The 288,358-nt window shown below is 37.1% G+C and overlaps 2 protein-coding genes and 1 long non-coding RNA gene across 4 annotated transcripts; 2 read left to right on the top strand and 1 right to left on the bottom strand.

The window, feature by feature from the left end:
• Positions 1–12,893: 12,893 nt before the first annotated feature.
• Positions 12,894–144,520, bottom strand: LOC128862716 (uncharacterized). 2 transcript variants are annotated; one of them, XR_008454534.1, is made up of 3 exons: positions 143,371–144,519; positions 109,482–110,208; positions 12,894–13,037 (listed from the first exon to the last, which is right to left on the bottom strand). It is a non-coding gene; the product is annotated as an uncharacterized LOC128862716 (long non-coding RNA). The 2 variants fall into 2 exon arrangements; XR_008454535.1 differs by lacking the exon at positions 12,894–13,037 and adding an exon at positions 62,185–62,460 and having other exon boundaries at positions 143,371–144,520.
• Positions 144,521–214,305: 69,785 nt separating this feature from the next.
• LOC128869704 (uncharacterized) lies at positions 214,306–225,057 on the top strand. Its single transcript, XM_054112312.1, has 4 exons — positions 214,306–214,429; positions 214,504–214,554; positions 222,914–224,658; positions 224,725–225,057. The coding sequence occupies exons 1-4, from the start codon at positions 214,306–214,308 to the stop codon at positions 224,962–224,964; spliced, it is 2,160 nt and encodes a 719-aa protein (XP_053968287.1). The 3' UTR covers positions 224,965–225,057.
• A 17,706-nt stretch (positions 225,058–242,763) lies between these two features.
• Positions 242,764–243,535, top strand: LOC128869809 (E3 SUMO-protein ligase ZBED1-like). The gene is made up of 3 exons (XM_054112411.1): positions 242,764–242,848; positions 242,918–243,447; positions 243,491–243,535. The coding sequence occupies exons 1-3, from the start codon at positions 242,818–242,820 to the stop codon at positions 243,533–243,535; spliced, it is 606 nt and encodes a 201-aa protein (XP_053968386.1). The 5' UTR covers positions 242,764–242,817.
• The last annotated feature ends 44,823 nt before the right edge of the window (positions 243,536–288,358 follow it).

The raw sequence follows: 288,358 nt of genomic DNA on the forward strand, positions 1-288,358 counted from the left end.
CTCCGCATCGGGAGATTCTAAAAAAATGTAAGTTTAAATTATTTAACTGTTAACATTTATCACCTCAATTTTTTAAAACTCATATCACAAAATCTTAAAATGTTAATAAAAAACGACCTCAAGCAGCAAAATACTCCTTTTGAAGCCGTCGTTGCCAACATACGACGCCTGCGGTCGTACTATGCGCGAAGACCTTCACCTTCAACAGTGTCGCACTCTGCAGGCGGATGTTGCTACTCCCGAAATGAGTACCGAAATGGTTCGCAATTAACGGAAATTAGGCAAATGTGCTTCTCTCGCTCAGCCTTTCCCTGCAGGGTATTATTTTCAATTCCTGTGTTTTGTTGGCTCATATAAATGCCGCTGTTACAGTTACTGAATTTTTTATTACACTCACATATTTCTTCTTTTTTTTTTTTGTTTGTTTTTGGTGTTGCTTTCATATGTACATTGTTCTTGTTAATGGAAATTATTGCCGAGGTGCGCTTCGACGCCGGCCACACGGGAAATATGCAATGTCATTTGACTTGAAACTGGTATTGTCATTGTTGTTGGTGTTTTGCACATGCATCCGCACTCACGTTTTTTGCTTAATCTAAACACTTTACATGTCACATCGGAGTATGTATGTGCCTATGCGTGTGTAGGTTCGAGCATATGTGCTTTTATGTACCTGTGCGCCACGGCGACACAATAAATGTGCTCTGGGACGCACGGACTTCCCCTCCTAAGCCAACAGTTGGTTTTGGCCAAATTGGCTTTGGTAAAACAATTGCAGTTGCGGGTTGTGTCACTGTTTTTAATGCAAATAAAATCCATTAAACATTCCGTGCATTTAATGAAATGTGTACAATGCGGCAAAAAGCAATTTTTTGATATTTACATAGATATGTGTGTATGTACGGAAGTGTGCACTCGTATGTGGATATCAAAAAGGGATGGATATTAACAACCGTGCGAGCAAATGTTTTAGGAACAGCGAATGCTATGTGTGGATACTGAAAAATATTTCAATATCCCCTAAGCCGAAATGTTTATAAATTTGTGTACACAGTACGAGCCCAAAACGGGTAAGTTGAGCGTTTGCTTGATAACATATAAAAATGGAGACGTTTTTTTGTGTTCGTTAGTCGCCGATTCACGCCTAAACGCATTCACCGATTTGAATCAAACTTTCACAGATCATTGGTATTGGTCCATAGATGGTTTATGTGAAGTTTTAAAGAAATCGGTAAAAGTATGCGTGCGTTGTGTAAGTGTGAAAAATACAATATTTGCGTGTTTCCCTTATACGGACATTACGTATACGGAATGAGAATACACGCAAATGAATAGAATATACACAGCCATGAATAACATTGTTTCGATGTTGAGTGACGTATGCTGTATTATTCGTAACGCAATAGTTGTCCTCTCTTTTCTTTCCTTTTTATGCATGCGTGACACGGCATCAAAGCACATTGCTTTTTTTTAAACTGGAAAAATATTTTGAGCTTCATTTGAACGTTTTATGATTTAGATAAAATAAAAATTCGTCAAATATATTTGATTCCATTAATAACCATAAGCCTGTATTTTTCGAAGTTCAAAGTTTTTGGTCAAATATTGAAACGTTTACTTAAATTAAATGTTAAATACATATGTATGTATATATAAATGCGTAAATGTAAAAGTTCAGATGGATTTAAAATATACGAAATTATTCAGCGGTTGAATCCATACATTTTTTGAAACCCATCAATATGGATCGACAGTCGCCATAAATGTTCTTTTAAAAAATAAAATGTGTTAATTTGATGGTAGCTCGAGTATTAAGATCAGGTTTCTATTAGTATAACTTTGTTCATGGGTTTGAGTAATTTTTTTTTGTGGTGAAAGTCTAAACCCAAGAAAAGAAAACGCGAAAGCCGACGAGCAAATTAATTGTGTGGGATGAATGTACAATGGGACATAAAAAATCAGTAGAAGCATTGGATAGAACTTTGAAAAATTTACGTAATAATCAAGAAATATTTGGTGGCGCTTTAATATTATTGTCTGGTGATTTTCTTCAAACTTTGCCAGTAATTCCCCGTTCAACACCAGCAGATGAATTAAAAGCATGTTTAAAGACATCCCATTTATGGAGGCACGTAAAAACTTTGACTTTGAAAACAAATCTGCGAGTTTATTTGCAAAATTATGCATCGGCTGACGAATTTTCAAGACAACTTCTGAAGATAGGAAATGGACAAATTCCTATTGATGCTGCTACTGGCTTAATCACTTTGCCAGATAATTTTTGTAATTTCGCACACACAAAACAAGAATTAGTTTCAAGTGTTTTTCCAAATATTGCGCAAAATTATCAAAATCACAATTGGTTAGCTGAAAGGCAATACTGGCTGCGAAAAATAAGGATGTTGGTCAATTGAATGCGAATATTTTAAATGATGAGCCTGGTGAGATTGTAACATTTAAATCAATTGATACAGTTATAAATCAAGATGACGCTGTAAATTATCCAACAGAAAATTTAAATTCCTTGGATTTACCTGGACTGCCAGCTCATCGCTTACAATTGAAAGTTGGTGCACCAATTATTTTACTTAGAAATTTAAATCAGCCACGATTGTGTAACGGGGGTTGAGGCGGGATTTTGTTGCGGCTCACCAAAGCTGGACAGTTGAAGATTGGGATCAGGTACGTCTTTATAAATGGATTATAAAAGACCTTTTTTCATAAAATTTCAAAACGATTGCAGGTTATTTGGTCTGATGAAACCAAAATCAATCGATTTCAGTCAGATGGTCGGGCCTGGTATTGGGTTAAAGACCCAAATGCAGTCCAGCCACATCACATCAAGCAGACAGTCAAACATGGTGGTGGCTCCATTATGGTGTGGGGCTGCATTTCCAAAAATGGTGTGGGTCCTTTAGTACGAATAGACGGTAAAATGCGCAAAGAGGAATACCTGGCCATATTGCAACAAAATCTGCCGGGTGTAGTGGAAAGTATGGGTCTTGCTGCTGAAAAAGTAATTTTTCAGCAAGACAATGACCCTAAGCACACCGCACATGTTGTACGAAATTGGATGCAACGCCAAAAATTTCGTAACTTGAAGTGGCCTCCACAATCACCGGACATGAACCCAATCGAAAATTTATGGAGTCATGTAAAATCGAAGCTTGCCGAATATTCAAGTCCGCCCAGTGGAGTTAATGAGCTGTTCGAGCGAACACGCGATGTATGGGATGCTATTCCGACTGACTTTGTCTTGAGGTATACACGAAGTATGCCCAATCGTATCCACGAGCTGAAAAAATCCAAAGGATATTGGACATCTTATTAATATTTATTTTATTTATTGTAAAAAATAAAAAATGGGTTGAGTGCAAAACTGTAACATTTGTCTTTATTTGCATTATTGCTTGCTACTAGTGTTGTTGTTGTTGCATTGACACCAAACCGGTTTGAGAGAGAGAGTACATACATGCCAATAAAGTTATGCAAAAAAAATATTTGATTTGTTAAAACATGTCTAAAAAAAATGTGTTGAAATAGAAAGTATTACATTTTGTTACAGTTTTGCTCTTCAGTGTATATCCACGACTACCATTTTCTAAACATGACGAAGAATGGCAAACGGTCATAAGCATTATGTCTAACATTATACTATTTCTTATAATTAAAGACAAGACACATTGGGAGCTACATTCGGATACGAGCACGTTTTTTCTCAAACTACTTGTATATAACAGGTCACCGAGCCATCCCTCACATAAGTCAGCAAACTACTGCGCAAGTTCATTGACGATGTCCAAAAATGTTGGCGATAGCCTCGATGCACTACCAACAGGACTTAACAGTGGCTCACTCTATGCCTGTCTGAAGACCAACTGACAGCTTTTATGAACGAAATTTTCAAGTTACTCAATGTTGTAGAGGAAGTTATCGCCTGTTCTCATCTCTTTAATGAGGTCTTTCGAATGTTGAATTCTGAGCAATTTTTGGTCCTCAGTTAAGTTGTGTGGAATGAAACGTACACAGACCTTTTGTAAGCCCAAATTATCAGTTTAAATGAAAAAAATCGATGTTTTGGAGATTTTCAACTCCGATTGCATGAATTTCAATGATGACTCGGCTCATTTTTGATAAATTTACTAACAATTTCGATGGAGTTTGGGATGATTACTGATTTTGTACGGCCCGTAGGTTCATTGTCATTTAACTCCTCACAACCTTCTCTTCTCTGAAACGTATAAGCCACTCATGAACTCCGGCACGAGATAGACAATCATCGCCATAAACTTTTCTCATCAATTCAAATGTTTCGGTAAAGGTTTTACCGATTTTAAAACCAAATTTGATATGAGCTCGTTGTTCGAAACTCATTTTTGTACCGATGACACAAACATATGACACTTCGCTTACACTGAACTGAATGTCACCAAGGTTTCACTGGAAGACAGCTAGGGATGTAACTTCCAAGGCATAAACTCATTGAAAAAAATGGCGCCTTCGAAAGCACTTTTATGACTCCGGTCTTTTTTATTTTGGACTTCACCTTGTATATAAAAATAATTGGCGCGTACACTTCGGTTAGGTGTTTGGCCGACCTCCTCTTCCTATTTTACCAAAAACCATAAATTTTATATGGGAGGAAAGCCATCATGGCACTAAACACCACTTCTCATGCAACTTTCAATATCTTGATCCGTTGGATTTAAGCCCGTCGAAGCAGCAGATTTTTCTTGATTTTATACCCTAAAATTGATGTCATAAAATATTTGTGGACCGCAATGTTGTCCTCAGAAGATATTAAACTAATATTAGGGATTTTCCTTTATTACGGATTTTTCTTTATTAAGGATTTTCCTTCATAAAATGCGACTGCTCTGGATTAATCGCTTTATTGGAAAATACGTTGAAAAAGCTTCAAGTAAAGATCTCTTTCAATTGTCGTTTGTAAGTAAAAGTTGTTTGATACCTCAAAGCTGCCTTGGCGACATAGATGAATCGCCATTCAGTCCATTTACTGCAACTTTGTTACGGTTTAGTCAGTTACGACGATACCTCTTTCGCAAACTCGTGCCTAATTCGGAGTTTTACGCGTGGCTGTGCTCAACGGATGATTCGCCGGCAATGGCTTTTGAAAGGGGTAGCCTTGCCGATGACAGCCAGTTCAGAGCAGTGAAGAAGGAGGGCACTATGGCTTTTGCGATAAAAGTCACGCTAAGAGTTCTGTGCAGAAACTCGTAATGAAAAACAGAGTTCGCAGTAAAAATACAAATCCCATATGGTTCATAAGCAGTTCAACACTTGCGAGACGTGACCGATTTAACACACCGGAAGGGCAAGCGATTGGACTGGCTGCAAATGATTGCTAAAATGAAACCTCACACACAAGGAGACGGGCCTATAGCATGAAGTTGATTACAAATATGGTGGACCCAGATGTGGGTGAAAAGAATAGGCCCATTTTATGGACGGGATCTCCCAAAGTAATGCAGAAAGTAGTTCCGGAAAGGGAGTCTCCACAGAAGAGGAGGAGGAATTGATTTAGTGGACATATCGCTCAGCGCAGTTGACGACGGTCGCTGTAAGTGGCATTTTGAAGGCATTTTGAACCCTACTGAAGGCATTTTGAACCCGCTAAAGGCATTTTGAACCCTACCTCACCCACCAAAAAAAAAATTTAAAAAAAACCCATCATTTAATTCAGATCTCGAAACATTTCTGGAACTCATTTGCGGTATAGCGATTAAAGCCGTCTTCGATTTTTCATAAGGTCCTTACTTCTATTAAAACGCGTCCGCCATGGTGACTTTTTGACTCAATCAAACAGAAATTAATGGCATATAGGCAATCAGGTGAATTTGATGGCTGTTGAATGGTATTCGTATCGTTCTTGGTCAAAAATTCATGGATAATGATGCCACTGTGCGAAGGTCTAACAAAGTGCAAATTTTACGAGTTGTTTTCCCACAAATCCAGTATTTTTTGGTGAATTGTTTCACGCAAATGTCTCATAGCGCCTTATTAACTGTCTGTCCTTCTGTAAAATAATCCTAGAGGACAGTAACTTTGTGAACCATAAAAACAGTGAGCATCGCCTTTTTTTTGACTGAAAATTACGTGTTTTTTTGGCCTTAGTTCGTTAGGAGCTCTCCACTCACTCGCCTGATATTTATCTGGATTGTGCGTCGTATTCATAAGCCCACGCCTCGTCTCAAGTAATAAGATTATATTGTCAACGAGGTTTGCACTTCGACCTCATGGTCTTTTGTGCCCCCAGTAATGATGCGTTTGATGAATGTTGGCTGTTGTATTCTGCTTTAGAAATCTGAGAAATTTCTCTGAGCAAAATATGGAAACACTAAACTACTTTGAAAAAACCCCGATAAGTGCTGGAATATACTCATACAGGTAATGAACCTTCAGGATTATGTGATGTATTTTCTGTTGTAAAAATGCTGTTGGACAGTGCAACTAGCAAAGTTGCATCTTAACTAAATTTTAGGTAATTTATAAAGTGAAATTCTTTTGTTATTATTTATATTATTTATTTTAATTAAATTTCGTAGAACTCAGCGGGAGGTTGCCTAAGCGTGCTTAATTACTATGAGTCGGAAAATCTTTCGTAAGTTATTTCCCACAAACTATCGTAGTTTGCTTGCCCGACATCGGAAGGCGTTTTCCCAACGGTCCGAGTTTTAGTGAAAGTTAAAGTTGAAAGAAGCGACTGAATAAAACTATCGTTAATTAAATGCAAACTACAAATCTTCAACTCTAAGCCACCAAAACAAAAACAAAGAAAACCGTTTCAGTTATTTCCATTATTTATGATTTTCTTCGGGTTAACTGCCAGTGCGTTTTGTGTTTTTTTTTTTTGTAATTCATAAAGTTGTGTTGTATTTTTTTCTGAACTTATTTGTTGTTTAGTTTCTGGCAACCAATATTAATTAATCTTCGCTGAAAATAATTAAAGCTTTAAACACTTTTTCCCATATGTCGCTTTCTTCCTTCTCGTTAAACATCACAGGCCATTTCTTTTCCGACTCTAATTCACAGTGCCAACGTACAAGGCAAGCAACCTGTGTGCGAATGAACTCTAATAGGTGCATGTGTAGTGATAGGAATGTGTGTGTGCGCGTGTTGGAGCACTTGTGTGAACTGGCCACTCGTTTCGCCGTGGTCAACATGGCTACAACGTGATAAATGAAGCAAGAAATGTGCAATTCAAAGTAAGAAAAAAATCATATATCGTTATGAGAGATGAAAAGAATATTAGAATAATTGTAGGTAAGCAAGTATGGAAGAAGCAGTGATGGTAGAATAATTCATAAAAAAATACAAATATAACACTACGCGCGTTGTACAGACGGAAATGCTCAAGCCTTTTCTGCGCCCAACATATCCAACCGATACGCAAAGCTCACTTAGTACGGGTTAAGGCCACACAAACCGATGGATTCTGTTAGAAAGAAAAAGCGGAAATATGATTTTGCGGCGGAAAGAGAGAAGCGATAATGTAATTTTTTTTCTAAAGGTAGAGAGTTCATTTTTGCGGCTATAATTCTCACTTTGCTTTACCTTGGCCGCAACTGTGAAGAAATGATTAAAGCGACAGACGGCAGTGTCAGTGAAAACAATACCATTTTTTCGTTCTATGGTATATCTACACAGATGCATACATATACACACAGCTACATTTACATTCATTCTTACACACTCAATTACAAACAGCAGTTCATAGTAACAGCAACAACTAAGAAGACAACAACACCAGGCTTGGCATCAGCCGCAACAACACTTTCTTCTCAAGACTTTTTACGGCAATTCTGCGGTGATGTCTATGCCTTCATAGCCAATTACTTTTGACGCCCAGCCAGCAACACCTAAACATATGCATAGCAACACCTATATACATACATATATTCATAATACATACATAATATTGCATACTACTTATGCTCACATAATCAAGTCACTTCATTTTTCTACAATATTCGCAATATTTTCCATGGTATTTTTTTTTTAACTTATATGAAAATAAGTTCATTGTAAAGGATGGTTAAATGTGAATGTGAACCACACCTAAACGCCAAGATTTTTTCTGCACTTCATTTGACATTTTTCAATTTCAGACAAACTCAATCTGAACCATGGAAAGATACATAATCGGGCAACGGGTTAAAGTTATTCAGGCTTATTATGAAAACGGGCGTTCAAATCAAAATGCATATCGCGCACTTCGTGAAGAAAATCATCTTCAGTGATGAGGCACATTTTCACCTCAGTGGATTCGTCAAAAGCAGAATTGCCGCATTTGGGCGAATGATAATTCAAGAGTGATTGCCGAAAAACCAATGCACCCACAAAGAGTGACTGTTTGGTGCGGTTTATGGGCCGGCGGCATCATTGGGCCGTATTTTTTCCAAAATGAGGCCTGTCAGGCAGTTACTGTGAATAGTGTTCGCTATAGTGAGATGATAACGAACTTTTTATGGCCCCAATTGAAAGATATGGATGTGGACGATATGTGGTTTCAACAGGACAATGCCACTTGTCACACAGCTAACGAAACAATGACTCTTTTGCGCAAAAAATTTATCTCACGTCGCGGCGATGTCAATTGACCACCAAGATCATGTGATTTGACACCGTTGGACTTCTTTCTTTGGGGTTATTTGAAAGAAATGGTGTACGTCGATAAGTCAGCAACGATTCAAGAGCTAAAGGATGAGATAATTCGGCACATTAACGGCATAGAACCTCAATTATGCCTCAGCGTCATCGAAAATTTTGACCATCGGATGGAGGTGTGCCGCCGAGGCCGCGTCAGGCATTTGATCGATATTTTGTTCTATACGTAATTGAGCCATACCAATATTATCATAATAAGGAGAAGTGATAATAATTTCCAAAAAAAATGTTATTTTATTCAAAATCAACACCGGCCTTTGAAACTTAACCACCCTTAATAAAGAGAATTTTATAATTCCTTGGTTGATGGGTTGGCTAAAGTGCTGAGTGGTACGTAAAGTTCGTTACTAGGAAATTTCTAAGTTGAGCAAATTCCAAAAAATTGTCAGCAAAATTTTCAACTTTTCAGAATCATTGGAAAGCTTCTGGATATTCAGTTGTGTACCTCATTCAATTTTAGAATAAAAAAATTATTTAGTTAATTTTTTTTGTAGCCTATAGAATTTTTGTATTATAAAGTGTTAGATTTAATTGGTGAAAGGTCGCGCTGATTTAATTTTTTTTTTTTGGTTTTACTGGTTTTTTGTTTTATAAAGCAGGTGGAATTTATAATAACTGGAGTTAGGTTAGGTTAAGTAAAGTAGCAGTCTTACAACGCATCTATGTCAAATAGAGGCCCCTGGTGATACCACCGCAACTATCCCTTTCTTACTCCCTTAGTCCTCTTTAAACCATCCTCATGAGTTTATAAGTTTAGTTTAGACTCGCTAATTGTATACTTATATATGCAACATCCGCGATGCTGTCCGGAAAAAAGACTCATAGCGAGAAAGTTAACTCGTAACTCGTGCGCCAAAATATTGTCTATTATTACCTAAACGGGATCTGTGAGACCAAATGTGCTTTATATGGAAAGAAATTCTTAACATCGTAGACAAATAAAATTCTCAAAAATCAACGGAATTTTTAAGCATTGAAGACCTTAAACTTTATTTTACTAAAATTGAATGGGCAATAAAACTTCATACTCAAAAGTTTTCTACAAATTCTGATTAAATAGTTGAAAATTTGTCTGGAACTTGCCAAATTTTTGTGAATTTCATACTTTGATTTACTAAAAGATTTTTGTTAAAAATTAGCAATATTTTTTGTTTAATTAACGACAAAAAATGTCCATTGAAAATGCTGCGAATATCGCAAAAACACAAATTGACTTAATTATGTGAGCACAAGTGTACATTCCAGCTCGCCTTATCTTGTCCGCATACCATCAATAAGTATGTTTGTATGTATGTAAAGCAGTATAATACACACATTTGAATGTGTTTGATAACCAGCAACTGCAACGAGTCAATAAATCACAGAAATTCCCCAGTTGAGCTTTCATTTTACGACTATCGAGCGCACCGCTCCTTTGCCCTCCGTCTAACTAACAGTTTTAGCAGTTCTAAAGCGCGCACAACCACCCGCCCACCCACATTCTTCATTAATTTGCTCTCGTTTGCTGCTTGGATATCTTTTTCTTCTCGGGTTTATTTTCGACCAGCTGATCGACCATCCATTAAACCCACACAATTCACTGTTTACTTGATATCGTCCGGTGTTTATTGTTTTTATTGTGTTTGCACGCATATACTTGAATGTATGTATGTACATATGTACTTTGCAAGAGTTTGACTTTCAGACCGCCACAGTCAAAACGAGACGAGGGACTTGGCGTTAATGTACTTTGCCGGAGTGCTAAAACTTAAAGAGATGCGATTAATCTTGACTAATTTAAAACTTTTTACTGTAGCAAATGGCTGTTGCTGGTTCTGTGAAGAGCTTTGATTTTTCATACTGACCAAATGAATGTGCCCTTGGCGGGGTAACACTGAAAAAGTATTTCACACATTAAATGAAGTGGCAGAAATTGAAAAGTTTTTGGTTGCAAAATTTCGACTTTGATGAACTACAAACTTAAGCTCGAGCTGTAAGCTGAGTTTTGTGGCAAATGGAAAAGTAAGAAAAATAGTTTGGTGAAAAGTAAAAAGTAGTGGATTTGCCATTTCCTTTTTTTTTATCTTGTTTTTTTGTTTAGTCGTTCACATATACATACTTACTTTCACTACTGTTGTATAAGCCATTGCAAATTTTTTGTGATCCGCCACGATTAAATTTCAATGGATAAACTAGCTTCAGATTTCACGGAATGAAATAAATTATACAATGGCGAGTTTAGAGAGTAAAATCCTTGTATGGTGTCTAGTGGAAGCGGCTTTCGAAAAGTACGTAAAAATTAAATCGCAGAATAAAATTCAGAGTGTCAAAGAAATATGCGCCTGTATTTCCAAAAGTGCAACGATGGGTTTTAGAGTGCAAAACTTTTTAGAAAATGAATAACCTAATCTTCCTTCTTCTTAATTGGCGCTATAACCGCTTACGCGATTTTGGCCGAGTTTAACAAAGCACGCCAGTCGTTTCTTTCTCGTGCTAACCGGCGCCAATTGGACACACCAAGTGAAGCCAAGTTCTTCTCCAGCTGATCTTTCCAACCCCGAGGACTCCTTCCTCTTCCTCTACTACCACCAGCTGGTACCGCATCGAATACTTTCAGAGCCGGAGCGATTCTATCTATTCGGACGACATGACCCAGTCAACGTAGCCGCTGGATCTTTATTCGCTGCGCTATGTCTATATCGTCGTAAAGCTCATACAGCTCATCGTTCCATCGCCTTCGATATTCGCCGCTGCCACAGGTCCAAAAATCTTACGCAGAATCTTTCCCTCAAACACTCCAAGCGTCGCTTCATCGGATGTTGTCATCGTTCAAGCTTCTGCGTCATTCGTTAGGACGGGCATGATGAGAGCCTTGTAGAGTGTTAGTTTTGTTCGTCGAGAGAGGACCACCTAATGCGGCTCCGAAAAAAAGGCAGCAACACCAGAATTCATTGCGCAAATGCATGACATTGTTTGTGAAAATCCAAGTTTGACTAAGCTCCGAATTGCTAAAACCCTTGGAATCTCAGATGAATGAAAAGTCCATGTTTTACACGAAGTCTTACATTTGTAAAACTGTTCGGAAAGTTTGTGCCGAATTTGTTAACAACTCAATAAAGAGCTGTGAAGCAGTGCTGATGAAGAGCAAGGAGTAAAAATACGTTGATCCTTGGCACATTTGTCGATTCCTACAAAGAGCAGGAGCACCCCTAGCACTCGCTTCGTTGCACACGCGTCGCTCAGGACTAATCCCATTTCGGCTGCGAGCTCATCGGCTCTCTTATTTCCTTCTATGCCTTTGAGTCCTGGTATCCAGTAAATAGTGACCTGCCCATTTCCGCAGAGCTCCTCACTTTTGGAACTGTCTTGTTGAAGACATTCCGAATCAGTCCAAAGAGCCATAACTGCTTTAGAAGCTGCTTGGCTATCAATGAAAATGTTTGTCCGAGCATTAAGAAGAGTTAATTCCAGAGCCAATTCAACTGCTTTTGCTGTGGCATACATTTCAGTTTGTAATATATAATATTACACTAATTAGGTAGTCTGAAAGATGTTTGGAGTTCCAATTGCAGAAAAAAAATTAGGGAAAGTAAAAATAACGAACCCAAAAAAAAATATTATGTTTCCTTGGCGCAAGGGGACTGAATTGGCTGCAGAAACCTCCTACCCGGTCATAGGCATCCCCCTGACAGTTGTTAAAGGGGAACTGCACAAATTATTTCTCAGGAAAGCGCAGAAAATATGGAGCTTCATTTCTTCATGTGCTATTTCGAAAACCCTTTGGCCCCAATACGAAAAATGATGAACTCTGAAAGTTCTTTGGACTCCTCGCCATTCAACTTCCAAACGCGTAACTGTGTTTACCGGTCACTGGTAAAAGGGTTACCATTTAGCCCCCATTGCAAAAGCTGTGGGGACCTTTCAGAGAAGGAGACTGTTGAGCGCCTTTTCTGCAAATGTCTGGGTTTGGCAGCTAGACGACTACGGTCATTTGGCGCTCCTTTCTTCGACAGTCTGTGGCAGTGCGCCAACCTAAATCCCCTCAATCGTCTCCATCTCCAACTACCTACCTTGGCTAAAAGTAATCATCCAAATTTATTTTTGCATAACTTTTTTGCTTATTGTTTTGACCTTCTCGCTTATAACATCAAGACGATCATCGATCAATCGAATGTTAATAAAAAATAGACTGGCGCATTTATATTGCAAAGTTTTTGATTCCCAGCTTCTCTTCGAATTCGCGGTGTTGCTCTTCTTCCGTAAATGGGGGAATGTTTCATAGAGCAACTGATTTAAAAGCTTAAAGAAAACTTACTCTTGCAAAAATATGCGAATTGATCATCTTGGCCGCGGTATCCAAAAGTACTCACCTGAAATGAAAGAAAGGAAAAAAGGTTTATTAAATTTGCGTTAGAAGTCATTTGATATTGATTTGTAATTATGAAGAAATGAAATTAAAAAAAAAAAATTATGAAGTGTAATTGAATACAAAAACCATTTAACCCCAATTTCTGAACTATTCAAACTACTAAGCACACAAACACACGATTTGCAATTGCGCCCAACTTAGAAATTCAATTACTACAAGCAATCCCCAAAGATTCTTTAGCTGACTGTGCCAGCAAGAGCCGCAAAACCGATGACGAAAATCTCGACCGATGCCAAGTAAAAAACATGAAAACTTTCCTACACACGTACATACGAGTAAGTACATGCAACTTCAACGGAGGCTGAGAGCATTGGCGGTCAATATCGGAAAAGTAGCAACAATAACATTTTACCGTTGTTTTGGCAAAGTAGCACCCACCAAACACACAAATATCTGAGGCGATAGAATGCTGGGTGGTAGGGATGGTGGAATGGTGCACATTTACATATGTATTTATGTATGTATGCATATTTGCTTGAAAGATTTGAAAGTTGATTATCTTGGCTTAGAATTTGCCAAACTCAACGCAAGAAGCAGAGCACAGCCGAATGCATATACAATAAAGTGACTGGCATAGACAATGGACTAACGAGCGAATGAATGAACGAGCAAAGTGCCGACCGACCGACCAATCGACCCACCGACAGACCCACCGACCGACAAACTGGATTAACCGAATGTGCGGCTGTGAATGGAGAAGAGCGGGTAAAGATTTTGTGGTAACAAATATTGTGAAATAAATGAAGATGTAAGGAGGATAGGCAAGCGCGCTCTGCTGGCAACGTACGGATGGGCGAAAAGCAAAAGACGAAAAGTGAAAAAAAGGAAAAACGAATGCGTGCCTTGGAGTATGTTGTGGCAGAAACTGCGTAGGGGAGTGCACCGGTGGACCACTTAACTTTTGCTGATTTCATGAAGGCAATCGTTAGTTGTGCAAATATGTGGTGCTCTTGGGCGAGCGGGATACCTCGAGTAGGGTGTGGGTATACAAAATAAAGATTTTTGTGTTGAAATTTTGTAGTATATAATAAATCTCAGCCATGTTATTTTTCTGATTTATAGAAGTGTAAATTTTGTATATTTGAATATTAAACATATCGATGCGGATATCTTAAATGAGAGTAACCTATAATGAAAAACCAATTGCGTGTGCAAATAAAGATGGAATTATAGCTGAGATTTCCTGATAAAAAAAATAATAATAAATAAATAAATAACAAATTTAATTAAAAGGAAAGTTGGTAACTAAAATTTTCCAGAAGCCATTCAAACTTAAACTCTATGGTTTTTGATTAATTTCAATATGTTTTTTTTTTTTCATATTTATTTCGCACCAAAACAAATACCAACACCAATACTAATACTAATGCCATTACCAATACTAATATCAATATCAATGTCAACACAAATATCCACAACCAAGGCCGTTAGAAAATTACTACCCATTACACAAACACTGCCATTCGAAAAGAAATGTTTCGAGTTCATGCATGGAATTTCTGCTGAAAATTTAATATTGTGCAGAAAATAGTTACTTAAGATAAAAATGCAGTTATTTCATTGAATTTTTTAATTTATTATTTTTTACATTTCAATTTAATTTACTTTGCTTTATTTTAGTCAATTTGTATTTATTTTAATTTATTTTTTAATTTATTTTATTTTAATGGAATTTAATTTTAAATACTTTGGTTTATTTTAGTAATTTTTTATATATATTTCACTTTTCTATTTTAATTTTACTTTTGATTTATTTTATTTTTAATTTTATTTTTATTTATTTTAACTTATTTTTTAATTTATTATATTTTAATATAATTTAATTTCAAATACACTTTTATTTTAGTAATTTATTTCATTTCATTTTATTTTGGTTTTACTTTTGTTTTATGTTGTTTTTAATTTTATTTTTATGTATTTTATTTTATTTCATTTTTTAATTTATTATATTTTAATAGAATTCAATTTTAAATACTTTCTTTTATTTTAGTAATTTAGTAATTTATTTCATTTCATTTTATTTTACCAAATTTTATTTTAGTTTATTTCATTTCTTGCTTTATTTAATTTTGACTTTTATATTATTTCAATTTCACTTATTCCGAAAATATTATTATGAAGATAATAGTTATTTGAAATGAAATTATCCGTATTTAATTCAATTTATTAATTAATAATTTTATTATATTTTAATTTAAATTAATTTGTTTCATTTTAGCAAGTTTTTATGTATATTACCCTTTTTATTTTCATTTTATAATTAATTTTTACTTTTGGTTTTATTTTTATTTATTTTCTTTTTAGTTTTATTCTTCAATATTTTATTCTATTTCATTTTAAGTTTTTTCATTTCAATATATTTTATTTTTATTTCACTTTACTTTACTTTAATGTACTTCAATTTATGTTTCTTTATTTTTATTTTGCTTAACTTTTTTTTCTTTTTTTTATATTATTTGACCTTAATTTTTATGCTTATTCAATGGTTCGTTCTATTTAATTTTACTTAGTTATCCTATTTTATTTTATTTTACCTTAATGTATTTTTTTATTGTATTTTATTTTAACTTCATTAGTGTTATATCTTACTTATTTATCCTACTTTATTTTATTTTGATATTTTATTTTGATTTTTTATTTAATTTTTTTCCTTGTTCACTGCTGTCGGGAGCATAAGGCCTCGACAAGACTCAGTCTTACTTTGGTTTCGTTAATCTATTTGATTTCTGAAAGGGCAGGTGATTAACCTGCCGCTACCAGTCCTAAGTAGTGGGAATGCCCACATATCGTTGCTTAGGAACAACGCCTTCTTATTGCTTGAAGCGCCATCTGTGTCTCAGAAAAGGCAGAAGGTTCGCACAGATGGTTGAGGACTTAAGCTAAATTTTGAAATGATTTTTTTATTTACTTTTTGTTTTATTAACTTCAACTTCCTTTTTGTTTTATATTATTTTAACCTAATTTAAAATATTTTTTCGTATATTTATTTTTAATTTAATTTTTATTTATATTTTTTTACTTATAGCATTTGATCTTATTTTTAAAATTATTTAACGATTCATTCAATTTTATTTCACTTAGTTATCCTATTCTCTTTTATTTCATTTTTATTTCAATTCTTTTCATCATATTCCATTTTACTAAATTTTACTTGATTTCAATTTAAATTTTTTTGACGTGATAACGTCTTATAATTCGATTTAACAGGCTGCACGCACGAAAAAATGTGTCGTTACCTTGCTCATGAGTGTTACCTTGCTCATATGTCGTTACCTTGGTGATTGCCGTTACCTTGCTCATTTGTCGTTCCCTTGCTCATTGCATTGAATGAACTGCAAGCGAAAGCGCGGAACGAACGACAAAGCAAACAAAGCAAACGAACGGCAACGTTCGACATCTTGCTCTCTCCTACTTAAGTGAGCGTATATATGTATGTATATGCGCATTTGTATATAAATTCACATACTTGTATTTGCATATGCCTTCTTGCTGTGTGCATGGTAATGAACCATTTCTGTGTTGAGAATAGGACGATGATAGAAAAAGTAGGAAATGAAAGGGGGTGTTTCGAGTGTAATGTGTCTTGAAAAAGGCAAATCGATGATGGTGCCTCTTAGTGTTGTTGACTTATTAACGTCTGATGCACAATCGAAATTGAAGATATCTTTCATGAATTTGCTAAATGTTTCGTAATTTTTCACGTTTTTGTAAATGTAACTTGACCTATTCCATTGCAATTCCATTTACCTCCTCCTCTATATCCATACAAAATATCTATCAGACAAATAAAATTAAAATTTTGTTTTGAAAAATGCAACCATTACAATAGTATTTTCTTATGACGTTGTCACGTTAAACTATCGACAGTAAACCGACTTTACAGACAACCTCTTTTTTATTTTAGTTTTGCCTACCCATTATTTTATTATTTTTTTATTTTTCTTTTATTTTACTTATTTTTTATTTAATTTTGTTTTCACCCTTTGCTTCATCTCATTTCATTCGGTAACTGACTACCATTCGGCCCAGCTTCGAAACCCCGGGCATGAAACATCAAATAACAGAAAGTTTTTTCTAATAGCGGTTCCACCTCGATTGGCAATGGAAAACCTCTGAGTATATTTCCGCCACGAAAAAGGAGGAAGGAAATATGATTTTATTTTATTCCATTTAGTCTGTTACAAAATTCGAATAGTTCCTCTTCACAGTTGTATAAAATTAATAATTGGTAATATAGTTTTTGAACACTAAATACATTGTAGAAATTTAAATTATAATTCTAATTACAACATTAACAGGTGGCAACACACCAGCTGTTTTCTATGGCACCACTGTAAAAACAAAAATGCAAAGAAACTATCCATAGATAAAGCGGCTAAATATCACCTGTTCCACGAGTGTAAACAAATGCGGCAAAGTAAATTCCAAGATATCAGCCACCTGCAGGTGCAACGGTGCGACAAATAAACGCGTCGTTGCAACAACCGCAATTGAGCCGAAAATGCAAACAACAACACAAAGCACCAACCAGACAAGTGAATGCAATCGCACAACAATACAATAAAGGGGCATCACTTGCAACTGGCACATGTAAGAATTCATGTGAGTTCCGTTGAAGACAATGCGCCTTTGCAAGTGCGAAGCCAAAGAATTGTGCGAGTGAAGTGTTTGTGTTTTCAGAGACACAAAGACAGCAGAGAGAAGAGAAAGGAGTAGCAAAAGGCAAACAAGAAGCGGCGCGCGACTTTGCTATTGTGAGTCTGCAGTTGAGAGAACAAAGGCATTGCGCACACTTACCCATACACACACACACAAACGTACATATATTGTAATTGAAGTACGAAGAAAAGAACGACGAGAAGGGAAGCGTTTTTAAAGGTGAACAGGTATGTAAGTAAGTACAACCAAGGCTGCAACAACATAAACAAAAGCCGTGTGTTTAGCAAAAAGAAGGGATTGCAAACAAAATACGGCAGCATACCCATAAAGTCAAGAGGTGAACCCCTATTTTGTGGCGCCCACACAGTCAAACAAATTGCATTTTGTGTGCGTGTGATTGTGTGGTCCTTGCAGGCGTGCACAGGTGCCGCTTACAACAACTAAATGCAGATAATATATGAATTTGTACATACATACATACATATAAGCGTATTGAATGGTAGACCGAAAAACGGCTGGAAATGCATTTCGCCGAAGAAGTACGAATTTCATTGACACACGTGCAGCCATACATACATACAGCTACATACTCGTATGTGTATGATAATAAGAATGTTGCAAGGCAATAAAATATATTTATGGGTATGCAGCTAGCACATCCAGTTAAAAATTTATGTATTTATGTATACTAATACCCACCCTGTGAGTCCAATTTCCGGCAAGGGGTTATGAACTGAACAGGTGTACACGGCTGGCTCTATAAATATGTTGTTTAAGGGTTAACGAATTCGGGAGAAATTTTAGACGTGTATGTGTAACATTATACATATGTATGTATGTATGCATCGCCGAATCGCATACGGAGAAACACAGTCTAACAAATTAAGCAGACATTTCGAAATTTTGTTTTTGGAATATTTTATTAAAAATGTTTGCGTGATGCCGCATTTTTAATTTTTATTTATAATTATAATTACTTTGCCCGCGAAGGGTTGCCATTCTACGGAAATAAGAAGATTCAATTTGGGGCTTAAATTTTATCAAAGTAGTTTTGGCAGCAGTTTAAGTACAAGTTTTCTGGAAGGGCACAGTTTAGCGGACTCGTTTTTCCTAAAATATTTATTTTAATGGAAATAACAACGTATAAATGTGCAATGCATTGCCCCAAATAAAGGGTTTTCCAATAACAGGTGTTATGAATGAATGGATTGCGCTATCGAGAGATGAATAACGATTTTTAATGTCCGGAATTGGACGGTATTGATCTGGACAACGCTTATTTTCAACAAGACGGCACTACGTGCCACACAAGCAACGGAAACATTGATCTTTTGCGGGAAAAGTTTCCGGACCGTGTTATCTCTCGATGAGGTGATCACAATTGGCCAACGAGATCTTGTGATTTAATACCTTGTGACTTTTTTCTTTGTTGAAAGAGAAGGTCTACTCCAACCGCCCAGAGTCGATTCAAGACCTCAAAGATGAAATTCGTGAGGCTATCGCGGACATAGGACAGCCACTTTGCAAATTGGTTATGGAAAAGTTCATGAAAAGAATATTTTCCTGTAAGCGTGCTCCTGGTAGTAATTTGCCTGTTGTTATTTTCCACTATTAACGGCATATCTTCCTATTCCGATCATTTATATTAAAAAATCTTTGAATATCAAAATAACACCTCTTATTTGAAAACCCTTTATTTATAGCTAAGGAGTTTATTGACAAGTCTTCCCCACTTATTTGTTGCTCATTTATTTTAAACTCTAGCACTGGAAAGATATGCCACGCACGCCTGCTTAATCAAATGTAAAAAACGCATGTTTTTTGTTGCAAAAAGAAAAAAATATTCACAATTCTAAGAAATATTCATTTTCAAAATTTCAGCTGAACGTTGCAGAAGAAATTCTACAAAATGCTATTAATCCTGAATATGCAACACACCGAAAGACTTCTTTAGGTAACACGCCATTGCGCTTAAAGGCGAAACAGTGGGGATATTTCCAAAGAAAAATTCTTCGCACACAAAATAAATAAAAGCCTCAGCAAGGACGTCTCAACTATGATGGGAATGTACAAAATATCTTGTTGCACTGCACATTCCGGATTGTTTTGAAATATATCACCCTGCACAAAATTGTTGATAAAATTCTTTAAAATATTATTAAATTTTTTCGTATTTATTATCTAAATGTGACTATATGCCTTTGTTAAACACACTCTGCTAAAAGTTTAATAGAAATTATTCCAAGTGAGAACTCTTTATAAAGTTTTGAATTGAAAACTTCTTTAGAATCGTTGGGAGTGATTTGAGACTCGATGAAACGTAAAAGCGACACTACGAAGCGTTATGTTGATATACGTATATGTGTGTGGCTGCGTACTGCTGAGCCACGCTAGTATAGAGAGTATTGTAGTATGTATACTACACTGCCTATTACTTGGTTTGGGTTTAGTTCAAGCGTCATACGTATGTATGTTTGTATGTATGCTAGTACGTATGTGTGCTCACCTGCGTATTACGGAGCCACGGTGAGCGAGAAGGCATTATGTATACCTATACTACACTTCCTAATACTTGCTTAGACCAAGCGTCCTACGAATGTAAGTATGTATGTTAGTACGTCTGTGTAATATACGCGTTACGACGCTCATAATAGCAACCGCGAGTGCTGTATTGCGTCCGTATTTTTATATTCTGTGGTGTTGTTTTTGCACTGTCCCACGAAATGTCGGCATCTGCTAGTTCGCGCGACCTTCTCCAAGTGTTTTTTGGTCGATCGCAACCTCTGCTCTCTTGCGGGTTCCAGTCCAGTGCCATTCTCGTTATGCCATCTGGTGGTTTTCTCAATGTGTGACCTATCCAATCCCTAACTTTTGGAAACTAATTTTCAGCGCATGAAGTTAATAATTCTTTAATGAAAATGTGTTTGTTCTGTTTTAAAAAATCAAATATGCCCAAGTTTAAAATTTTGGTCAATTTAAAAACATTCAACCAATTTTCATCAAAACTTCTCACTTTTTGATCAGAGTTTTTAGAAAAGTTTCGACTATGCAATTTTTTAGCTCTTTGAAATTTGGTTTAATAAATTGCAAGTTTCAAGTGGTTTAGAAATCACGTTGACAATTGTGTTGTGTGATGTATTGGGTGTTTTCTGCAATATAAATAAAAATGTCGAGTTATATCGCCAGCAAAGAAAAGGAAATTCTGAAATCTACGCCGATCTCTTTTTTGCGTAACTATGAACATTAAGATACCTAAATATTAAGGTAAACACAGTTTTCAGAAATATATCCATTCCAATCGCACCCATCTCTCATATTTAATATGACTCAAATCGGGCAGTAAAGTCGAGTTTTTAAAATACTATCTCGACCCCAATGCCCTCCAGTCGAAAACTTGTGATTTTTGTATGCATAAAACCCAATAAAGGCGAGTCGAAATGGAATAAAGCTGGATTTGGGTCAGTAGTGAAACCATAATTTTTTAATTCAAAAATATTATATATATGTATGTACATGCCAGCGACTTTTATAATCACCGACCGCGGCTCTATGCGCTAAAAGCCGGTGCGATATCAACTAATAATAACAATAAAAATACGCCCGGCTTTCTAGACAACCTTCATTAAACCCATCTCTTCATTTGATGAACACGGCTGCACGTGGAGAAATCTTTTGATGTTTGGGAACAACCAGATTCCTTCAATTTAGTCAATGCTGAAATACTTTTATGAGTCGGCGGATTCTGTTGATTAAATATTCTTTGATGAAAATATTTCATAAGGGGGGTAACCGGTTTAGATCGATCAAAAAATCGATTTTTTATTGTATAAATCATTAGTATAACTACTCAAGAATATGTGTTAAGCATATTAAAGTGAAATTCGCATTATTCCCGATTCTATGAGCACTCAAGCGACGGCCCGTCGCACAGTGATTTAAACAATGGAGAAAAATTAAAAAATTAAAAGCAATATTTTAGAAAAACTAAAATGGAAATAAAATCTTCATTATATTGCTCAAATAAAATCACCTTAAGTTTATTTTTATTTTTTGTTTCCTTATCAGTAAAATTATGATAAAGTCTACCTAAATAAAATCCTATTTTGTTTCTTTTAGATTTGATCAACATTTATTATTGTATGGTAGTTCGTTCTGAACGTTTCGATATTTTATAGTTTGACTCGTTTATTATGGCAAATATTCAGCAAGGTATGTAAATATTTTAATATATGTTTGGCATTTTTCTTAATTTTTTTTGTAAAGTAGTCATTATTTTTAGAAAACTCTATTTTTGGTAAAATGTCACAAAAGGTGCCTTTCCAAATTTGTTGTTATTTGATATTTTAAACTGTTCTGTTTTTAAAGGTATAGGTCTTTTTTTGCGCAAAGTTGCACTTTATTCCGAATTTTTATTTTTTAGGTAGTTTGTCAAATATAAAAAATAAAAATTTGGTGGTTACATGGATTTCATTGCCCAAAAAACAAAGGAAAAATAAGTTAGTTGAAAAGGTTCTAAACCTAATGAGACTTCAGACTGTCACGAAAGCAACTAAGCGGGAATTTGAAAAATCTGTTGGCATTTTTTGTGGAAAAATAAATATTAAATGGCAAAAAAATTTTCGCAGAAAAGAACAGTTTTTAGCCAAAGAAAGCAAATGGCTGAACTCTGAAATATATATGACCTCATCACTAAAAGCTATTTTAAGAAAACCAGCTGTTCCAGGTCACACTTTTGCTGAACAAAGCACTTCTCGTGGAAGGCCATATGTAGCTTTTGGGGAGTCAAGTGAGAAGACTAAAAAGAGGCGAATTGAAGAACTGGTCTCAAAATACACCTTGGAGGAGCTTTCTTTTGCGGTAAAAGAATTATCTAAAAAAAGTAATAGTCAGATTGAGTTTAAGGATTTCAAAAAACATTCATTGACTTTACAGGAAACTTTAGCGCTTTATCTTCAGTTAGAACTTTCTCAGAGAAAATATAACTTACTTAGATCAATGATTAATAGTGTGCATTCAGAATTTTTACCTAGCATCTATAAACTGCGACAGTTTCGAGACAGTTTATTACCAAAAGATATTATAACCACAGAACAAGGATCTGAAATAAATCTACAACAACTTCTTGATTATACATTAAAAAGCATTTTAAAATCAATATTAGACAAAGAATATATAAAAAGTGAAACTTTAACTCTGACATGTAAATACGGATTCGATGGAAGCTCTGGGCATAGCACCTACAAACAAGTATTTAGCTCCACAGAAATGACTGACGAATATTTATTTTTAGTTGCTATGCCACCCCTTGTCAGATGAAAAAGGTTATATTTTTTGGAATAATCCTCGAACTTCGTCAACATTTTTTTGTCGACCAATTAAATTTATTTTTGTTAAAGAAAATTCCGATTTAGCTTGAGACTGCAGCAAGAAATAAACGATTTAAAACCTATAACTAATTAAATTTTCAAAACAAAAATTACACTGTAAATTTTAAATTTCACTTTACAATACTTGATGGAAGTTGCATTAATTCCTTATCAGAGACTAATTCTACTCAAACTTGCTTCATTTGTGGAGCTACACCAAAACAAATGAATACAAAAGAAGTTCTTAAACAACCAGTTAAAATAGAAAATTTTAGTTTTGGGATGTTATCTCTTCATTCGTGGATCCGTAGCTTCGAATGTTTATTACATATTGCTTATAGGCTTCCTTTTAGAAGCTGGCAAGTAAAAGGCACAGAAAAAAAGCGTTATTTGATATTCAAAAGAAAAAAATTCAAGACGACTTTAAAAGAAAATTAGGCTTAGTTGTGGATAAACCTAAGCCAGGTTACGGGTCCACTAATGATGGGAATACGGCAAGAAGGTTTTTTTAAAATCCCAAAATAAGCTCTGAAATAACGGGCATTGATGAGAATCTGATTTTTAAATTTTCTCAAATATTACGTGTTGTGTCTTTTGGAAAGCAAATTAACATCGGCAATTTTCGAGAACTTTTAAATAGTACCAGAGAGCTTTACATTGAATTATATGACTGGTTTTATATGCCTTCCAGTGTCCTTAAATTATTAGTTCATGGCGAAGAGATCATTAAACATTTTGATTTACCAATAGGGCAACTGGCAGAAGACGCACTTGAAGCTAGGCATAAGGAGGTACGAAATAGTCGTCTTTATCATACACGAAAAAATTTTAGAATAAACACTAATAAAGATATTATGACATATTTACTATTAACATCAGACCCCTTTATATCTTCTCTGAGAAAGACTACCTCTTCGCATTCTTTTAATTTTTCGGATATTAAAACCTATATTCTAGAGGAAAATGTAAATCAATTTGATTTAGAAAATATTTCAGATAGTGACTAACTAATATAAATAATTTTCTTTTTATTCCTTTCCTATGTTAAGTATATTTTTTTGTACTACTGAAACATATATTTTTTTTTTTTATTTAAAGTTTATTATATAAAGTTGGTGAATGCGTTAAAAACATTCCTAGCTAATTAAAGAGGAAACATAATTTTGATTTTTTGAAATGTATAGCAAAAATTATTGTTTTAAATAAATTAATATTATTAAAAGTTCAATGTTTAATACTCTAAAATTTTTCGTTTACACTTCCTGCCTCCTTACTTAGCCCAGAACTTTTTTTTTCATGCTACAGTTGTAACTCTATACATGAGCTACACAACTGCTTTTATTAAATTAAAATCGGTAAAGTAATACAGGAGTAGTGATTTTTGTCCGATTAGCCCATATACCTGAATCACTGTGCGTCGGTTCCGCACCGTGGCGCGCGTTAGTTAGAACGACGTTTTTCTCGAAACTACTTTTTTCAATTGGTGGGCATTCTAGCTTAAAAAGTTATCGACCAACCGTTCTAAAATTTTTCGGCATTTTTTCTTTATTCAATTCTAATCTATATTAACCTAATTCTGGGATTATATTATTATCTAATATAAAATGTGGTTTTTTAAGCAAAATAGATGAAAAAATATGGTATAAAAAACCCACTTTGTGTTCAAGCGCCTCAAAAGCATGGAATTTTCAATATTTTTTTACCGCATATAGGTTCATATTCTTAGGAAATATGTTTTTATTAAAAAAAAAATTGCTCTTGATTTCAGAGAAAAATTGCAACTTCAGGAATTCCCACCATTCCATGGACAATTCCATGGACAGCACGCTCTAAAGCCACTATCTCCCGGGGAAATAGCTTCAAAAAATTTAAAAGTGTACCTTAATATATAAATAAAGTATCCTCTAAACTTAAACAATTTCTGATTATTCCTTCATTGTTCAAAAAATTCTCGAAAAACACCAAAATGTTGGCCTCCTAAACTGGGTTCCCCCCTTAAATTTCAAAAAGATGGCTACTCCACACAGCTATAGAAAAAACGAACTGTTTGACAATGAATTTAGTGAAATTTTTTCAAACGAGCAATATTTGTGTTCCCTTGTTCAATGAAGAAACTCAGATGTACCGTTAGTTCAGGAAATTTTAAATAAAAATCATCTTTATGGCTGAGTGGGTTTAGTCGCGTTAAACGTTGGTACTTCTGACGATGACGATAAGCAGAATTCAGGTCAAAAAATTATTAAAACAAAAAATATACAAAATTAGTTAATTGTAAAATGTAATTGTAAATTTTTCTCATTCCAAAACAAATCGTGAATTCATTACATGGAAAAAATGGAAAAGCTGTACGATGCCGGCAAGCTGAATTTTTCGATTTATAAAGGAAAAATGAAGTAGAAAAATTATTATAATATATAGATTATTATAGGATTTAAAAACTCGATAATCGTTAAATGTGCATATAATTTTCCTAATAACAAAATAAACAAATCTTGTACTCGTTAGAAGGAAAAAATGTGCAACACCGTCACGCAAAAAATTCTCAAAAAGCAACGAGAGTTTTGAGCTACCTGAGTTTGCGCTTTATTGCATCCAAATTCAATGGGCTATGAATCTGCATAAACAGCAAATATCAAATAAAACAAAATTTCACACTTTTTAATAGGAAATCACGAAATATTTTTATATGGGCAAAATTCGCAATACGATCAGGGGGAAAAATATAAAAAATTAGGGAGAATTTTGAGCCACTTCAAACTTGCTTTTTACTATACTAAGATTTTATGGGCTATAAAACTACGAAATCCTTTTTTTTCTTTAATTACCCATGAAAAACCGGTCGCCGGTTAACACGAGGAAGAAACGACTGACGCGCTTTGTTAAATTAGGCCAAAATCGCGTAAGCGGTTATTGAGCTAATTAAAAAGACGAAGGCTCGTGAAAAATTTGAGATTTTGCTGAATATTTGGCGAATTTTTGTAAATTTTGCGCTAAGTCTGAAACTTTGGTTTATATGATATTGGCAGCAGAGTGAAGTATATTTTTATAAAAAATTAATGGGAATTAAAAAAAAATAAAAAACATAAATAAAAAATACTCAAGACTTGTCAAAAGATCGCGATCCTATCATTTTGTCCATAAGTGTAACACAAAAACTGGCAGACGCTCGTGCCAACTCCAATAAAACGCCAGGATATAGGGTTGGGCCGGATACATTTGAACAAGAAAATAGACAGGATTGCAGATAGGCAGACATGCAGTTTGCATGTGTATGTATGTGTGTGAGACCAGGCAGCATGAAACATGAAAAGCAATGCGCAAATAAATTGTAAGCAAAATATAATAAATGTGGCGTACGCACAGACGCCCATGCATACATAGATGAACTCTGCATACATACACTCACACACTAATGTTTTTTCCCTCCTCTACGTAATAAATAAATAAATATGTGTACACCTTAATACTGATTATTTACGAGCGCCAGTCTGAGTATTTATCTCCTTATTTTTACGTCTTATGGATAAAAAAATTTTGAATCAAAAAAATTCTGGCGAATTGGATTTCAACCAACGATTTGGTACTCTTCAGCGATTTATGAACGAGTGGGGCTCTACTCTGCCGTTGTTATAGCAGCCTGCATAAGTACTTATGTATGTACATATGTGTGTGTGCCTTATTATGTAGTCGGAATATTTTTCATGCACTCACGTATGCAATGGCGAACTCATATTTTGTTCGATATTCAATTTATGTAGATGAAATTTTTGCAAAATATGTTCTCCTACTTTCAACCTTTATTGTTTTCGGTGTGCACAAATTCATACTTATGGGCAAAATAATAAATACACCGCAATTTTACTAATTTGGACTTTTTTCTTAGGCGTCGATGAACGAGCGAGAATCGAGAGTAAAATTTCAAGGCCATGCAACGTTCCTTGGTGTCTACTGTTTGGGTCTCGGGTCTCTCCCTCTTTCCTTGTCTGCCTTGAAAGTTTCACTTCCGTTATGTGCACTATGCTGCACGCACTTTTTTTTAATTTTCTTTTTTTTAATGTAATTATGATTTAATACTATAGTAATTTAAAACATGGCTCATTCCACAACAAATGTCATATAAATCAGAGTTTAGAGCTCAGTGGAAGATTTAAAGAAAACCGTCAAATTTTCATCAACATTTCAAATTTTTTAATAAGAATTTTAAATAAAAATTTGAGTACACTGTTTTTAGCCCATTAAATTTTAGTACAATAAAGTGCAACTGTGAAGCGGGTCGAAATTCACGTTGATTTTTTATAATTTTTCCCCTGACTGTATTGCGAATTTTCTACACATAAAAATATTTCGTGCATTCTTATTTCGAATTCAATTTTTAAAATTTGATTTTTTTCGATTCATAAGACATTTGCTGCTCAAAATTAATGAAATTAAAAAAAAATTAAAAAAACAGTAGTCACAATAAGATGTATTTAGGATTTTAATCGTAAGTGTATATCTTTTTGAAATATTTATAAGGCATAAATCCATGTCAGTTAACGACATTATAAATATAATAATATTTTTTACACACAATAGCTTCCGAAAAATATGTATTTATTGCACAAAAATTGCTGAAGAATGGGCATTAATTCTACAATAAAGAAAAAGAGGAAGAAGAAGGAGAGCATTTCTTACAAGAATGGCACACCAAAGGCTTCATAAATTTGCTTTTGCTTTGAAAGAAATTGTACAAGCTGCACTCCTTTTCATAACTCTCACAGCAACTTTCATGCTTCAAGGGTTTTGAGTGTTGATTTAAATCGGTTTCTTAGCAGCAAAGGTGTTTTGTATGCCAACAAAAAAATAAATTTTGAAAAATGTAATAATATTAACTGAATTTGATTATATTGATGGGTAAAAAAGACTAGAATTGAAAATTAATTAAATAATAAACAAAATTAATCATAGGATTTTTTTACGTTCAGAGCAAAAAACAGTTTTCGCATCGGCCAAGTTGTGCAGTGTTGCCAACCATTTGCTCTTCGCATTAAATTTAGTACTTTTTTATATATTTTTTGTTGCTTATTTTTAATGTAGAGCTACTGAAACTATAAGTTAAAAAAACTTTATTGTTTAACAATTCTTATAAAATTTGATATTTTGAAAGTGTAAATTTAATTTTTTGCTCCTTTTAAGGCTCTGCAAGAATATTAAATGTCCCTCTCTCAACTCTTCGTAACATTGAAAACCTTTTTACACATTTCAAAAAGCGTTTGAATTTACTGAATACGAATTAAAACCATAGAGGTGTAATCGTTTCTTCCGGTCCTCAATCCTTAATGGCACATAGGGCAACAAGAGGTGTACTCATAGTAAAATAAGCAACAAAATGCTACTGAAGAAACTTAACTCTTAAGAAAAAAGTCATAAATAAATTTCTAAAAAAATAAAAAACACACATTTTAAAGACAATTTGTCACGCATACAAAGTTCTTTAAGTAATCCAATAAAAATTTGGTGTTTTGTTTTATTTAAATGGGCATTTGAGTGCGTTTTTATATCCAAAGCTAGGCAACACTGCAGTAGCGAGAGAGAGATTTGACTGCCGAAAGCAGAAGAACACCAACAAAACCTGCAATCGCGGGCAATGCCACCAGATGTTAAAAAAAAGTAAAGCTAAATAAAACTGAGTGTATTATTGACCCAATTTTAAAAAAATGTATATTTTACAAAATCATAAACATTACTTTTAATTAGAACAGGCTAGAAAAATGTCATGAAGAAAGAATTAAAACTCCGAGACTAAATAACAAACAAAAAAATACTAAATCAAGTTACGAAAATGGTTATCTGGCCATACTGGTACTAATACGTCACTCATTGTCAAATTTGCTGAGAGCAAAGTAATTATTATTATTTTTATTATTATTCTTTCCATCATGACTAACAAAATCTCAGTTTTATTGTAAACACATCCCAAGTGAGCCGATCAGCTGATTTTGTCAAATTCGCTCACAGTCGAATAAACGTCTGTTAAAGAGCACACCCTCAAAAATCTTTTCACCATGTGGTTAAACAGGGTAGAGAGACTTTGTTAAAAAAAAAATGTGAAGAGCGCAAGAAAAAACGAGAGCGTGAATAGCTTGAAAGGTGCCGTGTGAGATTCAGATTTCGTTTGAAATCAAAATTGTTAGAATAGACCATCCATTAGCTATGTGACCAGCCACTATACATAGATATTTGGGGTATTCACCAGAGTGTGATAAGTGTGGTATTGTCGTATGTCGTAAAGCTTATAAAAAAAATATATATATATCAAAAAGGTACCGACAAAGTCATATCATGAATTTGCATACTATTGAAGAATAGTAGATTGTGGTTTCAAATTCACGACATACGGCAATACGACACTTGAAGCTCTGTTAGCCAGGAATAACAATTCACATAATTCTCATAGAAACTTAGCGATTGTTGCTCAGCATTTCACCAGCTATAATAGTTTTTCATCATACCTGTTTACAAAGCTTTATTTTGTGCGAAAAATCAATTCTGTATGGCATATTTGCCGGATTTGTATCCAAAATTATGTCCAAGCCTAGCAGAGCTCTTACGATATCTTATGAACCAACCAATTATTACTAAGCATTTAAGGTCATACTGCTAGCATTGAAATTAATACACTTTTGGTAAAATTTCAGCAAAAACGACTTTTAACCCAATTATCCCGACATTTCTTGCAATCGTTTGAAATTTATAAGATATCAGTTGAATCAAAGCAAAGCGTTTTATTTTTAACAAGCATTAAGTTTTCGGTGATAAAAGCACCAACACGTAAAGAGAACCATTTTTCGAAAAACAAATCACGGACAACTCTTTTAAGGCTTTCACTCAAGCAAAGAAGCAGAAAGAAATTTAAATAAAAAGTCTGATAGAGAAACTCATAAAAGTTGTAATCGAAGCAAAGATGAGGCAGCAGATAAGCTCAGACATCGAACCTCAGCGCAAATCAAGCGGAAAGCATCAACCCCATCAGAGCAATGCTTTTCTTCCAGCAGTGCTCATGATTAACAACAGCAGGACAAAGGAAGAAAGAATGCGTTACGCCACCAGCATGAAATACGAGACGTCCACAAAAGGAACAGGCGACACAGAAGTAATAAAATAAAATCACCAGGCACAAAAAATTGCGGAAGCAAGCAGCTTGCCGGATTAACGCACACAAAACCACTACCAACCCACTCACACACACAAGCACACACGGGTAAAGTGCTGCCAGCAATTGCTTATAACCCTACGCTCAAAATGCAAACAGGATATTGGGTGCGCATATAAGGATCAACAATTTGCAAAGCAAAAGAGAAATCGTAAAGATAGAGAAGCACCTCATAAAGGGATAAATGAATATCGAAGCATAAGAAGGCGTATGTAAGTTGTGGCATGCATTTGTTTGCCACGCACAAGTATTGCTTATAAGCAGCTACAACCATATCAGCTTACAACAACTTATAATATGATTTTTTTCCTTCTTTTTCTTTATTTTTTTATTTTATATTTTTTGCATAGCCAGCAAACTACAACAACAGCAAACCTTACCCTAGCGCTTTGTGGTAGGAAACCTGTCTGCTGCTGCTATTATGGCTACCGCTGCTAGGGTCGCCGCCCAACCAGTGTTGCTATTTCACGCTTGCTTTGGCAAAATACCGTCATGACGCTACTCGTAGAAGTAGAGAAGAGAGCGTAAATAAAATAGAAGCAGACTTTCACATTATACAAATACTTGTGTTTCCCTATGCATGTACGGGTGGGTGTTTGTGTGTGCGCTTGAAGACTACAAAGGAAACAAAAGTGAAAATGTGTAAAAAGAGTGAAAATTTTGATTTGTGTAACTAAATAGCATTGCAAGTGCTAAACAGACGCTCGAGTGGCATTGTTGGCTCTACACCGTTTGAGTGCTGCTGGCATGCGTTGTCGTTACAAGTGTGTTGCGTCAGGATATTTGGAGCAGAACGTAAATTGAGACAAACAAGAAAATGAGTTGATTGTTTTACAAGTCTAATATTCATCACCTAAACAGGTATCCATTCGCTGATAGACAGTTCCTATTAAGATTATGACAGCAGAAGTGACTTACAAAGCCACTTCGCACGTCGCTGCTCATAACAAATGGTGGCTAGTTGCCACTTGCTTGTTAGGCGTGCTGAAGTTGTATGCGTAGTATTTACTTTCAGTTAGGGATTGTAGACTAGTAGGCGTACGAAATATGTACATACATACACACATACATACATACACGTACGTACATATTTAGATATTCAGCGCGTTCGTTGCTAATGATTTGTAAATAATGCCGTCAGTGTTGCGAATGTGAGTGGCATTTCTGCAACTAAATTTTGCGCAATCCAACTCACACATATGTAGGTGTGTACGAGGTGTGTTCAAAAAGTAAGGTTACTTTATATTTATTTCGAGAAATATTTTTTTTATTTATTTATTTATTCATTTCTTTTAAGAATATATAGTTTACAGATTACACAAAAATGTAAAGAAAAACAAGCCAAATTTGGCAACGGAAATATTAACAATCAATATAAATTCAATACTAAGAAATTAAGTTTAAATATTAAAAAATTGGGTGGCATTGGATAATGAGTTATACTCTCGAAGTGCGCGAGGAATAGGTGCATTACTCGCAAATTTAGTTTTAAGGTGTCCGAGTGGTCTAGAATTTTCAAAAAAACAATTTTATATATATATATATTTTTTTTTTGATATTTCGAAAGTATAGGCTTTTAAGAATGTACTGGCAAATTTTTTTAAGGATATTCCCAGTATTTTCCATTCTACAGCCGTTTTAGCAGGTAGAGTCAGATTCGCCTCGCGGCGGCATCAATGAAAAATATCCTCTCTCAAAACTTTAAACTCAATTATCTCAAAACTACTTTTTTCGGCTTAGTGTTGTCAAAAAATCGTCTGAAATTTTAATACGTTGTTCACAACATCAATGGCCATCGCTCGTACTAGAATCAAATTATTATTCGAATCCTTTCATTTTTTTTTTTTCATTAAAAAACTGAAAGAAAAACGATTTTTAGATTGGCAAATTCAAAACCGCGCCATTTTGTCAAAATTTGTTTTTTATTCTAGTACGGGACATAGCTACAGTCATACTGATTAATAATTTTTTGGGTTTTTGTGTTTCAGATAAATAGAAGAGCCAAAATGGACAACACCGTCCAGGTACAATTTTTCGGTAGAGTCACCTTCAGCGCCACTTTTAAATTATTAAAATTAAAAAAACAGAAACATTTTTTTTTTCATTTTTATATGCAAAAGAAGCTAAATAAAAAGCCTTAAAAATTTAAGTATCGTTTTTAATTTTTTTTATTCTAAAAAGAAGTTCCTGAAAGTATCCTAAATAATCGAGCTCTAAACCACCCCTTAAGGCTTTCCTCATACGAAGGGTAAAAATTACGAAGACTGCTTTGTGGAGCGTTAAAACTTATTCGAACAGTCATCGATGCCATTAACGAAACTGAAATTGAACGAAAGTGAAAGAGCTGGCCTTATATTTTCCAGAGATTCTAAAAAAATGAACTTTAACCGGACATCTCTATTAGCCCGACAACTCCCTTGAGCAAAATGTCCGCAAATCGTATACAGGGTGAACGATATGAAGTGTTACCAACTTCACCCACTCCAACTTGTAAGAATTTGAGCCTACGTATGGCCACTCGAAGGAATTTCCCATCGCAAGTAATGGTTTGGGCCCCAGTGACCGCTGATGGACGCTCTCCAATCGTTTTTATCGAGCCTGGTGTCAAAGTGAATGCAACTTTTAATCGGGAAAATGTTTTAGAAGCTGCTTTAGAGCCGTGGACACCCAAACATTTCGGTCGTAGACCATGGACGTTCCAACAGGACTCGGCACCGTCTCATAAAGCTCATGTGAACAAAGAATGGTTAAAAAATCATGTTCCACACTTCATTTCGTCCACACAATGGTTTTTGAATTCGCCAGACGCAAATCCGATGGACTATTCCATCTGGTGAGGTCTAAAAAATATGCCAGTATGGATGCGCTGAAAAAAGTGATTATACGAGAATGGGCCAAAATACCTCAAGATCACATTCGTGCAGCATGCAACTAATTTTTTGACCGTTTGAAGGCTATAGTCAAGGCAAAAGGTGGTCATCTCGAGCTAAAGTGAATTTACAATATGTTATATTAAAATTGTAATCATTTTTGAACAATTTTGTCTTTGAAATCAATAAAAACTAATTTCACATAAAAAAGTTTTGGTGTTTTGAATAGGTAAAACCTTATATCGTTCACCCTGTATATCAGAAGAAGTTACCCTCTTTTGAATGGACACCTCACTTGGTTGAACAAAAGCCGACTGATGATAAGTGTTCGTCTAAGAGAGGTTGCACTGTATATATATCTATGTAAATTGTCTAGACCCTTTCTTGGGTATTTGGGTGTTTCTTCTCCTATTTATAATATGCGTTTTAGTCTTACAGTTTTATGTCGCCTCCGGATGACGGGTGAGAAATTTTTTTATGACAGAAATTCTTTCGGTTGAGTACTATTTTCTACCGAGGAACCGAGGAACGATTGCTATTAGAAAAAACTTTCTATTATTTTAGTGCTTCATGTCCGAGGTTTCTAACCTGTGCCCCAGAATACTAGTGGCAGCCGCCTTGTTCAACGCTTCCTCCATTCCTGGCAGCACTTTTTGGTATTGCCTTGAGCTTTTCCAGCAATGCAGTCTTTATATCCTCCATCGAGCAAATCGCTTTGTGTATATTCAAAGACCTCTTCAATTTAGTAAACAAGAAAAAGCCGCCGAGGCAAAGAATCACTACTAATGACCCTTTCGAGCATTCAACAGCTCCAGAGCAATGCTCATCCCACGGTTCTGTTGCTCAAACCAAAGCAGTTACGGAACAAACTTTCATTGACACACATTTTATGCCCAAAAAAATACGAAGGAATTGCGTGATACTGGCACGTGCGATATGCCAATATACTCAAGAACTTCACCAAGTGTGATTCGATGATTTTCCGCTACACATTTTTTTCATTGTTCCAATATTTTTATCTGTTCTAGGCGATTGGATCACACAGTGGCAGGCTCGTCGTTGGCAGCTTCTCGACCATCTTTGAAGAACTTGTAACACTTATAAAATTTTTGTTTGTTTATCAGAGCAGACTCAACATTTCAAGTGTTTAAGACCACTTAACTCCGATCCTTCCATTTTACACTAAACTTGTCGCAAATCCTTTGATGCATTTTTTCCAAAGCAGAAAATCGTCAAGCTCGTGTCTAATCATTGTATTTCTCAAAAATGAACTAAATATGTATTATGCAAGGTGGCGCAAAATTAATCTCCCTATAGGAAGATTTATAATTTTTGTAAATAAAATCGCAAGTCAATCAGATTTGATACGTGTGAACTGGACAGCTGCAGTATACAAACAGACAAACCATGGAGCGTCAAAATAAAGATGTACATCACTCAAAATCATTTTTTTCTTTAGTAAAAAAATATTCAAAAACAAAATAGAATGATGCGCCATCTTGTCGTCGAAACTATAAATATATTGTATATTCAGGCCATATTTACCAATGCAGTTAAAGAACAAAATCGAAAATCCAATATACACATACATGGCCTGCGATACGTGAAAAGTCAACTTACTTTTTAAAGACACCTCGTATGCGTTTGCCTTTATACCAAGATTATACTATTCATATGCATTATATGTGTAGTTAGTTACCTACATACATACACACATATACATACATACATTATACCTATTTGGCTAAGGATAATGCCGCCAGCTCCATCAGCCGTCCAGTATTTACGGTTAGTCTATAATTCTCCCTCTAATGCCTAACGATGTTTATTTTGATTTTCTTGTAGATATGAGAATGAAATGTGAGTGTCGATTGTCCCGCTTCAGATGCTAATTGAGTAAATACAATAATTTTTTCTGCAATATAAATAAGCAGCAATGCGCGAATAGAGCGTAAGTTTTATTTTAAACCATTTAAGGCCGTTTTCAAAGAGGCGAAATAGCATACTGCCCACATTTTCCAAAGTTTGCGAAAACTTGATGGCGACGCAAATTTCATTATTTCTACTCTCTCCACTACAATCTGCTTTCATACAAAGTCAGAGTTGCTCGTCAGCAATGGTTAAATACTAGATGATATTAGAATTGGTTTTGACAACGGAGACTTGACTCTACTTTGTTTACTTGATTCTTCTAAACCATTTGACACAGTGGATCACAAATTGTTATGTTTGAAGCTTAAACACTATTTCGGCTTTAAAGACAGTGCGGTGAAGCTCATGACCTTGGTGGCAGAACACAGAAGGTTAGGACCAGAAAATTAACATCTTCACCTAGATTTGTACACACTGGTGTTCCCTAAGCGTCCATCCTTGGTCCACTTCTATTCAGTCTTTTTGTCAATGATGTTTTTACCGTTTATCAGTATGTAAATGTCCATGCGTATGCTGATGATGTACAATTGTACTTGTCCAGACTCTTGAAGATTTATGTTTCAAAATAAACAGTGATTTGTCTGCTATTTCTGTTTGCGCTAATGATAACTCTTTATGTTTGAACGCGTCAAAGTCATGCGTATTACCTGTATGTAATAGCGTGGTACATGTTGACAATATCCCTAAATTGGTACGGATAAGGTAAAAAATTTGGGGTTTATTCTTAACACAAAACTTACCTGACCAAATAAATTGGATTGTGGGGAATATTTATGCTACATTGCGTAGGCTGAGAGTCTCTGCAGCATTCACGCCAGAGAAAACGAGGCGCAAATAAGTTCCCCAGCTAATTATGCCTCTCATTACCCACTCTGAGGTGGTATACAACAAACTTGACTCCACATCTGCGAACAAGGTTACTGGACTGTGCCTTAACAGTTATTTGTCTGCTAGAAATTGCATATTTATGTGCAAACTTAGATTATTCAAGTCACCTCCCTACCTGACAGAGAAGTCGATACCAGTAAGGTACAACAAATTCATCGTTCCAACATTTAATTACCTAGCATCATCTAGATTATTCTTCATTAAGTGTGGAACTCATTACCCGACACTGTGAAGGCTGGACTTAAAAGATTTAACTACAGGGCACAAGTCTATAATTACTTTAAACGTGTTTGATTGCATTGAATTATTGCATTAAATTTCTCTCTATATTCTCTAATTACTACTTGTGTTTTTTCTTTTCTAAATCCTTCTTTTCTTTCCCTACTACCAAAGCCTTATCTTCTTGTTACTATAGTTAAGTTAAATATATTGGATTTATTTGTTAATGAGCTGGTGTAAGAATTTAGATTAAGAAACTTTCATGTTAAAATCATTCTAGTTGTAGGAGAATATACTAATGCTGAATTCTATTAAAAGACCTTAGTCTTACTCTGTACTATTGATATAAATAAATAAATAAATAAAATAATAAGTCTGGGCTGTAGTTATTTAACGCAGTGTATATTTTCGAAACAAATAATACCATCTCTCTTTTGACCATGAAAGCATTTCGACCAAAATAAGCATTGAACAGCACTGACCATATCGTAGAAGAAGGCTTTGCAGCAAAACATTTCGCTACCTGTGGAACAGGATAATCGCGGGAAAGCTCAATAACACTTGCTCGACAACTATATCAAAATGAATTTCGTTTTTTATGTTTTTTAAGACTTCAAGTAAAAACTCCGCATAATAAATTAACTAAAAGAAGGTATTGCCAAGAGAGTAACGCCGATCAGGTGCCCAAAAACAAAGCAAATTATCTGCTAATGTTAACTTATGTGGGAAATAACTCCAATTCGACATAATCTATAATTTTACTTTATATTGCCCATGGCTATCACATTTATGTACTTTCTTACACTTTTTCGCCGAACCAACTCTCTTACGCCATGCATTCGCCACATAAACCATTTACCGGTCAGCGGTCAACGTAGATGTGGCAATACATAAATTTCGTACCGTTGCTGATTTCTCAGGCGGTCAACGTCGGTAGCAGCGGCGACCAACTGCTGTGTAAGCGTAAAATTGGCTATATACAGATATCGAAACAATTGCGTTCATATTATATTACATACGAGTATGTGTGTGTGTGTATATGCTAATGCCCTGGATATAAATCAGCGCCGCAAAACCGAATAGAGCGCACCTACTAACACCTAAATGTAATTAGAAACATACCCTGCAGAGAAACCCTGAACTAGTGAAACAAGTGTCTAGGCAATATCCATTTTTAGGCTGAGTCCATCTAGCAAGTATAGGTCGAAAATAAGCCCTTCTCGCGCATGAGTATCGTAGCTTTGTTAGTTAACTTCAACTTCTGATGTAGCTATGTTTTTCCAGTCGAGGTGGAAAGAAATGCGCTTTTTTTGGGAATCAAATAAATGTAACTAAGTATTGGTTTTTTAAGATTTACAAACTTCCGTAAGTTTAGACACCAACATAAATACAGATAATAATTTCAGCGTTGAATTGATTCTCTCTTGCTAACAAGTCCTACTTTGGACTAAGTAGGCAATTGAGTAGAAAAATCCTCTCTCGACGAATAAAGCAAACACCTTATAAGGCTCTTATCGTGACCGTCTTATCGTATAGATATTGCAGAAGATTTTTGGTTGTTCGCGCTTTGGTAATGGCGAGTATCGTAGGCGATGGAACAATGAGCTATATGAGCTTTGCGACGACATAGACGTAGTGCAGTGAATATAAAATCACACAGTTTCCGCGGACTTGGCCATTTCGTCCGAAACGCTCCAGCTCTGAAAGTATTCGATGCGATACCAGTTGGTGTTTGCAGAAAAAAAAGAAGATCACCCTTGCGATGAAAAGTTCAGGTGGACGAGGCTTCACTTAGTGTGCTCAAATGGCGCCGGTTAGCGCCAGTGCTTTGTTAATCTCAGAAGAGAAGAAAAAGAAGCACAATGTACGGAATTTTTATTATACAACTATGAAAGAAATGAACGAAATAGCTGCCTGATTGTAGATATGCTCGCTACACTTTCCACTATTGCGATGGTGGCAGTAGCGCGTGCTAGATCACTTATTTTTCTCTCATAGATATAATTTATCGCATTGAATACACGTTTCGAAATATGGAAAAAGGGTTTCAGAGCATCTAGACCGGAGCTTTTCAGTTTTGTGGAACTACTGAAGATCGAATGGAGAGCTCGCTAAACTCCATCTAATGAATTAAGTACTTTGAATTATGGAAAAACCGAACATACTGAATAATGTGCACGCTCCGAACTATCTAAAAAGGAACACAGAGACTGATAATTGAGAGATTGAAATGTTGATACTCTTTGAAATAACCCCTCAAAAATTCACCAATTTCTTCTGTCAAAAAAAAAAATCCTCCATCAAGGTACGCCCGTTCCGAAAAAGTGAATTGATACCAAAAAACGAATACAGGGTTGCCAATATTCGACGGACCCATGTGGCAACCCTGTATCTTTTGACAGAGACGTCAGATCGCTTAATGACATACCGCGTTGGAAGCGTCAGTAAAAGCAGATTTTTACCATGGAACAGTACACGCCACGCGAGCGCTCCCAAGTTGTTGAAATTTACATTCACCATAAGAAGTCAATTGTGAAAACTCAACGTGCGTATAAAAAATTAAATAATGTGAAATGTGCGCCTTCTAAGAACACCATTAAACGTGTGTACGAAAGGTTTTCGGCTGGTGATGCTCTTTCTAATCCAAAATCGCCGTTCTCAGCAGTTGGGCATTTCTCGGACCACTTTACAACGAATTATCCGCATTGATTCGCATTTATTCCCGTATAAGATTCAATTGACGCACAGATTGTTGCCTGCGGACAAGTCTCGTCGATTGGAATGGGCCCAAAGAGTCTTCGAAATCCATCCGTAGAGCTGATAATTGAGAGATTGAGGGGCTGATACTTTTCGGAGTAAAGCTACGATAAAATCGCCAATTCGTTATGTAGAAAAAGGTACGCCCCATCCAAAATTGTCAGACTATTAAAGCACTAAAAAAAATTATCGGAATTAACCTTCGCTTATCGCTGCGTATTTTCCGTTACACCTTCTATCAACGGTGAACGAGTGTCTTAAAGCAGTAATTTGAGATTAAAAAAAAGGTAGGTTTAGGAAAAGGTAAACCGACACCAGTTGGTGATATTTTGTTATTTTTGTCATAGTTTTATAAGATGGTGCGTTATTTACCTGCGAAATCCATAATTTTTCTCTACAAATTTATACCTTTTTAACGAGTTTGCTGTCTATGTGGCACTTAGGACTGCTAGATAATAAAGGGTTTTCCAATAACAGGTGTTACAGATGAATGGATCACGCTATCGAGAGATAATTAACGATTTTTTATGGTTGGAATTGGATGGTATTGATCAGGACAACGTTTATTTTCAACAAGACGGTGCTACGTGCCACACAAGCAACGGAAACATTGATATTTTGCGGGAAAAGTTTCCGGACCGTGTTATCTCTCGAAGAGGTGATTACAATTGCCCACCGAGATCTTGTGATTTAATACCTTGTGACTTTTTTCTTTGGAACATGAAACAGAAGGTCTACGCCAGCAGCCAAGGGTCGATTCAAGACCTCAAAGACGGAATTCGTGAGGCTATCGAGAACATAGGGCAGCCACTTTGCAATTCGGTTATGGGAAATTTCATGAAAAGGATGTTGTCCTGTAAGCGTGGTCGTGGTGGTCATTTGCCTGATGTTATTTTCCACTATTAACGGCATACCTTCCTCTTTAAAATGAAATAAAGATCCGATCTTATAAAATAGAATTTTTCTTTGAATATCAAAATAACACCTCTTATTAAAAAAACCCTACATTTCTCATTTACCGTCTGGCCTTTTTCGTTAATTTTGAGAATTTAAAATGCTAATACAAAACAGAAATATAGTTGGAGTGAATTTTTTTGTATTAATTATATTATAATTCGGTAGATTATTTCAAGGCAATAATTTTTTGAATATTCCGGGATATGTCTGTAGCGGCTACGATTTGCATGGTCCATTCGATCAATAAAAGTTGTGACTAATTTTTCCAATAAATCTGAAGAATAAAAATAAACTATAAAATAAAAATAATAAAGCTCAGTAAGAAAAAATCTGGCGCAAATGATGGTCATTTGGCTTCAATTCTTGCACGACCTGTATTTTATGGGCACGAAAGCCAAGACCCCTACGTAAAATGTGCCACGTAATCGAAGAACAAATGTCAACAAGTTGAGAACGATGACTAATCGAAATTTTGGCATCTTCTTCAACACTTCACACTATGAAGTTCGCGAGCACATTTATTTTTTCTAAAGTAAATAAATAAAGGTTTCATGAAGTCCTGCAAAAACTTATTGAACAGAAATGTCTACACAGTCTGCCATTCTCAGCTATTAAACCATGTATATAGATATCGGCAGTTCCCGTGCTACTAAAAACACACCCTATATAACGAAATTCTCTACAAGCGAACCAGTTTGTTTGGATTTGGTTGGATTTCCCTACAGGGTGGTACGTGTGCGTGAGTGTGTGCACAATTAAATAACTTTGCCATGCATTTTGCCTAATTATGCACGTTTGTTGAGCTTCCACGCAGATAGTCATTCATCTGCGCTGCAGTTTCGACCACTCGACCACATGTGGCATTGAGCGAGGAAAGCAACGGCATTGTGCGGCACACGCATTTCGTGTGTAGATTAAGCTTTGTTGTCAAGTGCTGCTAAACATAATAAAGGCGCTTAAGTCACAAACAGCTAGTCAAGCCAATCAAATGTGATTTATTGATTTTAATATTTGTTTCTACAGATGTATGCTTTACTCATTTTGATTTGAACTTTTTTCTGTTTTATTTCTTTTTATCAGTTTATTGCTTTGTGCACATTTTTGGGATTTGTTTTCGTTTTGCTTTCTGGTTATTGCCTTTTTGAAGCAGTCGCTTAATGTCGATATGGCACTTTTTGCATAGATATGCCAATCGAAATGCGCCAAAAACACGCTGACAGAAGCATATGCGCATACATATGTACATATTTGCATACAGACATAATAAAGCATTTATTGATGAACTTCAATTCAAAATAATATTGTTAATAAAAATTTTATTTCATAATATTTTACAGCGTCGCTTTGCTGTTACTTCGTTTATTTTTTGTTTTTGGGGGAGAGGCATGCATGGTAGCTGACTGATGAGCGCCAAATTTAATTTATGTTATTTGTTGATTGCCCCAAGCATTTGCTTTCGTAAGCTTTTTGTGGTTTTTACGAATAATAATTCTTGGGAGAAATTTACCTGTTTATCAAAATATCTAAAGTTTTGTTTACATTAGGAAATTAATTGTTGCTCAGCCGTAGCATGGCGAAAATGATTGATCTATAAAACATAGAAATCGAAATTATAGAAAAATTTTTGCTCATATAATTAAATTACTATGAATTTTTCGTAGAATTATTATGTGTAAACATCTCCTTGTTGCATAATGTCAAGTTAGGTCTGGTAACACTTTTAAGTTTTGACAGTTTGCTATTATAACTATATTTGTCCTTTTCTCCCATATTACCGTTCCTTACACGCATGGCTATCGAAGCGAGCATTTCTTTTGTAATCGTACATTTGTGTTTGGCGAACGGGAGTAAGCAGACTTTTTTTTGTCGGGACAACTAGCAAGTGCAGCACTCAGACATTAATTAAGTCCATTGTACTATTCTTGGATTCCCTTTTAATTTTCTTTAAATCTACCCGATCTCCGAAGAAATCTGAGTAGATCTTGTGGTGCCAAGGAGCCAAGATGGTCGCTTCTTAACACATCAGTGTCAAAGACCTCAAACTTGATTCGAGCGAAGGCAGGGCAGACGCACAGGAAGTGGTCCACCGTCTCATCCTCCTCTTCACTAGCTGGACAGAGTCCACTGTCTGAGATGCCCACCCTTTCCATGTGCTTCGCCTACAGAAAGTGGCCCGTCCAACCAGCTGTCTGCACTCCCTTGTGCTGAATGACAGGAGGGTTTGCGACAGTCGATCAGACAGACATGACAGGTAGCATATGTTTAGTTCATCTGCAGCCTCTCTCAGCTTGCCCAGCTCGCTTGTTGGTTGTAGTGGTACCCATTTGCTAGCCATGGCTTTGATAGGCGCAGAAGGAAGTGGCAAAACGTGCTTTGGGCCAAAGAAGTTGGCCTCAGAGCCCATCTTAGCTAAGGAGTCAAATTTCTCGTTACCCACGATATTCACGATTCCCGTGACCCATGTTAGCATCAGGCTATTATGTCTACCGACATAGTTCAGCCTAGATTTACAGGACTCTACTACCCCTGATGTGGTTGGGGGGCTGTCTAAGACCATGAGCGCAGCTTGGCTGTCGCTGCAGACCCATATAGATCTGCCTCTCCATCGGTTTTCCACAACAAAGTTCGTCGCTTCTTGAACTGCATACACCTCCTCTTGAAACACAGATGCATGCGGGAGTAAGCAGAATTACTAAGTGAAGTGCACAGAGTGATAGTTCGCTGTTGTAAATGGATTTCAGCACAGGACAATTAAAAAAATGGTTGCCATGTGGCGTCTACATTGCAAATGTTCATAGTACTGTTACTCCTAACCATCAACACTCCACCTTATATTCAATACCAAAAAAAATTGTGAGCCCACTTGGTAAGTTAGGTTAGGTTGTAATGGTTGCCTAGAGAGTGGGCCCTCTTGGACGAAAGAAATTTGGTTCATCCTTTCCTTTCATCCTTATATCCACTTGGAATAAAACGACTTTTCTATTCGCCACTTCGTTGCTCCCTATCTCTCTGCTCGGATAGTCTGACATGTAAAGCTATAAAAAGAATTTGGCCAAAATGGAAAGTCCGGCACTCAAAGGCGCTAGTTAATCGGTTAAGCAAAAACGTCTCCATGTTAGTTGCTTTAACCACAGGCCACTGTCTTCTAGGTCGGCAAGCTCAAAGATTCAACGTACCTCATTTTGCTTATTGCATAAGCTCCAAGAACAAGGTGGAGGAAGAGGCTATCAGGCATCTTCTTTGTCACTGTCTGCGTGGCATGACTGTCTTTGGCTCGTCGTTCCTGAAAGATGCTGATGGGATACAACTATCAGTCAGATCAAAGGGTTTGCACTTAAAAACAACCATATAACTGAGTTGGTTTAAAGACCGACTGCTGCTTCTAACTACCCATCTACCTTCTTCTTGTTGGGAAAAGATTTTCATGAAAACCATCTAACATGGAGATGGTTTGAAACTGTGTAGCCCTCCACTTGTAGATCAAAGTCTATACTTTTTTTTTTTTTTCGTCATTAATAGTGGAGATAAATAGTCAGGAATACGGGGGAATGAATCCTTGTCATATCTATTCTTAAAAATGAAGAAAGCACTGGTTTCTGGCTAGGAGTTCGCGTGCCCCCATAAAGTGCTTCAAAAATGGAGGAACAATCACAGGAGCATGAAGATTAAGATATTGTCTCATCGAGCCTTGGCCAGATCTGCCTTGTGAATGGACATGAAAGCTTCCAGGCTTATATGCCTTTTTATATTACAATAAAAAAAGGCGATCCAAGCCGGAGTTTTCTCTCAAAGTTACTTCCATAATCACGGTTGAAATTAAGTAGCCGCAGCCATGACCAGGTTTTACAAATCATATCTAACTTTCCATACTTGAAATCTTTTAAGCTCCTCCTCCTATTTTTGATGTGCTTCTTAATGTATCTGCACAAATAGATGGGCCTACAGTTTTGAGCCGTCTCCGAACGGCAGATATTTTATATGAGGAGCTTTTTTATGGTAGAAATACACGCGGAGGTTTGCCCTTACCATTCGACGGGCAACCGATGTTAGAAAAAACGTTTGCTGTCATTTGGTGTTTCATGCATAGAGACTCGAATGATAGTCACTCACAAATCCTTCTGACTATCGCACTTTCGTATCTGGGTTACTTTTAATAAGGTCTTGTTTACTTACAGTTGGGGGGAAATGTGCCGCAATATCGATTTCAAAAATATGATATTTTTATTCCAAAGGCTTTCCTTATCATCAATAATTTTACTGCGTAGTGTTCTAGTAATTAGTGAATCATCATCAATCATTCGATGAATTAACTTTGTAAAGAAGGATTTTTTTCACTGAATTCACTTTGGAAAAGAAAGAGCTGGCAAATGCAAATATCCCAACTAAAGAGGTATAATAATTTTTAAAAAGTTTATTATATTACTTTGTTGTTGTGTACTATATACTGACGTTGTTTGTACACTTGTCATAACGAATTACACATACATACAATCGAAGTTAAAAACGTTGACGAGATCCATGGACGAGGTCCAACAAAAGTACCTCTCCAAGGACCACCGAATTTATGGTTGTGTAAAGCTGTAGCAGTTTTAGGAAAAGTAGTCTTAATATCTCCAAAGATAATATTTTTTTGTTCTCTTTCACAAATAATTTTTTTTTTTAATTTATTGAAAATTATTGGCGGCCATAGAAAATGTTTCCTGAATAACTTTTACTGTCGCACGATGTTATGAGCTCAAATTCAAAGAATTTCCAAAATCAATGCCTCCGCAATCCGCTTCTTATAAGTACTCGTAAGGAAATAAATTACACTTTCTCTTGAGCTCAACTGTCCACTTTACTTGTGTACGTAGTAAAATTCGTTATGTTGTAGCTCTGGAAGTCATAATTCTGATTGTGCACTATCTGTGTCTTACCATAGAAGGCCGCACGGTGATCCATAGTACCCTAAACCCTTCTGTTGTCATAGTACATAGCATGCGCAGAGAGAACGAAATAGCAACGTGTAGAAGTTTTTTTGTCCCAAACAAATCCCAGAGCTTTGATAAATCGGACTCTTACTATGATTTCTACAAATAGCGACGCATATCAAGTCCAAAAAAAAACCTACAATATATTTTTATTTTTATTCCGAATATTAACTAAATTGAACCATATCTTTGGTTTTTTAGAACATATCGACAGTAGCGCCACTTAACGTATTAAAACCAAATAACCCATAGAACCAGACCTGCGAAAAACAAACCTACCAAACTCAGTAAAATTTCAATTTAAACGAATGAATTGCGTAGAAGCCTATAAACTACAAACAAAAAAAGAATAATCTTTCATATTTATATACACTGCGTAAACTAACTACATCACAGGGACTTATTGAAATGCAGATATAATTTATTTATATTCTTTACTTTATATACAATTTTTTTATTAAAATGTAGTTGGTTCTACTACAAAAACCATAGAAATCCAAGTTTCAAAAAATATGCAATTTAAAAAAAAAATCTAAAATTTCCTTATTTTTTTTATTAAAACAAAATTTAATTTTAATTTAAAAAAAAATTTATAAACATAAAAGCATTTTTTATTTAAAGATTTGATTAAAAACATGTTTTTTTTTATTTCAAAATTTTCTTACAAACAAACTCGTATTTAAAAAAATTAATTAAAAAATTAAAAAAATTTGTTTAAATTTTATTTAAAAAAATTTATTAAAAAAAACTTTTATTTAAAAATTTTATTGAAAACAAATTTATTTGCAAATTTTATTTTAAAAAATTTAAATAAAAAAATTTTTTTTTATTTTATTTCAAAAAAACTTTTATTTAAAAATTTTATTAAAAAAAGATTTTATTAACAACTTTTTTTTAATATCATTTCAAAAATTTATTATAAAAAACTTTCATTTAAAAATTTTATAAAAAAAAAATTTATTTAAAAATTTTATTTAAAAAAATTGAAATAAAAAAAAAAAATTTTTAATTTTTATCAAAGTTTTACACTTCTTAATCAGTGTTTTTTGGAAAAATTTCAGGTATACAGTTTCATTGCCCATTGACTAAAGGCCAGTTTGGAGTGGCTCAAAAATCGCATTGATTTTTGACAATTTTTTTTTGCCTGGACTGGTGCATTTTATCCATATGACGAATACTCGATACAGTGGATGTACGAGTATAATATAAAATGTGTTAAATAATACGCAAGCTGCATGTGACTCAAAAATCGTGTTGATTTTTGGCAATTTTTGACAAGTTCAACACCCGAAAAACAAACTCTGAAACATTCGTTGAAAATTTTGATCAACATATTTTGTTTGTAAATGTCTTTATTTCTTGTGAATTTCGAACAAATTTTAGAGCTTTCGTTTATAAGGTTTTATTATAGAATTGTCTCTATTTGTATAAAAAATTAATGCAAGAAATTCAGCATGAAAAATATTGCAAATATCGTAAATAAGTAAAGTGACTTAATTATGTGAGCACAGGTGTACTGTATATCGACTCACTATATTTAATACTTTTTGTTAGCCATGAAATTCTAAGTACTAATTAAAATTAAATACTAGTAAAAGTAATTATTGGTGGATCGGCATATTCTTTAAGCACTTTACATTACCGCAGTGATATCTAAGTTGAACTTGGTAGCTTGATAAATTCTCTTACTTAAGTCATATAAAAGGTAGGTAGGTAATATGGTTGAAGTGCCGGTCTGGCACACCTCAAGTAGCACTAAACTAAACCGTCGTTTAGATGCCATTATGAGACCTCCAACAGGCAGATATCTACAGCCAGCCAAAGCTTTTGATATAATGGAGGAGAAATGGACATGAGGAAATGGATCTCCATATTTTCTGCCTTTTCCTGAGATATAATTTGTCCAGTTCTCTTTTAACAACTGTCAGGGGGATGCCGATGACCGGGTAGGAGGTCTCTGAAGCCAGTTCAGTCCCCTTCCTGGAAATCTCATCAGCAATTTCATTTCCCTCTATGTTCCTATGTCCTGGAACAAAGGGAACAGATCAAAGAAATGTTACCTGCACACCCAACAGATTTGATCTCCTCCTTCCAGGAGTTTACTAAAAGTAATTATAATAAATTACAAAAAAAAAATGCATTTTATTAAATCAGTAATTTGTTGCAAAAGCAGACTTAAAAAAAATTTCTTGTAGCAATTCTTTATTAACAAACTGTTTTCGTATACAAAACCATTTAGAAATATGTCATCACAACTTTTTTTTTAATAATTTACTATTCTCTTTCGCAACTTAACAGCACATAAAATCTACATATTTTGACGCCTGTTAATTAATTTCCATATTTTTTTTGTTTTTGTTTTCATTTGATGGTAGTAAATAACTAATATTAAATAGACATAATAAACATAACGCAATCTGCACAATTTTTGCTTTCGTACTTTTTCTCTGTGCTTATCTATAAATTGCATAATGTCTGTATGTATATGGGCACACGAATTTATACTATCAAATGATTTGTATTATTTTTTGTACGGGGTTTTATTTGTTAAATTTTTTTGTTTGGTTTTTTTTCTGCCTACAGAATTACCCGGATTTTCACCATCGATAACTAATGTAATGAGGCTTTATTATGTACTTCACTTTATTTACTGAAGCCAATTAACGTTATCATTTCAACGGTAGTCTAATCGTTTTATCACTCTTCGCCGGCATACATACATACGTATGCCCCATATAAATAGATATATATTCACATATGAATGGGCTCCTATTCATGGAAATTGAAACACAAATATTTGAAGACAAAAAAGTCACAATTATATTACTATTAAAATACATTTTTTGTGTTAGTTATCAGTTAAAAGAGAGTAAAGTTTTTTGGTTTCGACATATAATTTCATGGTGCAACAGTTGAAAAGCTGCAATGGTGTAGTCAAGGAATGGCATAGTTCGAAATGTGACGAAGTTAAGGAGAATTTCACACATCGATGTGGCAACTGGGCAAGCGTGTGCAGCATCAAATGGATGCTTAAATAAAGGGTGGTTAAATTTCAAGCGCTGATGTTGAATGTGAACCACACCTCAACGTCAACGACAGCGTTGGACTTCTTTCTTTGGGGTTATTTGAAAGAACAAGTGTATGACGATAAGCCACCAATAATTCAAGAGCTAAAGGATGAGATAATTCGGCACATTAACGGCATAGAAACTCAATTATGCCTCAGCGTCATCGAAAATTTGGACCATCGGATGGAGATGTGCCGCCGAGGCCGCGGCGGCTATTTGGCCGATATTTTGTTCTATACGTAATTGAGCTATACCAGTATTATTATAATAAAGAGAAATGGCAATAATTTCCAAAAAAAATTGTACTTTATTCAAAATCAAAACCAGCCCTTGAAACTCAACCACCCTTTACTTTATACTCATTTCGATCATCAAACAGTATGCACCCGACGAGGCACTCTATCGAAGAAAGATTCTTATATTACAACCGTAACTTCTTGCGCCATATCTGGAGCTATGCCATTTAGTTATAGTCTAATATTGACTCAGGTTCGTGTATGGTCGAGTCTTATCGAAATATCTTTGTACAATATTCGCAATATTTTTCATGGGAAATTTTTTTTTAATAATTGTTTTATAAAAATATAGTACATAAGTATAGCTTGAACACTCAGCAACATTTACCATAAAATAATTTTCTTCAAATCTTCGTTCCCACCTTTGTTAAAACGTGGTTAGTTTTATTTATGTTACGTCTTCTCACAACAAATTTCAAATTTTTCCAGAAAATTTATCCGCTAGTTACTTGAGTCGATATTATAGAAGTAAGAAAAGCTAAAACTTTTTTTTTGGCATTATACATAAATTTATATCAACTTCGAATAAGCGACAATAAACTGTCGAATTTATCTCCTCTTGGATTGCTAGGTATTTTGTGAAGGGAAGGATGAAGTATCCGCGTTAGCAACTCAACGTACAAAATTCGTAATAAATCAATTCAATTACTTTCATATTAAATAAATGCACATTTACTTAAATTCTCTTACGTAACAAAGCATAGTGTGGCAAATTTTTGTATACTTATAATGTAACAATTGTGCTTTATGTACTTAATTCCCATTTGCTATTTCTATGAAGGAAACATATGAGCGCATAACATTGCATGACATATGTAAGCATATCAATAACAAACATAGCGAATTTGTTTTTACTGTGCAGCAATTTTACTTTACACGCATTTTACATTTGCTACTTGTATACAGGAAAATAAGGTAACATAACATAATATGAGATAACATAACATAACATAAGCTAGTTAATAACCAATATAGCAATTTTTTTATACTATTTAGCGAATGAATTTCACATACCCCTAAAAACATAAGAAGCATAACATAAGAACATAACATAATATAGCATAACATAAGCATATCACTAACGAACAAAGCAAATTTCTTTTCTGTGTGTTACTTAACACACATTTGCTACTTGTGTACAGGAAACATAAGGTAACCCAGCATAACATGACAAAACACAACACAACATAACATCAGGTAATCAATAGGTTAGGTTAGGTTAGTATGGTTGCCCAGGGAGTGGGCACACTTGGACGAAGAGAGATTCGTCCTTTGTGATACCATTGTCAAGGAAGTGAGGAGAGGGGAAGGACCGATGAGGTGCAGGGAGAGGGCGGGGAAAGGTGGTGATGGGAAGGTTAGGAGCGTGCGGATTATGAACGATGACTATGTTTGCGTCAACCGCTTAATGCTGCTGATGAAACTCATCAGATGTTTAATGTCAGCGCCAGCTATCTCAGCAGGCGTGGCAAGGAAGTAAGAGCCAAGATGCCTGAATCTTAGCCCCGCCAGGGCAGGGCAGCTAAGGAGAAGGTGCTGAGATGATTCCACCTCATCCTCCATACATCCAGCACAGAAAGGACTCGAGATGATTCCAAGTCTCACAGCATGCATTCCTCGCGCATTGTGTCCTGTGAGAAAACCCACTAGATTGGAGAGCTGATATTTTGTCAGCCTCAGAAGCTCACCCGAGCGGTAATCAATAATGATCATAGCAAATTCGTTTATACTATGCCGCAATTGTTCTTTACATACTCATTTTGCATTTTCTATATATCTGCAGAAAACATAGCATAGACATGACATAACATAACACAAGCATACCAGTAACGCACATAACAAACTGGATTTACTATGCAAGAATTATACTTTACACACTCACTTTACATTTGCATTTTGTGTGCATAAAATTGTATTTGTACTTGGAACATAGGAACTGTGAATAATTTAGTGAAAAATGCATCCAATCCCTTGGTTGGAATTTTATTTACAGCTATAGAGAAAATGCTCGGCAGTGTCGTCATCCTCAAGCCAGGATAGGTTTATCGGGCTGTTGACGACCTCCATGACAGCTATATGCTGACCACAGGCGTTGTGCTCTTTGAATACACCCATAAGTACTCTCTGGTCCTTTCTGCTGAGTTTTAGGAGAAAGGTCAATATATTCCTGTTTGGTTCTTTCACAAAGCACTTGGCTACCGACCTCATGAAGTCATCAATCCATAGTTGAATCGATGCAGAATTGATACCTAGAAAGGGTTCAGGGTCTAGTGGCATACTGGCAGAGGCTTCATTAGCCAGTTTATCAGCTAAGTCGTTCCCTGCAATACCACAATGTCCAGGCACCGAAATAAGTCTAACTTTGTTGTGTTTTGCAACACTGTTTAGTTTTGTCTTACATTCACCGACAAATTTCGAAGAGCAGCGTGGATTAGCAAAGGCTTTGCAGCTTGCAGCTTGCAGCTTGACTGTCACTACAAATTCCAATACTCCGCCACTCTCAATTATCCAGTATGCCGCGTTCAAGATGGCATAGACTTCCGTAATGAATACCGTGACCATCTGTCCAGTCGCATAGGAGTACTTAGTGTCTTCGTCTAAGTAACATTCAGATCCGATATTGGCCTTAATTGACAATTACAGTACGGACTTGGACATCCTCGAAAATGATAGTCCGATAATGTTCGTATTGAACTACTTTATGAGGTATTATATTTATATAGACTGATACCGGAAATGGAACTTAAACCAAACCAAGAAGACTAAAGCGCAAAACATCCACAGATCTTGCTCGTACTGTAATAAAAAATAACATAGGTATATAAAATTGTAACTAAATACCACCAAAGACAATAATGTTCTCTTTCAAAGGGAAGGGGCATTTTAATTTCAAACCCTAACACCAATTACTTATTATTAATATTAACAGATCGTAATTTATAATGGAAATAAAAAAAAAAAAATTTAATTAATAAAATGTGCTACTTAAACTTAGCCACGATTTGAAAAAGGAATGAAGCTTCTGAAATTTCAAATTACTGTACCAAGTTTCCGAAAGAACGATTAAATAAAAATGCTTCAATCTTCAAAACAAAAACCATTTCATTCTTAAAATTGACTCAATTGCTGACAAACAATGAAAAATCGTCATAGCAATATATTTCCATAGTGCAAATAAATTCTTAAAACCTGCTCGAAGTCGGTCAAATACATTTTTTTTGTATTGTTTTTCAGTGCTAATTATTTGTATTTTTTCTCACGAAAGCAGTCACTGGTAAAGTGCACTTGAGAAATATATACTCGTATACATAAATGAACTTTTTTCACAACCATCGCTGTGCTATGTTTCGGTCCTAATAATTTGCATCACGATAACTTTTGCAGCTAGCGAAACTTCACATGCATGTATGTAGGTATGTATGTACATTAAGGAGGAGCGTTAGGATTTTTTTTTATTTTTATTTTGTCTTGGTAATAAAAAGTTGGCTTTATGAGAGTTGTTAAAAATCACCAAATATCGTCTTCTTGGGATAATCTTTTAGGAGAATTTTCGAAAAAATAAAAGAGTTTTAAAACGGCAATTAGTAAACTATAAAATATTAAAAAAATGGCAGTCTGCTGCCATTTGTGCAATCTCACTCGGTTTCGAAAGGGCAAGCAATTAGACAATGTGACATAAGTATAAGGGAATAAGGAAGAAACCAAACAAATTCCAGAATAAAATCTTCTGCGTCTCCACCAGGGTTTCTAGCCAAGTGCAGCATGCCAATCCTAAGCTTTTCAGATTTTCCGTCTTACCCATATCTTTTTAATTAGATAAACTCTGTATTTGGAGTAACGAAAGAAAATTTTTTGTACTTTGAAACTGTGAACAAGAGTACGAATTTCACTCAATGGAAGTGGATGTGAGGTTATGTAACGCATACTGCGCAATGGACGATTTTGATTCGTTGTCCAAGTAGGCCCTCATTTGAGCAGGCATTTATCCTGTACTGAACAAAATAACTTTCTTTTATGCAAATTTAGTCCTATTATTGCTGTTTAAAATTTAAATAAATAATAATATTCAACAATTTTTATTTTTTAGCCGAAGGCCTTAGCAGCCATTGCTTATTATCTCAGTGTATCAACTATTTATAACTGTTTCTCTTGTAAATAAATAAATAAAAAGTAATTTTTAAATAGTAATTTCATTTCCTGATTTTGACTTTCAAAAAATTAATAAAAATAAGTAAGCAATTGGCGCGTACACTTCTGTCAGGTGGTTGGCCGAGCACCTCCTCCTATTTGTAGCGTGCGTCGTAATGTTTTTCCACAAAATGGGGGGACCTACAGTTTCAAGCCGACTCGGAACGGCAAATGGTTCTTTAGAAGTTTTTAAAAAATTGCATATGCTAAAAATGCAAAAGTTAAAAGTTATGAAATGATTTTAACACAACTAATTTTCAACTACCCCCAATGGGCCTAGTCCATATTTACTTCTAAGTCACTTGTTTTCCAACTACTCCCTATGAGACTAGTCTATCCTTACTTCTGAGTCAATTGTTTTTCAACTACTCCAAATGAGCCTAGTCTGTCTTTACTTTTAAGTCAATTGTTTTTCAACCTATGAGACTAGTCTGCCTTTACCACAAATCCAGTTATTTTCCAACTACTCCTTATGAGACTAGTCTATTTTGACTGCAGTGTCACTAATTGTGAAATAGAAATTTGTTTGACTAATTTATCATTTCCTGCAGGGTAAGTACATCCAAAAAGTGCACACACACACACACTCACCCATGGAACTATCAACGTAATCATTTCGCTGGACGACTGTTCAGCCTTTACAAGAACGTGAGCGTGTTAATGCGAGCGTGAAACAATGGAAATCTGATATTTAATAAATGTGCAATATTCTTCTATTATATGCATGAACTTAATATGAGTGTGTGTGTTTGTGTATGTGAGCATTTGAGTTGGCTGTTTTGCATATTGCATAAAATCCCCTTTTAGCCATTACCAGCGCCTTTCTTCGAAACGCTTGCAATTTGTTGCATGTACATACAAATATTTTTTAGCAACGACGCTGCAGCGCTTTGATGATTAGCGCGCTCGATTCATCGCATACATACATACATATGAATGCATTTTGAACTCACATGCCAACAATAGGGAAGTATGCACAGACAAATATAAACATATCTGTAGATATAAAGACATATATATGTATATGTATTTGTTATACACACACTTACACATACGCACATTCGCACTGAAGTGCAAATCTTTTGGCTTTGCAACGCCACTGCATCCACGGTCCAACTGCAGCCACATAGTAACTAACAGTATCGCACTCAGCTGAAAGCCAACCGAACATCATTGCTTAATAACAAAAATTCCACAACAACAATGGAGAACGGCAAATGTATTGCACGTGGATTTTGACTTTAGCATTCGCAGACATTCACTGGCGTGTTTGTTGCTGCTGGAGTTGTTTCTTGTTGCTGCCGAAGCTCTTGCTCCTCATCATCACTGTCATCACATCACTTTACTCATTTGTTTCTTCAGTCGACAAGCGGGAGCATTGAAAGAAAATGCAACATTGGCGCAAAACCGTCACGCCAAACAAAACAATGCCAGCAACAAAGCCAAAAAAACGAGAAACGAAGAAAAGTAGGAAAACCTATTGCAACAAATACATGGAAAAAGTCGAAGCGCTGCAAATGAAAAAATTACTATTGAAAAAATTACGATTGAAATGCTTTTATCGGCATTATTGTTAGTTGTTGTAGCTGTTGGCATTGTCATTGCTACACGATGTGGCAGCAATCAATCCGTGCAATTGCCATTTTTTGTTCCAATTTGACTCATTTGCTTGCTTCTCTTTTCCGTTTTTTGCTTTCTGTTTTACTTCTTGTGAAGCCTTTTGTTTTTCCGCCGTGTGGCTGTTCAAGTGTCAGCGTTCAAACGTAGGAAGAGTTGTTGCAAAAGCAGTCAGCACCAACGGGAACAGCAACAGCAAACAACAATAAATAACAAAGCAAATGCAATAGCAACTACAGCAGTTGTGAATGGATTTCGATCAGCAACATGCAAATTCGCTTCACATGAGTGTGTGTATGTGTATGCATGAGTATGTGTGTGTTTCTACATTCGACCGCATTAGCTGCACTTATTAAGCTGCTCGAGTCTAGCCCGCTCCCTGAACGGAGCAACCAGCATTAAACAATCGCATCGAATTTCATGTTTGTCTTGTGTAAGCGGCCAAGCAGTCAGTCAGCTAAGCAGCAGCTACACATTGCTTTCTGCTTCAGCTACACAGAACGTTCGTTCTTCTTGCTCTGCTCTGCCGTCTTTCACCTCCATTCATTTTAGTCACTTTCAGACTGCCCTTTCATTTTTATTGTATTTTTTTATTATCGCTCATCCTGATTATTTTTATTATTATTTATTTTGTATTTATTGAACGGAAATATCGTTACCGCCACAAAAACAAAAAAAAAGCAAAAACAAAGGTGGTGTAAATCAAATCAAATTAAATCTTGGCAAAACGAGACACCTGAACAGATTCTGTGCCAAATGCGTAAAAAACATGCGAGAGTGAGCGTGTATGCATACATATGAACGAAATTAACATTAGGGTGGGTCGTAAATGAAATTCTACTTGCATTAACAGGGCACTGTTAAACACCCGGTGAAATTGAATGTTTGGGTTTGCCTCTCCGTTTGGAAGTCTTCACCAAAAATTTGAACGCCGAAAAAATTGTCGAAATTTACAATCGAGGACTTTGGAAGTCGGTGGAAAAGATGTATCCAAGAGGAAGAAGGAAGAAACAATGATTGGGTCTCGCAAGAGGATAATGACCCAAAACACCAAAGTCGACTCTGTAAGTCCTGGAAACAAGAAAATGGCGTCACAGTAATGGACTGGCCTTCCCAGACCCCAAACGCCAACCCCATTGAAAATGTGTAAGGAATTATGAAAACGCATCTTGCAAACAAGCCAGTCCACGATTTAAAGCAACTCGTGCGTCAAGTTCGTAAAATCTGGTCCTCTTTGTCGACGACCTAGACAGAAAAGCTAGTTCAAAGTATGCCGAGAAGATGCCAGGCTATACTCGACAACGAGACTACACGGCTTATTGAGTAATTGCGACTCGTTGTTTTGTACATACTTCCATGTAAAAAAAATTTAAATATATATTTTATACTTCATGAATAATCGCGGTTTCTTTTTTCTGACACAGGGTGTAACTCACAATCCTCACAAAGAGAACCCAGCAACCCTCGGAGCTATTAGTATGGATGGCATTACGATTTTTTTATTTTATTTCAATAAAAATGTAGATAATTCTTTAACATCAACCATATGAGCTAAGTTTCCAGACATTGCATGAAATTCAAAAAATTTCATCGAATTTTTATCAAAATTTAAACTTTATAAACAGAATTTTCATAAAACTTTTGACTACGTAGTTTCATTGCCCACGAATCTTTAGAAAGTGCAAATTTTAATTAGCTAGAGAATCGCGTTGACTTAATAAGAAAAATTTTTGGCGAAGGCTCTTGCAGTTTTCTTCTTTTTTCGAATAACAAATGCAGTTTATAAAAACTGGAGTTGATTCCTTTTGATTTCTTTCTTTTCACGAACGATCTTGCGCGTTTTCTTCCACTAAAAATTCATTTCTATATGGACTAAAGTACAAAGATCCACCAGAAGAAAAAATTATTTAAAATCTAAGCGATTTAGTCGCTTAAAACTTGTACTTTCTAAAGATTCAGGCGAAAAAGTTCGAAATCTAGGTAAAAATTTGTTGAATTTTTCGAAATTTTGTATAAATATTTAGCTCGAAAATAAAATGAGAATAAAAACATAAATAAAACAAAAAAAAACAGATCAGCATGCACTCAACTACGCTCGCCACTGCCTTTATTATAATGGGTTGTTCAATAGGTGCGCTTCAACTTTTTTCCGATAGGGAGGGCGAACGACGCAATATTTTTTCTTTTTCGCTTGTGATTTGTAAACTTCATTAGTATACATTTCATCATGGAACGCTACACACTTGAGCAACGACTGCAAATCGTGCAAATTTTTTATGAAAATAATCGTTCTGTTGCTGCTACTTTAAGAGCATTACGGCCATTTTACGGTCCATTTAACAAGCCGTCCCGTTTTGGGGTTATGTGAAGTCATTGGTCTACAGTAACAAGCCGGCGACGATTTGTGAGCTCAGAGCCAATATTGAACGCGAAATTGCTGGAATTTCGGCCGATTTATGCAAAAGAGTGGTCGAAAATTGGGTTCAACGATTGGACTTCGTAAAACGTGCACGCGGTGGTCATGCAAAAGAAGTCGAATTTCATACTTAAATGTATATGTTCAAACTCGATAATAAAAAAAAATTAGTTAAAGAAGTCAAACCGTTTGTGTTTTATTCAAAAAAGTTCAAAAGTTGAAGCGCTCTTACTGAAAACCCCTATATATATAAATAAAGAAAAAAAAATTTTTAAAACTCTAATACCGTTACATGTAACCATACAAAAATTTTAGAATTGATTATAGAAATCAGACTTTAGTATGGAAAGTTAGGGCTGAAAGAAACGAAAGTAGCACCTGCCAGAATGACAAGCCTTTATGTAGCTCATAGACGCGACCAAAATTTCAAATAACTTAACGAAATTTATTACAAACAAATGTTTATTTTAGCATAAAAGAAAATACTGCTTTTTGAAATGTGAGAAATTATTTGAGGTCATGGTCATTCACCTTTTTGTATAACTGAAATTTTCAAAACTGCAAAAACAGTTCAATATTTCAGAAAGCACTCAAGCAAATTTGGTCACATTCGGTGAAAGAGAGGATGTGAATGAATGAAATATCTACAGGCACTTAATTAATAAACTTAAAAAAATATATCCGAAATACATTCGAAAGTTTTGCAATTTTTTTTTAAATTGATTTTTTTTCGTATCACACGAGAACAGTGGTAGTAAACCGGCGCTAGTCGCTAATTAGGATTATTTCAATAAAAATATTCAACCATTTCAACCACAACATCAAAAAATAATGAATAAAAATGTATCAGCCTGGGTAGTTGCTTGGGAAATAAAGCTATTATTTAAAACAAAATTAAAAAGGGGTTGCCACCGCCCACTTCTAAACAAATAAATATTTATCAAAAACCAACTTATCGAAAATAAAACTGTAAATTGAGCAACGGCTCGAGTTAACTCGACTTATTGGCATTTCACAAAAAAATTATGAATAAACAAAACTTGGTGCTATCCTAGCATGGACACCCTCACTTGAGTTGTTTTTTATATATATTTTTTTTTTCTATAATAAAAGTGCGACTTTTTGCGCCTTACATTTGGTCTGAACGCCGACCCACTCTAATGCGCACATGTAATTTATGTAATTTTATGTATGTATAATGTGCACATGTATGTATGTATGTACCCTACTCCGAAGTGATCTATCGATATACCTAAGCCTTCATATAGCTTACAGCTGTGGCATTGAAGGTCAGAAAGGGAAAAATTAGTTGTGAAAAAAAAAATAAAACAAAAAATAAAATAAATGAAATAAAAAAGTGAATGAGTAGAAGGCGAAGCGAATGCGCAAAAACAACCGTTCGTACACTGTACATGCGCACACCCAAATACACACATACCTACATACAAGCATTCATAGTAATTACATAGATATTAACTAACAATTATTTCTGAAAACTCGCCTTTTAAGCATAAAACTGGACATGAAAAAGCAGTTAAAATTAGGAAAAATATTATTTAAGTGAAAGTTTCAAAAATATGACGAAACGCACTCATACATACGTACATACATACATACATTCGTGCCAAATATATGTAAAGGGTGGTTAAGCTTCAAGGGCCGGTGTTGATTTTGAATTATTATGATAATATTGGTATGGCTCAATTACGCGTGGAACGAAATATCGGCCAAATGGCCGCCGCGGCCTCGGCGGCACCTCAATCCGATGGTCCAAATTTTCGATGACGCTGAGGCATAATTGAGGTTATATGCCGTTAATGTTCTTGAATTGTTGGTGGCTTATCGACGTACACCTTTTCTTTCAAATAACCCCAAAGAAAGAAGTCCAACGGTGTCGTTGACGTTTAGGTGTGGTTCACATTCAACATCGGTGCTTGAAATTTAACCACCCTTTAAATCTTCAAGTATTTTTGGCATTAAATAGAAAGAGGTACGATTACGTTTTTAAAAACGAGAATGAAAATGTATTAAGCAGCAAAGTTTCTTGAAATGAATTATACAGAAAAACAGTTAATATCGCCATAAACGCTTTGGAATGTGCAAAATTGCTTTGAAATCATTAAGTTTATAAATCATAAAGTTTAGCCAAAGACATGGCACCAATTGGCTTAGCACTTAAAAACAAATTACCACCAGCTTCGTTATCACTTCTCTTATTAAGGCATTCGCAATTCGAGGAAAAGAAAGACTGCTAGGCGTTATTAAGAAAATTCAGATGCTGTTTTCGCCGTTTAAGAGATAGAGCCGCCAACAAAGTTTGGGTGATCGAATTGCATTTACCGAAATTATCGCAGGTTTCTTCTTCTTCTTAATTGGCGCTATAACCGCTTACGCTATTTTGGCTGAGTTTAACAAAGCACGCCAGTCGTTTCTTTCTCGTGCCAACCGGCACCAGTTGGACACACCAAGTGAAGTCAGGGGAGCAAAAAAAGTTGTACTGTCGAGACAAAAATAGCGATCATTATCAAAAAGTTCCCGGATGAAATTCAGAAACTTCAAAATAAAAGTTTATGGCATTCCTCAAAACTAAATAATATTATCGCCTTCAAAGTAGTACCCATCAACTGCAACGCACTTATGTCAGTGTTCGCTCAAGCTTTCGAAATATTTCTGGAACTCTATTTTCGGTATAGCCATCAGAGCCGTCTTCGACTTTTTCATTATTTTCTTTCGACGTCGAAGTGATTTCCAGCAGTGGCTTTTTGACTCGATCAAACAGAAATAAGTCGCAGTGGCACATGTCAGGTGAATTCGATGGCTGTTGGATGGTATTCGTTTTGGTCTTGGCGAAACACTCACGGATAATGCTGGCCCTGCACGAAGGTGCGTTATCGCGAAGCAAAATCAATGAGTTATTTTGCAACAAATCCTGATGTCTGGATTGCTTGTCGTCCTCATAAGCCCACGTCTAGTCTGAAAGTGACGTCGCGTTTGATGAGTGGTGGTTCGGTGTTGATTTTCTTAGAAATCATGCCTTTGGCGATATCAACGCGGTCCCTGTTTTGCAGTTGCTTTGGGATCAACTTTGCAGCAATACGGCACAAACCCAAATCGCAGCTCATTAACTACAATGTCCTGAATGGATCCGTAAGCAATATTTAAGTCCTTTGCAAGCTCTCTTATGGTTAATTTGTGGTTATTGGTCAACTTTTCGTTCACTTTCTCTTTCTGTTTTCTCTTTATAAAACTTTATTAATGTTTTCAGTTTTATCAGTTCTCGATGTCGACGGCTTGCCACTTAGTTCATGTTCTCGTTGTTGTTGTAGCAGCATAAATAATCTCCATACATATACTGGAAATGCTGCTGAAGTGACAGTCCTTGGCCCGATATGAATCCGGGTCGTTCTGGTTACGTAGAACAGACTGTCGTGTCATCCTCAATGGAGTCACCGCCTCTTTTGAGGCGTTCACGTTCAGTTTCCCAACATTTCTAAGGTTTTGTCACCATTAAATTTCTTTTTAAAGCAAAATTCAAACCCAAGCAATTCAAGCAATGGCGATCAAATTTTTGTAGGAATGTTTGTCACAGATGTGGTAACCTAACAAACATAAAGAGCGATGGTCCAGTCTAGAACGCTGCAGAACTGCAAAGTGTTTTGTGAGAAGTTCGAACAGGGAACTATCAAACTTTTTTTAAAACTTGGAAGGAGAGACGTTCGGTTGATGGTCGGTATTATTACAGGACACAACCCACGGGGTCAGCATATGAATAGGCTGTGAGTGTCCTGCCTTTTCTAGAGCACGGCTACGAGTTTTGCGTTCCGATGTCGTGAGAATGATTAATATTCGTTCTCTAAAACTGGAGGATATATTTACAGATTTGCCAAAGAATCTGAAATATTCTCACAGGACTAACTACCTTTGCCTCTGTCTCTATTCTATCCTATATATTTCTCTGATACCTTTCTCCTTCCCTCCTTGACTATCTACCCTCTTTCCAGAGGTTTAAATACAATGTGCTCTTTAGCCTGAGTGTTTTAGGAGCCACCAAATTTCAACCTAACAAACCAAACAGAACTCAAATCAGTTGATTTAGAGCTTCAGCTGGCAGTTGCTTCGGAAACCTTTCGATCATACTTTAAGATCCGTGACTCCTACCTTCTGCCAAAACATATCTAAATAGAGTGCGAATCGAAGAACTTCTTTAGCAAAAATTTAAAGATTTAATTTAATTTACTGGCATTAGGGTGGTATTCGGTGGTGGTTCGTATTACTATGGATCAATTTCTGGTGTATGTGCGATCTACAGGATCAACCAGTTCTAACTTGAAAAAATGGTTTCAAGTGAATCATTGAAAGTATTGCCCATCAATGGCTACTACTTTTTCCCATCTTTCTGGTAGATCTCGTATACAGTCGCGGTAAAACTGTTCATTTTTTGAGGCTATCCGCGGATCAAGCCATTTTTGAAGTCTTCATATGAATAAAGCTGCTGGTCAGCTAAACCATGTGCCATCGATCGGAGCAGGTGATAATCGGACGGCGGAATATCTGGAGAATATGGCGGGTGGGGTAGGATTTCCCATTTCAGTGTTTCCAGGTAGGTTTTAACGGATTTGGCAACATGAAGTCGAGCACTGTCATGCTGTAGAATCACTTTTTCATGCCTCTTCGCGTATTGCGGCCGATTCTCGTGCAGTGCTCGGCTCAATCACATCAATTGAAGTCCATACCGATCCCCAGTGATGGTTTCGCTTGGTTTTAACAGTTCATAATAAATAGCATAACCTTCCTAGCGTGAAAATTCGGCCAAGGCGACGACGTAGAAGCATGACCGGGCAGTCTCCATGACTCTCTTTTCTTTGGATTGCTGTAGTGAATCCATTTTTCATAACCCATCTGGATGCAATGAAGAAAACCCCTCCTTTTTCGCCGCTGGAGCAGTGGCAGTTGTTCACAGGCGAAAAAACGATGTTCAACATCTCTTGGTTGTAACTCATAAGGAATCCAAGTCACCTGTTTCTGAATCACTCCCAAAGCATGCAATTGATTGGAAATTAATTAGCGGGTAACTCCTAATACTGAAACAAGCTCTTCTAGCGTTTGACACGGATCCTCATTGAGCAATGCCTCCAATTCAGCGTCTTTGAAGCCTTCACGCGGACGGTCGTCACCATTAAAACCACCGTCTTTGAAGCAACGAAACCAATCTCGGCACGTTGCTTCACTTAAGCAGCATCTCCATAAACTTTGTGTAGCTCTCGATGCGCTTCAGCCGCCTTTTTTTCGAATGAAAGATGATTATTCGGCACAAAATCAGACATTTTCACAAAACCAAAAGTATATGATACCAAAACAAAATCACTAATGAGTCGAAGCAGTTTGTTTATCATATGTCTAAGCTTGGTTTATGATGTTTAGGTTATGTTAGAATCGACTAGCACACATTGCTGGCCGCTTCTATTGACAAAGAGCGGGAACTTAGTTGCGCGCCTAATAACTCAATGGAAAGAAAATAGTTTTTTTTAAGCTACGCGCTGAAAAGTGTTTTGCGTTCGGCCCCCAGACACGCACGTAACATCTTCAATATTAGTTGCTATAGTAAATTAAGGTAAGCGCCATTTTGTGTTTTCAATATAACAAAATTTTTGAACTACTCACAATTTAACAAGCGAATGAACGCAAAAAAACATGAAAAATGAAAAATAAAAAATAAAAAAATAATTATTTAACTCCGTTTCTAAATCTGATATCAAAGCAAAATATGTACAGATATTTATCATTCTTATATTATTCATTATGAAGTTGATGAAATTATATGAACCAACTCAGCTAATTTTTTGTTGTTGATTTGTGCCATATTTCTGTTTGCTTTTTGATATACGAGTATTTTCTTGCCTTAATTAATTATGAAATCATTTCAACGAACTTACTTGTTTTCAAAGAATGTAAACTGATCGATCACTCACCTAAAAGAAAAGAGAAACGAAACAAGAAATATTGTTTAGTGATATACAATAAGGAATTTCGCATAAAATTGACAAGAGAGAGACTCATTTCTATACCCATTCGAATACTCTATGTGGGAACAATATAAGCGCTAAATTACACGGCAAATACATAAGCAGCGATTAATAAAGATTAGTATTATGCATACATACATACATATTTACACATATACACACATACATACATATAGATACCATTTGTAAGCGAGAAAAAATAGCTACATAACATTTTTTTGGCTAACACAACTTTAGGCCAACAAACCATTAGCCTTGTCGATGGTGTCTTCTGCTCTAATCGCCCGAACTCTTCAAACTTTGCCTTTTGTTGTTTTACAAACTTATCTCTGATAAATCACTTCCGCTGAAGTTTGCTTAGGCGTATGCATATATATATGCATATGTGTGTATGGGTGAGTATGAGTAGGAGGTGCAGATCTTCAATGTTGTAATTGGTAGCCGGATTTTTAAAGCTGTTTTACTAATGTTTTCTGGCGTGAAGCATATAACTTTAAATCTGCATATGCATGTACGTATGTACATATGTATGTGTGTATGTTTGGGCGTAACGCTGTAAGTCGTGCACGATAGACGTAGGCGATTGTTATTAAGTTTCTACGAAATATTAAGAAAAAAACATCTTTTGAGAAATGTTAATATCAGTGAGTGCCCGCAATGGGGCGCCAAATTATGCTTATTCACGAGACTGTTTCTTTCTTTCTTTGTTACGAAATTCATGAAACAAGAGAGGTTTGAGAGTTCACAGTAAACAAATTGTTTATGTAATAATCAAATGTTTCTACGCTGAAGAAGTCAACCATTTATTAGCTCAAATGGGCAAGAAAAAATTTATGTAAGCCTAGAAAAGTTTGGAGCTGCCTGTCTCCCATCGCCGCCGGTCTCCCATCGGTGGCGGTTAGGGGAACACTCGGCAGATATGCAGAGTTGATGAGACATTAACTACCACTCGGGGCTGCCAAGACTCAGTACCACAAAATCGTCCTCTGGTCGTTTACGGCATGGAAGATTTTGAGTAATGCCAATGTCTGTTCGAGAACCACCTCTTGCATAGTGTCATTGTTGAATGGGGTGCAAATCAATTAAAATTTGAAGCACGATTTTGCGACTCCTTTCATTTCTGGCTCGATGAGTATTTGAATAAAAAAAATCCATATTTGGTGTGAGAATAGACCTTGTGCGACTCTCGATAAAGTCCTTATTTCGCTAGCTTCACATGACGAATGGTTGAGTGATGAGCTTCAGAGGCAAGTTTTTCGCTAGTTGTTGGCTGGCTCCCTATTCGAATACCAATAGTTTTTGTGCTATAGGGTTGCAGCAAGATGGTAAATGAAATCATCACTTTATTGCACTTATTTTTGGTGTACAAGTCATCTTAAGAACTGGGTAGGATCAATTGATCGTCTTTGGTCTTGGTGAAGGTTCATCAAGCCACTGATCTAAGCTAATGAAGCAGCTAGGTTGGACGGCTTGGAAGTCAATAGTCGGCGTAAAGCAAAAGCGATAAGGCCGCTTATGCTGAAAAAGTGTTCGAAAGACCCAAGGTATTAATTAAATGTAACTCTCTAATAGACCAATTTTTATTTGTCTGAGTCTGAAGAATTTTCCAAAGGTAATTTCGGATAAAAACTTCTTTTTTTTGCCTTTTTATGAAAGATTAATGATTTTTGTCGAACTTTGATTTACTAACTTTAGGATGGTAATACAGATCTTAGCTGTTATGGGTAAGTACTAGAACGGGGTACTTGTGACCAATGAAGCTTGAGACAAAAAAATTGGCTTCTCGAGACAGAAGAATCGATATAATTTTAAGATCCGATTTATAGTTTTAAAATCCGACTCCGGAGACATAAAAAGAAGAAGAAGAATGTAAAAAAGGGACTCCTACGTACGACAGAAAAATATTTTTTTTATTTTTCGAAATTGAAAAAATATTTTTTTGTTTCGAAATTGAAAAAAAAAAATTTTTTTCGGAATTGAAAAAATATTTTTTTGTTTCGAGATTAAAAAAAAAAATTTTTTTTGCGAAGTTGAAAAAATATTTTTTTTGCGAAATTGAAAAAATATTTTTTTTGCGAAGTTAAACAAATATTTTTTTTGCGAAATAAAAAAATATTTTTTTTTTGTCGATATTGAAAAAATATTTTTTTTTGCGAAATCGAAAAAATATTTTGTTTTTCGAAATTGAAAAAAAATTATTATTTTTTCGAAATTGAAAAAAATTTTTTTTCTAAATCCAATTTGCAAGCAGAAATCGACGGTTTAGCTTCTATAGCTGAACTTGGCTGTCCCGTTGCTGGAAGAATTTGCCCATAAGGCAAACTTTTTGTATAATTTGTTTTTATTTGCTGCTTAAATGCTACGAAAAAGAAATATATTGCTTTATCTTCCATACAAAATTTATGTAAATATAGCCAGACTAATTTTTTTGATTTTTTTTTTCATTTTATTGTTTGAAGAAAGCTTTGAAAAAGAAAAATGTTGTATTATCTTCCATACCAAATGTATGTAAATATGGAGTGACTAACTTTTTTGAATTTTTGTTTTTCATTTTATTGTTTGAAGAAAGTTTTGAAAAAAAAAATGTTGCCTTATCTGTCATCTACACTAATATTATTAAGAGGAAAACTTTGTTTGTTTGGTTGTAATGAATAGGCTCAAAAACTACTTGACCGATTTTAAAAATTCTTTCACCATTCGAAAGCTACATCATCCACGAGTAACATGGATTATATTTTATTTTAGAAATAGGGCTCGAGATATAGGTCAAAACGTGGACCCGGGTAACCTTCGGATGTGTATGTACAATATGGATATCAAATGGAAGCTGTTGGTGAATGCTTTAGTCCAGAGTATTTTTCATGCCGCTCCGTGACTAGGGTCTCGAGATAGAGACCAAAACGTGGACCCTAGAATGTGTTTGTACAATATGGATATCAAATGAAAGCTGTTGATAAGTGCTTTAATACGGGGTAATTTTCATACCTATAGATGACTAGGGTCTCGAAATATATGCCACAACGTGGACCCGCTGTGTCTTTGCACCGAATTAAACCAAACTTACGCACATTGTTAAGTAAGTATTGAGAATGGGTTTCGTAAAGTTTGGTTGTAATTAGGAGCACTGGCAACGGGTACAGCGTTCTTTTGAACCAGCCATAATGTCGCTTACTTTTTTAACGCTTGGGGCGGAACTGAACTGTCAAATTGACAGTGTGAGTTACAATGTGTCAATATTTCTTTCTGATTTGGATGCCATAAGGAAAAAACGTAAGTGCATCATGTAAAAATTGTTTGTGAATTTTTTTGGAGTGGATTTTGGAACAGTGAATAATTTCTTACGAAATTTGAGAATTTAATGTGAAATCCGAATGAAATTATGTGTTCGTGGAAAAAAAATTTTTTTTTGTTTTTTTTTTTTTTTGAAAAATATAAATGGATAATGGTTAAAAAAGCTCCAATGCTTAATAAAACATATAAATTGAAACGAAAAATTCATGGATGATCAGGAAAAAGACGATTGTTTATTCATATGCGTTGATTTTAAATTTAAAAACAATCTTCTTTTTTCCTGATTTTCAATTAATATTTTATATTTACTCAAAAACAAATAGAAAAACAAAAAATATTGTTTATGCCAAAGCGCTTAAATAAAGAATAAAGAAATAAATAATATGAAAATCATATATTTTCTGTTCTAAACCATATCTATTCTATTTTAGTGTGCCCAGCGAAGGGGCCGGGTTTGCTAGTAAAAAATATAGGCAACTCTGGCCGGACTAATTTCTTTTTTAATTTTTGATAAATTTTGAGTGTTTGTAAAAATCTACGAAACAAAAATTTCACGTTATCTTCCATAAAACATGCATGTAAATGTGGCCAGACTAATTTTTTTTTAATTTTTTGTAAATTTCTATTCTTCGAAAAAAGCTTTGAAAAAGAAAAATGTCGCGCTATCTTCCATACAAAATGTATGTAAATCTGGCAAGACTTTTTTTTGCAATTTTTTGTAAATTTTTATTCTTTGTAAAAACTTACATATGTAAATCTGGCAGGGTAATTTTTTATATTTTTAGAAAAAACTTTTAAAAAGAAAAATTTTGCCTTGCTTTCCATTCAAAATGTATGTAAATCTGGCGAGACCCTTTTCTGTTTATTTCTACTGTTTAAGAAAAGCCACGAGAAAGAAAAAGGTTGCCTTATTTGTCATAAAAAATATATATGTAAATGTTACCAGACTAATTTTTTTTATATTTTGTTTTTTTGTAAATTTCTATTCTTCGAAAAAAAGCTTTGAAAAGGAATAATGTTGCATTATCTCCTATAAAAAATGCATGTAAGTCCGGCCAGACTCATTTTGTAAATTTTTATTGTTTGAGAAAAGCCACGAGAAAGAAAAATCTTCGAAAAAGAAAAATGTCGCGTTATCTTCCATAAAAAATGGATGTAAATCTGGGCCAACTCATTACGTGTGAATGTGACAACGAAAGCACTAACGAAAAGAGGGTTAAATTAGCAGCTCTTCATTCTTAATAAAAAATCTCCATTTCCTGCATAAATTTGTGTAGAGCACAAATAAATTTGTTAGTTTTGGGAAACCCTTTTCAAATAATCTCATAATCCAAATTTAAATAATTTTTTCCATTTTTGTAATATACAAAATTTATGCCAGCAAATTGCGTAACTTTTCAATTTCATTTCGTTTTATAATCATTTTTACAACTTTTTAACTCGACCGCTCAGGTACAACCGCAATTTATTACAAACTTCTGCCCACCAGTAAAATTTCACCCTTGGTTGTAATTTTTCTGCCATTAAATTTCCATTTTCCTCAATCTCACTTTAAAGCCAAAGTAAATCTATGCTGGCGCATTTGGCGTTGTCGTTGTCGTTGTTTTTTGTTGTCGCCTTTGCTTTTGAGCGGAAAACTTTAAATTGCTATCGCACTATCGCAAGGATGAGCAGAAGATGCTCAAAATAACTGCTTTTATTAACCGTTTTCTGCTCGTTGTGCTTCAACGTTGTTGTTACTTTGTGCGTGTGTGGCGCATATGTGGTTTTTGTTGTTGTTGCACTATAACTATTTTTGTCGTTGGCATTTTTTATGCTGCTTGCCGCATTCCGGTCTGCTGCAACACCTTTGCAACATTAATTGCTTCCATGCCACCGTAACGAAAATCACGCACACACTTGCAGCCACTTGCAACGATGCATGCACTCTCAAAAATACGCACACACTTACATGCACTCAGTTGGATGGGGCTTGTTGGAGGGAAGAATTCAAAGGCTGCACAACGTTTCCTTCCATCTGAACACGCGCTGTGGTTGGCCAATCCTTGCGCACGAAGATTGCAGTAGGCCCTTCCTCTTCCCTCCCTCACTCTTCATTACACAACTTTGTGTTATTTTTTTCCGTTGTGCTCATCATTGTCGTTCTCGTCATGCACTGTTCCAGTTTTTTCGGCTAACAATCCACTCGAGGGAACTAGTTTGCCAGGCTCATCTTGAGTCACCACAGGTAGAACCACTACGGCTGCATCGGTACATGTGTAACGCTATTATTGGCGCTGGTGGGTGGGTGTTGGTGGTAGTGGTGCTGGCACTTGTGATGATGTTGACAACGTGAGGATTGCTAGTCTTTACCGCTGCCGTGTGCAATTGATGAGCGTGCTAAGTGGCTGCATTGCACAGTCGGGCGTAGGGCGCGCAGGCGGACAGGCAAAGTGTAGAGGTGGGCGAAGGTTCACACAGAAGCAGCCACTGCTGTTTTTGGTGTTGGGTACCTTTAGGGTAACCTTTCTCGGTCTTTCACTCCCTCACAGGTGGCTTGGTTATTACCGTATTCATGTTTGATGCTCTCCTGGCTAACTTCTTTGCTGTTGGATCAAAGCGTTGGCTTAACTCAAGAGGCGAAGTCAATTACTTTGAGTGGGGCATTTATTTTTACGACAAATCAAAAAAGGAGCATGTGGGCAACTCCGCTTTTTGGGCGGCTATGCAGGTATGCATGGAAGCTTGCTCAAGTGCCCCATTCGGTGCTTGTCGAATGCATTTGCAGTTTCACCAAATTCTCAGCCTACCACTTGGCCGAGCAAAATCGTATTACATGCGAGTTCTGGTAAAATTCAATGCAATTTAGAAATTTTTTTGCATATAAATGTATGTGTGTGTGTATGTGCGTGTCCTTTGCCTGTTTCCTAAAAGCCATTCTGGACGTTTTAATTAACTGAAATTAAAAAAATTTCTTTCGATTGTGGGCGATCTGGCCTTTTACTAATTTTAAGGAAGGCGAGGAAGCGGACACAGGATTTCAAAGGGTAAAATAAAAATTAAACGAGATTATGCACAAAAACGCTCGCCCAGCTTTTTTGTATTTTTTGGCCTCTTTTCATTTTTTTTTGGTTTCGTTTGGCTTACAAACATCGTAGCTGTTTCGTATTTTTTAGCCACTAATTTTTTGTCTAATTTTTTTGATTTTTGGTTACCCTCAATTTCTGAGTCGCGTACGAAAATGAAACTGTTCTTAATAAAACTAACTATTAAACAAAATATAGGAAAACACTGGACGGTTTAAAAAAATAACAGTTTTCCACAATTTTGTACTTGAACATTTTTTTGCATCTTATATTCATATATATATGTGTGCATATATTATAATGGGGACCTACTGTTTCAAGCCGACTCCGAACGGCAGATATTTTTATGAGGAGCTTTTTCATTGCAGAAATACACTCGAAGGTTTGCCATTGCCTGCCGAGGGGCGACCGCTATTAGAAAAATGTTTTTCTAAATTTTAGTGTTCCACCGAGATTCGAACTTGCGTTCTCTCTGTGAATTGCGAATGGTAGTCACGCACCAACCCATTCAGCTACAGCGGAGGCCGAATCTTACTCTAATCTAAAATATCTTGCACAAAAGATTATTATAACACGAAATTGCATAAGGCAAGTGGCTATTAAGTGAAAAAACAAAAAATGTTTTTTAAATGTGAGAAGAATACGAATTTCAAAACCTAATTGACAAAAAAATTGGGAGCCAACGTTAAACCTCCGACTGAATTTCTGCTTTGAAAAATCTACTGTGTTTTGTGACATTCGGAGGTGGCATGCAACTGCAGGCTCTTTAATTTGCAGGACAACATCAAGCAGCACGAAAAATTAGATGCTGTGAGCCAAAAAAAAAAAAAAAACAAAACGAAATAAAACAAAAGAAAAAAACTAAACAAAAAGAAAATTTTACAATTATAAGCCGGCCACCAAAACTGTAATTAACTTCACGGATCATGCAAGTTTTCGAAGTTTCTTGACGTGCCGAAACCGAGTAATCAGAGTAATCAGTATTGGAGTCATTTGAAGAAGATATTCCGGCTTAAAATTGCAAAAAACGCACAGTTTGACTGTATTCGAGGTTTTGTGGCTTTACTAAATATTTTTTAGAGGACATGCCACGATTGATATGCAGATTCCTTTGATGCTGAATGTCAAGTACTTAGGACTCATATTAAATAGGAAACTCACGCGGAAAGCTTATATTGAGGAAAGATTAAAGAAGGCCAACGTTGCCTTATATACTTGCAAAAAAGCGGTCGCTATTAAATGGGGATAAATCTCGTGTCACGCACTGGCTCTATACTTCTGTAGTTAGGCCAATCTTAGCACACGGAATACTGGTATGGTGGCCATCTACCTAAAAGCAAGTTACGCTAAAATCATGAATAAAATCTAAAGAAAAGATTTTTAAGCATCTGTAGTGCTTTAAGCACCACTCAAAACAAAGCGCTGGAAGTGCTAATCAACTTGGCTGCACTACATCGTGTAGAGAAACACGTGGCCGCCGCCTCGGCGCTTAGACTCCAAAGTATGGCGCTTTGGAAAGACTGGCAATTTGGCCAGGCCTCCATTTTACACACTCCTAAAAGTCACAAACTAGAAATATACTACTTTATTCCTAGACTCACCTTCGACAGACTCTTCAAGACGAGCATTCCATCAAGAAGAGAAGGGCAAACACCAATGCCATGAAGAAGGGGGGGAAGTAAATTTCCAAGCTAAACGATAAGGTTGGCTATGCAGTATTTTCGAAGAAATCAGGACTACAACTACTGCAAAGTCCATCAGGCTGAAGTTCTAGCTATAAAAGAAGTGGCTACGTATCTAAATATGCATGACGTAAAAAAATTATTATAAATATATTCTCGGGGGCCATTAAACCAATGAATGCGATAGAGAAATGAGGTTCCCGTATCGAAGAGTGGTATCACAAGTGAGGAGTTCTTACAGACCGACTACCACCATGGCCTAACCTAACCTAAGACCTCGGGTTCGAAATTCGTGTCAGTTTTTCACAGAAATTTATTCAATTTGCTCAAAAAGATCTCCGTTGTAACCAATACACACACATATGCCAACACTTTACACATTCAAAGGTCTCCTTCAGCTCTCCGCAGTCTCTTTTATTGCCTTAATTGTCTTCATGCGCTTTATGAAAAGTAGTAAATAGTAAAGGTTATAGACACATGAGGCCATATTGGATAACTAAAGAGCTTACGGGATAATATTTAAGTAGTCTTGGGCCAACAAAATCTCGCATTCTACTTTCTATTTAATTTTTGGTCTGTTGGAAAGAACTCGGCGTGCACCATGACGCGATAATAAATGAGGATGGTCAAAAAATCCTTGATTTTGGAATGAGTTTGTGGACTTTTTTGTTTTTACCCATCTGAAAAGCGCCATTTCGTGACTGTTGGTTTGTTTCGTAGTCTTGCTCAAGGACTCATATTGTAGTTTTAAAGTGTTTGCCCCACTTATAAGCTTCTCTTTATAGCCTTGCCGAGCTCCGTAGATTATCTCGTTAAATTTGCATTGCTTACGCAAAAGAAAAAAATTTCAGATAGACTTTCTCTCTCCCGCGTTTCAAATTCATTTCTAAAAATTCTCATACTTTCGTGTGACACTTAAATCCTAATTAATAATTCACTTTGAATTGTAAATATACTAATTTGTTTGCCTCGGTACGAGCGTCCCAGGAGCAGTCCTTTTTATCTTAATTCAAATGAAAGCACAAACGTAATTTGTTTACATGTTTTAAATTTTTTCAATTAAACTAAAACATATCTTGCTGACTCGTTCTTGACACTAATGAAATTTTAATTTCTTTTACTTAATGAATGCCACAGAAAAAGGACTTTTGTTATGGCAGTCTCGCGCTCACTCGCAGCGAAAAAATGATTTTTCTGTTTTAACTTGCAAGCTTAACTAATTATAATTATTTTTTGTTGTTGTTGCTACTGTTGTAACAACATGAAATAATCCTAAAAATGTTTGATAAGTGCCGCTGAAGTGGCAGTTCTTGGGCGGATTTAAGTCTGGGCTGTACCGAATTATTTTTCAGTCCGACTTTAGAGATGCTGAATAATGAACGCAGTGAAATTTTTTATACGAAGAAGATGCGAAACACCGACAACGAAAATATTATCAAAAATCAGCGGAAATTTTGAGCAGCTTCGGACTTGTACTTTGTTATACTAAAATTCAATAAGCTATAAAGCGGCATATTCAAATTGAAAAAGGAATTTCTTATTAAAAATTGTGAAATTTTATTTATTTATTTATTTATTCACATATTTAGTCTATGAAACAATAATTTCTTACAGACTAATTATAAATTATACTTAAATTAGGGCATCTTGTTCACAATATCAGTAAAAATTGTTTTCGGCGAAATGGAGGCATGGGTAAGTTTATTCTTTCGTAAGCTACTTATCTGATACAAAACATACAAGTTAGAGATAATATTGGCCTTCTTTTGTCGAGCGATTCCAAATTGAGCAGCGCTAAACATGCAAAATGCGAAGCTTAGGATCCGAGAAATCTAATGAACGTACGGCAGGGAACGCGTGCGCTTTATTCTATCAATATGGAACTGGCGGAAAGGGCGTCAGATTACTGCTGCATACTCCAATTGCGAGCGAACAAAAGAGGTTTTATGCTGTAGGGATCGGTAAATTCAGGGCTATCACGCCGTACAATACCAAGCATTGCGCATGAATTTCTAACGACAAAATTTATATGAATCATAATTATATATGACTGATCTTCAAGGGATTGCATAATTCCGCCAGACAAGCTGTACTGGGTTATTTAATAAACTGCGTGATTTTGAAAAAGAAACATGGACACATTTTTTAATATTTAAAGAAAGATGTGATTTCAAGCACCAAGAATATAATTCATCTAGTTCGAATTGGAGTTTCACCAAATCTGTAGTAATCTTAACGACTAAATAAATCTTCAGATCGTCGGCGTAGGTAGATACCTATGAAATGAGACTTTCAGCTATTAGTCCATAGATGTCGCTAGGAGTATTTCTAAACCTTCCCAAATGTCTTGTATTTTTGTCTGTCATCTGTCAACAATATTCAGTTCATTGTTTGTTACGTTTCATACAACAATGCATTTTTGTCGCTTTTAAAAATGTCGAACTTCCTGCCTTCAAACTACGATTTGCGGACATCGTTGGCCGATTTTCTGTTATCAATTGAAGAAAAACGCTTCTCAAGCTCATCAAATGCCTATAGAAGCCTATGGTGGACATGCTCTAAGTAGAGCACAGTGCTTCAGGTGGTTTGCAAAATTCCGAAGTGGTGATTTTAGCGTGGAGAACGAGGACCGTGGCCGGCCACCGAAAAAGTTTGAGGACGCCGAATTGCAAGCATTGTTGGATGAAGATGATGGTCAAACGCAAGAAATAATGGCAGAGCAGTTGGAAGTGACCCAAACAAGCATTTCCAAGCGTGGAATTGATTTAAAAGTTCGGAAGATGGGTGCCGCATGAACTGACAATGTGTCAATGCACCGCCACATAGAACAAGAGCAACCACTGGTGCATGCGGCTTACTCACCAGACTTGGCGCCTTCCGATTATCATTTGCTTGCATCGATGGCCCACGCACTTTCCGAGCAGCGCTTCAATTCTCACGAAGAAGCCAAAACATGGCTCGATGATTGGGTTTCGGCCAAAGACGGCCAATTTTTTGGGCGCGGCATCCACAAATTGCCTGAGAGATGGGAAAAATGTGTCGCCAGCGATGACTATTATTTTGAAAATTAAATTTGTAACCATTTTTTGTTAATAAACGTTTGAAATTGAAAAAAACCTCATTTCATAGGTATGCAGAAAGTTGGTGAATGAAAAGCAAGAACTAAATTAATTTCCACACAGAATAAATAGCAATGTTCCCAGAATGCTACCTTGTGGTACACCAGAAGTGGCGAAAAAAGGTTAAGATTGAATATCATCCAGTGAGACAACGCTCCGCCTTTGATTCAAATAGCATATAAGCCATTGCAGAAAAGTAGAATGAATACCCACGCAGGTGAGCTTAGCCTTAGCTTGGATATGAAACTTTGTCGCAGGCTTTGGAAAAGTCGGTGAATATGTAACCAAATTTGCTCCCAGGAGAGTATGAATTCTGATGAAAATTTTTTGAAATTTTATACCAAAAATATTGTACAAAGTTTGAAACCTGGATTTACATGTCCTTTGTCATGGAGGGAGCTATATATTTTTTTTGAATTTATGAAAATTAAAATAAAAATAAGTGGATACTTCTCAATATGTTTGGCGCCTCGCTGTAGCTTTACACTAAAAACCAAACATTATATTACCATACCCCAAACGGCTGCGTAGGTCTTATGCACTCCGCCTCGCGTGTCGCTTGAGTAGAAGGCGGGCATTCGTTGGTTGTTATTACTTTTTAATAAATAACTAAACTCACGTTTAAAACACATATTTAAGTATAAGTAATTTTCTATGTACCTTTTTTCTATTAAATTATAAAACCAAAACTTGCATTTATGTGCTGTTGTATAGCCCATAGAAAAGGATCAACGGCCTCACGCTTTGCACGCAATAAAGAAGCATAAAATTGTACAAAAAATTTCCGTTCTTGCCAATAAACTAACGCTCAAGGCTTTGAAAACTGCCCTTCGTGCAGACGGCGACATGTTTTGCACGCCCTGACCACTCAGTCGCCCAACACACGCGTCGAATTCATATGCACATAATATAAAATGCGTTTGGCTCTGTGTGTATGTGTTTGTATCATCGTCACATCAATAATCGTGAGAATAGTTGGGAAGTGACACACCTTAGTACTTAGTAAACTGGAAAATCGGTTGTACAGGACAAATACAAACTCGCTATGACATCAGGATATTGCGTAACTACGCCGCAGCCAACTTAAGCTGGAACATTAGCCACAAGCACGCAGGCAAACTAGTAGACCCAATAAAGGGGCGCGCCACATTTGGACGTGTTTGTGCCCTACCTTTTATACACCTTGATAATTATTATGCATACATACATACATATAAAAGTGTATGTGTACAATGAACTGCCTAAAGCCGAAAGCTGAACTAGCCCTTTTTTTACTGGTACCAGTCTACGCGAGTGGTGAACATAATGGTTACGAGCAGCTCTGTCCTGCTGTTCAGGCGAGGTGTATGCCACTGAGTAGAGCAACAGAACTTGAAATCAGCAGATATATAAATCTGCGAGCTAGTGTTGAAGGTGTTTGCAGGCAAACTGACAATACCAGATATTAGAAACTTTCTATAGTATGGACAGATACATGGCGGGAGTACTCATACGACAGGGGTGGCTCTCTTATCAAATGATCGAAGAGTGGGTGACAGCAAGCAAATGCTACTTTCGATGTATTTCATCACGACAGTAACGGACATTGACTGTATTGCTCAAACCGCCTACCGACGAAATACTTAGTACCGGGGGACGGAGCTTAGACAATGACAATATTCGATGAAGCGTCACTTGGAGTGTTTGAGAGAAAGCTTCTGCGGAAGATTTTTGGACCTTTGCGACGGCAAATATCGCAAACAAGGGAAAATGTACTCTTTGAGCTTTCCGACGACATAGGCATAGCGCATCGAATAAAGATCCAGCGGCTTCTTTGGCTGTGCCATAACGTCCGCATGGATGCAAACGCTCCGGCTCGGAAAGTATTCAATGCGTTGGCAAATCGTGGTAACAGAGGAAGCGAAAGTTCTCTTCTACGTTGAAAAGATCAGGTGGAGAAGAACTTGTCCTGACTTGGTGTTTCCAACTGGCGCTGGTTGGCACTAAAAATAAACCACTGGTGCGCTTAGCTAAATTCGGTTAGTCGGGGGTTCGGTGCTTTGACGGTGGAAGATTTAGTTAAAGTTAAAGTACCACGCAGATGGGGTGAAGCTTTCAATTCTTCCTTCTCGTAAAAGAAATAAAAAAAAAGGAATATAAAAATTAAAGCAAGTCCAGATTTTTCATCTTTGCTTTACCTGTTTATTACCGCTTAGTGGAGTTTGGCTCACAGTTTTTTTTTTTTGTGTAATTTTTTCTCTGTTTTTTGCGTTTTAACAGTAATAGAAAATAATTGATTTATTTGATTAATGCAAAGTGATAGTAAACATCACAAAGTTTTATAGCAAAAAGACAGTACGCCGATAGGTTCAGTAATTTTTGATTTGTGGCAGTTTGAAAATGAATTTATTCGTTTTTTAACACATTTTGGTTCATAGACACATTACTTTTGAAAGTTTATGCATTATGTGCATTGCATGTCAAAAAGAGCCTTTCTGGAGAGACTAGCTACAAAATGTAGAAACCCCGATGCAGATCGGCGCATTCTGTGCGTAGTTATTAGCTTACATGCATTTGTATTTTCAGATTTTATTCTATAAGATGTAGTAGTGAATATATGAATATGTCGCTGGCAATGACTGATGGCATAAAGGCACTACGAGAAAGGTTTCGAATACCTGCATACCTGCTAAGGATTCTCCAGAGCTACCTGAGCGAGCGTGAACTGCTGTACGATACAACAGATGGTCAGAAAACAAAAGGGATAACGTCTGGCGAGCTGAAGAATCTATTCTTGGCCCCGATCTCTGGAATCTGAGCTACGATGAGATATTGAGCATAGAAATGCCAGAAGATACATATTTAGTGGGATACGCGGACGATATAGTAGCGGTCGTACCAGCTCGGGACACTGAGGACGCTAGAAGGAAGCTGAACCAAGTCATTATAAGGACGTAAATATGGCTTGAGGACCACAACCTGGAACTAGCCAAACATAAAACCACTCGAGGTCAGCATGCAAATAGGCAACACGTCCTTAATGACCCAAAAAGTACTGAATTACCTAGGTATTCAATTTGATTGCAAGGCTCAGATACAGCATGCGGTTACCAAAGCAGCAAAGGTCACGGGTATGCTAAGTAGATTATTGGCAAACATCGGTGGGCCAACACAGAACAAAAGAAACTAATTATGGCGTCCAATGCTCCAAAACGGCAGCGAAGTATGGGGAATTGTGCTAAACTACAAAGCCAAGCGCAAAGCACTGGAAGCTGTGCAGCGATCAGCGGCACTCAGAGTTGCCTCAGCCTATCGCACTGTCTCAGGCGCAATTTTCCTGGACAGCGGTCAGATACCCATCGTCCTCATGGTACAGGAACGAATGCAGGCCTTCCCGAAGTAATATAGAAAGCAGGTCCGGGAATGGTGTCTACCCAGAAGGAGAGGAGGAATCGTTTTAGTGGCCACACCACACGGCGCAGTAGACGACGATCGCTGTAAGTGCGAGGGCATTTTGATTGAACCCTACCTCAACCACCAAAAAAAAAAAAACCAAAAAACAAAAAATGCCTGATGGCGTCTGTGATGACTGCCAGCCATTGCAAACTTTTCACTGCTAGATTTCTCAGCTTCCAAGCAATAATTTTCTGTAATATTCAACTCTAACTTTTAGTTAGTTAGAGGTATGCTTGTATATTTTAGTTAGATTTAAGTTTGTAATTGATTTATGGATATACTTTCATTACTCATTAGTGTTAGTAGTCAGTCTGAAATCATATTTTCTTGCTTCTTGAAATAAATAAATAAATTTCACTCTATTTCCCTAGCAGCTATGAAATAGCTCCAGAAAAGGAACTCATATTGGAGGCTTTGCCAGAATCACCACAGGGTATGCCCAGTATCAGGCTTGTTACTGGTGAGTGTACGTGCTTCGGTTGCCGGAATGCAAAATATACCGTTCGGTACGTAGGAGTCCGAAAGAAGAGTTGGCGCTTAGGGTTAGTTTGGCGTGTTTGTGCCAGTGCGTGATGTGGCAACAACACGTGTGCCGCTAATAAAACTACTTACCACTAATTTTTAAGTTGCGGGCCAGCATAAAATGTGCGCCAAATGTGATGCAAACGAACTAAACCAAACAGCCAGACAACCAGCCTACCAACCTACCAGCTAAGAGAACCAACGAGCGAGGGTAAAAGGATAACCATGTGCGCCACACACACACATAAAAATATGCATTAGTAGTAGAAAATGTGTGAATATGACTGCCCGTACGAGTACGAGCGGCATCGATTTCAGGCTCTGCTGCCAGTGCTGACGGCAATCCCGGTTACTGATGGCTGCAGGAGAGCGCGCCTGTTATCGGGATATTAACAGAGTTCAGCGTAATGGTACATGCACACACATAAGTCTGCTAGTGTGAGGGCGTGTAGTGACAGTTATTACCTGGCAGGCGCTTACGAGTACGTATCCATGTGTGAATGCTATATATTCTCACACACATACATACACACATAGCCATTGCACGCCAAAGGTGCATTCTTTGAGCTGCTTGGCCGGCAGCTGATAACATTTTTCAATGTACTTACAACTCGTAAAATATGTTTAAACGAATTTTTGTGTTTATTTGCAAGTTTATATTCATATTCATCTACGTGTGTATGTATGTAGGTATGTATGTAGGCATGTATGCTAGTGTGTTCGATTCAGGTGAACGTCGCACACCAAAGGGCACTGAACTGCAATTCAGCAGAAACATGGGTTGAAATGTTGCAATGACATATGGACAATTACATAGGTATGTATTCATGTATGTGTGTATGTATGTATGTATATGTGCCGTCGCATTTGTACAGAATTCTATGCTGGTGTGGATCTCAAAATGCTCGCTGGTGACTTTTTGTTTTTTTGTTATTTTTTTTGTTTTTTACTAGCCGGTTTGTTTATTGGCTGCGCGCATTAAACGGAAAAGTAGAGTGGTGCTTTCGGGCATACACACTTTCGTACAAACATACGTTTTTGGTTGTATGTTCTGCACTACAACATGACTGCAGGGATGACAGTTGAGCGGAAAAATTTTGTCAGGTGTTGATCAGTTTTTATGGGAAAAAGACAGCGGAAGTTTCTGTTCGGACCTCTCGATGGCCAACGGTGTGTGCACATGTGTACATATGTAGATGAACATACAAAAAAAGACTTCACAATGTAAGTTTAATAAAACAACATACTAACTTTATTAAATAAAAAATAAATAAAAACAAAATTTATTTTAAAAAATTTTTTAGAGCAAAACTATTTTTAATACTAATTGGAATACAAATAATAGTAAAAAAATATATCAGTAACAGGTAGTCTCTTCAATGAAAACTGACTCCCACTACTTAACCCAACGCCGCAATGAAATAACGTACGTTGGTCCCCAATTTTCCGATATATGTCTAGGATTAAGTTAGGTTAGGTTGACTTGGCTGGCTGAAAGCCATCACATAGACTTATTGGTCCTTAGTGGAACCAGTCTGAGCAAGACCTTTATGTTATCTGTAGTAAACAGCGTGATTTGCGAATCTAAGTAAACTCCTGAGCTCTAATCCCGAGATGTATTTCAACTTCTCATATTGTAGAGCTCCAAAGCATTTCGTACGTGTTCTAGCTAATGCCTGACTCGGACATAGAAGGTGTTCTTAAGTTTCCCTCTCTTTCAGTTCATTGCTAGATCAAGAGGCTGCCTGATACCTTGATCTGTGCAATAGATCCCTGCACCTACTCCATCCAACAGTTTCCAACTGTCAGTAAATATATTAAGCGTAGTTGTGTTTGGTGTCATTCCTCTTTTCCCCCCTCTCCCTTAATTATTGTTCGGAATTTCTTCATCCATCTGCATTTCGGAGTTATATAATCCTATGCCTATTAAGCAATGCCCAAAAATTTTCCAGTTAAATTCACCCATTGCGGTTCAGTAGTTTGGTGAAAAGCTCTAGGGGGAGAGTAAAATACCACATAACTCGGCCAAATAAAAGATCAGCCTGTGCAATAACGGTCGGTGCAATCAGATCATGTCCTAGAGAGGCTCTCAATGCACTGACACAAGTTATTCCAATAGACCTACATATTAAGAACACCGCAACCATGAGTGCATTTAGGTTGAATGAAGCGGGTCGCTGGAGAGAAAAAACGTATGCTAATACTAGTCTATTATTGCGACGAACTCAGTTAACCTCGGTGAGAACTGACTACATCGTCCCGACGGTAACACTCAATAGGAATTATGCCACTCTCTTCCATCTAAGGAAGAATGGAATAAGGGATTCTCTCTAAACAACTTCGACATTACAGTCTATACGGATGGCAATAAAATGGGCTGCGGTGTTAGAGCAGGTATATATTCTCATAGACTTAAAATTGAGAAATCTGTGCGTCTCCCTAATACCAGCAGTGTCTTCGAGGCGGAAGTACTGGCAATTGGGGAAGCCTGTTGGCTACTAATCACAGATTTCTCTTTTAAGGGCAATATTGCTATTCTTTTGGATAGCCAAGCTGCAATCCAGGCACTGGGTTCGGCTACTACAACCTCAAAAGTGGTGGAACAAAGTATGAATAGCCTCACCATCTTGAGTGAAAACCATAAAGTTAACTTAAACTGGGTCCCGGGTTACCGGAACATTGAAGGTAACGAAAAAGGAACTGGCACGAGGGGGATCTGCCATGAATATCGTTCTTGCAGAATTAGGTGCAGTCAGGAATGCAATTTCCTAAAATACCTTCGAATCGCGGATTGTAGATCGACAGTCCAGACGAAATGCAAAATCAGCAGGACGTTATGGCCCACCTACATCCTCAAACAACCGTCAATATTGTTAAACATGAAACGACGACCAGGCATCCCTGTAGACTAACGGCAGTCATAACTGGCTTTTGGTCTATCGAAGAACAAGCAGCCAAAATGGGTATCCCTCACAACACATACTGTCACAGTTGTAAACAACTGGAGAAAAACGAAACAATCTTCCATTTTCCTATGGAAGGAAAGGATGTTAACCCTGGACCAACCGATGTTCGAGAATCTCGAACAACTGTCTGGCTTAGACGTCAACAACCTAATAAGGTTTTTAAACCGCACAGACTGAATATAGTCATGCTGTAAATAACCGTTAAACAAGGTTGGTAACGAGGATGTGGCAACAAAATGGTTCGGTTCTGGAAGAATCACCACTTTAACCAACCAACCACCCATTGCATAAAGTCTTATGGCAGATTTAGTTGTTAGACATTCTGCCGTATTGTCAATTGGTGACAGGTTGAGTATTCTTTTCCATGGCAAAAATACACTCGGAGGATTGCCATTGTCTGCCGAGGGGCAACCGCTATTAGAAAAAACGTTTTCTTATTTTTTGAGCACCGACATCGACTTCTTTAGAATTTTTATTATTTTGAGTAATGAAACTCTTTATTTTGACCTTTACGCGTTCCATTGCTTCTATGTTTCTATACAGCTGTCCAGTGCACAAGAGTCAAATAGATTGACGTACTACACCCTTAGCAAATATTCAAAATCTTTCGATGGGTGATTAATTTTGCGCCACCTTGTAATACGAAACATCGAAACATGCATATGTACACGTAATAGAAAAAGATATTTTATTGTAATTTTATACTAAAGTTGAATTTTCATGCAGTACTCCGCTTCATGAATCATTTTTGTTTGCTTGCAACAACTTTTCGTTAAGTTTTCCTTTTAATTTTTGAAATTCACAATCACCTTATAAACAATTTGATCACATAAACCCTTATTGTTCACTGAATTGCATTCTATTCCAACCACCCAGGCCTCTGATAGGTCGAAATTAACATGAAACATAGTGGGAAATTCATTCGATTGACCTGCGCTGTGAACTCCATTCACACCCAAACACAGCAAAGTCAATTAAATTTTCAAACCAATCAAATATTTCAACAAATAATGTGCTTGTGCGCTTATGTGTGCGCTGAATAGTCGAACGTATGTGCTTAGGTAAGTTTGTGTGTGTGTGTGAATATTGTTAGAAAATTTCCAAATTGTTGCGAGCGTGCAAATGCAATTTATCACAGACATTAAGCAAACAACGGGATGGAGTGCAGAAAAGTACAGTTAAACTATGGGAGAGAGGGTAACGAGAGAGAGAGAGAGTAAAATGTTCATAAATATAGGAGAAGATTGTTCAGCTGAGAAAGCATCGCACTGAGTACAATGTGAATAGTCAGAAAAACAATAACGATGACAGAACAACAATAATAGCAAGCAACAACAAGAAGAATTGCAACGACTACACTTTGTCAAGATCATAAAGATCAAATGATAAAATTTGACTTAACTTGACTTGGAGTTCGCATAACCCATATGAATAGACGCCGACATTCATATGGTAGATCGGCACGCAGCGGCATAGAAACCTGGAAACTTAATGAGTAAATTAGATAAAAAAAAATAATATTAGTTTAAATGGAAACCAGCCAACAAAGCTACAGCGGGTATTACAGCTTTGGGTGAATGTCATAGACATATGTCTATGTCTATATATGCCTTTGTATGTAGTGCATCCTAATACTGGTAAGTCTCTGAAGCTAGAAGTTATATCCCGCGGTCGAGGCTTGAGACTGAGTTTGCTGTTGGCGCGCCTGCACGTTCGCATCAATCAATTGAATATGAATTTATATGTATGTATGTGTGTATGTACGAGCACTGGCCTGTTGATTGTTCAGCAAATTAATCAACAAAAAAGGAAAACATTTTGAAGAAAAGAAAATTCATATGTAACAACAAAAAGAATGCGCCTGCAATGGAAGCAGCTGAGAAAATGTTTACGAAATTCAATTAAAATTTATTGACAGTCAATTTCTGTGTGGCATTTAGCATTTTAATTGAACTTAATTGAATTAGAAGAAATTTTACCAAAAATGTGACCTACCAACTAACCGCAAAAAATTCACATAAATAATACATATAAATGTATTTATACATATCGGTATATGTGGGTGTATGCATGTATCAGTAACTTTTGCAGAGAAGGCGAAAACGCACCTTTGATGACACACAAAAGTTTGCCCGTTGCGAAATGCGAAGATAAATTTAGTTACATATACACATATCTATATATTTATATGCGTGTATGTATGGAATACATACATGTGAAATGCAACCTTGCGTTTTGAGTAGACCTTCATGCGCATTACAATCTTTTTTTCTACCCATCAATAACCAAGGTGTTTACTGGACCTGCGTGTGGTCGATAAATTGCATACATACGCACACTTCTCAGTACAGGGTGGTCCAAATAAAAACTACGTTTGTAATTATGGAATATGGGTCACGGTACACATAGGAGTGCTTTACCATCCCAGGTGGTCTAAAGTGATTTTCAAAAAAATCGCCGCATGCTTAGACAGAATAAATTTTGTAGTTAAAAAGGAAATTAATAATGAAAAACTACGCGGGGCTTCGACATGAGATTTCAGGCTCTCAAGTAAAAGAGTATGCGCTTCCCTTGCCATAGAAATTTTTCTAATAATTTATGCGTTTTCTAACGATATGTGAGATACTCGCCCGCCGTTTTGAAGCTCTAAGTAAAATTTGAAGAATACGCTTCGAAATACAGGTGGTGCTTTCCATTTCAATTCAACCGGGCTATTCGGGACATGTTCTTCGATTTCGATGTAACACAAATATGTTGCTCTCTGGTTAAAAAAAATGAGACACGTATTTTTTTGTTCACCCGTAAACAAATTTTTTCAAGATTTATCGGCAATTTTGTTTTTCGGCTCAAAACCGATTTTTTTAATTATATAGGAAAAGTGTTTTTTAATTGCTCACAACTTAGTCAAAAATTAACCGGTTTTAACGATTCTGGGTTCAAAGTGATCGTCATTACTTGCACGAGCGACTTCATGTACAAATAATAGCAAAAAAGTAGTTGAACATTTTTTATTTTGCAAAAAACAAAAAGTGCGAAATTTTTTCGAAATTCAATATATCAAAAAGTGTATTTTTTTTTAATGTTTCCAAATCAAGAGAACACTTCAAACTTCAATTGAGCTGAATGTCTAGTTGCGAAAATCAGTTGTTTTTAAGTAATGAATTTTTGAGTAAAAAACTTGTTTTTTCGGCACAAACGTCTGGGTCTGGGTCGCGAATGGGTCTGGTAGCGAACGAAAACAAAATGAACTACCTCCTGTCCTCAAGCAAACAGTCAGCGGCCTCACATATCGGCACCCACGCCGCTGTTGACAGCTATAATTTCGACACTAACTTCTTTGTAAAAGACTTCGTTTACCTAAGAACCAGCATTTACACCAATAACAATGTCAGCCTTGAAATCCACCGTAGAATTTCTATTGCCAACAAGTTCTACTTTAGATTAAGTAGGGAGTTGAGTAGTGCACTCCTCTCACGACGAACCAAACTAACTCTTTATAAGACATTCGATGAGACGTCCACCTTGAAATCTAACTTCCACATTAGTTCTGATTGTAACCGCACATTAGCTAGCCCTGAAATACTACTTGCAAGAATGATAGAATACAGTATTGCGACCGTCTGAGAGGTGGCACGTCACAGTTGCGTGAGAGGAATGTGAAAATACGAGCAAAAATGCGAGAAGGAGAAATTATCAATACGAATAAATTGCAGGAGAGTGACGTCACACACTGTCCATTCTGTCAAATACACTGAAAGTGGAATAGCAGTACTCTCGTACTTTTGTATTTGTATGTACTCTGTACATCGCAAGGCGCATTCATCAAAGGTTGTGGTGCTCGACCAACACCAAAGTTTGGATATTGGAATGTCGCGACAGAAAAAATAGAAAAGAAAAAGAAAAGGATGACCTGCACTGAACAGCCGAAATGAAGAAAGTAGAATACGACAATAGTGCGAATGGAACTCCTTTTCGTCTTTTCATTTTGTGCTGACATCCGGGTACACACGGCGAAACAAAACCAGCGAATCAGCTGGCTTACCGATACCACATTTAAGAGATCCACCTTGGAACATCGTGAATACTTTCTAAAGGCAGATACGCACAAAGATTTCGTATTTTAAAGACTTTTTCTTTTCACAATTACGTGAAAATTTTGTAAAAATTTGACCAATTTTCTTAATTTGAATCGCTGATGGGCTGATAAAAAAGCATTTAAACATAAAATATTTATGGTTCTAAAAACTGCACATTTTAGTTTCTTATTGTTTTAGTTATTCATATATATTAGAAAAATATTATTTGAAAAATATTATAAAATTTTTCGAATTCCCAGACAAATGTTAGCAAACGCAAGACTACTTCCAAATTATTCAAATAAGCCGCGTATGTCCACCTTGATTTATCGCTTACCAACACGTGAAATAAACAACTAAAAAAATTTAAATGACAAAGACGAGCAAGAAATAAATTCAAAAAAGATTTAGATGATAAACGGGTTTGATTGTGGATGTTGCGAAAGGTCGATAAGGCAGCGCTACTGATGGTAGCACCAGAAGTAGTTTTTTCGATGCGGAAATCATCATAGTTGAGAGAACACAGAAGATTGGTACATCGGCTCTCAAGGAATTTTGCGCTGGCATAAATTATTTCTTCTTTCTACAAGTATCATACAGGCTGACACAAATTTTTTTACCACAAACTGAATTAGAATTTTAAAATTTTTTAACTGGTTGATGTCTGATATTTAATAGATTTTTAAATTGTGAGAAATTTGTTATAAATACCTATTAAATGAGACTTTAGCTATTAGTCCATAGATGTCGCTAGGAGTATTTTTAAACCTTCCTAAATGTCTTGTTTTTTTCGTCTGTCATTTGTCAACAATATTCAGTTCATTGCTTATTACGTTTCATACAACAATGCATTTTTGTCGCTCTTTAAAATGTCGAGTTTCCTGCCTTCACACTACGATTTGCGGACATCGTTGGTTGATTTTCTGTTATCAATTGAAGAAAAACGCTTCTCAAGCTCATCAAATGCTTATAGAAGCTTATGGTGGGCATGCTCTAAGTAGAACACAGTGGTGATTTTAGCGTGGACTGTGTCCGGCCACCGAAAAAGTTTGATGGTAGGGAATTGGTTGATTGGGAACCTCTGGTGCATGTGGCTTACTCACCAGACTTGGCACCTTCCGATTATCATTTGTTTGCATCGATGGGCCACGCACTTTCCGAGCAGCGCTTCAATTCTCACGAAGAAGCCAAAAAATGGCTCGATGATTGGTTTGCGGTCAAAGATGACAAATTTTTTTTGGCGCGGCATCCACAAATTGCCTGAGAGATGGGAAAAATATGTCGCTAGCGATGGCTATTATTTTGAAGATTAAATTTGTAACCATTTTTTGTTAATAAACGTTTGAAATTGCAAAAAAAGTCTCATTTCATAGGTAGATTTGACGGAAATGTTTGCTTGTTTTATAAACGAATTTAATTTCGTTATTAAATAAAAACTTGTATTCGAAGTACCCTGTACATTTGTAGGTATATATGTTAATGCGATATAAAAGGTGAAAAAATACAACGATTTTCTTGTCAGATAGATAAATATGTACAAAGCGCGCCTTATCAGCATGAAATATGTATTGCAAGTATTTATTTAATATCACATTTGTACAGAGAGTTCAGCGATAAGAGAGCCAGAGTTGCTTTGGTGTTGAAAAAATTAAAGGAAGCTACATAAATATGAAGAAGCGACGAAACAATAATGGGAATTGGGTCATATTTAAAAACAAAAAATACTTTGGAAATCTTAATATTCTCAGGCGTACTTAAACTTTTATTAGCTAAATTAAATGTATAAATTATAGGCGCAAGAAATCACGATTGAGGATTCCCGGAGGTCTAGAATTAAAAAAAAAATCGATTTATTGTTTTTTCGATATTTCGAAAGTATAGTATCTTAAGAAATTTTCATGCGGAAATTCCCAATATTATAGCTTCTACAGCCAATTAACGATGTAGAGAGCGGCCCGCGCGCTCCAGTACCTCAAACTTTAAACTCATTTATCTCGAAACGACTTTTTTCGGCCTATTCAACCGACTCATCTGAAATTTTATTGTATTATAATTTTCACAATATCAATGGCTATCGCCCGTACTAGAATCATTTTATTTTTTCAATTATTTCGAATTTTTTTTTTAATAAAAAACTCAAAAAACCCGATTTTTTGAGAGTCAAAATCAAAACTGCGCCATTTTGTCACATTTTTTTTTTATTCCAGTGGTGGGACATATCTACAGTCATACTGATTAATATTTCTTTTGGTTTTTGTGTTTCAGATAGAAGAGCCAAAATGAACATCACCGTCCGTGCCCAATTTTTCGGTAGGGTCAACTTCAGCGCCATTTTTAAGATTAAAAATTATTTTTTTTCATTTTTGTATGTAAAAGGAGTTAAATAAAAAGCGTAAAAAATTTAAATATCGTTTTTCATTTTTTTATTCCAAAAAAATTCCTGAAAATACCCTAAATTTTAGAGGTCTAGACCACCGGGACCCCTTAAGTTAAGAATTCGCTGGAGTAACTTATGAATAAAGGAACTTCAGGCTAAGGCGCAAACTCAAATTTTACACTGAAGCTTTTACTGAAGTCTTACACAACTCAGCACCCAACAACGAAGAACTACTCAGAAAGTTTGCAATTGAATGATTGAAAAATATCTATGCAATGCTCTGCACTCGGAAGTAACGGGTGCTTTTTAGCCTTACAAAACTTTCTATTGAGGAATTTACCGATTCATTCGTCTCAGCACATTATTTGGTGCACTCTGATCAGTGCAATTTGTCAAATTATCATGCATAGACTTGCATTCAGCGGCATACCATAAGACTGTGGGTCCCTCTCCATCAATCAAATTGCGAATCCTATACCTGAAGCGCAGCCAACGACAGAAAATTTAGGTCCATCTGAAGTTTAAAAGAGCATTGATGGCCCTGACAGAGATGTCAAGTAGTATCCAGAGTATCGTTAGGTTTATTCTCAACTTATATATCACAATTTTCTTTATCCGCATACCCATCAAACCAGGACTTTATTACCAATGCCAATAGGGTACATGCCCTGAAGATTTGGTGTATAGAATGCAAGTTTTGGAAGTAAATTTCTGTGATTTGCAAGCCTTCAAACTAAACTTGTATTGTGAGTTTGCTATTATGGGTGATCGAGTCATTCACGAATTGTGGTACTGTATGAATTCATATAAAAATTCATAATTCAACTCCTTTGGGCACTACTTCTTGTAGCAGAACGTCAAGTCGCCAGCAGGCGCTCATAAGCCAGATACGATAGACGATTTGTGGGTTTATATTTGAAGAGCTATTGGCAAGAAAGAGGTGTAAAATTAGGCCCCCAGGAGCAAACAGCCGGGGTAATTATTTGAGTGAAGTAATTTATTAATCATAGAAAGGTTAATCTCATAAGTTTCACAAATTCATTATAACCAAAGAACAAAATTTGCGTGAACGTCGGGCTCTACTTGCAATAACTGCATTAAAAATTTTAAATTGTTTTTAATTTAAAAAAGGTAGGTAGGTAAGTAAGATGGCCAGAGTACCCCAGGCACACTTGAAATAGCACTTACGTGCCGTTTTGATACCATAATGTGGACCACTACCTGTGCAAAGAAAAAATTGTGGGCAGAGAAAACCTTCTACAGCCATCCAGAACTGTTGATGTAGTGGAGGATAGAAAAGGCATCTAGGCTGGAGAAATTCTTCGAGTCATCCCCAAAGGCCCAAAGGGTACGCTAAGGAATCTCAAGCGTCTAGCCGCCAGAGCCGGACATTTGCAGAGAAAGTGTTCAACAGTCGCTTTCTCTGTAGGAGTACCGATCACCCAGTGACCAGTGAACACCGCAGTGAGTTTGGAAATTGAGTGGCGAGGGATTCCCATTATTTAAGCGTTCTGTTTCTATCATATTGAGGCCATAGTGCTTTTGAAATAGCACACGATGAGACAGACTCCATCTGTCTTGCGCTTTTTTTAGAAAGAAATTGTGTAGTTTCCCTTTAACGACGGCCAAGGGGATACCGATGTCGGAGAAGGGGACAGCTGAAACCGGTTCAGCCGACCCCTTCCTGGCAAGCTCATCGGCAATTTCATTTCCCTCTATATTCCTTTGCCCAGGAACCCAGATAAGGCAAATGTTTCCTGCACGTTCGAGACATTTGTGTTCCTCCTTACAGATGTTCACGAGAACAGAGCTGCAATACGGCGACGACAGTGCCTTGATTGCAGCTTGACTATCGGAAAAAATATTTATGTCTCACTCCCAACAGCCATCCCGAAACATTTTGCATGCCTGCAAGATCGCGAAGACCTCTGCTTGAAAAACGCTGCTTGTTTCCGGCAGTTTAAAGGAGACCGTCAGTGATCTCTTTCCAATCTTGCCTACACGGAAAGGTAGCCCTAGCACAACCCTCAAATCCCATTTTGCGGATGGAGAGATCAGTGCGAAAAACAGAGAAGGAAGGGGAGATCTGATTCAATATGCTACTATATGCTGCAGAGGCCAATTTCCTTCAACTTAATAGCGCTCTGAGCAGCAATGGATTTAACCAGCAGATCCACAGGAGGTAAAGGCAGAATACGAGTAAGAATAAAAAAGGCAATATAAAATAAAATTGCGCCATCCGTAGCCGAACTGATTGATGCGTGGCTACCATTCAGAATTCAGAGAGAGCGTAGGTTCGAATCTCGGTGAAACACCAATATGAAGAAAAAGTTTTTTTCTAATATCGGTCGGCAAATTTCCGATATATTTCTGCCATGGAAAAGCTGCTCATAAAAAATATCTGTCGTTCGGAGTCGGCTTGAAACTGTAGGTCCCTTCATTTGTTGAAGTTAGGTTGGGTTACATTGTTTGACTTACAGTCAAGCATAGACCGGTTCGGTACATAGCGATACCTGATGAAGTTCATTGCCGTCATTGATTAAAGTGAGGAGTTAATAAATTTACGAGGTTTACTTATAGTAGAACTTTTAAGCGGTTTACCTTTCTAGGATTAATAAGTCACGTTTTTGTTGAAATAAATGTAATATGAAAAAAGGTTTTATTAAATAAAAAAAATAAAAAAAAATTCAATTCGATCAGTTAATATTAACAAAATATTTGCAACCATAATTTTTTGGTTTCTTTAATACAAAAGAATTTATACATGTTAAAAATTGAACACCCGTTACTACAAATAGCCTCAACTACTGCGAGTTCAAAGCATAAGGCAATTGGCTGTTGACTGACAGGGAGTATCATAAAACTTTATGACATGAGCTTATTGCGAAGAAGGCAAAAAAAAGTTTGCATACTCGTAAATAAAGATGAGAGCAAATGAGTTTTTTCAAAGGGGCATACACTTAAACACTTCATCATTACTCGCTGTCATATTTTATTTTTTGTATTTTATGTTTTTGTTTATTTTTTGTTATTCTATTAGCTGTTGCTTTAATTGTTTTTTTTTATTGGTTTTTTTTAATTTTTTTGTTTTCCAGCGTACTTCGCCCACAAGCGAATTGCTTTCGCTTTCGGAAGTGCCGATAGGGCGGCGTATGGAACGAGAATATATTTTTGTTTTAAAATGCTTGTTGCGATATATAAAGTTTACAAAAAAAATACAGGGAAGAACGAAATTTTACAAAAAAAAAGCATAAAAACAGAAAAAAACAACAACAAAACAACAAGAAAAGACCAAAACAAAAAAATTTTAAGAAAGCAGAAACCAAGCATATACAAGGTGTCGCAAAATCAGTCATTCAATTTTGTGTTTTCATCGCTTTTTTACTATTGTAAATACACAAAAAAAGTACCAGTCTAACTGTTAGACGCGATAGAAGTGAAACCTTCCGTAAAACAAACTGAGACGAAAGCAGCATTAGGAGCCGAATAATTATAGGTTCATTATAATATTGCTATAAAGTTCATATTTTATTTTCTTCATTTTATTATTATTTATTTATTATTTATATTTTTTCTGTCGATATACACGACACTTTTCTGCATTTTTTTTTGGCATAATTGCGGTAAATATTTAAAAATGAAAATATTTACGAATATAAAAATACGGACGCAATACAGCATACGCGGTTGCTATTATGAGGGTCGTGACGCGTATATTACACAGACGTACTAACATATACACAAACATTCGTAGGACGCTTGGTCTAAGCCAGTATTAGGTAGTGTAGTATAAGTATACATAATGCCTTCTCGCTCACCGTGGCTCCGTAATACGCAGGCGCGCACACATACGTACTAGCATACATACGTATGACGCTTGAACCAAACACCAAAGCAAGTAATAGGCAGTGTAGTATACATATTACAATACTCACTATACTAGCGTGGCTAACCAAGAGTGTCGCTTTTTCGTTTCATCGAGTCTCAAATCACTCCCAACGATTCTAAAGAAGTTTTCACTTCAAAATTATTTTGAGTGCTGGAAATCTTTATTTACGCACTCTATTACTTGTCTGTTTGTATGCTGCAGCTTTCAAGTTCCAAGTGTCAAATACTAAGATTGACCTACGACGCACCCTACGAATTACAAAAATTATAACATCTTCCTATAGAGTGATTATTTTTGCGCTACCGTGTACATACTTATTTACTTATTATGGCAAATCGCACACAAACATGGCAAGAAAATTTGAAAAAAAAAATCCTGAATGAAAATTATATCAAAATTTGTACGCTACTACACTTTTGCGAAGCGAAGTGCTCGAAACCGTAACGAGTTTTCGTCGCTATCGTGAAACTTCAGCCCGGCACCTTAATACCTCCAGCGCCACTGAAATGCTTACCTCACTCGCATGCCACGCTACAACACTTTAATTTGTAAAACAAAAATATTTTGAGTATTGCTGGCATGCATGCTTGTGTGTATGAATGTGTGTGGGTGTGTACGCAACGGTATGTCATGTGTTTGAAATGTTCGAAAAGCGGGCCCCAGCTTAACTCTTTTCCCCTTATCGGGCATGACGGTAGTATTAATTTTTTTTTTTTTGCTTCCGATAAACCTGTGATTTCCTTCTCTCGATACATACAAATTAACTGTAATGCATACAAACCTATTTTAAATGGTATGAATGTGCGTTATTAGGGCGACATTATCAATTATTTTACTATTTCCGTGACTATACAGACTTTGAGAACCTTTTTTTATGAACCAGTGGCTAACTGCGATCTTATTTTTTGTTGTTGCCCTATCTGGTTTTTTTCTTTCTATCAAGATAACAAGAAGTGCTTGAGTGAGAGCGACATTTATAATTGCCTCATAAAGTTTATTGCACTTGAGATTCACTTGGAGATTTGCCTTCTGATAAAATCGGTTGTATCTATGGGATTTTTCCTTCTGCTCTCTGCAAAAGAGTCATAAAATTCAAATTGCATTGTGTGGGTCTGGCGAATCCAATCTATGTAGCTATTCGTGCTTTTGTTAGCCTGAGCTGTGTTGCATTCGACGAAACGGGTTATTTCGTGGAAATAAAAAATTACCAACTGGCACGGGTTTAATAATCTTAGGTGCAAAATTTGATGCATAGGATTAAATGCACATTTATTTTTAGCTCTTTTCATGGGAGCTTTGAGGCTAGGTTAGGTTAGCTAGCTTAGGTTAGCTAATTAGGTTTATATAGTTGCCCGGCACTTTGATAGGTGGACATGGAGCTGTTGTTTGTGTTCTTCTTCTTTTTCTTATATGGCACTACAAAAGCGCATCGATTTTGACCCACTCTAAAATAGCGCGCCAGTTGTTTCTGTTCTGCACTCCAATTAGAAATCTCCTTGCTGGAGCATCTTTTTCATACGGGACACATGACCAAGCCAACGTAGCCGCTGTATTTTTACACGTCTATGTCCATGTCTGAATATAGCTCACACAGCTTGCTGTTCTACCGCACACAATTCTCCCCACCAAAGATGGTACGGAGAATTTTTTCTCTTGCCGGCTCCCTAAACTTTCCCATCTGCTGTGGACATCGTCCATGCTTCTGCGCCATGTGATGAACGCTTTGTAGAGTATCAATTTGGTCCTTGGAGAGAGAGAGAGAGCTCTACTTTTCAATTGTCTACTGTGCCCAATGTAACCACTGTTGACAAGAGTTATTGACCGTTTGATCTGAGCCAGGTAGTAATGCCATTCTTGTTGTTGATGCTGATCCCAAGATAGACAAAGACCTTAACAACTTCGAACTGTTTGTTGTCAACACTGACACTGTTCTGTTATTACAGCAGCTTCTTCACTCACAGCAAGACTCACATTGGCCGCCTCTCTCTTTAAATTGGAGTATACCGAGCATACAGCGCGTTTGGTTTCGCCGATAGTGTCGATGTGATCGGCATATGAGTGCGAGCAATTTTTTTCAAGTAAATGGTTGAAAAAGTCACAACATAGAGGATCACCTTCTCTGTAACTTCGCTTGGTATCGAACAGCTCGGAGAGATTACATCCAAAAGGGTTGAAAAACAAGGATGGGTAGAAAACCGGAAAGATTGAGTACAAGAATTTAGAATGGGAAAGTATTTATAAGAAATTTTGGCAGCCAACCAATGTGTATAAGTATTTCTGGCGACTTTCATTTTTCAGATTATCAAAGATATGTAAGTCGGCTTTCTTAGACTTGAATCTAAAGTTCATCCATTGCGAAACTTTAAAAGGAAGAAGGAAAGATGAATTACAGAGCGATATCAAGTTATTACTATGGCAAGCTTTTCGTGTTGGTAACAAAATTCTATCTCAGTAGAAGCAGTTAAACAGTGAGAGCCCATATGCCGGTCCTACGACCGCGGTGTGCAGCTAAGGAGAATGTGCTGATCTGATTCCCCCTCATGCTCTAAACAGTTGCCGCAGCAGTGACTCGAAGTAAAAATAAGCCGTACCACTTGGATGCCTAATGGCCTAATTAAAGCTCCCACCACAATCGAACATCTCCGATCCATGCGCATCCAGAAGTAGATACTTCCCGACCTTAGAAGCTAATGTTCTTGCCTCGTCCTCTCTGCGTTAACACTAAGTTGACCTCAACAGAAGCAGACCACAAGTAGTCAATGGAGCTTTAATCCACTCTTTTTACGAGGAATCATCGCTCAACCCAAAGTAACTATGCTATTAGTCATACACTGTTTTACAATGACCTTGGAACCCCCAAGGATATAAGATGACAAGGTTTGGCCATCTGAAGCAATTATGGATTCGGAAGCAGAATTCTGCCCGCTCATTTCACACGTTATCCCACACTCCTGGTCCTGGCTGGAGTAGTGAGGTCTATCCTCTTATATGGCGCGACAGGTTGGCGCGATGCATTCCCACACGCCTCATACGTACGAAGCAGTAACTTCACGTACCGCTTGTGTACTTTTAGAGTCTGCTCTGCCTTCAGGACAGTCTCAGAAGATGCGGCGCTCATCATCTATGCCCACTCTACTTGATAGCGCAGGAGATGTACGAATTGAGACGTATGCGGAACAACCAATCCCAATGCGACCAGCTGGCACTGAGAAAATCAATAAACCGGCGCTGCATTGACCATTGGCAGACGCGATGGGACAGTGCAAATAAAGGCAGGTGAACCCACCGTCTCATCCCCAGCGTTGAAGCTTGACTCCAGAGAAAGTACGGAGAAGTAGACTTCTATCTCTGCCAAATCCTAGGTGGTCATGGCTGCTTTAAAGCGTACCTTCACCGCTTTGGTCACGAAGAAAGTCCATACTGCGAGCAGTGCACACCAGCAATTGAGGAGGACGCAGAACATGTGCTTCTCACGTAAGGGCTAAACTGGAAGAAAGCCTTAGCAGCAGCATCACGCTCGAGAACTTATTGTCACTGATGTTGAAGAGCGAGGACAATTGGAACAAAGCCCAGCACATGGCTGCTGAAATAATGCAGCAACTCCGACATAGCGAGCAGGCAAGGAGGATGCGCGAACGCCGAATAAGATCGTGAAGCAGCAAACCTATCCAGAGATGAAAAAGCAGGTAAACTGACGATACCACTATTAGAAACTAACGTTTCTATTGTAACGAACAGGGACATGTGGGGAGGAGGCGTATAGATCCGACATATCTTCAGATATGACTTAACAGTGGTGATAATAAGCAGATGCAGCTTGTGACATTTTGCATCAGAATAGTAACTGACGTTGAGTGCAACGCTCAAACCGCCTCCCGACGAAATACTTGACGGTCGTACCAGGGGATCGGTACTTTGACAGTAGAAGGTTTAGTTCGGGCTCAAGTCCCACACTGACGGGGTAAGGATTTCGATGCTTCCTCCTCATAAAAAAAAACATATATGCATATATACACACATAAATAATTAAAATTAATTAAAAAATACATAATTAAAAGTAAAAGTAAACTTTTAAGTCTTACTGACTACTCCACTTCACTGCCCAAACGAACGCCATTGATACCTGAATATTTGTGCTATAGTGAATATACTCGGCACTTCTACTTACGAGTATGTATGTATGTACATATGTATGTGTACGCATAGGCGCCTTTGAGCCTCTTGACCGTTGCCACTTGCTTGCATTGAATATGAAATTACTGATGGAAATGACAAAGAAATTACGTCGGTATAGCAACGGCATACACTTGTAGGTATATCTCTATAAGTACTACAAATATGTGTATGGATGTATGTATATATGTATGTATATATATGTATGTATGCTTCCGCGTGCACAAGAAAATATGACGAATTTCATTCAATTAATTTAATTCATGAACACCGGCGGGCAATTATAATTACAGTTCAGTTTTTATTTCTCCTTCAATCATTTTCCTTTTGCTCCCACTCAGAATAAAAGCGCAAAAAGCAGCCCATCAACCAGCGGGAGCAAATGAAAAATGTCAATGTGAAATTTTTTAATTTTACGAAGTCAATTAAAATGAACTACGATTATTTATGTACGCACACGTATGTGTATGCCACTATACAGCATAGAACAAAACTTAGATGCACTTTTTTCATATTTTATACATTTTTTATGAAATTAAAGTTATTGAATTATTTTGTGCTACTTGCGGTTAGAAAAGCTTCCTAAAAACTAATGCGGAAGTAAGAGGAGGATTAATGTTAGATTTCATAAAAAATATGTCATTGTTACAGTGGCAAAAAGCAAATGCACAAATCAATTTAAGAATAAAATTTGTAAGGAATTATTGAAGACCTTGAGTGAAAAATGCGTAAGCTGCTACTTAAGGGGTCCCGGTGGTCTAGAATTTTCACAAAATCGATTTTACTCATTAATATTGCGAAAGTATAGGCATTTAAGAAAATACTGTCAAATTTTTGGAAGGTTATTCTCAGAATTTTCGATTCTACAGCCGTTTTAGTAGGCAGAGTCAGTCAAAAAAAAAAACCAAAAAAAAGCTATTCAACCGAATCGTCTGAAATTTTAATATGTTGTTCATAACATCAATGGCTATCGCCCGTACTAGAATCATATTATTATTTCAATTATTTCGTATTTTTTTGATTTAAACACTGAAAAAAAAACTGATTTTTAGATTGTCAAATTCGAAACCGCGCCATTTTGTCAATTTTTTTCCTAGTAGCGGGACACAGCTACAGTCACACTGATTAATAGTTTTTCTTTTGGTTTTTGTGTTTCAGATAAAGAGAAAAGCCAAAGTGGACAACACTTGGACGGGAAGGTCAACTTCAGCGCCATTTTTCATTTTTGTATGTAAAAGAAGTTAAAAAAAAAACTTCTAAAAATTTTAAATATCGTTTTTAAATTTTATTTTGTGAAAAAAAATTCCTGAAAATATCCTAAATTTTCGAGCTCTAGACCACCGGGACCCTTTAAGTTTTGAGGTATGGCAACACTATGTAAATAAATGTAAGATTGCCATTGTAAAGTTTCACTTTTTTAATGATAATCGTACTTAGAAAATTTTGTCATACGAAAAATATTTGTGTATTTCCAAATTTAATAATTTCTATGCTTCAAGTACTTCAAAATTTCATCTTGGTTAAAAACGTAATTATAACGTGAATGTTTTCGCGCCATGATTTTCTATGACTTTCGATTTACGTTAAAAAAATAGATCTGATCAACTTGTCTCTAAAGGGTGGTTAAATTTCAAGGGCCGATGTTGAATGTGAACCACACCTAAACGTCAACGACACCTTTGGACTATTTTCTTTGGGGTTATTTGAAAGAAAAGGTGTACGTCGTTAAGCCAGCAAGAGTTTCAGAGCTAAAAGATGAGATCATTCGGCACATTAACGGCATAGAACCTCAATTATGCCTCAGCGCCATCGCAGGACCATCGGATGGAGGTGTGGCGCCGAGGCCGCGGCGGCTATTTGGCCGATATTTTGTAATTGAGCCATACCAATATTATCATAATAAGGAGAAATGAGAATAATTTCCTTAAAAAATTGTATTTTATTTAAAATCAAAACCGGCCCTTGAAACTTAACCACCCTTTACTTTTGGTAATGCAAAAAATTTACGATATGATAAAAAGATTATTTAATTTCTGGTTAATACTCTAAAAAGCTCTACTGCATTTCTCCTCCTTCGCATTGGCTCCTCACTCTCTACCAACCGCGATTTCCTTTGCCTCAGGCTGGTAGAAAACACATTCGCTTATGTTTAAGCATAAAGTAAACAATTTTGGTGAGAACACGGGCAACAACACACGTACATACACATTAAGCATTCATTGGTTTCAAAATGAGCTACTTTTTACGCCACGCCACTCACTCACTCGACCGATTCGTTTGCAAATATACTCGTGCTCTCACACTTTCATGAAAGCCGCACGAAACAATGCGACTCAAATATTTATTTGATGCCTCCCGCTTTCGGCGGAATAAACAGAAAAGCACACGCTTAGGAATTACGGCTAAGCGGCGGTCTGAGACTTGGATTCTATTGTTTTAAGGGTAAACAAATATAAATAAACAAATGGAATGACTGCTGTTGTTACGCCTCACAGTTAAGCATTTTAAAGCTAAAAGATAAGGTGCTTTTTCTAAGTTTGCTAAAAATCGAACTGCCTTTGTACGTATGTATGTATGTATGTATGCATATATATGTGCATACATCGATAAACGTGTTGAATCAGCAAATTTTAAATTTTTTTGTGAATTTTTAATGACAAATTTTAGATCGTTTGGGTGGGTGTTTTCTAAAAGGCGAAATAAAGTTTCAAAAATAATTCTAGCGAAGACTTTCAAGTATGAGAAATTGATTGAAATAAGCAAATTCTCTTGTAATAGGCTTCAGAATATAAGCTGGCGCAAAATAATTCATCCAGTTTTGTTTTTGCATATCTTTTTTATTATCACGGCCCGTGCAATAGAATAGCCATCAGTGTCAACTCACTTCATGGTGTTCTCGACTTCTATGGTGGAACCTACGATACTTTTCTGCGAAATGCCAAAAATATCATCCTATAGATTTTTCTCAAGAACCGTCTGGCCCATTTTCTTTATCATTGTATTACTAACCAGCCCTCTATAAATTCTGTTTCTGTACCCTCTTTTTATTTGTAGGTATATTGCCGATTGGCGTTTGTTAAATAAATAAATAAATAAATAAATATTAAAATAATATGATTTTGAGTGCTGAGTTGTCAGTCTTTATTTTGTAACTTTATTGTATTGCATTTATTTCTTCCAAGACCGGCTAAAAAATATAAAATAATACATATTTCTAAGTCCATTTGCACAGACTTCCATTCATAAATGGGTTATTTCTACACTTCGAAGTTATGAATTTTTAGTAAATTTACATATATTTGACTTAATGAGTTCCATCATTTGATTGATCCGCATGAGGAAATGAAACATCAAATTCTAGAACACGTTTTTTTAAATAGCGTTCGCCCCACGAAAGCACTTGCAGTAGTGGCTCCTCACGTAGAGGTAGAATTTAAGGGCCCCTACTTTTGTATCAAATGCGCCACGGCGGTCTAGTACTGGGCATGCCTCCTGGAACCAAAATAATTGGACTCGCTGCTGAAATTGCGGTGGTAATGGTGTCCAATCACTTCCAAGAAATTGAGATGGTTGCCAGAGAAATAGTAAACAGAATCGAGACATGGTCGATATTCATGAACCTTGATTTAGCTGAGTGTAAAACAGATGTAGTCCTAATTAGCAGCAGGGAGTCAGTAGAATTTATGAAGGTAAATTGAAATCATCAAAAAAATGCTGGACTGGAACCCTCAAGGACAGCGCAGAAGAGGCACACCTAGGGTCCCTTGACGACGCTGCATCATCAAAGAGGAATACAAAGCTGTGGGAAAAACAATGGCCTGGCAACAAGTGAAAAAAATATCCCGGAATCCCACAAAATGGAAAATTTTACTTTGGCTCTATTCTCCGCAACGGAGACGAAGGAATGAAGGATGATGCTACTGAAATGTTGGGACTGTAACTAGTACGTCTAAGCCACCAGCAACAACTAGGGTGATGATTAATTGTCGTTTAAACTTTAAAGTTCACATAGAAAGTGAAGAAGGCCTCGAGTGCGCAGTTCTTTTTATCACGAATAATGCCAAAAAACGGTGGCGCTATTTAGCAGAGTAGTCGATTCCGTTCTCTTGAATGCCACACTAATTTGAGCCGATGCATTGAACATAAATTTCTACGCAAAAAAAGGCATCCGTCTATCGGCTAAGCGGGTTCCTCACATTTTCTGTAGACGCCTTCTTCGTCATTGCCGGAATAGTGCCAGCCACTATTTTGGCAAATGAAATGCAGAGATTATGTGCAAGGCTACCCGAACACGATGTTAGAGAAAGGTGAAAAGTAACTCAATTAGGTGAAAGGCAAAACTCAATTAGAAGAGCGGTGCTGTTTAATTGTCCTCTGGCAAGGTCGGTGGAACAAATCATCTAAGAGCAGATGGACTCACAACTTAATGCCCATTGCTACCACTTGGCTTGAAGTAAATCATGGAGATACCAACGATCTAACTCAATTCCTTTCAGTGTATAGAATATTTCGAAAATAGAATATTTCGAAAATGTATAGAATATTTCGAAAATATTCTATAGATTACCCACGACAGTTCACCACTCTGTCCAATGTGCATTTAAACAGAAGAAGATGTTGATCACGATCTGCTCAATGCCCTTGCTACGCTCGCAAAACCTTTTCACTTTCAACCATCTAAGCCACCGTGGCTAAAATGATGAGACTTTCCGTCGGTGCTGACAAGAAGATTCTGAAGACCGCAACTGCATTTTTGGCCTAAGTGAGACGCTGACTTCTGCGCCACGGACCGTCACTGTAGAAGTTACTAGTTTTGTTTAAAAGATGTCCCAATACCTCCAAAATTGTATGATTGAAGGATTATGGAGGATAAAATATTCCAATACATGCATTTTGAATTTTGGCTCAGCTCTTCTCAGCCTGATGCGTACTGCACCGAAAACTTGAAACCAGGGGCAAATGCAGGTTCTAGGCGTCAAAAAGCCCAAAAAGTCTATGGAAAATTTTTAGAAAATCTTATTTTCATTTCTGTAAACGTATGTATAAATTTTCAACTATTTGCAAAAATCTGCATATAAAGAATAAACAGTTAACGCGGAAACACATATTTTCGGTTTAAATTATAACGTTTTTCGAAAGGGTCAAAATGCTTCTTTCAGCATTTTGCGTGGTCAGTAAAATTTAGAGGTTCACGTGAATGCGATGCTACCGAACCACATTTTAATACAAAGTAATTTACATATATTTGCGATATATTTTTAACTGCCATTTTCCCCTTTAAAGGCGAAACATTGAAGAAGGGGTTTAATTTATTTTCCATAAATACTTTAATTTATTTAAAAAATTTAAAAAGTGCTGATTAAATGGAAAGATAATACATTTTTATTTTTAATTGAATTATAAAAAATTTCAGACGGAGAAAAGCTGCTTCGAATTACTGAAGAAAAAATAATAAAATTAAGTTAGTTTCTGACAGGTAAAGAGTAACCTTTTTTTTAGAATTTTAATTTATTTAATTTCCCGCTGCAAAAAAAAAAGTCTGAAAGCATGCTTATAGTTTCCACAGTCACCCTTTAAAGAAAGTCAAAAAGCACAGCTGCTCATTCAATTCATCATCATCATTAGAACTACAGGGTCCGGCACTCGAAGTACAATCAACTTCAGATCGCCCGAGTTATGCAACCAATTAAAGTCGCACAAACAAATAACATAATTGTACAAAAAGCCAAAGCTGGACAAACAAATAAGCTTATGCATGGAAATGTTGATAACGACGAGATCAGCATAATCATGCAGAGGTACTTGAACCAAGATCAAATTTCAAAAGCATAAACAACGGAAGCGTCGCCGTCGCTCCCGTTGCTCGATCAACAATTTATGAAAAAAACGAAATGGGCATTTGCATATGCCAAAGCAAATTATAGATTCAGTCTTAAGATTCAATTGTAACCGGACTGAAGTCCAAGTTCTAAAACTAATAAAGAAACTCACGATATCTAAAGATATCTAGTGAATAAAATTTGTTCTTTCAACAAAATGTAATTAGTCTAAGTTCTAAAACTAATAAAGAAACTCACGATATCTAAAGATATCTAGTGAATAAAATTTGTTCTTTCAACAAAATATAATTGGCGCAGTCGAAATCGGACAAATACGTTCAGAATTAACCAAAGTTAATCCGCGAGAAAATTTTTAATTTAAACCACAATGGAAGCAGAGATGGGAAAATTAAGAGCAGTATTGCTTCAACAGGAAGGAGAGTTGAACCTATTAAGGCAACAAAATCAACAACAACAACAACAACTGCAACAACAACAGCAGCAACAACAACAACCACAATATCAAGAGCAACAACATCAACAACAACAACAACCAATCCAGTGGCTGTCAAACAAAGATATCATCCAGCAGTTTCGCCAGCTAAGACAGCTCGACGACCAACATGATGTGTTAGCTTTTATAAAATCTGTGGAGTTCCTCATGACATTATGCCAGGGAAACGCATTGCTGATCCAGTTTGGCACTAGCATCGTCGCTAATGAAAAGGTGTCGGGAACAGCAGCAAATTTCATCAGACAATTGGGGATGGAGCCTAGCTGGGACCAAATGAAGACCAAACTGATGGAGCAAATGCGACCCAGGATGACCTACGAGGACGTATTCGATAGATGCAGATTCATCAAAGTGAGTAGTTTAAGATATTTGTTCCAGGAGTTTGAGAAAGCAAAGTGCGAAATAAATAAAATATATAATATATGTTCGACGAATCCAAACCAGCCATGTATGAAAATGATAAAGTAGATAGAGATTTGTTAAACATGCTAACGAATAAAATAGACACTCCATTCAGGATTCATGTCGATCAGGGCATATCTATGCATGCTTTACAAACGAAATATTCAAATATTAAAGCACTGGACGACCCCAGAGCTATTTTACAGAGGTATAGAAAAAATTCGAACAATACCTATAACAAACAGGCTAACACTAACACTAGCACCACTCATAAAAACGCAACCCAGAATAATCAGTTTGCTAGTAATAATAACAATACCAAACAGAATCAGGGTGGCCGGCCAAACACCAATAATAACGCCGGCCCACCTCAGAGTGACCAAGTCAACCAACAGTCGTATAACAGGTCACAACCCACCCAAAACCCAAATTTTAAACCTAACTATAACAACAAGGGTAACAGCTCAAAACAGACAAGAATGTCTCATATGAGCGTTGACACTCAAAAGAATGATCCCATACCCATGGAGATTGGGACTTTAGAAGAAAATCAGGCAGAAGAAGAAGAGGAAGAACAGGTAAATTTTTTGATTCCTTGCCTAGAGCAACCTTACCCATAATAGTGTGGACAATAGGAAAAGAAAAAATTAAATGCTTAGTCGACACTGGTGCGACAACAAGCATCTTAAAATCAAGAATTCTCGAATTTCAATACCCCAAAACAGAACTCACCAAACCATGCTCTTATAAAACTCTTAACGGCATTAATGTCGTGAAATACACCGTAACAACACCACTTCCAAAAGAGATACCCTACTCGGGGACACTACAGTGGAAACTTATAGATTTCTCAAACAAAAATTTCTCGGCAATAATAGGCCAAAATTTCTTAAAAGCCTTCAATGCTCAAATCAACAACACAGAGCGATATGTACAATTACTCGATAGAAAATTTTATTTTTTGGATTACGAATACCCAGAAGCAATGCACAATGCTTGTGCTCTGCAACCCGTGAACAGAGAAGAAATACGAGATCGCTTCAACCTCGCTCATTTAAATGACGAGGAACGTCGAGCCGTCGAAACCCTATTCGCGGAATCTGACGACTTATTTTTTCAAGAGGGGGACGTTTTGTCAGCAACAAACCAGATTTCCCACGAAATAATTACCACAGTGGATAGGCCTTTATATTCTAAAATATATAGATATCCCCAAATACATGAAAAAGAAATAAATAGACAGATAAAGGAAATGCTTGAGCAGAACATAATAAAAAAGAGTAACTCACCCTACAACAGTCCCTTATGGATCGTCGAGAAAAAACTAGATAATTCAGGGTCAAAAAAGTTCAGAATCGTCATCGATTACCGTAAATTAAACGAATTCACGGTCGATGACAGATTTCCAATCCCTAATCTAAACTCTCTGTTGGATAAATTAGGTAGATCCCAATATTTCACAACCCTCGATCTGGCGAAGGGTTTTCACCAAATTCTCGTAAGAGAGGAAGACAGACCAAAAACGGCATTTTCAACACCGTCAGGTCACTATGAGTTTGTCAGAATGCCGCTCGGACTAAAAAATGCTCCATCGACATTCCAGAGGCTCATGAATGAAGTCTTGAAAGATCATATTAATGACAACTGTGTCGTCTACATGGACGACATATTAATTTTTAGCACTTCCCTTCAGGAACATATGACCACCCTAAGGAAAATATTTAGAACCTTGAAGGAGGCAAATTTGAAAATTCAAGTAGATAAGTGTGACTTTCTTAAGAAAGAAACACAATTTCTTGGCCACATCCTGACCACTCACGGTATTAGACCGAACCCAGACAAAGTAAATATTATACAAAATTTAAAATTACCCAAAACGGCAAAACAGATTAAATCATTCCTGGGAATGACAGGATTTTACAGAAAGTTCGTTAGGGATTATGCAAAAATAGCATTCCCCATGTCAAGGTATCTGAAGAAAAACGAGACGATCAACACTGACGACCCAAGCTATATAGCTGCATTCGAAAAGTTGAAGACACTAGTTACAAACAGTCCAGTCCTACGATACCCAAATTTTTCCAAGAAATTCACTGTCACTACAGACGCCAGTAATTTCGCGGTGGGAGCAGTGCTATCTCAAGAGAGCCACCCAATCGCATATGCATCCCGAACATTAAATCAACATGAATGCAACTACTCGACTATAGAGAAAGAGCTTCTAGCCATAGTGTGGGCCGTAAAGTACTTTCGACCGTATGTTTATGGTAGAGAATTCGACCTCGAGAGCGATCACCAACCCTTAAAATGGCTGATGGCTAAATATACGGGCAAAGATATAAGCCCAAGACTGCAGAGATGGCTCATTAATCTAGGGGAGTACAAGTTCCATATAGAATACATAAAAGGAAAAAATAATAATATTGCTGATTTTTTGAGTAGGATTAAAGAAGACGAAATTAACCTAATGGAGGTCGAATCAACAGACGAAGAAGACAACAAATCCCTGACTGAAACGGTTCACTCTAAAGAAGAGGATCAGGGTTTTAACATGCCCATACTAGAAACGGCAGTCAACAGATTCAAAACACAAATAATTTTCACAGAAAAGAAACCCAACACCATAGTACAAGTGTTTGGCAGAAAGAGAATTTATATTAGCAAAAAAGACTTGGAAAACAACCAAGCAGTAAACATCCTCAGACGAGAAATAACAGCAGGAAAGATAGGAGTTTTCTCACACCCAAGCGACCATGAATTTTACCAATTTCAAAAAATATTAACAAAGGAATACACTTCCAATCCAAAAGTAAGGTTCGTAAAATGTACCAGGTTCGCTACAGACATAGAGTCTGAAGATGAGTTGCACACCCAAATAGCTCTGTTTCATAAAAACGAGAGTGGCCATTGCGGGATAGTTGCTACCTATCAGAAACTTAAACTTAAAATTTACCATCCCAATCTAAAAACACATATCCACAGAATAATAAATAATTGCGACGTTCGCAGTGGTGGGAAATATGATAGGAAACCCATTAAAAACAACTTCCATCTAACAGAAACACCAAAAACCTGCAACGAGATAATACATGTGGACACATATGTGAATTCAAAACAATCTTTCATAATATTCATTGATAAATTCTCAAAACACGCCACTTGCTTGCCACTGACCGATAGAAATAGTATCACAATAGTAGAACACATTCAACAGTTCTTGTCCATTAAAGGGAAAGTCCAGAAAATTGTCTTCGACAACGAATTCAATAGCTTGAACGTCAGGGAATTCCTGGAAAAAGAAGGCATAGAATACCACTCAACAAAGCCAAATAGTCATACTGGCAATAGCGATGTCGAAAGACTTAATAATACATTGACAGAGAAAATTCGTACACTAAATATAGAAGAGAAAAGACCTATAGTTGAACAAATGGCCAGAGCTGTATACTTTTACAACAATACACACCACACCACCACAAAATCTACACCGTTCGAAGTACAAAACCATAAAGTCGATCACAAAGAATTATATGACAGAATGTCAGCACAAAAAGCTGAAAAAATAGCAAAGCTAAACAATAACAGGGAAACTTACATAGAAACCAGAACAGAAGGATTTATAAAAAATTACAAAAACTTAAGACACAAGGAAGAACCCAAATTTAGGAAAACAAAATTACAAAACATCCATACAACAAACATTAAAAGACCTACAAAATTTTCAGATAACGTTGACACTCCTCATCATGTGCCTGCTGCCAACATTGTCGACGGCAATGATCAACATAACCCCGATCCAGGCTGAAACCGGATTCATATCGCTGGGGGAAAGTACGGTGGAGCTGGTTAGCGAATTCAAAATGGTCCTACATATAATAAGTCCAAAAGAAATATTAGAATTAACCAACATAATCCAGAATAATACGAAAATTCTGGTTAAGAAAGATAGGCATAGGCTAGATACAGAGATAGAAACTATAAAAATCAAAATAAGATCCATAACCCCAAATTCGCTAGCAAGACAAAAACGCGGCCTTATCAACGCAATAGGAAAAACTCAGAAGTGGCTCACCGGTCTCATGGATGATGACGATAGGGAAATCATTATGAATCATCTCCTTAATAACCAAGAAAACCAAAATAACATAATTAACAATATTAACAAACAAGTAAAAATAAATAACGACTTACAAAATTCTATTAACACACTTAAAGAAGTAATATTGGATGACAGGGAAAAAATAACCAAAACTCTTAACAACATTGAGACATATAATACCATGCTCAGAACAGACATAATGTATCATGATCAGCTGTTGAAGTTGAAATTTTTGCATGATAAAGTAGACACCATCTTGGACACAATAGCGTCAGCTAAATATAACCTCTTTCACCCCTCAATACTAACGAACGAAGAGTTTATACTCTATAATATAGATTTTTACAAAATTAAATTAATTCGCATGGGAGTCATGACCTATGACACTAATATAATCATAGCAATCAAAATACCAACTAACATAATAACTACCACAGTATTCTTAATAACCCCACTAACTAATCAGAAGAACAAAAGAATCGACATGAGTCCCGAAAGAGTAATAAAAATAGAGAACAAAACTTATACATACGAGGAACAGAAAACAATAAATGAACTCAAGCTTAGCTCTAACTGTATAATTAAAAGAAATTGTAAAATGATAGAAGATGTAGAATTTAAGACAAAATTAATAAACGAAGGTACATTGTTAATAAGTAATGCACAAGATAATGAAATTCAATACAATTGCAACAATACCACCAATAGCGAAATATTAAGAGGAAACTTCCTCATAGAATTCACAAATTGTACAGTCCTCATAGATGAAACATACTACAAAAATAGCCAAGAAATTTATATACAATCATTTGCCAATGAAGAAGAGGAGGAAAACTCATTTAACTTCACCGAAAAGCAGACGTTTAAAGAAATCGTATTAAAAGAAATAGAAAACACAAAAACAATTAAAGAAATAAAAATACAAACAATAGTTTCCAACAGTTTCGGCATAGTATCAATTACTCTTGTACTCCTCTTCATAGGAATATATTCCTATAACAAATGTAAAAGAGAAATCCTGGAGAATCCCTCATCAAAGGGGGGAGGAGTTATGCAACCAATTAAAGTCGCACAAACAAATAACATAATTGTACAAAAAGCCAAAGCTGGACAAACAAATAAGCTTATGCATGGAAATGTTGATAACGACGAGATCAGCATAATCATGCAGAGGTACTTGAACCAAGATCAAATTTCAAAAGCATAAACAACGGAAGCGTCGCCGTCGCTCCCGTTGCTCGATCAACAATTTATGAAAAAAACGAAATGGGCATTTGCATATGCCAAAGCAAATTATAGATTCAGTCTTAAGATTCAATTGTAACCGGACTGAAGTCCAAGTTCTAAAACTAATAAAGAAACTCACGATATCTAAAGATATCTAGTGAATAAAATTTGTTCTTTCAACAAAATGTAATTAGTCTAAGTTCTAAAACTAATAAAGAAACTCACGATATCTAAAGATATCTAGTGAATAAAATTTGTTCTTTCAACAAAATGTAATTAGTCTAAGTTCTAAAACTAATAAAGAAACTCACGATATCTAAAGATATCTAGTGAATAAAATTTGTTCTTTCAACAAAATATAATTCCCGCGAGCATAAGCTGTTTGTTACTGACAGTCCAGAGTGTTGTTTACAAGCGCGCGGAAGCATTTTGCCGAGAGTTAATGCGAACAAAGAAAATCAGTAATGGATTTCAAACTTAATAGTGGGATTGCCTTATATTTGGCTGGAAAATCACAACCAGCGATTGTTCTTGACCTCGAGCACCTTGAAGTAAATAAAGTTTTTGTTTATCGCACTACTACTCGTCACAATCATACTGGTAGCATCGCGAAACGTCATGGAGGTGGTCATCAAAAGACTGCAACGTCACGTGAAATGGTTCAAAAAGTAAAGAAGCAACTTCAGCGAAATTCCCAACGAAGTGCCAATCAAATGGCGAAAGAACTGAAAATATCTGACCGTATCATCCACCGCATACACAAAAATGATCTCAAGCCTTACAAGATTCAAAAGGTACATGATCTCACACCAAAGCAGGAACAAGTGAGACTTGAGAGAGCGAAGAAGTTGCTTGGCTCGGCCGAAAGCGGTCAATTTCCGAAAATTGTGTTTTCAGACGAGAAAGTTTTTCAAATTGAGCAATTGGTAAACTCCCAGGTTCCCTTGAAGCCGTGGAAAGACAAACATTTCGGTGGCACACCATGGACGTTTCAACAGAACTCAGCACCGTCTCACAAAGCTCGAGGGAACCAAGAATGGCTAAAAAACAACGCCCATAAAAATGCAACAACTGCTGCCACACTGTTCACGGAGAGAATACCGTGAGTGTAAGTACTGCGCAAAACTGGTTTTCAAAATGCCGAATTGGTAACTGCGACGTGGAGGATGCCGCGCGCACTGGTCGTCCTGAAGTCTTTAACTCCGACGCCTTGCTCGAACTCGTGAAAGCTGAGTTCCTGGTTCAGTTGGGAAAGGTTTCAAAGCTGGGAAAATGGGTTCCGCATAGACTTTCCGTCGCCAACTTTCAGCAGAGAGTGAATGTGTGCTCTCAGCTGCTGCAAAGGCTTGAAAATTCAAGTTTTTTGAACCGTATCGTTACTGGTGATGCAAAATGGGTCCTTTGCAATAATCCTGTTCGCAAACGCCAATGGTTAGATAAAGATGAAGCACCAGAACTTACCCCTAGAGATGGTCTTCATCCCAAGAAGATTCTCCTGTCTATTTGGTGGGATATGGCCGGTATTGTTTATTATGAACTTCTGGAACCAAACCAGAGGATAACTGCTGATTATTATTCCCATCAGCTATCAAACCTGAATGAGCCACTTAACAAAAAACGACCGTCTTTAGTGAATAGACGCAAAGTTTCGCTTCACCACGACAACGCAAGACCTCATACCGCAAGCCAAACATTAGGCAAGCTGAACGAGCTCGGATGGGAGCTAATGCCGCATCCACCATAGCCTCCGGATATTGCATCTTGTGATTATCACCTTGGATTATCACCCGTGGACTTCAAGCCCATATGAGTGACAAGAACTACTCCTCAAAAGAAGCTATAAAAAGGGATATCGAAGCGTATTTTGGCTCCAAGAACAAACTATTTTTTGAGCAGGGAATTAAAAATTTGCCTAAACGTTGGCAAGACATTGTAAATAATGAAGGGAAATATATTATTGATTAATAAATACTTTAAACATCTTTTCTATTAATTTTAAAACCACCTTTAAATAACGCACGAACTTGTGAACTGACCGATACTCTCACACATTTTTTGCGTTGAGATGAATAAAAATAATTTTCCAAACTAAATTTATGGTCTTTTTAATTGGTTACACTTCAATCAGTTGCTCTTAAATTCTAAGCGTAAATTTGCAATTTCACTTCAGTTTTAGCGATTTTTAATTTATGGTTGACTAAATTTTTACTTTGCGCAGTTTATTAACTTCTGATTTTAATAAATAACACAGCAATAAAAAAATTTAACGCTAATTATATTTTCATAAAGCTTACTAAACTAAATTATTTACCATTTATGCCCGAATAAATGCCTTTCCAATATAAAATATTTTCTACTGCTTTTTTCAAACGTTGAAATTTTCCAATTTGAAATCCGCTTTACTGCAGGGTTTGTTTTTTCGGGATTTTTTCCTTCTATTTTTTGCTTTGCAAATTATTCACTATCTATGCGATCAGATATCCGCAAATCGGCTTTATTTTATACACCAAACACACGAACACTACACTGAAATGTAAGTATTAATTTTTTTCATATATCTTTTGAATGATGATTTTGTATTTCTAATTTGGTTGTTGCTATTATTATCCGTTTATGTGTATGTATTTTTAATGATTTTAAAACATTTCCGCCACTTTTGATATTTATATACTACTAATTGTCTTGTAAAATTTTATAACTTTTTTTCTTTACTTTTTTATTTTTTTAGGGTAATCGTTTTTTTCACTTTCAAACATTTGCGTTTTTTCTACTATTCAGCAATTTGTGTGCCACTTAAAGCAATCTTTTTAAATTGTAAATTTTTAGTGTGCGTTTTCTCAGATGCGAGCGAAATTTTCACTTCTTCTTTCTTGCTGTCTATCACAATAAGCACAGAATACTTTTTTGAAGCTTGGCTTGGTTTTTGGTATATTTGTAAGTAAGTATATAGGTTTTCTAGGTGATGCTTACTTGTTGGATGAATCTGAATGAGTAATCCTAATTAATTTTTTATTGAATTGAAATTCGAAATTCTGTAACTGAAAATAGAAAAAAAAGAAAATATTAATTATATTGTAAAGGCGTCAATTTTAAATGCAATTTTTGTATAAATTTAAAATACAACATAATTATGTGCTGATTATTTCACTTGGTTGCTCAAAAACGCCAGTTGTTGTTATGCCCGTTGGCTGAGAAGCACTGGAATGCAACAACTTTTTTTAAAACGGTTATTTAGAGCAACATAACACTGCTTAATGTATGCTACAAATTGTTTTCAACGCTGTTATCAGAGCGCATTCAAGCCCCAACCGAGCAGGTTCTGGGTGAATATCAATGTCGTTTCAGGCCAAAAAGATCCACAATAGACCAAGCGTTTTTCCTTAAGCAAAATATCGAGCTGCTCAGTATCTGCAATGGCGAAGATATTGTAAGATTTATCAAGTCACAACGCATCAGATGGGCAGGTCACATCAGCATGGATGACGGTCGGCCACAAAAACTTCTGGTGGACTACAGTCCTTTTTGCACAAGACCCCGTGGTAGACCAAAACAAACTTGGCTGCATAACGTAGCCGAAGATCTGAAAAAATTAGGTGTCAAGCATTGGAAATCTTTAGCGCTGGATTGTGTTGAATGGAGGAAGATTGCTGGGGTAGCTAAAACCCACCCCGGGCTGTAGATTATGATGATGATGTTTAGAACAGTCTAGTGGAAATGAGATATATGCGGGTGTAAGCGCCAATTATATATATATATATATATTTATATATATATATAAAATATCGATAAAACCGACTTCAAAGTTTTCCATTTGCTACACCTCACTGAGTTAAGAAAATAATATTAGTTTCTAAAAAGTTTCTGTTGATAAGAAACAGCAAAAGAAAATAAGCTGGTGATCATTTATTTAAACAAATCGCAAAAAAGCGATTTGGATACCTAATATTTTCCGAATGGAGAGAATTATCAAACAGGGTACGCGCACCCGCTGGACACGATAACTCTCGACTTAAATTTGAGTAAAAGAAACAAAAATAGGCCGGTATTGAAGGCGTTTTTTTTTTAATTTTTTGGTACTTTTAAGGAAATACGTAAATATATCGCTTAACCACCTACCTAAAACCCTGAATTTCTTAAGCTTTCTAAGATAGGTAGGTGGGATGGTTGAAGTACCAGGCTGGAGCTCCTCAAGTAGCACTAAAGCGCCGTTTTGATATCATTTTGAGACCTCCAACGGGCAGGTATCTTCAGCCATCCAGAGCTGTTGAAAGAAAACAGCACCCAGTGACCTTAATCGCTTAGCTGCCAAACCCGAACATTTACAGAGGAGGCGCTCAACTATCTCCTTCTCTGAAAGGTCCCCATAGCTTCTGCAATGACAAACCCAGCTTTTCTGAGTGAGTGGCGACAATCCAATGACCAGTGAATACAGCTACAAGTGTGGAAATTAAGTGGTGTGGAGTCCGCAGAAGTTTCTGTGTCCTACGTCTATTGTACAAGGGCTAAAGGGTTTTCGAAATAGCATAGGAAGAAATGGAGCTCATTCTGTTCTGTGCTTTTTTGAGAAATAAGTTGAGTAATTTTCTTTTAAGAACAATCAGGGGGATGCTGATGACTGAGTGGGAGACCTATGAAACCAATTCAATCGACCCTTTGCTGGCGAGCTCATTAGCAATTTAATTTCCCTTCTATAATCCTATCTCCTGGAATCCCCAAATTAGAGAAATGCTACCTTCACACCCCGGCCGCCGTAGCCGAATGGGTTGGTGCGTGACTACCATCCGGAATTCACAGAGAGAACGTCGGTTTGAATCTCGGTGAAACACCAAAATTAAGAAAAACATTTTTCTAATAGCGGTCGCCCCTCGGCAGGCAATGGCAAACCTCTGAGTGTATTTCTGCCATGAAAAAGCTCCTCATAAAAATATCTGCCGTTCGGAGTCGGCTTAAAACTGTAGGTCCCTCCATTTGTGGAACAACATCAAGGCGCACACCAAAAATAGGAGGAGGAGCTCGGCCAAACACCCAAAAAGGGTGTACGCGCCAATTATATACCTTCACACTCAAATTATTCCATCTCCTCGTTATAGGAGTTGACTAATTTGGATTTGCGCTATGGCGTCGTCAGAGCCTTGATTGCAGCTTGACTATCGGAAAAACTTTGAATATCTCACTCACTTTCGCAATCCCTAAGCATTCTCTATATCTGCAGGATCGAAGAACACTAGCAGTTTTCGGTCATTTTAAGGGTATAGATAAATTGACTGATTTAGAAAAAAACCCTCCTCCGACTCCAGTTTTCATTTTGGAACCGTTAGTGAAGACAGTTGTACCAGCATTGGTACAGATTTTGCGCTCATTCCAATCCGGCCTCCGTGGAAAGATTGCCCTAGCACTATCCTGGAGTTGTGGATAGAGAGATATGTACGAAGTTTAGAGAATTACGATGTTAACTACCTGACAATGTTACCTTGTCGCTTGAAAGATTGCATCCAGAGTTCAACCTCCTTTAACCGGATTGCAATTTGAGCAGCGATGGAAATGTCGAGTAAATGAGAAGTAAGTGCAAAACGATATTAGCGGCAAAACTGAGACTAGTTCTACATGCTCCGGTGATGCCAATACAAGCAGTCCTTTGCAGCCTTCCCAGTATAGGTATATTTTAGACCTTCCGAAGAACTTCCCACCAAGCCAAGTAGGACCTCATTGTTCATACAAAGAGCGACCTGTGGTTTGAGACCGAACATAGATTTGCAGGAGTAGACGGACTTCTTTAGACGATTTTCATTGTGTAGCTCCTAATGGAGTTTAGAGTCGAGTATCATTCCAAGATACTTAACTTTCGATGAAAACGAGAGAAGGTGGTTATTCAATCAACTTCCTAAGCTTGATTTGGAAAAGTATTGCTATTCTACAAAAATCACGCCCATGCCTCATTTAACACAAATTTATTTTCAAAACGTCCAACTGTATCTGCAATGAAAAACTCGAGCAGCATTTGAGTTATATCATAGAAAGTCCGTACACATATTAGCCATGGCATGACCGACCTCCTCTTGAATAGATCGGAACGAGTTTCGAGGGCTTTTGTTCCACGTGACACCAGACTTAAGTCTCTGATGAGACTTCTTAGCAAAGACTACTACCGGTTGCGCTTGCATACAACTCTGAACTAGTGAGTAGGTAAAAATACTCGTATCCCACAAAAAACGCACAACCCTTACTAACACAATTACCAATTAATCAATCCCAACAATGAATCTGAAAATGTATTCTAAGGAAACACGTAAAAAATATTAATCTTGACACGAAGTGTTTGTATAATGGCAATGTTTTGAGGGGACAGATACCTGTAAAATTTCGGAAAAAAAAAAATTTTTTTCATAAAATGTTAATATAATACTTTAGGAATATGCCAAAACATTTTGAGAACGTAAATTTAAGTATTTTTTATATTATAGATCGTCAACCGTGACGACTCTATTCTTTGCGTTCGAACGCTGGGAGATGAATTTTCAAGTATTAAAACTTTAGACGCGTTTTTCTCAAACATATATTTTTCGAATTGGCGTACACAACAACTCGAAAAGTTATTGACCGATCTCCCTGAAATTTCGCACACATATTTTTTATAATATTACTTTCTATGTGAATTAACAATTAAAAAATTTTCGAAAAAATAATTTTTTCGAAGCAAAAATAGAATAAAATTTGTTGTTTTTCATTTTTTCATTCAGGGAAAATATGGCCGTTTGCAGGTATCTGCCCCCTTAAACGTAATAAATGTTATGCATAAGTATTTCATAAGCAAAACCTGCTAAGCAATGCCATAAGGGAAGGTGCACTGGCTACACTCGGTAGATGGGCTGCCAGTTGCGGTCTCAGAGTCAACTCTGACAAAGCGGAGTTTATGCTATTCACCAGAAAATACAAGCTCAAATTCAAACGTCTCGAACGTGCAGGAAACATTTCCCTTATCTGGGTTCCTGGGCTGTCCCCTTCTCAGACATCGGTATCCCCTTGGCCGTCGTTAAAGGGAAACTACACAATTTCTTTCTAAAAAAAAGCGCAAGACAGATGAAGGTCTGTCTCATCGTGTGCTATTTCCAAAACACTATGGCCTCAATATGATAGAAACAGAACGCTTAAAGTGATGGGAATCCCTCGCCATTTAATTTCCAAACTCATTGCGCTGTTCACTGGTCACTGGGTGATCGGTACTCATGCGGAGAAGCTTGGAATTCCGTACAACCCCTATTGCAGAAACTGTGGGAATCCTAAAGTGAAAGAGACTGTTGAACACTTTCTCTGCAAATGTCCGGCTCTGGCCGCTAGACGCTTGAGATTCCTTAGCGTGCCCTTTGGGAATGACTTGAAGAAATTCTCCAGCCTAAATCCCTTTTCTATACTCCACTACTTCAACAGCTCTGGATGGCTGTAGAAGGTTTTCTCTGCCCAAAATTTTTTCTTTGCACAGTTAGTGGTCCACATTATGGTATCAAAACGGCACGTAAGTGTTATTTGAAGTGTGCCTGGGGTACTCTGGCCATCTTACCTACCTACCTACCTAATGCCATAAGAGATCAATTTAAGCCATTCTTTGAAAATTAAAAAAAATAAAAAGAGACATTCGTCTAAGGTACGTTCCCCCCTAAACTGGGACACACTGTACCTGTTTTTCAATCCTTGCTTCATTAAGATTTCTCATTCATCTACATTGAGTTTACTCAACTTTTTCATAAATGTTTAGTATTTAGCATTGATTTTTATTTATATGTTCATTGTCTCAAAATCCCTCACAAACGACACAAATCATTTGTATAGTTATGCTTAATATTTTGGAAATGTTCATTAAAATCAATATTTTCGGCAATCAACAGCGCACCACCAAAACGGGCAGGTTAACAAAATAGTTGTTGAGACATTTTGTCGAATTTCAGCAACCGGTTCTTGCAAAACTGCGGCTGATTAATTACTAATTGATTGGCGCGAGAAAACTGGTTACCGATTGGCTACCGCATTTCAAAGAAAGCAAAAGGCAAACGACAGAAGCAAAATGATATATGTATGCTTTTTTCTTTAAACAAACTAACACTAACTTACACACTCAGGTGCTTATAATTTATATATTTTTCTGTAGTTTGATTTTATTGTACTCTGCTTAAAAAGTTTTTTCTTCACACAAACAGCATTTGAACATTTAGAGAATAATAATGCGAAAGGTTGCTGTACTTTCTGTCCAAGCAACATGAGTACATACACAAAGGAATTGTTGCACACACACATACACGCATATGTGCATTAAAAGATATGAGCTTCAGCACACGATTGAAAGTAAAAGTGTCAAATTTGTCAAGATCTCGAATTACGTGCGCGCATTTTTTATTAGAGACACAATTACTGACATACATACGCGCGTATGTATGTGTGTTGGCATGCATGAAAATAAAAGAATAAATAAAAGCAATAAACAAATTGAAATGCTTGTAGGTACGTCGTAATTGAGTGCAAGACATGTGGCGAATTACCGGCGTAGAACTTAACAAAAGAAAAAAAACGAAAAAAAAAATTTCGCTAGCTGTAATTTTTTCAAACTTTTTTAACAAATCGAATTGTTTTCAAAGTTACAATTCCGGTAATTTTCAAATACGTGTGATTTATATTATTCATATTTAATTTAAATTGGTTTTTTATGAACAATAGCATTTGGCGTAATGCCCAAAACCAGTCAATTAGAAATAATTTATTTTTCGAAAAGACAAAAAAAAACTTTCGCGACTTAAAAAAAATCGTTTTTAAATGCTTGAATTTCATTATTTTTATATTTTTTCGCAATAAGCAAACTAGTTTGAGAATATTTTTTTATCAGGCATAATTTTTGGTAACTCACATTCCCACGCGCATACAAAAGAAACCGTTATAAAACCGTCACGCTCAAACATTTTTTTTCGAAATGCATGTTTTGGTTGTTTCTAATTGACAATCTTCTCTCTGGACTCTTAAGGAAAGAAAAATTTTAAGAAAGACCTTTGGCCCAATAAGAATAGCTGATGGTACCTATAGAATCCGATTGAACTCTGAACTGAACGATCTAACTCAGAACGAGACAGCTGTGTGTTTTGTTAAAGCGCAGCGCATAAGATGGCTAGGACATGTGATCCGTATGCCTGTTGACTGTATCGTGAAGAAGGCCAAAGGCAGACCGAGGAACCGTTGGATAGACGCAGTGGAGCACGATCTTAAGAAGCTGGGAATACGTAAAGCAACAGCTCAAGATAGACCGCCTTGGAGGAGCATTTTGAAGGAAGCTTTGATGCACCCCGCGTTGTAACGCTATGAAAGAAAGAAGAATTGGCAATCTTCGGATAAATTCTAAATAATAGTTTCATTAAAACACAATTGCGAGCTATGAATAGGCGTCTTCGATTCGTCACTTCTCTGCTCGTTTTATCTGAGCTGTGCTCGCTTGACGAAAATTTGCATGTGCAAGCAACAGCAACACCAAAGTTATCGAGTAAAATTCGCCGCTATCGAGAATGGTTGAAAATTAAAATTTGAAAAGGTCGAGCCAAGGAGAACCAGGAGATTTGGTGGCTACAAAAACACTCAGGCTCGGGGTAGATAGTCAAGGAGAAAGAGATAGGAAAGAATAGAGACAGATATAGAGATAGTTAGTCCTGTGAGAATTTTCCAGATTCTTTGACAAATCTGTAAATATCCTCCAGTTTTAGAAACGAATATTACTCATTCTCATGACATCGGAACCCAAAACTCGTAGCCGTGCTCTAGCAAAGGCAGGACACTCACAGATAAAGTGCTCAGTGCTATCCGCCTCCTCCAAGCATGAAAGGCACACACTCGGTCCTCAATGATTGCAATCGAGAATGGTTACACCTCTTAAAACTGGTATAACTCAATATTTTCAATGTCGCCAACTCTCTTTGAAGAGTCTCATTAGGCCGCGTTTATACAGGCAGACTTTTGTTGCTTATACATTGCTTTTGGTGTTGCTTGTCGGTTTCACACACCTTACAATTGTTAGTGTTTAGTCGAAAGTAAACAACTACATTGAGAAGAACGAGAACGCAAAGGGTGTCGACAGAGTACGAGCATAAAAAATAGCAAGTGAAGCAACAAATGTTTCCCTGTATGAACGCTTTGTTACTAATTCTCATTAAGTGATTGCAGACAATTGAAATTTTTGGCATCCCTTTTTCCAGTGCTATCAATTTATTTATACCAGTTGCTTCATATACTCGCCCCTTGCTAACGCTTGGCGAAACGAACAATTACTGAAACTTTCAGAAATATATTAAAGGGATTTACTCAAACGCGAAAAGTGGAAAACTCCCATTGGGAAATGCACTCAATTGCAATTGAGTAAATAATGGCGTGACTGATTATTAATAATAATTATTTTAATTATTTCGAATTTTTTCTTATTAGAAAACTGAAAAAAACCCGGTTTTCAGAGTGTCAAATTCAAATCCCCGCCATTTTGACAAATTTTTTTATTCTAGTCCCTCACATAGCTAAAGTCATACTGATTAATAGTTTTTTTGGTTTTTGTGTTTCAGATGAATAGAAGAGCCAAAATGGACAGCACCTTCCAGGCCCAATTTTTCGGAGGGGTCAACTTCAGCGTCATTTTTAAAATTATTAAAATGAAAGAAAAACATTTTTTTTCATTTTTGTATGTAAAAGAAGTTAAGTAAAATGGATAAAAAGTTTAAATATCCTTTTTAATTTTTTATTGGAAAAAAAAATCCTGAAAATACCCTACATTTTCGAGCTCTAGACCAGACAGCGATTCCTCACTATTCGATACACTCAGGCTTATGGTGCTTTGTGATACCGCATGTAACCCTTGCCCTTATTTCTCCAAAAAGCAATGTTAATTGATCAGAAACTTTACAAAATCTCTGGTATCCAAAATGCTGACGACTTTTAGCTCATTGAAGAATTGTCTGCCTTGTCCCCAACCAATCTTATTCCAATCTGATATACGAGGTGTGTTCAAAAACTATCGCGAATTTTTTGTTTTCTCAAAAATTACTTATTTATTCATAAATATCTATTTTGTCCCCTTCAAATTAATCCCCATGGGATATTATGTACTTGTGCCAACGTTTTTTCCAATTTTCGAAGCACTTCAAAAAATCTTTTTTTTTTATTTTGTTCAGCTCTTTCTTCGATGCCGCCTTTATCTCGTTAATCGTAGCGTAGCGTCGTCCTTACATGAGCCTCTTCAGTTTCGGGAACAAAAAGACGTCACAGGGGGCCAGATCTGGGGAATACGGTGACTGTGGCATCATTAGTGTGTTGTTTTTGGCCAAAAAATCGCGCACAAGCAACGATGTGTGAGCAGGGGTGTTCTCGTGATGCAAGAGCCAGTTTTTGTTCTTCCACAAATGAGGGCGTTTCTCGCGGATTGCTTCGCGCAAATTGCGCATAACTTGGAGGTAATATTTCTTATTGACCCTTTTACCCTGTGGCAAGAACTCATGATGCACAACGCCCCAGCAATCGAAGAAAACGGTAAGCAAAACTATTACACATTCGACCGAACTCGGCGCGCTTTTTTCGGTCTTGGTTCGTGCGGCAGCTCCCATTGAGATAATTGAGCTTTGGTTTCCACGTGAAACCATAACCATAACCCACGATTCGTCACCTCTGGAGCAAATGTTCATGCGATGCTGCTTTTGGTCGAAATTGAGCAGTTTTGGTACGAATTTTGCGGCGACCCGTCTCATGCCCAAATTATTGAAAAAAATCGAATGGCACGAACCAATCGATATGTCTAGGTCCTCAGCAACTTCTCTAATGGTGATTTGGCGATTGGCCAAAACCATTTTCTTCATTTCATCAATTTTTTCGTCTGTTGTTGAAGTGCTCCGGCGTCCGGCACGCTTTTCGTCGTTCACATCATCTCGGCCTTCTGAGAAGATTTTGCACCACCGATAAACGTTGTTTTGGTCCAAAGTAGCTTCTCCGTATGACACAGTCAACATTCGGAATTCATCCGCGCACTTAATTTCGTTTTTCACACAAAATTTGATACGGGTCCTTTGATCTATGTTCTTCAGTAGGTAAAAATCGAAGACGAGCCGAAACATGTGCAAGCAAAGCAGCTGTCAACAATTAACTGAACATTCAAAATGGCCGGACTCGTCGGCATGAGTGAGAAACATGGGTACCAACATATCGCCACAAAAAAATCAAATTTCGAATATACGTAACCTGCGAAAATTCAAAATTCGCGATACTTTTTGAACACACCTCGTACATTTTCTGAAAAATTTTGGTAATTAGCATTATTTTGCAAATAAATTAAGAAAACTATTAAATTGAAAGCTTAAGAAAAATTTGAAAAATACAAATGCGTTTATTTTTCGCTGCCTTGCCCTTTTCGGATAGTTTGTGGGTTGAAAATAAAGCAAGTAACAGAATATCCGTACTGAAAGTATCCAGGTTCTCTAGACCTAAGCCCTAGGCTAAGTTAGGTTGTAGCGATTGTCCATTGCGGGGCACACTCAGCTTAATAAAAACTGGGCTGCTAACGCAGCTAAAGCCAAAAAATTTACTTAAAAAAATCCTATAACTGTTCATGTACTAGCTTCATATACCTTAGGAAAGAAATGGAGCAAAATTCAAATACATCACTAAGCAGACTTTGCGTTATTTTGCATGGTCAAAGTCTGGAATTATTAATATATTATTAAATTTTTTTTTTTAATTTTTATAAATTTTTCAAAAGCAGAAAAAACTACGTAAATTTCGAGAAAAAAAATTTAAAAAATATGACCTACAGTTATTGCTGAGCAATACGCTCCGTATTCATTATCATCAAGCATAGCACTACAGCTCGGTGTGTGCCTTGGCTCCAACACAATTTTTCTACATGCATCTCAGCCCATGGCTATACTTCATAGATCGTCCTCAACGTCGCTCCCTATTACAGGATGCTAACAATATCGAAAATGTTTGAGGCTCTGGCTTGTGGTGCCAAATGAGACGAATGGCCTCCGCTACGCGTGGAAGACCAAATGACTAGTAGGACTTTGTATTTCTAATGAAAGATGGTAAAGAGGAAGAGTATTACTTTTACCCTACTCATGACTCTTCTCACTGCTATGTACGGCTGAAGTCAGACCTATATGGTGATTTTTTCTTAAATATTCGGATATACAAATATTATTCAGAGGAGGGTTTCATGTGCTTTTTATGGGCTCTATTGCCCTTTTAAGGCCGCCGTAGCCGAATGAGTTGTTGCGTGAGTACCATTCGGAATTCACAGAGAGAACGTAGATCCAAACCTCGGTGAACCACTAAAATGAACAAAATGTTTTTTCTAATAGCAGCCGCCCCTTGGCTGGCAATGGCAAACCTCCGGGTGTATTTCTGCCATGAAAAAGCTCCTCATAAAAAATATCTGCCGTTCGGAGTTGGCTTGAAACTGTAGATCCCTCCATTTGCGGAACAACATCAAGACCAATGCCAGATATAGGAGGAGGAGGTTAGGTTAGGTTATGACCATACCGTATGACCAACTCACTTAGACCTCACAGGTCCGTTGTGATACCACTGTGCGACACGGGAACCTTATGAAGCGCATGATTGGTCTAATAGGCCAAATACCCAAAAAGGGTGTACGCGCCAAGTATATGTGTATACATATTTATATTGTCCTTTTAAGTAATACAGATGCTTTTATGTGATTCTAGGGTTAAAAACTAATTGTTAAGTTTTAAAATATTAAAATTTGTATGTAAAAGGTAGTGACTTCCTCAGTAGAGCTCAGATGCAAATGTATACCTCTCTTATCTCTTTATGAAATATTGCTTGGTTTCCCTATAGGATTGCAATTTTTAAACATATAATAAATCGTCTCCATTGGGCTTGTCATAATTTAGGCACCCTAAAAAGAAGCTACACCCGCTTGCGTCGCTGCCACACAATAGCCCCTAATAAATAAATAAATAATCACATTTTCTTATCAAAAAAACTGAAATTCTCACCAACTACAATTTTAATTTATATGCGCATACATATGTTTACGCGTATTACCGCACCCATCTCTACTTCACCGTCACTGCTTCACGAATTTTATACCGAAATTGCGCGTACGCTCACCGCCTATATTTTAATTTCGGCACAGCTGTCGTCGAGAAATACAAAATTGAGGTAAGATTCGAAGCCACAGGGAGCGTTGAGTACAATTTAACGTTAACTAACTACCACCTGCAAGCAAAGAAATAACAAATAGGCTCAGAATTGCATGCACACATACACACACCTGCGCATATATCCGTTGCCTATAAAAAATTTTTGAATGGGCAAATTGCCGCAAACAAATGTTGAGAGCGGCTGTTGCTGTCTTTCGAATAAAGCCGACTTTTCTTGGCTACTTTTAAAGGTACGACAAGTGGGGGAGGCGGTGGTATAGAAACAGAACAAGATTCGGACAGCCGTTTGATGGGCACAAACTGAAAGAGTTCTACACTACGAGCTAAACCAGAAAATCCTCAGACTGGCAAATAAACTTAGCTCAAATGCGGAACAGAGCATTTCGCGTCACGAATAAATACGAAAACTAAATAAAACAACGAACTTTTTGTCTTCCCAGCGGAAATATGAGTAAAAACAGGATTTAATGAGAAATAAAGAAGAAAAACAAAAAATTTAAAAAATGCTAATCGGCTAAGCAAATTGGAAGTTGGTGACTCTCGTGAAAAACTGAAGAGCTCTGGGGATTAAATCTAAACAAGTGTATGCAATACCACCCTGCAAGAAAGCGGATAAATTTAGAAAAAATAATTAATATTTAATTATTTAAAAATAGAGAAGCTTTTAACTATCGCAGAGCAGGTTTGACGGATATTTTCTTTACCGATGGGTCCAAGAATGAAGTAGGGTCTGGAGCCGGATGGTACTTAAACGATTGTAATAAGTATCAGTATGCTATGGGAGAAATGGCAACTGTTTTCCAAACGGAAGTTTTTGCCATCCTGAAAGTAGCCGAATGGATAATCGAGAGGAGATGGAGCGGGAAACAGATTCGAGTTTTCAGTGACAGTCAGGCGGGAGAGCACGAAGCAAACCTCAAAGATTGTTCAAGTATGTAAGAAGAAGCCTAATTATGTCGCAAGACAAAACAGGCTAGAATTTATATGGGTTCCAGGACACTCCGGTGTTCAAGGAAACGAAATTGTCAATGAATTGGCAAACCGTGCATCAGCGGTTCCCCCACAAGGGCCAGAGCTAATAATTGGAATCAGTTCCACAGGAATCATGAATTGGATCAGCGTTTATGTATGTAATCTACATAAAGAATGATGGTCCGGTCTAGAACGCTGTAGAACTGCAAAGTGGTTTGTGACAAGTACAGAAAACTGTCAAACTTTCTACTAAAACTTCGAAGAAAAGACGTTCGGTTGATGGTCGGTATTATTACAGGACACAACCATGTGGTCAGCATATGACCACCATTGGAATCATTGAGAACCCAATGTGCCTGTCGTGCTTGGAGGAGGCGGATAGCACTGATCACTTTCTCTGTGACTGTCCGGTCTTTCCTAGAGCACGGCTTCGAGTTTTGGGTTCCGATGTCGTGAGAACGAGTAATATTCCTTCTCTAAAACTGGAGGACTATCTACCTCTATCTCTGTCTCTATTCTTTCCCATATCATTCTCTGATACCTTTCTTCTTCCATCCTTGACTATCTACCCTCTTTACAGAGCTCTAAATACAATGGGCTTTTTAGCCAGAGTGTTTTAGGAGCCACCAAATCTCTTGGTGCTCCTTTGATCGACCTTTTCAAATTTCAATTTGAACTATCGCGGAGCAATGTAATGCTCCTTATAGCAGGATGAATATGATTATATGGAATAGAATAGCGGTTTGCTCTGTGGATGTTTTGTGCTGATGATTATATAGTAAAAGCCGGCAGAAGATGTACCTTTGGGAGTTGGCGAAAATGAATATCGCAGATGATGAGACGCCGAAACTGTATGAGTTTTAAAGCGATATATCCCAGCGGCTTCTGGTTAGGTCCTGTCGTACGGAAGCGATTCTTATTGCCGCCGGCTAGCACGAAAGGGAAGTAGCGCTTTTGTGAACTCAGCCAGAATCTCATAGTTGGTTTCTGCGCTAATAAAGAAGATGAATAATTATCCAGCCGGCCTTATTTTTAACTAACATATTTTTGAAGCAATAATGCCAAGTTTTACCAAATAATGAAATGATCTGCCTATTATCTGGGAAATAGCATTCACAGATCACATTTTTTGTCATTCGGAATTCACAGAGAGAACGTTGGTTCGAATCTCAGTGAAACTCCAAAATTAAGAAAAACATCTTTCTATTAGCGGTTGCCCCTCGGCAGGCAATGGCAAACCTCCGAGTGTATTTCCGCCATGAAAAAGCTCCTCATAAAAAAATCTGCCGTTCGGAGTCTGCATGAAACTGTAGGTCCCTCCATTTGTGGAACAACATCAAGACGCACACCACAAATAGGAGGAGGAGCTCGGCCAAACACCCAAAAAGGGTGTGCGCGCCAATTATATATATATATATTTATATATTACTGAAAGTGGATTATGAGTAGACTATTTTCGTAGAACAAAATAATAGCCTAGCACCTCTCAATTTTGCTTTCACAGTGAGCCAAAGTCTCAAATTTTTGGCCATACAAATCTTTATATACGGATTGCTATTTATATTTCTGATCAGGGGCGCTCCTAGTGTGATCAGGTGCCATCTGATATGTCCATTTGAAAGTTTGGCATATTTTAGCATAAAATCACAAGTAAAGAACAGTTTGATGTGTGAGTCATTTTAGTGTTGTTTGCAGTGACTATAAAAATTCATATCGGCAAAAAAATGGAATTAGGCCCTGAAAATTTCCGTGCTATTATTTTTCACAAAGTATTAAGAGTTTTTCGTATTAAATATGATTATCAAAGTACTCCACGTACTTTGACAATCTTGCTTCACTTTTATGGGTGACATTGACCGCTTTCTCAAGAAAAATTCAAAAACTGCTTCTAAATAACAAAATTTGGTACTAAAATATTCTACGAAAATATTTGTCAGAAAATTTCAGTGGGGCTTACCAAAAACGCGAACATCGTCAATGCAAATACTTATATATATATGCATGAACATTAGGGTGAGTCAATTTTTTTCGACATCGTTCCTTTGGCATTCCGTTTATACTTGAATATTCAAAAAAAGTAAAAGTCCACTAGAGATTAACTCTAAAGTTTATTTTGAGCCCCCCTTCAAATGTTGAAGAAGCTATTTCTAATTAATGCAAAATTGATATGAAACTCAATGTTTTCTAAGGAGTGATGAGTTTTATTTTTTACTTCCAAACTTGTACTTAGGGATTTTTTGGCACGGAACATTTACTTTTGATACATATTTTTTTATTAAAAAAATCTCATGAAGGCTTACAAACAAATTATTAGGAATTTTTTTCATATTGTAAAAGAAAAAGTGACTATGTACTTTTTTTTTTTTTGCATATAAATCGAAAATTTATTTTTAAAGTGTTTCTATAATTTTTTTGTTTGTGCATCTAACCCACTTGCAATTGAATTGGTTTTAGATCTTTTTTACATTTACTTTTTTATTTTTTCTCCCACTAACTTCAACTTTAAATTTTCGTATTAATCAAAAATAGTTTCTTTCAAAGTTTGCGCGGCTTGTGATTGAATTATTTTTTTCTTAAAATTTCATGTAGAAGCAGAATCTACTAGGAATAAAGTCGGGAAAATACGTTTCAGTCAAATGGACCCACCCTAATGTGCATTTGTACTCACTTCCATGCTGCATTTTGCAAATCAGACAGATACATTTTAACTGTAATTTTCTTCCAATACAGACTTAATATGAAATTATCTAAATTAAATACTATGTTTTTTACAGTATCTCCATTTCCAGTTGGGTCTTCGCAAGCACAGGTGTGCTTATGTGCGTGTACTGCGCCAGTCAACAAGTCAAAGAGTCAAAAACATAACGAGCCATCGCCGCGGAGTGGCAGCCAGTAACAGTCAATCCAACAGCTGCCACCGAAAAGAGTGTGAACTCAAAACAAAATACGAAAAAGTCAACGTAGAAGGCAGCAGCAGTAACATAGCGGACCGCTTCTCAGACAAACACCAAGCGACCCGGGCTGCGCAACGGCCAGCTGGCTAACTCCCAGACCGCTTAACGTTCTCGCCTGTGGTTATGTGCGCGAACTTGGCTCAAATTTTGTGTATCTTTTATTTCATTTTAAACAAAAAAAAGCACACAAAAATTTGCAGTGCAAGAAAATTGTTTCTCAACTATTGCCGAGGTTTCAGTTTGCCACACACTACTTTTGCCATCGCTACTTTTTTCCATCGCTTTCGTTAGCTTGCCGTAATTCTTTACTTGTTCCATTTCCTCCACTTTTGTTGTAATTTAGTTCATTTGATTTGCGCGTGAAAAGACCCGAACTGACTTGAACTTAGGAAAAGTTTATCTGTAGCACAAGAAACATTTCAACTACTGCAAGCTTTCAATAGAGTTAGAGGCCAATGCGCTGCAGAAATAGATGACTGCTGTGGTTATTGTTGAAATTTACTACGTTTGTGCAACGCTAAATTAATAAAGACAGCATTAAAATGGTGTAACTACTCGAATTTCCATTCAAGTGCAAATTGAAAAGGATGTCTTTGCTGGAAAACCATTTCTAAATGTAAGCAATGGGGCGCGGTTATAAGTGAAGCGGTAATTAGGCGGAGGAATGCAATTTGAAAGGACTTATTTAAGTAATGAAAAGAAATGAACAAAAATTACATAACAAAATCTGCCAATTTTTATTTTCTCTATTAAAAAATGACGGACATTCGCGTCTACAAAGGCAACAAAATATTAGCTCACATACTGGCCACGAAAACAATAAAGGGTGGTTAAATTCCAAGGGCCGATATTGAATATGAACCACACCTACACGTCAAGTTTTTTCCGCACTTAATTTGGCATTTTTTAATTTCAGACTAATTCAATTTGAACTGTGGAAAGATACACAATCGAGCAACGCGCTAAAGTTATTCAGGCTTATTATGAAAACGGGCGTTCAAATCAAAATGCATATCGCGCACTTCGTGATTTTTTCGGTCAATTTAATCGTCCAAATGTGCCCACAATCGGAAAAATTTTGCAAAAGGGTCTGTAGGAGATGTGAAAACACCAGTGCGTGCTCGTACAGCTCGTACTGTAGAAAATATTACTGCTGTTCGCGATAGTTTGGTTGAAGATGGTGGACGGCACCTCAACTCGTCGTCGTGCCCAACAGTTGCATCTCTCACGCTCGTCGTTGATGAACTTTATGCATAAAGACTTGCATTTACAGGCTTACAAGGTGCAACTGACTCAAGAACTAAAGCCTCTTGACCATTTCAAGCGTTGTCATTGGTCAGAATGGTGACAGGAAATGGCAACAGTGAATGACCAATTTTCGAAGAAAATCATCTTCGGTGATGAGGCACATTTTAACCTCAGTGGATTTGTCAATAAGCAGAATTACCGCATTTGGGCGAATGATAATCCAAGAGTGATTGCCGAAAAACCAATGCACCCACAAAGAGTGACTGTTTGGTGCGGTTTATGGGCCGGCGGCATCACCGTATTTTTTCCAAAATGAGGCCGGTCATGCAGTTACTCTGAATAGTGTTCATGGGAAGATATGGATGTGGACGACATGTTATGTCAACAGGACGTTGACACTTGTCACACGGCTAACGAAACAATGGCTCTTTTGTGCAAAAAATTTGATGGCCGAATAATCTCACGTCGCGGCGATGTCAATTGGTCGCCAAGATCATGTGATTTGACACCGTTGGACTTCTTTCTTTGGGATTATTTGAAAGAAAACGTGTACGTCGATAAGCCAGCAACAATTCAAGAGCTAAAGGATGAGATAATTTGGCACATTAACGGCATAGAACCTCAAGTATGCCTCAGCGTCATCGAAAATTTGGACCATCGGATGGAGGTGTGCGGCCATTTGGCCAGTATCTTGTTCTATTCCTAATTGAGCTATACCAATAAAATTTCAAATAAAAAAATTTTAAAATAAAAAAGTTTGTTATAAAAATTAAAAAAATGGGCAAATTTTTATCTAAATATCAAATTTTTTAATTAGAAATAAAACATAAATTTTGGTACGCAGTTTTATAGGACGCAGTGTTTTGTATAATAAATTACAACATTTTTAATCAGAATTAAAAAAAATGGAAGACAGTTGTATAGTCCATTAAATTTATTACAGATTTTTTTTGAATTCGGCAGAAAATTTCGTTGATTTTTTTAAATATTTTTCTACCCAACAAATGCACGAAATTTTATTATATGGAGAAAATATGTCACGGGATATAGCAAGAATTTTAAGCCAACATAGAACGGGAATTTTATACTAAATTTTAATGAGCTATAAAACTATGTCCCACTTCTTTTTTTAATTCTGTTTAAAAATTTTGAAATTCTGATGAACAATTTTCGAGTTTTTATAATATAGATTTTGTATGAAGTTTAAAATTCCGATTGATATAGTCTTTATTATAGAATGAACTATAGGTTTATGATAATAAAGCTTAAATTAAAGCATAAATAAATAATCAAAATATTGAGGAGCTACTTTTTTCGCGGCCTGTATGTATACTCAGCTTAAATTTTTTTGCAAGATCTTTAAAGCAGTAAACTTCTATTTTTTTGGCTTGGTTTCAAATTAGACGTGTTTAACTTACAAAAGTGCGGAAGTGGCGCTAGTCAGGCATTGACGTGGCTAATAACAAATATTATATCCCGCATGCTTGTGCATCGTACCATCAATCGTTTCTTAGAATCATCTGAACTAGAGGACAGAGTCGGAACCAGACGTCCGCGTGTTATTCGTACGGGTAAAGCCATACAAGTAAAAGCTGTGCGGGTACGAATTTGCCGAAGTTTCTTGAGGAAGCAGAAAATCACAGCTGGTGAAATAGGCCTGTCTGTCTGAACCACATCGCGATTAATCCATGATGACCTGCAGTCAACAGCAGGTGCGCTGACCATCTTTAAATAAATAAGATTAAAAAGAAGCAAGAAACTTTTACAGTGGCGCGTTAGCAAGCGGCGTGAAAATATTTTTTTACGGATCAACAAGTAAGTGTTTACAGAAAAGGACGTTTACAAAAACAAAGACTACATATATCCAAGAACATTGCGAAAAGTGAAAAATTCTGTACCAAGGGTTCAGAAAAGTCACCATTTCCTTGTATTTTTACGAAAAGAGAATAAAAACTAGAGCAACTAAAGTACCAGGAAGATGTCTGAGAAGAATTTAGAAGAGGGCTCCTAACTCTCCGTTGGATACCTTTTTTAAAACCTAGTCTAGCCTTTTTTCGTGCTTTTCGAGGATCCATTTTAAAAGGTTATATCCATAAATTGATGGAAAATTATATTCTAGAAAAATTCTTGAATTCAATTCGATAGCTAGGTATAATAGAAATTTGTTAAATTCACATCCAAAGTCAAAGACGTTTGTCGGGAAAAGTTTGGGTGTAACGGCAGAATATTCCGGCTTTTATTTCAGCTTAAAATTTGACCTGAAGCAGTCCAGATTTAAATCATCTGCATTACAAATGATTGTCGCAATTTGAAAAATCTCAAGCAACAATTCATTCAGAACGATTCATTCAAAAATACTTGTTTTTGTTTATCATTTTGTTGTTTTGTATTATCATTTAAAAAACACCCGATACAGCATAAAAAAATATGCAAAAAAATTTTAACAAAATTTGAAGAAAGACCGAACTGATAGTTCCCAGCAATTTCAAAATGATATTTTTACGCTTGAATTAAATGAACTAAAATTGCATGCCAGAAAAATAATAAAAATGCTTGGTAAAACTTTCGAAACTCTGATGAAAATTTTAATAAATAATTTCGAATTTTTTACAAAGTTTATTTATGCCGATTTTCGAACTGTAAAAATTTTTCACGCAAAAAAGTTTGTCGGAAAATTTTGACTAAAGTTCGTTTATGCTTGTTTCATTATCCCAACCATTTTTTCATACAAAATTAATAAGAATAAAAATTTGGTCTGAAAAACATTGTAATTATCGTAAAGAAAATCACTGTGTGAAAACTTTTTTGACTGACTGTATGTGTAATATCTCTTAGCCGCTTCCCTGATCTGATGAATCTGACACTTGAGAACAAGGCTGTATAAGGAAGTCGGAACCATTTTTTTGCCACAATTTTTCCACAAAGTCATGAACTATTCGAACTTTGAAGTTTTCATAATGCGTTGACAATTCAAATACCTTTCTATTGCAGTTGTTGAGCTGTCAGCAAACGCATTGACAATTTTAGTAAAATTCCTCTCGCCAGTCGCATGTTACTTTTATTAAATTATTACTTTTGTGTGTTTGTGTGTGTGTGTGTTCGTTGGTCAATGTGTATCACCAAAGTTCACGTCATTTGTTGTGGTGACGAAATTGCACGCTCGGCTCAAGTCAGCTTCTGAGCGCCTTTCAAATACTTTCATCTAAGAGCAGCTGCTACAAATTTAAGTACCTATCGCGTTATATGACTTAGTCATAATGCTACTTAGTATCGACGCTAGTAAACTATATGACTGGAATGCCCGTAAATATCTAAATATATATAAGTACTAATACATACATACACACATACATACACACATATACATACATACATACATACATATATATATATATATATATATCAGCAAATATGCACGAATGTGCGTTTGTATGCCGCTTTCTGCGTATGAGTGTATCTCACGGTTTTGCCTTCAATTCATAAAATTCATTAGGTTTCTCCAACATCGCCTTCCGTTCGACTTTTGCGCGAATGCGATCACGTACTTACGGGCTTTATATAAGTGTACATATGTATGTATGTATGCGCATTTGTATATAGCGAACACTCGTACGAAGTATTATGTACTTATGCCCATGCATGTATGTATGTAGGTATGTATGCGCGATTGTCCATATGTCTGGCTACTTTAATTAAGACTTAATTACTTCCACATTGCGTCGTTCTCAACTGACCGCACGTTTGTTGCTGGATAGTTGTATTCAAACAGAAAAAAAATAATAATAATAATAAAAAATTATTCAGCAGCAAACTCAGACTTGTGCGCTCATACTCGTACTTAAAATATATTTCATACTCATAGTCATATTCATCTAAGTATATACAGTCAAACTTCCATGAAAAGAAAAAGTTCGACGCATAGAATTTGTTTTTTTTTTTGTTTTGTTTTCTCGAAAGTCACTTCAGTACTTTGTTAAGCTCTGGGAGAGGGAGCGCCCTTTTTGATGCTGAGTAGTGTGGTGGGTTAATTTCAGCTTGAGGAACAGGGTCGGCTTGTTGACTGCTTTATTCGCTCGAGAGGTCTCTTGCTGTTGCTGTTGAGCGCCTTGTTATAGCTTGCAAGCATAGAGTAGGTCCATGATGAAAAGATTTCTAATGGAGTGGCCAATAGCAGGCCGTTAGTCGGTTCGCAGCGAATTTGACAGAATCAGCGAATGGACTGACGTAGTCCGGGTAACGAATAGGGTTGTCTAGGAAAATACTGAAAATGTAGTAGTGATATACGAAGAATATTAACGCAATGTCACTTTGATGCCGTTTGAACAACAACAGATTTGACGAGAGTGTGAATATGTGTGAAATTATCGTACAGATTTCGGGGAAGGATGATAAATTCCAGGTTTACTAATATGGTGAGAAATTTTTGGATTCTACGTCATTCGTTTTATGTTCAGAAAATTTAGCTTTAGTTTAGTGAAACACAAAACGAATGACGCCGAGTAACGGTCTGCTAGGTAGTACACCTCTAAAAATCTTTTCACCATGAATTTCGGCTGACGAGTCACTCCCATTACGTGGCAGGCGAAGTTCCCCTCATAATTTTGTTTTTCACCATAGTTATTGGCCAAACCTGGTGCAGCAGGTCCATAAATTATTTCGCAAACCTGCTGATAATTGTCATGTCTATGGCAAGTGAATGAAAATTTAAAATAAATAGCGCAACTCGCTCAAATCGAGCACTGGGCACAAATTGCAGTAAAATAATATGAAAAATGTGAATAAAGAAATAAAATAAATTATTCTGAAATTATTGACTAAAAATATACTTTTTTTGATTATTATTTGTGAAAAATAAATTATTCTGAAATTATTGACTAAAAATGCACTTTTTTATTATCATTTGCAAAAAGAGGTTGTACTTTAAAGTTCTCCCCAGTCGTTGCGTCAATCGATAGTAAATATAAATTTAAAGTTCGCAAGTAGTCTTCTACCTCATGTCTGGCAGGCTGATGAATAATTTCATATGCCGAATTATCGTTTGGCGTTATTCTTCGTTAACCTCATAGTCGGATCCAGCGGTTCAGGCGAGCTATAAGACACAACCAAGTATGATAGAATAAAAGCTGACACAGATTGAAATGGAAAAATGAGAGTAACTTTGCCGTAAGGTGAATTTTAGAAGAAATTATTGAGGAAACTAAGAAGAGAATAGCGAAATGGTCAAATTTTATAAACAAAAATGAAATTTTAGGTTGAGCTAATGTACACAAGGAATATATGTAAAGAGAAATTTTGATTTCAAACAAAAAAATTAGGGGATCCCGGTGGTTTAGAGCTCGAAAATTTGTGGTATTTTCAGGAATCTTTTATTTTTTGAATAAACAAATGAAAAACGATATTTAATTATTTTGGGCGTTTTATTTAACCTCTTACTCATCCCAAAAGGACAAACAGTTTTTTTTAAATTAAACAATTTTTTTTAATTTTTTTGAAGTTGACCCTCCCGAAAAATTAAATCTGTACAGTGTTGTCCATTTTGGCTTTTCTATTTATCTGATTCTAGTACAGGCGATAGCCATTGATGTTGTGAACAACATATTAAAATTTCAGACGATTCGCTTGAATAGTTTGGTTTTTTTTTTGACAACACCAGGCCGAAAAAAGTAGTTTTTAGATAATTGAGTTTAAAGTTTTGAGAGTGGCCAAGTGACGAATCTGACCTGCTAAAACGGCTGTTGAATCGAAAATACTGGAAATATCGTTATCAAGTATATTTTTAAAAGCCTATACTTTCGAAATATCAAAAAAAAATCGATTTTTTGAAAGTGCTAGACCACCGGGACCCCTTAAACGAAACTCTGCTATTACATCAGCTCAAGAGCTCATTCTGTCGATTCACTTATAGCCATAAGTATGCCGCACGGCAAACTTTCTACTAAAACTTGGAAAGACGGGGGCATATGACCCCCATTGGACCCATTGAGTACCCAATGTGCCTGTCGTGCTTGGAGGAGGCGGAAAGCACCGAGCACTTTCTCTGTGACTGTTGTGCCTTTGCCTTCCGATGCCGTGAGAATGAGTAATATTCCTTCTTTAAAACCGGAGGATATTTGCAGATTTGCCAAAGAATCTGGAAAATTCTTACAGGACTAACTATCTCTATCTCTGTCTCTATTCTTTCCTATCTCTTTCTCTGATACTTTTCTCCTTTTCTCCTTGACTATCTACCCTCTTTTCAGAGGTTTAAATACAATGGGTTTTTTAGCCTGAGTATTTTAGGAGACACCAAATCTCCTGGTGCTCCTTGGCTTGGCCTTTTCAAATTTCAATTTCAATTTCATGCCGCACGGCGGTACGCACAGCCTTCGGTATTGTTTCAACTGGGATACTCTATAAATGTCGCTATCGAGAGGAAAGCGTGATTTATAACACCTTTATTGGGGGTTTGGCTGAGCTCCTCCTCCTATTTGTAGCGTGCGTCTTGATGTTGCTTCACAAATTGATTTACACAGCAATATAATATTGAACCTTATTTAAATACTTTTAGTCAATCTACATAACCAGCTTTCAATAAGGGCATATCTTCTTCAATGTTTCTCAAAAAAATGAAGGAAGAAGCGCTAGATCCGAAAGACATGAAAATTTCTTTATATTTCGAAAATATTTTCTGGAAAACCGCACCTGCCAGGAAGCTACATATATTTCTCAGCCACTTCCTTTTTTGATCCACATCTATTTTTTTTACTAGTTTGTATTCTTCTTCTTCATCCACAAACATTATGTATTATAGCTTAACGTAAGCAAATAAAAGCTTCCTCAAAAAACTAAAATTCGAAAGAGCCCAAGCACATCATATGCGAATTTTCTAAGCACTCCATTTAGACAAGGCACGCACTGATATGTATTTTTATCTACGCATTTGTGCAATTCGGGTTAAGGAATAAAAATTGTTATAATTTTCGCCTAAGCACACATTTTTCGCTAAACATTCATTCTTTCTATAATTCGAACTTTCCAGAATTTAATTTTCTAACTAAATCGACATAAAAGTTCGAATTATAGCTGTTTGACTGTATGTAAAGCATTCATACAAGCAATTTTAGATTGAAAAAATAAGGGTACTACTCAAAATTTACTTAAAGCGTAAATATCATTACAGATGCAGAAGTAGGTACACAACACGTAGCGCATTGGGTGCTGTACTTATTTCAAGTTTATTTTATTGTATTTCTTTTATCTCAATAAAAAAATAATTTTCTAGTAACTGGTGTGGCTTTTCAGTCTGCTTGCTTTCTGCTTCAATTTTGCACGCGATCACGATTTTGAAATAGCTTTCTTGATTTATGTAGAACACGGGTAGGTACTTTTTTTCTTTTTTTTCGCTAAGCGTGTATTTACTTAAGTACTTATATAAGTGAACATTAGGGTGCTTCGTATAGTGGCAGAATTTGTACTTTTACCAAAATTGTTCGTTTCACTGAGCAAATACCTTACTTTTCATGATATATGTATGTATATACACAACTGTAGCTTTAGAAAAAAAAATTCGTCTGCATATTAGGGTGCTCCATACAGGGAGACATTTTTTACTTTTACAAAAATTTTTGGTTTCACAAACCGAATTTCCTACTTTTGATGTTATAGATTTATGAGCATTTGATATAAATTTAGAAAGAAAATTTATTTGTGCACATTTGGGTGTTCCATACAAGGAGATATTTTTTACTTGTACAGACATTTTTGGTTTCACGCACCAAATTTCCTTTGTTGATATGTGTATATAGCTATAAATTTAGAAAAGAGATTTCTTTTGAACATTAGGGTGCTCCTAAAATTGACACCATTTTTACTTTTACAAAAAAATTTTGGTTTTATAGATCAAATATCCTATCACTGGTGATATACAAATATATGCAGATATGAAAGAAGAAATACATATTCTTTTGCACATTAGGGTTCTCCATATAGTTGTACAGTTTTTACTCCTACAACATTTTTTGATTTCACACACCAAATTCCTTTTGATAATATATATATGTATGTATACCTAAGAGAGCAAATAAATTTTCTTCCACACATTAGGGTATTCCATATGGTGGAAGAGTTTTTACTAAAAAAATAAAGTTTATTTCACGCACCAAATTTCCTTGGGTGATATGTGAATATAGCTATAAATTTAGAAAAAAAAAATCTTTTGAATATTAGGGTGCTCCTCAAAATGCCAATATTTTTACTTTTACAAAAAATGTTTGGTCTTTTAGATCAAATCTTCTACTACATATAGATGTGAATGAAGAAAAACATCTTCTTTTGCGCATTAGAGTGCGCTATATAGTGGCAGAGTTTTTATTAAATAAAAATTGTTTGGTTTCACAGACCGACTTTATACATAGTTTTGATCCTAGAAATGTATTCAGAAGTATATTATACTTTTGAAACGGTTAAAAAAAATTCTATTTCATACATAAAGTGTTTATTATCATATGAAAACACACTGCAACTGAGTGAGATTCAGCCTCGTTGAAAATTGTAACAATGCACCTATTTTTAAGGAATTATTTACATATATACATAAGAACACAAATATTTAGTTGTGTTCCTGTAGCAAGTGAAAGTAATTTATTTTTGATTTTGGCAGCACTGATTAGAAGTTGGAAGAAGTTAATAACAAGCAAAATTAATGCGAAATACCAGTGACCGGGTTAACAACATCCCTTATAAATATATTAATAGAACTCTTGTTATCACCACAGCAAGCAAAAAGTAAATGAAATTTGTTTTGTTTTTCACGAATTTCATAAAAATAAAGTAAATAATTAATTAATTGGCGTTTAATCGAGCTTCTCCTCCTATTCGTGGTGGGCATTTTGATGCACAAAAGGAGGATCATACAGTTTTAAGCCCACTCCGAATGGCAAATGTTTTTATAAGGACCTTTTTTATGGTAGAAAAACACTCGGAAGTTTAGCATTGGCTGCCGAGGGGCGACCGCAATTAGAACAATGTTTTTCTTAATTTTGGTGTTTCACCGAGATTCGAACCTACGTTGTCTCTGTGAATTCCGAATGGTAGTCACGCTCAAACTCATTCGGCCGCCGAATGCCAATAAAAACCTTTTCTAAATAAAAAAATAGACCACAGGGTAATCTGAAGATCCAATTTTTATACATTCTTCGCTGTAAATCAGGCTATATTTTTCCGTCTTTCGCAAACAGTTGCCAATTTACAGTTATCTGCCTCTAAAAACTCTCTTCATTCCTTTCAGCAAATTTTTTAGGTTTCAACACCGTTTTCGGTACACATTTTTGCTTTTCCACTATTTAAACCCGAATATATGTTCACTCAAAAACGAAAATTATAGCAAAAAACAACACTTGAATATTCCGTTAGCTCACAAATTACGTTCATGCTCCTACCCTTCCTATGTAGGTCTCAACAATCATTACCAACCAGGCTACAGTAAAAATAATAAAATATGAATGAAAGTAAAAATAGCTGCAATCAGTGCGATAGATTACCGTACGAGCCGTATATTTAATTTAGATTACTGTATACTTCAGATTACCCACTGGTCGGATCAGCGGGCTGACACTGTATAAGTGAATATATGCAGGTACAAGGTGGCGCAAAGCTAATCGTTGGCGTTGTATTGCAATCAAATCTAGACAGCTGCAGCACACAAACATAAAAGCAAAGAAGAGCGTAAAGGTTCAAATAAAGATTTAAATTACTTAAAATATTTATTTTTTTTCATTCATTAGGTGCGCAACTAAGTTTCCGCTGTTTGTCAATAGATGCCGTGTGTGCTAGTCGATGCTAACATAACCTAAACGTCATAAACCAAGCTTAGGCATATGGTAAACAAACTGCTTCGACACATCACGCCTACCCATTTCCAAGCGATTGCATGCTTTGGGAGTGATTCAGAAACAGGGGACTTGAGTTCCTTATGAGTTAAAACCAAGGGATGTGGAATGTCGTTTTTTCTTTTTTCGCCTGTGAACTACAGCTCCAGCGGCAAAAAAGGAAGGGTTTTCTTCATCACATTGTGACGGGTGATAAAAATGGATTCACGGCAGCAAACCAAAGAAACAAAAGTCATGGGGACTGCCAGGTCATGCTTCTACGTCGTCGCCTCGGCGGAATATTGACGCTGCGAAGGTTATGCTATGTGTTTGGTGGGGCCAAGTTGGTGTTATTTATTATAAACTGTTAAAACCAAGCGAAACTACTTCACTTCGACTTCAATTGATGCGATTGAGCCGAGCACTGCCCGAGAAGCAGCCGCAATACGCGGACAGGCATGAAAAAATGATCCTACAGCATGACAACGCTCGGCCTCACGTTGCCAAACCCGTTAAAACCTACCTGGAAACACTGAAACACTGCGAAATCCTATCCCACCCGCCAGATATTGCGCCGTGCGATTATCACCTGTTCCGATCGCTGGCACATGGACATCAAAAAATGGCTTGATCCGTGGATAGCCTCAAAAGATGAACAGTTTTACCGTGACGGTATACGAGATCTACCAAAAAGATGGGGAAAAGTAGTAGCCAGCGATGGACAATACTTTCAATGATTCACTTGAAACCATTTTTTCAGAATAAAGTTGTATTTTCATCAAAAAACAGCGATAACTTAGTTGCGCCCCTAATAGTAGATAAAATTACCCGAAAACAAAATGGGATGATTAATTTTGCGCCATCAATGTATGCATGTATACATATATGTGTGCGCATTCACACACTTATTTTGCTTAGTGTACAAAAAAGCTGTGTACATAGTTAGGTACATAGCTACTACACATACATACAAACATTCATATATTCATTAACCAGAAAACTCATCACTAAATCTATTGCCAAGAATGAACGAGTTTCACCAAAAACCATATTTAATTACAACTACTTAAATGGAAAAAGTCGCCCACATAGCAGACACACTGAACTTTTGTATTAAAGGCTTAAGTTTTAGTAGTTTCTTGACACTGAGAGTAAAGTTTATTTCTACAATATGAACAACAACAAAAATATAAATGTTAGAAACGAGTAGACTTTCAACTTTAAAGGGAAAGCAGCTTAAATGGAGATTATAAAAGGTAAAAACGCATATATATATATGTGCATATGTATTTATATGTTTACATATGTATATGAATAAACGTACTCTTATGTATAAGTATATGTACTCACAAATGCACACATACATACATATACATAAGTAAAACTTGAGTGCTGGAAAAAACGTATTTGATTACTAGAGTCCCTGTAGGTTTTATGCAGTTGCTCTTCGCTGTGAAAATAGTTTATTAACTCGAAATAAATGAATTAATTGTGGGTATTGTGTAAATGTATAAATGTAAGGAGGCTTGTGGAGCTAATATGCATTTTGCTATCTTTCGTACTAGTTAAAGAATCAGATGACTGGAATTATACTTATAGGTCGCTTACACGCCGCGAAAAAATGGTAGCACACCAACATTTTGACGAATTTTGATTATTTATTTTCAGGCTTTTAGATGCCCATTAATTTTGTTTAAAATTATAGCTCATTGTCTAGCAAAAGTCGCATAGTATAATTTTAAAATTTTATGCAAAAATTAGAAACAAACTTTTCGTTCCAATTTCACGATTTTTCAGTAGCACTTCTATTTTAATTTCTTTAAAAAACTTTAATTGAAATTCTCAAACAAATTTTTGGTATGTAGATTTATAGTTTATTAACTTTTAGTATAGCAAAATGCAAGTTTGAAGTTTTTGAAATTTTTATAATTTTTTCCCTTACGGTGTTGCGCATTTTCTGCAATAGTACCGATTGTCGTGGGAACGAGGATTAGGCTAATTATTGCATTCGCTTGATACAGAACTTCAGATTTTTATTTTCACCAACAAATTTTTTATACAAAACTTGCTTTTGGAAACTCAAATCATGCACTGCCATTTCTGATAACCATAGACATTTTGAGGCTTTCAGGTATGATGAGGCCTCAGGGTTCAAATAAGTATCTCTATGACCAAGTCGCCCCAGTCTTCTTAGTTGCCATTTCATAAAACTAACGTAACTGCATAGTTCTCAAAAAGCTAACTCTGCATAATAATCACTTAGCAAGGTGCTTTTGGGTAATATATACGCGGAGCTTATAGACTGGCTAAAAGACTTGGGGAGGCACCAAAGAGAAATAATAATTTGCGCGTACACTTCTGTTAGGTGTTTGGTCGAGCTTCTGCTCCTCTTTGTGGTTTGCGTGTTGATGTTGTTCCACAAATGGAGGGACTCAAAATTTTAAACCGACTGCGAATTGCAAATGGTTTTTTATAAAGAGCTTTTTCATGGCAGAAATACACTCGGAGATTTGACATTCCCTGGCGAGGGACGACCGCTATTAGAAAAAACTTTTTCTTTAGTTTGGTGTTTCACCGAGAATGGTAGTCACGCACCAACCCATCCGGCTACGGCGGCCGTGTGGTGATACGCCTTGATTTATTTCCACAAATGGAGAGGTCGACAGTTATATACTGCATTTTTTATAGGAGGAATGTGCTCGGAGGCTTCCCAATGCCCACCGAGGGGAATATCTGGGATGAAATGCACGATTTACCAACAAATTGAGGAAAAGATATAACGTGAAAATAGGCGCTTGCTAGCGAAAACCAGCAGTAAATCGTCTGATAGAGAACTTTCTTCAAATTATAGCTTCATAGAAAAAACTCAAGGCTTGTTTTTCTTTTATTAACAACAAAGAGCTTGCTGAAGTCATATACAAGAGAAACTTAAAAGGGAACTGTTCGTCTACGACTGGTTGTGGTAAGGCTACTGCCTAGTTCAGATGTGACTGAAGGTGAACAGACGATAAAAAAAAATAAATAAATAAAAAATATTACTCCTGTAGAACAGCGGTGCTTCTCAACACTACTGACGGCTTTTCAGTTAATTTCTCTCTGCTCATAACTACTTTTTCTGGAACTATGGTTGGATTCGGTCTGTGTGAAGTGTTTAACTTAATTTTCGCTTAAATTTAGCTCACCAGCTCAACCTACACTGATCCTCTAGTACACCGCTTTAAAATTATAAGGAAAACTCATAAGCAAGGAAAATATTTTCTAAAAATATATCTAGATTCATATCTCAACACATATACCTACAAAAATAGAAGCTTTGCTTGAAGCAAAGGAGAGATAAAAATAGGAAGCTGAAATCGCTATGTGTTTTTCAAGGAAAGCTCAAGTGGGAAATTCCACTGCATGAAAACCCAGTTCAAATTCGTTAGAATGCATTTCATTATATTTCATTTGTGTTTATATTTCATAACCCAGTTGTGTTCGAGAAATGGACGGAATTAACTTTAAAAGTCCTTTCCTAGGAGCTAATATACTTGTTTCAGAGTTGGATTATTTCGTATGCACTTATTTAGTCAGCAGAAATATCGGAAATTGATAATTGATAATTTAGAAGCTTGTTTTAAGGGATTGTTAAAATTATTGGGTATGGGAATAAGTTTCCGTCCTTTCTTAGCCAAAGCTACTAATTATTTAAACAATTAAACAATACATTGGAAGCTACAACTTTACTTAATCTTTTAGGCATCATACGGATTCCTATGATGAAAAATTCGAGTTCTTTTGACTTCATCTATCCATTGAGCCAGTTTGCGATGCTCTCGTAAGAAGTGAACCGCTCTCCAATAAGGGCTGACTGCTTTGATCGGAAGAGATGGTAATCCGGAGGTGCAATGTCTGGGGAGTACGGCGGGTGGGGCAAGATTTCCCAATTCAGTCCCTCTAAATATTTCTGAACCGATTTAGCAACGTGTGGCCTGGCGTAAAATCAGTAGTGATCAATATACGACACATTATAGTTGCACTTTTCATAAAAAGCATGACTTCTCGCAAATGCTGAGTTTTCGGGACAAACGTAGACATTTTTGGCGTCAGATAAAAAAAGATCTTTACGCTTCAAACGAATGTCAGCTACTGCAATCGAGACCTCACATATACACTTTCAAATCACCAGTATATTACTAGAGAGAACACAAAAATAGTATCAGCCGCGACACCTCTTTTACGAGAGCGGAGACTTGCTCCCATACCAATAAAACGAAAATTAAAAAAAAAAATAACAAAAAAAACTAACAAAAAAAACATAATAACAAACAATGGTAGTGGTAAGCAAAGGATGGGCGCTTTGCGGCATTCGAGTGAAAAAACTCGTCGAATAAGCTCGAAATTATGGACAAAGCTCATACAAATTGCACCACAAAAAGCAGCGGCTTACTAGACTATTGTTGTAAACGAATTACTGTTCTAGAACTCAACAAATATCACCGATATGGTAGTGTGTTTGATATCATAAGTTAAACCACACCCTGCAAAACCATCTACAGCCATTCAGTGATGTTAATATATTTGTAAAAAAAAACGAGATCTAAAGAGAGAATGGCTCGCACTAAGGAACCTCAAGCGCCTAGCCGAAAGACCGGACCTTTGCAAAGAAAGAGTTCAACAGTCTCTTTCTCTGCAGGATCACCACAGCTTCTACAATGGGTGTTGTATGGAAGCCCAAGGTTCTCCAGATGAGTTTCGATGACCCAGTGACCACCGCCATGAATTTGGAAATTGAATGGCGGGTGATCCTTAGAACTTTAAGCGTCCTGCTTCTGTCGGACTGCGGTCAAAGCGTTTTTGAGGTAGCACACGATAAGATCGAATTAACTGTTTTCGTTATTGGAAATTCATTGGCATAAGTATTGTACTTATATTAAAAAGATGATTGCAGAAGTTGCCCCCTCTTAAGGCCCTGCGGAATAAATTTGAATACATAAGAAATATTTTGAGTTTTATCGACCAATTTCGGCACTTTTTTGATTTAATGTTTTTATAATTGACACTTAAGTCGTTCTCTGGGTATTTAATCGAGCTATTGCTGCCACTTTTGGTTTGATTAAAGTCTTTAAGTAGTGCCAGCAGTTTTATGCAGCATCTGCATGGCATGACGGTTTTTATGAGACTTTTTGCCATTGGCTGTCGAGAGGCATCTGTTGGAAAATCTTCTCTAACATTTCATATTTCCGGGTCACAATGGACACTGCATTTGGGTGCAATTGAAAAATAGTCACCCACAATCCCGCACATTAAGGCTGCCTACCGTATTTTAAACTATTTGAATTTGAACTGAATAAGGAAAGTTAACTTGGATAAAATCATTTAAATATATTCAAAGTCAAAGTGTAATTCGAGCAAAAACATAAATTGTTTTTGTAGTGCAGACATAGGTAACTCCGCGCTGCTAAGTATAGATTTTAGAAGGATGATTTGGAGAAGAAGAAAACCTTAGCCACCGTTATCAAACAAAATTGTCAAATATTTACGGCATTTTGTGGTAATTTGAAACTTCCGCTCTGTTAGACTAAAATTCAATGCGCTATAAAACTGTGTACCCAGAATTCTAAAACAAGAAAAATTCTAAAGTAGGATTTTAGTGGGCAGATTTTAAGAAGAAAACGCCGAGCTACCGTTAACCAAAAAACGAAATGTCGAAATTCTACCATATTTTGCAAATATTTGAAACTTGCACTTCGTTTTATTAAAATTTAACGACACCCAAGAACTTTAAAAAATCCTAAAACCCCAAAAAAATTCTGATTTTTTTTTTAAGAAAAAAATTTTTTATACAAAAATTCAGAATTTTGCTTTTTAAGAAAACATTTTTTTATAGAAAAATTCTGAATTTTTTGTTTTTAGGTTGAAACCTTTTCACAAAGTTTGAAACTTCGCCTCATATGGCTTTTCTTGTAGTATGAACTATATTTTTATAAAAAAAAATTGTGGTGTGCTTATAATTTTGCAACGGAGTGCATACGAGCAGAAATCGTTAAGGTACGAATTGATGGTGGGTAGGGCAAATAAATAAATATTCCATTTGATAGTTTTTGTTTTGTATTGAAATGTTTAAAGTTCTGAAAGCTGTAAATAGGCACTTCACCCACAGATTAGTGGGCACTTTTCCTAAAATTTGATTTTTCTCTCTCATGCGTTTCGTCATGCTCCAAAATGCAGACATATTCTTATTAAATAGACTTATTACGTATGCACATAAGTGTGTATTTCCAAGCACGAACGATTACATACACATATGCATGTACATATGTATGTATGTATGCAAACCATGCTTAATTGCTGGCTAATTATGATTTGTATTTTCCTTAATTATAATTTACTATTCCCGCTTGACCGCAACAAAGCTGGGCAATCAATTGGCGCACAAATACACTCTTATTCATACAACACTTGCACGCGCACACACACACACACGCACACACAGCCATTCAGCGTATGCCTACAAAGCAAAGTTGGCTGCTTTTTAAGCTTAGCTTAGACAAATATACCGTTAAATATATCGGTTGGCTGAGTGCTACAGAGCTCAGCGAATGAAGTAAAACAGACTTTGTGCACTTGAATCAAAAGCATAAATCGCTCTTGTTTTTTTGTTGAAGCGCATCAAACGAAGCATAAAATCCTTGACTTTTGCAAGCAACTAAGACTGAACGCGTGTTACATGTTTTCAACACAATTTTTTACGCATGGAATTGTAGAAATCAGCACAAATTTATGTTGGCACGAATTGAATTTTTCACACTGTGAAAATGTAGCGTAATTTCTTTTGAGCAACGCAGCGAAAATAATTTTTTTTTATTTCCTTATTTTATTTCATTTTATTTTATATTATTTATTTTATTGTATTTTATTATTTTTATTCATTTCTTTTTTTTTATTTTGGTTTGTATTGTTTTTTTTTTTTTGTTTTCACGTTAATGTTTTGTGATTGTAATAATTTTGCTTACTTTTTTTCTTTGCTGCAAACTTTGGTTTAACACTATACCTATATGTATGTATGTATTTTATACAGTTAATGTAAACAGTAAACACAGAAAATATGTATTTTTTAAGAAATGTGTTTTTTCTTCTTAACTATTTCTCTATGTATTTTTGTAATTATTTAACGATATTTTTTCTTCCTTTTTTGGTTTGTGTATGGTTTTGAAAACTTTTTACACTTTTATAACAGCTCACAGTGGCGCGCTACTTTTAAAATTCAGATTTACACTCCACAATTATATTTATATTTTATTTTATTCCTTCTTCTCGAAACATATTCACGCTTCTCAATCTAGTGTGTTATTATTTTTACCGCAACTATTATTTTATAAGATTATTAACTATTTGTTTTTGTTTTTGTATTTTTGTTTTTACTCTGCTGCCATTCAGTTGTTGGTAGTTAATATTGAACCTTTTCTAATCATAAGCAACTAAGTGAGAATGTGAATATTTTTCTTCCGCACACTGAGCTGAATAAGTTCGTATCTGACACTAGACTGACGACTTGCCTAACTGCGACGGATAAAGTATCTACGGCGCGCTTATGACAACGAGTGCGAGTGCAAACCTACAAATGCGATTATGCGAATGCCTCAAACATCTACCATCTACCGGGTACACTTCATCGCATTCGTTCGCGCACTCGATCGTTCCATCGCTACCACCGTTTTTTCCAATTCGGTTGTGCTCGCTCGCTCGTTCGTCGCATTGGCTTTTGCTTCGGCCTGTGTGTTGGGCTGAGTGTGTGCGCTCGTTGTTTGAGTACTTGTTTGCCCCACTGCCTGCTGAAAAAATTGGCGCTCAGCTGTTTGGTTTGGTTACTAACAAATTTCGTATCTCTTGATTACCGACTACTACCTTTTGGCCAATAAGTAGTGAAAGTATTTGTTAGTGAAAAAATTATTATCCAGCGTAAAACGATACATACCCATGCAAAGGGAGAGAAGTATTTTGTTTTAAAATCTTCCTATTTAAGTGTTTTATATTTGATTGGACCATTATTTTTGTATGCTTTCGTTAACTTTCGCGAGTCTTATATTTTCATGCTTCCACTGCAATGGCAACCCGCTGCTGTGCGCTCTCTTTTTGCTTACCCATTTTCATCGCCGCATTTGTTGTGGTTTTCACATTCGGTAGATAAATTTCTAAGAGCGAGTTGCATTTACGTTCCACACTCTCTTTGGCTGGTTGGAGTTTGCTGGCAAGTGTCTGTCTCCAATTAACTTGTATCTTTTCGTATGACATAAGTACCTGTGTATGTGCGTGTATGTGTATGCGAATGTAGAAATTACATGTATGTATATATGTATGCGTGCATGTGGAACGTAACTCATATCGCAGGTGGGTAGCGGGTATTTTTTTTTTTCTTCTCATTGCACCATTAAAATTATTTTCACACAGTTCTATAATCGTATTTACAAAGGTAAGTATGTACGTATGTATGTATGCAATCATGTACATATGTACTTAAACGTATGCATTACGAAGTTTCAATAGAAATTAAAAAAAAAAATGTACTTTGGCAAAAACAGGTTTATTCGGACTAAGCCAAAAGACCTGATAAAGGGGCATGCAGTTGTAAAATTCTTCAATAGAACAGAATAATTTGCATACCTAAAACATTAACACTTCGGATAACGTAGAGACCTAATTTGTTGCGATAAAAAGCTGCTACTGGGTCACACGAATTCGTGGTTCAAAGTCATTCAAATACAATATATTCCACTATTTTGGCTGCACGTAGTACTTTTTGAATGCACTAAGGACTGAACAGCGGTCATCATATCCGAGCTTAAGATAACGGCAGTAGCACCCAAGTTTTCATTACCACAGCACACATAAAATAAAGGGGTTTCCAATAAGGAGTGTTATTTTGATATTCAAAGAAAAATTCTATTTTTTATATAAATGATCGGATGTTTATTTCATTATAAAGAGGAAGGTATGACGTTAATAGTGGAAAATAACATCAGGCAAATGACCACCACGACCACGCTTACGGGACGATATCCTTTTCAAGAAATTTTCCATAACCGAATTGCAAAGTGGCTGCCCTATGTTCCCGATAGCCCCACGAATTCCATCTTTGAGGTCTTGAATCGACTCTGGGCTGTTGGCGTAGACCTTCTCTTTCACGTTGCCCCAAAGAAAAAAGTCTCAAGGTGTTAAATCACAAGATTTCGGTGGCCAATTGTGATCACCTCATCAAGAGATGACATAGTCCGGAAACTTTTCCCGTAAAAGATCAATGGTTTCGTTGCTTGAGTGGCACGTAGCGCCATCTTGTTGAAAATAAACGTTGTCCTGATCAATACCATCCAATTCCTGCCATAAAAAAATCGTCTCGATAGCCATTCACCTGTTATTGGAAAACCTTTTATAAAAGGACTCTTTCTAGTAGGGGTTCGCAATAGCAAAGGGCATTCGGGTTCTTTATTGACGTGGTAGGTGCTCAAGCTAACTGGCGACAATTAGACGCATCACGGCAAGTCAAGCCTTTTCCCAAGCAGAGAAGATTTCCATATGCTCTGTTATGAGCAGCAGATATCCCAACCAATACTCTCAGAATGTGAGGGCCACGAAAGGCGTGGTCTGCTTTTTTATTTAGCGGGAGGATATACTTGATCTCGTACATCACCAGACCCTTTCGTTGCATGGCTTTACCTATACAAAAAAGGCGCGTGGTTTTTAAGGAAACCGGTTGAAGTCAATAACTCAAAAACTCAAAAAAGCATGTCTATCATTACCAAGTCCCTGTACTAAATGCCAACAATTAGAAACATATTATTCAATATTTGGTTCCACTGCCTTTCCACTACCGACTCCATCATCGAATGTTTTCAGGACTGATGCTTTTATCATCTCTCACAGATTGTCATGTAGTTAATGGTGCATCTTCACCTGGATTTACTACACTATTTTCAATGTCTTTAAAAAACTCATACAGTTCATGATAGCATTGCTTATGCTTTCCGCCCTCGCCAAAGGTTGAAAGGCCATACATATTTACGGGTCTGAAGGATCGATTATTTAATTTTGATCGGGCTGGTGGTACTGTTAAACGATATTTCATGTATGCATTTTTATTTGGGTCTCAGTTTTTAAATTAAATAGTATATTAATAACCTTATAGTACAAATTAAAGTTCTTTCTTGAGCTCAGTTTGTATAAAAAAATAAAAATTTGTTAAATTTTTTTTTTGATTTTTGTCTTTTTTTAATTTTTGTCTTTTTTTAATTTTAGCAAACAAAAAAATATTGATTAAAAATTCTAGCATTTTTTGTTATTGTAAGAGCAAAGATTTCTCATGAAAAACCCTCCATTTGTGGTAAAGCATGAAGACGCACACCACAAATATTGTAGAAGAAGCAGCTCGGCTAAACAGCCAATAAAGGATGTAAGCGCCAACTAAATGCAGGTATAAAGGGTGATCAGATTGGAGACACTTTCTCCAATAGGATTTTTTTGACAGATTACGCGTATCTAATGCCAAACTAAATACATAACTTTTTCAGTATTTATTGACATTTCATTATGGAAAGACTTTTGCCTCAAAAATGTTTGCAAATTCTCCAATTTTATTACGAAAATTGAAGCTCTGTGAAAAGTGTTCAACGCGCGCTTAGGCCAATTTCGGGTGTATATAACCGTCCTACGGAACGCATTATTCGGCAAACCATCAGCAAAATTGAAAATAATTTTACATTATTAGATGATACTCTACCGATTAGACCGGGCACAGCCCGAAGTGAAGAGAATATTGCGGCTGTGAATGAGAGTTTTGCCGAAGACCTGGAAAAATTTATTCGGCGCCAATCTGATGGCACTACTTGGGCGATTTCACGCAAAGATCTTGGTTTGAAAGCATCTAAAACACAACTAGCTCAAGATTTGAAGAGATAATTTTAGTCGTTCGACTCTTGAAAACCGAAGATCTGCATTTTGGGATGCGAATTTTCTTTAGCGTGAGGCTAATTTTTGGCTTAATGGCTACGTCAATTAACAAAATTGCCCTCTTTGGGTTCAAGGGAAACCCAAAGCCATTCATGAATAACCATTACATCCATTGAAAACAACCGTTTGGTGCGGCCTGTGGGCTGGAGGAATCATTGGTCCTTATTTCTTCAAAGGCGAAACTGGCGCCAAGGTAAGAGTGAATGGCGAACGCTAACGCGCCATGATAAACGACTTTTTGTTGCCGGAAATTAAAGCCCGAGATCTCCATTTTGTTCCAATAAAACGGTGGACAGCGCTACTTGCCAACAATAGATTTACTGCGTCGCCGTTTCAGTGAGAAATTTATCTCTCGTCTCGAACCAGTCAATTGGCAACCAAGATCGTGTGAAAGCACACCTTTACACTTTTATTTGTGGACGTACCTATGTGAAGTCGCAACGCTTTGTGGATACACCAGCTTCGATTGAGGTATTGAAAGCCAACATTACAGAAGTTATTCACGAGATACTGACCGAAGTCCTTCAGCGAGTCAGTCAAAATTGGTGTTTGCCTATTGGCCGAATTGCGACACAGTTGCGGCCAACATTTGAAAGGGATTATCTTTAAAAAATAAATGTCATGAATGGTTCTACACAAAAATAATAAAGATTGCCTAATTCTTTAATCAATTTGAGTTTTCGTTGTTTTATTTTAATTTAAAAACCGTTACCTCTAAATTGTGATCAATTTATATTTTGAGAGTGGAACTTTTGCGGCACTTACATTAGCAGTTTTCTTTTTCTGAGCCTAATCCTCGTAATGCTCGTGTTTTAAATGATACCCTGGAATAGGACGGATATGCTTAGAGTCTTGTAGAGTCTTAATTTTTTTCGTGGAGGGAGGATTTGACTACTCAATTCCCTACTTAGACCAAGTTAAGGCTTGTTGTTAAGAGAGATTTTACCTCGGATTTGGGGCTAACATTGTCATCGGTGCTGGTTTCCAGATGAAGGAAGTCTCTAGCTACTCTCAAGTTTATAGTAGCCAAAAAATGTGTCTGCTGTGTGTACTTTAAACCATCCTTAAAGCACCTTAAAGGGACAGAAACCTGAAAATTTGAATTTTTTTTCATAAAATGTTACAATAATATAATCCTTTAAGAATATCTCAAAAAATTTTTAGAACGCAAATTTAAGTATTTCTTATATTATAGATCGTCAACCGTGATGACTCTATTCTTTGCGTTCGAGTCCTGGGAGAGGTTGAATTTTCCTGTATTCAAACTTTAGACGCGTTTTTCTCAAAACTAAATTTTTTGAATTGGCGTACACGATAACTCGAAAAGTTATTGACCGCTCTCCCTGAAATTTTGCTCACATTTTTTTTATGATATTAATTTCTATGTGAATTTACAATTTCGTAAATTTTTCGAAAAAAAATAGTAGGAAACTTTGCCCCAAAACTCATTTTTTTAAGCATTTTATACCGCGAATTTTTTTTTCCATTTTTTTTGGAATTGATATAGAAATTCTTGACAATAATAAACAAAAAAAATTGTTGTTTTTTGTATTCAGGTCACTGACGCCGATGCTATTGAGTGTACATCCGCCATTTGAAATGATTAAAATAAAAAAAAAAAATTATATTCTTTTAATGTATAAATAAACTGTATGCCAATTTAAAAAAAAAATATATTGACTTCTGCATTTTAAATAATTATAATGAAAATCTGGAAAAATATGGCCGCTTGTAGGTATCTGCCCCCTTAAAGCAACTATCTCTTTATAGTTTTCCAGGAATATATTCGATTGCAAATAATTTTCTAGGTTTTTAGTCATTTATAGAGAAAGATCAAACATCACCTTTGGAGAGACCGCAACCGAACTGAGCAGTGGTGGCTGAAGCCCAAGTTACTTCGATCTCTGTCACTTTTCATTTTGTCATTTTTTCACTTTGATTCATAAAAAAGTTATGTAAATAGTTTTATTATCCCACTTATGAATGAATAAAATGGCGTGCTCGTCATATTATTTTTCTTTCCATTATTGAACAAACAATTTTTTTCGTTTTTATTTGATTGTAGCAGCAAACTCACTTGCATATGTGTATGTATGTATGTATATGTATGGGTATAATAGAAACAATGTTTAATTTCTTTTACATCTATCTGGGCGACTTATAAAACAGTAAGAAGAAAGCTTTTATATTATGACACAAGCACGATGACATGCAAATTGCCATGCTACCAATAACAGCAACAACACAACCAAATTGTCGATAATTTCAGAATAATTGCATTTTGTCAGGACATCGAAGTTGACAAAGGCACAAAAAATTGTTTGTTATATTAATAAAAAATATTCCAGCGTTACCCATTAAAACAACAAAAAAACCGAAATAACAAAAATATTATAAAAATACTATGCAGGAGAATAAATAAACTGCGCCGCAGTGCTGTAAATAAAATGATTGTTTGATCGATATGGGAAATCGCGTTTTCCGAATTGACAATTTAAGTGTCACATATCTTCAACCATCAGTGCTGCACAAATATGATACTTCAAAGCAAGAAATAAATTATTTCAGAATGTAAAAAAGAAAATTTCGTGAGCCAATTTGCTACTTTACTTACCTCCTTGCCACAGAAAATAAACAATATTAGTTATGCCACACCGCGGGTCACCCGCAAGTGCAACTTACGAAACCTCAAAAAAGAAAAAACAATATTTACAAAAAATAGTACAAAAAAGGCAGTTGTAAGCGCCCGCTCGCTATTCATGTGAATGCTCCAAACCTACCGCAAAACACATTTCAAATTGGAACTGGGTGAGAAGGTGACAAGTTTGAGTAGCCGGCGAGGAAAGTGCGTCAAGTGCATATGCGAAGAGCGCCTCAGCAGTCAGCAACCCCCCACACACTCAGACACCCAACGCATAAAAACTTGCTCGCCAAAGAACTAACCAACCATGGAAATAAATAATACTGCTACCAAATAGAAAAAATACCCCGCAGTGCAGGGAATCCAGCCAACTAAAGTATTCAACCGAACAAGCAACAACGAATTTCTACATTTACCGCCGCAACTAACTTACAGGCACACACACACATTCACATACTGGCACACGTATACTTGCCACAACAGCAAAGCGATATCCTGACAACAAAATCTTAAAAAGCACACTACTAAAAACAAGCGCAAGCAACTCAGAGCTGCTACTGGCGTTCCGAAAAAGCTGCAGTGAAGCGTAGTAAACGCTAAACCAAGCCATTTTAACTTGGCCAAAAGTGCGTCAAGCCAATTTTCAGTCAAGTGCAACGCAGGTGCAGGTGGGAACTTGCCGCAATCACCAGCACTGAATGTTGCAAAGAAGAGAGCGTCAGTAAGTACATGCACACATACATACGTACGTACGTACAACTACTTGCCGTTTGGTGGGGTTGAATTGCGTTCATTTACTGCTGTGTGTGGTACATTTGTAATATAAAGTATAAATAGAGTTGAGCTGGAATTGAAATTGAGCTGCACTAACTACAACAACTACAAGCACAACAGTGTGGCATAGAAATGCCAAAGCAACACATATGCTGGTTCCTGAATGGAAAGTGCAAGTGGAATACGCAAATTGGTGCATGCGGAAAATGCCTGCCTAAGGCAAAATGCAATGCATGGAGAGCCAAATATTTAAGTGTATGCACATATCAGGTACCATTTATGGGGTATGTGAGTCAAGTTGAATAGGGTTTCAACTCCCCAATTTGAAGAAGTGGCTGCCAGGAATTTTTTTTTATTCATACGAACAGGTGATTGCTGAAACGAGCGGCTATTTTTCAGGTTTGGAAAACTTCTATTAAAAGGAAGCTGTGTCGAAAACTAAGAAGGGGTTACCCCAAACAATGAAGTTGTTTTCATTTCTGCACGGATTTTTCAAACGACTCTCGTATTTGTGCTTATCAATGAACGTAGGAACCTACCTCTAAGCGGCATGAGTGCCATATATTTGGTGCTTCAAAATTTCGGCGATTCTTCAGTACTCTAGTAAGCTTGAGACAGTTAAGAGATTCGTGCGTGGCATGCGAGCCAGGTTCCGTCAGTATCAGTTTTACCACTGAGCTGACATAGTTTAAGAATCTCCTTCTCGGAAGAAGCTAGTAAATAGTATATACCTGTAGATATATAATAGAGACACAAACTGTCAATAAACCGTGGGTAGAGGATCCTTCTTCTGGACTGCTGCGATAACCGCTTAAGGCCAAGTTTAACAAAGCGCGCCAGTCCTTATTTTCTCATGCTAACCGGCGCCAGTTGGACACATCAAGTGAAGCCAAGGCCTTCTCCACTTGATATTACTCTTCCTCTGTTACTACCAGCTGATACCGCATCGAATGCGAATTCAGAGCCGGAGCATTTGTATCCATTCGGACGACATGACCCAGCTAACATTGCCGCTGGATCTTCATTCGCTGCGCTATGTCCATGTCGTCATAAAGCTCATACAGCTCATTGTTCCATCGTCTATGATACTCGCTGGCGCCAATATGCAAAGGTCGAGGAACCTTCCACAGAATCTTTCTCTCAAACACTCCAAGGGGCCCCTCATTGGATGTTGTCAACGTCCAAGCTTCTGCGCCAAACGTTAGAACGGGCATGATGAGATCTTTATAGAGCCAACTAAAACTAAAACTAGCAATATGAACTCTAATTTAGCAGCCATCATATAAAATAGTATACAAAATAAAAATTTTAACTATTTTCAATGACTTCCTTTGGTGTCACATGAATTTCCAAACTTCGCTTTGTCTTGAGAAACTTCCCTTTTACGTTCGTACATATTTTGCTTGCCATTCCTCTCTGAGATTTGTTACATAAGCGCCCAGTTAGCGCAGCTTGAAGTTAGTCCTCTGCCGTAACAGCTAAACCATTTTTTCTACCAAGCTCACATGCGCACATATAAACCCATACATACATTTGTGTGTGTGTACGTTGGTGGATGTACATAAGTAGATAAATACGCACACTTTCCTATTTTCTTTAATCTTCGAGTTGCAAGGAAAGCACAGCGCCCAAGCGAACGCGAAAAAATGCTTTACCCACACAAAGCCAGAATATATTCGTTTGTTTTTGAGATGCCCTGCAGGAAAGTTTAGTTGGAAAAGCTCTATGCCATGACGTTTAGAGAAACAAGCAACTTTTGTTTCATATCAAGTGCCATTGATTATATGCTGACCAACTTATCACATTCCGTGGTACGCTCTGTTCTAAAAAAAGCCACCTTTGATAATTAAAATTAACTTTTTGAGCCATTTTTAAAATCGTCAGTACTGCCGTACTGTGAATTAAGTGGGATATTTGTCAGCAACATAAAAAAATTTTTAGTTATTGCGTAATTTTTGGTATTTGTACAACATTCGAAAAATGAGTTTCAAATGAAGAGCTACGTTTGACCTTTCTACTAGGTATGTAACTGAAATAATTGAATTACCACTCTGGCACTCCCCACGTGACACTAAGAAGCCGTCTGGATACCATATGAGACCTCCAACGGGCAGATATCCACAACCAATCAGAGCTATTGATGTAATGGATTCTCCATTGCATGGATTGATGATGATTGATGGATGGATTGATGGAATCTAGGTTGGAGCACCGCCGCAGGCGGTCGAAGAAAGAAGCAGTCCAGTGACCTTAATCGTCTAGCTGCAAAACCCGGACGTTTACAGAGAAAGTGCTCAACGGTCTCCTTCTCTAAAAGATTCCCACAACTTCTGCAATGGAGATTAAAGGGTATACCTAGATTTTCTGCGTATGTGCCAATCGTTCAAAAGTCGGCAAATACAGCTATCAGTTTGGAGATTGAATGTCGGGAAATCCCCAAAAGTACCTGCGTCCTGTGTCCTGCGTCTATTGTGCTGGAGCCTAACGGTTTTCGAAATAGCACACGAAGAAATTTACCCGTATCTGTTCTCGCCTTTTTCTGAGAAATAATTAGTGCAATTCCCAATTAACAACAGTTAAGGGGATGCCGATGTCTGGGTAGCAGACGTCCAAGACAATTCAGTCGACCGTTTTCCGGCAAGCTCATCAGGAATTTAAGGTCTCTCATTGTTCCTATGCTCTAGAAACAAAATCGGAAAAATTTTACCTGCACACTCAGGAGATTTCATCTCTTCCTTACAGGGGTTGACCAGTTTGGATCTGCACCATGGCGTCGCGAGTGCCTTGATCGCAGCTTGACTATTGGAAAAAATTTTAATATTTTCCTCGTGTCTGCGTTCCCTAAGTTTTCTGCACACCTGCAGTTTCGCAAAGATTTCTGAACTAAAAACACTAGCAGTATTCGGCAGTTTTAAGAAAATATACAAATTGGCTGATTTAGAAAAAAAACCTACTCTGAATCCCGATTCCAAATTGTAAGTGGAGATACAGGAGAAGGAAAATACTTTTGTGCGAGACGTGGTAAATCTTTTACCAAATACTTCTAAATTCATATGGTAGTTACTGCTCACCCTGTATCGGAAACTTCATTCGGTGCTGAAAGAAAGCACCACAAATCAGTTGACGCCTCTCAAGCCACTATGGCTACCACCTAACGAGCATTCCCAGATATGGTATAGATAGCCCATTGTATCACTTCGAAAAGCATGCCAGGGAGTGTATCGGAGCAAGTGAATATATTGGTTAATAAAAATATTTGTCACTGGTTGTTTTTGGTAACAAAAAGTTCAATTCGGTTTTTTAATATTATTTTTAAATGTGTGTAGGTGTAATAATCGATTGAATGCTGGTAAATTTCCTAATGGGGTTTCTTGTATGCTCACATCTGTATGTGTGCACATACTTCACATTTTGTGTGCATGTGTGAGCTTCGAATATTTGGTAGTTGTCGGAAGTGTATTTTCTTTGCGTTTTTAATGTGATGTTTTAATTTAGTGTCTTTTGTGCGTGTGTGTGTATGTGGCACTCAAAAAGCTTAAAAAATCACTCGCTGCTTGTAAATAGACTAGAATTCACATTTAAAGAAATGTTAAAAAATATGTTCTAATCTTTAAGTGAATCCGTTCAAAGAAAAACGCTGCATAAGTGGAGGAGAAGTGTTTATTGAATTTCACAGAAGCAATTTCGCATTCTATTTTTAAATTGTTTGACCTGTCTTTTAGAAATATAAATAAACTTTACGGGAACAAAAGTGTAAATCGTTCTTTTTTTAAGATACAGAGCTTTGTGGCGTGCACGTTTTCGTCATTTACTTAAATTAGTGTTTGCCATTTGTGGAGTCTATTTTTAAGCCGCTCAGAGGCTTTAATATTTTATCTTATCTAGTTCATACAAATTTTATCGAGTTTCATGCTACTTGGGACCTTTTTTTGGTAAATTTTTAATTCACTTCGATTTTTCGGGACCTTAAAAGGGATCCAAATCTGTTTTCGCAGTGCCATTTCTACCTATTTGGAAGCAAGAAATAGTCGCAGGTGACTAAATCTGCAATTTTGCTGAATGGAATTTTTACCTTCGTCATTCAATTCGAATCGGCGTCAAAACGAGGTAAAAGCTCTACATAAAACTCGCCAGCGATAGCTTGCCTCATTTCAATATACTCGATGATAAGATGCGGCCGTCGTAACCGAATGGATTGGTGCATGACTACCATTCAGGAGTGCGTAGGTTTGAATCTCCGCGCATGAAACACCAAAATTACAGAAAACGTTTTTTCTAATAGCGGCCGCCCTTCGGTAGGTAATGGCAAGCCTTATTTCTGTCATGAAAACGCTCATCGTAAAAATCCATTTGCCGTTCAGAGTCGACGTAAAACTGTAGGTCCTTTCATTTATGTAAAAACATCAAGACACACGCCACATTTTTGAGGAGGAACTCCGCCAAACACCTCGCAAGTGTGCGCGCCAATTATTATTTTTTTATTTTTTAAAGATACCATAGATAAGGTTGGGATAAATGGCTACACTAGCGAGGGCTCGGTTGAGCCATTTTCAAAATGCTCTTGTGCCACAGTGCATTGCCTTGATGAGAAAGAATTATTTCTTTCTGCAAACTGCGCATCTTTTCACGAATTTTCTTCTTTGGGTTCTGGTCTAAAAGGTTACAAAAATATTCAGAATTTAAGTATTGTTTTACCCGCTTGCAAGTAATACACAAACAAACTTCCTTTCGCATCCCAAAAAACTGATACTAACGACTTCTTGGCCGATTTCTGGACACGAACTCGTTTCGAGGCCAGAGAATCAGGTTCACACCACTCTTTAGCCCCTGGTGTTGATTTAGGATCATGGTGAGAGACCGAAGATGAATGCCGCACCCATTGAGCACACAGCTTTCTGAATCCCAATGTATATATATATATAAATAATTGACGCGTACACCCTTTTTGCGTGTTTGGCCCAGCTCCTCCTCCTATTTGTGGTGTGCGTCTTGATGTTGTTCCGTTCCGAGCAACGGGGAGAAGGAGCTTTCGATTGGAGAATGATGACCAAAGGGTGGCTAATTACTTTGGAAGAAATTCACCAGGTAGGCACTGTTTAAATCTGCTATATCCACAAGTGTAGCAAAAAATTAGAGCCCAGACATTTGAATCTTAGCCCGACGAGGGCAGGGCAGCTGAGGAAGAAGTGCGGAGATGATACTCCTCATCCTCTAGGCAGAAAGGACTTAAAGCATTCCCAAGTCTCACTTCATGGATACCTAACGCACAATACTCGGTAAGCATACCCAGCAAATTCGAGCGCTGCGGCATTGTTAGCCTCAGAAGTTCCTTTAAGTGCCCTCGAACTACTCGTGACCAGTGGGATCTCGTGACTTCACATGTTTGCACTGGCTGAGATGGCGCGATACCCATTTTTCCAGGCGCAGCCCACAGGTACTGCATAAGATACCATTCCCGGTAAGATACCATTTGCTTTCTAAAAAATTGTCACCCTGCCATTGTTAGCCAGAGAAGTCAACTTGGCCTTCTTCAGCATGAATTCGCAGTGATGACTCCACGTCTCGACTGCTTCTTGGCTATTGTTCGCAAAGTAAACTTTAATAGTTTTCAAGTACTTATTGACATTCATGACTTGGAGGGGTCAGAATGACTAAAGCTTGTATCATAGAGCGCAGCGCTTGTTCAATAGAATTTTCGAGTGGGTTCTCTTTTATAGTAAACAAAATTCTCATAAAAACGCAAATTTGAGCCTTTTAGATTTTTCGGCGTTTCCTATGGAGTTTTTGAAATATTCTTTTCGTTTGCTATTATTGGGCCAAAAACAAAACAAGTTTTTACGGATCATTCGCGTACTTTCTCAAGACTAACACACGGCAAAGGCCCCACTTCTCACAAATTCCCATTTTTCGATCATTTATTCAGATTTATTCAATGTTGAAAATTTTGTTATTAAGTTTTTTAAAGTGAAATATCTCTAGTTATTTTTAACATTTAAAAAATTTTTTTTTGGATCTTTTAAGATGAAATATGAAAAAAATATTTAAAAAAAAAAATAAGTACGAACAAATTGTTTTTTTAAACTATTCTTTTTTTAATTTCAACATTTTAGGAAAAAATTCTATTTTGAAAATTTATAAAAGAAAAAATTATTTATAAAAAAAGCGTATTGAAAATTTTATTTTATAAAATTTTTTTTTTACAAAAAATGTATTTATAAATAGTTTTTTTTTAATTTCAATCATTCATTTTTTTATTTTTTAAGAAATGCACTTTTTTTATTGACGCATCTTGAAGTATAAACAGAATAACGTTTAGAAATTACAACTAGTACAACTAAATAAAGATACTAACGAGCAATTTTTATTGAACATATATATTAAAAAAGGAAAAACTAAGATGCCTCAATATTCATAAATTCATTATGAATGTATAACTATATGAGGTACAGCTGCTACTGGGTGCCCATCTGGTATAAAACTGTTTTACGCTTGAGCCGCCGACGATGAGTATTTGGCTGAAGCAAAACCAATGCTCTAGCGTTGGCATGTGCACTTAAACGTTGTCTGTGAGCCATGGCGTACCTTTTCGCCACGTCAGTTACGAGCAGCATACCGAGATCACGATGGAGGTCGAGATTTCTCACACATGTAGTATGGAGCATTGACGATGTTGCGCAACACTTTAATTTTTGAATCGTTGGGAAGATTCGTTTGAGCATCCCCATAGCTGAATGCCATACGTCCAGACCGGTTTAAGAATTTGATTATGTATATAGCAGTAGTTTGTTGTTCAATGACAGAATAGAGTGTGTACCAAAAAGATGAAGAAGGTTTTTTGTTTTTAAATCCAGCTCTTCACGCTTCACGCCCTTCCAACGCAATTTAGCATCAAAGGTTATTCCAAGATATTTTGCCTCGTTGACGTACGGTATATTTACGCTGTTTATGTAGACTGGCTTCTAAATTGTTTTTTTTCAGGCCGAATACAAAGGGCAGTGGTTTTGAATTATTTGATTTGATACGCCATTTTTGTGCCCATGTTGCTATAGAACTCACCGCTGATTGCAATTTCGTCGTTATAGTATCTTCTCCAACTGCTAGGATAGCCGTATCATCTGCAAAGGTTACGGTAACGTGTTGCTCGTGAACCGGTAAGTCATTAGTATACAAGAGGTACAGAAGAGGGCCTAGGATGCTTTCTTGAGGTACCCACGCGCTTGCTTTTTGCAATGAAGAATAGGCGTCGTCAAGTCTGGCACGAAAGTATCTGCCATCAAGATAGGAAGAAAGGATTTTGCAATAATTCCTGGGCAAAATCAATTTTAGCCCATATGACAAACTTTGTCAAACGCCTGCGAGCCGTCAAGGATCACAGCTGTGCAAACATTATTTTCCTGTATCGCTCTAACAACCCTGTGAACTTGTTCGATTGTAGAGTGATTTTTCGAAAGCCAAATTGGTGCGTTGGAATAACTCTCTTGTTTTCTATAATCGGCAACATTCGAGTCAGTAACAGTCGTTCAAAAAGTTTGGACAGCATTGGTAGCAGAGAAAAAGGTCGGTATGAAGACACATCATTTGGCGATTTTCCGGCTTTCAGAATCATAATTACTTCTGCTGTCTTCCAGTACATAGGAACACATTTTAACAAAAAACACAAATTAATCAATTGAGACAAACAAGTAACACAATTATTGGGCAATTCTGAAGAATTTCTGTAGTTATGACGTCGAAACCAGGCGTTTTTTCCTTTTTGAAAATTTGGCTCAATATTTCTTCGTTACTTACTGTCTCAATGCTGATATCGCTTTCAATCCAATTTGACGAGATGTCAATATCTTCAGATCTATCATTGGCATAGAAGGTTTTACGAAGATTCTCTGCAAATAAATTTGCTTTTTGCTCATCGGTTTTTGCCCATTGGGTGTCGTTTTTTTTTATGGGTGCTATGTGTTTTATGGGCTATGCATTAAACAAAAAAAAAGGTTTGGAAAAAATTCTATTCATAAAAAAAATTTTTTTTTTCAAAAAATTGTTAAAAAATATTGAAAATTTATTTTTGAAAAAATTTTATTTACAAAATAATATTTATAAATTATTTACAACTTTTGTTTTTAATTTCATTCATTACTTTTTTATTTTTTAGGACTTTAGTGTAATGCATATATACCAAAAAAAAAAGATTTTGAAAAAACTTTATTTATAAAAAAATTTTTTTTGTTTTTTAATTTTTTAATTAAAAAAAAATCTTAAAATTAATTTAAAATTTAAACAAAAAAATATTTATTTTCTTCTAGTTTCATTTTAATAACTTTTTTATGAAAATATACATAGTTTATTCTCTTTTATGAAAAATAAGTTTATTCTATTTAGAAAATTTATAAAAGAAAAAATTATTTATAAAAAAATATTGAAAAATTTATTTATAAAAACATTATATTTACAAAAAAATTATTTATATTTATTTATAAACAATTTTTATTTTTAATTTCATTCATTCATTATTTATATTTCGGAATGAAATATGCATTAAACCAAAAGAAAAAATTTTGAAAAAATTTTATTCATAAAATTTCTTTTCGGAAAAATTTTAAAATTTTTTAAAAATCTTAAAATGAGTTTAAAAATTAAACACAAAATTTTTATTTTGTTCTAGTTTCATTTCAATAACATTTTTATGAAAACATAGTTTTTTCTACCACAAAAACCACTCCCATCCAAATTCGGCAAATTAAAAAAAAATCATCAAAATTTCACACTTGTTAATAATTAACATTTTCGGGTATCCAGCTGTTCGAGAAGTTAGTACCACATTCGTAAACAATTCAGCAAAACGCTACAGAGTATTTTTTACAAAGTTCCGGGAAATTCATTACAGAAATATTATAAAATTATTTTTTATTGAGAGTGAGATTATATTGCAAATAAAATATTGATTTCATATTAATTTTTTTTTTTTTTAATTGATTACTTTTCAACCAACCTGTAGTTAAGTTAAATTTGTTAAATGGTTTTTTTTTCACACATCATTAAATTCCTTCCTTACTGTTATATTTATTTCAGAGGTAAATAGGCAAAAGGTAAGAAACAATACGAGGGAAGTTTCTTATAACTTTTCTATCATATTTTTATGAACGTGCATCTGTTTTATCCCTACCAACTGTCAAGCGGCAGTCCATGTATTCAAATGCTCGATTATCTCTTTTGTTACAAAACTTTTTGATTGCAATCGCTTTCATTTTATCTGGCATATCTCTCTCTTGAATTTCCGTCGATTCAACGAAAAGAGAAACACACACTCTTAATTCAACGAAAAGAGAAACACTGAAATTTACCAGCCAGAAAAGGAGGCGTGTAGAGGGGCTGCGAATTAGTGATGACCGCATCGCCGCTGCTGAGCGCCTAAAAGCAGGTGTTTGCTAAAGTGTGAGCAGTCTACGCTTAAAATGACGTCAGAGAGGCGAGTCGAAAAGCTGGTCAAAATGAAGATATGTATGTGTTGTGCATTAAGAAAAATGTGGAAAAAACGTGAATAATACAAGTATATGTACATGGGTGTATGTGTGTATATGTGCATGTATGCACTAACACCAATGCGTGTGCTAACTTTATTCTTTTTGACGCATTTTTATTGATTCTTTTAATTTTTGTTGTTTACTTCACCTTTTTCTTTGTCATAATTTTAATGCGTTAGGGTGGTTTTCCGCAAACTAAAGAAACAAACAAAAACACTCAACTCGTTTAGCGGCGACAAAGCCTTTATTTGGGGGTGCTTACGAAATTGCTTTAAGCCGCCTTTTAACTTGATGAAGAGAAATATTTTTTTGGAAACATACAGTACATACTTGCTGTGACGAGAGTTCATTTATTTAAATATGAATACATATAAACACATATACACCTGTGTAAATAGACTCAGTGTGTGCACTTTTTATGCTTTCTTTTTGGTGTTATCTGGCTGAAAGTATTCAAGGCTAAGGTAGAGTTAATTAATTCACGTATTTTTCCTTTTCCGTTAAAAATTTATATGTGCCCATGTTTGTATGGGTTTATGTTTACCATAATAAGGTAACAACCTCTGCTTTTCTGTTTTTTCTCATGCAATATTTATCAGCGTTTTTTATAAGCCACATATTTTTAATTTGCATTTGAAATTTGCTTTACCACCTTTAAAGTAAGTTCCCTTCACGGCGCTGTACTTGCGCCAGCATTTAAGCCAATCCTCGAGACGTATTTCATGCGTTCACCAAAGTTATCAACTTCTTTAAAAAATTTCGTTTTAAAACTGCAATTGACCTAAAACGTTTTCCAGAAAGTGATAATTTTAAATTCAAAAACCGGTGGTGCTATATCAGGCTAGGGTAGTGCTTAGCCGACAAATTGTGACTGCTATTTTAACCTTAAAATGACAGGGACTGGCGGGAAAAGCAGTCAACCAGTGCGTGCTTTATTTAATGGGTGTTTGGCCGAGCTCCGCACAATTTTATGCAGACCCCGAACAGCAGATGGTTTTTGTAAGAAGAGATTTTTCATGGCAGAAATGCTCTCGGAAGTGCGTCATTGTCAGCTTTTAGAAAAAATCATTTAGGTATTTAAGTTAGTTAACCTTAACCTTGGTTAACCATTAAGTTATTTGGTGTTTCATGCCCACAGTGGGTTTCGCATCCACGCGCTACTGAAAAGCATTCACAAACACACCTATTCGGCTCGCTTTTTTCATTTTGGGTCTTGGCTGGTTTTAGAAGACTGCTGAGTTGTTGGCCTCCCATATCAAATTCGATTTATAAAGCATTCGGCATCGGTACAGGCTTAAAAAATAGTATTTCTACTGATCCGTTTATATTTCAACGTAATTAAGAACAAAGATCGCATTATGCCTTCAAAGTTCCAGTCGTTCTAAGCTTTGCTTTCCTTATTCCATTTGATAAGTGAAAATTAAGATTCTAGGTGACATTCCTGCTTTGCTTCATCAACTGCATATTGAAGTTGAGGCAATTCAAGAGTCTTGATTGTATACAAGTGAGCGAGCGTAAGTTAAGTTAAGCAAACAGACAAAATGAACTCACATAGATAAAGTGCAGCCAACATTTTCGACAATTATTGGAGCAATCCCTTTGATGCTTCGTCGATTTCTGACTCAAATTAAGTTTTCATCATTAAGAGATGTACGACGTCTTATGTCGAGTTCCTGCTCTATGATCTCCGTCTTTAGTTCCCATTTCCTACACTTTTTTGCCGCAACGACACCAAATTTGTGTGTGTGAGCTGCCACGGGCAGTGCCTTCTCTGCTCAGTGGAAGGTTAACTTACTTTCTGGTGCACGACTGAGACATTGGTTTTTACGACTATAGAACATCCACGCGCTCCCATCCCTTGTATGTCTGGGTTGTGAGTTGGAATCCCACGTAAGGCACGGTCCTTGCATTTTCCCAAATTTACCTACTTTCCCTGTTTCTAAACAAAAAAAAATCTCATTCCTCAACCCCAAAAACTTATCGCTTCCATCCTTACTCTCGCACAATAATCAGCGCATAATTTGCATTATGGCTGCTAAAACAAACAAAAACAAAGAAAAACACACAGTGACATGTTGCATCAGTGGTGCCAGCAAGAGTAATCGAACAACCGTGGTAATAGCGCAGACACACAAAATTTAGCGAATTCCTCAACCATCTGTGCGATCCTTCTAGCAGAAAAACGTGAAACACAGAAGGCGCTCTAAGGTGGGCATTCCCACTATTTAGAACTGGTAGGGGCAGGCTAATCACCTACCTTGTCAGAAATCAAAGTAGATTAACAAAACCAACGCAAGACTGAGTATTGTCGAAGCCCTATGCTCCCGAGAGGAGTGAACAAGGAAAAAAAATATAATATTTGTTTTGAGGATTATCTTCTTTGAAATACTCTTGAATTCAGTTTGACAAAAGTAAGCTTTGTAAACTCATTTACTCAAAAACTTAGCACTACTTTTGGGACGCAATCAATGAGGAGCCCTCAGAAAAAATTCTGTTCTCAAAACTAGTCTGACTGACAAATTTCGCCTTTTAGTTCTTAAAATTTTAGAAATAATTCGGGTCTTTGAAATATTTGCGAACAAAGAACGAGAAACTATTGCCATAACACAAAAGCAAGCGTGAATACGCTTCCACTTTTAGCAATTAAAGTATCATCAACGTTTTTCAAATTGTTACCCCCTGCCTCGACATGCGGACTTTGATCGCATGCAAATCATCTCATCGCTGCTCGCAGACCTCATGCAATAAATCGCGGAGCTTATGGCATACAATGAACTGCTAATACATGGGCTGAAAAGTGCCGGCTCCAACAAATAAAAAACCTTTTTTTTTTTGTTCAAAATTAGCTTTATTATTTAATTATATTAGCTCAACGTAATTTCCATCAAGAGCAACGCAGTAATTTCAACGCCGCTCTAACATTTCAATACCCCTTGTACCTCCCATTATTTTGATTGACTTGCGACACGGTGCGTTGTCTTGAAAGTGAGCAGACGTGGCACCCACTTGGAGCAGAGTTTTCTCATAGTCAAATGCTCATGCAATATAAAGCCAACAGTTCTTTTGATTATCTTTACGATGTCAGCTAACTCATTCAACTTCACTTTTCGATCATTTAAAACGATTTTGTGTTTTTTTTTTTATGTTTTCTGGTGTTACCGCCTCATTTGGACGTCCACTGCGTTGTGCATCGTCGGTGTCTGTACGACCTCGTCTGAAGTCGGCAAACCATCGTTTTATTGTTGTTTCTGATGATGTTGATGGAGCGAAGTCCCCAAAACACTTTTCATTCCTTTGCTTTGCTTGAACGGTATTTTTTCAAATCAGGAAGTAGTGTAAAAATAAAGCCCGAAATTCTTTTTGATCCCTGTTTTGAAAATAACCAAAGTAGCGTCACTCTTATTTGAATGCTGCAGCAGTCCTCATTTTAAATTCAATCGATCTTAATTCTCAACTGTTGCCTTTTCAAAGAGCGAATAGCTCCATTAGCGTAACACACACCAAAAAAACAATCTGTCCAAAATTCTAAGACATAAATAATTATGAATTTAGGCTGTTGTATCAACAGAAATTTAGTTTCTGGTTGAAAATTATCCAAATTTTGAATAAAATATTGTGTTTTTTAGAATGTCCTAAAGCATGTTTAAAAGTTCTAAAATTTAGTACATTCTTAGTACATTAACATTTAGCGTCGTTTAAAACGCCAAACTGCATATGGTGGCTGAGCAACGCCTCGAAACTGGCATTTATGCAAGAAATGAGGTCTGCTTAGCCAAAGCTGAATTGAGCTTATTTTGAAGCTTGACTGAGTTTCGTTTAAGAAGTATATTTCTTACATGAAGAATATATAATATTATAATATTTCCAGAATCACCACGACTCTTTTCTGCATGCGAGCGAAATAAATCTTTAAATAAGAAGTTTCGGTCTAAATTAAAAATTCTTCAAATAAAAATGTTGTACTCCGTATAAACTAAAGTTGGGACTACTGTACTTTTGCCATCAATATTCCTTATTTGGTCTTAAGTACTAAAAATCTTAATATTTCTCTGAGTGCGCTAATCAATAGGAGAAGTTGTGCTTGTTTATTCTAATGAACAATTTTTTGACTAATAATACATTTTTTCTCAATTAAGTCGCAGTTTTACGAAATAGATATGAAGTAGCGTCCATTCAAATTAACACGAGTGCACTGTACCCGCCTTTATTACGATTTCATATTGTAGATTTTATAGATCTGTACTCTTGAGCGCTACGGTGAGTTTGTTTTGTGCCTTTTGGCGTTTTTAATGAACTTCTTCCTTTCCGGCGTGTACACGTTATTCGCGTAATTATTTGTCACACCTGAGTAACCGTCCATCAAACAATCGGTTACAGCTGGCTGCGCATTTATGTAGTTACTCGTCTGCGTGCCGCCATCGTCAACGGAATTTTTTGTACAATTTTTTTTAGTTGTTTTTTTTCTGTATGCCGACGAGAACAATACGAGTAGTACTTAGTCAAGAGTAGTACATATAACTATATGCGTTAATATGTACTTACTATATTAAATTTAACTATATACCTTATATTCATATAAATGTTTACATACCCTCTATTCCAAAAAAACCTGAACTTTAGCAGATAGAGACCAAGAGTGAATAATCTGTAATAGATATTTTTTGAGTACTTCTGCTTCAATACGAAATTCTTCATGCCTTTTCAGTTCATCAAATGAGCTACCTATGTCCTTACGATTATTGCTTGAAATGATGGATCACTGTGGCTTAAGCGGATTCAAACGAAGTTTTTTAATATTTAATAGTTAATAGTCTCATATTGAGTATCGTACGGGCCAAACGTTTATTTAGGAACCAGCATTAACACCGATAACAATGTCAGCCTTGAAATCCAACGTAGAATCTGTCTTGCCAACAAGTGCTACTTTGGACTAAGTAGGCAATTGAGCAGTAAAGTCCTCTCTCGATGAACAAAACTAACACTCTACAAGGCTCTCATCATGCTCGTCCTAACGTATGGTGCAGCAGCGTGGGCGATGACAACATCCGATGAAGCGACGCTTGGAATGTGTGAGAAAAAGATTCTGCGCCTTTGGATATTTGCACGTTGGTAACGGCGAATATCGGAGGCGATGTAACGATGAGCTGTATGAGCTTTACGACGACATAGACATAGCGCAACGAATAAAGATCCAGCGGCTATGTTGGCTGGGTCATTTCATCCGAATGGATACAAACGCTCCGGCTCTGAACTCTTATTCCATGCGGTACCAGCTGGTGGTAGCAGAGTAAGAAGAAGAGGAAGGCCTTCTCTACGTTAGAAAGATCAGGTGGAGAAGGACTTGACTTCACTTGGTGTGTCCAACTGACGCCGGTTAGCACGAGAAGGAAACGACTGGCGCGTTTTGTTAGACGCCCATTAAGACGAAGAAGAGTCTCATGTTGAAAAATTTAGGAAACGACATAATACCCCTTTTACTCAGAAATTCAGTCAAAACTTTTAACTACTTACTTATGTAGCGCTACAACCGTGTGTCAGTTTCGTCCGAATCCAAAACGGCGCGCGAGCTGCTTCTGTTGGACATCTTGACTGAAGGCAGATGCGGTCTTCTACGTCTTCCCTGTCGTAAATTTGCATTGCTGGAGCGTCTTCTTTTATACGGATTATATGCCAAGCCATCGTAGCCGCTGTGTTTTTACACGCTTGACTATGTCTATGTCCCTATATGGCTCATACAGCTCGTTGTACAGTAGGGGCCAATGATCTCACGTAGAATTTTTCTGTTGAAGGCTCCGAAAACTTTGTCATCTGTTAATGACATCGTACATACTTCTGCACCATATAGCAGGACGGGAATGGTGAACGTTTCACAACATTTAATCTTCCATTTTTTCTTAATTTCCGAATGTCAACATGTGATGCACAGCTATCTGGTGAATCTTTAATTCCAGAAGGTAATTGCAAGGCAAATGAGCTTGCAAAGGACGGTACAACACGAAATATTCACCCAGATAATGTTCTTATACCGATTCCCTTAGCTACGTGCAAGTTATTAATAGATACTCGTTATATGAATGTTGCTAATATCCGTTGGAGGCAATCACTTTTTTGCCAGATAAACAGGCAAACTTAGCCGGAATGGACCCACACCCGTACAAAATCGCTACTGAATCTTAGGAGACAAGATATGAGAAATACGATACGAGTACTAACGGGGCATTATCTAATTAGAAGGCATGCAAATAGACTGCGGGAAGCACATAATGACTTATGTCGAAGTTGTCAAGATACTGAAGAAGAAGGGGAAACTATGGAGCTTCTCCAGTGTACATGCTTTGCTCTATACAGAAAAAGGTTTTTCTCGCGCGGATTCGCCTTTCTTGACAGCATTGAAGAGGTCTTCCAGATAGGGTTGTCGAAATTAACAAAATTCTTTAAATCCACAAGTTAGTTCACAGAAGATGCAGGAGTGTAAAGAGCGGGGTCAAGCGGCACCACAATGACAGCCGCTCTTCCTAACCTAACCTAACTGTTCATAACAATTTCAAATTTGCATAAAAACTTTTAGTGAATCAGCTAATGGCAGAAAAGCCAACGTCTGTCGGGACTGCTAGTAGATTTTAAAATATTTCCAAAAATGTTAATTAATAAAAATTGCGATTGTGTTTTTTTGGAATAGAGGCTATATATTTACTTAATGCTTTGGATATGGACTATTTTTCGGCTGCTTGTCATTGTTGGCCTTTATGACATTCTTTCGCGTTTAATTGACTGACAACGAATGCCCGCCACCCTTTTCAACCCTGCGGCTTGCTGCTTTTATGCACGATGCACGAATACACTTATGTATGTGTATGTGTGTGTATGCATGTAAGTGCGTCTACTTTTGTACTTGTAAGCCTTTTTGTGCGTTCGTTTCGCTGTTGAGCAGAAGACAAAACATTGGCGTGTCACCGGTAACCGAATCCGTTTCTGACGGTTTCGGTCTCGAATGGGTGGCCGATTGGTTTGAAGCTTCGCAAATTGGTAGCTGAAGGCGCAGCGACAACCAAATGAGTTCGAGCTCGCTCTTAACGAAATGGGGTTAAACTTGGTTGGCGATAATGTAAATTACACTACTATTTTAACAATGGCAACAGACAGCCACAAAATCACAAAGTAATCATGTTGTTGTAGGTGCGAAAGTTTTTATTGCTGTTCAGTTGTTGGTTTGTGGCCCATTTCAAATTCAATATAAACAATGAAGCTGTTAACAACGGAAACGGATGTGTTCACTGACGAACAAGCGAACGGATGTGTGGCGAGACGGACGGGTGGACAAATCGACGCACTGAAGCGCAGCACATGTTGAATACCCCTTCATTTATTTAAATTACTCCAATGTGCACAATGGATCGGTTTGGTTTATCACAAAGAAATCACAAAATTGCAATGAAAATTGCTAGAAATATTCAAGCTGTGCTGCAGCGATTAAAATTTAATTAATTTATAACAGACCTGCTGAGTTACTGTGGACTTTGATACAGGCATGAAGTGCACCCAGTTTTGTAGCTAGAAGTTGCGTGCAGTCAAATACTAATTTACCGGTGTACGTACGTATATTTGTATATATAAAAAAATTAAATGAAAAAAATTTTTTAATAAGCTATACCGATTTTTCAACAGACACGCACGACTCCACCCAAAAATTAGTTTGCTAGGAAATTGGGTTAAGAAGAGTTGATTAAATTCAAATAAGCAACAGATGCCTCATAGTTCTTAGATCATTTATTACAATGAGTTTTTGTTACTTAGTACAGTATTACATATTACCAAAGCATCGTACGAAATGTCTTCCAAAGAATGCCGCAGGGTTTGAATAGGCAGAAAATTCAGTTTATATGCCCAAGGACTTCAAGAGTCAAAAGTTCTGGGAAATTTTTAAGAAGTAAATGCAAAATTAACAATTTGCCTAAAAATTTTGAAGAAAGTACATACAATTTTCAAGCAGAAGGCGAAAGTTAAGATAAATAAAAGAGGGTTTGATTTTTAATGCAGGCCAGTCACTGAGTTGTCAGTTGTGCTCAACTAGAAAAGGCAGCCGTCACGAGCTCTTAAAATCTACTGGTGGCGAAACCTTAAATTAAATCTGGGCAATCTGTTAACTGATCAAAATAAGTTATATGAAAAGGTGAATGAAACACGAAATGATGGAAAAAGTTTTTTTCGGCGGGCACTGACAAACCTCCGAGAGTATTTGTGCCATAAAAAAAAAGAGGTTGTCTGTAAAGTCGGTTTACTGACGATAGTTTAACGTGACAACGTCATAAGAAAATATTGATGGAATGGTTGCAATTTTCAAAACTAAATTTTAATTTTATTTGTTTGAGAGATATTTTGTATGGATATAGAGAAGGTAAATGGAATTGCAATGGAATAGGTCAAGTGACATTTACACAAACGTGAACAATTACGAAACATTGATCAGATTCATGAAAGATATGTTCAATTTCGATTGTGCATCAGACGTTAAAAAGTCAACAACACGAAGAGGCACCTTCATCGATTTGCCTTTTTCAAGACACTTTACACTCGAAACACCCCCTTTCATTTCCTACTTTTCCTATCATCGTCCTATTCTCAACAAAGAAATGGTTCATTACCATGCACACAGGAAGAAGGCATATGCAAATACAAATACGTGAATTTATATATGTACATATACGCATATACATACATATATATGCTCACTCAAGTAGGTCAGAGCCAGATGTCGAACGTTGCCGAACGCGGGGGCCGATTGTGCTCTTTGTCGTTCGTTCCGCGCTCTCGCTTGCAGTTCAAGCACATTAGCTTACATTTGCTTGCATACGGAATAGATTCGTATATTTGATATGTCCATATGATTTGTATGCATCTTTACATATAGATTTGTTCTTTTTGAAAATTGCGCGAAATTATATATGTATATGCATGTTTATATACATATATTATATTAGTATACAACATATCTTATAAGGTATATGGTAAATATTACCATACATTTTTTCCTTCATATATAACAATAATAATAACATTAAAACAACAGGTATTATTAACAAACTTGGTTTTATTTTAAATTCTTCAAGTAAATCAAATTAATAATAATCAATAAGAAGGCATATACAAATACAAATACGTGAATTTATATACGTACATTTGCGCATATACATACATATATACGCTCACTTAAATAGGAGAGAGCAAGATGTCGAACGTTGCTTTTCGTTTGCTTTGTCGTTCGTTCCGCGCTTTCGCTTGCAGTTCATTCAAGGTAACGACAATATGCAAGGTAACGACAAATAAACAAGGTAACGACAAATGAGCAAGGTAACACTAATGAGCAAGGTAACGACACATTTTTTCGTGCGTGCAGCCGGCTAAATCGAATTATAAGACGCTATCACGTCAAAACTCCTCACAAAAAACCATGTGCCGTTCATAGGCAGCGTTACACTGCAGGTCCCTCCATTTGTGCAACAACATCAAGACGCTCACCACAAATAGGAGGACGAGCTTGGCCAAACACCCATTAAAGGATGTAAGCCCTGATGGCCTTTTCGTTTCGCCAAGCGAAAGCAAGTATCGAATAGATGAAGAAACTGGTAAAAGTAAACATTTCTTGACAGCTCCGGAATGGAGCTGACTTAAATAAGACTTGTTTATGAAAATAGTGAGCTATACCATTTTTAAGAGGTGTAACCATACTCGCTAGCGAGGAATCTAGTTCAATAACTTTGTTGTTGCTTTCACATGCAAAGTTTTCGTCAAGTGAGCTGAGCCCTGAGACAGCGAATCGAGAAATGACGAATCTTAGGCGCCTAATAATAATTCGGTAATCACAAATGTTTGTTTAGCTTTAACTCAAAACACAAAAGGTTTATGAAGCTCACACAGCTGGTTTTGACAATTTATTTTTATTGTTGTTGTAACAGCTTTGTATAGATTTTCCATACATTTTTAGGAAATGCTGCTATTTTGGCAGTAGTCGAGTTATTTTGGTAACTTAAAATCAAGCTTTTTTTCTTTTCTTGTCGGGTCAAACTAGCAAAGTACAACCCTCACACAACATTAAGTCCATTGCACTGCACTCGGATTCCCTTTTAATTTTCTTTAAATCTACCCGATATCCGAAGAAATCTGAGTAGATCTTGTGGTGCCAAGGAGCCGAGATGGTCGCTTCTTAACACATCGGTGTCAAAGACCTCAAACCTGAGTCGACAAAGGCGAGGAAAACGCACAGAAAGTGGTCCACCGTCTCATCCTCCTCTCCACGTGCTTGGCAGAGTGCATTGTCTGAGATGCCTATCTATTCTATGTGCTTTGCCCATAGAAAGCGACCTGTCATCAGTCCAACCAGCTGTCTGCAGCCCCTTCTGTTATTTACCCAGCCAGTCGGACATGATGTTACCACATCAGTTTTGTCCATCTGCAGTCCTTCTCAGCCTGCCAAGCTCACTTGTGGGTTGAAGTAACCTGTTTGTTTACCATGGTTTTTTTAGCTGCAGAAGGGAGTGGCAGAATAAGCTCCGGGCCAAAGAAGTTGGTCTCAGAGCCTATCTTACAGGACTCAACTACCCTTGAAGTGGTTCGAGGGTTGCCCATGAGCATAGCTTTTCTGTCGCTGTTTTAACCCGCTGGATTCCATGTAGACACCAGAGCCGGAACACGGCACGATCCTGGAGCCATCGCTGAAAATGCGAAAACAGGGTTTGCCGGGCCCATTTTCAGAGTTTGTCCACAATTGAGCCTCTGACAGCACCGCACTGGATCTATTTTCAAGTACGAGTCCTCATGGCATGGAGTCAAGGAGCATGAAGAATATCGTTGGATTGAAGTCCATGCCTTCTCTGTCAATGCCGGACAGGGGCCGTACAAATTCCCATTGTCTTTCGGCCTGCAGATGGCATTCAAGGCCTCTCCTTTGATGAAAATATCAAGGGATGGTAGACTAACCAGAGTATCCAATGCTGCGCCTGAAGTATTCGGGAAAGCAACAGTTGGCCAAAGTGCGTTGCACTCTTAGAGTTTGATCCCTGTCTGCATGTCTGCGATTCAAGCGAAATTTTAGACGACCAAGCGCAGCTTAAAATGTGTATAGATACTTTTCACTTAAATGCATACGTTTTTACAAATCTGCACATAACTCTATATGTTTATTTATTTATGAAGATACTTGCAACAAAGCACCCATTCTTGTAGCCTTGCAACTCATGCCGCCTTTGCCATTGCTGCTGGCCTTTGTTGCTATGCTTCCAGCATACCGCTACTCAAATACTCATACAAATAGAAGTCATCAAAAATTTATGACTAATTTCGTATTTTTCTGTCTTCATTAATTGTTCGCATTTCCTCTGACTCAAGTGCGACTCGTCTCAAGGCAGCACTCTGCTCTTTCACATGTATCCATTTATCTACCGTCAGCTATCTAACCAGCCTCTCCCAGTCTGTAAAACAAACATGCTTACATACACACCTACAAATACGCGTACATGCACTGAGTTTGGTGACAGTGTTTTTAAGCTTTGTTTTTTGTTTTTTAACCCGCCCATGTCACTCACTTTAGCTGTTCATCGCCGTGCCCGTTGGTTTTGTCTTACGGTCAAAGTGCAGTGTCCAGCACCAATTTAAGTCAAGTCATAGTCGAGTCGACATAGCAACGATTTCTACAGTCGCTCTTCAGCTGTCTTTCTCAAATTGCTTCTGGGCACTCTGCCGCTTCTTAGCCCGCTCACCGGCTTGTATAAATATTCGCAATAAACTTCTGGTGATTTTCGCTTTTGCTTTTCTAGAGGCGGATAAGAAAATAAAGTAGCAAATTGTTGTTGTTGCTTTTTGTTTATTTTGACATTGCCTTCACGGTCTGTAATTATTTTCATTGTATCGTTGTTGTTTTCATATCCAGTGTGTTTAGTTGCTGTTTACAGTGACTTCGTGAGAAAAGTTTACTTTTTTCTTTACTAAGCACTAGCAAAGTAAACACATACATACATAAACTGTGAAATTTCCATTCAAAATTAATCAAATTTAAATCATTTCGACATCTTCAACAATAGTATTAAGTACATACAAATTTTACGACATCTGACGTCACGACTCCTTTGGGATCTTCAGCCGCTATGCTGCGTTGAAAGAGTATAGCACTGGGTATTATTGATAAGTTTTAATAATTTAATTAATTTCTGCTTGAGATTCAAAATGTTTTAAAGGAAATATAGTTCATTTTGCTACAAATCTCATAGACCCAAACTTTGAATTAATTTCAAAATAAGTAAAAAAAACAAAATCATCAAAATTTGACACTTTTTAATCGGAATATTAAGAAAAACTTCGAGTATGCAGTTTTACAGCCCACTAAAGTTTGATAGTTTCATTTGCTGACGTTATTGAGAGATTAATCCTTATCAAAAAAAAATCGAGCATTCGTTATATGGAGGAAATGCACGAAGCAGCCAGGAAAAAAAGTTTCTCAAAAATCCATTCAGTTTTTAAGCCACTTGAGACTTACAATTTATTGCACTAAAATTAAATGGGCTATAAAACTGCATATCCTATTTTTTTCTAAAAATCAAACCAAAACTAAAAAGTGTGAAAATTTGATGAAAACTTTTGAATTTCTTTTCTTTTTCTATTTAAGCAAAGTTTGAAACTTGGAGATTTTCATAAGAGAATAAATTAAATTTTCATAAAAAAATACAAAATTAAATAAGAAGCAAATAAATGGTCGAAATTTGTCAATAAGTCCCTGTGCTTTAGATATTTAGCGCAGTGTACCCCAGGTAAAGTAAAAAGTGCTGTCCATTTTTTCGTATTATTTCGATGAGCAAATAAACATAATTACGATTTTATGCTCCATTTTTTAAATTACCTTTACCTATTTCCTGCCATGAAAAAGTTCTTCAAAAAGTTTCTCCTTCAAAACCCATCAGCCATTCAGAGGTGGCATTAAACTGTAGGACCCTCCATTTGAAGAAAAACATCAAAGCGCACACCACAAATAGAAGAACGAGCTCGGTCGAATACCCAAGAAGGGTGTAGTTCCAAATTCTTACTACATTTCTCTATTTTGACGGCAATTTCATATTTCTGTACTTGAAGACGTTCTCGTCTCTATTTATTAAAAAGCCTAAGCGGCGCAGATGCGCCAGTCTCTCTTGAGCCCAAATTTGTATCATCACGAAAATTGTTAACTGCAAAAAAGAAATTTAGATGGACGAACCATTGCAGTGGTAGAAGATAATAACGCAAACAACTCAACTTTTATTAGAGCAAACAAAAGCAAGTCAACCAAAATAAGCATCAGTTGTAAGACAAGGAGATATTTTCAGTCAAATACTCTTAACACAATCGTGGATGAAATATTAACAGATATTGAAAACTCAAGTTATTAAACCCAGAACTTGAAATAATTTGCTACGCAGACGTTGCTGAATTGCTCGCTGTGAATGAAGAGAAATTAGAACGAATGCTTTTTAGCTTTGAGAAATCTGCTGCAAAATAAAACATGAAAATATCGGTAACAAAGACTAAATTCTTGACAATTTCAAGAAACCCTCCCAGATGTAAGCTTGTTGCTTCTGCTGAAAGTGTGAAGCATAGCATGGAGTTTAGTTAGATTTCTCAGTGCCCTTTTTAACGCAAAAATAAAGCCAAGGCAGCTTCATACAGACCTATAAGTCTGCTGCCATCTCTATCCAAACTATTTGAAAAATTGCTAAAACGAAAATTGATTTGGCATCCGCAGCAAAGCAACATTGTTCCAGCTCATCAGTTCGATTTTCGTGAGAAGCACGGCACAACTGAGCGAGTCAATCGCATCAGCTCCGAAATAAGGAATCTTTTTAAATGACGGAAATATTGCTTAGCCATATTTCTACATGTAGCTCAAGAATTCGACAGATTATGGCGCGAGGAACTTGTCTACAAAATCCAACGCATACTGCCTCAAAGCTCACACAAAATATTAGAATCTTATCTTACAAATCGGATGTTTATGGTAAGATATAGAAACTACCTAACTGATGAAGTCGATATTAAAGCCGGCGTACTACACGGCAGTGTACTGGGTACGCTTTTATATGTAACATACACAGCTGACCTTCCAAAAAACTCGCAAATATTTACATCCACGTTTGCTGACGACACTGTCCAATAAGAGCGTCGGGTGAACTCAACAGTCATCTGAAACACTTACTATGTGTTGGTTGGTAGACTGGCGCATCAAAGTCAATGAGCAAAAGTGTAAGAATGTGACTTTTACGCTAAATAGAAGCGACAGCTCCAGTGTATATATAAACTCCACACTCATACCGCATTCTAAAGAAGTTACATACCTTGGTGTTCGTATGGACAGGCGCCTTACCTGGAAAAGGCACATTGAGGTCAAAAGTGGATAGATGAAGCTAAAAACGAAAGAACTTCATTGGCTAATCAATTCCAGTTCCAGGCTTAGCCTTGATCACAGATTCCTTCTCTACAATACAATCATCAAGCCAATCTGGACGTATACGCCACAACTGCGAGGTAATGCAAGATCCTGCAATATTGCAAATACAACAAAGGCAATCTAAAATATTAAGAATGGTTACTGGAGCGCCATGGCACATAACCAGTGAAAATATTTATCGAGACCTAAATGTTCTATTAGTGGCAGCAGAAATAGGAGTAATCCAACAAAAGTACTACCAGAGGCTGAGACACCACCCAAATGCATTGGCTCTGTCGCTGTTGCATACCGTCAATTCGTCACGTCTCAGAAGAATTGACCTTCCAACCCTGTGATGCATATTTGAGACGTAAGCAGATACACTTACAACGCAGCAGACAGAACAGAAACACAACAGAAATACCGAGTTTACGATGTATAGCAGGCTACTCCAGACTTGATCACTAGACGAACGTTGACATAAAACGCATATGTGAAATTGAGGGCGTAACCAAATGCAGTAGAAAACGTTGGAAAGAATGGAACAGACAACTTGAAAGAATGTCTACAGAACGACTCGCGAAATCCGCCATGTTGGAAATATCATCACAGCTTGCCCACTAGGAAGGCCTTCTAGAAGATGACGTGAATGTTCGGCGTCAGGCCTGTCTTTAAACAGGACATAGTCCTAAATAGAAGGCGAAGAAGAAAATTTTGAAGACACTTGAAAAGATGGTAATCGCTTTGTATTCAGCCTGTATCCTACGAAGCGTGCGATAGCATCTCCCTCCCAAGCCCTCGAGGCACCTAGCACACCATTAAAAATGTATGGGACCTGTCATTGCTTTCTTGGAACATCACATATTTTCTATTCTCCATTTCATGGCATCGATCGCCTGATTCTGACCAGATGCTTTTTGGCAATAGAGGTACAAATTTAGTGTTTGGCAAGATGAGTGCAATCATTAGTAGATAATTTTCTTACAATTTGCGTCAATCACGCAACAAAACCTTCTTGAACATTAATTTGGACTTGGCGATCATTTGGGGTGGCTCATTGCAATTCAACTACAATTCACGTTTCTTCGCCAGATACAATCCACTTTTAAAATGGATCAACTTATTTTTCAGTAAAAAATTGCAGGTGTCAGTTTGGTCTAAAAGTGAAGGCGCATATTTCACTATTTGAACTACGTTAGTTAGTTTTAACTCTGAACTCAGAACGGATGCAAAATGTGTATATTTCTAGTTGACCGCTTCAATAATTATATTGTGGCACTTAAATTTCAACAAAATTGAATTGGGGATGGCAAAATATTTAATACTCAATATATACTGAATGCCATGCCATTTTTTGCCTTGACGTGGATTAGGTCAGGTTACAGTCATTGGCACTTCAGAGGGGACCTACTCAGGCTTTGGGGCCAATTGTGATACCACTAGCTATAACTAAAGTTCGCCCTCTAACTCTCAATGTGGGGAAACCAGTTTGTCAATCGAGGGCAGAAGAAGTTTTCAAAGCTCTCCACTTCCTCCTCGTTCATATTGCTGCGAAAGAAGTAATTTCGTGGGAAACCCCATACGCTTCCAATATGTTCCCATTAGAAAGTGCCGGGTGATGATACAAGACATCGTCCTAAAGAAAAACGGTCTAGATAGACGAGGGAACGAGTTTTGTGATCATATCTTCTGCTCCAAACTTGTCTTACTATTACTGTTGGCTTGCGCGATATAGACTGACCAGATCCGGAGCTTGCATGAGAATAAAGGGGTGCCCACATATTGGGCTGATTTGAGTGATATCAGTTCAATTCCCTTCCTAGCCTGCTCATTAGAGATAAAATTTCCAAGAATGTCTCTGTGCTCAGTAACCCAGATAGTTAAACTAAGGAAAAAAAGCCCGAGAATCCTGGTGGGTATAATCACTGGGCACACATATGCGGCGAGTTTCTTCTTGAAATAAGTAGTATAGTATGTAAATGATTTCAAAACAATTGTCTGGCAAATTTTCAGTTGCTGGGCAATGGAATAGAGGCTTACATGCCGGTCCCACCCCACGACTTCTATGACTCTATCTACATTTTAGATGAGCATTTTTCATTTTGACGTCCATTTAGGTCACCAGAATAGAAACGTTGGAGTCACTGCTTTATATTGTCATAGATAATGTGATGGGTTCATAAACAGCACGAATTTTTAAGGTCACCTGCTCCGCGTTTTCAACTTGGCCGTGGTGATATTGAAGAATGTATGAATTTTTTAAATTTTTATCTGCATTTTGGGATGCTGGCTTGGCTTCAACTATAAGTCAAACACAACAGTGGAAAACCCTTTTTGATACGCAAAGTTCCTTTTAAATCATGAGAAAAGACTCTCTAAAAACAACCAGCGGAAAATTACATCATCTTTTAATTTCCGCCCTATTTGAAAGAGTTGATGCGCGACTACCATTCGGAAGTGCACAGGGCATAAAACACCAAACAATAGAGGAAGTTTTTTCTAATAACGGTCACCCCTGGGCAGGCAATGACAAACCTCCGATTGTATTTCTGCCATGAAAAATCTCCCCCTCCTGCCGTACTTAGTCGGCGTAAAACTGCAGGTCCCTCCATTTGTGGAAACACATCAAGACGCACACCAAAAATGGCGAGAGCTCGACCAAATACCAAGTTTATTCTCTTTGTCAAGGTGATATTTCACACTAATAAAATTCTTTTGCTATTTTTTGTTTATTCTATTCAGTTGTGAGCTACAGGGTGTTAACTGTGGAAGTCAGTAAAGAGAAAATTCAGTAAATTTAACAGTTTTTCTTTGATAAGGGGAAAATGCAAAACAGGTCGCTGAAATTGTGAATGATACTTATAATGCCAATATGTATCAGCTAATTACGTGAAATTTTGGTTTCGTCGATATCGTTCAGGCATTTTTAATGTTAAAGAAAATGTCGAAAATGCCGATAAAATCACAGAAATAATCGAAGTTGACTAGGATGCTAGTAGTCGTAGCATCGGTCAATAGCTAAAGATCGGCTATAAAACAGTTTTAAGCCATTTGCGCGAAGCTGGATTAAAAAAGAGCACTACGCGAATTAACACCAAAGAACATGATTGGTCGAATTTCCATCTTCAAAGCCTTGGACAAAGGAAATGAAATCGGCCCACTTCTTACACGAGTGGTGACTGGGGATGAGAAAGGGATCCCATACGACAATATTGTGTGAAAACCATCGTGGTCAAAGCCTGATGAAGCAGCTCAAACGGTGGCCAAACTAGAACCAAACACCAGGAAGATTCTGAAACCAGAACTGGGAGGGACTTAAAAGGAATCATTTATTAAGAGTTGCTTCCGAATGGCCAAATGCTAAATTCAGATCTCTACTGCCAATAACTAGACCACGTGAAGCCAGCGATTGACCAAAAATGGCCAGAATTGACCAGCCGAAGAGGTGACCGGGTGCTTGGTTGGGAAGTTTTAATGCATCCACTATATAGACCGGACCTGGCTCCTAGCGATTACTACGTTTTGCGCTCATTGCAAAACTTCCTGAGTGATAAGAAATTGGCATCGAGAGGAGATTGGGAAAACTAGAGTTTTTCGGCAATAAGGACCAAAACTTATACGAGAGAGGCACTGTGAAGCTAGCTTTAAAATGGCAATAAATTATGCAATAAAAGGGTGCATATTTGACCTAAATCGAACAATCCGAAACTTTTTAAAAAAAGTTTTGAATTTTAGGCAAAAGTAATGGATTTCTTTAATGTATTAATATTAAAATTTTCGGAGCTTCTGTGAGTTTCTTTTTTAAAAAATTTTAACGTACATTTCACATAAAGACTTATCATAAGAAATAAAAAAAATAACTCCCGAAAGAAATTTCTTTTGGCCAATAGGGATGATTAATTGTCATTGCCTACGTTGTCCGCCCATTTTAAAAGCACCTATGGACGCAAACAATTCGAAAATAAATATTAGTATACAAAACAACAACAATTAGGTGTTTAATTTCACCTCAACTATAGCATTTTTAATACGATGAAAGCACTAATGACTTTTGGAATAAAAATCACTAAAGCAGAGATAATCTCGTTGCGCGCCACTTACCATATGCTCACATACATACACACATTTATAGATGGATTGGCGTGATACGTTATGGTTTCGTCTGAATCAAGTTAACTCTGAAGCCGTTTTACTCGACATGCCAATGGCTAACCAACTATAAGCTCCAAATGCATAAATTTGCTTATTGAGTTTGATAGGCGGAGTGACGTGCGGCGGCTGGTGGCTGGTGGCTGGAGTGGTATGTTATGTGGCGTGTGGCATCGAGTACTCGATTTGTATGTAGGTAGCATGCAGCATGCGGTAAACCACGCTTGCATTCACATTTCGGCTAATCTCAGCCGTGGCGTACACAACAAACTTAACACTAACAACAACACTTATAACTGGCAAACAAACAAGCACTTTGGTGGCAAAACAGAGAATAAAGCACTGCACGCCACACAACAATCATTGAGTTAGCAGACTCGTACACAAACACACACACACCCATACGCCCGTACGCATGCATTCGAAGGCACAGAGGAGTACGTGTGAACTAAGCCAAACAAATTCATGCATACATACATACATGTGTGCGTATAAAGTGTTAGCATAAACCACAACAACAACATATATGCATGTGTGTGTATGTATGTGGTCTAGGCTGCCGCCCCCTCAAACGCCACTAGCATGCAGGCAGATCGTTTGAGCCGAAATATAATTTAAGTTTGTAGTGCAGCAGAAACCGGCTTCTGACCAGCAACAATAACCACATTACAAGTAACAGCAAGCAAGCAAAAGTGTTATGCGGCGCATTGGACCAACGGTTGTTGCAGTTTTCAAGGAACAACAACATTTGCTGGTAATTGCAACATAACAAAGCCAGATTTTTACCGCTTCATGTAACAGCAACTAGCACCAACGCCAATTCCAGTCACAGCCACAGCTACAGCTACGGCCACAGACCCAGCCCCGTTCGCAGTCGCCACAAAATTCTTGGTATCATACTCAACTTCAGCAGCAGCAGCAAGTTACGGGCAAAATTGAGTTCATGTTATGTTGCTGTTGTTGTTGTTGTGTTATTTGTATCTACAACAGCGCCATATGCACCACTGTATATTCGGTACTTTGCAAAGTCCCAGTTCATTGATTGCAAATTTGCAATTTACTGCTAACCAAGACAATGCATTTCTTGTGGCCGCCAGAGTTGCTGTGCCAAGGGTACAGGGATGAGAGCGTCGGTGGCTCGTCCATAGCTGGCGATCATAACTGAACAAACAAATTTATGGGCACATATGCACACTTCAGCGTCTGCAAAGTGCGATTAGTAGTATATTCCTGCTTGGCATTCCAGCTGTGGTAGAGAAACTGTGGAGTGCAGCTTCACCTTTGATGACGGCGGGTTGCACACGTAGTGCAAAGCACACTTATCGCTTACACATTGCAGCTACTGTTGCTATTCCAGCTTAATTTCCGTCTAATTAATGGTATAGGTGACTGCAGTTCAGGGAAGTCGCCATTGCGTCGCTGTGCCAATCATTTGAGGTATCTGTATTTTGTACCCAGTGGGGTACAGGTTTATAACTTTGTCAACATAACGAGTTTCGTAACAGCCAAAGAGAATTGAAGGAGCCAGCAATAAATGGAATAAATATTAATAAGGTTGGTTTACGCGGATTGTTTTTAGAGGGAATTCTCTCAGTGGTCGCGGACGCAAATTATGATGAACAGAAAAGACATGCATTGAGGTTAAGTTAGGATGTAGCCCTTGCCCACTATGCGATACACTCAGGCTCATAGATCATCACATTGGGATGCCGCCTATGAAACTTGTCCTGATCTCTCAGATCTTCAGAAACTTTAGAAGGTGCCTGATTTCCACCAAGCTGAGATCTTTTCAGGCATGGAAAATTGTCTAATTGCAAAATCGTCTCTTCCTCTTCCTCATTTAGGCCACTTCTGCAGAAGTCATTCGCCCGCAGGCCCATTCTCTGGGCATGTTTGCCTATTAGGCAGTGTTCTGCTATAACGGAAACTAGTGTGCTAAGACTAGGCTTATATTGGCTTAACAGAAATTGTGTGCGTTCAGCGTTGAAAATCGGCCACAATTGCCAGGCGATTCTGGGTTCATCGTGCCATCTTTCATTCGCTGTTCTTGTAATTTCCTTAAAGATAATTAGCTTACAAGTCTGTAAGGGCACGCCTATGTCATTGCCTTTGTACTCATCAGCCCACTTGTTACCAAGTCTTACTACTTCATCAGCCCTGCAGTTCCCCTCAATGTCGCAATGGCCAGAAACCCATATTTTGTAAGGGATTTTATCGCCGCCTGGTTTTCAGTGAAAATGTAGATAAGATCTTCAGCTTTTATTATTGCCTGAAAAATACTGGGTCAGTCGGTGAGCCGAAAGCTGAAGGAGTTACCCAGATGTGCGAAATATACACCTCCAACCACCATTCCCTCGAGCTTCGAGCCGTCTGTGTATACATGGATGGACTAGCCCTGTATTACATCACCCCTCTGTTACACTGAACGGTACACTTTATTGTGTCATGATAACAAATTCTTTATGGACTGGATTAGATGACATGGATTTGGAAAATACTTAGTTTCAACAGGACAGTACCCCTTAACCCACAGCGTTTTAACCAATGACGCTATACGAACACACTTCTTAGAAAGCATTATTTCACGAAGTCAAGAGATCTTGGAATTTGGCGCTCTTCGATGATCTATACCAAGAAGCGCGATACGATTTCAGAGCTGAAGAAAAAAATCGTACGCCTTATAAATGATATATATAGCCAAAACTATGCCAGTCAGTTATGGATCATCTTGATATGCGTTTCCTGCGCGGCCGTAATCAGATTGAGGTGTTCGGGCCATAAACTAGACTTAAGTAAGCTATGGACACTCTAGATTTCTCAAAAATTTTGAGTTCATCTCCATGTCGCTGGATCAATGTACACCATGGCTGGCTCCAAGCGGTACTTTTTCCATTCATATTCGCTCAGGCAGAAGTAGGCGGTGTGCTAAATTTGGAGGCAGGGCGTGCTAAACATGTGAACAGATGGCTCGAAGTTGGACGGAAGAGTTGGTGGGGGAGTATTCTGCGAGAAGCTCTCTATCAAGCTAAAATTTAAGCTTCTAGACCACTGTAATGTTTTCCAAACGGAGGTAGCCGCAATTAAGGAAGCAGTGGTTTGGTTGCTTACTTCTGTAATTATTGCAAAAGATGTAAATATCCAGTCCGACAACCAAGCGGCAATTAGAGCCTTGGGCTCGTTCCCTGTGCGTTCGAAATTAATCGTGTTATGCCTGGCTTCATTAACAATTACATCCGAATACTTCGATATTAAGCTCATTAAGGGTCCCGTTCCCAGCGGAATAGAGGAAAACCACTGGGTTGATGAGCTGGCTAAAAAGGAAACCCTGAAAATGGTTGCATCACAAAAGGAGGAAATTCAGAGCCTATGGTCTACTACTGAGAACTTGTGGTCTACTACTGAGAACCTGTGGTCTACCCCTAGAAATATGGTACTCGCGTAAATTCAGCGAGCACTGGGCTAGTGCACAAACCTGCAAAGTCGCAATATCCTTCTGGCCAAGGGTAGATCGGGGACGCTCGGAGGAACTTTTAAGTTTAACAAAGCCGCAGATTCCGGATTTGGTGGGTATCCTTACCGGACAATGTCCGTTGGGTGTCCATGCGGTGTGACTTGCGATTGCAAATTTACTAAATTTCTTGGTGCTTGCTCAAAATATTAATACATTATAATATATTTTGTTTATTTCCTAGTAACTTCGACTTATTACTATAAGATTATTTTATTACAATACTTATTACAAAATTTTTAAATTAATTTAAAATAACTAATATTTTATCAATTTACTCATTACTCACTTTTTAATAAAATAAAAGGCTAATATTAAGAAATGTTGTGTCAAACTTTACATACTGACTTTGCGGATTCGGAATTGCTTGAGTAGGAGGTGTATAACCCAAACGGCCAGCTGTATTCACCACCCAAGGCGCTTTTAATTGTAAAACATTTCCCCTTACTTTTAATGTGCAAACACAAATTTAAAGTGCAAAAAACCGAAATAGTTAAATGCTATAAAAGGCAAAAAACCAAAACCAAGCCACGATCAGCAAAGCCACAATGTAAACATAACCAAGAAATGGCAAAGCAAACTGCATGCAATAAAACAATTCGATACCAGTTTATTTTCACACGAAACCGGATTAAAGTGAGCAACTATGAGAAAAGTACAAGTTACAAGGGAGTCTGTGCTTTCATTATTCGTATTTTATTATATAAGTCACCAGCTAACGATGACAAAAGCTGCTTGAGATTTGGATTTGGAATAGTGCAGTTGTTAATATTTACTTGCATAGGTATGTATGGTTTTATTGCAGCAAAGTGGCGGTGTTGCAGTAAATTGAACTTCATTAGCCACAAATAATCGATTGCGAATAAAGAGATATATGATGTAAAGGGTGGTTAAGTTTTAAGGGCCGGTGTTGATTTTGAATAAAATACAACTTTTTTAGCAAACTATTGTCATTTCTCTTTATTATGATAATATTGGTGTGGCTCAATTACGTATAGAACAAAATATCGGCCAAATGGCTGCCACGGTCTCGGCGGCACATCTCCATCCGATGGTCCAAATTTTCGATGACGCTGAGTCATAATTGAGGTTCTATGCCGTTAATGTGCCGAATTATCTCATCCTTTAGCTATTGAATTGTTGCTGGCTTATTGACGTACACCTTTTCTTTGAAATAACCCCAAAGAAAGAAGTCCAACGGTGTCGTTGACGTTTAGCTGTGGTTCACATTCAACATCGGCCCTTGAAATTTAACCACCCTTTAGAATTAAAAAAAAAATCTGGGAATGCAGTTTTACAGTCCATGAATTTTAGTGTAAAGAAAATAATTTTTAATAACTTGAAGGTGAACGAATGCAAGAGATCTTTCGAATACCAAATTTTTTTTTTTTCGGTCGTCTATTGCGACGCCTTGCGTTCCCCCAGGTAGGGTGTTGGAATCTTTGCCATTTGTCTTGTTAATGAACAACATCAAAATTAATCATTCAAATTTGTTTTTAAATAACTTTTAATTAACTAAATAAAAAAAGAGGATTTTGAGTGATAGAAATCTTTATTTTGATCTTTGCGCGCTCCACTGCTGGTTTATTTGTATACTGCAGCTGTCTAGTTCACAAGTGTCAAATTTCGTTTGGTGCACAAAGCCGACGTGCATCATTACTTAGGGCATTAAATTTTCTAATGGTACGCTAAATAAGAGCTTTACTGGATATTGTGGTCCCACATTACTACATTAAAATGGAAGCAAAGTTTGAAAAGATCACTCGGGGACATTAAGTGTAGACCTCCTAACAAGTAAGGAAAATACCGAGGAAAAAAAACAACCAGCTTACATCGTAAGAAAAATACAGACCCCACACGAATATGCAGCTAACAAGAGATGTACGAGTTCTGCAAAATGTAAAGAGCGAAGAACGAATTTGAGATAAGTTTTCTAATCACGCACCATAAATAGGGTGGTCATCTGACTAGACGGTCTCCATATGAACTCCGCATCCTTCAAATGCCATCGAATCATTGAGGTAAATAATAACTTGAAAGTATATGGATCAGTAAACTTAGATACGCTACGACTTAGATTCGCTTGAGGACTTAGGACCCATAGAAGACTCGACTAGTCAGAAGCCGTTTTTCCTGACGTGTCACAAGCATTTGACAAGGTATGACACACAGGACTTCTCCAAAAGCTGAATTAGATGCTGTCACATCTCGATGACACATTTGCGAAAAATACGAAAATGTCTATTATGCTTAAAAAAATAAAATAAGTGCTAGTGAATCGCAAGGGAGCACACTGGGCCTCTGCTGAATCTCCTCTACACACAAGACCTACCATCGGCAAATCATTATGTACGAGGTGTGTTCAACAAGTATCGCGAATTTTGAATTTTCGCAAGTTACGTATATTCGAATTCCGATTTTTTTGTGGCGATATCTTGGTTCTCATGTCTCTCACTCATGCCGACGAGTTCGGCCATTTTGAATGTTCAGGTAATTGTTGACAGCTGCTTTGCTTGCACCTGTTTCGGCTCGTCTTCGATTTTTAACTATTCAAAAAGATGAATCAAAGAACCTGTATCAAATTTTGTGTGAAGAACGAAATTAAGTGCGCGGATGCATTCCGAATGTTGACTGTTTCATACGGAAAAGCTACATTGGACCAAAACAACGTTTATCGCTGGTGCAAAATGTTCTCAGAAGGCCGCGAATATGTGAACGACGAAAAGCGTGCCTGACGCTCGATGAAGTGAAGAAAATGGCATTGGCCAATCGTCGAATCACCGTTAGAGAAGTTGCAGAGGACCTAGACATATGGATTGGCTCATGCCATTCGATTTTTTTCAATGATTTGGCCATGAGACGGGTCGCCGCGAAATTCGTACCAAAACTGCTCAATTTGGACCAAAAGCAGCATCGCATGAACATTTCTAATGGGATGTTGGACTCTGACCGCGACGACCCAAATTTGCTGCAGAGGGTCATAACTGGTGACGAATCGCGGGTTTATGGTTATGACGTGGAAACCAAAGCTCAATCATCTCAATGGAAGCTGCCGCACGAACCAAGACCGAAAAAAGCTCGCCAAGTTCGGTGGAATGTAAAAGGTTTGCTTACCGTTTGCTTCGTTCTTCGATTGCAGGGGCGTTGTGCTTCATGAGTTTTTGCCACAGGGTAAAACGGTCAATGAGGAATATTACCTGCAATTTATGCGCAATGCGAAGCAATCCGCCAGGAACGCCCGGATTTGTGAAAGAACAAAAATTGGCTCTTGCATCACGATAACCCCCCTGCTCACACATCGTTGCTTGTGCGCGACTTTTTGGCCAAAAACAACACACTAATGATGCCACAACCACCGTAATCCACAGATCTGGCCGACTGTGACTTTTTCTTGCTGCCGAAACTGAAGAGACCCATGAAAGGACGACGCTACGCTACGATTAACGAGATAAAGACGGCATCGAAGGAGGAGCTGAACAAGATAAAAAAATGATTTTTTGAAGTGCTTCGAAGATTGCAAAAAACGTTGGCATTAGTGCATAATATCTCATGGGGGTTACTTTGAGGGGGGGCAAAATAGATATTAATGAATAAATAAATAACTTTTGAAATAACACAAAATGCGCGATACTTTTTGAACACAGCTCGTATCTTTTCGCCATATTTCAACACACTTACCATTGCAGTACTTACAGATATACCTCAATAAACATGACACACCGCAAACGATATTTAATGAGCCGTAGTGACCGAAAGACTTACAAATAAAATGAAAAATATCGAAATATGTAAATATATATTTGCCCGCCACTCACCTTACTTCTCAACTACGCTCAGCTTTGTATGCCCCTTTACTTGTTGTTGTCGCTCGTGCCTTGCAATTACATGCGTTCAAGAGTAATTAATTCTGAAAAGAACAAGAAAAAAAGTGGAAGTTTAAGTAAATAAACATCAATAATATTTTTGCAATTTAGTAGCATTCAAAACTGAAAACTTTTCGGCACTTGCACGCACTCCACCACAAATTGTGGCATAAACTTGTACTTTGGTACAATAGCAATCAGCTATGCGATAGGAATGGACCTTCCCTACTAATGTCAAGTCAGTTATGGCAATTCGTAGTACATACAAAAGTACAAACACAAAATCTCAACTAACAACAAATGAACAAACTTGCTCTGCAACACGTGCAACCAGATAGCAAAGCTGTAAACCAACAACCACAAGAATAACAAAAATGAAAAATGTTAAAAATGTCCCAGCTTACCAGAGCCCAGCTCCCAGCAAAATGCATACATATTTAAGTTATGGCACTGCTATAATTTCTTGACTGGGCCAGTGAACTGAGGGGGCTTGGCAGAGCGATGAGAGAAAAAAATGATTTCAAAACTTTGAAGCGTGCTGCCGTGTTGGAAGCAGCAAATAAGAGGTAAAATAAGGCAAAACGTGGCACTAATGACGCCGGTTTCCCGCTTTGGCATTTTCTGGACGCTTTATTTCAATTCGTTTTTTTTTTCTTTTTTTGTCAATTGTGTTTTAGTATTTTTCTTTCTTTTTACTTTTGCTCTTCACTCATAATTTGCATAAACAAAGCTATTATTTGCGTTCCGATTGAAAGCGTTTAAGTAATTTTTTTTCATGGCCTGGTGCTTTATAAGTGATTTACTTTTGATTGTCAATGAGAAAGCATGGAATCGGGGCACGGCCGGAAATATAGTTCAGCCATTTTTCAATGCATACAAATTTATAAGCAATTAATAGTGCTATACATAGCGCGCAATCAAATGTTTGTAAAATTGCTTACGAGTACAAAAAACAACGGGGAAAAAACAACACGAGCTGAAAGAGATGCGCGGAATACACAGGCAACGTTTTTTAACGCACCCTAATCTGATAGTCAAATTACCTCATCCGCTTTCAAGCTATGAATTATGGCATTAAAAAAAATTTATATACGAAATATTTTATATGATTTAAAGTAGTATGCGGGGAGCCGATATGTGTTCTACCAAAATTGGTGCTTAATAAGTCATGGAGTTACTAGAGAAATATCTGATACACACACAAACATATCGAGCTACATATTTGAAGCCACGCCGAGCGCACTGGAGCGTTACTTTTATATTTAAAAATACATTCGAGAGTTTATTTATGAGTTTTCAGCTAATGGTTATTCACAACGGCCGAACAAAGTCTGAAAATCCGAGGCGGGTTTATTTTAGCAATATCCGCCCATTTTTCCATCTATAAATCGAGCGACATCAAGCAAAACTAAGATTATTTCAGAACGTAAACTGATTCCGATTATTAGCTCTGGCCCTAGTGGGGGAACCGCTGTTCCACGTTTGGCCAATTCATGGGCAATTTCGTTTCCTTGAACACCGGAGTGCCCTGGAACCCTTACAAGTACAAGCCTGTTCTGTCTTGCGACAGAATTAAGCTTCTTCTTACATTCTTGAACAATCATTGAGGTTGGCTTTGAGTTCTCCAGGGCCTTCAGTGCAGCCTTACTGTCACTGAAAACTCCAATATGTTTTCCACTCCATCTCCTCTCGATTGTTCATTCGGCTACTTTCAGAATGGCAAATTTTCCGTTTGGAAAACAGTTGCCATTTCCCCCATAGAAAGTGATACTTATTACAATCGTTTAAGTACCATCTGGCTCCAGATCCTATTTCATTCTTGGACCCATCGGTAAAGAAAATATCCGTCAAATCTCCCTGCATGCACTCTGGATTGCTCCATTGCCCACTCAATGGAAATTTATATCAAATTTCCTTCCAAATGAAACTATGTTTATCAGGTCCACTTTAGGTGCCAAAAACAGTGGATACTGCTCAGATAGCAACTTAAAGATTTCTCTGTGTCCCGAAGTTCTGCCTTCGTGCCAGAAACCATATTTATGGAGCCAACACATTGCTTTTATTGCTTCCTGTTGTATGTTAAGACCCAGGGGGAGCAAATCAAGCATAGCATTTAGGGCATCACCAGAGGTTGTACTGATGGCACCCGCAATACATAAACATACGCTTCTTTGTAGCCTGTATAGTTCCCGGAGTGTGGACTTAACCACAGCAGGTTTCAGATCCCAGGTTTTACCAAAAGCTCTGCGGCATTGCTGAAAAATTCTTAATGCGCGATTCACCATTTAACTTCATCGGAAAGACCAAGTGTCACACCTTTCAGTATTGGAAGACTAAGTCCATCCAATTTCCGTTTTCTCGTGAACAAGACTATAGTGGTTTTGTTCGGATTGACGGAAAGACCTTGTCTCGTGCACCAGTCATTGAATTTGTCCAGAACCCTCTGCGCTTTCGTGCAAAGCCTCCTTCGGGACATGAAAACCGAGTCCCTGCATCTCCGCTAGTAGAGATAATACGAGCTCTCACGTATCGGCTCGCTTAAGAGAGTCATTGAGCACTCATAGGATCGAATTAATGAGTCATCCGCATTACAGTGTTGATTTAGCGTCTAATAATTTCTGTTTGTTCTCGAACGTCAAAACTAAATGCGAGGTCAACGTTTTTCAACACCTGAGGAAGCTCTTGACGCCTTTAAACAGCTCGTTGTGGAGGTATCCACTACTGAATAGCAAAAGTGCTTTAAAAATTGGTTCAAGCGAAAGCGAAGTGTACTAGCTTCCAAGGAACCTTGCTTAAAATGAATTTTTATAAAACAAGAACTTAGCACCAAATTTTGGAGAATTTTTGAATTCGATATGCTTGCCCAGTATTGTCACACTGTGAAGTAATTTTGGCATTTGACATTAGGATGTAAATAACTTTAGTTGGCGCGTTATCTTTATTAATATCTTTTGTTCCCGATCCGCAAATGAGTTTCAAAGTAAGAGCTGCGATTGACTTTTGTTTTAAACTTGCATGCGGTAGTGATTGTTTATACCGCATGCAAATTTGCGTTTACGAGTGGCATAAGCGATTATGCTTAGTGAAGATGAAAGACCAGGTAGACCCGGTAGCGTAGATTAACCAACAAAAAAATGTGGAATTCCATAGAAAATAATAGGAATTTGTGCGTAAAAAATCATTGAAATGGATTGAAAGTTTCCTTAGACAACAGAGTTTTTTTTTTTTTTTGTTTCAGATAGACTGTATCTCTTCCTCGCTATGCAAGAAGGCAGACGATCAAAAATATTTAACAAAAAGGCAAATTATTTTCTTGCATCATTCGCTATATTCAACTGATTTGGCACTCTGCTACTTTTATCTATTCACAAAATTGCATTTTGCGTTGCAAAGGAAGCTTCATTGGAGTCATTTAAGCCGTTGGGGTCATATGTATGTAAATAGTTCGCTTGATGACTGACATAGAAAAGCATGCGAGATTGTATAAGTACAATGCTTAGAAGAAGAAGAGAAATATATTATTTAATATAAAATATTTGCCACCATATATACACAGGTTGCTTCTATTTGTTAAAAGTGAAATAGCTTTGGAACGCAAGAAGAGTTTTCCTCGACTAAATCGAGTTTTAGAAAATCAATTTTTTGTTCTTACAGGTAATTGTCCAATGGGCCGATAGTAAGGCCGATATATATATCATTTAATTTTTCAATAGATTGTCAGACAGTCCTTTCCTGCTTGATCGTAGATTCACATGATGCCTTACTGCGAAGCTAGCCGAACCAGCAAGACATATGTACGAAATTTGGAAAATTCATAAAAAACGAAAAACTTATATTACGCTTTTGTATGCCATCGTCAAAGAAGATTGCATTTGGCACCCAGCGTGAACAAAATTTCCGATAATTTAAAAGTTCGGACACAATTTCGTAAAGAACACTTCTTGAGACAGCAGGAAACTTCTCAGCTAAGGACGAAATCGTGAATCGTCTGTGCTCTTTTACATTACAGTCCACTTTTTGAATCAGTTCATCGATAATGACTGAGGGTCTCCCACTTCGTTCCTCATCATGAATGTTTGTGCGGCCATTTGTAAAGGCCCTCACCCATTTCCGCACCATTCCATCACTCATATTGTTTTCACCACACACTTCACTGATTTGGTGATGAATGTCAACTGCCAAAAAATAGCTGAGGCACTCATCATTCGCTTCTATCGCTCAAGCAACGAACTTGTGATTTTTTATATTTTTTAGGTTTAGTTTTAGGGGTCGTTACCAGGTGGCAAATTTTGAAAAAATAATATTATTATGCTTGCCCACAAATTGTCGTATATGAATTATTAGTCATCTAATTTAGTTTTCGAATAACTTTTTTACTAATATAAATAAAAACAATAAAAAAAAATATTTTGAGTGATGGAAATCTTTTTTTTTTGACCTTTACTTGCTCTTTATAATTCACAAGGGTCAAATATGATGGAGGTACGACGCCATTTCCAAAATTATGAATCTGATTAACATTGCGCCACCTTGTATTAACGCGATAAAAACTGCCACTGACCATCTTTCGACGTAGCAGAAAATTCATATTCCTTCCCACTCAAAAATTAGCATGTCCCTGTCAGCTTTTGTCACAAAGTATGATAGTAGCAAAAGCAGTAATTAATAGAAGGTGCCTTCGTTAGAGCCACAACTACATTTGCATGTATTTTGTTTTTGAAATTTGGTAGTGAAATTGCCAAAATTTCAGTTAGAATGTAAACGTAGAAATAGGCCTAAAACCAAAGAAGACGGGCACTTTGACATTCAAACCAAATAAAGAAAAAAGACTAATAAGCTGCTACAAATAATACATTTGAAATGGATTCACCTTGGAAGTAATCCAAGTGTTGGCAGTTTTGTTTTGCTGATCTTTGTGTTTCACAAGCTGATGCCGTTGTTGTAGCAGTTCACCGATTCCTGCCAGTATGGTGTAGTCATTGATCGTCATCGGCCCAAAGCTGACCGAGCCAGTAAATTAGCCCTGGCCAGTGCGTTAAACCTCACTAGCCCCGTAATGCTGCACGCTTATCTAATTCGATTTTTATCACTAGTAATAAAATAAATGTTTGGGTAATAAGAAAAACATTGATTTGTGCTACATAATCCTTCTCTTTAATTAATCAAATATTGTGAAAATATTTTTTCAACTTTGTCATTTGCTGGTAGCGAGCTCTAAATAAGGCGTTTATCAATAGGTGACTTCAACTTTTTTCCGATAGGGAGGGCGAACGACGCAAAATTTTTTATTTTTCGCTTGTCATTTGTAAACTTCATTAGTATACATTTCATCATGGAACGCTACACACTTGAGCAACGATTGCAAATCGTGCAAATTTTTTATGAAAATAATCGTTCTGTTGCTGCTACTTTAAGAGCATTACGGCCATTTTACGGTCCATTTAACAAGCCGTCCCGTTTTGGGGTTATGTGAAGTCATTGGTCTACAGTAACCAGCCGGCGACGATTTGTGAGCTCAGAGCCAATATTGAACGCGAAATTGCTGGAATTTCGGCCGATTTATGCAAAAGAGTGGTCGAAAATTGGGTTCAACGATTAGACTTCGTAAAACGTGCACGCGGTGGTCATGCAAAAGAAATCGAATTTCATACTTAAATGTATATGTTCAAACTCGATAATAAAAAAAAAATAGTTAAAAAAGTCAAACCGTTTGTGTTTTATTCAAAAAAAAAGTTGAAGCGCTCTTACTGAAAAACGCTTTACTACTTCAATAAGAAATACCCCTATCATTTAAAGTCATAGTTTTTGTGTAATTAGTATAAAATATGGCATAATTAACTCAAAATTAGATGAAAAAGAGTAATTTTTTTATTTTTACACGCATACCTACCCATGCATATGTAAAAGGTGGCGCTAAATGAATCACCTTCTTGGCAGAATCATCATTTCTGCAAATGGCGTCGAGCGTAATCATATTTGACACTTCTAAACTAGACAGCTGCTAAGGCTGATAGATTACTAGGTTTGCTATTTAACTAAAGTAAAAAAGAAAATTGTGAGGGAAACTTTGGCTGCCATGTCGTTTTGGCATCCGGCAGCCGAGTTCTGCACGATGATTTCACATGTATTCACATATTCGTCCTATCAAATCTGTCAAATTCGCTCAGAGCTGTTTGAAATCTTTTAAAACCTTTCAGCTGCAGTATACAAACAGACAAGCAATGGAGCACGTAAAGGTCAAATTAAAGATTTTCATCACTGAAACATTTTTTTTGTTTAGTAAAAAGTTATTCAAAAATAAAATTGGATGATTATTTTTGTGCCACTTTGTATAAGAGGAATGCCGATCTTAAACTGCAGTTAATTGTGATATATTAATTTTTTGCAGAAAATTTGTTGGGTCTTCATCCATTGCCTTGTTTCTACTGATAACAATTTAAGAAAAAACACGCACTAACGAAAGTGTTTTTTTTTAATTAAAATTACCTAAGCTGAAGACATTTTGCACCAAATAACCATAAAATATTTCGAAAACAATCGTTGAACGCCAAACAATGTAATGAAGTATGCCACATGCAGCTCTCCCAGCCAATAACGAATGTCCAGGTCATTCCTAAATTTCAACCACGTATGGAATTTCCCATTGACACCCGCTGGAGCATAAACGCTGATAGACATATATGTACATATGTATGTGCATAAACCCACATTACCCAAAAAAAACAGTAATTGTATTCTTGGAAGGAAGTGGCTGAGTCAGTTGTCCAGATCTCACAGAAAACCACATTGACTGCACCGCAGCGCAAAATGCACAGCCCATTGGACTCGGTTGCTCTACTCCCACTGGTGGTCAGTATAATAGCAAAGGCAAATAAAATAAGGGAGCTTCTTCAATTGCTGAAATTGCCTGGAATTTTTCCTACTTTACAATGCAAACGTTTTTCCACAATTCACAACAGGCAAAGTGTGCCACTCTACTGACTGTTAAGCCTTAAAATGGGTGAGTATATCACAGTGTAAGGATGTATTAATACGTGTATGTGTGTATGTGTGTATGTGTTTAAAATATAGAAGCTTGTTGTTTTTGTTTTTCTATTTTTTTTTTGCTCTTTTTTTTGTCTCTTGCAATCAGTATGGCCGCCGCTCCTTTGCCATTGCTGCTAGTTTGGTCATTTTCATTTCTCAGCGGAAATTTACCATATGTTGTTAAATTTTTAATGAAATTTTAGTGCCATATGTTGGCAACAACAACAAAAACCATTGACTGTTGCTCGGTTCATTTTGTCTTTTTTCAGTATTTAAACTTGCCGGTCATAAGGAGTTCTAACACAAATACCTACCAAAAGTGTGTATGTATGGATGTGTGACTGCTATGGAATATATTTACAAATGACCAAACTGTGCGCTTGGACAAGAGTTTAGAAGGATTGGATGTAAGAATGAATGAATAGTAATATTATTGTATGTATGGACGAACGTTGGAATGAGCGGAAGGATGCAGAGTTGGTTGCATGAATGTGAGTTTTCTTTTTGAAGTTTTTGTTTACAAATTTTATATTTCCACAAAAAAGAGGCACTCGAATTTACAACTTGCTCTGAATGTGGCACTCAGCGTTAAGTTTGTTTGTGTTTAGCAGCCTGGTTTGTATGTGTGGCTGTGTGTGAGCTGGAAACGTTTGAAATTTCTTTGGAGCTTTGAATTCCTCAATGCACGCGTATGGAAGCGTGTGTGTGTGTGTTTACAGTAAAATACACTGGTGTGCAAAATTATGGCATGGTGAGATATCTTCTATCTTCCTAAAGATTTTACGAATTATACAAATTTTTCTTATCTCACCTCACTGGTACAGCTGTTCTTTCTCTCTTTAAGGAGATTTAACCTTTGTAAAATATAGTGATGTGCTGAATTCAAATCTGTGATAAAAGTGGAAAAATTTTTGTTCAAATTTTTTAAAAATTACAAAATAAAACTTAAGTTTTTTTTGCTAACAGTCCTCTTGCGGAAATTTAAAAGTATTTAACGCGAATTTTCCTCTGCCTTTCAGAATTTGTTAATATTTATTACATTGAAAATCCCTAAGTCTACATAAATTTTACATTTTGTAATTTTTTCGAGTTTCTTTCGGTTTTTGTTTTTTTTCAACTGCATAAGAACCATCTATATCGATAACTATGGTATGACAGCTGAAAATGGCAAACTATGTTGACATTCCTGTTCAGTAAGGTTTGGCCAGACACCATGAAACGTTAAAACCCAGAACAGCGCTTCCAAATTTTCGAAATAAACTTTGAACAAAAAAAACAAAAAAAAAAGAAATCTGATCGCGAAGTTCATAGACCGAAGTATTGAAAAAGACTGAAATGTATATCGTCGTCATTTGCAACTTATTGGCCATTATCTTCGACTACGTGGTAAATTTTGCGTAAGTATCTTGGCTTGTGTGTCTATAAAATAGAGCTCGTGCAAGAACCGAATCCAAATAACCATCGTTAGCGTCGCATTTTCGCTCATAGCTCATTGGGCTCATTTAGATTTATTATTCAGTAGTCAAAAATTAAGCCGATTGAATGGACTATGCAACTCGTAGCCGTGGCGGACATATGTAGTAAAAAATAAATGCCGTGAAATTTGCTACCAGATTATATTGAAAAAAAACTCATTCCAAAAATATTTCTGTTTTGTATTAACATTTCAAGTTTGCAATCTCTTAAAAAACGCCCTTTAAACCCTTCTATAGAAATGTAGAGAAAGCAGAATATAATATACTCTGTTTTGATCTACTTATGATATTTTTTTTCGGGGCGGACATATACAGCTCGCGTAAAAACTATAACACTTTAACATTATAACAGTTTTGAATAGTTTTCTTTTCCTATTGTAATTGTCATTTATTTATTGTAAAACTATAGTTCTCTTTTCAACAAATATCAAATTGTTCAGGTGAAGAGGTATGAACTCGATCAGCGCGCTTTGCTTAATGCCAAGTACTCACTACCCTACTTACCGCTCACGCCAGATAGGGTGGTAACTGGCAACCAGAAGGGCAGTGAGTCGCAGTTCAGCAGTCAGTCGACACGCTCTCTCTTTTAACAAACCAAAGTTTCGAACTTTATGCAAAATTTGCAAAAATTCAAGAAATTGTCATCAAAATTTTAAAGTTCTTAATCAGAATTAAAGAAAGAAAAACTTCGGAAAAAATTTGCAAATGAAGTTGTATAGACCTTTAAATTTTGGTCACCACCGTAATGTAAAAATCGTAGAAAATCAACAAGATTTTTGAGTCACTACAAATTTCCATTTCCTTACACTAAATGAACAAATAAAACTGAGTATGGAAATAGTTTCTTAATAGTCTGAATTAAAAGGTTAGCATTTTGGTGAAATTTGAATTTGATTTGTTTAAATGTTTGGAATTCGAATGTATATATGATTTTTTTGGCTATTTTTATAAGAAAATAATGATCATCACAAAAACAATCAATGGGGTCAAAATGTTAAGGTGATATAGTTTTTTCTCTGGATATATATCCCAGAGTCATTAAATGGTCACAGTGCACTCAACTACAACAAAATATCTAACGACAAAGTATGATATAGCTTGGCTCTCACTCTCAATTTTGAATTTTACATTTGTTTGTTTGTTTGTTTATAGTCCATTACCACACCGCATCGTAGTTCCTGGAGGTCCGTTGCGAAGCATAGGACCAAAGCTAAATTTTTCAACTCCGTTCTGTTCCCTGTTTTTGCTTTTACTTGCTGCCCCGTCAGGCTTTTGTTCACAGATTATGTTTCACTTTCGATGCAACGGCACTATAAACCCCTAGGTCTACCTCGGTTCCGTCAACCCTGGGGACTCCAGTCTAGCCCGTCTTGCCTATTGATCTCCATGTCTCTCGTGCGTAGTGTATAACCCAACCACTTCCACTTGCGCTCTCTGATTTTTTGTGCGCGTAATTTTAGTTGGCATCGTCGGTGTAAGACGGCGTTCAATATCCAATTATACAAATATTATTATATCCATTACCATACCATCCATTACCATTAACTTTTGCGATTTCAGTTTATTTATACCCAGTATTATGTGAAAGGAGCAAATTGATTGTTGGATATGAAATCTGGCAAGTGTAGTAAGAAAATGTGTCTTTCTTCTAAAAAAATTATTTATTATCCTAAGGCTCGCCGCTCAAAGTGCGAAGAACAAAAGCAGCACTTTAGTAATTTGAAGTGGTATCCACAATCTGCGGATCCAATGAAATTTGTATGGAGTCACGTGAATTTCCAGCTTACGAAGTCCAAGATCGCCCAGCTTTCGCATGAGTTTTGCGAGCGTATCAAGTATGTATGCGGTTTGTTCAAGGAAAAAATGTGTTTTTGGGTGTAAAAAAGAGGAAATATGTGTTTTTCCTCTCGTGCACTATTTATTTATATTCATCAGTATCAACTTCGTCATCTTCAAAGTAGTCCTCTTTTCAGATATCAGCACTTTTTGAACTCTCGAAAAATTTCTGATACGTAGTAGTACTTTCGGCTCTTCCAGTGATGGGTTCTTTAGCTATAGTCTAATGGGCAAAACCGGAATAAATGAATAAATATTAAAAATGCAACAGCAACGATAACATCCTGAGCATTTTTTTTTTGGACGCGGCCATGCGCATTTTCTCCATTTAACGCCTACTCCATATTTTTTTATATGGAAGAAAACATCCAACACCTTCAGCAGAACAAATTACTAAAAATTCAAGTGATTCTTGAAACACTTAGAACTTGTAACTTATTATATTAAAATTTAATAGTCTATAAAACTGCATACCTGAAATTTTTCTAAAAATTCTGAGGAAAGAGTTTGAAGTTTTGACGAAAATTTACCGAATTTTTACAAATTTTATACAAACTTTGAAACTCTGCTTTGTAAGTCTTTTGTTGTAGTGTGAACTATGTTTTTATAAAAAAGTAATTGAAATTACAAAAGAAATATATAAATAGTCAAAACTTATGAATATTTGGTATGCACTTTCTTTTGACGCTCGCAGCTTTGCATGTTAATTGGAAAAGATTAGCTCTTGCAAAACTATACCTATTACGCCGTCTTTCAGTTGAAATATTGTTACCTTGAAAATATGTATGCCCTTATGTGCCAAACAACAAATGTTCTATGGAATACATCCGCGCACAACATAATTATTTTAGAGTTTCCGGTGGGAATCGATCGAGTTGCTGAGCTGGTTAATCCAACAAAACGCGCTATTTATCTCTCCACTTGTAAAAAAGCGTGACATTCTTTTGTGGATCTTTCTAGTTTTAGGAATAAAAAAAGCCGTAAATCGTCAAGTTTGGTGAGTATGGTCGCTGAGGTGTGATTATAATTCGGTATTTTGCCAAAATCTACCATTAATTGGATTAACCTTTCTTTAGTAGCAAAAATCGACCCCTGTCTCTCAAAACCAAACTAAAAACACAAAATGTTTGCTGGTCTTCAAACCTATTTGAAAAGCTGAATACAGGAGAAGCTATAAAAATGTGTAATTTATAAGAACTTGCAGTTGATGACGGGTAGCTAAAATTAGACTGTTGTGGTACGGTCTTGCTCGTCAGTGTAGTTATATGGTATGAATATGTAAGTGCAATGTATGCAGATATGTGTGTACCGGGATCACCTGCTGTGGCATGAAAATTGCCTGGTTTACAGCCCCGTTGTGTTTTTCTCGAATGCTTTTTAAACGCTTAAATGAAGGAGGCGCAGCGTAGAATAGAAGACTTCATTAGAATGCAAGTACTTCAACGAGGCCAAGCTGACCACTTATACGTTCATGTGGTTCCCAGTGATGCTTTGCTACTGCAGACAGACATATTTCAAATTTAAATAGAATTCGGGAATAAAAGGCTTTGGAAGTGTGTGTATTAATTTCTTTTTTTCTTTTGTGTTCTTGACAAAAGTTCATATATGAAAATTTAATTTAATTTTACAAACTACTGTGAAATACATTGCATATTTTCCATCAAATTCACATTTGTCATTGAAACGTAGGCAACGTAATGGTTCTATATACCATACACTCGTAGTGCATTCAGCACAGGGACTTATGGCAAGTTTTGGCAATTTATGTGCTTCTTATTTAAATATAATAATTTTTTAATGAAAACATTATACATTTTCCAACGAAAATCTTATAAATCCAGGTTCAAAACTTTATGCAAATTGGAAAAAAATTTAACAAATTTTAAAGAAAATTGTATACTTTTAAAAGAATTTTTAGTGCCGGTTTCAAGTGTCTCAAAAATATGAAATGATTAAAAAAGAATTATTTTCACTGATGGGTCAAAAACTTATTCTAATACCTCGTTCGCAGCTGTCAACTCGAATGGAGAAACAATCACGGCCAGCCTCTTCCGTACCTATGCCTCCGTTTATATAGCCGAAGCTGCAGCGATCCTTCGTGGTATTACCTTCGCTGAAAACTCTTTCCCGAAAGCAGTAATTTGCACGGATAGTAAATCAGTCATTTACTCGATAATGAACACAATGAATAAGACGCACATCATCTCCTGGACCCGGAGCAAATTATTAAAAAGTAGCGACCGCATAAAACTCATGTGGGTTCCAGGCCACGAGGGCATAAAAGGGAATAACCAACCCGACGAACGGGCTAAACTCGCTGGGAAAGAACCACTTATAACTTTCGACTATATTTCGAAAAAAGACGTTTACAAATTTATATATCACAGGTTCAGGTGGGGGTCCACTTCCCGCCATTATATCGTAAATCATCCAAACAGGATAAAACCAAACTACCCACTAAATTGCCGTTGCAACGATATCAAGTCATTTGTCCGCCTTCGACTAGGGCACACAATCGCCACACATTCATACGTTTTCAATGGTTCCAGTCCTCCATGCTGCCAATACTGTCACTCATCTTCTTTAACGGTCTACCATATACTTGACGACTGCCCATATTTTGAACAAATCCGAAAAAGTATCTTACCTTCTACTCTGGTAAGAACTACTTCCTCAGAAAATGTATCAAAAATATCAGAATTTCTAGTTAAATCTGGATTGAAAAAATTGATTTGATGTTTTCTTCTCTAATATAGTTACTATATTTTTACCATAGTCCTAATTAATCAATTTTTCTAGTCTCACTTTTACATGTAAGACCTCTAAGCTATCTATCTCTTACTTTTACATCAGCGAGCTGAAGGTCCTGGCAGCCAGTGCTCTGTTTTACGTGTAAGAATAATTGAATTATTATTTCTCGTCTGTAAATAAAAAAGTAAATAAATAAAAAACAGTGATTAAAGAAATTACTGCCTTTGCTTTCAATTGGCCCATAATTGTGAGCTAAAGCTATTAAATCTTTGTGCATCTTTACACTGAAACATTGAACTATTAAAGCCGGTGTTGTGTTGGTGTTCCTGTATTGAGCTGCTACTGTAAGTGTTGCTCACTGGGAAGCTGGTGCCATATTGTTCAACTTCAAAGCACTACGACCATGGCCATACTGGTTTGTTTACAGAAGCGCCGATCCTTGCAGAATAAATTTCATGAAGGCCGTCCAAAAGTGGTGGTTGCCTGAGAAACAATCGATGTTGTGCGTCAATTGATAAAGCAAGATCGTCAGATCGTCGCGAGATAGAGACATTCTTGGGCATTAGTGGCACCAGGATACATTAAATTTGTATGAACATTTGGTCACCAAGAAGATTTGTTCACGTAGGAGACCACACAATGTGTCAATTCTCCAAAAACAGACTCCCACTCGGTGTCGATTGGTGTAAAGAAATGTTGAAGAAATTCAGCCGCGGGTTTCAAAGCACGTCTATGATACCGTAACATGTGAAAAATCTTGAATCCATGCCTATGAGCCGGAGACAAAACAGTAATCGACAAAAGTTGTTCACTGAAAAAGCCCTTCAAAGCGAATGGTCGCCTGTTTTTTCGGAAAATCTAGTCTCGCTGCAGCTGCACCACTAGAGGAACTTGAAATAGTTAATTCTGAGTGGTATAAAAACCACCGCCGTAGCCGAATAGGTTGGTGTGAGACTACCATTTGGAAGTGTGCAAGTTCGAGTCTCTGCGCAAGAAGCACCAGATGATGGAAAGAAATTTTTTTACTAGCGGGGGCTCCTCGGCAAACAATGTCAAATCTCCGAGTAAATTTGTGCCATGATAAAGCTCCTCATAAAAAAAAAATCATCTGCCTTTCTGAGGTGGCGTAAAACTGTCAAGCATCAAGACGCATACCACAAATAGGGGAAAGAGCTTGGCCAATTATATACCACTTTTTTGCCAGAAAGTATAGGAGAATTAAAGAAAACTATCAGCCGAAGAACAAATCATTCTTCACCAAGCCAATGCGAGCTTACACATATCACAGAAGAGAGTTTTTGAGTACTCAAAAGATGGAATTAATGGGCCATAGTGATTTTTTTTATACAAATGCGCTGTGAATGAGCACATCGATATTCATTTCATTTTCGAAACCGTGTTACCGTATTGTTATAATTACAGTCGGATTTATTTTTAGTGCTAAACTTAACGAACTTTCATTTATTGCAAAGCAAAAAACAAGTAAAATACACATTACGAAAATTTACAAGGTGGCGCAAAATCAATCACCATATTGGAACATTTATGTATTTTTGTAAATGGCGTCGTACGTCAGCCATATCTGATACTTGTGAACTAGACAGCTGCAGCATACAAATAGACAAGCAATGGAGTTTGTAAAGATCAAAATAAAGATTTCTATCACTCAAAATGGGTTTTTGTTGCTTAGTAAGAAAGTTGTTTAAAATAAAAATTGGATTATACTTATTTTGTATAGATATTTTTTAGGATTTTTTTAAGAAAATAAAATGCGATCGTTTTGATTTTATAGTATGTTGTTATTGACATCAAATAGTATACAAAAACAATTTTTTTTCCACATATTTTTTGTAGTGGTTTGGCACCAAAGTAAGCGTCTTAAACACGAGATAGGTAGCTTGTCAACGGGATTTTGGCTCTTTAGGACATCAGAAATGAAAAAGTTAAACTGATTATTATTCTGTAGACTTGTGATTCTGGGACATTTTTTTTGAAAAATAACAAAATGGCGGACTTTTGAAAAAAAGGTATGGTTTTGGGGTGGAAATCAGACTGTAGTATGGAAAGTTAAGGCTGAAAAGAAACGAGAGTAGCACCTGCACTTTTTGTTTCCTAAAGTTGTGAAAAATTATCAAAATTCATTCTAACCGGCTAAGCTACCTTGAAAGAAAGAAGAAAAAAGGAAAAAATATACCAATTTTGGTAAAAAAAAGTCAAAAACATCACAATTGTTGCGAAATAATTTTATTACTTAATTTTAAAAAATCCATTAGGCTTCTTAGTAGATTGCATTTCAAGAAAAAAAGCTATACAAATTCAGCTGAAATGGCTGGCAGAATGCATTCATTCATTACATGTATAAAGAGAAACATAAAATTACCGTTGCATTTTCGTAGAATAAAAATTCTGCTCACTTACATGCACATACTTATATGTATGTATGTATTTAGGTAGAAACTAAATTTTCTTTTTAACGAACAAAAGCGCTGCGCAGAAAAGCAAGAAAGATTCGCGGCGATTTGAATAGACTGGAATTTAATATGTGCTACGACGAAATTAATAAGAGAAAATAGTGAACTTTAATAAATTAAGCAATACGTAAATACAGGGTCCGGCACTGGAGGTGTAACCAACTTTAAACGCCCGTGTAGCAGCTGTCTGTTAGTTGACTAAATTAGTATTGTTTGCAAGCGCATGGAAGCATTTTCCGAGAGTAAACGCGAAAAAAGAAAAAATTGAAAATATGTGACCGTAGCATTTGCCGCATACTGAAAAATGATATCAAAGTCAAACCTTAAAAATATCCAAAAGGCGCCTGATCTCACACCAAAGCAGCAACAAGTCGGACTTGAGAGAGCGAAGGAGTTGCTTGGGTTGGCCGAAAGCGGTCAATTTCCGAACTTTGTGTTTTCTGATGAGAAAATTTTTCAAATTGAACAATTCGTAAACTCCCAAAACGATAGGGTTTATTTTACCGACCGTTCATACGAAAATTTGAGTAATCGATTGGTTACCAATAGGCAACACCCGCCACAGGTATTGGTTTGAGCTGCTATAACCGCGGATGGGCGCTCTCCAAACGCTTTCATCGACCCTGGGCATCAAGGTAAATGCGAAATATTATGGGGAAAATATTCTGGAGGTTGCTTTGAAGCTGAGGGTAGACAAACATTTCGGCGACAGACTATGGACGTTTCAACAGGACTCGGCCCCGTCTCACAAAGCTCAAGTGAACCAAGAATGGCTTAAAAACAACGTTCCAAACTGTATAACGTCCACACAATGGCTCTGAAATTCATCAGACGCGAATCCGATGGATTATTCTCTTTGGGTCATTTTGGAAGCAAGGTCCGAACTCAAAGATTCATCAGTCTCGAGGCGTTCAAAAAAGGCATCGCCCGCGAGTGAGCCAAAATACCTGCAAGTCACATTCGGGCAGCTTGTGATTCGTTTCTGGACCGTCTCAAGGCCATAGCCAAGGCAAAAGGTGGTCATATTGAGCAAAAGTTTTTTGATTGTTAATTTTGTATAATTTACACAAATTTTTTTACTTAGAATTAAATAAAAGAAATTTTGCCAACTAAATTTATGGCCTTTTTAATTGGTTACACTTCGAGTTACGGACCCTGTATTGATGGTCAGGGAGACTATACTGAATAATAAAGTGTATTTCAAACAATGAAATTGTGTTTTTCTTATCAAACCGCAAAACTTATTGAGCAACTTAATACTTTGTATTAAAGAAAATTCGTGACATCTCAACGAAAAAATGTCTGAAAAATCAAGGGTATCTGTAGATACTTGGAACTTGCACTTTGTTAGACTAAAATTCAATGTGCTATTAAACTGCATACCAAAAGAAATTTTGAAAACTCTGGTTGAAAAATTTAGAGTTTTGATAAATTTTTCAAATTTTTTTAAAAATGTACTGAGTTTGAAACTTGGCTTTGTACAGGTTTTCTTGTAGTACGAGTATAAATTATATATTTCTGAAAAAATTGAGGCGTGTCTATAACTTTTATTTATTTATTTATTCTAAAATCAACGTGGTGTATATGGGAAGAACTGCTAGGGTACGAATTAATAGTGCTTGGCCCAAATATACATTAAAGAGTGAGAGCAGTTTAAGCAAAAATCCACACATCGTCACGGCAATCATTTTAACGCACATATGTAGATACATATGAGTCCCGTACTCATTAATTAGAAAAATGCACTTAGCCTTATACGTGTGATGACATGCAGTTTGCGAGTGCGTCTTCATCTTCTCCTTCTTTCGTGTATCCTCAATTTTTGATTTGAATTCATTCTGACAATGTGTCACGCCTCGATGCCGGATTTGCTCTGTTCCTACAATTGTTCAGTGACATTTGAGTGTCAGGTGCGCCCACCCAATCAACGTTCAATATGTAAAAAATGATGTCAACTATTCCTGCTGCATATACACTCATGTATGTATGAATGTGTGCATGTACCTAACTACATATGTACTCGTACTTACAGCTCATAGTCTGATGATAGTCATAACGTGCGCTGAAAAAAATGAGAACAGCCAAAACGAATATGGCAAAAAATGGCAAATGTAAATAGAATAATAAAGAATGGCGAAAAAATAGGAATGCCGTCAAGAAGAAACTGCCGAAGGATAGTAGTTGGAGAAATTCAATTTCGCTCCACTAATCCATTTATCAAGGTTTATATTTAGGTGTGTATATGCGGCCGTTTAGCAATGTATGGATGTGAGACTGTTTTATTTTCAGCCACTGCTTTTGGCAGCGCACGAAATATGACGGTATATTTATGTGTGTGTCGGTGCACATATGGCAAGGGTGGGAGGCGTATATGAGTGGCATCGAGGTACAGCCAAGTAGTCTTATACGAAGCAGCAATTTACTTAATGAAATTGTTGGCGAAATCGTGAAACAGTGAAGATAAGCTGGGCACTAAATCATAAGTGATAGCCGCACTCTTACGCATACATATGTACATATGTATGTATGCATAGCCCACATAGATAACGTTAGTAATATGATTACTTGGGGATTATGGGGCATACGCAGATATGTATGCGTTTTGTGTGTATGTATAAATTGAATTCTATACAAATCAGGATGATAACTATTCATTTCGTTCACGATCAATCTGGCCGGGAATTTGGATTATAGCTTTAGATATCTAGATACTTATTAGAATATTAGCGGCGAAAGTCATCGATTGGAGCATAAACTAATTGGATAGTTTAAGAAATGCCGAATATTTCTTGTAACATATTCGCAAATTGGATCTGGTAACACTGTACACACATATACATATGCACTTTTTAAATCACTGAGAATAATGTTCGCAATATTCCGAAAAATCCTATGTATAGTCCAATTTCGGTCAAATATACAGAATATTTGGAAGAAAAATTTTGAAGCAAATCTTCGTTGTTGCCCAAGACAACGACGAATGGCGTATTAGCTGGAACCTTGAACTGGACCAACTTATAATTCTAATGCAAGACAGAATAAACTATAAAGAATATGGGTTCCAAGACACTGCAGTATTCACGTGAATGGAATTGCCGATGAAATAGCCGACTGCGGTTGTCAGCGGTAACTTCTCTAGAACCAGAGCCAATAATCGGAATCAGTTCTGCAGGAATCATGAATTGGATCAGCGATTACTTATGGTAGTAGCCCGGTGTGACGGGTTCAAAAAATCGATTTTTTTTTACATTTTTTGGAAGAAAAACATCTTAAAAATATACTATACAAATTTCAGACAGAAATTTTAATTATGTTTAAAGTTAAAGCTAAAATAAGAGAGTGCGCCGTAGTGTTTATGAAAGCATGTGACACGCCAGCAGCAGCTGTTGTCGAAACTTTAAACGCGTGTTTCTCAAAACCATGTTTCCGAAATTTCGGGGAATCACTGACTCACAACTATTAAGCCGATTTGGCCAAACACTTAACCCGTTTTTCTAGACACACATATCTAGATCCCGGACCTTTAAAACATTTAATCTTTTAATAATAAACTATTTAATTTAAACAATTTATGAAAAAAAAAATTAGATTTTGAGAACTTTTTTCACAAGTCTGCCATTTTGTTTTTGTTTGTTTTATTTTTATGTATATTTTAGGTTCGGGACCTAAAATAAAGTCTACGGAATAATAATCTCTTTGAATTTTTTATTTCAGATGACTTTGGAAGGCTGCGTGTTTCCCCGAACCAACTCATCTTTTTTTTAAGGACTCAACTTTGGCGTCAAAAATTTTAAACAAATTAATATCAAATTAACTTTAAAAAGTTTTTTTTATATACTTCAAAACACCAATAAAAACATGTAAAAACTTTAAACGATCGCATTTTATTTTCTTTTTAAAATAGATTCATGGAAAAACGTCGAAATTTCGGTCGTTACACCGGACTACTACGGTATTTATGCAATTTACATAAGGAGCGATGGTTCGTTCTAGAACGCTGCAGAAATTCAAAGTGTTTTGTGGCAATACCGAGCATAAAACTGTCGAACTTTTTGCTAAAACTTGGAAGAAAAGGCCTTCGGTTGATGGTCGGTATTATTCCTGAACACATTCCGCGGGTCAGCATGTGACCACCATTGGAAGCATTAAGGACCCGGTTTGCTTGTTTTGCTTAAAGGAGGCGGATCATAATCATCATTTTGGCATTACAGTCGGGGGTGGGTCAATTCTTCCTCTACAATACGTCTCTATTCTTCTCTACAGTCCGCTTTCGCTCTATGTTGTGAGCTTTTCCTCTTTCCTATATCGTTTTCTACGTCTTGCAACCATCGCCTCCTTGGCCTCCCTCTCCTTCTTGATCCTTCAGGATTTGCTTCAAAAACTTTTTTGGTCGCTCTTTCGCTCCTCATTCTTAGGACGTGTCCGTACCACTGTAATCTTTGCGACTTTATAAACCGCTTTACATTTCCTCCCGCGATTAAATCACTGATACACCATACGGTATGTACCGTCTTCTAATCGTATTGGCCCGAATATTTCTCTGAGTATTTTTCTTTCAAATCGTGTCAGTAAATTCACGTCATTAAATTAAAGGACCCATGCTTCACAGCCGTAAGAGAAAACCGGTCTTATTATAGTTTTGTGCATCTGGAGCTTTTGTTCCTTTGATATCAGTGAAGACTTCATAAGTTTGATATGGCGAAAGTTTGCTTTGTTAGCTGCCTGAATACGGTCTTGTATTGTATTTATGCCCAAATATTTAAACTCCTGCATGAGCTCAAAAATATAGCTTCCGATTCTGATGTGGCTATCATGAAAGGATCGTTCAATGTAGTTTACCTTTTCTTCATTTATCTTCAGGCCCGCTGGTCTTGTGGCATGCAATAGCCGCATGAAAACGTTCTGAAAAGCCTCCCTATTTCTCGCAAGAATCACAATGTCGTATTTGTGTCGATTTATAAAATATTGTGCCACCTTGCCTCACACCGGATTTCATTTCAAACTTGTCAGATATTTCGCCACTCATTATTACTTATACGTTATGAAAAAATAATAAAAAAAAGAGGCAGATAGCACTGAACATTTTCTCTGTGACTGTCCTGCTTGAACTAGAGCAAGCCTACGAATTTTGGCTTCCGTTATCATGAGGATGAGTAAAATTCGTTCTCACAAACTGGAGGACATTTTCAGATTTGCCAAACAATCTGAAAATTTTCGTAGATCAAGCTACGCCTATGATCCTATTCTATCCTATCTCTTTCTTTCTGTTACTTCTCTCCTTTCCTCTTTGACTATCTACCCTTTTACTTTCCAGAGCTTTGAATACAATGGGCTTTTTAGTCTGAGTGTTTTAGGAGTTACGCAATCTCTCAGTGCTTCTGGCCTCGACCTTTTCAAATTTCAATTTCTATAAGAAGAGAAAATGTTGTAGGATTCATCAAAGCTCAAAGTCATACCATGAGAATGGACCTCACGAGAGCTCAACGAAAAGTGACGCTAAAACATGTGCAATAAAAGCAAGAGGCAAACGAAGATCAAGATGGATTGACGAAGGCGACATGAGGAAAGTCAGGGTCAACAACTGGCAGCAATTAGCAAAACAGCAAAAACAATAAAGAAACAAAACAAAAACAATCGAACTTGTTTGCAGTCGGTGGCAATATAATCTATTTTAGCTTTGCACCTCACTGATATCTGCCCACCTCAGTGAGTAACTGTTGGCTTAGTGAGCCACCAGAAGCTATGGAGCTATCATGAGATTCAACCCAAGGATTCAAACCAAAAATGGGCTGGGCTGGCAAGCCGCATATCTGGGATTGCCACGTACTAACTTCTAAATGTATAGTATCAAAATTGACGGAGAATAAAGATAAAGATAAATTTGAATCAGCGCTGACAGAAACTTCAACCCGTAAAATGACAGACTCACGGAAGGACAGTGCAAAGCAGCTGGGCTCCAAAGATGCGTCAATATTCAAGGGGACTATCCTTATTCGAAGCCAAGCATGAGTACTGGACAAGCTTCTGTACAAACTTTCAGCTTAGGGGTGCCCATAAAAATAACTGCTTCCAAATAATATCTATGCTATCTCAAAAAAGGCTCAACGTCAGATAAAGCAAAGCAGAAGGTGCTGTGCCACGCCAAGAAACGATTCAGTGCCTGAAACTTCGAGAGCAATAAATTCTGCATACAAATTTGCTCAGAAAATCAATTTAAACTCCAGAAAAATTGGTGTTAGCTATACATTTTTAAGGGTTTAAGAATTTCAGTAGGTAGGTAGGTAGGTAAGATGGCAAGAGTACCCCAGGTACGCTACAAGTAGCACTTACGTGCCGTTTTGATACCATAAAGTGGACCAATACAGTCTCTTTCTCTGTAGGATCCCCACAGCTTCTGCAATGGGGGTTGTACGGAATTGAATGGTGGGGGGTTCACATCACCTTAAGCGTTCGGTTTATATCGTATTGAGGCCATAGTGCTTTTGAAATGGCACACGATGAGACAGACCTTTATCTGTCTTGCGCTTTTCTTAGAAAGAAGTTGTGTAATTTCCCTTTAACGACGGCCAGGGGATACCGATGTCTGAGAAGAGGGCAGCTGGATTCGGCTCTGCCGCCTCCTTCCTGGCAAGCTCATCGGCAATTTCATTTCCCTCTATACTCCTGTGCCCAGGAACCCAGATGAGGGAAATGTTTCCTGCACGTTCGAGGCGTTTAAGTTCCTCCTTACAGGAGTTCACGAGAAGAGAGCTGCAATACGGCGACGACAGTGCCTTGATTGCAGCTTGGCTATCGGAAAAAATATTAATGTCTCCCTCCCAACAGCGATCCCGAAACATTTTGCATGCCTGCAGGATCGCGAAGACCTCTGCTTGAAAGACGCTGCTTGTCTCCGGCAGTTTATAGGAGACCGAAATGCTGGCTGATTTGGAGTAGACCCCCGCTCCCACTCCAGACTCCATTTTGGATCCGTCAGTGAAAACAGAGGCATCTATATCCGCAACAACTCTCCCCTCTTTCCAATCTTGCCTGCTCGGAAAGATAGCCCTAGCACAACCCTCAAAGCACAGTTTGCGGATGGAGAGGTCGGTGCGAATATCAGAGAAGGAAGAAGAGATCTGCTTCAAGAAGGTTGAGGGAATTCTCACAGAGGATATGTATGAGGAATGAAAATCCGAACATGGAGTCAAAGGTATGCACTTCAGGCCAGGCGTAATACTAGTCGAATGTGCAACCGAGGAAGCGCCAACTGGTTGTGTTAAACAGCTCCAAAACAGAGTTAGGCACATGTGACGAGTGCAATGTATATAATGACTGTGTACCCATTACGACCGTCTGGCGTTGAAACAAGAAACTTCTGGACCTCATCATCGCACAGAACATGCGGAGAATACTCAGCAACAAAGAGCTGAAAACAACGACCAATCTAATAGGACTATGAATAAGTTCGTGCGGTTTTTTTCGAAATTTGAAACTTTATTGACGTAAAATGGTTACAAATTTAATATTCAAAATATTGTCCATCGCTTACTACTACTTTTTCCCATCTTTCTGGCAATTCACGGATTCCCTTTGTGAAAAATTCGGTCGGTTTTGCCGCAATCCACGAATCGATCCATTTTTTGACTTCATCGTAATTACGGAAGTGCTGGTCAGCCAGGCCATGTTGCATCGATCGGAAGAGATAGTAATCGGATGGCGCAAGGTCTGGACTATACGGCGGGTGGGGTAGGACATCCCATTTGAGCGTTTCTAAGTATGTTTTGACCACTTGTGCAACATGTGGCCGAGCATTGTCATGTTGCAAAATAACTTTGTCGTGTCTATCGGCGTATTGCGGCCGTTTTTCTCGCAGTGCTCGGCTCAAACGCATCAATTGTCGTCGGTAGACATCCCCCGTAATCGTTTCATTCGGTTTCAGTAGCTCATAATACACAACACCCAGCTGGTCCCACCAGATACACAGCATAACCTTCAGGCCATGAATATTCTGCGCCGACGTCGATGTTGAAGCATGGCCAGGGTATCCATACGTTGCCCGACGTTTTGGATTGTCGTAATGGACCCACTTTTCATCGCCAGTCACAATTCGATGCAAAAAACCCTTTCTTTTGTGCCGTTGAAGCAGTTGTTCGCATGCCATAAAACGGCGTTCAACGTCTCTTGGCTTCAATTCATACGGCACCCAATGGCCTACCTTTCGGATCATTCCCATGGCTTTTAAACGTTTGGAAATGGTTGATTGATCAACTCCCAAAGTTTTTGCAACCTCTTCTTGCGTTTGAGCCGGATCTTGATCGAGCAATTCCTCCAATTCGGTATCCATGAACTTTGGCGGCGCACCCTCGCGTTCTTCGTCTTCCAAGCCAAAATCACCACTTTTAAAGCGTGCAAACCACTTCTGGCACGTTCGCTCAGATAGAGCATGCTCACCATAAACTTCCACCAAGATACGATGACTTTCGGCTGCTTTTTTCTTCATATTAAAATAATGAAGAAGAATTCCCCGCAAAAACACATTATTTGGCACGAAATTCGACATTTTCAAGTGTGGTAAAAATATTGTTGTTTACGCTTCAAATAAAAAACTTATACTGACGTTTGTGCTTTACGACAGTAGCTCTCCAATGAATGTTTGGAAATGTGGATCGATGGAATAATAATCAAGTTACGCCATCTGTTGTAAAACCGCACGAACTTATTCATAGTCCTATTATAAATGCAAGAAGAAGATTAACAAGTGTGATTTCAATCGTGGGAGATTCGTTGTGTATAATTAGAGGGAGACTTTTGTGGAGATCGATAAGAAAATTTTGTTCGTAACTGAATTGCTTACTGCACAACTGCTGCTTCCAAGCAAAGTTAGGTATCGGAGAAGTGACTGATTGGCTGATTACTTTTGTAATAACTGTCAGCGACTTAAATATGGACTCAGACAGCCCAGTTTTAATTGGGATACTGAGCTTGATGATGGTGATCTCGAAACTGGAGGGGGGATGCCTGGCATTTCTTTCGATCGCATTCAAAGCTGACCGCGTACAGGAACTTGGAATGTCCTTAGATACTTCTGGTCATGGTCTGAGTCGGAGGCGTTTGAGGGAGCTCCTAAGAAACCCTAACTTAGTGGGCGCCCTTACAGCTCATTGTTCGTGAGGTGTGAGCGTTTGCGCCAGCTTTATGGGAAATGAGGTGGAATCATTCCAACACCTTCTTCATAGCTACCCTGCTCTTACGGAGTTAAGAACTAAGTATCTTAGCACTCTCTTCTTTGCTGCGCCAGTAGCATGAAGGGGTTAACCTTAACTACTACCGCCTAATCGAGCCTCCGGTAGAATAGCACTCGCCGCTATCTTTGGCATTACAAAGTTTCCCTCAAGGCTATTGGAGTATTTGGACTTTGCTGACGATATTTGCAGATGTCGCAGAAGTCGACCGATATGCAAGCGAAGGCGGATTGAGAACCAACCACACCAACAATAACCACGTAACTATAGAAGGCAATAAAGTGGAGTTCGCTGATAGCTTCTACTACCTGGGCTGCACTAAAACAGCAGATGGCGGAACAAAAGAAGACGTCAACACCAATAGTCCGTGAGCCAGGCGCTAATTTTTGTCAGTTATTTCCTCTCAGTCGATAATTCGTAAAATGCCTCAGATAGTTGCATTATGAAGCCTTGTAAACGTCAGCTGCGGCTCCGAGGGTGGGTTGAGCAGTGGTAGCCGCGCACGCGCGTATATAAAAATTATTTTTAGTCATTTACTACCGATTAAAAAATTGATCAAATTAAAGTCAGACTAATATTTTGAAGAAATAAAATTGTCAGCTCATTATAAAGTGGTGGATTATCGTCAGCTGGTCACACAAATATGAAAAAAAATATATTGTTTCAGTGATTTCCTCTCAAAGGAAAATTTATCAGATGATAGTTTATGTATTGCTTTTAATAAATAAATAAATCAGCTGGCTATATGTAGGTGGAATGTGTGTCAGCTGATGCCCTGAAGGTGTAACGTAGGAGCTAGTCGGAAACATTTATAGCCTAAGTAAAGGTATCAGCTGACGAGTTTTCCCCCAACATACTGCCAGCTGATTTGTTTTATTACTTACAGGATCATTTCAACAATCCGCACAAACATTATTTTCGGGAGGAAATGACGTACTTGAAGTTATTTAACATTACATTTAATGAGTATGTCAAAAAGTGGGGATAAAGTAGTAGGTAAATTTATTGATAACTGTGGTTTGACAACCATTATGGTGAATGAAGAATTGATTGCCAATGGATCGGTCAATGGGTTTATTACGGGCAAGCATTTTAACAGATGTAAACGCCTACATCCAATGAATAGGTTAGCATTGAAAATATTACATTTTGAAAACTTTATTCAACAAAAACAAATAGATTTACCTAATGAATTTAAAGTCTCTTTGGTACAGTTTCTGAAAACGAGATCACCTGAACCTTCATTTGAGCAAGCAGAATTATTGGATATACCTGAAAAATATGAGCAGTTCAAAATGCAAGCATTACAGGGCGAACATGAATTTATTGATTATTACTTATTACTCAATACTAGTATCCGTACGAGGAATTTCGAAATGTAGAAAATAGCCTTATCGAAAATCATTAGTTTGTATTTCGCTTTCAATCAACCTAATTATGCGCGTTATGCAGTGAAATATCTTGATAATTTAAGGAAAGTTAATGAGACTCATCCAGGATTACACCCGAACTTTGAGAAGGGATCATTTGGCATTAAGCGGACAAACAAACCTTTTTCAAAACAACCGATTCACCTCACTTTTGAGCAGACAATTAATGCTGATGCAGCGAATAAGCTGACTGGAATATCACACATACTCGTAACTAATTCCATCTCAGCCAGACAGCGATGGTGTCGCAGCCATACCATTCGATCAACTATCATTAGCCGTACAATGAAAGAAGCGGGGCTGAATGCAGTGCAAGATGTGACGGCAGATCTTACAAATAGCCGAATAAGAAAAAGTACAGCCCACCTTCACAGATTTATTGATGGTATTAAGCGTAATATCAATCCATTTGATGAAAATTTAGTTAAAAAATGTTTGTATAACCTTTCAACCGAAAATATAGAAAATTTCTTGCTCAACGTTGAAGAGGAGGGTAATAAAAAATGAGAAGATTTTATTCAAAATTGCGTAAACGACCCGAACAAGTTTGAGCAGAGTATTTCTAAGTTGAATGGTAATACCTTTACAGACATGATTAAAGAAAAAAAATTACAGTTGCCCGAGAAGAGATGGAACTGCGAATTCAACGTGACTTATTCGGACAACTGCTTCAAATTTCTCTAAAACAGAATTTGATTTGGATAAAGTGCTTACTTATCCATTAACACCAGTGCAAAACGCAAAAGTCGGCTTTGATGACTTTATTAGAAAAATATAATCAATCTGTACCTGCTCAAGATACAGGCGTTATTATATACGATGGATATTTCATGTTAATTCAGATGAAAGCTGTACCGCTTAGCTGTGGAAACATTTCAAAAAAAGTATTGCAAATGATTTGTGCAAACAGAGCAAAAGTCATAATTATTGCCTTTGATAGATACATTTTCCCATCGATTAAAGAAGCTGAGCATAAACTCCGACATATGGAACAAGTAAACTTCCGTATCGATGGTCCAGATCAAGTGCGAAAAAAAGATTTTTCAATTGAGTTAAAAAATACCAACTTTAAAGAAGCACTTGTACAGTTTTTTATCAAAAATTGGGAAGAAAATTATATGGTACCGTATATTAATAATAAAATAATTTATGTCAATGCTGACGATTGTTTTAAGTACGTAGTTACAGATTCTAAAGTGGTAAAAACGGTAGAAAAAACACTTTGGTGTCTAGCTCACAAAGAAGCCGACACAAAAATAATTTTCCACGTTTGCCAGTTTCATTTTAATGCGAATGTAACGATTCGTTGTTCGGATACTGACGTATTAATATTTATGTTAGCCAATATGGGTAATATTGCAGAAGATATCCAAATTTGTATGGAAGTCGGCGTCGGAAAAAATCAAAGATTTATCAACGTAACAGAATTACATAAAGAATTAGGAGTAAATTTAAGTGCAGTGCTTCCTGCATTTCACGCATTCACAGGATGCGATTACAACCCGGCCTTTTTTAAGAAGGGCAAAAACCGCCCATTTTCAATAATGTCAAAATCTGAAGAATTCACTGAATGTTTCATCCAATTGTCACAACCATCTGAGAAGAGACTTGACTTTTTTGACAAAATGCAAGAGTTTGTATGTAATGTATATGGTTTGAAACGATTAAAATTTATAAATGAGGCGAGAGAGACATACAAATTTCTTGGTAATGACAATTCGTTTCGATAACCTAAGAAAGGTATTGATGGCTCATCTCTTCCGTCGTGCAAAACGGAATTATATAATCATTTTCTAAGGAGATGTTATATTTCGGAAATTTAGTCTCAAGCACACCTGAAAATGCCAACTGTCAATGAGCCTTCTGACTATGGCTGGGTAGAAATAGATAACAGATATGAATTCATGTGGCTTTCTGGTACTCAGTTACCAACATCCATTGATCAAATAACTCAATCAGAAGAAGGTAAGCATTTTTTTAAATTTTATTCGTGTAACGCTAAACATGTATACTAAATTATTTTTTGTATTTTTAAACAGATGACGATAATGAAGACATGGTGGGAAACAGCTCTGACAGCGACTCTGACAGTGAGTCAGAAAGAGAAGAAAGTGAGATGAGCAGAAGCGAAAATGAAAATGATAAAATTACCAAACATAATTAAATAACTTTTTGAATTAAATCTTAAACATTATTAATTCAAGTACTGAAAACTTATAAATTAGTTGATTTGCTTAACAAAATATTTATTTATTGCTATTCTTAAGAATCGGAAAGTTCCCATAAAAAATTTGATTTAATCGAAACATTGCCTTAAAATTATACATTTCAGTTTGCACATTAAATGTAATGTTAAATAAATTGAAGTACGTCATTTCCTCCCGAAAATAATGTTTGTGCGGATTGTTGAAATGATCCTGTAAGTAATAAAACAAATCAGCTGGCAGTATGTTGGGGGAAAATTCGTCAGCTGATACCTTTACTTAGGCTATAAATGTTTCCGACTAGCTCCTACGTTACACCTTCAGGGCATCAGCTGACACACATTCCACCTACATATAGCCACCTGACTTATTTATTTATTAAAAACAATACATAAACTATCATCTGATAAATTTTCCTTTGGGAGGAAATCACTGAAAAAAATATTTTTTTTTTCATATTTGTGTGACCAGCTGAAGATAATCCACCACTTTATAATTGGCTGACAATTTTATTTCTTCAAAATAGTAGTCTAACTTTAATTTGATAAATTTTTTAATCGGAAGTAAATGGCAAAAAATTTTTTTTTTTACGTGCGTGGGCGGCTACCACTGCTCAACCCACCCTCGGAGCCGCAGCTGACGTTTACAACGCTTCATAATGCAACTATCTGAGGCATTTTACGAATTATCGACTGAGAGGAACTTGGTCGTGAAAATCTGTCGCTGGCTTACGGACTACAAGCTCAGGATGTTCAACGTATATGTCAAATTGACGATGCTGCATGGAAATGAAAGGTGCCTTGTATCGAAAACGATATCGCAGAAATTTCAATGCTTCATCAACAAATGCTTGAGAATAATATGCAAAATATTTTGACCCAACATAATAAGAGACGAAGAACTCTGGGACAAACGAACGAGGAGACCATCCTACACCAACTAATACGCAGGAAATGGAGGTGGATAGGCTGCGCTCTTAGAAAACCACCCCTTGGCATCATAAGAATGGCCCTAGATTGAAATCCTTAGCTAAGCAAAAGCCACGGCCGCTCAAAGCACACCCGAAAAAGATCCATTCTGCATGGCTCATTCTCCACAAACACAAGCTGGGACAATGCTAAGACGAAAACATCTAACTGCGTATGTTGAAGAAGCCTTGTAGAGTCCCTATGCTCCTCAAAGGAGTAATTAGAAGAAAAACAAGCTTAAAAATTTCCAGGAAAACCATCTTTTTTATCACCGATTCGAATTATTTCTGCTTGCCAGAGAAAGGCATTTGCCAACTCACAGGGATACAGGCATAATAGGTGAGAAGCACGTCTTTGGCAAGTATTGTTAGGAGGTTGTTTTGAGTCGATAGTAAAGGGTTTTTTAGAATATCTCAATTTTGCTTCATATACGTTTTATGTATCAAATCATATATAGCGGGTGTTTTTTTAAATGCATGAGAACTATTGACATTGATAACTGTGGTTTGACAGTAGAGAATGGCAAACTGTGTTGGAAAGTCGTTTGAAAAGTCATAATGTATCGTTCACCCCAGAACAATGCTTCGAAATTGTGGAGATTTTTTTTTTTGTTCATTTTAATCTGTTCGCGAAGTTCATAAGGCGTAGTATTAAAAAAGACGCTGAAGTGTCGATTCATTATCGTTCTCAACTTATTGGCCCCTGTCTTTTGACTACGTGCAACATTTTATGAAAGCATCTTGGCTTGTGTGCCTATAAAATATAGCTCGTGCAAGAATCGAAGCCAGATTACCTTCGTTTGCGTTGGATTTCTGCTGATTGAGCTCATTTACATTAAGGGGTTATATACAGTTAGATTTTTCAAAAAAATGATTTTTAAGAGGTGTTATTTTGATATTCAAAGAAAAATGCTATTTTTTAATATAAATGATCGGATGTTTATTTCGTTATAAAGAGAAAGGTATGCCGTTAATAGTGGAAAATAACATCAGGCAAATGACCACCACGACCACGCTTACATGACAATATCCTTTTAATGCAATTTTCCATAACCGAATTGCAAAGTGGCTGCCCTATGTGCTCGATAGCCTTACGAATTCGGTATTTGAGGTCTTGAATCGACCCTGGGCTGTTGGTGTAGACCTTCTGTTTCATTTGGCTCCAAAGATAAAAGTCACAAGGTATTAAATCACAAGATCTCAGTGGCCAATTGTGATCACCTCTTCGAGAGATACCACGGTCCAGAAAAATTTCCCGTAAAAGATTAGTGGTTTCGTTGCTTGTGTGGCACGTAGCGCCGTCTTGTTGAAAATAAATGTTGTCCAGATCAATACCATCCAATTTCGGCCATAAAATATTGTTAATAATCTCTCGATAGCGATATAACACCTCTTATTGGAAAACACTTTATTTAAGAATACACACAGAAAATTTAATTCGAAGGTACACGCAAATGTGGCGTTTCAGGTTAGACTCAGTGCTTTTCAAACTTTAAACGCGTTTTTTTCAAAGTTTTCAACATTACTCGAAAACGGCTAAACCGATTAGTCTCAAATTTTAACAAGAGCTTCTTAAATATATTTTTTAGTAATTGGTCGAAGATTTTTTTCACCGATAAGTGTTTTTTTTTTATAAGCAATTTAAGACCGAAATTTTTGTCAAAAATCGATTTTTTTTTTTTTTTGATTAACCGGTATTTTGTCAAAAAAATTTATTTTGCTTATTCCTTCGATTAATTGCTAGATTTAACATTACTTTAAGGAAATCTGTTTGGTTTTTTTAATTTCAGAGGATTCGAGGATCTAGTTCAAAAATATAGTGGTCACCACAAAACGTATTGTATTTTTTGAGAGAAGCTCCCAGAGATCAGCTATAGCTTCTTTCCAAATAAATAGTTTTACTAATACCAAGTCTTAAAATACAGTTAAAAGGTAGCATAATATGTGTACAAATTTTTAGATGAATACATTTAAGAACATTCTCAGAAAAAATTCTGGAAAATTCGCTTTTTTCGTATCCAAAAACTAAATGCCTTGAATTCATCTACCAGATTATAAAAAAATCATTCTAAATGCATTCTATTTTGTATTATCATTTTAAGTTCTCAAGCTCGTAAAAACACACCCCTCACATATCTACAAGTATATATCAGTGGTAGTAATAAGAATACAATGCTATATGTGCACATATAAAATACAAGCGAATATAAAGAAAAGCTGTTTCTGGTTGTTCAACGTCGCAGTCACGTACTCAGGAGAAACCACAAGCTTATATACGCCATCGCCTAACTGGGTGCCTGACTGTCTGACTGCAATTGAAAAGGAAAATGCTGAATTTTAAACTTTTACTAAGCTTGTGTGCTGATGCATTCTTCTAAGGCTGCCACCCGTTTCACCATAGCTATTCGGGTTCCACTTCTGGTGCGCGCTTTTTAACGGCACACGTTCACTTTATTTTCAACAACTTGTGCTGTCGATTTTTATCGCATTTGAACTTTGACCCAATTTCGTAGAAGGCAAACACTGGAGCACAGGCTTAGTTAGTCGGGAACACGGAAATGCAGCAGCACCAGCAGCAAGCAGGAAAAGGAGTCACACACACGCACATGCACACATGTTTGTGTATGTGAAAAGATCGGCATTTGCAGTGGTAGTAAGCACTTTTTCATATATACATATATATATGTGTGTGTGTGTGTATGTATGTGAAGCAAATTTCTTGATGCACCGTATGATTATAAGCACCAGCACTTGCTGCAAATTGGTATGGCAATGTTGCACGAACATAGCAAACAAAACACCCATACACACACGCACACACACGCAACAATTCGAATATATGAAAATGTAAAAAGCAGGATACGAACGCTAGAAGTCTTATAATAGCGATGGCCAAAAGGCGATGGAAGGTGAGTGAATGGAAGAACGATTTTACTAATAGCCCCAAGCGCACACCAATAGTCGCAAAATAAAGGCAGATTGTAAAAAGTAAGTACGAAGATATGAAGGGGGGCACGCTCGATAAGCAGGAGTCGACGACTGAGTCAGTAAGTCAGTATGTCTGTGGGTATAAGTGGGTGCTCTCGTGAGTATGGGTACCGCATTAAACCCGCCAGTATCACGACTACTTCTACTTTTGGCAACGACATTCATGTTGATATGGCGCCACTATAGCAAAGCCTGCATTCAAAGTCACTGGTCTCTTCGTGACTGCATTACAACTACTTCAAAATAGTGCGAAAGTGGCTCTGGTGTGCGTGCAATCGTTTCCGCACCAGAATCGAGGAGGTTACTGCAGCTAATGCACATTTTATTGAATTATTTTATAGTAAGCGGCCGCCGTAGCCAAATGGGTTGGTGCGTGATTACCATTCGGAATTCACAGAGAGAACGTTGGTTCGAATCTAGGTGAAACACCAAAATTAAGAAAAACATTTTTCTAATAGCGGTCGCCCCTCGGCAGGCAAAAATAAAAGCTAATGAGTTTTACTCTTAAGTTGACCCCAAATACCTTTTATTCCTATGGAAGGCAGAACTCCAGAAAAGAGTTAATGCCATCTTGGAAAAAAATAGGTTTGCTCTAATCTTGAGGTTGCAGAAGCTGTGGTGACCTTGCAGGGAAGGAGACTGTTGAGCATTTTCTATGTAAATGTCCGGGCTTGGCAGCTAGATAATTAAGATCACTCGGTGCTCCTTTCTTCGCCACCCTGGGGCAGTGCTTCAGCCAAAATCCCATCAATCTTCTCCATTATATCAAAAGCTCTGGCTGGGTGTAGATATCTGTCTGCTGGAGGTCTCATAATGGTATCAAAAGGCGCTTTAGTGCTACTTGAGGAGTGCCAGACTGGCACTTCAACCATTTCACCTACCTAATCTTGAGACAATCGAATTTGTTACTGGGGATATGAATTTTCGACAAGCGTTTGTACGGCTTGTAGTTACTTATAGTATAAGGCTTTGTCTATAAACATCTAAAGGTAAATGTAAAATGTTGATTACCTCGTTATTTGTATGTATGCACGTATTGCATTAGTGTGTGTGTTCGAGGTAAAATTTCATAAGAAAGAATTGAAGAAAAGAAAAGTGAATACAGAAGAAATACGAACAAAAGTCCAAAAAAGCTTCCTCGACTTTTTATAACTGGCTGAATAGCCTGTTGTAAGTTAATTTATAGTTTCAGTGGAAAAATGAACTCACACAGGCCTAACAAACTACAGGTAGGATGGACCAACTTTTGAAATTAGTGAACTTCTGGTTTAGCACTGGGAGCAATTACTTACTTCTTCAACTACTACGTTTTTACACTCATCCATACCACCTTGGTCAAAAAGTTTCAAAAACAGACGCGAGGTGATGCTCTAAGTCAACTAGTTTGAGTTCGAATTTTTTGTGTTACATTTTCTACATCTGGAATGTTAATGTCCTACCAGATTTTAAGGCGTTATATACGTCCAGAATTAAAAAAAACGATTTTTTTCTACAGATTATTATTATCTATAGTTTTAGGCGTATTTCTGTGGAAGTCGATTGTAAAAGTTTCCCATAGATACACAGTTATGGTAGAAAATGTAACTGCCCGGCGAGAGTTTGATGCGCACAGGTAGCTGTCGTTCGTTTAAGGGGGCCTCTTATCAGTCGGCTTCAAAAAATCGATTTTTTTTACTGCAATCGATAGATATATTATAGGGGCATGTGCCCTCAAAATTTTATAGCGGAATTCAAAGTGATTTCGGAGTTACAGCCTGTGTACCGTCCCTCGTTTTAGTAGACTGTCTACCTTCTGAAAACTTTGAAACACGTTTTCTCAAAACCATGTTTTTAAAAAATACGACGAAAGTTATCGTTTCGAACTGATAATCTATAGGAAGATAATTAAAATGCGCAACCAATTAACTAACAATATACAAAAAAAAATAATAATTTTTTAATGTTATTTAACACCTTTTTTGAAAAAAAAACGAAAAAAGCACTTTTTTCAATAATTAATTGTGTGTTAATTTTTTCATATTTTTATACAAGAGTAGTCTATTATATGCGGGAAAGCCTTCTGAATAAGTCAATATTTCAGGTGAAAACTACGACCGCAATCTTACACGCCGTTTTACTAGCGCGCAACAAGAAGCTGTGCGAGATCCCTCATATGTCCGCCATTTTGTTTTTTTATATTATTTATTTTAAAAAATTGTTTATTACTCTTCAACCATGCCTTCAAATAAATGCTAAAGATTATTCCTGTGTGTCGCTTTTTTCGCCCCGAAAAAAAAATTAAGATAAAACACATTTTTTTGAAGCCCCCCTTGAGTCAGCTGGCCCTTACTTTCGGAGAAAAAAATAAACAACAACAATTGCTTACTGATCAGGGAGGCATACATTATGAAGCTGGAATGGGAGATTATAAGTAGGTTAACAAAATAAATTTAAAAATTCATTTGAACTTCTTCCTCTAAATGCGCGCGACCACGAGCGAAATGCACTTCAAAGATGAAACTCGTCTTTTTCGAAACTACTTTCTCCGGCACGGTCTGCCTGATAACTCATACAGTTTTTAATATTTTTTGATGCGTTTTTTTTTTAAATATTCGAAAGTGTTTTCTCTATAGTTGTCAAGCCGGATTTTTTTACATTTTTATTAAAAAAATTTTTAAACATAATTAAAGTTTGAAATTTATGACGTAAAACGCATACTTTTTTTAAAATGCCGTAAATTGCAAAATTTTTCGAAATTCAAAAATCCGGCTAGAGAGACTATAACTATAACCTTATTTTACAAGAATTTTTTTATTTTTTACAGTTCCATCAACATTTCAAGGAGAAATGATGCAGACCGTGGAACCACTCGTAATTTTTTATTGTATATACTAATTTTTGTAAAGAAAAATTAAAATATTTTTTTTTATAAAGTTTCTGTACTAATATATTAAATAATGTGTAAAATTTTTTTATATTTATATCTTTTGTTATTCCTTCTAAAAAAAGTTTTGCTTTTAGCGCATTTTTGGCGCTGCTGGACGTATGTAACCCCTTTTAATAAAATGTTTTTGCTAGTTGCCCTACATTACTCCATCCTATTATAATATAAGTATGTTTAGCGATATCAAATTTACAATATGAATATGTCGATATGGCCCACTGTGTTCAGCGATTTTGGCATAGCATACTACAAATAGTTTGTGCACTGCAGCATACTTTTAGGCTTTTAGTTGTGTGTTGCGAAGTAGGGTGCAACAAACTTAGTAAATTGAAAGTACGGGATCTGGTTTCTCATTATTTTGATTGTTGAGTATTTAACGTTCCTTCGGCAAGTTCCTAATAAGTAGGATACTACTATTTACTTTCGCCAAGCCTTAGCAAGTGGTGAATAGATGAAGCAACTGGTAAAAATAAACATATTTTGTTGCTTCGTCAAATAAGCCGAGAAGAGGTAATAACAAACGCATAATGATAGACCACCCGTTCTCTCATAGAGTTGTATACCACCTCCGAATGACTGTTATTGATGAATGATTGTTATTTATGAGCAACTTTTTATTGTCAGAAATGTATTTGAGGATTTGCTTTTGTCTGCCAAGTGATGACCGCTAATAGAAATGAATTTTTTCACCTTTTGGTGTTTCATACTCTCTGTGGGTTTCGAAGCCGGGCCCTACCGAATGCTAGTCACTCACCTGCCATTCGACAGGCAGCAAAAAAAATGTGTCAGGAATATAAAATGCATTCGCTCCACTTTTCCCACAATATGAAGTGGATGTACAACCAAATATACAGGTCCCAAAAACGCTCTTCTTAAGAGTTCGCAAGAATAATAAAAATTGCGAGAATTCGAATAACTGGGTTGCCAATTTTGTTTTTGCCTCAAATTTGTTAGTTTGCGTAAATGCTGTTGTGCTGTTGACTATCATTTCATATCATTCGTTTCATTTCTACCATCAACCAAAGTAGCTTCAACGACGTAAGTGCCGTAATGTATGGGAATTTCGATTAAACTGCCACACACTCAGACGTCACAGTCCCTTTTTATAGATTCCGCTCAGCAATTTCGATACACAGCGAGTGTCTGCTGCATACCAATTCATGCCACACACCACTGCTGAACGGTGGTAATGTTGACAAACACATGCACGTATTTTTAATTTTAATGCAAACGTTTTTTGCCTGCAAGTGAAAGTAAAAGCGAAAATTATGTATTTAGCCGTTTCTTTCGTTGCAGTGGATCGAGTTGAAGTCAGTTTGTAAAAGGTATTTGAACAATGCGGAATGGACATTTGCATTGGCGCTTAGCTGCACTTATGATCACATCCTTGCTTTTGGCAACAGTGGCAGAGGGAATCGACGAAGAAGTGCACGAGCACCTAAGAAGCAGCACAAGAGAAGAAGAAGCAGACATAACAACGGAAGTAGGTGCAGAACCAAAATATGATTTCAAAACACTTGAATTCGCGCAAATACTGGCCAATCTCGATTCCGCCAACCGCAGCCACCTCAAGACGTCCAATTTCAGCAGCGCAGATAGCAAAGGTCGGCATCCCTGCGAACGCCGTTGTCAGAGTAATCAGCCGCTTACTTGCCATTACCGCTTGGTGGTGCATCATTACCAGGCGTCGAGCGCGGCATGTGGGCGTTGCTTAGGTAACGACGCGAGCTGTTCGAAGCAGCAATGCATTTACGCCGATGGAGTGTACACACCCATAATAGCCATCAATCAAATGTTGCCCGGACCTCCCATCGAGGTCTGTGTGGACGACAATATTGTGGTGGATGTCATCAACTACTTGGCGGAGCCGATCAGCATACACTGGCACGGACTGTCAATGTTCGGCACGCCGGAAATGGATGGCGCACCGTTTGTTACGCAGTACCCCATACAACCAGCTGAAGGCTATCGTTACCAGTTCCCTGCAAAACGTGCGGGTAGCGTTTGGTATCACAGCCATGTTGGATTGCAGCGCAGTTTGGGCGTCGCAGGCAGTTTTGTTATTCGCCAGCCCGCGCAAAGTGATCCGCAAGCGTATTTGTACGATTACGACTTACCAGAGCACACACTCTTGATACAGGACTACATTTATGGCAATGATTTGAGTCGTGTGCGAAATTTGCTCATTAACGGCAAAGGCAGAAATCACGTATCAAATCTCTCCGACCGCGATCCACGTCATCGCTACGAACGCTTACAGATAGCGAATGGTAAACGCTATCGTTTTCGTGTTATCTACAATGGAGTCCACAACTGTCCCATTGAGTTTTCGGTGGAGAATCACAGAATGCTTATGATTAGTACAGATGGAAATGATATCGTGCCTGTACTGGCTGATAGCTTTTTCATGGCTGCCGGTGAGCGATTCGACTTTGTTCTGCAGGCGAATCAGCAGGCGCGTAGCTACTGGATTAGAGTACGCGGATATGAGAATTGTGCCGAAAAGAACATTTACCAGGGAGCGATTTTGACTTATCAAAGTGCCACGAATCGGGCACTTCCACTGGAGCCAATGACCAAAACATCTCATTGCGCTAGCAACAACAAGGAGTACTTCATTGTGGGCGACTACGAACATCTGTCGAAAAAGACCGTGTCATTGGAGAAGAGTGGCTGTTCAAGAGCCGATTTTAAAGCTACCAACGTAGCTACAGTCGGTCTCAGCGCGCTGGAGAAAGTGCCATGGACACGTGATACTGAATTTCTCACATACTATTCGATATTTGGCTCGCGCACAGCTTCCCCCGCTACGGCTGTGAACTATCAAATCGATGACATCACCTTTAAGATGCCGCAAATTTCGCTGCTGCAAACAAACGGCCTCTACAACGAAAACGGTGTGTTTTGCAATCGTTCACTGCTGGCAGCAAAGGGTCAAAATTGTGTAACGAAAAATTGTCTGTGCACAAATGTGGTACGGCTGCCAGCTTATCGTGCGATCGAAATTGTTTTGGCCAACAATAACAATGAGCCGCACCCAGTGCACTTACATGGCTACACATTCCGTGTGGTCGGTCAAAATGTTTTGGGCAGTGTAGTGGACGCTAAACAGGTGAGACTTAAAGCGACTCTTAAGAAATTATTTTTATTAGGGGGAAAATTATTATTGTGCTTGCAGATAAAGGATCTCGACAGACGTGGCCTGCTACAGCGCTCCGCTGATGATTTTCCCATACAAAAGGACACTGTGCAAGTACCGCCGCTAGGCTATGCAATAATACGTTTTTACACCAGCAATCCGGGCTATTGGATGTACCACAGCTCCTTGGATACCCAGGCAGCAAGTGGTATGGTGGGTGTCTTTAAGGTTGGGGAAGACCATCAGATAAAAGAGGTGCCTCTTCGTTTACGCTGCTGATGATGCAGCTGGGCGAAATATTGGACGCAATGCTAGGAAGTTAAGTGTATTTATTTTATTACTAAGTAGGCATATGCAGCATAAAGAGCAAAACTGTGCACGAAAATTAAAAAAAAACCTATTTATATACAAAGATTTTATCAATCACTATGTATTTATATGGAAAATATACACAAAAAATTCAAAGATATACTAACAAAATCAGTAAATAAATTCATGAACTGAAACATATTTAATTCATAGGAATAAACTTAAAAAACGGGTCGAGTGTGAACACTTTAGTTCATTGACTTAAGGGCCGAATACGTGCACATTAAATTTAAATGACCTCCACGGTCTTTTTTTATTGCCTCAATACTTTTTGGGTTTTAATATCACTTTTTTTAGTTTTTGTTTTGAGTTATATTTTGCCATGAGCCAGCGCCCAAGTGTTTCAAGCTCCGCTTTTGAAAAAAGTTTGGCATAAATAATCGCCCAAACCTGATCGATGAGATCCAGTAGAACAGTTTGATCCCCTTTGCTACAAGACACTTTTTTCTTATTTTGCGGTATCTTTCGGAGCATTGTCCTGCACAAAAATATCTCCCTGCCCGCGTGCATATAGGTGAAGTTTAAAGTTCGGAGCACTTTTCGCTTTAGTTCAAAGACGAATTAAATATAGGTATGTATGAGTAGGATGAACAAAATATTTGAGTAAGTTTATCTGATTTAGTTGCAAAAAAATTCCTGCTAACCTGCAGCTCCCAAGTAATAGAGAAAGGGCTTTCAAAGCGGCCTGTCTTCACGATTTTTATGATTTGGACTAAATTTTTGGCAATTGGCCTACCAAGGCCCTTCTCCTCATTGACGTTCATCTTTGCCGAACATTGCCTTAGGAATCACCGATTTGCTGCATGGTGAAAAGATTTTTCGAGGTGTGCTATTTAGCAGACCGTTATTCGGCTCTCAGCGAATTTGGACAGAGATTGTCTTAGTGATATACGAAAAAAATCAACCAACGACACTTCGTTGCCGTCTGAACAATGACTGATTGGACGAGTGTGCCAAAACGTGGGAAATGATGGAGATGATGCTCGTGTATCAGCTGTCTGTTAGTTCGCTGAATGACAGGCCAGAGTAGAGTAAACGCGAAAAAAGGAAATCAGCAATGGATTTCAAACGTAACAGTGCGATTGCATTATATTTACCCGGAATATCACAACCAGCGATTGTTCGTGAAATTGTTCAAAAAGTGAAGAAGCGACTTGAGCGAAATTCCCGACGAAGTCCCAATCAAATGGCGAAAGAACTGAAAATATATGACTGTAACATCCGCTGAATACTCAAAAATGATCTCAAAGTCAAGCCTTACAAGATCCAAAAGGCGCATGACCACCACACCAAAGCAGAAATAAGTCAGACCTAAGGGAGCGAAGGAGTTGCTTCAAGTTAGCCGAAAGCGGTCAATTTCCGAGCATTGTGTTTTCTAACGAGAAAATGTTTCAAATTGAGCAATTCGTAAACTCCCAAAACGATAGAGTTTATTTGACGCACCGTTCATACGAGAATTTGAGTGATCGACTGGTTATCAGGAGGCAGCAGCACAGCCACAGGTAATGGTTTGGGCCGCTGTAACCGTAGTTGGGCGCCCCCAATCGTTTTCATCGAGCCTCGCAGTAAGGTAAATGCGAAATATTATCGGGAAAGTATTCTGGAAGTTGCTTTAAAGCTGTGGACAGGCAAACATTTCGGTGGCAAATCATGGACGTTTCAACAGAACTCGGCATCGTCTGACAAAGCTCGATTAAACCAAGAATGGCTAAAAAACAACGTTCCGAACTTCATAACGTCCACACAATGACTCTCGAATTCATCAGATGTGAATCCGATCGATTATTCTCTTTGGGCCCTTTGCAAAGCAAGGGTCGAACTAAAAGATTCACCAGTTTCGAGACGCGGAAAACGCCATTGTCCGCGAGTGCGCCAAAATACCCCCCCAAGGTGGGGTAATTTCTCCACTTCTTTGGAACCTAACTGTCAACAATCTTCTACAAGAACTGGAAAAAATTGGAGGTAAAATAATATCATATGCCGATGATATTGTAATAGCAATCTCGGGGAAACACCTTCCAACATTATGTGACCTCCAACAAAGATCTCTCAACAGACTATCACTTTGGTGTAAAAGTCGAGGACTAGAGGTAAATCCGGAAAAAACGGATCTGATACTTTTTAGTAGGAAACACAAAACACCTACTCTTCAACAAATATTCCTAGGAGGGAAACCACTTAGAGTAATAGAAAGGGCAAAATATCTAGGACTTATACTAGATAGGAATCTAAATTGGGGGCTCACAGTCGCAGACAGAGCACGAAAAGCTATGACCGCAATGCACTCCTGCGGAAGGCTTATTGGGAAGAAATGGGGATTGGAACCCAGAATGATACATTGGCTCTACACAGCAGTGGTTAGGCCAATTCTCTACTACGGTATAGTAATATGGTGGAATGCCCTTCAGAAGGGTGTGAACATCAAGAAACTTGACAAGGTGCAAAGATTAGCATCTGTTCTGATAACCGGCGCCATGTCAACCACACCATCGAAAGCATTATATGCGACACTAAACCTCCTTCCGGTAGATCTGCAGGCAATATATAACGCACGCAATGCGGCAATAAGGCTGAACACTCTAAACAAGTGGTCAAACACGGATTATGGCCACGGTAAAATCCTGGCTGGCACTTTGGGGCTTCCCAGACTGCTGGACTATGCACTCCCGCCTATACTTGCCATTACATCGTTTACGACCCTCCTACCCTCAAGGGAAGAGTGGGAACGGGACGACGTGAGACAGGGCGAGTCCATCCATGTTTACACAGATGGCTCAAAGCTCGAGGGCAGGGTGGGCGGAGGTGTATATTCTGAACATCTGGGGATCTCCTTCAGTTTTCGGCTCCCCGACTACTGTAGTGTCTTTCAGGCTGAACTGATGGCAATAATAAAAGCCGCGACACTGATACAGTGTGATGCGATATCCGGAAATGATATCTACATTTTCACTGATAGCCAAGCGGCGATAAAATCCCTCACAAAACAGTTAACAACCTCCAAGGTAGCCATGAAATGCCGCACATCTCTTAACGAGATGGCTGAGTCATTTCACCTAAAGGTAACATGGGTTCCTGGCCATCGTGACATTGAGGGTAACTGTAGAGCCGATGAACTAGCAAGACTCGGCACTAAATTGTCTGACGAGCACATAGATAATGACATAGGGATACCCTTACAAACATGTAAGCTACACATCCTGGAAGAAATTGTAAAGAAAGCAAACGAAAGATGGCGAAATGAAGCAATCTGCAAAATCGCCCGTCAACTTTGGCCGACTCTAAATGCTAAACGCACAGAATCTCTGCTAAGCCAAAATAAACACAGTCTTAGCACATTGATCTCAGTCATAACGGGGCACTGCCTAATAGGCAGACACGCCCAAAGGATGGGTGTGCAAACACATGACTTCTGTAGAAGTTGTCTAGATGAGGACGAGGAGGAGACAATCTCGCACCTACTGTGCCACTGCCCTGCTCTATCCAGAAGCCGGTTTACTATTCTGGGTAGACAATTTTTTAATGAGCTAGAAGACCTCAGTACTATAGAAATCAGAGATATTTTAAAATTTTTGAAAAAGACACACTGGTTTTAGGAGAGATAGGGACAAGCTCCCCACGCGGCATCACAATGGGCTATGAGCCTGAGTGTGTCCCACAGGACAACCGCTTCAACCTAACCTAACCTACATTCGGGCAGCTTGCGATTCGTTTCCGCACCTTCTCAATGCCATAGTCAAGGCAAAAGGTGGTCATATCGAGCAAAACTAAATTGATTCTTAGTTTTGTGTTATATTATTTTCACATTTTCACATTTTTTACTTTGAATTGAATAAAAGCAGTTTTCCTAACTAAATGTATGGCCTTTTTAATTGATTACACTTTGAGTGCCGGATACTGTAATACCATCTTTAAATCGCAGCATGGTATAACCCGACGCAATGTATGAAGAAATGCTCACAACTTTTTATTTCATCTAAAATGTGTTGTCTCAAGTTGCTTTAGTATATGTAGTCAGGTGAAATGGTCTAGCACTGCTCAAGTAGCACTAAAGTATATTGAAATCAAAAGTTTCTGTCATTGCTCTCGCTAATATTCCTTTGAATATGAAAAGACAATATGATATATGTCAAGAATTTAAAGAAATTAAAGAACCTAAGGAACGAACTCTTTCGTTAATTCAAAGAAAAAAAAACAACATATTCATTTTTTTAAGTTTTAAAATAATTCTGAAACATATAATTGCCTAGTTAAGTTTTTACATAATAACTACACTTTGAATTATGAATCTTATATTAAAAACAAATCCGAAAGCTTTTTGGAGTTTCATAAAATCTAAAACACGTGCTCCAGCATTCCATCTGCGTTATTTTTCGGTGATACAACCATTTCGCCGATTTCTTTAAATCCAATTTTATTCCTCCGTCTGTTAGTGATGGCGAGTTTGAGTATGGTGTACTTCGTCTGTTGACTTTGGTTCTATCTTCTTATCCTCGGTTCTGGTTCTATTATCCTTATCCTTGTTGCCAAAAGTATTGCTAAGCTAATAGCACAAAACTGATGTCGATGGCCTTTCGGTCTACTTAAAAATGGGTTTTCGCTTTCCTATCTTCTTCAGTTGATATTCCACAAATCATTACATACAGGAATTTTTATTGATGAGTGAATATTAGCCCTTATTACACCATTTTTTAAAAGCGGAAACATGTGTGATGTGAGCAATTATAGATACCAGATGTTTTTTGCAGTCAGGAGCTTAATTAGTCCGTACTGGGCACGGCTTTATCCCTGGTAGATCGACTGTTGCAAATTTTGCTGCTTTCTCATTGCATTGCATTGCATATTCTCAGACTGCATATCAGCTTTTCAAATGTTTTTGATGGCGCCACCTTTATTTTATGAATTAGTGCGTTGCTAGTTACATCCCTAGCTGACTTCCAGTGAAAGCTTGGTGACATTCGGTTTAGTGGAAGTGAAGTTATTGCGTCTAAAGTGTCAATATGTTTATGTCATCGGTACAAAAATGAGTTTCGAACATTAAGTCTTTGTCACATTTTGTTTTAAAATCGGTAAAACATTTGAATTGATGAACAAATCAGTAATCATCGAAGCTCCATCGAAATTGTTCGTAAATTTATCAAAAGTGAACCGAAATCATTGTTGAAATCGGAATCGGAGTTGAGTATCTCCAAAACATCGATTTATTGCATTTTAACTGATCATTTGCGCGTACGAAAGGCCTGTGTACGTTTCATTCCACACAACTTAACTGAGGACCAAAAATTGCTCAGAATTCAACATTCGAAAGACCTCATTAAAGAGGCGAGAAAAGACGAGAACTTCCTTTAAAACATTGTAACTGGTAATGAAACGGGTGTTTCCAACATGAACCTGAAACTAAGCATCAAAGTGTCGAATGGAAGGCCCCAGACGAGCCATCACCCAAAAATCGCATTTGGAGAAGTCTAAAATCAAGTCGATGCTCATTTATTTTCACGATTCCAAGAGAATTGTCCACAAGGAGTTCGAGCCAAAGGGCCAAACCGTCAATGCAATTTTCTATCTTGGCTTTTTGAAGCGTTTGTTGCATCGCATTCGTCGAATTCGCCCGGAATACTGCAAAGAAGGAAGCTGGCGCTTATTGCATGATAATGCACCATCTCATCGATCCCCTCTTGTGACTGATTTTTTGAATAGAAAACGCATCAATCACTCACCGTATTCACCTGATATAGCTCCCTGCAACTTTTACCTTTTCGAAAAATTGCACTTGGCTATCAAAGGAAAACGGTTTGCGTCCGTAGAGGCTATCCAGGACATTCCGGTCAATGACCTGAAACACTCTTTCAAAAAGCTTTTAGATCGCGTAAAATAGTGCATCGAGGCCAGAGGGGACTATTTTGAATAAACAAACTCGCAGTTATCAGAATAAAGCTCCTGTCGTTTCTATTTCAGCTCAGTCTTATTTATTTTGGACTTCATCATGCAAAAACTGTTTTAGTATGCTGACCGCTTGCCCACGACACGGGCTTTTTCCGGCCAAGCACTGCTGCTACAGTAACAACCACAACAACGTACTCCCACGTTCACTTCTATGACTTATCCTTCGAACTGGAGCGGCGCCGATATGCCGGGCCGGTTTTAAATGTGAAATCGAGCAGCGCTGCTACAGGGCCCAAGTGATTTGAAGTCTTAAGTCGAGCGAAACTGCTGCGGCACCATGTTCTTAGCCAAAAAGGGACTACAAGGTTTGATCTGATCGTAATACCCCTGGAGGTAGGCGGGAAATTTCGGATTACTCTGATACGTGTCCTTATAAGCCATGTTTCATAGGCTATGTTTCACTAAATATGGCATCAAAACTAATTACAGAGAGTTAATTAAATTAAACTGTTGACATTTTAATATTTGTATATACATAAGTGTTTGTAAGTGTTTTTAAATTGGCTGTAAAAAGTTCACCTAATTTGGCCGAAATCGTCCCGAGTTGCTGGTTCGCGCAAGCGAAAAAGGCCTCGAATGCAAAGGACTAATGTTCAGCCAATATAAGTTCAAAATGTGCTCACCGAAGAAGTGTGACGAAGCGAGTGTAACGAAGTACCAAAATTTGTCAATATGTTACTGTAGCTGATCCCCTCTCCGTTCATTGTTGAAGGCAGATTCAGAAATATCCGGGACATCGTAGCGCATTTGGTGAACGGACTGCAAATGATCTGAAAATCTAAATGAATTTTAACCGTAAGACCGACGTTGTCTCGATAGTTGGCCGCCTCTTCCCCCATATGAAACCAGCAAAGAAAAAATTTTGAGTCTGCAAACGGAAAATTCATGGACGTCCAACTCGTTCTTTCGAAGTATAGATTTTCAACTTTGGGGACTGCTGAGCAAGAAATTTGGCTGAATTGGAATTTAGACGTCCTACTCATTGACATGACGCACTTTTGACAAGTTTCTGGACTCTATTAAATATGATTAATCTGAAAACCTGCTCAATTTTTCGTACATGTATGTGTATGTATGTATATGTATGTGTTTTTCTCTATAGACCATATGCGTGCGTGCAAAGAGCTATATGATTACACCACTTTGCAGCTACTACAAAGGTTCGTTCCAACGTAACGCCCCACCACATTATCTCTTAGGTGGGCAACCCCACAAAATCGATTAAACAAACTCAACTAATACTAATGCAGCAACTCAACTAATACTAATGCAGGTATATACTCACATGTCTACTACATAGTAATGATTACAAATGGGAGCGTTTGAGTTTCCAAATTACACAACACTTTATTTACATCACCAATATTTTGAAAAAATTGGTCAATCAATTATAAAGTACTTCAGCTATTTTGAGTTTCATAAAAAGTTCATTTTGTTGAATTTTCACTATCTTTGCGCATTTTTTTAGTAAATTTTTTGCAAACACTTTTTGTGAATTTCGTAATTTTATATAATTTCTGACTCAACGACATATTGATCGGCCATTTGTGAGCCTTACACGTTTCTAGCAGCCGACAGAACTTTGACAATTTGTCGTCTCACGCAACACTTATTGAAGTAAGCTAAATTCGTTTCACGTGTCAGGTGTTCTGGATGTCTCCAAATTATACTTTATGTAAATTTTAGTTTTTTTTTACTTTTGTGCTGCTTTTATTCGTTTCCCTTTAATAGTCCACGTGGAAGTGCAAAAACTGAATACTTCCACTAGACTGGAAAATGGCAGCAGTTTAATGCTTATAACACGCGCGCCTTCTTTTACGCTCACGGCACGACTATTGTTTTGGGTGTTGCCCGCAGCGTATCCTAGCAATTGGCCAAATCGCAGTGCCGTTGTATTGCGTTACCATTGCTTTTGTGGCCATTGTTATTGGTTGGTTGTTGTCATGACGCCGTTTGGTAATAACAAATACGACTTTCGTCTAATTTTTTCCAAGGTGTGGTAGAGAAAATAGCAGCCGTCATAGTTCTTTATGGCTGGGCGTCAGCGAACATGAAAAGTAATTGTGCTAGCCGGAAAAAATTTAATTAAAGAAATATGGTTGGGTACAAAAAAGGAAAAAAATAATAAGGAAAAGTCATGATAATGAAAGTTATAGTTTACACAGTGAGTGCTCCGGCAAATAAAAACAGCACTTCGCTTTTTTGTTTTTGTTTTCAGAAATTTCATTGATCTTAAGGTTCCCATTGAACTTAATTTTAGGCTTCCAGCTCTCTATTGTGAATGAAGTAGTCGAATGACTGCTGGATAGCGTATTATATAGTTTTGAAGAAGTTAAAATTTATTGCTGATAGCCAGGCAGTGAGCATCAAAGCCGTAGGCTAACTGATATATGATCGAAACTATTTAGGGAATTCCTCCCTTCTCTTTCGGTCGCATTTTAATACTTCCTTTTTTACTAGGAAAATTATTTAGGTACCACGGCAAGGGCATTGCATATAATTGTATTGTTGATGCGCTGATTAGGCAGAGTTCGCTTGAAGTGATCTGCGCGAGCAAGGATACATTAGATTTAGTAGCAATTTAAAAGTAAATTTCTCTATCCACATTTAGAAGTCTCTTATTATGCCGATCCTATTTTCTGGTATCTTATTATATCACAAAATCTCATGAGAAGGTGCGTGGACGTATACGAGATAAAAGTTCTATGGAAGATTTATATACACATTAAAAAAAAAGATAATATTAGTTTGATTTTATTTTTAAAGAAGATTTTTACATTGTTAACAAATGCCATTCAAAATTTTTTCATAATGAGGGTTAGATCTACTAAAGTTAACCTGGCTGGCTGAAAGCCATCACATAGATCAATTGGTCTCTGTAGTAGATATCTCGTAATAAGCCTGTGTAATTTATCAATTTAAGTAAACCTTGAAGCTCTCACCCCGCGCTGTATTCCAACTTCTCATATAGTAAAGCTCTCAAGCATTTCATTCGTGTTCTAGTTAATACAGGGCACAGACATAGAAGGTGTTCTAAAGTTTTCTTCTTTTCCAGTTCATTGTAAAATCTGCACTTATCATTGTTTGTAATGCCTATTTTCCATGCGTGTGCCGCTAAATAAATTCTTTTTTTCCCCAATATTGCAACAATTCGGCTTCCATGTCCAGCCTCACAGGTTTGAAGCTATTGATTTGACAGCTCAGCGGACAGATTGAGCATCAGGCAACGTGAAAACCGAAAAACTACGAAGTAAAACTTATGAGCAGGGAAAATAAATATCTCTAGTAAGATGCACTCAAGGAAGAGCAAAACTTATTTCTCATTAAAAATTACTACAGCTGACAAAAGTTGAAAAAAAAAAAATTATTCATACAAAGTGACTTTACAGAAACAGAGACGTTGGTTATACGTCCTACATTTCCTGGTCTTAAGTCCACTATACTTCTAATAGATGAATATCTATTAACCTCAGCTGTTAGGTGCGGTTGTATGGTTGCCCATGCGTGGGTTCATCTTGACATCTTGGCATTACAGTCCTGGTTGGACCTTTGCCTCTTCTACAATACGCCACCATTCTTCCCGAAAGTCCGCTTTATAACCGTCTTCTACGTCTTGCAACCATCGTCTCTTTGGCCGACCTCTCCTTCTTGGTCCTTCAGGGTTTGTTTCAAATACTTTTTTGGTCGTTCTTTCGCTGCTTCTTCATAAAATGTGGCCATACAACTGTAATCTTTGCGACTTTATAAACCGCGTTACATTTCCTCCCGCGACGGTATGTACCGTCTTCTAATCGTATTAGGACGGAATATTCTTCTAAGAATTTTTCTTTTAAACCACACCAGTAAATTCACTTCATTCATTAACGGTAAGGACCCATACTTCACAGCCATAAGTGAGAACCGGTCTTATTATAGTTTTGTGGATCTGGAGCTTTTGTTTCTTTGATATCAATGAAGACCTCATAAGTTTGTTATGTCCAAAGTATGCGCTGTTAGCTGCCTGAATACGGTCTTGTATAGATAAGGACGGAGTCTTATTTATGCTGAGTACTACGCCTGAGTATTTAAATTCTTGCGTGAGCTCGAAAATATAGCTTCCGATTCTGATGTGGCTATCACGAAAGGATCGTGCAATGTATTTCGTCTTTTCTGTATTTATCTACAGTTCCGCTGGTATTGTGGCTTGCAATAGCCGCATGAAAACATTCTGAAGAGCCTCCCTATCTCTCGCAAGGATCACAATATCGTCACCATATACGCGTATTTGTGTCGATTTATAAAATAATGTGCCACCTTGATCTATTTCGTTTATTGCTGAATGAAGTATTTAATTTAACAAAAGCGGCCTTTCCTCACGCCGGATTCCATTTCGAACTCGTCAGATATTTTGCCATTCATTATTACTTTAGCGTTCGAGTGTATAAGAGTCATATTGAGCAAATTTATGTATTTTTGTGGTACACATATTACTTTTAGGTGATGGTCGATATATTTTCTGTTGAGTTTATCCAACGTTTGCTTAAAGTCTATAAAGATACAGTGTAGATTAATGTTGAACTCATACCATTTTTCGAATATCTGCGACATGATAAAGCATTTATCTGTTTTGTCGAGTGTCCATTTCTAAAACCGCATTGAAAATCTTCCACGATCTCTTCTGCATACACATTTCGTTTCTCATACAGCATGTTTAATAGAATTTTGTAGCTCACGTTGAGAAGAGCTATCCCTGTATAATTTACACAATTTAATTTGTCCCCTTTTTTATAAATTGGGACAATTAGGCTTGTATATCATTCTTCAGGCAGGTTTTATATTCTCTAAAGTTGAAGTCTTATTTCATGTATCTGTCTCTCAACTCTTCATCGGCCATATTTTAAGAGCTCTGCATTTATACAGTCTTCACCACCTCACTTGTAGTTTTTCAGCTTCTCTATTGCTCTTTTCGTGTCATTAAGGTCGGGGTCTTCCAGCCTATTTTCTACTGTGTATACAGTACCAATAGGCGCGTCATCTCCATTATTATCTAAGAGCTCATTAAAATGTTCTTTCCAGATATTTAGCACTTCTATCTATCACTTCTATCCCTCACTAAATCACCACTTTTGTTCTTGTAAGCCATCAATCTCGGCTGGAATTGGGTCGTGTGTTTCTTAATCCTGCGGCACATAGATCTTGTTTATTTGTTGTGGAAACCTTGCACTATTATTTCAGTTCCCTTTTTATATATTTTTTTCTTTTTTATAATTTATGTGGATTCTTTTCTTCTTTCTTTATAGACTTTCCTTGCTTTATTGAGCTCCCTACATTCAGCGTCATACCATTCGTCGGTAGTAACAGCTGTTTGGCAAATAGTTTCATTTGAAGCGCTAAGAATGGCTTCTTTAAGACTTTGCCATTTTGATGTTATTTCTGCTTGTACTAAAATTTTTTTGATATCACGTAGTTTACGTGGATTCATTTACATATATGAAAACACGTTTTGTGCCCCTGTGATTCCAATATTGGAGAAAAATCAGAGCGGGCGAAAAGAAAGGATATTAAGTTACAGGTGTTTAATCTCAATAAAAAAATATGGTGCCCGAATTTCTGTGTAAGCGTATTTTCAGTTTAATTATTTCACAAAGGTTTTTTTTTTATTATGAATGTAATAAATATGCGACATGTATTGCGCGAAAAAATGGTAGCACATCACTTTCATCATCATTGTGAAAAAATTTTCTTTTTTTTTTTTGGAAGTTTATTATTTTTGTATAAAAGTATAGCTCATTGACTAACAAAAGCCATACAATGCCATTTCGTGCAAAAATTAGAAAAATTCGTCAAACTTTTTAAGCCGAATGTAGATTTTTAATTACAAATTCGGGAAATATTATTGGTATGCTTATGAAATTTTAGTCTAAAGTTGCTATTCTGACTCGTTTTTTAATAGTCACACCTTCTATCTATAAAAACTACTATGAGCCATTCAAAATTTCTCAAGTGTAGACTCTTGCGTTGCAAGTAATGAGATCGTAGGTTAAGTTATGTTTAGATGGTTGCCACTCTTCATATGGGTGTAGAAGAGAGTCTCTCTTAATCCTGTAGTAATATCAAAAGTTTGGGCTCAATTTTTCCCTCTAGTTCGCAAAGTGGTAAAATTACTTCTGATGCTTTCCATTTCAATTCAACCGGGCTATTCGGGTCATGTTCTTCGATTTCGATGTAACTTAAATATGTTGCTCTCTGGTCAAAATAATGAGATACGTATTTTTTTGTTCGCCCGAAAAAAAATTTTTTCAAGCTTTATCGGCAATTTTGTTTTTCGGCTCAAAATCGATTTTTTTTTAATAATATAAGATTTTTTTTTTAAATGCTCATAACTTAGTCAAAAATGAACCGATTTTAATAACTTTGGGTTCAAAATGATCGTCATTACTTTCACGAGCGATTTCATGTAGAAATAGTTGCAAAAAAGTAGTTGAAAATTTTTTATTTTGCAAAACCCAAAAAGTGCGAAACAGGGTGTTTACTCAAAAATTCATTACTCAAAAACAACTCATTTTAGCTACTAGGCATGCAGCTCAATTAAAGTTTGAAATGTTTTTTTGATTTGGAAAAAGTTATAAAAAAAAAAAAATACACTTTTTAAAATATTGAATTTTGAAAAAATTTCAATTTTTTTTCTTTTTTGCTAAATAAAAAATTTTCAACTACTTTTTTGCAATTGTTTCTACATGAAGTCGCTTGTGTAAGTAATTACGATCATTTTGAACCCAGAATTATTAAAATCGGTTCATTTTTGACTAAGTTATGGGCATTTAAAAAAAAATTTTTTCTTATATAATTAAAAAAAAATGAGTTTGAGGCGAAAAACAAAATTGCCGATAACTCTTGAAAAAAATTTTTTTCGGGCGAACAAAAAAATACGTCTCTCATTATTTTGACCAGAGAGCAACATATTTAAGTTACATCGAAATCGAAGAACATTACCCGAATAGCCCGGTTGAATTGAAATGGAAAGCATCTTCTTCTTTAGGATAAATGGCAAAATACTGTGGTTGGCTGCCGACTCCGGACCTGCTAGATATCCAAAGAAGTAAGAATTTAGGCAGCGATATCGCGTTTCGGCAACAACTGTGACGAAAATTAATTCCCCCATATCTTTCCAAGTACTCCTATTAGTCTAGAGACTCATGAGACACCTAGTCCTGTGGTCATTCCTTCTAGGCCAAACCTGTCTAATCATCTGACAAGTGGGCTTCGTCTGTCTAATCATCTGACAAGTTGGCTTGTGAGTTGTAGACAGACCTTATCCAGAGATTGCTTGAGGATAAAGCTATGCTGGGATGTTATGAAGAGTTGACTGATTTAAGATCAGTTCGCCTTCTAGCAAGCGCACCCGTCATGCAACTTCCAGTAATGAAGAAAGCACCATGACAACCCATCGTCTCTATTACATGCATATTTAAAATTTCAATACTTCGTATATTTTCTGAAGGCTTCAAATATTTTTGTAAGTTTTTAAAATTTCATAATTGCACCCGCTTGCTGAATTGAAATGAATTACATGAAACTCCAAATCAAATACCCTTAGATTGAAGTGGTTCAAAACTTAAGAATTCCATTAAGTGCGCACGTACTTCGGCATGTGTGTACAGGTGTACATATCGATTTTTAAATCACTTTTTAGAGCTTTTAATGCTGCTTCAACCAAAAAACGATCAACAACCACAACCAGTTGGTGTTCCATTCGAGTTGTCTCAATTGGGTCAATTTAAACAATGCAATTACCCTTTCGTAGCTAACTCCACAAAAAACAAAACAACAAAAAAACAAAGCGCAACAACAATGCAAAATTCCTACACAAGTACACCACGAAACAGGCATACATACATACAAACAAACGTATGGCTGAATGAACGCTATCGAATACAGATTAAAGCTTCTACTTTTGGCCAGGCGAATGCGACAATGGCGGCCGCCGCGGTCGTTTCGACGTAGTCAGGGCAATTTTCGTTTGCATTGTTCTACTCTATGCTTATTATTTTTGTTTATTGTCTGCGCTACTGTTACTGTAGTGGTTCGAATCTAATTGCACGATTGTTATTCTGTGGTACTCCACATTCATCCTTCAACAGTCCACTCGTACTTTTACTTCGAATCCTTTCGCTCATGCTTTCGCCGTTTCTGTTTTCACTCGAATTTGTCTGTGTTGTTTAGTGAGATTTTTTCTTCCGTCTGTCCGCTCAACCAGTTGGAATGCAGAAGACGAGGGTCTACTTTGAATTAAAAAAGAACAAAAAAAAAACGATTCACTTGAATAACCAGTTGAGGGAGAGCGCAGCTGAATGGATTTAGCTTGGCATCTACCCTACAAATATTTTGATTTTCATTAGGTTTCCGTCATGTCCTTGCTGTTCATTATGTTGTCATTGCTTTTACTTATTAGCTTAGCAATCCGTGCTGCTAAGGCAGTCTCGCTGTCAGGCTGCCTACTCCGCATTCCATTGCCATTCCAATTACCCTGTCATTATCGAAACAATTATATCTCTATTAACGGGTTTTAAAATTACTTGGAACGTTGCCGTTTACGCAACCAACATTTCATGCCTCCCAACTTTGCCCCTTCAACCTCTGCTCAATGCGTCTGCCGTATTTGAAAATAATTTCATTGGCATGAAATGCTTTCAAGTGCTTTTCGGAAGTGTAATTGAAGTAAATTGAAAATATTTACCATTTAGCCGGGTTTTATTCAATTGAATTTTTATACAAACTGGCATTCGTAAATTTTTCGGCACATTTTCATGAATTATTGAGCCGCAATTGCCGTGAATTGCCTTTCCATTTCCATGTTCCTATGCTATAAATGTGTAGGTATGTACGTTTGTATGTTTGTATGTATGTATGCATATGTAAGTACTCGTGAATGTGAATGGTTTATAACTCTACGTACGTATGCAAATTTTTAGCTAACAAACTAAAATTCACTTCTCAAATGTCATTCTGTTTAGAGCATTTCGCTCCAACTGTAAATAAATGAATTTCAATTGCAAACGGTCAGTGTAAATGAATAGCCATCCAAATAATTATGCAAATTCAAAATATAAACACTTAATTAAATTACGAATTCATATTTAGCACTGAAAACCTGATCGCATTGGAAGGGGCTGAAACGTGTCTGACTGTATGAAAGAAGATATAAAGGAAACAAAAATTTAAATGCGTTTTCAAAACGTACTCTTACATATTTCAAAGTTTTTCAGTTGTATACATTTACGTTTGCATTAATGGGCGCTAACACTACCGAACGAAACCAAGCATCTTGGCATATTTCTGGTCTCAAAGCTTTCTTGGAAAAGGAATACCGAGGAAAGGATGTAGGAAGATTGTGTTGGGTTGACAACTAAGTAATTCCGGATTTTTTTAGAAAACCAAAGGCAATATTTTCATGGAACTAAATAGCTTTATTCTGTAATGTATTGCCCATTTTGATCAATGACCTATTGCGATCTTTCAGGCAGCATCATAAACGCACGTTCATAAAACTTCTGGTTTTTATTAGCAAAAAACTGAATCAGGTACGATTTGACAGCATCATCTTTATTGACATTTTTGCCATTCAAAGAGTTTTGTAGAGATCGAAACAAAAAGTAATCAGATGGTGCCAGGTCAGGACTTTATGGTGGATGTGGCAAACTATCTCAACCAAACTCCAATAATTTTTACCGAGTGACCAAATATGTGCGTGGCCTTGCAATGTCATGATGGAATACAATACTTTTTCGATTTGTCAATTCGGGTTGATTTTCTTCAACTGGATTGCCTAATTTCGTTAGTTGTTCAATGTAGACATCAGAATTGATCGTTCGGTTGGGTGGTAAGAGTTCAAATTAGTCAGTTCCTTTGTAATCCCACCAAACTGATAACAAAACCTTCTTTTGATGAATATCAGCTTTTGATGTTGTTTGAGTTGATTCACTTGGCCTGCTCCATGATCTTTTTCGCTTGATATTGTTTTAATCAACTCATTTTTCATCGCCAGTTATCAGTAACCGTCGTTTTAAAAATGGCTCATATACATTACGTGTCTTTAGCAAATCGCAGCTGTTAATGCGTTGCGTTAAATGCGTTTCTTTCAGTTCGTGAGGAACCCATGTATCGAGTTTTTGAACTTAGCCAAATTGTTTTAAGTGATTTTGTGATTAAGTGCATGTGTGTGATACATGAAGCTTCTCGGCAACCTCACATGTTATACTGTGACGATCCGAATCGATTATTGCTTTGGTTAGGGCGTCATCAACTTCAACTGGACGACTAGAGCGTTTTTCATCTTTGAGTGAAAAATCACCAGAACGAAATTTGGCAAACCAATTTTGACTCTGCCGTTCGTTTAAGGCTTCATCACCATAAACAGCACATATCTTTTTATGAGCTTGCAATGTGGTTTCCCTTTGCGGAAATAAAAAAGCAAAATATGTCGAAAATGTTCCGTTTGATTTTCAACAAACGCCAAACGAAAACTACGTAACACATCAAAAACTGTTTTTACTGATTGACAGCTGAATTGCCAACTATCAAATAACAAAATGTGTTTTACATTTGTACTACGTCTGCAAACCTAAAAATTCAACTGAAGCCATTTATGAGTGAAATCCCCAATTACTTAGCTGCCAACCTAATAATTCGTCCTTATCCACACATCCTGAAACCACACACCAACCACTGGGTGTACAACGCGATGAGACTTATTGAGCTTTCGTGCGGTGGGGGGCGGCGTAGACTCATCCTACCTAAACAAATCTCATAAAATTCCAACTATTAGCTTGTGTAGGAATAATAGACGCGCTCCGATCGACGGCACAGACGGAGCTGGCAGTGATCCTACATATTCCATCCATTGATGTATATGTTAAAGCGGTAGCAGCCAAATCTGCTTCCAGGATTAGAGTGGCTGGCATGTCAAAATAAAAGCACGCACGAGGTCTACTATCTGTGGAACACTTGCAAGCCGCATCGAAATCATACTATCTAATTCCCAAGATAGATCTGAAGACTATAAAATACGAATGCCCGACAGAAAGCATTGACACACCAGAGTTAAATCAAATGACAGTGCACAGCACATTTATACTGACGGCTCAAAGATGAACAATGACACTGGATCGGCAGTGTACTCGGAACAATTATCCTTAAAATGCTGCTTTAGACTCCCAGATCGGTGTAGTGTCTTCCAAGCTCAGATCTATGCTAAAGACAAAGCAGTAAAAACGTTAAGACTAATGGGCTTTAACATTTTTGTTGATAGTTGAAGCAGCGATCATGGTACTGGCCTCAGCGCGCATGAATTCTAGATGTATTAAAGAACGCAGGAGGTCGCTCTCGTCTCTCCAACAACGCAACACCACACTTTGTTGGGTTAGCTGTCACTCTGTAGTGGAGGGAAATGAAAGAGTGGATGAGTGTGCAAGAAAAGACACTGAGCTTGGCCTTCAGCGAGTAGTAGATGACATAAGCATTCCTCTAAACGAACTGTGTACTGCGATTGGCTTGAGCGTTATCGCGAAAACCAATTGAAACTGGTCTCTGACTACTAACTAGAGCTGTAAAACTATCGATGGCACTATCGATATATCGAATTTTTATATTTTTTCGTCGCTATCGATGGTTATTGTTCACTATCGATAGTGGCATTACCATACATTGCACATCACTTGTTTTGGCGCAACTTTGCAGGTCGGCAGCAAATTGTGGTAAGAAATACATTTATATGTAAAAGGTAATTAAATATTAAAATAAGTGTTTATTTGTAGGTAAATTTTCGTTGGTGTTGGTGGCGGAAGGATGGACAAATTTCTCTTGAAAAACTCACAGGGTAAGTTCCATTTACTGCTCAGCAACGCAAGTAACTAATTTATGTTATGTATGCATGTGCTTTGTTCAGATGGACAAGACAGCAGCATTGAGGCAATTGAGGAGGACAACCAGCTAGCAAAAAGGCAGCGAGTCGGAAGATCATCGGTGTGGGGCCATTTCGAAAAAATAAACAACGGTATGTCGGCAAAGTGTCGCTCTTGCGGCAAAATGTATAAGACGAGCGGAAATACCTCAAATTTATTTGACCACCTGAAGCGTGCGCATCCCGGTCAGCGTGTTAACGATTTGTCAATCACTTCTGGTAAAATAGATACATATTTAAACACAACATATGAATCTACGTCAAAGCGCAAACAAGAGCTTGATTTAGGACTCATAAAATTTGTAGCTCAAGGCATGCAACCTTTTTCTATAGTTGAGGATCCTGAGTTTCGCGACTTTATCAAACTATTCGACCCACGCTACAAACTACCGTCGCGGACTACCCTCTCTAATGTCATGATGACAAATTTATTTGATGAGCAGAAACCTAAATTAAAAAATTTGCTCAGCAAAATAAATCACTGTGCCATCACAACTGATATGTGGACGTCCCTGGCAAATGAATCTTATATGACAGCCACATGCTCGTTTATTACAGATAGTTACTGTCTTCGCTCTGCTGTTTTATCAACAAATAAGCTAATTGATGAAACAAATCATACTGCTAAGAATATAGCAGATACCCTGCAGGCTGTTTGCAACGAATGGGGAATTTTTGATAAAATAACTGCAATTGTGACCGATAATGCAAGCTCAATGATCAAAGCGTGTGAGCTGCTTAAAAAAAGGAATTTACCCTGCTATGCACACTCACTTAATTTGGTGGTGCAAGATTGCCTTAAGCTGGATTGCACAAAAGAATTACTTAAAAAATGCAAGTCCATTGTAGCGTTTTTTAAAAGTAGCACGATTGCTTACAAGAAATTTAAAGATTCTCAATTGACGGAAACTAAATATAGTCTAATACAGGAAGTTGCCACCAGATGGAACAGTGCATTCCTAATGATTGAAAGAGTCTTAAAAACACATGAAGCAATCAATATAACACTTCTAAGTTTGTCGAAAGCGCCACAGCCTCTCACAGCTGACGAAATCAACATATTCAAAGACTTGTCACAAATACTTTCTCTCTTTGACATTGCTTCCAAAGAAGTGTCATCGAATTCTAAAGTCACAGTATCACTAGTTATTCCAGTTACTTGTGGCCTCTTAAACAACTTGGAAAATAGCTCAAAAAATCTTCTTACCGAAGTTGGCCTTAAAGTAAACGAATTTTTAATTGATTGCGTAATCAAAAGGTTGTACAAGTACGAAGATCGCACAGTAACTAGCATTTCTACATTGCTTGATCCAAGGTTTAAAAAACAAGGTTTCCGTTCGCAATACAATGCCAAAAATGCTGAAAAACTTTTAATTGAAGAACTTATTCATCTGAGCAAGTCTTCAGCTCCCACCTCAGAGCCACCAACACCAATTGATCAACCAAAACCAACACGACATCCTCTTTATGAATTTGTAAAAATCAACATAGAAAATTTGCCTAGGACCAAGCGCTCCGATGCAATAATTGATTTACAACAATATATTGGGAAACATCACTCCTTGGGCGATGTTGATCCCCTCAAATATTGGCAGGTATGTAGCTTAACAAAAATTCTTCAAAAATGTTTAATGTTTCCGTATTTACAGCATAACGAAAATAGTATAAAAGACCTTACTACGAAATATTTTTGCATTCCTGCTTCATCGACAGAGTCGGAGCGATTGTTCAGCAAAGCTGGACAAATTATAACGGAACGAAGAGCTGCCTTAAAAGCTAAGCATGTGGACATGCTCCTTTTTCTTAGTCACAATTCTCGGATCTTGGCAGAAGACTGATCCTTAATTTTAATTTTATTCAAATTTGTTTTGATTTACTATGTCCATGAAGGATCTCATTATGTTAAACATATGAAACATATGAAATGTTTATTAAAATGTTAATTTTTATTGTTAGGTATGCGTTTATTAAGTTTTTGAATTTGAAAATATTTTCGATAGTACTATCGATACTATTGAATATTTGTTGCCAAACCATCGAAACTATTGAATGTTGCAACCATCGATAGTTTTGCAGCTCTACTACTAACTGTAGGGTCTCCAAAGCGATCTGGAGACAGCTGAATCTTAAAAGAACAAAAGGTCTGCTTGAATTCAACAGAACAACTACCAGCGTCCCCACAGACAACGGGTCACTGCATTGTTGTCCCCTTAGCCAGTAGAATGGGTGTACTTCAATTTGACTTCTGCAGGAGTTGTGGAGGTAAAGAAGAAACTGAGTTGGTACAACACCTCCTCTCTGCATGTCCTGCACTTCAAAGAAGCCGTACCAAATATCTTGGTCATCTTGGAAATGACCTTTGAAGATCTGGGAAATGTACTAAATGCCTCACCCGAGGGACTAGTTACCTTATTAAAAAAATGTAAGTGGATTAAACAACTTAGTTAGGGGATGGAAATCAAATGCAGATGTCACAATGGACCTTAGGGCTACCGAGTATCTTGTCCTAGAAAGCAACTTGGCTGCAAAAACTCTCTGTCATTTGCAGCCAGAACAAAGGCGCATACGCTCAGTCTAACCCAGCTCTATCTTAAGTTTACTAAGGAAACTGGGCCTGAATGAGATACTGTGATGAGTAGACCGCACAAAAGACCAAGAGGTCGAAGTGCAAACCTCCAATAAATCTAAATCTAATGGTTGCGAAAGAGTTGTTTTTGTTTTTTTTTTTTGGTGGTGAATGGGTTAATTTCTATTTTTAAGTAATTATTTTCTACGTAATGCTCACAGCGCTCTTGTGGTCATTAATTTTGCATAAAAAGTGACAATTTGGCCTACTGTGCACTATGAAAAAACTTTCTGCTATTATTTTGTGATTAATGCCCCCGCTATTGAATGGTTCCACATAATGTCCCAATCGGCTATGACGGTGGCCTTTCGGCTTTAATGATAAACGTTTTTTGACTTTCTCCGAATTTTGGTATAAGTGCATTCTCCTATCAGTTTTAAGGCCAATAGAAAAAAATGTGACACCTGCGAAATGATATATAGACTAAATGTTTTGGGAACCTTGTAGAAGAGGAGCTATTAGAAAAATGTTGTTCTTAATTTTTGAATGATGCACGGGCACCAGCTGTTTGTTAGTTAGCTAAATGACAGTCCAAAGTGTTCTTTACAAGCGCGCGGAAGTATTTAGCCGAGAGTAAACGCGAAAAGAGAATATCAGAAATGGATTTCAAACTTAATAGTGGGATTGCATTATAAAGGGTTTTCCAATAAGAGGTGTTATTTTGATATTCAAAGAATGGTTTCGTTGAAAATAAACGTTGTCCAGATCATTACCATCCAATTCCGCCCATAAACAATCGTTAATCATCTCCCGATAGCGCAACCCATTCACCGTAACTGTTGCTCCAGCTCATTTTCGAAAAAGTAAGGTCCCATGGTTCCGCCGGACCATAAACCGCACCAAACTGTCACGCGTTGAGGATAGAGAGGCTTCTCAACATTTACCTTGGATTTTCTGAGCCCCCGATACGACAATTTTGCTTGTTGACGAAACCACCGAGGTGGACATGGGCCTCATCCCTCGAGATGATTTTTCGATGGAATTCCGAATCATTTTCATGCATTTCAACGACCCAATCAGCAAAGACACGACGATGTTGATGATCGGCCGGCTTGAGTTCTTGTGCTAACTGGACTTTATAAGCCTTAAGACCCAAATCTTTATGCAAAATACGGTGTAATGACGTTTGTGGAATGCCTAATTCCAGAGAACGACGAGCAATGGACAAACCTGGGTTTTCTTCAACACTTTCGGCTACAATAGCAATATTTTCGGCTGTTCTTGAGCGACGTGCACGGGTTTTATTCTTCAAATAACTAACTTGCCCCAACAGCTCGAATATTTTCACCAATTTCTTTCACGATGACCCAAAAATGTTAGAGTTTTACGAACCGTCTCTGCCAAATTTTCACCATTTTTATAGCGAATTTTAATAATTTCTATGCGTTGTTTAAGCGTGTATCATTCCATTTTTATTAACGGCGTAGATCCTACTTGTCAAATATCAAAACATGACAGCTTCGAAAGTGACATCTTCTGCAAAGTGGGCTATTCAAAATAACGCCTGTTATTGGAAAACCTTTTATTTGGCTGGAAAATCACAACCACCGACCGCGAGCTCAGGCACCTTAAAGTAAATAAAGTTTTTGTTTGTCGTGCCATTACTCGTTACAGTTATACTGGTAGTATCGCGAAACGTAATGGCGGTGGTCATCAAAAGACTGCAATGTCATGTGAAAAGGTTCAAAAAGTGAAGAAGCGACTTGAGCGAAATCCCCAACGAAGTGCCAATCAAATTGCGAAAGAACTGAAAATAGCTGACTGTAGCATCCGCCGCATACTAAAAACTGATCTCAAAGTCAAGCCTTGCAAGATCCAAAGCCTGATCTCACACCAAAGCATCTACAAGTCAGACTCGAGAGAGCGAAGACTTGAAGAGAGCGCTTGACCGAAAGAGGTTAATTTCCGAACATTGTGTTTTCTGACGAGAAAAATTTTCAAATTGAGCAATTCGTAAACTCCCAAAACGATAGGGTTTATTTGACCTACCGTTCATACGAGAATTTGAGTCATCGATTGACTACCAGGAGGCAGCACCCGCCACAGGTAATGGTTTGGGCCACTGTATCCGCAGGTGGGCGTTCTCCAATCGTTTTCATCGAAGAAAGTATTCTGTTGGTTGCTTTCAGGTCGTGAGTAGACAAATATTTCTGTAGCAGACCATGAACGTTTCAAAAGGACTCGGCACCATCTCACAAAGCTCAACTGAACCAAGAATGGCTAAAAAACAACGTTCCAATCTTCATAACGTCCACATTATGGCTCTGGCTCTCAAATTTACCAGACGCGAAACCGATAGATTATTATCTTTGGGTCATTTTGGAAAGCAAGGTCCGAACTAAAAGATCCATCAGTCTCGAGGCGCTGAAAAAAGCCATTGTCCGCGAGTGGCCAAAATACGTCCAAGACATATTCGGGCAGCTTGGGATTCGTTTCTGGACCGTCTCAAGGCCATAGTCAAGGCAAAGGTAGTCACATCGAGCAAAAGCAAATTGATTCTTAATTTTGTATTATTTTCACACATTTTTTACTTTGAATTGAATAAAAGTAATTTTCCAAACTAAATTTATGGCCTTTTTAATTGGTTACACTTCGAGTGCCGAACTCTGTATATATTGGCCAACATCAATTCAGAACTGAATTAAATATTCTCAAACTATTTTTTTTTTTTAAGATCATTTAGTAATTATGATATTGGTTACAAGTTAATGGCTCACTTGAGACCAGGTCATGACACATGAATAAAATTTTCAGTGCGTATTTCTTCGCTACCCATTCCTATGGCATGTGCTGACATTTAAATGAAGGCACGAACCTAATTTGTATTATTAATTGCGTACTAATAAAAGACAGGCAAATAGCATAGCAAATAATTAATGCGAAGTCAGCATAGACATGTAATGCGCAAAATGTCACACGCGCGGAGATATTTTCTGTGTTGCCCTTTCAACTGGTTGCGGTAAGGAAATATTCTGATTACGGAGCTAACCGTGAGTAAAGGAGTCAGAGTGCTGCTCCTCGAATTAAAGCAATTATTAATTAATTACTTCGAAAATCTACAAATTAAATATTTGAGCAATTTTCATATTAAACCATAACTTTAATGAGCCTCTTGGGATGTGCGATCTACGAATGTGAAATGTGCCTTTTGCGGCTTGATTAGTGTTATCGTGATTGAAAAGAATCAGGAAAGGTGTTGACAGGTGATTCGTGACAAGTTCTTGTAAGCCTTCACTGTTTAGTACTCCAGTAGGCGACAGCTCCGCCAAATAAAAAAAAATTTTCCAAAATTTTTTATAAAAAAATTAAATTTTCTTATAAACCAAAAACTTGTTTCCTACTCACTAGTATTTGTAATTTGTATTTGTTTTAGCTCTGTACGATGAAATTACAGGGTTTGATTAAAAAGTAATGCGCCTTCCCACTGCAAAATCCTAACACACTTTTAAAACAGCTTTCACGCGCGGAGCGATGTTGACTGCACCGCTATTGCCAGCGAACTGGGACCGGTTTCTAGTGGAAGGTCCAACGATCATTTTCCCCCACCAGCCGATTCGGTTGATCGCTTGGCAGACGCTCCGCGCAGGAAGGCTCTTTACTTTTCAATCAAACCCTGTAGCTATAATTTTGCTTTTTATAGAAATTATATAGATATTATTTCAATAAATTTATTTTTTTATGTGCGAGCACTGCCAAATTCGACTTTCAAAGAATTTTCCGCGAGCCGAAATAATCCAAGCCAATGGACTATGAACAAGCACATGCTAGGATATACCCCATGATCATAATGTACCGGGAATAAAACAAAACAGAGTTTAATTTCAGCCAAATTTATTTTATCTCCTTCAAAATATGACACGTCTGAAGCACTCCAGTTCTCCATGCAGCCCTGCTAGAGCGACGAAGGGATGTCCTTCAGCTCCTTTCTCGCATTCTCTTTGATCTCCTTTATCGACTGAAATCTCTTTCCACGGAGTGGTAACTTCAAATTGGGAAACAAAAAGAGGTCGCACGGGCCATATCAGGTGAATACGGTGCTTGCACGATGGTATTTACTTGGTCTTTGGTCAAATAATCCAGCACAATTTGGGCTCAGTGCGATTGCGCGTTATTATCATGCAAAATCCAAGAATTGTTTCCCACATTTCCGGCCGTTTGCGACGTACAGTATCTCCCAAACACTTCAAAACGAATAAATAATTTTCTTTATTGACTGTTTGACCCGATGGAAGGTACTCATGGTGCACTACGCCTTGGTAATCGAAGAAAACAGCCAACATCACCTTCCCGGTACTTTTTGATCAATTTAAGTTTTGGGAATCCGCTTTTTTTAATTTTTTTTATTTTTGTACTTTTTAGTGGAATTTTTGTTGACCCCGTCAAAAGGCGGTGCTGGGTATAAGAGAGTTAATATGCTAAATGGAATATTTTTAGAATCTCTCCCCACACAATATTGACTACCTGGACATCTAACTCTCCATGCATAGTAAATAGTGGATTCCCATATATACTGGCACACACACACACATATATCTGCAAGTCCTTGTGCACTCCTGACAGAATTTTTACTACGTTACTAATTGCGGTTTACGAGGTCGGTGGGCCAGTGTATTTGACAGACAGTTTCTCGTGGCCATAAATTATTGAAACTGCTTAGAAATTCAATTAATTGTCAGATAATACCCAGTAAAATTATTTTAATTTTCAAACAAATCAAGTCTGTTCATCGCAGGTGTGTGTGACACACGCCCTAGGTATACGAGGGTGTGGCAAAGGCACGTAGTTAGAGAAAACTAGCTGTCGGTGGGCACACAATAGAGACGCTGGGAAGAAACAGCTGTACTGATTTTCACAGCGCGGCAGAGAAAGGAGGTAGTCTTTTGACTACTGCCAACGATTGTCTTCTGCTTCCGAGGCTAGTCATAATTTCACTTTTAGATTATAAATGTGTTTGTATGTGTGTTTATTTACCTGCACAACCACACTCACACACACATACATATATGAGCACATACACTGTCGCAAGCAAATTATGGGGTACAACCACATCGCTGTAAACGTCTGTTAATGTTACTCGTAGCTGGTGAATGTGGGCCAGTTAAACAATACAGTTTCCTGCCGCATTTACTCGCCTGCGTCTTCGTCTTCGTCTCTGCTCACAGCTCGCCACTCATTCGTCGGCCGAGGAGAAGGCAAGGACAAATATTACTCGACCACGTGAGTACAACGTTCGAAAGATGTTCGCCGTATGTGTGTGTGTGTGTGCGTGTGGGAGCCGTCTTTAAGCCAGCGAATTAGTGCGAGTTTTGAGGAGTGCGGGAAGGGGTTCAAAAACTGTATACAATGTGTCGTACTTTCTCATGGTTAAATTAGTCAAAATGTCAATTTGCCACGGGCATACGTCGGGCGAATTTCATGTTTGTATAGGTGTGCACAGATGGTCTACTACACTTACATCCACATGCGCATGTATAATATCAACACCCGCTAGCCAGGTTGACTTGTGGACTTCGTTTACTGCTTCATAATCAAAACAAAGTATGAGAATTGTGTGTTTTACCTGTGCGTGGTATATTTGTGCAAGTGTGTGTGCGTGAGCGTGAGAGTTCAAAATGTGTTTAACCTCAAAATAGTGTATATTTTTCTGAAAATGAAATCTAAGATTTTAATAGATGTTTGCTGTCATCTGACTTTCACCCTTAAGTTTTTTTATGGACTGCCTGATGCGATTCAACAATGGCATATTCTCTTTTCTTTTGCTTTTTGTCTTTTGCACTTTTTACTGACAATAAAATTGTTATTTACAGCACTGCAGTCATGCCATGGTAACATACAAAGTCATTTAACTGCTGCAGGTATCAATAAAACTCTTTTAAAATTTTATACTCCCAACTACTGTCTTTCAGCACGCCGCCATTGCTTGCCAATAAATATTTGATATGCTATAAAATTTTTATTTTTTTTTTCAAATTCAAGCAACTGTCAAAATACTACGAGCATAAATTGTGTAAAAAATACCCCAACGCTTATAACACGGCATTGTCGGCACGCGATGCTCAGCGAAATGAAAAGCAAACTTTCGTGCATGCCAAACAAGCATGGCGTCTAAATATGTTCAAGTGCTATGTTTCCCTACCTGCCCGCCACGAGTTTCTGCAATAGCGTTTACTCTACTTCACACACATATAATACACACTATAATACCGATACGGGTGTTAGGAAATATAAAATAACTGGCGGAGTTCCCCAAGGCTCAGTCCTAGGCCCCTTGCTGTGGAATATTGTGTATGACGGAGTCTTACGTCTCAGTTTACCCCCAGGGTCAAAAATTATACTATTTGCTGACGATATTGCTGTTATGGTCGTAGCTAAAGTGCTCCACCAAGCTGAAGCAACCTGCAACCAGGCTGTCGGCATGGTAAAAGAATGGCTGCGCAAGAACGGTCTAACTCTTGCGGATCATAAGACGGAAGCAGTGCTCATTAGCAGCAGGAAGAAGGTGAGGTCGGCAAATATAATGGTGTGCGAAAATACTATAGGATCGAAGCCGTTCATTAAATACGTGGGCGTAATAATCGGCATAGGCTGAACTTCAGAGATCACCTATCATACGCGAGCAGCAAAGCGGCAGCGGCAGTAACAGCACAGACGTGCATAATGATGAGCACTAGAGGCCCTAGGGAAAACTGCAGGAGACTACTTAATACCGTGGTCGCTTCGATCTTGCTGTATGCAGCTCCAGCATGGGCGGAAGCAACTAATTGCATCTCATATGTGAATTGTATGAAATCAGTGTATCGACTAAGTGCCCTCAGAGTGTGCTGCGCGTTTCGAACCGTATCAGAAGACGCCATTATGGTTATTGCAGGACTACTCCCAATCAATTTAATGGCAAAAGATTACGCTGAAGCTTACAAAAACAAAGCTAATTCAGAACGGCAGACAATACGCAAGGAAGCAAGAGAGCGTAGCTTGCGTTCATGGCAGGAAAAATGGAGTTCGCCCCTGAACGGACGCTGGACATACCGTCTGATTCCCTTAATAGCCAAGTGGGTTAACCATAAACATGGACAGTTAGACTATTATCTGACCCAAATACTGACGGGACATGGGTGTTTCAAATCCTATCTATATAGGTATAAGCACGATGATGACCCTTACTGTTCTCATTGTGCACCAGCTGTAGAAGACGCAGAACATGTTTTGTTTGTCTGTCCGCAATTTTCGTTCCAAAGGGAGGAATTAATCACCAGGGTGGGGAAGCCAATTGCGGCTGATATCCTAGTGGACATTACGTTAGAGTCAGAAAATCATTGGTCCGCTGTATGTAATATGGCAAAAATAGTAACCTCCAAACTGCGTCGCGCTGAACAACAGCGCAGATCTTCATGAAGAGGCAATAGGCCGCTCCCCTTCCCGTCAAGTGATACTTGACGGTTGACGTTGCTGAACAACACAGCGCAAATTTAAAACAATTGGCAATAGGCCGCACCCCGTCCCGCGAAGTCATACCTAACGGTTGTCCTGCGGTGGGAGGGAAACGGAGCTGAGGTGGGTTTTTAGTGGGTGAGTCGAAAGGCAAGTCCCACACTTTTCGGCTTTCAATGCTTTGTGCCACCCCAATAATACATATTTATTGTAATATATATCAAAACCATGCCAGCTGCTTTTTCTACCAAACACTGTAAGTCCAATCGATAAATCGGCCTATGCACTAGTACATCGCACAAAGCCTGAATACTCTTTTTTTCAGAGCAGTGCACAACACAGCTTGAAGTTCATTAAAATGGGCTGATCATCTATGGAGTTTCAAAATAAAGCATTTAGCAAAATTTAAGGCAGCGATTTTATGCACAAACGCAGGCTATGTAAATATCAACAGAAACAGAAGCAAATTCACCTGATACTCCTTTACTCACTAACGCATTCTATAAGGGGGGTTATGTCCTCTCTTCCAATTGAATTTACAAAAGACTGAAAGGACAAGGATTTCAAACGAGACGGGATGGAGAGTCCAGCGCAGAGACAGGCTAAAAAGTTTATTATTTCTTCTAAACCTGTAGAGAGAGATCTTACGAACTCTTATTGGATACTAAATGGGACATTGTAGTCTTTGTTATCATTTAAAGAAACTAGAATTGGTTGAAACAAGCTGGCTGAACTGAATGATTAAGCTCCAGAGTTTATAATATGTGAATGTGCAGCTCTCACAAGACGAACGCTCCTAGGCAGTGGGACTATTAATCCGTAAGTGATGTGGAACAAAAAGCCTGAGACGGAGCCCAAATTCTAAACAAAAGAGGCCACCGTACATGGCCTGATAATAATAATAATCTGTGGACGACTTTTGGACGTTGGCGCGTTAACTATGGCGGGTATCGTAAGCGATGGCACAATGGGTCGTATAAGGTTTAAGCCAACATAGACATAGCGCAGCGAATAAAGATCCAGCGGCTTTGTTGGCTGAGTCATGCCGTCCGAATGTAAACAAACGCTGGGGCTCTTAAAGTACTCGATACGGTACCAGCTGGTGGTAGCAGAGGAAGAAGAAGGTCTCCTCTGCGTTGGAAGGATCAGATGGATAAGAAGTTAGATTCACTCGGTGTGTCCAACTGGTGCCAGTTAGCACGAGCAAGAAACGACTAACGCGCTTTGTGAAACTCGGCCAAAATCGTGTAATGGGTTATCGCGCCAAAAGTCTTGTAAAGGTTGGGCAAAGAAATATATTATATATACTAATGCAATTTTTATGCTTTCAAACTTTGGATTATTCCATACAGAAATTTTTTTCTTTTCAAACTCAAAAACTATTCGGAGGACTCCAAAATTACTCGAAGTTTTCATGTGTTTTCTATTAAAAGAAACATTTTGATAGCGCATATGGAGGGACTATTAAGTTATCATGTTTCTAAATTCTCATTTCAACAGTAACGCATTACAAAATAAAAATACATGAAATGAAGCTTTGTTTCCATGTTTGGTTAGAGCGAAATCTCGATGCATGTACAGTATTTGGTTTTATTTTCGTTATGGATATCACTGAAGAACTGTAATATAAAGACTTGAAAAATAATTAAAGTTCAACAAATGAATCTGTTTCTGAGATACAAGGTGGTCTAAATAAAAGTATGTTTTTTTTTAAATAAAATTCTTCAAATGAAATAATTAGAAAAAAATATGCGCTTAATTTTTAGGCTCGATTTCTTTTAGTTGCCTCGCCTGAATTTATCTTTTTCAGACTAAATCATTAAACAGTGCTATTAAGCCATCCGCAAAACGTCTTTCTACAGGGTCCGGCATTCGAAATATAACCAATTAAAAATGCCATAAATTTAGTTTGGAAAATTAATTTTATTCAACTCAAAGTGAAAAATATGTGAAAATAATATAAAATTAAGAACCAATTAACTTTTGCTCGATATGACCACATTTTGCCTCCACCTACATGACGGTCTGAAGTTGGTTACACTTCGGGTGCTGGACCCTGTATAACGTCACTCCTCCAAATAGCCAAACAGCACCAAAGTGCAGCATAGAAACTGCCAATCGACCATGCCATTGGGGATTATAAAAGGATTACCAAACTTAGTGCACATAAGATCGTTCATTTAATGGGCTGAGTTCATGTGATGCTTGTTTCTGCTAGAGACAAAGATCGGCAAGTTCATACCTATAATTTCCACCCACAAATAGTTAATAATTACTGATCTTTAACACGAATGACTTTTCCAGCAACACTTTTGGAAGAAATGGGTCAGTGTAGGCGCCTGCTTCAAAAGGCGTCTCTTCAAAAACTTATTTCGGCAAACTTACAAAACGCCACACGTCTTCCACCGTAAAGCGACTCATACCACATCATTCCCGCGTATGGTACTGAATGCCTGTCAATATTCTAAGCAAAAAACAAACTGTCAGTGTCAAAAAACATATGATTTACTTACATACCTGCATCTGCACTACCCTGTACAACAATAAGTTCTAATTTGTAATGCAATGGACGACCCTTCTGCAGCATAATTAGGCGTATTACAATTTCAAACAGAAGATTACCAACACATTAAATTAATTTAGCCTACATGAAACGTGTGGTTTAATGAGTTAATATATTAAAAAGACATGCAAATGCACGAGTACATACACAAACAGGCTTTCAATTAAAAGCTTTAGGCATATGGCAGATTAAGAGATAAAAGCAATAGCAATGATTTCAATTTACATTTTCTTTTGCGATAAAAATCAAAAAATATTAAATTCAATTAAATATTTGTTTTTATGCGAGCATAACCTAATGCAACAAATAAATGGCCGACGGCAATAATTCAAATGAATTGTTGTAAACATTCAAGTGTAACAAAAGTCAAAAACACATTCTACGTATTGCCCACCAGGCTGAACGCACACTCACGCACGTACCTACATATATATGGAGGTACCCATGTTTGGGCTGTAGACGAAGGCGGGGCTTGGAGTGGATTTACATGTTTTTAGACTTAACTGTAAAACACATGCAGAAACTAATGGCTGTCATGGGAGTCCGACATACTCAAGCACCGATGAGAGTAAATAAATATCAGGTGCACACACACATGCGAAGGTGCATGTACACGTTTTTTTTAAAACTTTACATTAGTGGCTTTATATATGTGGAATTATGTGTACATATTTTGTATGTATAGTTGCATACGTACGTGTACTTATGTAGCTGCCGCATTAAGCATTGAAAGGTGTTTTGGCCAAGTTTCGCCTCTAATTCATGGTGTGCATCTTTGCTGTTGGTCTACTATACAAATTTGTTTTTCATGGCGAAAAAGCACTCACAGATTTGTCATCGTCTGCCAGGGATCAACGGATATTAGAACAACTCTTTCTTTAAATCGAAGCAATATTTCCAAATTAACCATCGATCCTGGGACAAACTGGAGGATGACAGCATACAAAGCTACTACGGATCGAGTTGAGGACCGTGAGTGCACGATCACATAATTTCCATGCATTAAAATAATAATAAATCCATCGATTGCAAAAGAGGCCGTACTACGCATGAAGTACGGAACATTTTTCTTTTTCCTCTGCAATGCCATCCGTCATACCTGTCGGTAGTACGTCGTATCTCTGACGTAGTTTTTAACCTCGTAATTACAATAGAATCAAGTATGTAGCAAGAAAAAGTACCTCACCCGCTCTTATACACCCTATCTTAGGACCGGGGGTCAAAGTAATAACGTTTTTCATTTTCCAAATGAAAACCGAGCTATTTAAACACCTCATTTTTCTATATATTTTAAACTGAAAAATAATATTGCCATTGCGAGGCTTTTTAGTATAGGTCTATATAGCCGATTTTCTAATTGGTTACCCTACAACAAATATTGACCGTTGCTGTCTTTAAAACAATTTCATGCATCAGTACAAGGTCACCATGCAGAATCATAATGGGATACGTGCCTATGCGTGTCCCATAGTGGGCAACCGCTATAATCTAACATAACCTAAGGCTCAGTTTTATGATGCACTAACGTAAGTTGAAATGTCTAACCCTGAAGAGCTAAATGAAGCTAAAAAAATTCACTACAATCAAATTTTCCGTACTTGCCTTTCCTCTTAATTTTCTTTATACTTCTATACTTTTTTCTGAAACCCCACACTAAGTAAAATTATTACCAATGCAAAGGAAGCAACGCCTCTCATCTTATTGACCGGCGTCTGGAAAACTCCCTGATATTCATCGGATTTAGTATTACCGGGATTCCGACGAGAAGCTAATTTGACCGCCTATCAAATCGAACTGCAAATAAGATTAAAGTGAAGAAGGACTACGTCCGCCAATTTACTAAATGAAATTGAACAAGGTGAAGCTGGCATATTCCTCACTCAGGAGGTAAAGTGGAGTTTAACGATGTTTCGGAAATAAGGAATGATAGGCATAATCATCAAGAAAGAGCTGAAAGCATTTATATTTTGTATTTTCAGAATTGAGGACATCGTGAGCTTTCACTTTGGGAAGTCTCCTGTGGAAAACTCTGCCCACTGTTGGGCTATGTGGCGCATGAGGATAAGACGGAGTTCTTCACCCACAACTGTTGCGAAGTACACTCATAAACCCAAAAGGTGAGCCACTTTTTATTCTAAGCGAGAATTTGATTTACTGCAAAGAGGTTAGAACCCCTTTCGTCACTGTGGTCAAGGAGGAGGTTTTTGACTTCATTACGGTCTCTTCCTCACAGTAGAAGCGACCAAAAACATTCTCCTACAATCTAAGGACTATGGGTTTGGATTTATAATGCACAAATCTGCCGAACTTTGTCCCGGAAGCACCACAGAAAAAAAATTGATTTTCATGGGGACCATTAACCGACGAGTAGGTGGATATCTTAGGCTCTGCTTACAAAACTTCCTTTGAGTGTCCTTGTTCATTAATACCGCTACTTAGAAGGATAAACCTCCTTCCTGGATAACTAAATACTCTGTATTTATGTCTTCATGTAGACGCTTTTTTAATACAGTAAGAAGAATTAAGTCTCTTTTAGGATGGGTAATATATAAGTTGTGATTAGGAAATTATAGGTAAGTCTGAAATGAGGAAAGTAGGAGCACTCCGGAAGGTACGTAGGTAGGTGAGTGGGAGCACTCCGCGTGGCGATGCTCTCTCACCGCTTCCCTGGGCTCGAGTGGTCAATATCTTGCTGGAGCAGAGGAAAAGGGACTGCAGGATGATTTCTATACAAGTACATGGAGTACTGAGCTCATGCGGAGAGGCCTCAAATGAATTCGCGACTTGAACATGGTGAACATTTTCCGAATTTTTGAGTCTAAATTTTATGTTGACTGTGTTTTATTAAGCCTGTTTGTATTGCGACTGCACAAATCCAAATACGTTAAGGTCAAGGGCTTGTGTGAGAACACAGAAACTCCGCGAAATTTTGGTACTGGGTACTATATAAATATTGATCAAGCGAAAAGTTCTTAATATATTTTCGACCTACAAATCAACGCCGTTAGCATACCCTGATTTTCATTAAATTAGTGGCATTTTATTCGGAAGTTTTTATACATTTTGATGACTATTTCATAGTACTACAATTGAGGAGATCCTCGTTCCTCTTTGGTCAAAAACAGGACTCTTACGATAAATTGTAAGCAATCAAGAAAATTTGTATTTGCCTGAAAATATGAAAAAAAGTTGGTAGCCACCCGGCTTTTCACAAGATATTTTAACGAATAAAAAACATTTATTAAACAGGCACAACCTTACAGAATTTATTTGACTGGTAACGGCTTCCAATTAGCGCTGTGGTCTATTTAATAATCAAAGCGCTTGGTGTCAAGTTTGTACTTTACGGTGGATGCGACAGAAGCTCTCATACAAATTCTCAGAGTTTTTGCCGTGTTGTTCAATATCTGTGTTGCCGCAAATTTTCTTGGCGGAACTAAGACGCTTCCTATATGCCAATTCTCACCACTTCTGGTCGACCGCCTGCTTCAATTTGGTCAGTTGTAGGAGAGTAGATTTTCAAATTTAGCCAGATCAAAGTAACTAATAATGGATATTTCGCTTCCAATCACACCAAACTGAAGGAAAATCTTCTTAGCCGTTTATCCTTGATTGACACTGTTTGGGTTAGTCCAACGCGAATCCGTCACAATCTTTTCACTTTGGACTGTGGATCTAATAGGAGTGAAGTTATGAATTGCAATATTTTTTCAATTTGCTGGTGGATTACAAACAAAAATAATTCTTAAAATGTATTGATTTCGTATAATAACTCAGAAATTAATGCCTTTTTTGGTTGCCTTGAAAATATTGGGTACAAAACATTTGGAAAGAGATGAAATGAATTCAAAATTTTCGATAATTGCTCTTCGACAGGCGTATCACAATTTAAAGGACTAAACCGACCAAACATACATACACACATACATTCATTTGTACAAATGTGTAGCTAAATGTGTATGCAGTACGAGTAAACAACATCCATCTCTCTGCTGGCCATTAAAAGAAAATGAACTCGCATTCAGTGCTGTCGTCGTTGTTTTTACTTCATTTTTAATTCATTAACATGTAAAACAGTCGCAACTATTGAAGGCAGCAATCAAACAAGCCCAGGTACAAATACATACACATGCACATAAATGGGCAATGTCTGTGATATATTGACGATCGAATCCCTGTGGCAATTGTAAGTGTGTATTTGAAATGGGCGGCAAAGCGATTGCATGAAAAGACAAGCGGCACCGGGTGTCATTTCAGCACGAATGGGCAGCAATAATGCGCATTCCGATCGTGGCACGAGCATGCGACATGCGTGCACACACCCATGCGAACATAATTTCAACCCCATGCTTATATTCCAACAACCTGCGCAATACATACAAACACTCAAATGTTCATTTCAGCCTTCATTTGTATACCCGGCAGGGAAAAGCCATACTAGTAGGGAAACATTTTAGTTCAGATAGCGGTATTTAATGGAAGCAGGGTTGGGCATAATGCCATAAAAAATAAATGTAGTAGACAGTGAAAAAAATTATACTACAGCTAAATATTTAGTGGCAGCAAAAATCTTTAGTGAAAATTGAAATTTTTCAGTAACATAACACAGCTTCTTAAAGAACAAAAGTAAGACCAGATGAGCTGAAGCAATATAAAGAAATATTTTCAAAATAAATCATAATTTTTGAGCCGAAACTTCTAGTTATACCGCACGAAAAGTAGGAAAATATAATTAATTTATATATGATTTTTTAGTACCTCGTTTTTAAAATTACCTTCAATGAGATTTTGTTTCGTCGGTCGATTGACAGTTCCAGCAAAGGAAACAACTTCTTTCACTGGGGCAGAGGAAGGAAGAGGTGTGATGCGCGCTAAAAACATTTTTCGTTTCTAATAGAAAAGCGGTGCAAACTATCAAAGCTCCGGCCAAATGTCGTCGATGTTTAGCTGAATAATTTTTGGAAGCAAAAATTCAGACAGCAAGGCTCGATAGTGCTCGCTATTCACCGAGCAGCTCCCTCCTCATTTCGAAAGAAATAAGTATCGATGATGCTGTCAGTGCTCTATGAATTTCGCGTACAGATGTTTTTGTCAAAGCAAATTTCCACAATTTGGAAGCCTTGTTCTGGCATTGAACGCTTTATGATGACTTGCCAAACCTTCTTATTCTTCTTAATTGGCGCGATAACCGCTTACACGCTTTTGATCGAGTTTAACAAAGCGCGCCAGTCATTTCTTTCTCGTGCTAACCGGTACCAGTTGAACACACCAGGTGAAGTCAAGTCCTTCTCCACCTGATCTTTCCAACGCAGAGGAGGCCTTTCTCTTCCTCTGCTACCACCAGCTGGTACCGCATCGAATACTTTCAGAGCCGGAGCGTTTGTATCCATTCGGACGGTATGAGCCAGCCAACGTAGCCGCTGGATCTTTATTCGCTGCGCTGTGTCTATGTCGTCGTAAAGCCCATATGGCTCATTGTTCCATCACCTGCGATATTCGCCGTTGCCAACGTGCAAAGGTAGAAAAATCCTCCGCAGAATATTTCTCTCAAACTCTCCAAGCGTAGCTTCATCGGATGTTGTCATCGTCCACGCTTCTGGGCCATACGTTAAGACGGGTATGATGAGAGCCTTATGAAGTGTTAGTTTTGTTCGTCGAGAGAGGACTTTACTACTCATTTGCCTACTTAGTCCAAAGAAGTACTTGTTGGCAAGAGAGATTCTAGGTTGGATTTCAAAGCTGACATTGTTATAGGTGTTAATGCTGGTTCCGAAGTCCTTTACAACCTCGAAATTATAACTGTCAACATTGACGTGGGTGCCGATACGCGAGTGCGCCGACTGTTTGTTCGATGACAGGAGATACTTCGTTTTGTCCTCGTTCAGCACCAGACCCATTCGCTTTGCCTCTTTATCCAGTTTGGAGAAGGCAGAACTAACAGCGCGGTTGTTAAGCCCGATGATGTCAATATCATCTTGCCAAACCTTACTCAACATAAATTTCATTACAGTTTGCCATTCTTAGCTATCAACCCATAGTTATCGACTTCGATAGTTCTCATGCAGCGAAACAAGCAGCCGATAGAATATCTCGAAATTTAGAGTAAGTCTCTTTAAAACATTTGTTTCAATTCTAAAGAAGCACATCCTTTGAGCTTCTTATTGAAGCAAACAGTTTTTAGTCGTCTGCTTATAATAGGCGTCTGGAAAATGGAAAGTATTTACTAATAATATTTACGAAAATAATAATAAGACGAAATGTAGGGGGCCTAAAACACTACCTTCAGGTACACCGGACGTGGCAATGAACGGTGCAGAAGATTCACCCCCAATTGTACCAAGACAACACCTTTTATTTATACAAGATTTTAACCATAAAAGGAACACCGAGTGAAAACCAAGATAGCCAAAGGTCTCGGAGAAATCAGCGTAGATATATTTGAACCTTTTACTCCTTTATGGAACAGAGGGCCTCTAATGAGAAGGATATGCGTAAAACACAACCACTACTTTTAAACTGTCAACCTCACCTGCACTTGGTGTACCCTGCTAAAACAAGATAGGCTCTGTTGACCGAGAAAAGGCGGTTTAACCTATAAACATTCAGAGGAAATGCTGAACCAAAGCCTGTCTGAGGGTGCAGCTGGCAGTCCCAGCACTTAGACTCGGGTGCGGTAGGCCAATAACCTGTCCACTCAATGTTATTGCAACCTCAATCAGCGTAGATGCAATGAACTTAAAGTCCAAATAAAAACTATTCAATAAAATATTCATTGACAATCGCTAGCTAGGAAAAAGTGGACCTACCTGTTATAAAACCATGCTGGTTGGACGAAATTAAACTTTTCGTGGCAAAGAATAATTTTTCTTCAATAATTGCACCGATTAATTTAGATAACAAGAGCTTAATTTGGCATACTTCAGATGGAATCTAAGTGAGCCAATTCCATACGACACAGAGCCACTTGCGGCCCACTGCGAGCCACAATTAACAGATAAGGTCATCCCGCACAATAAGATAAATCAAACGAGGCAAGAAGCTGTGCGAAAATACGTCTATACTCGCCACGAGTATTTAGTTTTTTCGCACATTATTCTTATTGCCACTTTTAAAGATTGGAGTAACTATTCCATATTTCCAGTTATCAATGAAGATTCCGGCTGTATCAAAAATTTTCTTCAAAGCTGTAGAAAATTGTGAGCTAAAATTTTTAGCAAAAATGAGTTGGAAGAGGATTTTGAGAAAAGTAAATAAATTCTAATAATTTAACCAATCCAGTATCCCATAGAAATTCGTATACAATTCAAGTCGAAGAAAGTGACTCATTTTTATATTTCTACAGCTTATGATGATGCTCAACATTCGGGAGTGCATAGGTTTGAGTCTCCGTGCATGAAACACCAAAATTTAGAAAAAGTGGTTTCTAATAGCGGTCGCCGAAGCCGAATGGGTTGGTGCGTGATTACCATTCGGAATTCACAGAGAGAACGTTGGTTCGAATCTCGGTGAAACACCAAAATTAAGAAAAACATTTTTCTAATAGCGGTCACCCCTCGGCAGGCAATGGCAAACCTCCGAGTGTATTTCTGCCATGAAAAAGCTCCTCATAAAAATATCTGCCAGTCGGAGTCGGCTTGAAACTGTAGGTCCCTCCATTTGTGGAACAACGTCAAGACGCACTCCACAAATGGGAGGAGGAGCTCGGCCAAACACCCAAAAAGGGTGTACGCGCCAATTATATATATATATATAATAGCGGTCGCCTCTCAACAGGTCACATCTCCGAGTGTATTTCTGCTATGAAAAGCCCCTCTTAAAAAGGGATTTGCCGCTTAGGACTCGGCTTAAAACTGTAGTTCCCTACATTTGTGAAACGGCATAAAGGCTCACGCCTCAAAAAGGAGGAGGAGCTCGGTCAAATACCTAGGAGAAGAGTACGCGCCAATTATTTATTTATTTATTTTTGGATGATAATAATCGTTCCAATACAAATATAGATGAGTCTCTCGAGGCAAATAAAAATTCATCTGCGCATATAGCAGAACGCTCATTTAGAAAGAAAAACTTTGATTAGTACGTCGAACATAGACCGCGCATAGCATTTGAGGAGCTACTTTCTATTTAAAAACGAAATTTGGATGTTTCGAGATATCTGGAAACAAATTTTGCTAAAAGAACAAGAGGAAATATTGAAAATTCTACGCCAGGGCTATATTGCAAGGTTTAGTTAAAGCTAGTTTTTCTCTGAATAATACAGAAGACTAAATTAAGATGAATGAAAAGGTGGTGCCAGAAAGCCTTACTAGGATGGAAGTAAAGGGTGGTTAAATTTCAAGGGCCGATATTGAATGTGAACCACACCTAAACGTTAGGCTCCTTTTTCATTTGATTTTTCATTTTCAATTTCAGACTAATTCAATTTGAACCATGGAAAGATACACAATCGAGCAACGCGTTAAAGTTATTCAGGCTTATTATGAAAACGGGCGTTCAAATCAAAATGCTTATCGAAGAAAATCATCTTCAGTGATGAGGCATATTTTCACCTCAGTGGACTCGTCAATAAGCAGAATTGCCGCATTTGGGCGAATGATAATCCAAGAGTGATTGCCGAAAAACCAATGCGCCTACAAAGAGTGACTGTTTGGTGCGGTTTATGGGCCGGCGGCATCATTGGGCCGTATTTTTTGCAAAATGAGGTCGGTCAGGCAGTTACTGTGAATAGTGTTCGCTATCGTGAGATGATAATGAACTTTTTATGGCCCGAATTGGAAGGTATGGATGTGGACGTTGTGTGGTTACAACAGGACGGTGCCACTTGTCACACAGCTAACCGCAATGGTTCTTTTGCCCGAACAATTTGATGGCCGAATAATCTCACGTCGCGGCGATGTCAATTGGCTGCCAAGATCATGTGACACCGTTGGACTTCTTTCTTTGGGGTTATTTGAAAGAAAAGATATACGTCGATAAGCCAGCAACAATTCAAGAGCTAAAGGATGAGATAAATCGGCACATTAATGGCATAGAACCTCAATTATGCTTCAGCGTCATCGAAAATTTGGACCATCGGATAGAGGTGTGCCGCCGAGACCGCAGCGGCCATTTGGCCAATATTTTGTTCCATACGTAAGTGAGCCATACCAATATTATCATAATGAGGAGAAATAATAATAATTTCCTAAAAAAAATAGTATTTTATTCAAAATCAATACCGGCCCTTAAAACTTAACCACCCTTTACCTTCCATCACAAAAAACAAATAACTGCAGAGTGTGAAGTATAAAGTTTATCTCTAACAAATTTCTGCAATAAGGAGTCTGCTTCAGCATTCTATCAGCAAAAAACTGAAAAGCGTGTTTGGCGACAATATAGTAATGGGGTACATTACACATAACACAAAAATGTTATTTTCTGAGTATTTTACTTCATAACTAACCCAACTTTTTCTCGACTGGGTACATATGTATGTATGCCTGCACGTACTTTGCCTATTCCAACATGCAGGTATGTGTGTATGTTTGTGACAGGACATGCCATATTCATGCATTTATTTATTTAAGCCGCCACCATGGCAACAACAGTAATAACAAAGCACTAAAAGAATTGACTAAACTCGCAGTTACTTTAAGCAATGCGGCACCGTCAGGGTGGGTTGGCCGCCCGGCTAAGAGACAAATCGCAGAAGGCAGGCAGGCAGTTAGATGGTGGTGGGCATGCGAATGCGAACACTTAGCATAACACGAATATGCTCCACTTATTGCCATATTAAAATTCATATAAATATGTGCACATATGTGTGTGTGCGTACTGATTGATTGACGGATTGATTGTTTGGCTGAGTGGCTGAATAGCAGGTTGACATTTATGTCCTTTTTTCTGTTCTAATAATGTCTAATGCAGTCATTCCAGTCCTTCAAGCGAAATTTACTTTTAGTTTTTGTTAAAAATACATTTGATTGTAGATACGATTATTAGACATATTGCTTTTTTTTAGCAGGTCAATCAAATATGGCAAAATACTGAGAAAGGTTCTTTAGTGCACATGTCAAATAATAGATTTTATTTATTTATTTCGTATTTTAAGAAAGAAAAAAGAAAGTGGCGGTTCTTTGACACAGCATTAAATTGTTTCTTTTTGTTTTGGTTTTTATGGGAATTGATGATTGAGGACGAAACTAGACTAGGAAGTAACTGTGGAAGCACATATGGGAATCCTCGATCTCTTACAGGATTGCAAAAATAATGCTAAGAAGTTGCAACACAAAACAGCCAACTTTATTTTGTCACTCCCAAGCAAGGAATGTAAACTATTGGTGGGAGTACTGACGGGACATTGTCTCACTTTATATCACGCAGCCAAAATGAGATTGGTCCAGAACGACGTTATGCGAAAAAGACCCCTCCCGTACGTTAGAACACCTTCTTTGCCACTTTGCACTGGTCTAAGCAAAACTCTCTACAACTGGCTGGGGTCGGTATACTTTTCATCTCTGAAGGATTGCTTACAAAAGTTTAAACTGTCTATTAAAACTCGTGAAGACATGTATCACGAAATATTAAACATACCTATGTAACCACCAACAACACTGGTCACACTACGGACTCTTGAGGTCTATTTGAGTTCTATTCAGATCAGCCAGATATACCTAACCTAACCTTAATGATGCGTGACTGGACCAACTCCTGTAATTTCTAATTTATGCTGAACCAAATGAATTATACACACATCCTCCGTTCGACACCTTTTTTAAAACCTTCGGCTGGTCACCCGGGCTTGGCACTTTTTCGTCCTATGCGAGGATTTTTTTTAAAGGGTGTATAAATGAATCGTTAGAGTTTATAATTTAAGTCATTAGCTATAAAAAATATGTTAAATAATTAAATTAAAAAATACACTTATATATGGTGGCGCAAAATTAATCATCCAATTTATTTTTTGTAATCACTTTCTTACTAAATAATAAATAATGATGGAAATCTTGATTTTGACTTTTACGCGCTCCATTGCTTGTTTGTTATGTACTGCAGCTGCCTAATTTACAAGTGTTAAATATAATTGACGTAGGACGCTTTTTGCAAAAATTATAAATTTTCCCATAGAGTGATTAATTTTGCGCCACCATGCGTAATATTTTATATAAGGTTGTCAAAAAAAGTCTTGCGGTATTTTTATTGAATTTTCAATTGTTCATAAAATTGGTTATAATAATGCGATTTAAGTCAAATATGCGCCGTTTTGTTCGATGACGAGTTCCCAACGAGATGCCAACTTCATAATGCCCCTCTTATAGAGGCTCGCTTCCCTATTGTCAAAAAACTCGGAGAGCCATTTTTCACAGGACTCTCTTGTGGACAACTTCCGACTACCAAGCTCGTTCGCCATGGACAGAAATAGGTGGTAATCACTTGGTGCGAGATCCGGACTATACGGTGGATGCAAAAGAACCTCCCATCCGAGCTCCCGGATCTTCTGGCGCGTCACCAAAGATGTGTGTGGCCTGGCGTTGTCCTGATGGAAGACAATTCGGCCTCTGTTGATCAAAGATGGGCTCTTCTGCATGAGTGCTGCATTCAAGCGGTCCAGTTGTTGGCAGTACAGGTCCGAATTGAGCGTTTGGCCATAGGGGAGCAGCTCATAGTGGATGATTCCCTGCCAATCCCCCCACACACAGAAGCACCTTCCTGGCCGTCAATCCAGGCTTGGCCACCGTCTGGGCAGCTTCACCGCTTTTCGACCACGACCGTTTGCGCTTCACGTTGTCGTAAGTGACCCACTTTTCATCGCCAGTCACCATCCGCTTGAAAATCGGGTCGATTTTGTTGCGATTCAGAAGCGATTCGCATGCACCCATACGGGCAAAAATGTTTTTTTGCGTCAAGTCGTGGGGCACCCATACATCGAGCTTCTTTTTGAATCCAAGCTTCTTCAAATGGTTTATAACGGTTTGATGACTCATACCCAGCTCTTGGCCGATGCTACGGCTGCTACTATGCCGGTCTCTTTCGATCAATTCAGCGATTTTATCGCAATTTTTGACGACAGGCCTTCCGGACCGTGGCGCATCTTCGATCACCTCTGCACCAGAACGAAAACGTTGAAACCATCGTTGTGCGGTGGAAATGGAAAATGTATCGGGTCCATAAACTGCACAAATTTTATTGGCAGCATGAGATGCATTTTTGCCTTTATCGTAGTAGTACTGTAAAATATGCCGTATTTTCTCTTTATTTTGCTCCACGTTTGGGACGCTTTAACTCACGAACGACTAAAAGCAAACAACAATTAATCAAACACGTGTTAGCACGTGAGAAGAGCTTTCCAAAAAGCTCTAGCGTGAACCGATGCGACGAATACAACTAGAACTACGCGCTTGCAAAGACAAGCTTGCGGAAATACCGCAAGACTTTTTTGACAACCTTATATATTCAGCTAAAATTTTAAATATATTGGCCACGATTTCTACCAGTTATGACCCCGACTTGAAAAACGTAAGTTCGAGAAAAACGGATTGGAAATTTTTGGCATTTGGCATCAGACTGAGAGAAAACGCGGCTTATTTGAAAGTATTGGATTAAAAAAAAAAGTTTTTAAATTTACCTCTCCAAATTTGGGCCAGTTGAGAGCCAGTTGATGGGTCTAGGAGGTTCGGATGATGTTTGATCACATATCCAGTCAGGATTTTCCCAAATATTAATTCACTGTCATTACCCAATGGAGTATTAAGTAAGAATCTGTTAATACTCCAAAATCCAAAAATATCTTTCAAATAAAAGAATTTAAAAAATGAGCTAACAATAAAACCCCCCCAAATTCGAATATCCATGGAAAATTAAACGATGTCCAATTCAATTTGCTCTAAGATCCAAATTTTGTGTAAAATTCTCAGCAAGGTGATGCATCAAGTGTTGAGTTTTTTAGATCAATAGAGAATCAGAAATATATTTTCACCAGAGCATCGTCCATAACGAAGCGCTTTGCATGTATTATCACTTCGGAATGCGGACTGGAACGTAGAAATGCAGCAGCGTGGTTCTCTGGAATGATCGCAGTGCCTTCTCATCTTTGTTCGATATCTTTCACATTTCTGTATTAAAAAAAAAATAGGCGCATAGTTTTTGTGCATCGCAAAAGGCACCTGTTTGTCAATTTTCTGACAAGCCCAATCTCAGAAATAAAAATCACCTGCTGGCAAGATTTCTTATTCGTTTAAGGCGGGAATTGTTTGTGTTTTTTACACATAAAGACAGGCAAAGCGTTGACGATTGATGAGACAAAAACAAAATAATCATTTAAAACATTCTCAGACCAACCATGAGTGGAATGAGAAGTTATCTGGCGATTTTAGAACTGCTTTGCTGTCAGAGAGTATGTTGATATTGGCACCATGCGTGCCTCTACGAAGACATTCCCTGGCACATAGCTCTCCTATTCTCGTTTTCTTTCCATCTTGTCATAGACCGTCAGACGCGGAGAGCTCAGGATTGAACCCAGAATTCTTGCATGCCCCGTAAGATTAATGCGCTTTGGAATTAGTCTTCTTAGTGTTGCTTATAAGGTTTTAATGCCCATTAATAAACCGATTTGAATGTATAAGCAGCGCAGGTTACGGCAAACCGTGGAAAGGAGCTAAAGTAAAAGAAGCTTCATACGTCATGTCGTTGTAGACGCGGGGGTTTTTTTATCTCCCAATGCCTGAATTTGATGTTCCAGCAAAAGTATACGTTCAGTCCAAACTGGATGACTCGATCGTATTTTGATTTATTGAATCTCATCGATATTAACAGCCTGGATAGAACTAAGGGTAAACGAAGAATAAATGAAGAACCTCTGTAATTAAGTAAAGAGATAGTGCACTCGAGCGTTGCCTTTAAAGCCACTGTTGACAGCTGTCATTTTACTTAGCAAACCACATTGAAACCCATAACCATAACTAAACTATACTGCGCCTGTCTGGTCACCTGGAACCAGTGATTCGCAGTGGGCGAAACTACAGACCTGCCAAAATACTGCCATAAGGACTGCGACAGGATGTCTTCTGATGTCCCCACTACAATATCTTCATGACGAGGCCCATATGCTACCTGTGAAGGAGCATAATAAACTGCTCAGCAAACAGTCCCTGCTAGGGTGTTACCGCAGGTCTCCTGCTTGAGTCTGAACTACCTCCCAGGCATGTCAAGAGGTTAATGTTAATTACGCAGACGAGATCCGACAACTATTGGATCGGCGGTGTACAGACAGACAATCAACGACATTCATCGGGAGACTCTTACCATCTTCTTAAGCTCCCGACCCCCGAATGCCGTCATCGGAGTCCAGCCACCATCCATTGCAAACGAAGAGCTCCAACTTCCCCGAGAGTCCCGCGTAACCTTGGCACAACTACGTACTGGATCCTGAAGCAGGTTAAACTCCTAATTTTGCAGAATCGACCCCCACATACTAAACATATGTCCGGCATGTGAAGGCAGTTGAAGGTACCCTGTACGGAACTGACCACCTTTTCACATACCCCATCAAACCCACTCATCTAGCACTCCTCTCCCTCTGGACCCAACCTTCCGAAACAGCAAGTTTTCTGGACCTACCGTTAAATTAGCCAGACGAAGACGACCGGTGATTACACTACACTGGCAGGGCAAAGTTACTGATACAACAATAACACACTACTCAAATCTCTCACCAGCAGTTAAGGCGACTCTTTTAGAGTTTTAGAGAAAGGTTCTACAAAAGTTTTATGGAATCTTTGGTGAAACGATAAGCTACAAATAGGCTTCATAGCGGTATAAACATAGTGCAGGAAGTAAGGAACCGGCGACTATACTGGCAAGAGCATATCGTGACAACAGATTCGGAATCAACCGTTGGTGCATAAAAACAACTTCTCTATTGGCTACACCAGGTGGAAAAAGGACTTAAAAATACTCGGAGCGCTTCGTTGAATGCAACCAAAATCGGTGTAGATTTCAGTCAAGAGTATATAGTAGGTGGACCCTATACTTACATAAATACGGTTAATGTATGTGTGAAACGTTGTACCTGTGGCAGCGTTTACCTCAATAAAAATCGATATTTTGTTTAATGACTCTGCCGGCGTCGACGTCGAAAGAAAGATGTTAAGAAGGACGTAAACGACCAACCAGCACGAACACTAAGCACATAAAAGAAAACGAAAAAATTTAGTTAACGATACAGCCGAATACGAATACTCGGAAAATTTTGTTGAATGCATGCGAGTCCTAGCATTTTAGTGCTGCAGCTTTTGTGGATATGGACGCAAATGCGCCAGCTGCACGTAATCTAATATGCGGCACGCTTTTTATGCTTGGCAAGGGAAGGTGCATAATGGCTCAAAGCGAGAGGTGGTATATTTTATGCATATATATGTATGTGTGTGTATGCATGTATTTGTGTGCAGTTTGTGGATCGATAAACTCATAGCTGTGCAAGACGGCTTTTATGACACCACTTCACGTCTTTGGACAAATGTGGGCGACAAAGTTTTCGTTCTGCGTTTAAATGATGCAACCGTGCAATTTTCACAATAAGCGATTCACATTTGCTTACCAATAACTGTGCTATCAAACAAGAAATGACACTTTTATATGTTCTTCAATCTGCCACAAGCGAATTTTTATGTTTGCAAGAATTAATCAGCAAGGAGCAGAAATATCAATGGCAAGTGACGTATTATGAAAATAATAAATTTAAAATCCGAAAATATTAGTTTGCATAAAATGCAGACAATTCTTCTATTCAGGTGTGCTATCATGCATTTAGTTCGTGACCTCCCTCCAGCAACTAACCGATTGAATTCATAAAAAGTGATGAAATTTTTTGCATTGCGCAATGACAAATAGTTTTAACTCGCGTTAGAGCAACACAAAGTTTTGCTCATTTGCAATACATTTACATTTGCATTTACATGCACAGTTGCGCTACCAAAAGCGTCCCAGCTCATCTGTCAAAGTGATATCTCAGGGGACTAAAGCAACAACACATTCATTAGGGAAAATGTGCTGTGACATACTAGAAATTTCAGAAAGTTTGCACTACTTTTTTATGTTTGTTAATGCCAGTCTTCCTGCCCATGCACCACTGGCATGTGCAAGTATTTGTTGGGGCTGTGAGAGGACCTAAAAAATTACTACATAAACAGGCAGGCTCTACAATTCACTCCAACATTCGATGCCTTGTGCAGAAAAGGTTTAAGAAATTCCACTTGTACTGACAGGTGGTAGATTAAACTGCTGTAAGCTGTTTCTATTATTTAATACTAGTGCAAGGAGGTGCAAAATTAATCACCCAATTTTGTTCCTGGATAACTTACTTAAATAGGTAAGAACTTAAGGGAAGAAAATCCATCTGGAGCCATTCAGAGCTGCTGATGCAGTGAAGGAGAGAAAAGAGATCTAGGCTGGAAAACTGCCTCAGGCTATCCGCAAAACGCACACTAAGAAACCTCGAGCGACTAGCCGCCAGACGCGGACATTTGCAAAGAAAGTGTTCCATAGTCTCTTTCTCTTCCGGATCCCCACATCTTTTGTAGTGGTGGTTGTACGGAAGTCTAAGCTGGTTCGCATGAGTTCCGATCATCCAGTGAGCCGATGACCACCGCTATGAGTTTGGAAATTGAATGGCGGGGGATGCCCAGCACTGTAAGCGTGCTGCTTCTGTCGTACTGAAACCTACTGTTTTTGGAATAGCTCACGATAAGATAGAACTCCATCCGTCTGGTGCTGTTTTAAGATAGAAATTGTGCAAGTTTCCTTTAACAACAGTCAAAGGGAAACCGATGTCTGAGATGTCCTTATCTGATCTGAAACCGGTTCTATCGATCACTTTCTGGCAAGCTCATCCGCAAATTTACTTCCTTCCACGTTCCTATGCCGGGGAAACCAGAAAAGAGAAATGTTTTTTGCACGTTCTAGACGTTTGATCTCCTCCTTAGGGGAGTTGACCCGAAGTAAGCTGCTACACGGCGACGACAGGGCCTTTATCGGGGCGTGAAAGATATTTATGTCTCCCTTCCAACAGCAATCCTTAAGCATTTTGTATGCCTGCGGGATCGCGAAGACCTCTGTTTAAGGAACCCTACTCATTTTCGGGAGCTTAAAGGTGATTGAAATATTCGCTGATTTGGAAAAAAACACTAATCCATTTTGGATTCGTCGGTGAAAAAAGGTGCAGGTGCTATGGTTGTGCAGACTATTCCCACTTTCCAACCCGGCTTGTTGGGAAAGATAGCCCTGGCACAACCCCCAAAACCTAGTTTGCGAATGAAGATATCTGGTGAAATACAGAGAAGGAAGGTGAAATCTGCTCAAAATGCTACCATGTTCTACAGGAGACCTATATATATATATATATATAATTGGCGCGTACACCCTTCTTGGGTATTTGACCGAGCTCCTCCTCCTATTTGTGGTGTGCGTCTTGAATATGTAAATAAAAATGATTTTGAGAGACGGAAATCTTTATTTTGATTTTCAAGCGCTTATATTATAAGTCTTCCAACAGGGTGATTAATTTTGCGCCACGTGCTATAAATGCATTTTTTTCGGAAATTTTTATAATCGTGAATATAACGATTTTTTTTATATGAGTAAATGGTTTGAAATTTTGTAGAAGATTTGTTGAATTTTTTTAAACTTTGTACAAAGTGTAGATGAGTTTTTTGTAGTAGAAAAAAATTCCATCAAGAAAATTTTCTGAGAGGAAAATTGTTAAAGTGAGTGAGAATTATTGATGAAATAGATTTTATTTCGGAAAATTAAAGTCAATCAAGGTAAATGTATGTTTTGATATAAATTAAAACGTTTTAGTTTTGAAAAAATTCGCGAATAGCGGTAGGTGATATAAACACAAGATAAAATGAATCATATAATTCGAATTACACTTCATTGCACAGCAGCACAGTTTTGTTTAATAAATTTACCCAACATTTATTTCCCGTTCGTACGCCACCAGCTCACTACTCCATAACCCATAAATGTATGTGTGTATGGGTGTATGCAGCCGCGCATGTATCTATAAGTGCGTTGTATGTCCTTTTAGTGGCGCACCCAAACGAGACGTGGTAATAATACGCTTTCCACGGTAGGCGCTATTAAAACTTTCATACATGCGATTAAAATGTCATAAAGGCAACAAAATGCAACGTCACCCATTTGCGCGTACCCTGCGGGATATATATAAGCGGAGCTATTGAAGCAAGTTTATGGTTCAGAACTCGAACTTTTTCCCCATTTGAAGATCATTTCGGTACAGTAATTAAATTACGAGTAGTTTTCTCCAAATCTATTGCTCGTCAACAATTTTAGCGAACTAAGTTTTGAAAAAGTAGTGATTTTCAGTAAAACGAGTTCATATTCAAATGTCAAATGGGGAAAATTAAAAAAAAAAAAAGAAACTAACTAAGTTAATTAAAACAAATTAATTTTTTTTTTTCTAATTTTCGTTCTACGAAAATTCTTAAAAATTAAAAAAAACTTAATTAACATAATTAAAATTTTTTTTAATTAACTTAAATAAAAAAAAATTTTAGTTAAAAAAAAAAAATAAAAAAAGTGTTGAAAAACTTGTGACTTTCAGTAAAAAGAGTTCATATTCAAATGTCAAATGGTGAAAAATTTAAAAAAAATTAAATTAAGTTAATAAAAAAAATGGTTTAGTGAATCAAAAAAAAAAATATGTTTTACATTTTAAAATTTTTAATTTTTTTAAAAACAAATTGTTTAATTAACTTAATTATTTTTTTTTTTAATTTTTCACTATTTGACATTTGAATATAAATTCTTTTTACTGAAAGTCAACAATTTTTACCACATTTTTTTTAATAATTTTTTACTAATAAAAAAAAAAAAAATTTTTTTATAATTTTTTATTAATAATTTTATTAATTTTTTTTTTTAATTAAGTTAATTAAATTTTTATTTTTGTTTTTTAAGAATTTTCGCATGTCGAAATCTATATGTATTCCGCGTTTAACTCTGCTATACAAAACTATGTTAATTGTCTTTTTGAGTTATTTAATTTTTTATTAGTTCTGAAGTTGAGAAATGAAATGTCCAGGAGGCAAAAATCAATATTTTCGACACCTGCACTTCTTTGCTTTTCATCGAAGCAATCCAAATGTTCCTAGCTGTGTATGCAAAAAGTGTCATAGGCGAGTCTACAACACGGAAATGGGTTGCAAAATTCAAAAAGGGCGACTTTGATGTTGATGACACGTCCCGCAACGGTAGGCCTTCTGAATTCGATGAAGAATACGCTCAAATCACTTTTCATGGAGAACGGTCGCCAAACCAGTCGTGAATTGGCCAAGAAAATGAACTGCGATCATAAAATGATTCTCAATCACCGTCATTCAATGGGATTTACCAAAAAATTGGGAGCCTGAGTGCCTCACGAGCTCAGCGAACAACGCGAAGAAAGTCGCCTTCAAATTGCTTCTCAACATCTCGCCCACCATCGAGCAACGCGCGGTCATAAACAACGCTTTTTGTACCGAATCGTCACGGGGGATGAGAAATAGTGCCTATACATCATTGTGGAGCAAAAAAAGGGGTGAATGGCTCCAGGAGATGAACCAAAGCCGAGAGTCAAGCCGGATCTTCATCCAAAGAAGATCATGATATGCCTTTAGTGGGACTGGAAGGGCATGGTGTAATGGGAAATGCTCAAAAAGAATGTCTCGGCCAACTAGGAGCTCTACGTTGCCCAGCTACACCGCGTGAATGAGGCTGTTCGACTGAAAAGACCTGATCGACATGGTCAAAGCATAAACCTTCACGACAATACCAGGCTCCATGTCACTCAAGTTGTCAAAGCCGCACTCCAAGTGCTCGAAGCTTCCGCCATATTCTCCGGACCTTGCACCGACCGATTATCATCTTTTAAGCTCCTTGTCCAACCATATGAAGGTCGTTACCTTTGATAACAAAGAGGTACTTAAAAACTATCTCAACAGCTTCTTTGACACCAGAGCAGGCGATTTTTGATGGCACGACATCAACAAATTGGTCAAGAGGTGGAAGGAGGTTGTAGACGGCAACGGTGAACATTAGGGCGGGTCGATTTAAAAATCGCTCATTGCTCTGTGCAAATCGTATTCTAGGGATCAAAATAAGAAGTTTTTCTGAAGGAACCATACCTCTTAAACGAATTCTGATGTCCCCCCATTTGGGTCGAACGAAAAATCCCACTTTGACCCATTTAGAGTGCTCCAATCGAGTCCAAATGTATGACCGACCCCGACTAACTTTGGTCGGCCGATCCACCCATGCCAGTGGCACACCCCTGGAACTCCCCTGGGTGGTTCCCCATACAATCATTTCAAAATATCACCATTTTTGGCCTTTACATGAGAAAATAAACTAAAAAGTTCGACCCAAATTGGGGGACATCAGAATTCGTTTTAGAGGTATGGTTTCTTCGGCAAAGTTTCTTATTTTGATCCCTAGAATATGATTTTCACAGAGCAATGGGAGATTTTTTTGCCTCCCCAAAAATCGATTCGGCCTAGTGAACATATAATTGCTTAACTTATTGATATAATTATTGTTTTTTGTTTAAATACATGTTTTTGGTAAAAATGCTGCGAACTTTATCCCCAATCCAATAATATATTATATCATATGGAATCGTTAACATTCTCTGCTGATAGGCACTTACCTACTCGCTATTGATATGTATGACTTTTCGTTCTAATAGTTATTTGCAGTTACGGCTGAAAGAAAAAAAAGTAAAGTATTGTTTTATTATATTATAGGTAAATCTGTACCATAAAATAGCCATGAGAAAATGCAAAAAGTTTAAAAATTTCTGGATTAAGAACAAACAAGCTTATTTCACTAAAAGAAGTCTTATCTTCTGTCAAAAAAGTGCCAGAAATAAGTAAGTAAAACACAAAGGGGAAGATTTTAACTTCGTCCATAAGGTCTTTTGTGCCCTCTATGCAACTCAGTACCTCATCCAAACCCAGTTCTATCAATAAACCAAAGTTGTAATAAATAATAAATCTGTAAATTCATTTATCTAACTCACTTAACTATGCTAGCCTAAAAGAAATTTTTTCCACTTCATTCACCACCACCATCTGCGACTTAAAAATAAATCACCGCTCATTACCTAAAAAATTGACGCGAAAAATTAATTAAAAAATTACGAATTAAAATCGCAGCCAATTGCGGTTTGCCGCATTAATTGAGTGTGAGACTCATGAAGCATAAACAAATCGAAATTCACTCAAATATTCTTGGCAACGGCGATACTTCACTCAAACCCAACGACCACAAAAGCGGCAAAGTAATTGGTGGTATTTCGGTGTCAAACTGTTGTTTTCCCTTTAGGTTATTTTCTCCATTATTTGCATGACAATTACAAGGTAATGTTAGGCAACAACAAAAGCAATGCCAATGCTTAATGTATTGTTTTTTAAGTATTATGTTGGCTTGCCGTTGTCCTTCATTACACACTAGCGCTGGTTTTGTATTTGCTTTCGGAAATGTTATCATCAATTTAGTGGCAGGTTAGCAGGTTTTTGTGTCTTTTTTCAAATGCTACGCTATTCAGTTGGTTCTTCACGGCTTTTATCTTGCATTGTAAAATTATTATTTATTGAAAAAACATTTGTTCAGCACCTTATATTCGAAGAAATTTGCCAAATACCTGAAAAGAAATGGCTTAGACTTAGGATGAGCTTTTCTAAAACGCTTCATGCTCAAAAATTTAGAACTTTTGTGAAAAAGTATGCATATAAAGATTTCTAGCGAAACCAGTGAGGTTTCTGAAGAAGTCAAACAAAATGTTAGCGGAATTTCATACCAAAATGCAAGTAATAAATGATGCTGGATTAATCACTCAGCTTAATAGATATTACCAACATAAACCTACCTACATGCTAGCATAAGCTACCCTATACGCATGGATGCTGCAAAGCAATGAAATGCAATAAAGCCCCAGGACCTGATGGCATAGTTGCAGAAATATTGAAACTATTGGCAATCGAACGCCCTCTTTTGCTGCTAAACATGTACAACGCATACCTGAAGGAAGGAATTTTTCCAGGAATATGGAAAAAACAAAAACTAGTAATAATCAGTAAGGGAAAGGGAGACCCAACATTAGCGTCCGCCTATAAACCGCTATGTATGCTGGATAGCGCAGCAAAACTCTTTGATAAAGCAAAGTCTTAGCGAAGCCGTAGAGAACAGTGGCGGGCAGTATGGTTTTAGAAGTGGCAGATCTACCTTAGAAGCCATCCAAAATGTAATAGCTGGCGTAGATTATGCCCAGGCAGGTAACCGATACTCCAAACGCTTAGTATTACTAGCCACACTGGATATTAGAAATGTTTTCAACAGTTTAAGTTGGGACGACGTAATTGAAGCCTTAAAGGTAAAATTTAAGATCCCGAATAATCTATTCAAGATTATTCGTAGCCATCTAAGCAATCGCGTGCTCTTATACAAAACGCGAGAAGAGTCTAAGACTAAACAAATAACAGCAGGTGCGGCCCAAGGATCAATACTCGGACCCGAACTTTGGAATATAAGCTACGATGAAATCCTTCGAATAGAGCTGCCTGAGGATGTGCATTTTGTGGGATACGCAGATGACATTACAGCTGTAATAATCGCCCGAAACACTGACGAAGCCAAAAGGAAGTTAAATCGGGTGATGATCCGACTTCAGACATGGCTAAGAGACTATGGGTTAAAGCTGGCCATAGAGAAAACAGAGCTAATCCTTCTAACGAACAGACATATCCCACTAGAAGTAGACGTACAAGTACTCGATGCCACTTTATCGACAAAAAGAGGCTAACTTACTGGGCGCATATAAACCATGCTGCCACAAGAGCTGCCAAAGTAAGTGGCATGGCAAGCTCACCTTGGAGGTCCAACGCAGAACAAGCGAAAACTTTTAATGGACACAACGGACGAACTTTATTCTTTTATACGGTTGCGAAATATGGGCAGATTCGCTAAGGGTGCAATGCCGGCGGAAAACTATGCATTCTGTGCAACGCACCTGCGCTCTCAGAGTGGCTTCGTCATACAGAACAGTATCTGAAGCAGCGGTTTTAGTTATCAGCGGAACCATCCCTATAGATATTCTAGCACAAGAGCGCAAACGGAGACGGGAGGCAAAAAACACAGGAATCCCAGTGCCACGCTTCTCCGATATTAGAGTTCAAACGCTCACACTTTGGCAGACAAGATGGAACTCTGAACGGTATGGTAGATGGGCAGCGAGACTAATACCCGATCTAAAAATGTGGGTAGAAAGAAATCACGGTGAGGTTAGCTATTACCTTACACAATGTTTGTTGGGCATGGGTCCTTTCGGGAAACATTTGTGGCGAATGGGAAAAGTGAGCCTACTAAACTGCATATATGGAGATACTGGGTACGATGATGCAGAGCACACCTTCTTTAAATGCGAGAGGTGGAACGTAGAGAGAACAGGTCTGCAACGAGCTATTGCTGTATTTATACCTGAAGAAATTATTGAGAAAATGATGATCGACGAAGAAAAATGGAATGCCGTCATAAATTTTGTGGAGGATGTTATCCGAAAAAAGAAGCGTGAAATGGAAAGTTATGCTGAAGAGCATTGATCATAGGTTTCTCAAAACAGGCGACCCTGGACGCAGGGTGAGTAAGTAAGTGTCCTTTTTAGGACGCCGTCTTGGCCCTCTACCTCAAAGCAATGCGGAAGCAGTCCCGGGGTGGAGGGAAAAATCCAAGAGAGGAGGAGGGATATTTTTAGTGGAATCACCACTTACGTAGTAGCGACGGTTACTATATGGTGCGAAGGCATTTTTAACTCAACCTCACCGCCAAAAAAAAAATAAAAAGAAGCCCTATACGCAGCATCGACAACTGAATGTGAACATCCCGTCGGGAGGAGGATGTCAATCCAGAGCACTTTTTATAACTCACTTTGGGTGTAGACGTACTAAGAATGGAGTGGCTTAATTCTTTATGCCTCGAGAAACCTCTCGAATTCAGCAAAGAGATAGAGAAGTTGGAAAAAAGGTTAACCATGCTCCGTTCTCCCTGCTTCCCTTTTTCCCTCTCTATACTTTCCCCTATCCTGCTTGGGTTTTGTATTAAAGATCTTCTTTTCTACTCAAATCTATCCAATCCTTCCATCCTGGCATTTCAAGCAGTTATTGGAAAAATTTTTTGAAAGAGCATCAGAAATTGTGCTTAGAATAAGCGAGAGCTGACACCAGACGGTAATACCAGTACACCATGACAGTCAGTTCTACGTAATCGGAACGACCGGGATTTATATCCGGCTAGGTATTGTCACTTCAGCATGTTCCCACGACAGTCGTAGAAAGTCTATCGCACAAGGACTGCCACTTCAGCAGCATTCCTCGTTTATGCATGGGGAATGTTTATGTTGCTACAACAACAACAACAACTAGTACACCAGATTCTATGCATCAATCAGTTTGACATGTACTTCATTCATACTAAATTGTTTGAACGATTTCCCAGCCATAGTAACTGAGCAATCTACTAATCTGGCAATCACTTCATTCCGTCGCTTTGGCTGGTGTATTATTAACGAACTATCCATGCCCAAAGAGCATATCCCTCTACAGATCTGACTTTTTTGAGCCTTACTGGATAGTAAACAGTCACTCATTTCAGATGTGAGTCTGGACTGTGCGGCACAAGTTTTTAGTTACAGCCCTTTCAAAGCTAATTTATTCGATTACTATTTAAGTCAGGTAAAGATGCCAGAAAGCCATAGCTTAAAGTTGGTCTTTTGATGGAGATATTTATTCATAAAACAGGTTTTAGTTTGGGCTCCCTGTCGTCCCGATGGTAACGTTCAATAGGAATTTTGCCAAACTCTTTCCATCTACAAAAAAATGGAATAAGGGATTCTCTCTAAACAACTTCGATACCACAGTCTATACAGATGACATTAAAATGGATTGTGGTGTTGGAGCTCGTATATATTCTCATAGACTTGGAATTGAAAAATCTGTGCGTCTCCCTAATACCAGCAGCGACTTCCATGCGGAAGTACTAGTAATTGGGGAAGCCTGTAGGTTACTAATCGCAGATTTCTCTTTTAAGGGCAATATCGCTATTCTTTCGGATAGCCAAGCCGCAATCCAGGCGCTGGACGCGACTATAACAACCTCTAAAGTGGTGGAGCAAAGTAGGAACAGCTCCACCAACTTGAGTGAAAACCATAGAGTAACCTTAATTTGGGTCCCGGGACACCGGAACATAGAAGGTAACGAAAAAGCTGATGAACTGGCAAGAGGGGGATCTGCCATGAATAGCGCTCTTGCAGTACCAGTATTCACTCCACTAGGTGCGGTCAAGAATGCAATTTCCCTAAAATACCTTCAAATTGCAGATTGTAGATGGAGAGACCAGACGGAATGCAAAATTAGCAGAACGCTATGGCCCACCTACAACCTCAAGCAATCGTTGACATTAATAACCATGAAACGACGGGACACCTGTAGACTTACGGCAGTCATAACTGGCTTCTGGTCTATCGGAGAACAAGCCGCCAAAATGGGCATCCCTCACAACACATACTGTCATAGTTGTAAACAACCGGAGAAAAAAGAAACAATCTTTCATTTCCTCTGTGAATGCCCTGCCCTATGGAAGGACAGATTGTTAACCCTGGGCAAACCGCTGTTCGAGAGTCTCGAGCAACTGCCTGGCTTAGACGTCAACAACCTAATAAGGTTCCTAAACCGCACAGACTGGATATAGTCCTGCTGAAAATAACTGTTAAACAATTTGGTAACGAGGATGTGGCAACAAAATGGTGCGGAAGTGCTAGTTGGATTCAGGATGAATCACCACTCTAACCAACCAACCAACCAGGACAAGGTGGCGAAAAATTAATCATCCAGTGTTATTATTGAACAATTTTTTTACTAAACAAAAATGACACAAATGAGTTTGCGTGGTGCAAATCCTGTCTGTGTATACACGAACTGTCCATTTCTCACGAGCCAAATATGATTGACGTACGAAGCTATCTCCAAAAATTTTAAATCCTCTGCTAGGGTGATTAATTTTGCTCCACTTTGTAAAACATTCTTATTAGATTTCACGATTCTTGAATCACATTCACGTAATCTTTCCAACGTAGTCTTTCGCTAATTGAGCAATGTAGAGAGAAGCGGTGCGTAACTGCCAATACTACATTTTTGGCATATGACACTACCTAAACCCATCCTCTATTGACTTCTAGAAGTTTGCCATTTCCAGCGGCAATCCACAGAGCGAGAGAGAATTGTCCTTGAATAAATTTTTACCCAGCATGTATCTACTAAAACTTTCATCAACTTCGATCTTACCCAAAAATTGGATGAAAATTGTGCATGAGTATTAAATAACTCACCTTCTACATACGTCCAGGGTGATATTCGTGAATGCTGCTTGTGATTTTCTATTTTGGTGGGCAAAATCCGCAACTTTGTATTGGGCTCATTCAGTTGAACTATTTTTAATATAAGCGATTTGTGCTACTGAGGCCACTAATTCTTCCAAGCCTATACTCGTATTAAATATACCACCTTAAGGCAATGGGTTTGCGCCGAGTTGCTGCAAAGTTGGTCCCAAAGGGGCATGCCTTTTAAGGCTGACATTCATCAAACGCATCATTACTGGAGACGGGATGTGAGTTTATGACCTCCGAATTAACCAAACCCAAAAAAGCCACTACATGAAACTTCCGAAAGGATGTAATGAAAAACTCGAAGACGGCTTTGATGGCTATACCGAAAATAGAATTTCAGTAATGTGCCGAAAACCAAATCAGACGCTGGTGCAAGTGCGTTGCAGTTAATGGGGAGTACTTCGTAGGCAATAATATCACTATTGATAAGTAAACTTGTATTTGCATTTTCTCAATATATTTCGGAAACTTATTGATCAAGGTGGTATAAGAAGTGAAGCTTCAAGTGAATAGTTTCTCCTTGCTGGCTTGTCAGTGAACATTACTCTGGCCAGTCTACAACTTTGAGGAATCGTAGCCGTACTAGGCTAGGTCTGACTATATTATGGTAGATGTAAAGCGGAAAATCGGATAGAGCTTCATGCTTGACCTGATAAATTTTTAATTAGTTGTTTGTTAGTACAAAGACTTTTGTTTACTCACCAACTTTTGCTCCAAACTTTGGCCCGAAGAAGCGGTTGTCGTAGTTCAATGGCACGCCTTTCTTGAATTGAGTTTTAAAATACTTTTGGGAATGCTCCCTAAATTTATTTATATAACTGCTAGAGTCAATATTTTCACTTTTAACATTACTGTCTTTTTTTTTTGTGTGTTTGGTGATTGTTTCATATAATAAAGCTCATAACGCATAACATATTTGCTTAATTGTTTTTAAAACTTTAATCGTTAACTATCGATATTTAATTTTCTTAACTATTCCTTATGAAAATGTTCATTTGCATTGATAAAACGCTTTGCTTGGGTTTTTGCTTTTTAAAAGCCTGATATGTTTTGTGATATGTATTGCCTTGAATAAAAAATATATGGACATTCTTTTATTATCTCTAATTTAAAATTTTAAACTAGAAAATCGGAATGAATTAGCCGACTTTAACTTTTTCATGCCCACAGCGGACAGGCACGTAGAAATTATTTGGGCTACGGCGGCTGTAAATTCACTTTTACTAATAAACTTTTTGTTCTTCGCTTTGACTTGATATGTAACGTAATAAGTGTTTGGGCTTAGATAAAAATTTCGATATATAAAAATTGCTTATTTATTGTACTTTAAGGCAAAAAAGCAGTTATCGAAACGAAAAATATTTACATTGCCATTAGTGGAAAACTAAGACAATAGAAATAAAAAGCCAAAACGAGATGCCATTCACAACTGTGCAAGAAATTCAATGTTTAAATAAACATATTTTAAATTTAATTATATTAAAAAAATATTTTTTATATTTCCCCATTTGTATTGGTATCTCAATAATGCTTCGGTTTCTTAAACCTTCATTAGAATTCAGTGAAATATTGCTTCATTTTTAAAGTTGCTTTGCCGCAAGAAATTTAAATCAATTTAGGCAGAATATATGTACGAGTATATGTATAGGTATAGGTATTTCGTAGTAGCTAGTCTACATTTTTATATTTCTATATTTTTTAATCAGTTCTTTTTTTTAATTTTTGTGTTTATTTTGTCATACTTTTCTATTCCATATTCTTGACTAATTTTAGATTTTAAAGTTTGAAAAGATTTTTTTTTTAATTTGAAGCCAAAAGTTAATATTTTTTATTGTTTTCATGTATTTGTTTATTTATATTTTTTCATTTTTGTAGTTCAATATTTTTATTAACTTCTTTAATTTTTATTTTTCAATACATATCTGTGATTTTATATTTTTAAAATTTCGTGTTTTTTGTCTTGAATTTTGTTTTTTAGGATTTTCAAACTAAAAATAAAGTTTAAATGTTTATATTTTAATTTTCTTTTTCAAATTTTGGTATTCTCAATTTTGGTATTTTCATGTTTTCATATATTTTTGTTTTTGTATTTTCAAATTAAAAAATTCAAGTTTTTAATTTAAGCTAAATTTGTCAATTCTTAATTTTTTAAATTTGAAAAATTAGTTTGAGATATTAATAATTTCAAGTTTTTTTTCTATTAATTATATATTTTTATTGTCCAGCGGCAGGCTTATAACCTACCCTATCAGAAATCAAAATAGGTTAACGAAACCAACGTAAGACAAGAGTCCTGTTGAGGCCCTATGCTCCCGAGAGGAGTGAACAAGGAAAAAAAAAACAATTTTATTTTTACATTGTTATTTTTCTTTTTTATTTTTTATTTTTAGATTTTTAAGGGTGAAATGTAAGTTTTAAATGTTTATGCTTTCATATTATTTTTATTTTTGTATTTTCATAATTTTTAAAATATATTTTTTGATAATTTTGTGCTACATAAAAATTTTTAAATTTGTGATTTTTGAGTTATTATATTTCTGTCTTTGATTTTTTTAGTTTTCTATGTTTTAAAATTTTTAAATATTTACGTTTGCACATTTATGTATTTTTGTATAACGAGTATATATTGAATTTTTTTTTTTTAGAATTTTAAATTTGAAAAGTAACTTGTAAATGTTTATTTTTCATATTTTTAATTTTTAATTTTTTAAATTTATAGTTTCACATATTTTGAAATTAACATCTTTACATTTTTGGGCTTATTATTTATATTTTTACAATTTCGTATTTTTATGTTTTATATTTTTTGTGGATTTCAAATTTGAAAAATAAATTTTAAATATTTAAATTTCGTTTTTATTTTCATAGTTTTGTATTTTGTGAATTTTGTGTTAATAAATCTTTTTTTTTTTGTTTTTGTTGTTTCCTTGTTCGCTCCTCTCGAGTGGACTCTCCTCCTCAGTCTTGCGTTGGTTTCGTTAACCTATTTTGATTTCTGACAGGGTAGGTGATTAGCCTGTGGTTTAAAGTGTTAATACATTTCAATGTTTTAAGTCTTTTAGTTTTTTATTATTCTTTTGTGTTTTTAAATAATTTGTTTTGCATACTTGCACATTTCTGTGTGGTCACATTTTTCTGATTTCACATCTTTACGTTATATTACATTTTATTTTATTTTGCGATTTTTAAATTGCAAAAATAACTTTTAAATGTTTATGTTTTCATGTTTATCTTTCTAATAAATTTACATAAAATATAATTTATTTTTGTATTCTCATGGTTTTATTAGTTAATGTTTAATATTTTTATATTTTTACATTTCTGCATATTTTTATAATTTCGTCCTTTTATGTTTCAATTTTTTTTTCATTCTAAACTTGAAATATAAGTTTTAAATATTTATATTTATTTTTTTTATGTTTATATTTTTGTCCTTTTATTTTTTTCTTACTATATTTCCGCTTATTTAAATTTTTAATGCTTTAAAATTTCATGTTCATGTTCATGTTTTCACGTTTGCATACTTCCGCATGCCAATATTTTTATATTTTATCATTTTATCATTTTTTCATTCTGACATTTTATATTTTTATGCTTAATTGTCTTTTATTTTTGCTCTATTACATTTTTATGTTTTATTTATTTATTTTTTCACATTTGTATATTTTTTTCTTAAATTTTTTATTTTTATTTTGTATTTCTAAGCTCGAAAACTAGCATCTAAATATTTACATTTTAATGTTTTCATTCCGTTTTGTTTTTTATATTGTTATACATTTATATTTTTATATATTTACATTTTTGCGTTTCTATAATTTTATATTTTCATAATTTTGTATTTTTATATTTAAATTTTTTTTTAGTTTTTAGGATTTATATTTTAAAAATTTTTATTTAATAAAAAAAGTTTTCAACATTTGTATCTTCCCTCATTTTTAATTTTATATTTCTTAATTTTTTCCTTACTACATTTCAATTCTTTACGTTTCATTATATTTTTTTGGATTTTTTTAAATATTTATCTTTTTTTATTTTGAAATTTCTGTGTGTTGATATTTTTATTCTTTTACAATTTTGTACTTTTAAATAAATTTTTTTTTTTTTATATTTGGATTTAATTTTAAGTTTTTTATTTAATTAAAAAAAAGTTTTGTACATTCCTTCTTTTTTTATTTTTGTATATCTTGATTTTTTTTACTAAATTTCAAATTTTTACGTTTTTTTTATATTTTTAAATATTTATGTTCTTTTAGGTATTTTGAAATTTCTGTGAGTTTATATTTTTATCCTTTTAGAATGTTGTGATTTTAAATTTAAAATTGTTCTTGTATTTGGATTTGTAAATTTCAAAAGTAGCTTTTAAATTTCCTTGTTTTAATATTTTTGCAATTCTATTTTCTTATATACAATAATATTTTTAAATTTCTGTATTTTTAGTTCTTTGAATAAAAAAAGTTTAAAGTAATGATAAAATTTTTATTTTTTTATTATTAAAGTGGTATATTTTCATATTTTTAGTTTTTTCAATTTATATGTTTTTCAATTTTAATATTTTCATATTTTCTTACCATTAATTCTTTTATTTAAATATTTTGTTATATATTTATAGTTATATTTTTACTTTTTCTCATTTATTTTTTTTTTATATTCTCAGATATTTTTTTTTCTTTTTTGTAAAAAAAAAAACTGAAAAGTTTAAAAGTTTTCATTTATGGGCCCCTCTACAAAATAAATGCGCTTCTACCAACACAATATTTTAATATTCTAAAAGCGTACCTATTGGATCGTTTCTTCCGAATAAAATACGAAGACACATATTCCGAACTTAAGGAAAATAAAGCTGGCGTCCTACAGGGCAGCGTGCTGGGGCCCATTCTCTATATTCTTTTTACATGTGATTTGCCTAATGACACAAATTGCTCGACAGCAACTTTTGCTGACGACACGGCTATCTTGTCGGTAGGAGAAACCCATATTGACTCAATTAAAAACCTTCAAATTTATTTAAATAAAATCTCAGAGTGGACCATTAAATGGCGCATAAAACTAAATGAAACAAAATCGGTTCATTTAGACTTCACACAGAAGAAAATCCAATATCTGCCACTATACATAAACGGCGTGCAAATTCCGTATCACAACAACGCCAAGTACTTAGGTATGACACTAGATGCCAAGCTTAGATGGAATGTTCACGTTAAAAAGAAAAAAAAGAACAGCTAGAAATCAGATTTAGATATATGTACTGGCTTATGGGCAACCAAGCAGCCTTATTCCTATACAATAAAATTCTTTTATATAAGCAGGTGCTTAAACCAATTTAGACCTATGAGTTCCAGCTATGGGGCTGCTCAAGCTCAACCAATATAAAATCTATACAAAGATTCCGAAATAAGGTACTACGATGTGCTGTTAATGCACCTTGGTACGTCCGCAACACCGATATCGAACACGACCTTGGCATCGAATCAGTTGCCACTGTTCCAACATAAACGCTAAGTCTCATATGGAAAGACTACGCTACCCTGTAAATAGCGAAGCCTCAGCCCTCACCAACTCACGCAGTAACCCACTTCCCTGCAAGCCTTGGGCAGAGCATTATTAAATGTATATAATAAAAAAAAAATTATTTATTTTTAAATTTTAATGTTTCTAATATATATTTTTTGTTTTGTTTTACTTTATTGTTATTAAAGTTTTTCATTTTCGTATTTTTAACTTTTCTCATGTATTTATTTTTAATTTTAACATATTTATATTTTATTGCGTTTTTTTTAATTTCTATACTTTGATATTTGTAATTTTAAACTTTAATATTTTTATATTTTTTTATTATTGGTTTAATATTTTTATATTTTTTTATTATTGGTCGTTATTCTATATTTATTCATTTATTAGAACATATACATTTTTAATTTTTAGTTTTACTCTTTTGCATATTCCAAATTTTAATATTTTTTATTATTAGTTTTTATTTAAATATTCAACTATATATTTTTTAAGACGTGTTTTTATATTTCAATGTTTGCTTTAACTTTCTTTAATTATTTTCTTTACTGCAAATAAATTTCAATACGTTTCGTTAATACATTTTTTTTTTGATTTCCTTATTACACCGTGGTATTGTCTTTTTATTCTTCCTTGAGTTTCCACTCACTCCAAAATATCAATATTTACACAATTTAAAACATAATTCATAACACTTTGGAAATTTTCTCTTAGTATAGTGAATAATCACTCTTTCTGTTACAAAGTCTCTTAGAATTCTTCAAATTTACTACAATTCCATTTCGGGCTCATTCATTTCTCACGCAACACTTGCACCACCCTTCTGCGCCGAAC

Source organism: Anastrepha ludens, chromosome 2 (assembly GCF_028408465.1).
Source record: "Anastrepha ludens isolate Willacy chromosome 2, idAnaLude1.1, whole genome shotgun sequence".
NCBI classification, from domain to species: Eukaryota; Metazoa; Arthropoda; class Insecta; order Diptera; family Tephritidae; genus Anastrepha; species Anastrepha ludens.

Excerpts from the sequence above, each read along its gene's own strand:
- LOC128869704 (XM_054112312.1), top strand. The coding sequence starts at position 214,306 with ATGCCAACTGTCAATGAGCCTTCTGACTATGGCTGGGTAGAAATAGAT. Across the intron at positions 214,430-214,503 it reads AATAACTCAATCAGAAGAAG|ATGACGATAATGAAGACATG; the intron begins GTAAGCATTTTT and ends ATTTTTAAACAG. Across the intron at positions 214,555-222,913 it reads CTCTGACAGCGACTCTGACA|CTGCACTTATGATCACATCC; the intron begins GTGAGTCAGAAA and ends ATTGGCGCTTAG.
- LOC128869809 (XM_054112411.1), top strand. The coding sequence starts at position 242,818 with ATGGACAAATTTCTCTTGAAAAACTCACAGG. Across the intron at positions 242,849-242,917 it reads TCTCTTGAAAAACTCACAGG|ATGGACAAGACAGCAGCATT; the intron begins GTAAGTTCCATT and ends TGCTTTGTTCAG. Across the intron at positions 243,448-243,490 it reads CTGATATGTGGACGTCCCTG|ATAGTTACTGTCTTCGCTCT; the intron begins GCAAATGAATCT and ends CGTTTATTACAG.